At 45.6% G+C, this 288,358-nt stretch overlaps 1 protein-coding gene across 3 annotated transcripts; it reads left to right on the top strand.

The window, feature by feature from the left end:
• Positions 1-80,841: 80,841 nt before the first annotated feature.
• Positions 80,842-235,985, top strand: LOC134904955 (protein Hook homolog 3). 3 transcript variants are annotated; one of them, XM_063914592.1, is made up of 24 exons: positions 80,842-81,070; positions 114,138-114,223; positions 116,933-117,005; positions 122,750-122,800; positions 122,941-123,073; positions 132,700-132,767; positions 137,494-137,556; positions 137,671-137,754; positions 140,838-140,900; positions 143,866-144,029; positions 150,046-150,186; positions 167,411-167,612; positions 167,696-167,806; positions 189,064-189,151; positions 189,300-189,369; positions 190,255-190,395; positions 190,504-190,591; positions 199,115-199,149; positions 202,045-202,127; positions 213,104-213,204; positions 213,346-213,450; positions 227,275-227,346; positions 228,408-228,544; positions 234,310-235,985. In XM_063914592.1, exons 1-24 carry the CDS (start codon positions 81,014-81,016, stop codon positions 234,323-234,325), a joined length of 2,232 nt encoding a protein of 743 aa, XP_063770662.1. In that variant the 5' UTR covers positions 80,842-81,013; the 3' UTR covers positions 234,326-235,985. The 3 variants fall into 3 exon arrangements, with proteins under 3 accessions (XP_063770662.1, XP_063770663.1, XP_063770664.1); XM_063914593.1 differs by lacking the exon at positions 140,838-140,900 and having other exon boundaries at positions 80,843-81,070; XM_063914594.1 differs by lacking the exons at positions 140,838-140,900; positions 234,310-235,985 and having other exon boundaries at positions 80,843-81,070; positions 228,408-231,399.
• The last annotated feature ends 52,373 nt before the right edge of the window (positions 235,986-288,358 follow it).

Here is a 288,358-nt window from a genome sequence, read left to right as displayed (position 1 = left end):
TTCAGCCCCGCGCGTCAGAGCGGCTACAGGTCCCCGCTGCCGCGTACGGACAGGAGCGGCCACAGGAGCAGTGAGCGGCGGGTAGCGGGATGTCGGAGACAGTGCGCTCCCAGCCCCGGCAGCACTCGGCAGAGGTCACAGGCAGGAACAGACATGCGCCCGCGTCCCCACGCACCCCACAGCGATGAGGCAGAACAGGCACCCCAGGTATGAAGTCAGGGGGGGGTGATCTTCAGAATAAGAGCAGCAGCTCTCGGCCAGCATCCGCAGGTCACAGCGGAGGCTACAGGTGGAAGCCGATTCGCGCCAGCACCACGCTGGAGGTCATGCCGGCTATCAGTACCGATGGCCTGACTCCGGGGCAATTCACTGGTCTCCTCTACAATATTGGTATCCCTCTTGCCAGGGGAGTCCCTGCTACACGAGGGTGAAAGTTTTACTTCAGTGGGTCCCACAAAAAGGGAAGATTAGGAAGGATTCCCTGTGCAGCTTGGAGGAGCTGTATTAAAAAGCGGCCATGCTAGCTGGCCCCGCCCCCGGAAGTCTTGTTGCCACAGTTTTAAACAATCGTTATGTCTAATTATTTGTTTTCTGGATTTAAGCAGACATATTTTACTGCCTACATTCTGCAGTACCTCTGGTTCAAAGCTGCCCACCCTAGGGAATGATACCCTATCTTTGTCAGTCATACATACCCACTCATTGCAAAAAAAACTTCCGTGTGTGAACCATATTTTTCACACATGATAAACCTTGCTGACCCTTTTGGTCTTTCTTCTTCAGCCTGAACCCTGCACAAACGTCTCTCACTTGAGCAACTGGCTCCCATATTTGTGGGTCTTTTTAATAACTAAAAATTCCCACAAATACAAAAATACTCAATGCAAGTAGACTGTGGAAGTATCTCCGAGCGCCTTCCACTCGCTCTCGCCCACGCTGGCCAGTACTACGATACACTGTTGATAGTGGATCGCAATGTACCCAACTTAGGGCTCCTATCAGACCTTACAGCACAGTGATTTCTCTCGGTGGAGGTTCTGTTGGAATATTTTCCTGAGAGAGGCAGTGAAAAATTCCTTTTCGGTATCTTTCTACTGGAATTTTTGTAGGGTGAAAAACAGAGAAATTAGATAACTATTCTTCACCCTTTCCAGTGGAAGCCCACCATAGAGATTTCCCGACGTTATCAAAGAAAAACCCCTTTGTCTATACAATCACGTCTGCGTATGCTTTTCCACAGCGCATATGACACAATGGTATCACGTTGTGCTGTGCAGAACACACGGACATGCGATGCAATCGCACAGCCTATAGATACTAGTTATCTATATGCCCTACGATTGCTGTAGACCACCTAGAAACACCTAGAAATCACCTAGTTGTAAGGGACACCTAGACCACTTCAGATCACCTAGACCACCTAGTTCTAATCACGCAATGTAGTGAACCCTACGCCACCGGGCCTCTACTAACCCAGTGTTACCACTCCAGCACCTAGACCACCTAGTTCCCGGGTTCAGCTCCACTCACTCCGCTTTCACTCACTCAAATACGCTTTGTTTTTCTGTACAGAAAATTTTTCACTCGTTCTGATCAGCAGATTTTCCCTCAGAGGCAATACAGTTTAAACAAAAGTCTTATACTAATCTGCTTTTGAAACCGGATAGTTATGTGCTATTGTATTAAATGCCTACTATCCCACCTTAATTGAACAAATATTGTGTGGTTTTATTACACGCACACAACCCTACGCAAGCTTGTGTAATTACGCAACCGTGCATACCCCTATGCCACGTGTGCGGCCTTGCGCCACGTGCACTTTTTTCCCGCTGTCCTCACGTTCTGTACCACGTGTACCAATGTGCGTACGCAATAAAAAAAATCACACAACTCTATAAATGTGAGCATTGCTAACTATACTCGCTCACAAGCACAACCGCTTGTTCTGTGTAATCTTTAACGACAGGGCCAGACCTGCGTATTGTGCTTTATATTTACTTCCTTAAACACTTTTATTTAAATTTTAACTATATAGCAACAAATGTATCTGATTTCACACAGATCTAAACAAATCTAGCAATCTAAATCTTGTGGCAACAATGCGAGAGGGTATGCAAAGTATCGGTGCCCTTTGTGTACGCTTTTGGCGCCAAAAAAATTTCACAGATTTTTAAATAGCTTTTTTCCTGTTTTACGGGTCCTATCAGCACCTCTGCAGACCAGACAGAGCAGACACAATCTAACAGCACACAAATAGTGTTTTCAGCACATCCACAGACCAGGAAAAGGTTACGTAGGATAACTTTCCGCCCTTTGCTGATAGATTAAGTCTGCTATGACCTGTTAGGCTGTGAGCATGTGAAAACCGGATCGAGCCCTCAATTGTAAACGTCGGTTTACTTACAGGACTGAAAAGCTTATACTTTAAACACACTTGATACACTTTAATATTGAGCCACTGCGGCCGCTGTAATTAACCTTTCACCCTTATATTGTTCATAAACCTTACGTACACAAGATCGTACAGTGTACGCACTCTGCGTACATACGCCGAAATGGTTTGCGTACACAGGCCTATACGCTGTTAGCACAATGCAGCAGCCCGAGTGGCTGTAAATACACTTTAAACCTTAACAAGGAAATTGGACACGAAACCAATTGTAATTCAAAACTAGGTTGGGGTCTAACCCACCAACGGTTCTTTACTTGCAGGGGGTTACAATATAAACAATACAATACAATAGAAGAATGGCTACAATCAATGGTAACGTGTTTGGTTTCGCCTGCGCTTCCCAGTCTGGTCCTCAGTCATCAAGGTAGATGACCTTCATAGTCTGTGTACTGGCCGGGCATGCAGCTGGCTCTCTTATACAATATTCCAAAACCTAACACAATGGATACTGTAATCTCTTTGTCCATTGGACACAAGGATGGTCATTTACAGTACAGGAGAGGTCATAGGTTGGTTTGAATAGGTGGGCGATGTCTGTTCCAGGTGCCCTTGCAGATGGTCTCCTCTGGGTTCCCGCCGCATACCAAATGTACAGTAAACACAGTTAATATTTATATTCTGCGCCTGCGCATAACTATTCGCAGGAGCGTGCGATCTTCTGCCAACCAACACCAGAATATTGCCCTTAAAATACCCTACAGCTGGATACCAAACACCACCTTACAACCTTGTTCTGTCCCCTCCTATCCCGTAAAGGTGAATCCCTTTGTTCTGATACCATTTAAACTGTTGTAACTTGCTGGTGTGATGCAGGGAGACTATGTGTACATTGTGCACTATTTGGATTAAATATGTAATGTGTTTTTATGGCTTTTCCATGCGACTACAAACACTACCATAAATACTCATACCACGCTCTAATACGCAGGACCGCGGGAGCGACCATACGCAAATTGCGAATATGTGCACGCACGGCAGAATAAGTATGCGCACGGAGGCCATCTGTGTGTAGTTTGTACTTGATGTGTGTACTGCAATATTTTTTCGACTTTGACACTACTTAAAGAGGTGGCATAAGTTAGGCTGGAGCTATGGAGACAGGAGTAGTTACTGTGGAGATAGAGGCAGGCTTAATACTCACAAACAGTGGCCATGCTGTGAGATCCTCCGTGTTCCAGCAGGGGTCAGAGGCGCATGTGACAGCTTCTTCAATCAAGGGCTCTTCTAATCAGCATGTGCCGAACTCCTCAAATCACAACTCGGCACAGGATCTTCTGAACCCATTGCTGAGATCAGGGAGGAGGAGACTGAGGCCCGGCACTGCTGTGAGTTGCAGGGACTTCCCCTGCTGCTGCTCCCTCACAGGTTGGGATGTTATTTGAGCTCTAATTTCCCCTCCGCCTGTCACTACGCCTCCCTACTTTGCAGACCCGTCTATACCCCATGGTACTAATGTGAACTCCAGCATCCTCTACGGACTGCGAGAAAAGGATTTACCGGTAGGTAACCAAAATTCTTTTTAATTCCTAACCGTCTTTAACCGGTCAACTATGCGACTCCTTTTCTTTTAACTTCAGGATGTGCTGATTTAAAGTGCAACTGGTGAATGCAATTGTTTGACGAGCTGTCACTTCTGATCTATATATCCGTCCGACCTCACATACAGATAATTAGACTCCTAACTCCTTCAGTATTTGACATCCATTATAACGGGTAAGTCTATACGGGCAGGTATTTTAGTCTAAAATTCTTAAAGCTTATGTAATTTCATTTAAGTTTATAAATTAGGTTTTTAAGATATAATATTTTTATAAAAAAATGGCTAAATCATGCTCCCTGTCCCCAAGAAAGCTCTCTTTCTTCATGTCTTGTTTTTGGTCCATTACCTGTTCTTCTTTACTGTATATTCATCCAGTCTATTACCTGATCCTCTTTACTGTATATTCATCCAGTCTACTTTAGATTTAAAGGGTAAACTTTCTTTCTGCTGCGGGGTACACTGGGCTCCACTAGGATAAACATCGGGGTGTAGAGTAGGATCTTTATCCGAGCCACCAACAGGATCAATGCTTTTGACTGTTGCCAAGATGCACAGCACCGCCTCCTCTATGTCCCCGCCTCCATGCCAGTGAGCTCAGTTTGTAAGTTGGTGCCATGCAGTAAGCTCTTTCTGCAAGATTCACTGGGCTCCACAAGGCACCCACCCTGTATGGAATACGATCAGTCTGATTCTTCTACCGAGGCTGATTTAGAGTCTTATAGGACGCCTTTAAACGTATCGTTTTTCAGAGGAGGAAGTACAGGAAACACAAAGTTAAAAAGCCTGTTTTGAAAAAAAGGGCACCTCGATTTATATATCATGAAAATCTAGCTCTCATAGACGGTGTTCAGGGAAACTACAAGATTTTATTTGGCAGGATTGGTGGACAAAATAGTTCTTTTGAGCGGAAGGAAAGTGTTTGGAGAAGAATTGCTAAAATAGTCTCATGCGTTGGCAAAATACCCAGAACAGCGCTTGTATGTCGGAAACGTTATTCGGACTGTAAAATCACCGTAAAAAAAAAAATTGTCCATGCAAAAAATGCACAGTCAGAAACCTGGTGGGGGAGGTCCAATAGACATAGAGATGTCTGGGAGCGAAAATTAAGTACAAAGATATCACAAACCGCTGTAATGGGGATCAGAGAGGGAATAGACACTTTGAGACAACCTCAAAAGGATATTCCAGGTACTGTAATTGTTTTAGTAAATAACTAAAATGTATATTTATAAAAATTGCTATAAAGTTTCTAACATGTATTTTTCCTTACAGTTCCATCTGAAAAATATCAAAATTTGAGCTTGCCAAAAAATTTGCTAGTTTCGCCAGAATTAGAGAGTTCATCGGAATGCCTTAAAAAAAAAGATGGGTAAAAATATCCAAGTTTTACCAGACTTAGAAAATACTAGTTCATCTGTATTCCGGAAAAAAAAGAGGAAGGAAAATAATTTACAAGTGCCTACTTATTTGGAGTCTACCGGTCCCTCTGAAATTCCACCCAAAAAAATGTTTGGAAAAAAACACCAATACTCATCAGATTTAGGATCTCAAGGTATAAACTCCAATTTTTTTGCCAAGGACTACATTACATATATTTGGGCCCATTGAGATTCTATAATGATCACTAATGCTGCATAATTGTAGGTTTGCGAATTAATATTTTATACAGACACGGTGGAATGTTTGCGAATTGGACTTACTCCCATAATTTTTGAAAATATGGTTTTTACGTGCACAAATGAAACTAATATAGACCTATTTTTTTCAGCTATAGATGCACCAGCGTCCATGAGTCAATCTAGAAGAAAACACTTGCCAGTTCAAAACAGAAGTCAAGTTTCAAAAATTCTCCATGAAAACTCAAATTTGAAAGAGGGTAATGGATGCCACACCCAAAAACCACATTTAGAGGAAAAAGGTTGAGTTATGAAAATATTAATTTATGTTGATTTATTATGAAAGTTTGGACTAATGGGATTCCCTTCAATTAAGACTATGGAGTATATTCTATTGAAGTCAAAAGCTGACATTTGTTGAAAAGACTGCACTTTTTGAATTTTTAAGGTCGATTTATGATTCGACCTATTCAGTCAAGCACCAAATTTTTCGACAAGTCGAGGAATTCAACTTGTGGGAAAGCACGTGGATCGGCGGAATAGCTGCCGATCTACGTGCTTGTGTTGAAGATGGGGCAAAACCGACATGTATTGACCCCCTTTCCGACCATCTCACTTCATCTTATGAAAAAGTCGAAGTGAGATGGGGAGAGCAGCGCCGGAGACTGGAGAGGCGGTGACGGGCAGAGCCGAGGCGGGGACCGGGTGAGCTGCGCTGGAGGATGTCACAGCCGCCGTTCACAGCAGAATCTACCTGGGTGGACGCTGCTGTAAATGGCGGTTGTGATGCAGGGACAGAGAGGAGGGACTGAGGAGGCAGAGAGACTGGGGGTGGAGAAGGGGGGAGAGCCGCGGGCAGATGGGGGAGAGCAGCGTTACAGCAGCGGCTACTGCTATAGCGCTGCTCTCCTCCATCTGCCTGCGGCTATCCCCCGTCTCCAAACCCCCACATCTCATTTAGACTTTTTTAAAAGCTAAATTGAGATGTAATTTGATTAGCCCAGGTCGGTTCTAATCTGACAAATGAATGTCGGAATGTTTCCAACTTCAATTGAATATACCTCTATGCCTGCAGGTGGTGGGTTACTACCGCAAGAGTGACCTTATCCAAAACAAATATTTCAGGTATTCATGCAGGAGCATTGTCTATGAGTTAAGCAAATTACAGATTCTTTTTTTTCTTTTCTTTTTTTCTTTCTTAACAGTGTTAAACTGTGGAGCATTGTACTAACATATGAGTTCACTTTTTTTTTAGGACAAATTTTTCCAAAAATATATTTTCTCTGTGTTGCACGAAGGCTTTTTGCAGGGTGACAGTCGTGTGCACGTGGCAAGATCGGAGGGATGCATTTGTAACCCACAAGCAGCACTGTTGAGAAGCTAATAGGCTTATATAGGGTAATTCCCAGCTAAAGTGGGCATAATCCAACATTGCGGAGCAGACTCTGTCTCGTTTGGTAACTATGGGCTCGAAGAATCATGTGGATGCCAATAATGGACAGCGGATGCTGATTTCAAGAGAGTTGTGGAGAACCTTTCCTTTTAAATGTGATTACTTTTTCGGGAAAGAACAGAGCAATTAGATATTTTATCTGCTGCGCCTCCTGATATACGTCCCTATTCCTGGGCCTCTCTGCAGTCCTTTCGTGTGCCAAATTTCTAGGCAGAGCCAGAGGTGCCTTCAATGGTGCTAGAGGAAATCACGTTAAGTCCTTAAACCAGCGGGAGATTGAACCTTGGACCGGGTTTCCGGATTCTCTTCCACAAAGCCCTCTGTATGATGGTAGGCCCCAGCTGCAAGGCAACTTTCATGTAGGTCCTCGCCTTCAAACACCTCTTCGACATTTGGACAGAATACTGCCGGCATTCTTGGCTGAAGGAGTACATAATTCAAGGATACCGTTTGGAAATACAGGAAACATTTCCTCTCATATTTCTCAGGTCGGGCTTACCATGGTTTGCATATAGCAAGGGTTATTTTGCAAAAGGCAGTCCTGAAACTGCTTTAAACAGGAGATATAGTTAATTTTCTACCTCTGTTACACACAAAGAGATATTACTCCAGACTCTTTATAGACTCTAATCCGGATGACTTGTGTCCACGGAACAGCTGCAGTCCATCATCGACTTGACTACTCGTCTGCTTATGTTTCACGGAAGTTACATAAAATTCAATAAGTCACACCGTGTACCGTCCCATAGAATTCTTTTCCGGAGGATTTTCCAGGATACGGTGTCTCAGAAGGTGTGTTTAAATGGAAGTGGCCTTTAATAATCAGTCTTTGCCCGATCGGTGAAAAAAACACTCGATTGCACATCACAGGGGCAAACGGGCGATTTAGTGAGGGGGATGATATGCCTCTGTTATATGAGGCGGTGGTAGATATACAAGACACTGATGACGATCAGGTGTTCGAGGACTCTGAACCAGTAGCTTAGGTTATAGAGGCGCTTATTACTGCTATTCGCTCAGTATTACAGGTGGAGGAGACAGAGTAGGACACCTTATGACCTTCAAGGTTTGGCACCAACCAATGCCTGCCGGTGACCTTTCCAGTTTCTGAGGAGCTGGATGCGCTCAAAACGGTGGATTGGAAACATATGGATGCAAAATTTCAGGTATCAAAGAAAATGTTGTCTTCCTATCCTTTTGCCATAAATAGCAGGAAGCGTTATGAGACCTCTCCGATTGTGGATCCTTCAGTGTCTCGTCTGTCCAAGAAGACGGTTCTGCCGGTACCTTGAGCAATTTTTCTGAAGGAAGCGTCGGATAGGAAGTTAGAAACCACCTTGATGACTATTTACTCGGCGGCGAGGGTGTTACATCGCCCGGCGCAGGTAGGTTGTTGGGTCAACCGGCAATGGAAGTTTGGACGGAACAACTGTCCTCTGGACTTCGTGATGATTTGCCTGCGGTACAAATGATACAGATGGCGGAACACATCCGCGAATCATCCCTTTATCTTTGCGAGGATTCAAAGGACATCTGTATCCTCCGTGCTATAATTTTCTCTTTAGCAAGTTCGGCCCGCAGAGCATTCTGACTGCGGCAGTGGCAGGCGGATACGGAGTCCAAAAGGGTAGCAGAAGCATTGCCCTTTACGGGAGAGGTCCTGTTTGGTAAGGATCTGGATGCCTGGATTTCTTGGGCCACTGGAGGTAAGTCGACTTATCTTCCATCTTCTGCTCCAGCCTTCCGCAGGCCCTATAGGGGTCCCACCTTTCGATCCTTTCGTGCCCCTTCCAGGTTTCGAGGCCAGGCCAGTGGAGGATCTTCCGTCTCCCGTGGTCATAGAGGCAGAGGTTCCACAGCCTCAACCCAGTTAGAGGTTAAGTCTACCACCGCATGACGGGCTTCCCTCCCACCTGGGAGACCACAGGGTGGGAGCTCGTTTGTGGGATTTCAGGGAGGCCTGGGTACAATCTTGTCCAGATGCTCGGGTCAGGGATTTTTTGCGCTTACAAGCTCGATATTCAAACCTTACTGCCTCAGCGTTTCCTCGCCACGGGTTTACCAGTTTGTGACGACAGAAGAGTTGCCTTACAGGCAGCGGTACTGAAGCTTCTATTCGCAAAGGTATTGATTCCTGTTCCCTCTCATCATCGGAAACAGGGCTATTACTCAAGCCTGTTTATCATACCAAAGCTGGACGGCTCGGTCAGGCCAATCCTGAACTGGAAGGATCTCAATCCGTTTTTGAGGGTATTCCATTTCGAAATGGAGTCCCTTCATTCTGTTGTGGCGGCGTTGGAGCAAAATGAGTTTCTTGCATCCTCAGACATCAAGGATGCTTACTTACATGTTCCCATTTGGACTCCTCATCCTGCTTTTCTCCGGTTCGCGATACAGGATACTCATTTCCAGTTCCAGGCCCTTCCGTTCGGTCTCTCTTCTGCTCCAAGAGTGTTCACAAAGGTCATGGCGGTCATGATGGCCCTACTTCGAAAGCAGTGTGTGACCACTGTCCACCATCTGGATGATCTGCTAATAAAGGCGCAGTCTGCAGACCTGTTACTTCAGAATATCCGGTTAACACAGGACCTTCTGATTCGGCATGGGTTGATCCTGAACTTCCCAAATTCTCACTTATGCCCCTCACAACGTTTGCTGTTTTTGGGGAGGATTCTCGACACGGTCCGTCAGCAGGTTTTCCTTCCTCAGGACAAGATCCTCTCTCTGCAGTCGCTGGTGAGGTCGATACTTCTACACCGTTGGGTATCAGTGTATCTGTGCATTCGCCTTCTGGGGAAGATGGTAGCGGCGTTCGAAGCTCTTCCATACGGTCCCTTCCACTCTCGACCGTTCCAGCTGTGTGTTCTACATTAATGGTCAGGATCTCATCTATTCCTTCATCAGCGGGAGATGCTGTCTCCAAAAGCAAGGTCGTCACTTCTCTGCAGTTGACGCATCTGTTGGAAGGAAGGCGGTTCGGCGTTTTGGATTGGACTCTCCTCATTACGGACGTAAGTCTGCGAGGCTGGGGGGGCAGTGACCCTCGGACATCGGTTTAAGGTGCGCTTGTCTATTCACAAATCCGCTCTCCCCATAAAGATTCCCGAACTACGGGCAGTATACAATGCCCTACTTCAGGCACATCACCTGCTGCGCAGACGAGCAGTCAGAGTTCAGTCCGACAATGCCACGGCAGTAGCATACATCAACGGTCAGGGCGGCACACGCAGCCGTGCGGCGATGAGGTGAGGTCACCAACATACTCCTCTGGGCGGGGGAGTATGCTCTGTCCTTGTCGGCAATATTCATTCCAGGAGTGGACAATTGGCAAGCCGATTATCTCAGCCGACAGGACATGCACCCGGGAGAGTGGTCACTCCACCACCAGGTGTTTTCTCAGCTGGTCCGCCGGTGGGTAAAACCACAGATCGACCTCATGGCGTCCTGCCTGAACCATCAACTGCCTCTGTTTTGCTCTCGGACGAGGGACCCGGCGGTTGCAGGCGTGGATGTCCTCACGGCTCCTTGGAATTTCCGGGTCATCTACCTCTTTCCTCCTTTCCCGTTGTTGTCTCGGGTTCTGCAACGCATCGTGGACGGGATGTATTAAGATACATCGCTGCCCCTCGCCGCTTACCGCTTATTTCGCGATGCGGTGACGGAGGCCCCCCGCGATACCTGTGAGGTGGTTTGCGGGAGGTCTCCGTCATCTCCCTCGGCTCTCCAGACTGCCTACTGCTGCTTCCCGGTGCCTCCTCCTCCCCCATGCAGTCGGAAGGACCTCCTGCTGCGTTGTTAGGGGGAGGAGGAGATTACCTTCCGGGTCCAGGGCAGCCTGGAGGAAGGTATGCCGGGTAGGAGGGGGGTGGACGGGGGCGCGGAGGCCCATAGGCTTCTATAGGGATACCCTGGACGGCGAAAACACAGCGGGAGGGTCTTAGTACATTTGAAAATGTGATAAAACCCCCGTTTTCGGGGGTTTAACCGCATTTTTCCTTTAGTACATCCCACCCCAGGAGAGAAGACATGCTGGTCCTTCTCGTGGCTCCAGATTGGCCGTGCAGGGCTAGGTACTCCGCCCTACACCTGTTGTCAGTAGCGGAGCCTTGGCCCCTGCCACTACGGGGCGATCTGCTACAACAGGGTCCTTTTCTTTATCAAGACTTAAGCAGGCTACTTTTGACAGCGTGGCTGTTGAGAAGTCCATCTTGAAAAGGAAAGGTATTCCTCGTACGGTTATACCTACTATGCTCCAGGCTAGAAAGTCAGTCACATCGTCTCACTACTCCGGCATTTGGAATGCTTATGTAGCCTGGTCTGAATGACGAGAGTTTTCCCCTTTCAGTTCTTCGCTTGGCCCGCCTTCTCAGTTTTTTGCAGGCGGGTTTCTCGGCAAGACTACGACTGGGTTCACTAAAGGTGCAGGTCTCTGCTCTTTCGATTTTCTTCCAGAAGAAATTAGCCTTGCTGCCGTAAGTTCAGAGTTTCTTTCAGGGCGTTCTACGAATACAGCCTCCCTTTCGCACTCCGACAGCACCATGGGACCTCAATCTGGTCCACTCTTTTCTGCAGTCTTCGTTGTTTGAGCCTCTGGAGTTGGAGATGAAATATCTCACCTGGAAGGTGGTCCTTCACCTGGCTCTGGCTTCGGCCAGACGGGTGTCGGAACTTGGGGCTCTGTCTTGTCAACCTCCTTACCTGGTGTTTCATGCTGATAGGGCCAAGCTCCATACTCGCAAGTCTTTTCTACAGAAGGTGGTGTCCGATTTTCACATCAATCAGGAACTTGTGTTTCCTGCCCTCTCGGGGGACTCTCCGGGTTCGAGATCAATGGACGTTGTCAGGGCGCTCAAGATCTATGTGGATAGGACTTCGGCTATTCGGGAGTCGGACTCTTTATTTGTTCTATACGATGCTGCCCACCGTGGTTGGCCGGCTTCTACGCAAACCTTGTCCCGATGGATTCAGCTGACCATCTGTCAAGCTTATATGGCGTCTTCGTGAGAGCCTTTGTCTTCAATTTCGGTGCACTCTACGTGCTCTGTGGGACCCTTGTGGGCGGCTGCCCGCGGGGTCTCCATGACTACTTTGTCGTGCGGCAACTTGGTCGGGCAGAAATACATTTTTAAAGTTTTATAGGTTTGACACTTTTGCGTCCTCTGCGTCACAGTTTGGCCGAGCAGTTTTACAGGACTCTCTGCGCTGTCCCTCCCATCTTGGGAGCTCTGGGACGTCCCCATAGTAACTGCTCTCCAGTGTCCACTAGTGGATGAAGGAGAAATCATGATTTTGGTACTTACCAATAAATCCCTTTCTCCGATTCCACAGGAGACACTGGAGGCCCACCCAGTGCTGTTTCTTTTTCTTTTTTTTTTACTTCAGGGTTTTCAAGCCATTGTGTGACTGCTTTTTATGTTCTTGTTAAACTTATTTCTAATAGGTTTTCAGGTTCGTTTTTGTGTTGTCCTAGTTTACAGAGCTTCGTTTACCTCCTCTACGTTAACGTTGGTCTCTTCCAGCTCTCCTCGGGCACAGTTTTACGTAGACTGGCTTGGAGGGGGGACATAGTAGGGGAGGAGCTAGCCACAGTGTTAGAGTTTTAAAGTGCCAATTCCCAGTTACTGCCTACTATATAACCCATTGTAACTGCTCTCCAGTGTCCCCTGTGGAATGGGATTAATCGGTAAGTACCAAAATCCTGATTTCTGCATAACCTATTTTGATGGGCAGAAGGGGCAATGTGTAGAAGGACATAATCAGTTAATTAGACTCTCCATTATCTTTACAGACATTATACTGTCAACTAATGAACAACACATTTATTCCATAAGCAAAGAATCTGGAGCGTCCAACTCTTCATTCCCCGAAAAACAGACATCAACAAATCTTTTAGAGGAATACGGTACTCCCAATATTTTGGCCCCAAGTAATCAGAAAGATAATATCATATCTTCCGATGATTATACGCAATCTCCCGTCGTAACATCCAGTTAATTAATTTTTTCTTCACAGTGCAGCTGGAAGACAGCTCCCCAGGCTCTCCCCTGTAGTTTTCAGGCTCAAAGGGTTAAAAAGAGAGGGGGGGCACTAAATTTAGGCGCAATATATGTATACAAGCAGCTATTGGGGGAAAAAATCACTCAGTTATAGTGTTAATCCCTGCGTTATATAGCGCTCTGGTGTGTACCCATTAATTCAAGAACAAAGGCTATAAAGAGGACTGAGGAACCTGTGCAGTTTTCGGCAGATCTAACTAATTTAATCACTATGACTACAGCATTGGATAACAGTCACAATTCACTTCATGAAGAAGTCATAGTCTTGGAACGAGAAATAAGTTCCATACACAAATCTATTCACAAATACGGCTCAGAAAGCAATGAAATTCAGAAAAAAATACTGGAGAATTTTATAGAAATGAAAATGTTTTTCAGGAGATAAGCAATACACTATCCGTGATGCTGAAAAGTGATAAAAGAAACAAGAAGCATAAAAAAAAGAAAAAGACCAAAACATCTAATATAAAAAGCAAAGGCACAAAAAACCAAACTGATACAATTTCTACAGCATCTCCTGTCTGTTCAGCTTCAGTGACCTTTGAAAACGTGATCGAGCCTACCATGGAGCACGCATTCGAAGTTAGTAAGGCACGCGCAACCAAACATGAACCGGAACCGGAAATTGAGGAGTTAAGCGCAGATTCCCAACCTAAAAGACATTTTAAAATGCCACATCGATTTTTAACATAAATAATTTAAGGTAAAAAAAATTTTCAGAATGATAAAAAAAACTAAGAGGTCAGGTTGTATTAATTGTGTACATTTTGGCAAGCTCACTGTTCTTGAGAAGGTTTAAAAACGATTTCTATAGCAACCAATAAGAGATACTTTGGTTCAATTATTACAACGGATATAGATGAGGTCCATAGGAGCCATTGCAAATGAAGTACATACCATAGGAGCCGGCAGTGCCATTGCTATGGGGTCCTGACATGAAAGGGGCCCACCATCCCTGCCCAAGGTTACATGTGTTGTATACTGTTTGGACACAATGGGTGTAATGTAGGGTTTTTTTCAAACTTTAATCCTGGGGCTATCAATATATGTATGTATGCCCCTGGACCTGTTCATTGTAGGCAGATATTAAATGAACTAATGAGCATTTTAATATTATATAATATGAACGTGGCCACTGTAATGATGCACTTTAAGTTAACTCCTTTGATCCCGGGCTAGTATCCAATATTTATCCATGTTCCAAGTGTGTACAGTGCCAGGAGACACAAGGTTTTGCAAAAAAGGGGTCACTAATTAAAGTATTTTTAAACTCCTACTCCAGGCGATTTTTGTTCTAAAATAAGAGGTGTTTCAATTATTAATTTTAACCCTGCCATTTTAATGGTATATTAATTATATATGTGGCATGTATCCTTGACTTTAATAACATATTTTATTAACATTTTTTGGCTAAACAAGCATATAAATTTATAAATAAGTTGTTTTATAGAAACATACTGCTTTGGAGCTCAAACTTCCTACATTACAATATTACTGATTTCTTTATTTTATCCCCACATGTTATGAACAACTCCAAAGAAAGATTCAAAATTACTTCTACACTTAAAGCAGCTGTTACTCGAACTTTTAATTATATTTTTGAGGCATCTAAGTCCCTAGACCAGTGGATTCCAAACTTTTTTGAATCACGGCGCCCTAGAATATCAGATTTTTTTTTCACGGCACTCCTAGGCCGAAAATTTCTTATTGAGAAGTTTAGAAAGAAATATTACATTAAGTAGATTGTGTTTATATGTCATCCTTAGGGTCAGTTGTGTGGTGAGGGACAAAATTTGCTTCTGTTTGGCCACATATTTTATGACTGGCAGCGACCAGCACTGGTTTTGCCTATTATATTGACCATGAATAATTTGAATTGGTCCTGGACCACCAACCCAGGGCACCCCTGCAAGCGTCCCGAGGCACCCCTGGGAGCCACGGCACACAGTTTGGGAACCTCTGCCCTAGACTCAAAGTGTCCAAATTTAAAATAAACATAATACTGCTTTGTCACTCAATGATTGATGTCATAGTTTTTAAAAAAAAGTATGTTAAGGAAGAATAACGTGTTGAACCTGCCAAAATCAGCTTCTTAAATATTTTGTTGCTTAATTCACAGGTGCACATTTTCTAAAAAATAAGATTCATAATCCATTGATGGCTTATATAGGGATATGGTCATTAAGTCAACACCACTAGGGACGTCAGTAATTATTTTGACAACTATTGATCGAAAGGATCATTAGGTCGACATGTACTAGGTCGCCAGGTCTAAATGGTCAACATGTTTTTTTTTCACTTTTTATTTCGATTTTTAAAATTTCCCCTTGATCTACTAAGGGACACTGGAGAGCAATTACAATGGAATAAAATTTTAACAATGTGGCTAGTGCCTCCCCTACTATGTCCCTCCTCCAAGCCATTCTTTCATTTGTGCCCAAGGGAGCTGTTCACTCTTTGGATTTCTCTCGAAATGTATTTATTTTTTCTTTCTTATACAGACTGGCTGCTCTGTCAGTCTGCAACGCGGGAGCTGCCGGCGGGGTCCCATCACAGCTGCGTGCAGCTTGGGCTGGATCTCCGTCTGAAGAGACTTCCTCTCTGGAGTTGGCTGCATACCGATGCTTTCGAGGCGTGTCTGGGCCACTACATCAGCGCACACACCGGCAGCGGTAAGTATTCCACTGCCGCTGCTAACATTGCTGGCGGGAGTTCAGGACTCCTATCCCCCCTTAGATACTGCTGGTGACGCAAAAGTTTAAATTAGGCACCATAACGGGGGAGCGGAGGATAATCCCGACTTGGGCTTTCAGCTCCCAGCAGCCCCTGGCGTCTTTGCGCGCATTTGCAGCCATTTCCTCTACGCTTCATGGAGGTTGAACAATACATCCCTCGCACTTCGAGCAGTTTCGGTGGAGTGTTTGGTTAGACAGTGAGGGAACGTGTGAAGCACAAGTAATTTACAGAGAGAACGTGCCTGTCACTACACAATAGAGTGCAGGGCTTACAGGACGGGTGTGGTTACACTCCTTTACTATCCCCCTTCTGTCAGTAACTGTGTTGTTAGCTTGTGTGTGTGTGTGTGTGTGTGTGTGTGTGTGTGTGTGTGTGTGTGTGTGTATCTGTGTAAAAGGTGCAGGGATGGCAGGAAAAGGTTCCAAGGCAGCTTAGAAAGTTTTTAAATGTCAGAAATGTTATGCAAAGTTTACCCAGGGACAGTCAGAGAATTCCCTGACATGTGAGGATTGTGGGTCAGAACCATCTATTCTGCCCTCACCGCAGCTGCAGAGCACTCCTGTTAGGACTACTCAGCTTGCAGAAGTTATGTTGCTGTTAAATAGGTAACTGGAGGCTTCTTCGCAAAATAGTGTAGCGTCCAGATTTCAACAGCTAAACGAGTCTATTTCACTGATTCAATCTGGGGGACGCTACAATAGCTCCCGTATTGTTGTCTGGTTTATTGGTTGTATTTTGTTTCCCTCTTCCAGCTTAGCTAAACGTTAACAGAGGTGTTGGGCTAGCCAGGCTGGATATGGGAGGGGTTAGAGTGGGGAGGAGTTTATTGTGATGGGATCTGTGCCAAAGCTCCCTCCCACACACTCTAACCCATCAGTACAGACGCAGCATCCCCCAGATGGAAAAAGAGAGAGAGATTTTATGGTAAGCCTCGAAAATCCCTATTTCTCACACCGAATCCTGGACGGCTCGGCCAGGCAAATTCTGAAATTTTAAGGATCTAACGCCTTTTTTGAGGGTCTTCAAATTCGAGATGTATTCCCTTCAGTCGTTTAGTGCCAGTTTTGGAGCAAAAGGAAGCTTATGGCGTCCCAGAACATCAAAGATCCTTACTAACATGTTCCCAGTTGGCCTCATCTGGCTTACCTCTGGTTCGAGATATTGGACGCTCATTTTCAAATTCAGGCCCGTTTGGTCTCTCTCCTGCTCCCAGAGTGTTTTCTTTGGTAGTTTCTCGAGAGCCTCCGTCTTCCAAATCAGGGCACTTTACGTGCTCTGTGGAAGCCTAGTGGGCGGCCGCCAGGGGGTTTCCATGACTAATTTATGTAGAGCTGCCACTTAGCTGGGCCGACATACGTTTGTCAAGTTTTACAAATTTGACACTTTGCGACCAGTTTGGCCGGGCGGTTTTGTTGGACTCAGCACTCTCCCTCCCGTATTGGGCGCTCTGGGACGTCCCCACTGTAATTGCTCACAAGTGTCCCCTGTGGAATCGGTGAAAGGGTATTTTTCGGAAAGTACCAAAATCCTGTAATTTTAATAAATTTGGATACAGGTGGACTACCATTAGAAATGGTAAGATGTGCCAAGCATAGCGAGATACCTTCCCTGAGGCATGGTGATATTAAAGGAGCCATGTGAGGGGACACGGTGCTCTAATTGTGTAACCCAGACACTTCAGGATGAATAGGAACCCCAAAAACTGAAAAAAAACAAAACATGTAGAGCTTTTGTCATGTTGACCTACTGTATGTTGACCAAATGACCATGGCGACTAAATAATCCTTTTGTCCAAATGCATGTCTACCAATAATGCTTGAATTAAAGAAAGTCGACCAAAGTAGTGTAGACATAACGACCCATACACGTTTATAATTTAACAACATGGAATGCGCTAATACTCCAAGCTATTAAGGGGTAAAAAAATTATAAAAAAATTATATTTAAAAATATTCTAAGTATAATGTCTTCCTAGTTAGCATATTAATATTAACAGCCAACGCAGTTTCAAAAACATTACTGAATGCTGTAAACTGAGACGCATAAAAATTTAGACAATACTTTTTAAAAAAAGTCAATATAAGTTTATTAAAAACATATTAACATCTCCTTTAATATGTTCAAAACCAACTTATTTGTTTGCCTTAATATTGTAAATTTATATGTATGTGAACTGAACTTTAGATCTTGGAATACGACATAAACACATATACCGGATTGACAGGGTAGTACAGATTGAAAATTATGCTCCGTGTCAGTTCAACAATGTAGTATTTATGGCAGAGCTACAACCAGTAATGCAAGCTATTTAGCAAAATTGCATAATGGGAATATAAAACTGTTAACTTTAATTACCCTCTGGCAATTGTTAAACTACAATTCCAAGCTTCTTCAGGCATCATTTCACTAAGTAATCTTGCAATTAAAGTGATGGACAAGCGTTGGGTATATCTATTCTGGTTATGTACAAACTGTTTATTGAAAAATGCATTAAAAAAAAAAAATGTGTGAAAGTTAAACTAAAAAAAACTATATCTGGTATTATTCTTTATTCACCCTGGCAAAAATTTGCATTAATTAACGGGAGTATGTGAACACTCTGAGGATAATTTCTGATTGAAATCCCAATAACCTATCACTGCTTTAGCATGCAGAGGAGAACCCTATAATGCTCACCTGCCTGAGACCATTTCCGAACCAAGGATTCTTTTTTGAAACGGCATCCTTTTACTTTGGGAAAGTGTAAATCACACACTGTAGCCTTAAAAGGGTTCTTGATTGGCTAGTCATTACGTAAATTGAGCATCGAATTACTTAATATACAGAGATTCTTACTGAACAAACTATTTTGCACATAACTATTTAATCTGGATCAACTTTGTATTTTTTAGAATACATTTTATTTATAATATCTGTATATGTTTGATAAATGTGGGTCTATTCATGACGAGGTGAAACGTGTGAAGTGAGTCAGTGTAAAAGTTGACCATGGCTAGCATACAGCTGCTCAGATTACTTCTATAGTATTAACAGGGTAATTGAAGAGTCGCACAGACTTCTATTTTCATTTTATATTCTCGTATATAGTATAGATCCTTTCCCTTATACTCAATAGTACGGGTATATACCTTTTACATATCGGGAGGTGCTCCAAGGGATAAAACAGATACAGAGGATTGGAAGAAAAAAGATTCCCTGTAATGGGCACACACGGACCAATATACTTACCTATAGTCAGATATCTTTCGATAGATGACCACAAATTCTAAATATATAGCTTTTATTTTTATCATTAAAACATACGCGAAATATGGTGCATGTGAAAAATAAATTGTGAAAACTAAATTAAGTGAATTAAAAAGCTTAACCACTGTATTTATGTGTTTCTTCACTGTCTCCAGTATCTTAAACAATGTTTCAATATTTTTTAGCTGTGCTAGTTGCCAAGTGTCTTGTAATGATACATATGTATCCAGGAGCCACAAGCTCCTGAGTGTGATTTTATTTTTGTTTTTACCACCACTAATAAGGTTTAATTTCGTATTTGCAGTGTGCGCATCACTGACTAATAATACACTCTATTATCACTACTTATCTGGTGGACCATATACTTTACAGAAGTGCCTCCTGATGTTCATTCTACGTACTAAAATAACTTTAAATTAATATCACTGTCCCTGTGCTACTGTCCTTCATGGGTTGCTATATGATGAATGTTATATATTGGAGCCTCTCCTTATCTAAGGCTCCCCTTATCCTATCTGAGAGAGGGATAATATAGATAATTTCTCTAACGTCCTAAGTGGATGCTGGGACTCCGTAAGGACCATGGGGAATAGCGGCTCCGCAGGAGACAGGGCACAAAATAAAAGCTTGAGATATCAGGTGGTGTGCACTGGCTCCTCCCCCTATGACCCTCCTCCAAGCCAGTTAGATTTTTGTGCCCGGCCGAGAAGGGTGCAAACTAGGTAGCTCTCCAGAGCTGCTTAGAATAAAAGTTTAGTTAGGTTTTTTTATTTTCAGTGAGTCCTGCTGGCAACAGGCTCACTGCATCGTGGGACTAAGGGGAGAAGAAGCGAACTCACCTGAGTGCAGAGTGGATTGGGCTTCTTAGGCTACTGGACGTTAGCTCCAGAGGGACGATCACAGGTTCAGCCTGGATGGGTCACCGGAGCCGCGCCGCCGTCCCCCTTACAGAGCCAGAAGAGACGAAGGTCCGGTGAAAGCGGCGGCAGAAGACATCCTGTCCTCAAGACTAAGGTAGCGCACAGCACCGCAGCTGTGCGCCATTGCTCTCAGCACACTTCACACTCCGGTCACTGAGGGTGCAGGGCGCTGGGGGGGAGCGCCCTGAGACGCAATATAACACACATATACCTTAGCTGGCAAAAGGAATACATCACATATAGCTCCAGGGCTATATGGATGTATTTTTTCCCCTGCCATTTTACACAAAAAAGCGGGAGTTAAGGACGTCGTGAAGGGGCGGGGCCTATCTCCTCAGCACACTGGCGCCATTATTCCCTCACAGCTCCGCTGGAAGGACGGCTCCCTGATTCTCCCCTGCAGTACTGCATCTGATTCAGGGTAAAAAAGAGAAGGGGGGGCATTTTGGCAGCAAATAACTAGATTAACAGCAGCTATAAGGGATTAACACTTATATAAGGTTATCCCTGTATATATATAGCGCTGGGTGTGTGCTGGCAGACTCTCCCTCTGTCTCTCCAAAGGGCTAAGTAGGGTCCTGTCCTCTATCAGAGCATTCCCGGTGTGTGTGCTGTGTGTCGGTACGCGTGTGTCGACATGTATGAGGAGGAAAATGAGGTGGAGGCGGAGCAGTTGCCTGTGTTAGTGATGTCACCCCCTAGGGAGTCGACACCTGACTGGATGATTGTGTTTAAGCAATTAAGTGATAATGTCAGCAATTTACAAAAAACTGTTGACGACATGAGAAAGCCGGCAAATCAATTAGTGCCTGTTCAGGCGTCTCAGACACCCTCAGGGGCCCTAAAACGGGCGCTACCTCAGTGGGTCGACACGGATCCAGATACAGATACTGAATCTAGTGTCGACGGTGACGAGACAAACGTAATGTCCAGTAGGGCCACACGTTACATGATCACGGCAATGAAAGAGGCATTGAACCTTTCTGACACTACAAATACCTCAAAGGCGGGTATTATGTGGGGTGTGAAAAAACTGCCAATAGTTTTTCCTGAGTCTGAGGAAATAAATGAGGTGTGTGATAAAGCGTGGGTTTCCCCCGATAAAAAACAGCTAATTTCTAATAAGTTATTAGCACTATACCCTTTCCCGCCAGAGGTTAGGGCACGGTGGGAAACACCCCCTAGGGTAGATAAGGCGCTCACACGTTTATCTAAACAAGTAGCGTTACCGTCCCCTGATACGGCCACCCTCAAAGAACCAGCTGATAGGAGGCTGGAAAATATCCTGAAAAGTATATACACACATACTGGTGTTTATACTGCGACCAGCAATCGCATCAGCCTGGATGTGCAGTGCTGGAGTCGCATGGGCGGATTCCCTGACTGAGAATATTGATACCCTGGATAGGGACAATATTCTGTTAACTATAGAACATTTAAAGGATGCATTGCTATATATGCGTGATGCGCAGAGGGATATTTGTACCCTGGCATCAAGAGTAAGCGCAATGTCCATCTCTGCCAGAAGAGCATTATGGACCAGACAGTGGTCAGGGGACGCAGATTCCAAACGGCACATGGAAGTATTGCCCTATAAGGGGGAGGAGTTATTTGGGGCTGGTCTAACAGACCTGGTGGCCACGGCAACGGCTGGAAAATCCACCTTTTTACCCCAGGTTACTTCACATCAACAGAAAAAGACACAGTCTTTTCAAACTCAGTCCTTTCGTTCCCATAAGTACAAGCGAGCAAAAGGTCACTCTTTTCTGCCCAAGGGCAGAGGAAGAGGAAAAAGGCAGCACCATGCAGCCGCTTCCCAGGAGCAGAAGCCCTCCCCTGCTTCTGACAAGTCTTCAGCATGACGCTGGGGCTTTACAAGCAGACTCAGACACGGTGGGGGCCCGTCTCAAGAATTTCAACGCGCAGTGGGCTCACTCGCAAGTGGATCCCTGGATTCTACAGGTAGTATCACAGGGGTACAAACTGGAATTCGAGGCGTTTCCTCCTCATCGGTTCCTGAAGTCTGCTTTACCAAAGTCTCCCTCCGACAGGGAGGCAGTTCTGGAAGCCATTCACAAGCTGTACTCCCAGCAGGTGATAATCAAGGTACCCCTCTTACAACAGGGGAAGGGGTATTATTCCACACTATTTGTGATACCGAAGCCGGACGGCTCGGTGAGACCAATATTAAATCTAAAATCTTTGAACACTTACATAAAAAGGTTCAAATTCAAGATGGAGTCACTCAGAGCGGTGATAGCGAACCTGGAAGAGGGGGACTATATGGTGTCGCTTGACATCAAGGATGCTTATCTCCACGTCCCAATATATCCTTCTCACCAAGGGTACCTCAGGTTTGTAGTACAAAACTGTCATTATCAGTTTCAGACGCTGCCGTTTGGATTGTCCACGGCGCCTCGGGTCTTTACCAAGGTAATGGCCGAAATGATGATTCTTCTACGAAGAAAAGGCATCTTAATTATCCCTTACTTGGACGATCTCCTGATAAGGGCAAGAACCAAGGAACAGTTAGAAGTCGGAGTGGCACTATCTCAGGTAGTGCTAAGTCAGCACGGATGGATTCTAAATATTCCAAAATCGCAGCTGATTCCAACGACACGTCTACTGTTCTTAGGAATGATTCTGGACACAGTCCAGAAGAAGGTGTTTCTCCCGGAGGAGAAGGCCAGGGAGTTATCCGAGCTAGTCAGGAACCTCCTAAAATCAGGACAGGTCTCAGTGCATCAGTGCACAAGGGTCCTGGGAAAAATGGTGGCTTCTTACGAAGCGATTCCATTCGGAAGATTCCATGCAAGAACTTTTCAGTGGGATCTACTGGGAAAATGGTCCGGATCGCATCTTCAGATGCATCAACGGATAACCCTGTCGCCAAGGACAAGGGTGTCTCTCCTGTGGTGGCTTCAGAGGGCTCATCTACTAGAGGGCCGCAGATTTGGCATTCAGGATTGGATCCTGGTAACCACGGATGCCAGCCTGAGAGGCTGGGGAGCAGTCACACAGGGAAGGAATTTCCAGGGCTTGTGGTCAAGCATGGAAACATCTCTTCATATAAAGAAACTGCAAGGATTCTTCGCTGGGCGGAAAATCATGTGATAGCACTGTCAGCAGTGTTCATTCCGGGAGTGGACAACTGGGAAGCAGACTTCCTCAGCAGACACGACCTTCACCCGGGAGAGTGGGGACTTCACCCAGAAGTCTTCCACCAAATTGTAAACCGTTGGGAAAGACCAAAGGTGGACATGATGGCGTCACGTCTAAACAAAAAACTGGACAGATATTGCGCCAGGTCAAGGGACCCTCAGGCAATAGCAGTGGACGCTCTGGTAACGCCGTGGGTGTACCAGTCAGTGTATGTATTCCCTCCTCTGCCCCTCATACCGAAAGTATTGAGAATCATAAGAAGGAGAGGAGTAAGAACTATACTCGTGGTTCCGGATTGGCCAAGAAGGTCTTGGTACCCGGAACTTCAAGAGATGCTCACGGACGAACCGTGGCCTCTACCTCTAAGACAGGACCTGCTACTGCAGGGGCCTTGTCTGTTCCAAGACTTACCGCGGCTGCGTTTGACGGCATGGCGGTTGAACGCCGGATCCTGAAGGACAAGGGCAGTCCAGAAGAAGTCATCCCTACTCTGGTAAAAGCCAGAAAGGAAGTAACCGCAAAACATTATCACCGCATTTGGCGTAAATATGTTGCGTGGTGTGAGGCCAAGAAGGCCCCTACACAGGAATTTCAACTGGGTCGTTTCTTGCATTTCCTGCAAACAGGACTGTCTATGGGCCTAAAATTAGGGTCCATTAAGGTTCAAATTTCGGCCCTGTCGATATTCTTCCAGAAAGAACTGGCTTCAGTACCTGAAGTTCAGACATTTGTGAAAGGGGTGCTGCACATACAGCCTCCTTTTGTGCCTCCAGTGGCACCTTGGGATCTCAATGTTGTGTTGAGATTTCTAAAATCACACTGGTTTGAACCATTGTCTACGGTAGATTTAAAATATCTCACGTGGAAGGTGTCGATGCTGTTGGCCTTGGCTTCAGCTAGGCGTGTGTCAGAATTGGCGGCTTTATCATGTAAAAGCCCTTACCTAAATTTTCATTCTGACAGGGCGGAATTGAGGACTCGTCCTCAATTTCTACCTAAGGTGGTTTCTGCATTTCACATGAACCAACCTATTGTGGTACCTGCGGCTACTAGGGACTTAGAGGACTCTAAGTTGCTGGACGTTGTCAGGGCCTTGAAAATATATGTTTCCAGGACGGCTGGAGTCAGGAAAACTGACTCGCTGTTTATCCTGTATGCACCCAACAAGCTGGGTGCTCCTGCTTCAAAGCAGACGATTGCTCGTTGGATTTGTAGTACAATTCAGCTTGCACATTCCGTGGCAGGATTGCCACAGCCAAAATCAGTAAAAGCCCATTCCACAAGGAAGGTGGGCTCATCTTGGGCGGCTGCCCGAGGGGTCTCGGCTTTACAACTTTGCCGAGCAGCTACTTGGTCAGGGGCAAACACGTTTGCTAAATTCTACAAATTTGATACCCTGGCTGAGGAGGACCTGGAGTTCTCTCATTCGGTGCTGCAGAGTCATCCGCACTCTCCCGCCCGTTTGGGAGCTTTGGTATAATCCCCATGGTCCTTACGGAGTCCCAGCATCCACTTAGGACGTTAGAGAAAATAAGATTTTACTTACCGATAAATCTATTTCTCGTAGTCCGTAGTGGATGCTGGGCGCCCATCCCTAGTGCGGATTGTCTGCAATACTTGTATATAGTTATTGTTACAAAAAATTCGGGTTATTATTGTTGAGCCATCTTTTCAGAGGCTCCTTTAAATTTATCATACTGTTAACTGGGTTCAGATCACGAGTTGTACGGTGTGATTGGTGTGACTGGTATGAGTCTTACCCGGGATTCAATATCCTTCCTTATTATGTACGCTCGTCCGGGCACAGTATCCTAACTGGCTTGGAGGAGGGTCATAGGGGGAGGAGCCAGTGCACACCACCTGATATCTCAAGCTTTTATTTTGTGCCCTGTCTCCTGCGGAGCCGCTATTCCCCATGGTCCTTACGGAGTCCCAGCATCCACTACGGACTACGAGAAATAGATTTATCGGTAAGTAAAATCTTATTTAAATTCATTCACATTCCCTCTGCTTGTTGTGTGTGTGTGTGTGTGTGTGTGTGTGTGTCATTGATATTATAAGTGCTGTATTTGATATAGTAGTGAACCATCTTTATATTTCCTTATGTCAGCACCAATTACACACAATATATTCTGGAATTTAAATAGCACATTCATCAACCAGCTAATATCTACCATTAATATAAGGACAATTGTTCATTCAATATGACATTTAGCACGTAAATTTTTTACATATATATGGTGTGGTGACACCATGTGTTTTAACTGTGAGGCTGCCCTTGTATTGTAATTCACACACCCACAATGTATGGGGACCTCTATGTGTCCCCTTACCGAGACGTTGCTCGCCCGCTGTGTGTCCGCTTAGTGCAACACAGTGGCGCCTGGGAGCGGCATTAGCTTTGGCTCCCTCACGCCGCGTGCATCAGCGGAAAGCCGCTGACCGCGGCTCTCATGTGTAATACCACCCGCGTGGCTTGACGTGCTGAATACAAGCCGTCTCCAGCGGTGTGTGTGGCTACTAGCACCCGCAGCGGCTGCAGCGTTCTATTACGAGCGTACACACTTCTGTACCAATCACTATTACTAAGACAGGCAATACAATTTAACAGTGGCTGAGTATAGATAGGACACATAGTATCTGCGTCCGATCTCCTACATATGTATCATTACAAGACACTTGGCAACTAACACAGCTAAAAAATATTGAAACATTGTTTAAGATACTGGAGACAGTGAAGAAACACATAAATACAGTGGTTAAGCTTTTTAATTCACTTAATTTATTTTTCACGATTTATTTTTCACATGCACCATATTTCGCGTATGTTTTAATGATAAAAATAAAAGCTATATTTTAGAATTTGTGGTCATCTATCGAAAGATATCTGACTATAGGAAAGTATATTGGTCCGTGTGTGCCCATTACAGGGAATCTTTTTTCTTCCAATCCTCTGTACTTCTATAGTATGCAAATTATAAATGAGACTTCAATGATGATTGGATTTTCTCCACTGACTCACTGATACACAGATTCCAATGCTTCATGAATAAACCCCTTGGAGACTACTAAGTTTTAATAATTCCAGAGCTATAATATTTTGAACGTTAATCTCCCGGGAGGGCTAAGCTTCTATAGGAATATCATTTAAAAAAAAATCTGCTTAGATAGGGACAACAACTAAACCATTGAATCCCCTTTATATGCAGAGCATCAACCGAAATAATTTGATATTAATTTTGCCCGGACTAAATTCCCCTGTGTAGTATTAACAGGACCGTGATCTTCCAATACAGGATTTACTTCCGCAAAAGTAATTTCTCTACGATTGAAGGGTAAGTCAAAGGTGAGGCAAATATTATGCAAAATACAACATGTTGTAAAAATTTTGCACACTTTGGCAGCCGAATATTGCAAGGCTCCCCCTGATTTTGAAGGACAACGAAACCTAGATTTTAAAAGACCAAAACACCTTTCAATTACTGTGCGAGTTGACATATGAGACCTGTTGTTTTTTTTTTAGCTCTTCCTTTAGGTTTTGGAGAATGGAGTCAACAACCATGGTCTACAGCAGGGGTGGGCAATTATTTCAGCTGGGGGGCCGCTTAACACTTCCAGCGAATATTCGAGGGCCACACACAAAATACACCAAAAAATCCCCTTTTTACACATTACAGCAGACAGCGTCCCTCTTTTTACACATTACGGCATACAGCGTCCCCCTTTTTACACATTACAGCAGACAGCGTCCCCTTTTTACACATTACGGCAGACAGCGTCCCCTTTTTACACATTACGGCAGACAGCGTCCCCTTATTACACATTACGGCAGACAGCGTCCCCTTTTTACACATTACGGCAGACAGCGTCCCCTTTTTTACACATTACGGCAGACAGCGTCCCCCTTTTTACACATTACGGCAGACAGCGTGCCCTTTTTTACACATTACGGCAGACAGCGTCCCCCTTTTTACACATTACGGCAGACAGCGTGCCCTTTTTTACACATTACGGCAGACAGCGTGCCTTTATTTACACATTACGGCAGACAGCGTGCCTTTATTTACACATTACGGCAGACAGCGTGCCTTTTTTTTTACACATTACGGCAGACAGCGTGCCTTTTTTTTCACATTACGGCAGACAGCGTGCCCTTTTTTACACATTACGGCAGACAGCGTGCCCTTTTTACACATTACAGTAGACAGCGCCCCCGTTTTTACACATTACGGCAGACAGGAAAGAAAGAAAGAAAGAAAGAAAGAAAGAAAGAAAGAAAGAATTATACTTACTCTCTTCCCTCCTCCTTCTCCCCAGTGCGCTCTTCTCCTCAGTCACTGACCGCCGCCAGGGCTGGCAACAGAAATATTGGGGCCCGATACACTGATATCTCTGGGGGCCCCCCTTGTCATACCCCCCCTTACCCTTGATCCCCAACCTTAGCGGTAAGCACACCCCACCATCACACACAGCAGCCATCCTACACAACCCCCGTCTTCCAAACTCACAGCAGTGGCCAACATTACCTCCCCCTCCAGTACAGAGCATTGGCTGGAGTCACAATCACAATACACCCCCCTTCCTCTCCCCCACAGCACACAACAGGCAGCATCCAGCACCCCAATCCATCATCCCTGTAGTACATAACAGTGGCCAAAGAGATACCCCCTTTCAGTATAGCTGCAGCCAGAGAGACCCCCCACCCACTGCATTTGACAGCCCCCTCTCTCACTCCACATACATCAGCCAGCATCCGACACCCCCTCCCCCACTCCACACACAGCAGCCGGTATCCGACACCCCCCTATACACACAGCAGCCGGCATCCAACATCCCCTCCACACACTGACCTGAGGCTGAGCTCTCAGCTGGGGGAAGTGAGGGGCGACCACGAGCCTGATCTATACAATTTTTTCAATCTATGCCTTGCTGCTGCCGCCGCTGTACCTTGGCGCTTGGGGCCTGGCCGCCGCTCCTGCTCACTGCCTGTTCCCCCGTGCCGCCCAGCGCATAACAGAGGAAATCCCGGTCAGCTGACCCTGTGACGTGACCGGGATTTCCTCAGCGGCGCCGCGTCTGGGAGCAGGGTAGCGCAATGACAAGCGGCTCAGCCTGTCGGGCCGCGTGTCATTGCACTCTGATGGGGCACAGCGGGCCAGGCAGGATCGGTCCGCGGGCCGCATCCGGCCCGTGGGCCGCATGTTGCCCACCCCTAGTCTACAGCCATATCCAGAATCACCTGTGCAGAATAAGAGTAAACATAGCTGAACTTAATCTAACCATATTTAGGAGTATATTCAATTGAAGTCGAAAGGTACCGTCTATCTAAAAGACAGCATTACTTTACTCTTTTAGGGCAGAAGGGGTTCCAACCTATTCATTATAGCCACAAATTATTCGACAAGTCGAGGAATTCAACTTGTCGAAACTGCACGTGAATCGGTGGATTAGCTGCCCATCCACGTGCTTATATTGAAAAGAAGGCCAAAATCTACAGGTTTTGGACCCCATTTTGACCATCTCAATTTGACTTTTATAAAAAGTTGAAGTCAGTTGGGGAGTGCAGTGCCGGAGATGTAAGCAACAGCGAGCAGATGGGGGGAGCCGTGCTGGAGAATGTGTTTCAGACGCCGTTCAACGGCAGCGTCCACCCGGCTCCAGCAAGCGAGACCTCGAAAAGACCTCGAAAAGTGGGTGTGGCCTCCTGGAAAAGTGGGCTGGGCCTCACAAATTCATATTATCAAACTATACATATATTTTCACACCCCCTCTACGCACACAATTAGCAGCCCTACACATAACAGCTACAGTAGTGTTCCTTACACACAATGTCTCCAGTATAGTGCCAGATACACATAATGTCTACAGTGCCAGATAGACATGATATACCCCCCAGCAGTGCCAGATAGACATGACATACCCTGCAGCAGTGCCAGCTACACATGACATGCCCCACAGCAGTGCCAGCTACACATGACATGCCCCCCAGCAGTGCCAGATGCACATGACATGCCCCCCAGCAGTGCCAGATGCACATGACATGCCCCCCAGCAGTGCCAGCTACACATGACATGCCCCCCAGCAGTGCCAGCTACACATGATATGCCCCCCAACAGTGCCAGATACACATGATAGTGTTCACGCTAGGATTTTTTTAGGGCAGGGTGCTGATCACGGGGAGGGCACATTTTGCATTTGGGAGGGCACATTTTTAAGTTAGAAGAGCAAAATTATGTACATACCGTAATGCTTGGTGCTCCGCAGACGAAATCATGGACAGTGTGCGTAGAATGCGCGTATCAAAAATTTAGGGGCGTTGCTTCATGGGGAAGGGGCGTGGCCACATAATAGTGGCTATTCGCATTACACCACACAGTAGTGTAGCTAATACACATTGCACCAGGTAGAACCTCCTATACACACTGCGACAGGTAGAGCACATTATACACTTGCACCAGGCAGAGCACATTATACACTTTGCGCCAGGCAGAGCACATTATACACTTTGCGCCAGGCAGAGCACGTTATACACTTTGCACCAGGCAGAGCACGTTATACACTTTGCACCAGGTAGAGCACTGCGACACATTGCACCAGGTATTGCACTGAGACACGGGAACACTACATGATATGCCCCCCAGCCGTACCAGCTACACATGACATGCCCCCCAGCAGTGCCAGATGCACATGACATGCCCCCCAGCAGTGCCAGATACATAAATGCCCCAAGCAGTGCCAGATACATAAATGCCCCCCACAGTGCCAGATACATAAATACCCACACAGTGCCAGATATGCCCCCACAGTGCCAGATACATGAATACCCCCCACAGTGCCAGATAGATAAATGCCCCCCACAGTGCCAGATAAATGCCCCCCACAGTGCCAGATACATTAATGCTCCCCACAGTTCCAGATAAATGCTCCCACAGTGCCAGAAATGCCCCCACAGTGCCAGATAAATGCCCCACAGTGCCAGATAAATGCCCCCACAGTGCCAGATACATTAATGCCCCCCACAGTGCCACATATACCCCCAGAGTACCTGCTGTGCTGACTATGAGGGAGGGGGAGTGCTGCTGTAGATCTGTGCGCGCTGTCTGTGCGAGCCGGTGCCTGAAAGTGAACTATGCGTGCCGTGCGGCGCCGGTGTCTGACATCAGTTCACTTTACAGACAGGAGGCGGTGCAGGCTACAGGACAGGGCCGGCTCCAGGCTCCGATATGGCGGTGCCAGCATGCGGCGCCCTTTAAGGGTGGTGCCCTGCGTGGGCGCTCGAGTCGAACATGCCTGGAGCCGGCCCTGATGTGTATATAGAGGGTAATGTGTATGTTTATTTGGGTGATATGTGTATATTCGGGGGCTGTGCATATATGTACCATATTGATGGTGTGTACATGTACAGGAGGATGTATTTCTGTATATTGGGGAGGAAGGGGGGGAGGGGCGCACCAAACGACTGCCTTGCCCTGGGTGACAGATACCCTAGTTTTGGCCCTGGTTTAAACATAAGAATTGATGCATTAATAGATAGCAAAAAATAAATGTTAATTTTCTTGAAAAACAAACTAAATTATTTGTCTCTAACTGACCACACACTGAAAAATCAAGTTAATTTCACACAAAAATCTATGATGAAGCTGGTAAATCCAGTGAAAACACGTTAAGGTTGATTCACCTTTCGAGCAGTGCTTAAAGTGGTCCAAGAGAGGTGGTGGAACTCATCACTCACGTCTGTGCAGTAAAGGGATTGCGCGTGCTGCAAGAAGGGGCGTGGTCTCAAAGAAAGAGGCATGTTCACCTAATAGTATCCCCAATTCAAATTACGCTGCACAGTAGCACAATCTTATTCACATTACACCACATAGTAGTGTCCCTTATTCCTGTTATGACACACATTAGTGCCCCTTATACACAAAGCCCACAGTAGTAGCACACCAAATACACATAATGCCCACTGCAGTAGTGCTCCTTATACAGTGCCCACAGTTGTAGTGCATCTAATGTAGAGAGAATAGTATTGGTGCCCCTTATAAAGTGCCCCTTATGTCCCCAGGAGCAATGCCCCTTATTAAGTGCCCCCTATGAAATGCCCTCATTAGTAGTGCTCCCAGTAGTAATGCCTCCAGTGGTAATGCTCCATAGTTCTGCTCCCTGTAGTTAAGGCCGTCAGTAGATATACCCCCAGTCAGTAGACATGCCCCCAGTAGATGTGCCCTGTCAGTAGTTATTCCCCCAGTCAGTAGTTATGCCCCCAGTAGATACTGTATGCCCCCAGTCAGTAGTTATGCCCCAATAGATATGCCCCCTCTTGTAGCGCCGCTTACACACACACGCACACAAAAAAACAAAACAAAAAAAACACAATACTCACCAGCCCCACTCCTGCTTCCGGACCGCTGCCCTCCGCCTGGCCGCCCCGCTCCTCGTAACTATGGGAGAGATGTCATGACATCTCTCCCATAGCGCACAGCCTCACACTGCCAGCGCCGGATCTCAGGAGTTAGGTGAGGCGGAACTGGTTCCCTCTCCAAATGGTACTGATGTAACGCAGTTCTGCCCCATGCCGGCTCACTTTAACATCTGCCCCCCAGCACATTTTATTTCACATGCAGATACCCCCAGCACATTTTATTTCACATGCAGATACCCCCAGCACATTTTATCCCACACTCAGATCCCCCAGCACATTTTATTTCACACGCAGATCCCCCAGCATATATTATACCGTACACAGATCCCCCAGCACATATTATACCGCACACAGATCCCCCAGCACATATTATACCGCACATAGATCCCCCCAGCACATATTATACAGCACACAGCTCTGCCCCCCAGCACATATTATACCGCACACAGCTCTGCTCCCCAGCACATATTATACAGCACACAGCTCTGCCTCCCAGCACATATTATACAGCACACAGATCCCCACCCCCCAGCACATATTATACAGCACACAGCTCTGCCCCCAGCACATATTATACAGCACACAGCTCTGCCCCCCAGCACATATTATACAGCACACATCTCTGCCCCAGCACATATTATATAGCACACAGCTCTGCCCCCCTGCACATATTATACAGCACACAGCTCTGCCACCCAGCACATATTATACAGCACAGAGCTCTGACCCTCAGCACATATTATACAGCACACAGATCCCCACCCCCCAAGCACATATTATACAGCACACAGCTCTGCCCCCAGCACATAATATACAGCACACATCTCTGCCCCAGCACATATTATACAGCACACAGCTCTGCCCCCCAGCACATATTATACAGCACACAGCTCTGCCCCCAGCACATATTATACAGCACACAGCTCTGCCCCCAGCACATATTATACAGCACACATCTCTGCCCCAGCACATATTAAACAGCACACAGCTCTGCCCCCCAGCACATATTATACAGCACACAGCTCTGCCCCCCAGCACATATTATACCGCACAGAGCTCTGCCCCACAGCACATATTATACCACACACAGCTCTGCCCCCCAGCACATATTATACAGCACACAGCTCTGCCTCCCAGCACATATTATACAGCACACAGCTCTGCCCCCCAGCACATATAATACAGCACACAGATCCCCACCCCCCAGCACATATTATACAGCACACAGCTCTGCCCCCCAGCACATATTATACAGCACGCAGCTCTGCCCCCCAGCACATATTATACAGCACGCAGCTCTGCCCCCCAGCACATATTATACAGCACACAGCTCTGCCCCCCAGCACATATAATACAGCACAAAGCTCTGCCCCCCAGCACATATTATACAGCACACAGCTCTGCCCCCCAGCACATATAATACAGCACACAGATCCCCACCCCCCCAGCACATATTATACAGCACACAGATCCCCACCCCCCCAGCACATATTATACAGCACACATCTCTGCCCCCAGCACATATTATACAGCACACAGCTCTGCCCCCCAGCACATATTATACAGCACAAAGCTCTGCCCCCCAGCACATATTATACAGCACACAGCTCTGCCCCCCAGCACATATTATACAGCACGCAGCTCTGCCCCCTAGCACATATTATACAGCACGCAGCTCTGCCCCCCAGCACATATTATACAGCACGTAGCTCTGCCCCCCAGCACATATTATACCGCACACAGCTCTGCCCCCCAGCACATATTATACCGCACACAGCTCTGCCCCCTAGCACATATTATACAGCACACAGCTCTGTCTCCCAGCACATATTATACAGCACACAGCTCTGCCCCCCAGCACATATTATACAGCACACAGATCCCCCCCCAGCACATATTATACAGCACGCAGCTCTGCCCCCCAGCACATATTATACAGCACACAGCTCTGCCCCTCCAGCACATATTATACAGCACACAGTTCTGCCCCCCAGCACATATTATACAGCACACATCTCTGCCCCACCACATATTATACAGCACACAGCTCTGCCCCCCAGCACATATTATACAGCACACAGCTCTGCCCCAGCACATATTAAACAGCACACAGCTCTGCCCCCAGCACATATTATACAGCACACAGCTCTGCCCCCAGCACATATTATACCGCACACAGCTCTGCCCCCCAGCACATATTATACCGCACACAGCTCTGCCCCCCAGCACATATTATACAGCACACAGCTCTGCCTCCCAGCACATATTATACAGCACACAGCTCTGCCCCCCAGCACATATTATACAGCACACAGCTCTGCCCCCCAGCACATATAATACAGCACACAGATCCCCACCCCCCCAGCACATATTATACAGCACACAGCTCTGCCCCCCAGCACATATTATACAGCATGCAGCTCTGCCCCCCAGCACATATTATACAGCACGCAGCTCTGCCCCCCAAGCACATATTATACAGCACACAGCTCTGCCCCCCAGCACATATTATACAGCACAAAGCTCTGCCCCCCAGCACATATTATACAGCACACAGCTCTGCCCCCCAGCACATATTATACAGCACACAGCTCTGCCCCCCAGCACATATTATACCGCACACAGCTCTGCCCCCAGCACATATTACCGCACACAGCTCTGCCCCCTAGCACATATTATACAGCACACAGCTCTGTCTCCCAGCACATATTATACAGCACACAGCTCTGCCCCCCAGCACATATTATACAGCACACAGATCCCCCCCAGCACATATTATACAGCACGCAGCTCTGCCCCCCAGCACATATTATACAGCACACAGCTCTGCCCCTCCAGCACATATTATACAGCACACAGCTCTGCCCCCCAGCACATATTATACAGCACAAAGCTCTGCCCCCCAGCACATATTATACAGCACACAGCTCTACCCCCCAGCACATATTATGCAACACAAAGCTCTGCCCCAGCACATATTATACAGCACACAGCTCTGCCCCCCAGCACATATTACACAGCACACATCTCTGCCCCCAGCACATATTATACCACACACAGCTCTGCCCCCAGCACATATTATACAGCACACAGCTCTGCCTCCCAGCACATATTATACAGCACACAGCTCTGCCCCCTCAGCACATATTATACAGCACACAGATCCCCACCCCCCCAGCACATATTATACAGCACACATCTCTGCCCCCAGCACATATTATACAGCACACAGCTCTGCCCCCCAGCACATATTATACAGCACAAAGCTCTGCCCCCCAGCACATATTATACAGCACACAGCTCTGCCCCCCAGCACATATTATACAGCACACATCTCTGCCCCCAGCACATATTATACAGCTCACAGCTCTGCCCCCCAGCACATATTATACAGCACACAGCTCTGCCTCCCAGCACATATTATACAGCACACAGCTCTGCCCCCCAGCACATATTATACAGCACAAAGCTCTGCCCCCAGCACATATTATACAGCACACATCTCTGCCCCCCAGCACATATTATACAGCACACAGCTCTGCCCCCAGCACATATTGGGGGTAATTCTGAGTTGATCGCAGCAGCAAGTTTGTTAGCAATTGGGCAAAACCATGTGTACTGCAGGGGGGGCAGATATAACATTTGCAGAGAGAGTTAGATTTGGGTGGGTTATTTTGTTTCTGTGCAGGGTAAATACTGGCTGCTTTATTTTTACACTGCAATTTAGATTTGAGTTTCAACACGCCACACATAAAATCTAACTCTCTCTACAAATTATATCTGCCCCTCCTGCAGTACACATGGGGGGTCATTCCGAGTTGTTTGCTCGGTAAAAATCTTCGCATCGCATCGATTTTCCGCTTAATGCGCATGCGCAATGTCCGCACTGCGACTGCGCCAAGTAAGTTTGCTATGCAGTTAGGATTTTTACTCACGGCTTTTTCATCGTTCTGGCGATCGTAATGTGATTGACAGGAAATGGGTGTTACTGGGCGGAAACAGGCCGTTTTATGGGCGTGTGGGAAAAAACGCTACCGTTTCCGGAAAAAACGCAGGAGTGGCCGGAGAAACGGAGGAGTGTCTGGGCGAACGCTGGGTGTGTTTGTGACGTCAAACCAGGAACGACAAGCAGTGAAATGATCGCAGATGCCGAGTAAGTCTGGAGCTACTCAGAAACTGCTACGAGGTGTGTAATCGCAATATTGCGAATACATCGTTCGCAATTTTAAGATGCTAAGATTCACTCCCAGTAGGCGGCGGCTTAGCATGAGCAAATCTGCTAAAATCCGCTTGCGAGCGAACAACTCGGAATGACCCCCATGGTTTTGCCCAACTGCTAACAAATTTGATGCTACAATCAACTCAGAATTATTGCCCCTTATACAGCACGCAGCTCTGCCCCCCAGCACATATTATACAGCACACAGCTCTGCCCCTCCAGCACATATTATACAGCACACAGCTCTGCCCCCCAGCACATATTATACAGCACAAAGCTCTGCCCCCCAGCACATATTATACAGCACACAGCTCTGCCCCCCAGCACATATTATGCAGCACAAAGCTCTGCCCCCAGCACATATTATACAGCACACAGCTCTGCCCCCCAGCACATATTACACAGCACACATCTCTGCCCCCAGCACATATTATACCACACACAGCTCTGCCCCCAGCACATATTATACAGCACACAGCTCTGCCTCCCAGCACATATTATACAGCACACAGCTCTGCCCCCCAGCACATATTATACAGCACACAGCTCTGCCCCCAGCACATATTATACAGCACACAGATCCCCACCCCTCAGCACATATTATACAGCACACAGCTCTGCCCCCAGCACATATTATACAGCACACAGCTCTGCCCCCAGCACATATTATACAGCACACAGCTCTGCCCCCCAGCACATATTATACAGCACACAACTCTGCCCCACAGCACATATTATACAGAACACAGATCCCCACCCCCCCAGCACATATTATATAGCACGCAGCTCTGCCCCCAGCACATATTATACAGCACACAGCTCTGCCCCCCAGCACATATTATACAGCATGCAGCTCTGCCCCCCAGCACATATTATACAGCACACAGCTCTGCCCCCCAGCACACATTATACAGCACACAGCTCTGTCCCCAGCACATATTATACAGCACAAAGCTCTGCCCCCCAGCACATATTATACAGCACACAGCTCTGCCCCCAGCACATATTATACAGCACACAGCTCTGACCGCAGCACATATTATACAGCACACAGCTCTGCCCCCCAGCACATATTATACAACACAAAGCTCTGCCCCCCAGCACATATTATACAGCACACAGCTCTGCCCCCCAGCACATATTATAAAGCACACAGCTCTGCCCCCCAGCACACATTATACAGCACACAGCTCTGCCCCCCAGCACATATTATACCGCACACAGCTCTGCCCCCTAGCACATATTATACAGCACACAGCTCTGACCCCCAGCACATATTAAACAGCACACAAATCCCCCCCCCAGCACATATTATACAGCACGCAGCTCTGCCCCCCAGAACATATTATACAGCACACAGCTCTGCCCCTCCAGCACATATTATACAGCACACAGCTCTGCCCCCAGCACATATTATACAGCACAAAGCTCTGCCCCCCAGCACATATTATACAGTACACAGCTCTGCCCCCCAGCACATATTATGCAGCACAAAGCTCTGCCCCAGCACATATTATACAGCACACAGCTCTGCCCCCCGCACATATTACACAGCACACATCTCTGCCCCCAGCACATATTATACCACACACAGCTCTGCCCCCAGCACATATTATACAGCACACAGCTCTGCCTCCCAGCACATATTATACAGCACACAGCTCTGCCCCCCCAGCACATATTATACAGCACACAGCTCTGCCCCCCCAGCACATATTATACAGCACACAGATCCCCACCCCCCCAGCACATATTATACAGCACACATCTCTGCCCCCAGCACATATTATACAGCACACAGCTTTGCCCCCCAGCACATATTATACAGCACAAAGCTCTGCCCCCCAGCACATACAGCACACAGCTCTGCCCCCCGGCACATATTATACAGCACACAGCTCTGCCCCCCAGCACATATTATACAGCACACAGCTCTGCCCCCAGCACATATTGGGGGTAATTCTGAGTTGATCGCAGCAGCAAGTTTGTTAGCAATTGGGCAAAACCATGTGTACTGCAGGGGGGGCAGATATAACATTTGCAGAGATAGTTAGATTTGGGTGGGTTATTTTGTTTCTGTGCAGGGTAAATACTGGCTGCTTTATTTTTACACTGCAATTTAGATTTAAGTTTCAACACGCCACACATAAAATCTAACTCTCTCTAAGCATTATATCTGCCCCTCCTGCAGTACACATGGTTTTGCCCAACTGCTAACAAATTTGATGCTACAATCAACTCAGAATTATTGCCCCTTATACAGCACACAGCTCTGCCCCCAGCACATATTATACAGCACACAGATCCCCACCCCCCAGCACATATTATACAGCACACAGCTCTGCCGCCCAGCACATATTATACAGCACACAGCTCTGCCCCCCAGCACATATTATACAGCACACAGATCCCCACCCCCAGCACATATTATACAGCACACAGCTCTGCCCCCAGCACATATTATACAGCACACAGCTCTGCCCCCAGCACATATTATACAGCACACAGGTCTGCCCCCCAGCACATATTATACAGCACACACCTCTGCCCCACAGCACATATTATACAGAACACAGATCCCCACCCCCCCAGCACATATTATACAGCACGCAGCTCTGCCCCCAGCACATATTATACAGCACACAGCTCTGCCCCCCAGCACATATTATACAGCACGCAGCTCTGCCCCCCAGCACATATTATACAGCACGCAGCTCTGCCCCCCAGCACACATTATACAGCACACAGCTCTGCCCCCCAGCACATATTATACAGCACAAAGCTCTGCCCCCCAGCACATATCATACAGCACACAGCTCTGACCCCAGCACATATTATACAGCACAAAGCTCTGCCCCCCAGCACATATTATACAGCACAAAGCTCTGCCCCCCAGCACATATCATACAGCACACAGCTCTGCCCCCAAGCACATATTATACAGCACAAAGCTCTGCCCCCCAGCACATACTATACAGCACACAGCTCTGCCCCCAGCACATATTATAAAGCACACAGCTCTGCCCCCAGCACATATTATACAGCACACAGCTCTGCCCCCCAGCACATATTATACAGCACAAAGCTCTGCCCCCCAGCACATATTATACAGCACACAGCTCTGCCCCCCTGCACATATTATAAAGCACACAGCTCTGCCCCCAGCACACATTATACAGCACACAGCTCTGCCCCCCAGCACATATTATACCGCACACAGCTCTGCCCCCCAGCACATATTATACAGCACACAGCTCTGTCTCCCAGCACATATTATACAACACACAGCTCTGACCCCCAGCACATATTATACAGCACACAAATCCCCCCCCAGCACATATTATACAGCATGCAGCTCTGCCCCCCAGAACATATTATACAGCACACAGCTCTGCCCCTCCAGCACATATTATTATTATACAGCACACAGCTCTGCCCCCCAGCACATATTATACAGCACAAAGCTCTGCCCCCCAGCACATATTATACAGTACACAGCTCTGCCCCCCAGCACATATTATGCAGCACAAAGCTCTGCCCCCCAGCACATATTATACAGTACACAGCTCTGCCCCCCAGCACATATTATGCAGCACAAAGCTCTGCCCCCAGCACATATTATACAGCACACAGCTCTGCCCCCCAGCACATATTACACAGCACACATCTCTGCCCCTAGCACATATTATACCACACACAGCTCTGCCCCCAGCACATATTATACAGCACACAGCTCTGCCTCCCAGCACATATTATACAGCACACAGCTCTGACCCCGGCACATATTATACAGCACACAGCTCTGCCCCCCAGCACATATTATACAGCACACATCTCTGCCTCCAGCACATATTATACAGCACACAGCTCTGCCCCCCAGCACATATTATACAGCACACAGCTCTGCCCCCCAGCACATATTATACAGCACACAGCTCTGCCCCCCAGCACATATTATACAGCACACAGCTCTGTCCCCCAGCACATATTATACAGCACACAGCTCTGCCCCCAGCACATATTGGGGGTAATTCTGAGTTGATCGCAGCAGCAAGTTTGTTAGCAATTGGGCAAAACCATGTGTACTGCAGGGGGGGCAGATATAACATTTGCAGAGAGAGTTAGATTTGGGTGGGTTATTTTGTTTCTGTGCAGGGTAAATACTGGCTGCTTTATTTTTACACTGCAATTTAGATTTCAGTTTCAACACGCCACACATAAAATCTAACTCTCTCTACACATTATATCTGCCCGTCCTGCAGTACACATGGTTTTGCCCAACTGCTAACAAATTTGATGCTACAATCAACTCAGAATTATTGCCCCTTATACAGCACACAGCTCTGCCCCCCAGCACATATTATACAGCACACAGATCCCCACCCCCCAGCACATATTATACAGCACACAGCTCTGCCCCCCAGCACATATTATACAGCACACAGCTCTGCCCCCCAGCACATATTATACAGCACACAGATCCCCACCCCCCAGCACATATTATACAGCACACAGCTCTGCCCCCAGCACATATTATACAGCACACAGCTCTGCCCCCAGCACATATTATACAGCACACAGCTCTGCCCCCAGCACATATTATACAGCACACAGGTCTGCCCCCCAGCACATATTATACAGCACACACCTCTGCCCCACAGCACATATTATACAGAACACAGAGCCCCACCCCCCCAGCACATATTATACAGCATGCAGCTCTGCCCCCAGCACATATTATACAGCACACAGCTCTGCCCCCAGCACATATTATACAGCACGCAGCTCTGCCCCCCAGCACATATTATACAGCACGCAGCTCTGCCCCCCAGCACACATTATACAGCACACAGCTCTGCCCCCCAGCACATATCATACAGTACAAAGCTCTGCCCCCCAGCACAAATCATACAGCACACAGCTCTGACCCCAGCACATATTATACAGCACACAGCTCTGCCCCCCAGCACATATTATACAGCACACAGCTCTGCCCCCCAGCACATATTATACAGCACACAGCTCTGCCCCCCAGCACACATTATACAGCACACAGCTCTGCCCCCCAGCACACATTATACAGCACACAGCTCTGCCCCCCAGCACACATTATACAGCACACAGCTCTGCCCCCCAGCACATATTATACTGCACAAAGCTCTGCCCCCCAGCACATATCATACAGCACACAGCTCTGCCCCCCAGCACATATCATACAGCACACAGCTCTGACCCCAGCACATATTATACAGCACACAGCTCTGCCCCCCAGCACATATTATACAGCACACAGCTCTGCCCCCCAGCACACATTATACAGCACACAGCTCTGCCCCCCAGCACATATTATACAGCACACAGCTCTGCCCCCCAGCACACATTATACAGCACACAGCTCTGCCCCCCAGCACATATTATACAGCACACAGCTCTGCCCCCCAGCACATATCATACAGCACACAGCTCTGACCCCAGCACATATTATACAGCACACAGCTCTGTCCCCCAGCACATATTATACAGCACAAAGCTCTGCCCCCCAGCACATATCATACAGCACACAGCTCTGCCCCCAAGCACATATTATACAGCACAAAGTTCTGCCCCCCAGCACATACTATACAGCACACAGCTCTGCCCCCTAGCACATATTATACAGCACACAGCTCTGACCCCAGCACATATTATACAGCACCCAGCTCTGCCCCCCAGCACATATTATACAGCACAAAGCTCTGCCCCCCAGCACATATTATACAGCACACAGCTCTGCCCCCCAGCACATATTATAAAGCACACAGCTCTGCCCCCCAGCACACATTATACAGCACACAGCTCTGCCCCCCAGCACATATTATACCGCACACAGCTTTGCCCCCTAGCACATATTATACAGCACACAGCTCTGTCTCCCAGCACATATTATACAGCACACAGCTCTGACCCCCAGCACATATTATACAGCACACAAATCCCCCCCCCCAGCACATATTATACAGCATGCAGCTCTGCCCCCCAGAACATATTATACAGCACACAGCTCTGCCCCTCCAGCACATATTATACAGCACACAGCTCTGCCCCCCAGCACATATTATACAGCACAAAGCTCTGCCCCCCAGCACATATTATACAGTACACAGCTCTGCCCCCCAGCACATATTATGCAGCACAAAGCTCTGCCCCCAGCACATATTATACAGCACACAGCTCTGCCCCCCAGCACATATTACACAGCACACATCTCTGCCCCTAGCACATATTATACCACACACAGCTCTGCCCCCAGCACATATTATACAGCACACAGCTCTGCCTCCCAGCACATATTATACAGCACACAGCTCTGACCCCAGCACATATTATACAGCACACAGCTCTGCCCCCCAGCACATATTATACAGCACACATCTCTGCCTCCAGCACATATTATACAGCACACAGCTCTGCCCCCCAGCACATATTATACAGCACACAGCTCTGCCCCCCAGCACATATTATACAGCACACAGCTCTGCCCCCCAGCACATATTATACAGCACACAGCTCTGTCCCCCAGCACATATTATACAGCACACAACTCTGCCCCCAGCATATATTGGGGGTAATTCTGAGTTGATCGCAGCAGCAAGTTTGTTAGCAATTGGGCAAAACCATGGCCCTCATTCCGAGTTGATCGGTCGCAAGGCGAATTTAGCAGAGTTACACACGCTAAGCCGCCGCCTACTGGGAGTGAATCTTAGCTTCTTAAAATTGCGACCGATGTATTCGCAATATTGCGATTACTAACTACTTAGCAGTTTCAGAGTAGCTCCAGACTTACTCTGCCTGTGCGATCATTTCAGTGCTTGTCGTTCCTGGTTGACGTCACAAATACACCCAGCGTTCGCCCAGGCACTCCCACCGTTTCTCCGGCCACTCCTGCGTTTTTTCCGGAAACGGTAGCGTTTTCAGCCACACGCCCCTGAAACGCCGTGTTTCCGCCCAGTAACACCCATTTCCTGTCAATCACATTACGATCGCCGGAGCGAAGAAAAAGCCGTGAGTAAAAATACTTTCTTCATAGTAAAGTTACTTGGCGCAGTCGCAGTGCGAACATTGCGCATGCGTACTAAGCGGATTTTCACTGCGATGCGATGAAAAATACCGAGCGAACAACTCGGAATGAGGGCCCATGTGTACTGCAGGGGGGGCAGATATAACATTTGCAGAGAGAGTTAGATTTGGGTGGGTTATTTTGTTTCTGTGCAGGGTAAATACTGGCTGCTTTATTTTTACACTGCAATTTAGATTTCAGTTTCAACACGCCACACATAAAATCTAACTCTCTCTACACATTATATCTGCCCGTCCTGCAGTACACATGGTTTTGCCCAACTGCTAACAAATTTGATGCTACAATCAACTCAGAATTATTGCCCCTTATACAGCACACAGCTCTGCCCCCCAGCACATATTATACAGCACACAGATCCCCACCCCCCAGCACATATTATACAGCACACAGCTCTGCCCCCCAGCACATATTATACAGCACACAGCTCTGCCCCCCAGCACATATTATACAGCACACAGATCCCCACCCCCCAGCACATATTATACAGCACACAGCTCTGCCCCCATCACATATTATACAGCACACAGCTCTGCCCCCAGCACATATTATACAGCACACAGGTCTGCCCCCCAGCACATATTATACAGCACACACCTCTGCCCCACAGCACATATTATACAGAACACAGAGCCCCACCCCCCCCAGCACATATTATACAGCACGCAGCTCTGCCCCCAGCACATATTATACAGCACACAGCTCTGCCCCCCAGCACATATTATACAGCACGCAGCTCTGCCCCCCAGCACATATTATACAGCACGCAGCTCTGCCCCCCAGCACACATTATACAGCACACAGCTCTGCCCCCCAGCACATATCATACAGCACAAAGCTCTGCCCCCCAGCACAAATCATACAGCACACAGCTCTGCCCCCCAGCACATATTATACAGCACACAGCTCTGCCCCCCAGCACATATTATACAGCACACAGCTCTGCCCCCCAGCACATATTATACAGCACACAGCTCTGCCCCCCAGCACACATTATACAGCACACAGCTCTGCCCCCCAGCACACATTATACAGTACACAGCTCTGCCCCCCAGCACACATTATACAGCACAAAGCTCTGCCCCCAGCACATATTATACAGCACAAAGCTCTGCCCCCCAGCACATATTATACAGCACACAGCTCTGCCCCCCAGCACATATCATACAGCACACAGCTCTGATCCCAGCACATATTATACAGCACACAGCTCTGCCCCCCAGCACATATTATACAGCACACAGCTCTGCCCCCCAGCACATATTATACAGCACACAGATCCCCACCCCCCAGCACATATTATACAGCACACAGCTCTGCCCCCAGCACATATTATACAGCACACAGCTCTGCCCCCAGCACATATTATACAGCACACAGCTCTGCCCCCAGCACATATTATACAGCACACAGGTCTGCCCCCCAGCACATATTATACAGCACACACCTCTGCCCCACAGCACATATTATACAGAACACAGAGCCCCACCCCCCCAGCACATATTATACAGCATGCAGCTCTGCCCCCAGCACATATTATACAGCACACAGCTCTGCCCCCAGCACATATTATACAGCACGCTGCTCTGCCCCCCAGCACATATTATACAGCACGCAGCTCTGCCCCCCAGCACACATTATACAGCACACAGCTCTGCCCCCCAGCACATATCATACAGCACAAAGCTCTGCCCCCCAGCACAAATCATACAGCACACAGCTCTGACCCCAGCACATATTATACAGCACACAGCTCTGCCCCCCAGCACATATTATACAGCACACAGCTCTGCCCCCCAGCACATATTATACAGCACACAGCTCTGCCCCCCAGCACACATTATACAGCACACAGCTCTGCCCCCCAGCACACATTATACAGCACACAGCTCTGCCCCCCAGCACACATTATACAGCACACAGCTCTGCCCCCCAGCACACATTATACTGCACAAAGCTCTGCCCCCCAGCACATATTATACAGCACACAGCTCTGCCCCCCAGCACATATCATACAGCACACAGCTCTGACCCCAGCACACAGCTCTGCCCCCCAGCACATATTATACAGCACACAGCTCTGCCCCCCAGCACACATTATACAGCACACAGCTCTGCCCCCCAGCACATATTATACAGCACACAGCTCTGCCCCCCAGCACACATTATACAGCACACAGCTCTGCCCCCCAGCACATATTATACAGCACACAGCTCTGCCCCCCAGCACATATCATACAGCACACAGCTCTGACCCCAGCACATATTATACAGCACACAGCTCTGTCCCCCGGCACATATTATGCAGCACAAAGCTCTGCCCCCCAGCACATATCATACAGCACACAGCTCTGCCCCCAAGCACATATTATACAGCACAAAGTTCTGCCCCCCAGCACATACTATACAGCACACAGCTCTGCCCCCTAGCACATATTATACAGCACACAGCTCTGACCCCAGCACATATTATACAGCACCCAGCTCTGCCCCCCAGCACATATTATACAGCACAAAGTTCTGCCCCCCAGCACATATTATACAGCACACAGCTCTGCCCCCAGCACATATTATAAAGCTGCCCCCCAGCACACATTATACAGCACACAGCTCTGCCCCCCAGCACATATTATACCGCACACAGCTCTGCCCCCTAGCACATATTATACAGCACACAGCTCTGTCTCCCAGCACATATTATACAGCACACAGCTCTGCCCCCCAGCACATATTATACAGCACAAAGCTCTGCCCCCCAGCACATATTATACAGTACACAGCTCTGCCCCCCAGCACATATTATGCAGCACAAAGCTCTGCCCCCAGCACATATTATACAGCACACAGCTCTGCCCCCTAGCACATATTATACAGCACACAGCTCTGCCCCCTAGCACATATTATACAGCACACAGCTCTGTCTCCCAGCACATATTATACAGCACACAGCTCTGCCCCCCAGCACATATTATACAGTACACAGCTCTGCCCCCCAGCACATATTATGCAGCACAAAGCTCTGCCCCCAGCACATATTATACCGCACACAGCTCTGCCCCCTAGCACATATTATACAGCACACAGCTCTGTCTCCCAGCACATATTATACAGCACACAGCTCTGACCCCCAGCACATATTATACAGCACACAAATCCCCCCCCCAGCACATATTATACAGCATGCAGCTCTGCCCCCCAGAACATATTATACAGCACACAGCTCTGCCCCTCCAGCACATATTATACAGCACACAGCTCTGCCCCCCAGCACATATTATACAGCACAAAGCTCTGCCCCCCAGCACATATTATACAGTACACAGCTCTGCCCCCCAGCACATATTATACAGCACACAGCTCTGCCCCCCAGCACATATTATACAGCACGCAGCTCTGCCCCCAGCACACATTATACAGCACACAGCTCTGCCCCCCAGCACATATCATACAGCACAAAGCTCTGCCCCCCAGCACAAATCATACAGCACACAGCTCTGCCCCCCAGCACATATTATACAGCACACAGCTCTGACCCCCAGCACATATTATACAGCACACAGCTCTGCCCCCCAGCACATATTATACAGCACACAGCTCTGCCCCCCAGCACACATTATACAGCACACAGCTCTGCCCCCCAGCACACATTATACAGTACACAGCTCTGCCCCCCAGCACACATTATACAGCACAAAGCTCTGCCCCCCAGCACATATTATACAGCACAAAGCTCTGCCCCCCAGCACATATTATACAGCACACAGCTCTGCCCCCCAGCACATATCATACAGCACACAGCTCTGATCCCAGCACATATTATACAGCACACAGCTCTGCCCCCCAGCACATATTATACAGCACACAGCTCTGCCCCCCAGCACACATTATACAGCACACAGATTCCCACCCCCCAGAACATCTATTACAGCACAAAGCTCTGCCCCCCAGCACATTATACAGCACACAGCTCTGCCCCCCAGCACATATCATACAGCAGACAGCTCTGACCCCAGCACATATTATACAGCACACAGCTCTCCCCCCAGCACATATTATACAGCACACAGCTCTGCCCCCCAGCACACATTATACAGCACACAGCTCTGCCCCCCAGCACATATTATACAGCACACAGCTCTGCCCCCCAGCACACATTATACAGCAAACAGCTCTGCCCCCCAGCACATATCATACAGCACACAGCTCTGACCCCAGCACATATTATACAGCACACAGCTCTGTCCCCCAGCACATATTATACAGCACAAAGCTCTGCCCCCCAGCACATATTATACAGCACACCTCTGCCCCCCAGCACACATTATACAGCACACAGCTCTGCCCCCTAGCACATATTATACAGCACACAGCTCTGCCCCCCAGCACACATTATACAGCACACAGCTCTGCCCCCCAGCACATATTATACAGCACGCAGCTCTGCCCCCCAGCACATATTATGCAGCACGCAGCTCTGCCCCCCCAGCACATATTATACAGCACAAAGCTCTGCCCCCCAGCACATATTATACAGCACACAGCTCTGCCCCCCAGCACACATTATACAGCACACAGCACTGCCCCCCAGCACATAATATACAGCACAAAGCTCTGCCCCCCTGCAAATATTATACAGCACACAGCTCTGACCCCAGCACATATTATACAGCACACAGCTCTGTCCCCCAGCACATATTATACAGCACAAAGCTCTGCCCCCAGCACATATTATACAGCACGCAGCTCTGCCCCCCAGCACATATTATACAGCACACAGCTCTGCCCCCCAGCACATATTATACAGCACAAAGCTCTGCCCCCAGCACATATTATACAGCACGCAGCTCTGCCCCCCAGCACATATTATACAGCACTCAGCTCTGTCCCCCAGCACATATTTTACAGCACAAAGCTCTGCCCCCAGCACATATTATACAGCACGCAGCTCTGCCCCCCAGCACATATTATACAGCACACAGCTCTGCCCCCCAGCACATATTACACAGCACACATCTCTGCCCCCAGCACATATTATACCACACACAGCTCTGCCCCCAGCACATATTATACAGCACACAGCTCTGCCCCCCAGCACATATTATACAGCACAAAGCTCTGCCCCCAGCACATATTATACAGCACAAAGCTCTGCCCCCAGCACATATTATACAGCACACAGCTCTGCCCCCCAGCACATATTATAAAGCACACAGCTCTGCCCCCCAGCACACATTATACAGCACAGAGCTCTGCCCCCCAGCACATATTATACCGCACACAGCTCTGCCCCCTAGCACATATTATACAGCACAAAGCTCTGCCCCCCAGCACATATTATACAGCACACAGCTCTGCCCCCTAGCACATATCATACAGCACACAGCTCTGACCCCAGCACATATTATACAGCACACAGCTCTGTCCCCCAGCACATATTATACAGCACAAAGCTCTGCCCCCCAGCACATATTATACAGCACACCTCTGCCCCCCAGCACACATTATGCAGCACAAATCTCTGCCCCCAGCACATATTATACAGCACACAGCTCTGCCCCCCAGCACATATTACACAGCACACATCTCTGCCGCCAGCACATATTAAACCACACACAGCTCTGCCCCCAGCACATATTATACAGCACACAGCTCTGCCCCCCAGCACATATTATACAGCACAAAGCTCTGCCCCCCAGCACATATTATACAGCACACAGCTCTGCCCCCCAGCACATATTATACAGCACACAGCTCTGTCCCCCAGCACATATTATACAGCACACAGCTCTGCCCCCAGCACATATTGGGGGTAATTCTGAGTTGATCGCAGCAGCAAGTTTGTTAGCAATTGGGCAAAACCATGTGTACTGCAGGGGGGGCAGATATAACATTTGCAGAGAGAGTTAGATTTGGGTGGGTTATTTTGTTTCTGTGCAGGGTAAATACTGGCTGCTTTATTTTTACACTGCAATTTAGATTTCAGTTTCAACACGCCACACATAAAATCTAACTCTCTCTACACATTATATCTGCCCGTCCTGCAGTACACATGGTTTTGCCCAACTGCTAACAAATTTGATGCTACAATCAACTCGGAATTATTGCCCCTTATACAGCACACAGCTCTGCCCCCCAGCACATATTATACAGCACACAGATCCCCACCCCCAGCACATATTATACAGCACACAGCTCTGCCCCCCAGCACATATTATACAGCACACAGCTCTGCCCCCCAGCACATATTATACAGCACACAGATCCCCACCCCCCAGCACATATTATACAGCACACAGCTCTGCCCCCAGCACATATTATACAGCACACAGCTCTGCCCCCAGCACATATTATACAGCACACAGGTCTGCCCCCCAGCACATATTATACAGCACACACCTCTGCCCCACAGCACATATTATACAGAACACAGAGCCCCACCCCCCCAGCACATATTATACAGCACGCAGCTCTGTCCCCCAGCACATATTATACAGCACGCAGCTCTGCCCCCAGCACATATTATACAGCACGCAGCTCTGCCCCCCAGCACACATTATACAGCACACAGCTCTGCCCCCCAGCACATATCATACAGCACAAAGCTCTGCCCCCCAGCACATATTATACAGCACACAGCTCTGCCCCCCAGCACATATTACACAGCACACATCTCTGCCCCCAGCACATATTATACCACACACAGCTCTGCCCCCAGCACATATTATACAGCACACAGCTCTGCCCCCCAGCACATATTATACAGCACAAAGCTCTGCCCCCAGCACATATTATACAGCACAAAGCTCTGCCCCCAGCACATATTATACAGCACACAGCTCTGCCCCCCAGCACATATTATAAAGCACACAGCTCTGCCCCCCAGCACACATTATACAGCACAGAGCTCTGCCCCCCAGCACATATTATACCGCACACAGCTCTGCCCCCTAGCACATATTATACAGCACAAAGCTCTGCCCCCCAGCACATATTATACAGCACACAGCTCTGCCCCCTAGCACATATCATACAGCACACAGCTCTGACCCCAGCACATATTATACAGCACACAGCTCTGTCCCCCAGCACATATTGTACAGCACAAAGCTCTGCCCCCCAGCACATATTATACAGCACACCTCTGCCCCCCAGCACACATTATGCAGCACAAATCTCTGCCCCCAGCACATATTATACAGCACACAGCTCTGCCCCCCAGCACATAGGCCCTCATTCCGAGTTGTTCGCTCGCAAGGCGAATGTAGCAGAGTTACACACGCTAAGCCGCCGCCTACTGGGAGTGAATCTAAACATCTTAAATGTGCGACCGATGTATTCGCAATATTGCGATCAAAACCGAGTTAGCAGTTTCTGAGTAACTCCAGACTTACTCTGCCTGTGCGATCAATTCAGTGCTTTTCGGTCCCGGCTGACGTCATAAACACACCCAGCGTTCGCCCAAGCACTCCCACCGTTTCTCCAGACACGCCTGCGTTTTTCCCGGAAACGGTAGCGTTTCCTGCCACACGCCCCTAAAACGCCGTACATCCGCCCAGTAACACCCATTTCCTGTCAATCACAATGCGTTCTCCGGAGCGACGAAAAAGCCGTGAGTAAAATTACTTTCTTCTTAGTAAAGTTACTTGACGCATGCGCAGTGCGAACATTACGCATGCGCACTAAGAGAATTCTCACTGCGATGCGATGAAAAATAACGAGCGAACAACTCGGAATGAGGGCCATATTACACAGCACACATCTCTGCCCCCAGCACATATTAAACCACACACAGCTCTGCCCCCAGCACATATTATACAGCACACAGCTCTGCCCCCCAGCACATATTATACAGCACAAAGCTCTGCCCCCCAGCACATATTATACAGCACACAGCTCTGCCCCCCAGCACATATTATACAGCACACAGCTCTGTCCCCCAGCACATATTATACAGCACACAGCTCTGCCCCCAGCACATATTGGGGGTAATTCTGAGTTGATCGCAGCAGCAAGTTTGTTAGCAATTGGGCAAAACCATGTGTACTGCAGGGGGGGCAGATATAACATTTGCAGAGAGAGTTAGATTTGGGTGGGTTATTTTGTTTCTGTGCAGGGTAAATACTGGCTGCTTTATTTTTACACTGCAATTTAGATTTCAGTTTCAACACGCCACACATAAAATCTAACTCTCTCTACACATTATATCTGCCCGTCCTGCAGTACACATGGGCCCTCATTCCGAGTTGTTCGCTCGGTATTTTTCATCGCATCGCAGTGAAAATCCGCTTAGTACGCATGCGCAATGTTCGCACTGCGACTGCGCCAAGTAACTTTACTATGAAGAAAGTATTTTTACTCACGGCTTTTTCTTCGCTCCGGCGATCGTAATGTGATTGACAGGAAATGGGTGTTACTGGGCGGATACACGGCGTTTCAGGGGCGTGTGGCTGAAAACGCTACCGTTTCCGGAAAAAACGCAGGAGTGGCCGGGGAAACGGTGGGAGTGCCTGGGCGAACGCTGGGTGTGTTTGTGACGTCAACCAGGAACGACAAGCACTGAAATGATCGCACAGGCAGAGTAAGTCTGGAGCTACTCTGAAACTGCTAACTCGTTTGTAATCGCAATATTGCGCGTACGTCGGTCGCAATTTTGATAAGCTAAGATTCACTCCCAGTAGGCGGCGGCTTAGCGTGTGTAACTCTGCTACATTCGCCTTGCGAGCGAACAACTCGGAATGAGGGCCATGGTTTTGCCCAACTGCTAACAAATTTGATGCTACAATCAACTCAGAATTATTGCCCCTTATACAGCACACAGCTCTGCCCCCCAGCACATATTATACAGCACACAGATCCCCACCCCCCAGCACATATTATACAGCACACAGCTCTGCCCCCCAGCACATATTATACAGCACACAGCTCTGCCCCCCAGCACATATTATACAGCACACAGATCCCCACCCCCCAGCACATATTATACAGCACACAGCTCTGCCCCCAGCACATATTATACAGCACACAGCTCTGCCCCCAGCACATATTATACAGCACACAGGTCTACCCCCCAGCACATATTATACAGCACACACCTCTGCCCCACAGCACATATTATACAGAACACAGAGCCCCACCCCCCCCCAGCACATATTATACAGCACGCAGCTCTGTCCCCCAGCACATATTATACAGCACGCAGCTCTGCCCCCCAGCACATATTATACAGCACGCAGCTCTGCCCCCCAGCACACATTATACAGCACACAGCTCTGCCCCCCAGCACATATCATACAGCACAAAGCTCTGCCCCCCAGCACATATCATACAGCACACAGCTCTGACCCCAGCACATATTATACAGCACACAGCTCTGCCCCCCAGCACATATTATACAGCACACAGCTCTGCCCCCCAGCACACATTATACAGCACACAGCTCTGCCCCCCAGCACACATTATACAGCACACAGCTCTGCCCCCCAGCACACATTATACAGCACGCAGCTCTGCCCCCAGCACACATTATACAGCACACAGCTCTGCCCCCCAGCACATATTATACAGCACAAAGCTCTGCCCCCCAGCACATATTATACAGCACACAGCTCTGCCCCCCAGCACATATCATACAGCACACAGCTCTGACCCCAGCACATATTATACAGCACAAAGCTCTGCCCCCCAGAACATATTATGCAGCACACAGCTCTGCCCCCCAGCACATATTATACAGCACACAGCTCTGCCCCCCCAGCACATATTATACAGCATAAAGCTCTGCCCCCCAGCACATATTATACAGCACACAGCTCTGCCCCCCAGCACACATTATACAGCACACAGCACTGCCCCCCAGCACATAATATACAGCACAAAGCTCTGCCCCCCAGCACATATTATACAGCACACAGCTCTGACCCCAGCACATATTATACAGCACAAAGCTCTGCCCCCAGCACATATTATACAGCACGCAGCTCTGCCCCTCAGCACATATTATACAGCACACAGCTCTGCCCCCAGCACATATTATACAGCACAAAGCTCTGCCCCCAGCACATATTATACAGCACGCAGCTCTGCCCCCCAGCACATATTATACAGCACGCAGCTCTGTCCCCCAGCACATATTATACCAGTGGCAAACGCAGGATTTGCATGGGGGGGTTTCCAGAACTGGGCGGAGCCAATCACGGGGGTGGGGACTGAGGCGACCCAGTATATGCTGGGTCCGTAAAACTAGTGTGTCTGTGTGTATATATATATATATATATATATCTACACACATATATATACATATATCTACACACACACACATATATATATATATATATATATACATACATACATACTAACACACACATACATACATATACTCGGGTGGTCTTCAGTAAGCCGGCGGTCGGGCTCCCGGCGACCAGCATACCGGCGCCGGGAGCCTGACCGCCGGCATACCGACACTTATTCTCCCTCGTGGGGGTCCACGACCCCCCTGGAGGGAGAATAAAATAGTGTGACGCGCGTAGCGTGGCGAGCGCAGCGAGCCCGCAAGGGGCTCATTTGCGCTCGCCACACTGTTGGTAAGCCGGCGGCCGGCCTCCCGGCGCCGGTATGCTGGTCGCCGGGAGGCCGTCCGCCGGGAGATCGTAGCGAACCCATATACACATATACATAGCATATTAAACATGCATACATATATATATATATATATATATACATACACACACACATACAGTACACATATATATACACATGTATATATATATATATATCTATCTATATCGTGTGTGTGTGTGTGTGTGTATGTATGTATGTATATACATGTGTATATATGTAGGCACATGGATATATATGTACTATAATTAAAATAAAGTAAACTTTTATTGCACTTGCAAGTGCCACCAGGAAGACAGCAGGCTGCAGAGGATGCTAGACAGTCATTAATAATACTCATGCAGCTAAAAAAAAAAAAATTTTTTTTTTTTTTTTTTTTTTAGTGGAGGGGGGTTTCTGGGTACTCGGAAACCCCCCCTGGATGCGCCACTGTATACAGCACAAAGCTCTGCCCCCAGCACATATTATACAGCACGCAGCTCTGCCCCCCAGCACATATTATACAGCACACAGCTCTGCCCCCCAGCACACATTATACAGCACGCAGCTCTGCCCCCCAGCACATATTATACAGCACACAGCTCTGCCCCCCAGCACATATTATACAGCACACAGCTCTGACCCCAGCACATATTATACAGCACACAGCTCTTTCCCCAGCACATATTATACAGCACCAGAGGCGGATTGGCCATAGGGTCTACAGGGAAGATTCCCGGTGGGCCGACGCACCCGTGGGGCCTGTTTTGTTTGAGGACATGTGGTCCTATTTAAAGACATAATGAATAAGATGCCAAACAATTTGCATATATGAAAATTACTTTGCCACTTAGCCTGTGATTGCAGATGATCTAGTGTATGCTCTGTCTGCCTGCTTGGCTGACATATAAGATTGAGTGAATAGTGATTGGGATACGGTTGGTGTAATAAGCAAGAAAATATATCTTTCTAAAGAATTATATAGTTTCCTAAATTCTGAAGGTGCATCATATAATGTGCTCATAATATTTAATTTTATTTCCTTTTAACTTCCCTTTGATGCTGGACATGCCCACTATCTGTAAAGTCTTGGGGGGAGGGTGCTGCTGCCATGGCCCATGGCTAGACCTTACACCTCTGGTGCTGCCCAAGTGGGGCCACTAGTACAGATTTTTCCAGGGCCACTTTTTGTTCCCAATCCACCCCTGTACAGCACACAGCTATGCCCCCAGCACATATTATACAGCACACAGCTCTGCCCCCCAGCACATATTAAACAGCACACAGCTCTGCCCCCAGCTCATATTATACAGCACACAGCTCTGCCCGCCATCACATATTAAACAGCACACATCTCTGCCCCCCAGCACATATTAAACAGCACAAAGCTCTGCCCCCAGCACATATTATACAGCACACATCTCTGACCAGGGCCGGATCTAGGGGGGGGCGCGAAGGGGGCGACCGCCCCTCCCCTAACACAGTCATAGCCACGCCCACTTTTGAGCAGAAGAGAGCTCTCCTGGGAGAGCCTGAGGCAGAATGATGTGCTGCAGCTTATACCACAGCAGCACAGAGGAGCCAGGAGAGCAAGGGTTACAGAGCATTTGCCACTCACTTGCTGGTGTGTGGGTACTAGGGCTAATAAATACAATTACCCCATAGCACAGTCACATGTACATAAAACATTCACAAAGCTCTATCTCAGTCTCACTCAAAAAGTTTAGTCAGAATTGAGAGAGGAGGAGTTAGGATTGCAGATGGGAGGAGTTGGGACTGTAGAGGGAGGAGTCAAGATTAAACAGAAAAGTCTAGATCCGTCCCTGTCTCTGACCCCAGCACATATTATACAGCACACAAATCCCTCCCCCAGCACATATTATACAGCACACAGCTCTGAACCCAGCACATATTAAACAGCACACAACTCTGCCCCCCAGCACACATTATACAGCACACAGCTCTGCCCCCCAGCACATATTATACAGCACACAGCTCTGACCCCAGCACATATTATACAGCACACAGCTCTGTCCCCCAGCACATATTATACAGCACACATCTCTGACCCCAGCACATATTATACAGCACACAGCTCTGCCCCAGCACATATTATACAGCACACAAATCCCTCCCCCCAGCACATTTAATCCCTGGCACTGTGCACATCTTCCTGCTTCCACTCACCACCACATGCAGCTCTTTCTACCGTCGGCGTGGGTCCTCTGACAGCTCATCTTCATTATGTGGCAGGAGAAACGAACATGCAGTGAAGGCACCACTCTTCTCATTCCCGCCGTCGCGACCAGCAGGGGAACTTGCGGAGGCGGACTAAACCGGAACCTGTCTAGTGCTGCCGCCCACCCCTTTTTTTAATGTGGGCGCCGCGGTACACAGAGGCAGCTATCAGTCAGACAGCGCTGCCTGAACAATGTCTAGTGGCCGGGTAAGGTGGGTTGGAGGTGGCGGAACTGGGTCCGCCTCCCAATACAACTGACGGAACGCAGTTCCGCCCCACTTTAACCCCTGCTTTTGAGGGCTGCATTATGAGGCTGCACACTGTAGTAGGAGACAGAAAGGGAGGTGGAGTCGAAGCTGGGGGGGGGGGCTACACAGCAGTGCATGGTAGAGAGAAGAGGACAGATGAGCTCAGTGTCGGACTGGGGCATGATGAAGGGCCCACCGGGGAATGCAATAGTAGGGTCCCATGTTTAGGGGTTTTGTAAGTCTGGCCAGCCGCTACATTGGTTTGCCTAACCATTAGTGAGTGCATGGGCTGGGCCCCTTGACAAAAAAAAATAATATATATATATATATATATATATATATATATAGGATCCCTCTGAGTGTTCTCCGTGGACGGGTATGCACAGTAGGACTCCTGGGTCATAAGTCTGAAAGTCCTCCCATTGGAAAGCACAGGTCTTATCGGACGAGCTGTCCATTGCGTAAGTGTTCATGCATATGGCATTACTAACGCCACTATGCATACAGTAAGAGGCAGGATGTATCGCATACAAAATGCGATGCTTGATACATCCTGCCCCATGCATGTATGCATACCACCTTAACCACCCCACTTTTGGCGGGATTGACCTGCATTTCAGGGGAACAGGTAAGGAGGGAACTCTCTCATATGTGCAAGGCTAGGGAAGCAATTTACACACTTTCAGTGTGACATGAAATGGGGACATAATGTGTGCCCTTTTTATGTGCGCACTAAAGGCTTGTGCATGAGAACTCGATCACCATTTCCCAAATTATGCTCTTTAGGGCCCACCAGTCTTAAGTGCCCTGGGTCCCCTTAAGCCTTAATCGGGATCAGCTCATGTGGCCCAATTAATTTCTACAAATTGTTTTTTATTGAACTACCATTTATATACATTTATATTTTTTCTTTATTTACATTTTTTAAACACCTTTACATGTGATCCTGCAGACACACTCATCGTGACTAAATTACATTGCGATCTATGCTCTCACAATTTTATATTTTTTAAATTATTATTAATTTTTATATTTGTTTCAGATATATTAAATAGCTGCTGAATATGTACACTATGGTCAATAGATGCATTTAATGTATATTATTTAGATACTACTTATGGATCAGTCTCTGCTTGCCACATTTGTGGATCTCGGTGGCCTTCTTTAAAAGTTGGAAGGGCCATGTTTTGTAAAGGAAGGAAGTTTGTATTCAAACTATTATTATATGGTCTTTATGAGTTATTACCTTGGTAACTCTTACATTGCAACATATTCTAACATGGTCTCAGAAGGATGATTTCTGTGCTCTAAAGTGGTAAGCACATCCATACTGTATACACATTTCCTTCTATGTAATGGTATGCTGTACTTACAATTGAAGGTCTGTGCCTTCGTACCATGGGGGTCATTCCGAGTTGATTGCTCGCTAGCAGTTTTTAGAAGCCGTGCAAATGCATAGCCACCGCCCCCCAGGGAGTGTATTTTCGCTTTGCAGAAGTGCGAACACCTGTGCAGCAGAGCGCCTGCAAAAACATTTTGTGCAAAACAAGACCAACCCTGGACTTAATCTTCGTGTGCATTGATTCTAACGTTGGAGGGACGGCTTTTGATGTCACACACACGCCCAGCATTCGCCCGGCCATGCCTGTGTTTTCCCTGGCACACCTGCGTTTTTCTAAGCACTCCCTAAAAAGGGTCCGGCACCACCCAGAAACGCCCACTTCATGTCAATCTTCCTGCGTTGTGCCATGCGACTGAAAGCTTCGCTAGAACCTGTGCAAAACCACAAAGAACTCTGTACCCGTACGTCGCGCATGTGCATTGCGGTGCATACGCATGCGCAGAAATGCCGATTTTTAGCCTGATTGCTGCGCTGCGAACTCTCTCTGCACATGTTATATCTGCCCCCCCTGCAGTGCACATGGTTTTGCCCAACTGCTTACAAATTTGCTGCTGTGATCAACTCTGATTAAGGCCCCATGGCCCTTGTTTAAAGGGAAAGATTCTGGATCAGGATCCACATCTTCCACCACCAAAATAAGGTTCTCCTCAAGAGACTGGGATGGTACTGTATCTCTAGGAGGCCGAAGATAGGCTGGGGAAAGTATGTCCCTGGGGCCAGGTGGTTGGGTGGGTAGTTTATATCTGTGGGACCAGGGGGTAGGGTGGGTAGTGTATGTCTTTGGGTCTGGGGATAAGGTGATGATTGAGGACTGCTGCTACTACTAGTTGTAGTGACAGCGACAATCAGTCACCTGCTGCTGCTGCCCTGCTGGGGAGGAGAGGATTAAAGGTCATGCTGGGTCAGAAGAGAGATGAGGGCAGGGAGAGCCAGGCTGAGCACACAGCAGCAACCGGCACCAGGAAGTGCCTGCTAGCCGGAACAGATGACAATTTACGGTTTGCAATCCACAGTGGAATGCTAATCCCGGAATTGCTGCAGCCAGCTCAGCAGACATATGAATTAGCCCAGGCCAGCAGGCAGAGAGATGGCTGAGCCCCCATCTCTACCCCAGTCTTGGCAGTCACCCCCTGATGGCGGTCCTGGTGTGCGTTTTTTGTAATTGAGAGAGGAGTTTGGGTGCCTTAAGTGTGTGTATGATGGGCTGGCAGAAGCCCCCCCCCCCCCAGTCTTAGCACCCCATTAGTGTTGTGAGCAAATACCAACACTGCTGTGTAGGGTTCTTCTATCTTTCTTTGGGACATGGTCATTAGGTCGACGTGTTCTAGGTCGACATGGAAAAAGGTCGACTTGAGTTTTTCACTTTTCTTCATTTTTTTAAACTTTTTCATACTTTACCATCCACGTGGACTACGATTGGGAACGGTTACCTGTGCCGAGCACCGCGGTAGCGGAGCAAGGCACCTTGCCCGAAGCATGGGAGGACCCATGGAGGAAAACAGTAAAAAAAAAATCATGTCGACATTTTTCCATGTCGACCAATAGTGGTCGACCTGACTGTCGACCAATAATGGTCGACCTGACTGTCGACCAATAATGGTCGACCTGACTGTCGACCAATAATGGTCGACCTGACTGTCGACCTAATGACCCATACCCCTTTCTTTGCCGCCATTATTTCTCTCCTCATATTCTATAATTTAAATAAAGCTGACCATTTTCCCCACCAATAAGTACGAGTGTTTTTTTTGTTTATTTATTTATGTATGTAGTATAAGTAATGGTTTATCATTAACACCTGCACAAAATATAGACTGACATCAGACTAGAGGTAGTTTATAAAATAAATGTGCCATCTCTACAGTTTCTAACCATGCAAGATACTATTTTACAGGTTTACATTGAATGGTACCAATGCTGTGGTGTATCTTTTAAATAGTGAATATTCCCTAAAATATCTTACACTCATAAAACAAAATGCTATATAAGTTCTTATTTCTGTACTGTTTGGCAAAACTAATGGGCCCTACACACCTGGCGATGTGCCGCCAAGGTGCTCGACGGCCGACGGGTGACCTGGCAGCGTACGGAGGGAGTGAAGTTTCTTCACTCCCCCCCGTCACCCGGCTCCATAGCAGTGCATGCTAATATGGACGAGATTGTTCATATTGGCCTGCACGTATAAACGACCCGGCACCAACGATGAATGAGCGCGGGGCCGCACATCGTTCATCGTTGGTGCCTACACACGGAACTATATGAACAAGTTCTTGTTCATTAATGAACGAGAACGTTCATATCGTTCAGTTAAATCTTTAAGTGTGTTGGGCCCATAAGGCTGATACAGAATGGTAAATAGACCACTGGCTACAGAAAACAGATATTTTTTGCTACTGCTATGTGAACTGATGTAATGTGTTGTGCTCTAGTGACTTCTACTGACCTAAGACATAATTAGTGCTTCTGTCTTCAGATAATTAGTTACATAATGTCCCAGCAGTCATGCATTCTTTAGCAGCCACACAGTAAAAACAGATTTCCAAGTAAAAAATGTTTTAAAGTCACTTTTAGTTCAGTTAGCTGTAAGACTAGCAATCATGTGCAGAAATATGTCACAGAGTACCGCATACACCAAACTAGTCACCAATCACAGAATAGTCATGACTTTCAGGATTAATGGAAGGTCTCTAGGAAAAGGGATTCTCAAAGAGAGAATATTGTGACTCAGAACTACGCATAAAAGTAGTGATGAATGGAAATTTGGGCCATAATGTTGCACTAGTTGTTTTTTGCGATTACACACAATTGGTATTGGCACTGTATTTGTAAATGTGCGCTATGTAGTCCTTATGATGTAAAAATAGAGTAGGGATGACAACAGATCATTCCGCTGACAGAAGATTCAAACTTTAGCAGCCAAATGTGGAATCTGAGACTGTTTCAAGGAAGAATGTTGAAACTTTTACTCATTTCTACTTTACATGTTCACTTGGTGAAATTTGGTTTATAGATAAAAACTCCTCAACCACACCACCACATGTATACTAGAGCCTAGTACACACCATGCCAGTCACACTGCAGATCAGATAAGCGCGCCGAACCTTGAAGGGATTATTCAGGGGACCCATCCCGACCACTCAAAATCACGCTAGTTGGCATGCCGACTAACAGGGACTATTCCCACTTGTGGGTGCCTGCAAGGGGCTTCGTTGCACCTGCCCCCCGCGCCGGGATTCTAAACTCCGGGACCCTGGCATCGGTATGGTGACCTGCGGGATCCCAAAAGCCGGTTGCCCATACCCAACCCATTATTCAGTGTGTACCACACTCTGAGCTATTTCTAGCTATAGGTATGTACATTCCCCAATGGGCAGGGAGGTCGGGCATCGTAAATTTTACACTGCTCACAAGATGCAACCTCCCAATCTAACCGTTTGCAGGAGCATATTTATCGGATAACGCCCCTGTACACACACCTATACAATTATCGGGCTGGTAATCTAATATTGGGTGATCGGCCTGATAATTGTATATGTGTGTACCCACACTTGAAAAAATAAGAATTTACTCACCGGTAATTCTATTTCTCGTAGTCCGTAGTGGATGCTGGGAACTCCGTAAGGACCATGGGGAATAGATGGGCTCCGCAGGAGACTGGGCACTCTAAGAAAGAATTAGGACTACTGGTGTGCACTGGCTCCTCCCTCTATGCCCCTCCTCCAGACCTCAGTTAGGGAAACTGTGCCCGGAAGAGCTGACACAATAAGGAAAGGATTTGGAATCCCGGGTAAGACTCATACCAACCACACCAATCACACCGTACAACTCGTGATACTATACCCAGTTAACAGTATGAAAAACAACTGAGCCTCACTAACAGATGGCTCATAACAATAACCCTTTTTAGTTAGGCAATAACTATATACAAGTATTGCAGACAATCCGCACTTGGGATGGGCGCCCAGCATCCACTACGGACTACGAGAAATAGAATTACCAGTGAGTAAATTCTTATTTTCTCTGACGTCCTAATGGATGCTGGGAACTCCGTAAGGACCATGGGGATTATACCAAAGCTCCCAAACGGGCGGAAGAGTGCGGATGACTCTGCAGCACCGAATGAGCAAACTCAAGGTCCTCTCAGCCAGGGTATCAAACTTGTAGAATTTTGCAAACGTGTTTGATCCCGACCAGGTAGCAGCTCGGCAAAGTTGTAAAGCCGAGACCCCTCGGGCAGCCGCCCAAGAAGAGCCCACCTTCCTCGTGGAATGGGCTTTGACTGATTTAGGATGCGGCAGTCCAGCCGCAGAATGTGCAAGTTGAATCGTGGAGCAGATCCAGCGAGCAATAGTCTGCTTAGAAGCAGGAGCACCCAGCTTGTTGGGTGCATGCAGGATAAACAGCGAGTCAGTCTTTCTGACTCTAGCCGTCCTGGAAACATAGATTTTCAGGGCCCGGACTACGTCCAGCAACTTGGAGGCCTCCAAGTCCCGAGTAGCCGCAGGCACCACAATAGGTTGGTTCAAATAAAACGCTGATACCACCTTAGGGAGGAATTGGGGACGCGTCCTCAATTCTGCTCTATCCATATGGAAGATCAGATAGGGGCTTTTACAGGACAAAGCCGCCAATTCTGACACCCGCCTAGCCGAAGCCAAGGCCAAAAGCATGATTACTTTCCACGTGAGATATTTTAATTCCACGGTCTGAAGTGGCTCAAACCAATGTGATTTTAGGAAATCCAACACAACGTTGAGATCCCAAGGTGCCACTGGGGGCACAAAAGGGGGCTGAATATGCAGCACTCCTTTAACAAACGTCTGAACTTCAGGCAGTGAAGCCAGTTCTTTTTGAAAGAAAATAGACAGGGCCGAAATCTGGACTTTAATGGATCCCAATTTTAGGCCCATAGTCACTCCTGACTGTAGGAAGTGCAGAAATCGACCCAGCTGAAATTCTTCCGTGGGGGCCTTCATAGCCTCACACCAAGCAACATATTTTCGCCATATGCGGTGATAATGCCTTGCTGTCACATCTTTCCTAGCCTTTATCAGCGTAGGAATGACTTCAACCGGAATGCCCTTTTCCATCAGGATCCGGCGTTCAACCGCCATGCCGTCAAACGCAGCCGCGGAAAGTCTTGGAACAGACAGGGCCCCTGCTGCAGCAGGTCCAGTCTGAGAGGCAGAGGCCAAGGGTCCTCTGAGATCATTTCTTTGTAGTTCCGGGTACCAAGTCCTTCTTGGCCAATCCGGAATGATGAGTATAGTTCTTACTCCTCTCTTTCTTATTATCCTCAGCACCTTTGGTATGAGAGGAAGAGGAGGGAACACATAAACCGACTGGTACACCCAGTGCGTCCACAGCTATCGCCTGAGGGTCCCTTGACCTGGCGCAATATCTTTTTAGCTTTTTGTTTAGGCGGGACGCCATCATGTCCACCTGTGGCCTTTCCCAACGGTTTACAATCAGTTGGAAGACTTCTGGATGAAGTCCCCACTCTCCCGGGTGGAGGTCGTGCCTGCTGAGGAAGTCTGCTTCCCAGTTGTCCACTCCCGGAATGAACACTGCTGACAGTGCTATCACATGATTTTCCGCCCATCGGAGAATCCTTGTGGCTTCTGCCATCGCCATCCTGCTTCTTGTGCCGCCCTGTCGGTTTACATGGGCGACCGCCGTGATGTTGTCTGACTGAATCAGCACCGGCTGGTTTTGAAGCAGGGTTCTTGCCTGACTTAGGGCATTGTAAATGGCCCTTAGTTCAGGAATATTTATGTGTAGGGAAGCCTCCTGACTCGACCATTGTCCTTGGAAGTTTCTTCCCTGCGTGACTGCCCCCCAACCTCGGAGGCTTGCATCCGTGGTCACCAGGACCCAGTCCTGTATGCCGAATCTGCGGCCCTCTAGAAGATGAGCACTCTGCAGCCACCACAGCAGAGACACCCTGGCCCTCGGGGACAGGGTGATCAGCCGATGCATCTGAAGATGCGATCCGGACCACTAGTCTAACAGATCCCACTGAAAGATCCTTGCATGGAACCTGCCGAATGGAATTGCTTCGTAAGAAGCTACCATCTTTCCCAGGACTCGCGTGCAGTGATGCACCGACACCTGTTTTGGTTTCAGGAGGTCTCTGACCAGAGATGACAACTCCTTGGCCTTCTCCTCCGGGAGAAACACCTTCTTCTGTTCTGTGTCCAGAATCATACCCAGGAACAGCAGACGCGTCGTAGGAACCAGCTGCGACTTTGGAATATTCAGAATCCAGCCGTGCTGTTGTAGCACTTCCTGAGATAGTGCTACTCCGACCAACAACTGCTCCCTGGACCTCGCCTTTATAAGGAGATCGTCCAAGTATGGGATAATTATAACTCCCTTCTTTCGAAGGAGTATCATCATTTCGGCCATTACCTTGGTAAATAACCTCGGTGTCGTGGACAGAACAAACGGCAACGTCTGGAATTGGTAATGGCAGTCTTGTACCACAAAACGGAGGTACACCTGGTGAGGTGGGTAAATGGGGACATGCAGGTACGCATCCTTGATGTCCAGTGATACCATGTAATCCCCTTCTTCCAGGCTTGCAATAACCGCCCTGAGCGATTCCATTTTGAACTTGAACCTTCTTATATAAGTGTTCAAGGATTTTAAATTTAGAATGGGTCTCACCGAACCGTCTGGTTTCGGTACCACAAACATTGTGGAATAGTAACCCCGTCCCTGTTGAAGGAGGGGAACTTTTATTATCACCTGCTGGAGGAACAGCTTGTGAATTGCCGCCAGCACTACCTCCCTGTCCGGGGGAGTAGCTGGCAAGGCTGATTTGAGGTAACGGCGAGGGGGAGACGTCTCGAATTCCAGCTTGTATCCCTGAGATACCACTTGTAGAACCCAGGGATCCACCTGTGAGCGAACCCACCGGTCGCTGAAGTTCCGGAGACGGGCCCCCACCGCACCTGGCTCCACCAGTGGAGCCCCAGCGTCATGCGGTGGATTTAGTGGAAGCAGGGGAGGATTTCTGTTCTTGGGAACTGGCTGTATGGTGCAGCTTTTTCCCTCTACCCCTGCCTCTGGGCAGAAAGGACGCGCCTTTAACCCGCTTTCCTTTCTGGGGCCGAAAGGACTGTACCTGATAATACGGTGCTTTCTTTGGCTGTGAGGGAACCTGGGGTAAAAATGTCGACTTCCCAGCTGTCGCTGTGGAAACGAGGTCCGAGAGACCATCCCCAAACAATTCCTCACCCTTGTAAGGCAAAACCTCCATGTGCCTTTTAGAATCCGCATCACCTGTCCACTGCCGAGTCCATAATACTCTCCTGGCAGAAATGGATATTGCATTTATTCTAGATGCCAGCCGGCAAATATCCCTCTGTGCATCTCTCATGTATAAGACTAATTCTTTAATATGCTCTATGGTTAGCAATATAGTGTCCCTGTCAAGGGAATCAATATTATCAGATAGGGAATCAGACCACGCTGCTGCAGCACTGCACATCCATGCTGAAGCAATAGCAGGTCTCAGTATAGTACCTGAGTGTGTATATACAGACTACAGGATAGCCTCCTGCTTTCTATCCGCAGGCTCCTTTAAGGCGGCCGTATCCTGAGACGGTAGTGCCACCTTTTTTGACAAGCGTGTGAGCGCTTTATCCACCCTCGGGGATGTCTCCCAACGTACCCTGTCCTCTGGCGGGAAAGGGTACGCCATTAGTAACTTTTTAGAAATCACTAGTTTTTTATCAGGGGAAGCCCACGCTTCTTCACACACTTCATTTAACTCGTCTGAAGAGGGAAAAACCACTGGTTGCTTTTTTCCCCCAAACATAATACCCTTTTTAGTGGTACTTGGGTTAATGTCAGAAATGTGCAACACATTTTTCATTGCCGTAATCATGCAACGGATAGCCCTAGTGGAATGTACATTAGTCTCGTCGTCGTCGACACTCGAGTCTGACTCCGTGTCGACATCTGTGTCTGCCATCTGAGGTAGCGGGCGTTTTTGAGCCCCTGATGGCCTTTGAGACGCCTGGGCAGGCACGGGCTGAGAAGCCGGCTGTCCCACGGCTGTTACGTCATCCAGCCTTTTATGTAAGGAGTTGACACTGTCGGTTAATACCTTCCACATATCCATCCACTCTGGTGTCGACCCCGCAGGGGGTGACATCACATTTATCGGCACCTGCTCCGCCTCCATATAAGCCTCATCAAACATGTCGACACAGCCGTACCGACACACCGCACACACACAGGGAATGCTCTGACTGAGGACAGGACCCCACAAAGTCCTTTGGGGAGACAGAGAGAGAGTATGCCAGCACACACCACAGCGCTATATAAACAGGGATTTACACTACACAAAGTGATTTTCCCTATAGCAGCTATAATACACAGTATTCCGCCTAAATTTAGTGCCCCCCCCCTCTTTTTTACCCTATTGAGCCTGGAAACTGCAGGGGAGAGCCTGGGGAGCTTCCTTCCAGCGGAGCTGTGAAGAGGAAATGGCGCCAGTGTGCTGAGGGAGATAGCCCCACCCCTTTTTCGGCGGGCTTCTCCCGCTCTTTATATTAATATAATGGCAGGGGATTTTTACACATATATAGTTTATTAGACTATATTATGTGTTTTTTGCCATTTTTAAGGTAATCTAATTGCAGCCCAGGGCGCCCCCCCCCCCCCCCCAGCGCCCTGCACCCATCAGTGACCGGAGTATGTGGTGTGCATGGGGAGCAATGGCGCACAGCTGCAGTGCTGTGCGCTACCTTAATGAAGACCGGAGTCTTCAGCCGCCGATTTCCAGGACGTTCTTCTTGCTTCTGGCTCTGCAAGGGGTACGACGGCGCGGCTCTGGGACCGGACGACCGAGGCTGGGCCTGTGTTCGATCCCTCTGGAGCTAATGGTGTCCAGTAGCCTAGAAGCCCAAGCTAGCTGCAAGCAGGTAGTTTAGCTTCTCTCCCCTAAGTCCCTCGTAGCAGTGAGTCTGTTGCCAGCAGATCTCACTGAAAATAAAAAACCTAATAAATACTTTCTTTACTAAGAGCTCAGGAGAGCCTCTAGTATGCAACCAGCTCGAGACGGGCACAGATTCTAACTGAGGTCTGGAGGAGGGGCATAGAGGGAGGAGCCAGTGCACACCAGTAGTCCTAATTCTTTCTTAGAGTGCCCAGTCTCCTGCGGAGCCCGTCTATTCCCCATGGTCCTTACGGAGTTCCCAGCATCCACTAGGACGTCAGAGAAATAAATAAAATAAAAGCGTGGCACCACACTTGAAATATAAATGATATAGGAGATCATTGTCGCTCTTGAACTAGTGTAAAATGCAGTTCACACTATTTCCTTATAACCGGTGTAATAGTATACATTTTAGATTTGTAATACAAAAAATGTGAAACATTGTATACTTTGCTTGTTTTTAGTTATGAGACTTGGAAGTCTGCTTTTAATCTGTAGTTATTAAAAAAGAAATAAAAAAAGCACTAGTGAAAATATATATATATATATATATATATATTTACATTGCTTGGTGTGATTTCTAATGCCTTCTGTAATGGAAATGTAACGGTACACTCGTAGTCATGGTAGAATTATGTGCATCTTTCTCAAGCTAATGGAAATAACATAGAGTTCAACAATCCACCTAACATGACAGAATTTCAAGTCAGGGAAATCTTAACAGGTTGAGGACTTCCTAATGTATCACACCAGGGGGTAAATGTATTAAGAATTGTTTTTGGACATTGCTGGGACTGTTTCAAGAGCAAACACTCAAATTTATTAAGAATTGTGTTTTCCGATGGTCTATGCAATTGTATTTAGTAGTGTGTGAGTTTAGCAGAGTTTGTGACTGAATTCTATAGACCTGCCTGTGAGCAGCGTGTTTGGAGAAGCCTGCACAGATGAAAGCGATCTGTGCAGTGCTTCTCTATGTGTAAGTGTAAAGAGTTAATACAAAATTGTGTGGGGACCCCTTTTCTCAAAAATCATAACCATCATTAGGTTCTAGAGCCGGTCCCAGTCCTAAAAGTAAGGGGAAAATTTTGCAAAGGTGACCCCTACATTTCAAGAACCAGAACTGGGCTCAATTAGCAGCGATAGTGCCACATCCAGGGGACATACTGAAAGGATATGTCCCTATATTCTTTAACCCTCGATGTGATGGCCTCTCAGACGTCTGTGAGTGTAAACCTTTAGCCACAAGGAACATGCACAACACAAGCAGTAAAGATTCACACTGTTTATTGTTCGTTTAACAAAAGTATATAAAAGAAAGGATTTAGGGCGTGTATATCCCAAGTCAATAACTAATTGGACAGAACACAAAAAGGGGCTAACATAACATGATTGGCTAGGAACTGCCGCAGTGGAAGGATATGCATATATGGGCAAGTTTGTATTTCAAATAGGGAGGTTGTTCACACGGTATAAAAAAGATAAGAGACAAGGACAGTAGCAAGGAATGTGCTGGAACATTAAGTTCTATAACACAAGCAATTCTATGACATTGAAGCAGAGACGAGCTTTAACCCTTTCAATCCCCTCTTAGAATCATTATTGTTATACTATATGATTCTTGCAAAGCTTACGTCTTTCTGCGCGCCAATGGCGCAATTTTTAGCCTGAGCGGGAGTTGCAGTAATTGTTGGGCATTTTAAGAAGGGTTAATCGTTGGGTTAATGATGTTCCGTGTTTATCCTTTTCATCTAAGGCTTCAGCGGGCTTATAGCCCCATGGGGTACCTGTGTTCCAGGCAGCCGCGGACCATGAGCTGCAATCATTTCCCCAGTTATGGCCTGTAACGCAAATATAGGGTACCTCGGGGCTTAGGTTGTCTGTGGTGTCAGCGCGGATCTGGTAGTCAACAGACTTTTGGACAGCAGCTAGTTGGGGGAATTGGAAATAATCTAGTATGTAGGTTGCGCTGTATGTGGTGGAAGAGTTATACCATAGTGTCAGTTTCCCTTATTCTGAGTTATATCAACCTCAGTCATTGAGAGGGGAAAAATGGGCCAGTAGGGCTATCAAGATAGTCCCCAGGGTAAAGATAGGGGGCAGGTTCTTCATCGTTTTCTGTTCTTCTGTCTTCGCTAGGTGGGAGGTCAGGGCTGTCTGCCCCGGTTCGTACCTCACTGGAATCACTTGCTTCCCTCTCTAGGTCTGGTCTAGGAACCTTTTTTACTCGGGATGCATGGATCCAGGTAGGACTTTCCTCTGTCAGGACTGCTGTTCGGGTAACTGCTACGACCTCTGTCTCTGGACCATAGGTGAAGTCTCCTGGGCTCTTGTTCCTGGGGAGCACCTTCACCACGACTCTGTCTCTGACTTTAAAGGGGTGTGTAGGTTCCTGTGGATTCAAAGGGTTTTTACAAACAACCTCATGTTCAATTTCATTCAGTTTTGTTATCAGGGACCTGACATACTCTTCTCTTATAAATTCTAGATCTCCTTCCTGTATCATCAACGGTTTCTTAGCCCAGGGTGTGGGGAAGGGTCTACCCATTAGTATTTCAAAGGGTTCAAAGGGTGAGTATCCTAGAGTTTTCTGTGGGGTCATTCTGATTTCTGCTAGGACAATGGGAAGGACCTGCTTCCATTTGTGGAAGGTACCTCCTGTGGCCTTCCTTAGTTTGTCTTTGAGGGTCCTATTCATTCTTCCTACGACCCCTGAACTCTGCAGGTGGTACGGGATGTGAAACTTCCACTCCACCTGCAGAGCTTTTACTAAGGCCTGTGTGATTTTGGCTGTAAAGGCTGAGCCTTTATCACTATTTATTTGCAGGGGGCACCCCCATCTAGGGATGATTTTCTGTGTTAGGATTCTTGCTACTGTCTTGGCATCCTCTGACTTAGTTAGGAATACTTCTGGCCAGCGAGAGAACATATCTACAATGACCAGGGCATATTCTTGTTTACCTGTACCAGGGATATGGGTAAAATCAATTTGTAAGTGTGTAAAAGGGGTGGTGGGGTATTCAAGATGCTGGTGTTTAGCTTTATTAGGGTTGTTCCTGAGGCAAGTGATGCATCTGCTAACATACTGGTCCACAAGTGATTTGGCATTAGTAACATAAAAATCATTGGTTAGTAGGAGGAGTGTTGTGGCTTCACCACGGTGACCAACACCATGGTAATGGGCAATGAGCAAAGGGGCACTGGACTGGGGTATACAGGGTTTCCCCTCTTTGCAGATTAATCCTGATTTAGGATTTTTTCTGCAGAATTGGGTAAGTCCAGTCGGAGAGATCAGTATTAGTCGCAGCAGCTTGAAGTTGAGTGAGCAGATGGACGCTGTCAAGGGAGGGACATGCTCTAGTGAGTGCAATGAGTTCTGCAGCTTGCGCGGACTGATAAGGTATTGGCAGGGTTTCCAACACAGTGTCAGGGAGGGTGACAATGGCATAGCCAGCCTGGTATGTATTGTCATTGGGCCTACTACAGGAGCCGTCAACAAAAACTATGTCTGCGCCTGGTATGGGAACGGGAGACATGTCAAGTCTGGGAGAAGTTTCAGCTTCAATGGAAGCAGCACAGCCATGTAGGTCGGGTGGTTCATCCTCGGGACCTTTCAAGCCTAAAAGGGCATTGAGAATGGGTGCAGGGCCAGAAGAACTAGCAGTGTACTTGATGGTAAGGGTAGGGTTACTCAAAAGGAGTACTTCATATCCACTAAGGCGTTGTGCTGACATGTGCTGTGTGTGCAAGCCTTTAAGTATTGCCAGGACATCATGTGTGGTGTGGAGTACTGTGATGTGGCCTAAAGTGAGGGTAGTGGCCATTTCTGCAACCATTGCACAGGCTGCCAAAGCCCTGAGGCAGGCAGGCATACCTTGCACAGACACTGGCATGACTTTGGAAAAAAAATGCCACGGGGCGCAACTTCCCTCCATGAAACTGTGTGAGCACCCCCGCCATGGTTTTACAATTGTCCCTTGCATATAGATGGAAAGGTAGTACATAATTGGGGAGGCCAAGTGCCGGACTTTTCATCAACATACATTTTAAACTTTCATATGCAGTTAACATTTCTTGTGACCATTGTACAGTTTTAGGTTTGTCCTTCAGTGTGGCTTGTCTCAAAATGTTATCATAATAAGAGCAATCAGAAATCCACTGTCTGCAGTAATTTACCATACCCAGGAAGGACAGTAGTTCCCTCTGGGTAGTTGGGGTGACCAGGCCCAATACAGACTGTATGCGTTGTGGACTGACTTTCCTCTCTCCCTGAGTGAGCACAAAACCTAAGTAATCAACATGCTTTTTACACCATTGCATTTTTGTTTTGGACACCTTGTGTCCACATTCACAAAGCCAGTTTAGTAATGAAACACCATCCTCTCGGCAGGCCTCCTCAGTTTGACTACAGAGCAGCAGATCATCTGCATACTGTAGCAGGACTGAACCATGGTGAGGTTGCCAGGGCCCCAATGTGGCCTGGAGACAACAGGTGCGTCAATAATCTGCACCAGGTAAGTTGTTTACCCTCAAAAGAAAAGGCAAAAAGTAATTGTGTCTGTGAATCTACAGGTATGCTGAAAAAAGGCATTCTTCAAATCAATTACAGAGAAGAACGCAGCATCTGCAGGGATTGCAGAAATGAGTGAGTTTACATCTGGAACAATTGGTGCAATTGGGACAATTAACTGATTGATCGCTCTGAGATCCTGTACAAATCTTATACTGCCATCAGCTTTGGCAACAGGGTTCACAGGAGTACAGTATGGTGATACAATATGTCTGAGAATACCCTGTTGTAAGAATTGCTGTATCATGGGGCGGAGACCTTCTATCTTTTCTGGTGAGAGGGGATACTGCATAGGTCAGAACACAAAACACTGGTTGTTGCACCGCTGTCCACTAAAAAGGGAATTTTACTTCCATTTATAATAAGTGGCAGCAGAGGTGAATCTTTACTATGACGGGTGAGTTGAATAAAGGCTGGGATACCCTCCTCCGGGCCCCGTCAGTGCGCGGGGTCTTTGGAATCTTCCCTGACTGCGGGGTTGGTTCTGTCTGTCAAAGCGTCTGGAGTTCTGATAGTTATGAGTGGGTGCAGGTTTCTTTACATCAAAACACCCTGCAGCCTCTTTCTCATACAGATGTTTTTTTCAAAATCTATCGTACTATCAGAAGTCCAGGAAGAGACGTTAGACGTTTTGCTTAACAGAAACTATGACAGAAGGTAGAAGGTTGTTAATGAAGGTGGAAATGAGTAAGCTTTCTGAGTTAAGCAAAGGTAAGCCAGCGTCATCTGTCCAGCAGTCCTTAAACCTTTTCCAAAACTCAGTAACAGACTCCGAAGGTTTCTGTTTACAAGCTACAGCGACAGGCAAAAAAACACAGTCAAAGGAGCACGGGTTTTAAAGACTTCCTTCATATGTGTATAGCTGCGTCCTTTGCAAGCTTTGCGCAAATAAGATATACAGCCATCGAGGGTAATAGTGGGCTTGGGACAGTGTTTTACTATTATCTAAACTCTGGGTTACTGGTGCGTTAGGGATAGAGCTAGTGGACGCACCCTCCAGCAGTGGAGTTGGAGGCGATCCCATCTGGTGTGAAAGGGTTACTGCTGCCAAGAGATCTGTGTCTCCGAGCGCAGGATACATTGGAATGCAAGGGGGAGGCGAGAGGGATTTCAAAGACTTACAGTTTCTCACTGCTTCGCTTCTGTGCTGTTGGGAACTGACATTTTTTTTTTTTAATCCTCCATATAGAAAGGGTAATTACTGCCTTCCCGTAGGAATGGGTCCTGTCCTGCTTTCTCTGTCCATCCCGCTAAATTATCCACCCAGGGGTTAACTAAGTAATACTCTGAGGTAGAGTTGCGGGCGACATACATCTTGCATGTCTCACCAGGGAGGGGCGGGGGATATGTAGTTTTTTTTACTCTGACTAGAGCCCATTGTCAGACAGTAATATAAATCAACAGTACAACTTTAAAAGAAAATATCTAAAATTTACAACACTCTACTTACTATACATGCATCAGCTAACCAGTTAATTAGTCATTGACAATATCACAATATTATCTGTACAGTGAGAACATGAAATCTTTTGACGTGTACGATACTTACCATTCGTACAAGATGTCAGAAAAATACAGCGTTTTAAACAGGAAGCAGGAAAATAAGAATTTACTTACCGATAATTCTATTTCTCGGAGTCCGTAGTGGATGCTGGGGTTCCTGAAAGGACCATGGGGAATAGCGGCTCCGCAGGAGACAGGGCACAAAAGTAAAGCTTTTACAGGTCAGGTGGTGTGTACTGGCTCCTCCCCCCATGACCCTCCTCCAGACTCCAGTTAGGTACTGTGCCCGGACGAGCGTACACAATAAGGGAGGATTTTGAATCCCGGGTAAGACTCATACCAGCCACACCAATCACACCGTACAACTTGTGATCTAAACCCAGTTAACAGTATGATAACAGAGGAGCCTCTGAAAGATGGCTTCCTAAACAATAACCCGAATTAGTTAACAATAACTATGTACAAGTATTGCAGATAATCCGCACTTGGGATGGGCGCCCAGCATCCACTACGGACTCCGAGAAATAGAATTATCGGTAAGTAAATTCTTATTTTCTCTATCGTCCTAAGTGGATGCTGGGGTTCCTGAAAGGACCATGGGGATTATACCAAAGCTCCCAAACGGGCGGGAGAGTGCGGATGACTCTGCAGCACCGAATGAGAGAACTCCAGGTCCTCCTTTGCCAGGGTATCAAATTTGTAAAAATTTACAAACGTGTTCTCCCCTGACCACGTAGCTGCTCGGCAGAGTTGTAATGCCGAGACCCCTCGGGCAGCCGCCCAAGATGAGCCCACCTTCCTTGCGGAATGGGCCTTAACAGATTTAGGCTGTGGCAGGCCTGCCACAGAATGTACAAGTTGAATTTTGTTACAAAACCAACGAGCAATCGACTGCTTAGAAGCAGGTGCACCCAACTTGTTGGGTGCATACAGTATAAACAGCGAGTCAGATTTTCTGACTCCAGCCGTCCTTTAATGTATATTTTTAAGGCTCTGACAACGTCCAACAACTTGGAGTCCTTCAAGTCGTCTGTAGCCGCAGGCACTACAATAGGCTGGTTCAGGTGAAACGCTGATACCACCTTAGGGAGAAAATGCGGACGCGTCCGCAGCTCTGCCCTATGTCGAATGGAAAATTATATAAGGGCTTTTATAAGACAAAGCCGCCAGTTCAGATACTCTCCCGGCCGAAGCCAGGGCCAGTAACATAGTCACTTTCCATGTGAGATATTTCAAATCCACATTCTTTAGTGGTTCAAACCAATTGGATTTGAGGAAATCTAAAACTACATTTAGATCCCACGGTGCCACCTTAGGCACCACAGGAGGCTGTATATGCAGTACTCCTTTGATAAAAATCTGGACCTCAGGGACTGAGGCCAATTCTTTGTGGAAGAATATTGATAGGGCCGAAATTTGAACCTTAATAGATCCCAATTTGAGACCCATAGACAATCCTGATTGCAGGAAATGTAGGAAAACGACCCAGTTGAAATTCCTCCATCGGAGCACTCCGCTGCTCGCACCACGCAACATATTTTCGCCAAATACGGCGATAATGCTTCGCGGTGACTTCCTTCCTTGCCTTTATCAAGGTAGGAATGACTTCTTCTGGAATGCCTTTTCCTTTTAGGATCTGGCATTCAACGCCATGCCGTCAAACGCAGCCGCGGTAAGTCTTGAAAAAGACAAGGACCCTGCTGAAGCAGGTCCCTTCTCAGAAGTAGAGGCCACGGATCGTCCGTGACCATCTCTTGAAGTTCCGGGTACCAAGTCCTTCTTGGCCAATCCGGAGCCACTAGTCTTACTCCTCTTTGCCGTATAATCCTCAATACCTTTGGTATGAGAGGCAGAGGAGGAAACACATATACCGACTGGTACACCCAAGGTGTTACCAGCGCGTCCACAGCTATTGCCTGCGGATCTCTTGACCTGGCGCAATACCTGTCCAGTGTTTTGTTGAGGCGAGACGCCATCATGTCCACCATTGGTTTTACCCAACGGTTTAATAGCATGTGGAAAACTTCTGGATGAAGTCCCCACTCTCCCGGGTGAAGGTCGTGTCTGCTGAGGAAGTCTGCTTCCCAGTTGTCCACGCCCGGGATGAATACTGCTGACAGTGCTATCACGTGATTCTCCGCCCAGCGAAGGATCCTGGCAGCTTCTGCCATTGCCCTCCTGCTTCTTGTGCCGCCCTGTCTGTTTACATGGGCGACTGCCGTGATGTTGTCCGACTGGATCAACACCGGTCTTCCTTGAAGCAGAGGTTCCGCCTGGCTTAGAGCATTGTAGATTGCTCTTAGTTCCAGAATGCTTATGTGAAGAGACTTTTTCAGGCTCGACCACACTCCCTGGAAATTTCTTCCCTGTGTGACTGCTCCCCAGCCTCTCAGGCTGGCATCCGTGGTCACCAGGATCCAATCCTGCATGCCGAATCTGCGGCCCTCCAATAGATGAGCCTCCTGCAACCACCACAGAAGGGATACCCTTGTCCTCGGCGACAGGGTTATCCGCAGGTGCATCTGAAGATGCGACCCTGACCATTTGTCCAACAGCTCCCTTTGCATGGAATCTGCCGAAAGGGATTGCTTCGTAAGAAGCTACCATTTTTTCCCAGGACTCTTGTGCATTGATGTACAGACACCTTTCCTGGTTTTAGGAGGTTCCTGACCAGGTCAGATAACTCCTTGGCTTTTTCTTCGGGAAGAAAAACCTTTTTCTGAACTGTGTCCAGAATCATCCCCAGGAACAGCAGACGAGTTGTCGGCATTAATTGGGATTTTGGAATATTCAGAATCCATCCGTGCTGCTTTAGCACCTCTTGAGATAGTGCTAAACCCATCTCTAGCTGTTCTCTGGACCTTGCCCTTATTAGGAGATCGTCCAAGTATGGGATAATTAATACGCCTTTTCTTCGAAGAAGAAATATTATCTCGGCCATTACCTTTGTAAAGACCCGAGGTGCCGTGGACAAACCAAACGGCAGCGTCTGAAACTGATAGTGACAGTTTTGTACAACGAACCTGAGGTACCCCTGGTGTGAGGGGTAATTGGAACGTGGAGATACGCATCCTTGATGTCCAAGGATACCATAAAGTCCCCTTCTTCCAGGTTCGCTATCACTGCTCTGAGTGACTCCATCTTGAACTTGAACTTCTTTATGTATAGGTTCAAGGACTTCAGATTTAGAATAGGCCTTACCGAGCCATCCGGCTTCGGTACCACAAATAGAGTGGAATAATACCCCTTCCCTTGTTGTAGAAGAGGTACCTTGACTATCACCTGCTGAGAATACAGCTTGTGAATGGCTTCCAAAACCGTCTCCCTTTCTGAGGGGGACGTTGGTAAAGCAGACTTCAGGAAACGGCGAGGTGGCTCTGTCTCTAATTTCAACCTGTACCCCTGAGATATTATCTGCAGGATCCAGGGATTTACCTGCGAGTGAGCCCACTGCGCGCTGTAATTTTTGAGACGACCGCCTACCGCCCCCGAGTCCGCTTGCGAAGCCCCAGCGTCATGCTGAGGCTTTTGTAGAAGCCGGGGAGGGCTTCTGTTCCTGGGAAGGAGCTGCCTGTTGCTGTCTCTTCCCTCGTCCTCTGCCTCGTGGCAGATATGAATAGCCCTTTGCTCTCTTATTTTTAAAGGAACGAAAGGGCTGCGGTTGAAAGGTCGGTGCCTTTTTCTGTTGGGGAGTGACTTGAGGTAGAAAGGTGGATTTCCCGGCCGTAGCCGTGGCCACCAAATCCGATAGACGGACCTCAAATAACTCCTCTACGCATCGCCTGTCCACTGTCGTGTCCATAAAGCTCTTCTGGCCGAAATGGACATAGCACTTACCCGTGATGCCAGTGTGCAGATATCTCTCTGTGCATCACGCATATAAAGAAATGCATCCTTTATTTGTTCTAACGACAGTAAAATATTGTCCCTGTCCAGGGTATCAATATTTTCGATCAGGGACTCTGACCAAACTACCCCAGCACTGCACATCCAGGCAGTCGCAATAGCTGGTCGTAGTATAACACCTGCATGTGTGTATATACCTTTTTGGATATTTTCCATCCTCCTATCTGATGGATCTTTAAGTGCGTCCGTCTCAGGAGAGGGTAACGCCACTTGTTTTGATAAGCGTGTTAGCGCTTTGTCCACCCTAGGAGGTGTTTCCCAGCGCTCCCTAACCTCTGGCGGGAAAGGGTATAAAGCCAATAACTTCTTTGAAATTAGCAGTTTTTTATCGGGGCACCCCACGCTTCATCACACACGTCATTTAATTCTTCTGATTCGGTAAAAACTACTGGTAGTTTTTTCACACCCCACATAATACCCTGTTTAGTGGTACCTGTAGTATCAGCTAAATGTAACATCTCCTTTATTGCCAAAATCATATAACGTGTGGCCCTACTGGAAAATACGGTTGATTCGTCACCTTCACCACCGGAATCAGTGCCTGTGTCTGGGTCTGTGTCGACCGACTGAGGCAAGGGACGTTTTACAGCCCCTGACGGTGTTTGAGGCGCCTGGACAGACACTAATTGAGTGTCCGGCCGCCTCATGTCGGCAAACGACTGCTTAAGCGAGTTGACGCTATCCCGTAATTCCACAAATAAAGGCATCCATTCTGGTGTCGACCCCCTAGGAGGTGACATCCTCATATTTGGCAATTGCTCCGCCTCCACACCAATAACGTCCTCATACATGTCGACACACACGTACCGACACACAGCAGACACACAGGGAATGCTCTATACGAAGACAGGACCCACTAGCCCTTTGGGGAGACAGAGGGAGAGTCTGCCAGCACACACCAAAAAGCGCTATATATGACAGGGATAGCCTTATGATTAAGTGCTCCCTTATAGCTGCTTTTATATTAATATATTGCCATTTATTCTGCCCCCCCTCTCTGTTATACCCTGTTTCTGTAGTGCAGTGCAGGGGAGAGACCTGGGAGCCTTCCTGACCAGCGGAGCTGTGACAGAAAATGGCGCCGTGTGCTGAGGAGATAGGCCCCGCCCCTTTTTCGGCGGGCTCGTCTCCCGCTATTTAGTACATTTAGGCAGGGGTAAATATCTCCATATAGCCTCTGGGGCTATATGTGAGGTATTTTTAGCCTTTTTAAAGGTTTTCATTTGCCTCCCAGGGCGCCCCCCCCCAGCGCCCTGCACCCTCAGTGACTGCCGTGTGAAGTGTGCTGAGAGGAAAATGGCGCACAGCTGCAGTGCTGTGCGCTACCTTAAGAAGACTGCAGGAGTCTTCAGCCGCCGATTCTGGACCTCTTCTTGCTTCAGCATCTGTGAGGGGGCCGGCGGCGTGGCTCCGGTGACCATCCAGGCTGTACCTGTGATCGTCCCTCTGGAGCTTCATGTCCAGTAGCCAAGAAGCCAATCCATCCTGCACGCAGGTGAGTTCACTTCTTCTCCCCTCTGTCCCTCGTTGCAGTGATCCTGTTGCCAGCAGGAATCACTGTAAAATAAAAAAACCTAAGCTAAACTCTCTAAGCAGCTCTTTATGAGAGCCACCTAGAATTGCACCCTTCTCGGCCGGGCACAAAAATCTAACTGGAGTCTGGAGGAGGGTCATGGGGGGAGGAGCCAGTACACACCACCTGACCTGTAAAAGCTTTACTTTTGTGCCCTGTCTCCTGCGGAGCCGCTATTCCCCATGGTCCTTTCAGGAACCCCAGCATCCACTTAGGACGATAGAGAAAAGTGTTTGAGTAAAGATATCTGGCAGACGAGAACTTACCAGCCATCTGACCAAATATAAGAACTTATCTCACTACAAACATACAAGAATATATAGACGATCAAATCGAGGTATTCTCTACGTTACGTATAGACCCCAGGTCTATTTTTAAGTATCCCAGATACTAACGTCACGTTATGTATAGACTCCCAGGTCTATTTTAAGTATCCCAGATACTAACGTCTTTGGAGAATTGCGCTTGGACCCCTGGTCCCTTCTCAGACGTATCTTTAAGTCCCAGACATTAAAGATGTTTGGTCACGTGTTCCCAGAACACTGACACGGATTCAGCTTCAGTGTATGACCGCAATCCCGTATGGCAAAGACAGACAATAAATTCTCTATCTTACCATCTGGGGACGATCACTGAATCGCGGACGTAGCCCCCACTTGAAAGGATATGTCCCTATATTCTTTAACCCTCGATGTGATGGCCTCTCAGACGTCTGTGAGTGTAAACCTTTAGCCACAAGGAACATGCACAACACAAGCAGTAAAGATTCACACTGTTTATTGTTCGTTTAACAAAAGTATATAAAAGAAAGGATTTAGGGCGTGTATATCCCAAGTCAATAACTAATTGGACAGAACACAAAAAGGGGCTAACATAACATGATTGGCTAGGAACTGCCGCAGTGGAAGGATATGCATATATGGGCAAGTTTGTATTTCAAATAGGGAGGTTGTTCACACGGTATAAAAAAGATAAGAGACAAGGACAGTAGCAAGGAATGTGCTGGAACATTAAGTTCTATAACACAAGCAATTCTATGACATTGAAGCAGAGACGAGCTTTAACCCTTTCACATACTGTACTTGACGGGGCCTCCCCAGCCAAAGCACTGAATCCCTCAAGTCAGCCTAGGCCGGGGATTCCTCAGGAAATGGGGACCACACCCAACAAAGGAGGTCCACACCCAAGTATACCCCAGACCTGGGCTTAAGGAGAGATAATCTTTCACAGTAGTTTCAGGGCTCCATTTAACAATGATGCTTATAGCTGGCGGCATATTCAATTTAATATAAATACTACTAAAGCGTATGCTGCCGGTATTTAACACAATTTACCTCTCTGGTGAGGTCCTGAGACGTTCTACTCAGCAACGTCCTCTGCCCTGTTGCTGGCAGCCGAGTAAAATACATGCATGATGCACATGACATGTGTATTGTCCGACAGGTACTCAGCAATGCCTGTTGGATTCGTTGAAGCCGGAAGGACTTTTGCTGGGTCTGCCTTTCTGGCAATAGGGCCGTACCACTAGTGCCATCTATACATGGCGCAAATGGTACAGTGACAAACAGTGGTAAGCTAAGCTTACTGTTTGTTAGATGGATGGAGCTCATAACCTCTTCAGCAAGTACTAGGTTAATAGGCCCTACACACTTGCGATCCGCCGCCGCGCTGCCCAACGGCGGATATGGCCGACAAGCGACCAGGCGGCAAGGGGGGGGGGGGGGGGCAGTGACGGGGGGAGTGAAGTTTCTTCACTCCCCCCGTCACCAGGCGGACAAATATGGATGACATCGTCCATATTGCCCTGCATTCACAAGCGACGGGGCAGCAACGGTGAATGAGCGTGGGGCCGCGCATCGTTGCTGCCTCCATACTGAAAGGTATGAACTGTATCTCGTTCATTAATGAACGAGATCGTCCATATCTTCCAGTTTTATCGCCCAGTGTGTAGGGCGCATTAGGGGGGTAATTCCAAGTTGATCGCAGCAGTAAATTTTTTAGCAGTTGGGCAAAACCATGTGCACTGCAGGGGGGGCAGATATAACATGTGCAGAGAGAGTTAGATTTGGGTGTGGTGAGTTAAATCTGCAATCTAAATTGCAGTGTAAAAATAAAGCAGCCAGTATTTACCCTGCACAGAAACAAAATAACCCACCCAAATCTAACTCTTTCTGCACGTTATATCTGCCCCCCTGCAGTGCACATGGTTTTGCCCAACTGCTAAAAAATTTCCTGCTGCGATCAACTTGGAATTACCCCCTAGATTAGAAGATTAGAGAGAGATAAAGTACCAACCAGCCAGCTTCTGTCATTTTTACAGGTTGAGCTAGAAAAATAACAGGAGCTGATTGGTTGGTACTTTATCTCTCTCCACTTTACTCCAAGATTTGATACATCTCCATATAAAGTGGTTATGTCTCACTATTAAACGGAGCCCCTAGTGTATCTAACACCCAAAAAGAAGCATTGTATTGCTTTTCCAAAATTATAGGCTACTAAAAGTAACAGACAATTCCATTATAATAGCTAAACATATGTGATTTGGGATAGTGCCTTAGCTGTAGTGTGACCTATGTAATGTGCTCTCCGGACCTGTGCATCGGGCACAGAAAAATGATTTCCCCAGTACAGCTTCATCCATACCCTCCTCAACCAACACTAGAGGCAGGAGGCCGTGGTGGTGACGGAGGGCTCAGTGTTGCCGGCAGACCCCGCACCAGCAGTGACAGGCAGCACCGCGCTTAGTAAATCCGCCGTCCCATATGATGCCGGGTGACCGGGGTGCAGGAACAGGACTCCCGGGGCGACGCTATGCCAAATATCCAGCACTGGATGCTGCTGCCGCTGCGATTTTGCGCAGTGTGCGCTGGGTGTCAGCTGCCTCCTCATCATCATCCATAGACGGAGACAGAGCGAGCAGCAGGGGGAAGAGGAGGAGACCGACCACCCATCCCCCAGCAAGGCAGCAGCCAGCAGCACCCGGAGGGAGCAGCCCAGAGACGGAGGGGACGCCGGCTGCTGGGAACCTCCCGGGATCACCCCCTCCCCAAGCCTGACACAGCAGCCAGCGCCGGGTACACCGGCGAGTAGCGGCACGGAGGGAGGATGTTAAACGTGGAGAGCCTGGACCGGGTGGATCTGTGTGAGAGTCTGTTGACGTGGGTAAGTGTGGAAGCAGCCGCAGGGCTGCCCCATCCCCCACCCCCAGGCCCTGCATACACTGCCGGCTGCTGTCATTGTTTCATCACCCGAATCGGGTGTAGTCTAAGCGGGAGCTGTTCCCCCAGGGGTCACTATGTAATGGGCCGCTGGGGCTATAGACTTGTCAGATGAAAGCATACAGCGCCAGCATAATCAGTAGTGGTGTACACTGTTTGATATACAGGGACACATAGCAAAACATCTGACATGGGTTTGATCTGGTGTAAACATGACATTCCTGGTGCTGCCAACGCTTTGCTAGGACCTCTAAGTTAATTGTGGCTTCTGTCAGATTTGGGTTCAGCATCCATAGTATGTGGACATGATGACAGGGATATGCCAGATGCCAGTGCTGCTATGTACTGATACCTAATATTACTCCTATCACTAATGTAGGTTTGATAAGTATATAGCACGATATAGCAGTTTGCGTTATAAAACAAATCGGTGACATATCCAAAAAATGTATACAATTGGCAAATTGTGTTTGCACTGTCAGGTGTACTGGTCTGCTAATGTCGGGCTGTCATGCTAATTACTGGGTTTGTATGACTAGGCTGCTAGTGATGGTGTACTGCTTGTACAGATGTGATAAGGCCTCTGGATTTGGTACAATGGGACAATCTTGCTCTTTGTGTCTCCTCTCAGAGTCTCTGCAGATTGTATCTGCCATCACTACATCATGATATCATGACAGTCTGATTGGGTATTGTTTGTTACAGTTTCCTTAGTGCTGTAAATAATTTGATACAAGAGAAAGGCATGCTAGTTCTACTATTCTATTGGTTAGCATATTGTCATAACATTTACATTTTGTACTCCTTTGGAGTTTTCCCGAGAGAATACATCATACAGTTTACGTACTGTGTATTTGTTTGCATGCTGGGACTTTTAGAAATCAGTACTTGTCAGACACAACAGAAATTATTTTTTGGGTCATCGGTATAACCGAGTTGATTTTCCTATGTTTTATGATGGTTCATTTGGCAATCTGTCTCTAATTCTCATGTTACTAAGTGTCAGGATATTGCTTACATTACAGTTTGGGAATTGCAGACACAGTGCTGAAGTTTTTTTCCACTTATGAGCCAGATTTCAGTGTCATTTTATCAAATGTGGAATCCAGCATCAGTGGGGATAGTTGACCAGTGATAGAATAGGCCTGACTACTATATATGGCTTTTGGGAGAATGGAAATGTGCATTTTCTTATGAGCAACCACCAAACTTTAGCTGTGACAACTTTGCCTCTGTATGGCAAAATTTACCTCCAGTTTGTCAATTGTATGGGCTGTGCACAGGAGAACCACTGTACTAGATTGACCTCTGAACCCTTTCTTTACCAGCATAGAGAGCTGTACATCCATGTTGCCATCAGCACACAATGTTTGCTTTTGATAAATTAAACAAAAAAAGGTTCCTTTAAGTTATACAGGCACTACTCGGGCTAAAGGGCAGCTTGTGAGTGAGGCAGGCAATGAACATATTGAAGTTGGAGAAATAAAATGATGGCTGCATTGTTTAGTATAGCAATCATGAAAGTATAGTTACATGAAAAAATTACATTTTACTTTCCTTTCTACACTGCATTTAACAATCATGAATTAGCAGTTCTGGTCATGTAGACTGTCAACCTAATAAGACCAGTGTATCATTGTTTATTAAGTACATCTGTAACTCAGGTTAACATTGCCACTTGAATGTTGGTATGATGTACTGGCAATCATACTTTATTATATGGAGTACCTGTTGTATTTGGCAGTTGCACCTAATGAAGGGTACAGTAGTACCCTTGTTTAACCCTAGGCAGAAATTTCTTGTAGATCTGTTGTAATCCTCTAAATTACATATGCCAGCCCACTTTCAGTGGTATTAGGCATGTGATTACTTCTATATACAGGATGTGAGAGTGTTTCCACATAGCTACCACATGTATCTAATTTCCATAGAAAGCTTCACAATTTACAGATTTATTACTGCTAGGAATGTCCCTTTTAAGTCCACATCAGTATAAATGGCAAATAGTGAGTGCACCCTCTGCTATCATTTTCCAACTCTCAGGTGGCTAGAAATATCGCTCCTACTCCCTGTGACTACCTGCATACAGGAAACATCTCACTTGTTTTCTCTTCTTTTTTTTAACACTTCGGGGTAAATTTACTAAAGCTTCTAAAAGTAAAAAAAAGTAGTGATGTTGCCCATAGCAACCAATTAGATTCTGTGTATTAATTCTTTACTACATTCTAGAAAATGATAGAAATAATCTGATCGGTTGCCTTAGGCAACATCACTACTTTCCACTTTTAGAAGCTTTAGTACATTTTCCCCTTCATGTGTTGTTGTTGATATCTAAAGGTGCCCAGTGTGTATGCTGAGAGATAATGTGAAATTCGCTGGCCAGAAAATCGCACTGTGCATACAGTGCTAATCCGCCCCGCATGTCAGGCCCTACTCCCCCCTCCCACCCGCATGGGTGCGAAAGCATTGCATGGCGGCGATGCTTGCGCACCCGCTAAGTAGCTCCCTGCCAGAGCAGCTAGTGCGCGTCCTAGCTGTGCTGGCAGGCGGCTACGCACTACCCGCCGGGGCGCAGTGGCTGCGTGTGACATCATGCAGCCACCGCGGCTTGCCACCTCGGCTCGCCACCGCAACAGTCCAGACACGCCTGTGTTGTCCAGACTATACCCCGCCAACGACGTTCTAACACCCTTGGCACACCTCCTCCCGCCCCGCGACCGCCTCGGACTGTCAATCAGGCAGAGGCGATTGCAGCCATGAGAAGTTTTTAGCATCACACTGGGCTCCCAGGGTGCGAGCGCACTCCCCAGAGGGACTTCAGACTGCGATTGCAGCAGCGATCCAGTCTGAATTTGCCCCATTGTTCAGAAATGCAGAGCATACTGATTACAGTCCTGCCAATGGAGGTGCCACTGCTATGGAGCACTTTGTTCTTTCATATGCAGTATTGCACTATAACTATATTTCCCCTGGTCAAAACCTTATGTACCGTGATTATGATCACTAAAGTCCAGATATGAGAAACTTGGACCAGCTACTTGTCTGGAAATATTGGTCAAGTTCTTCTAGTTTATAGATAGGTTAAGTTGTCTGTTGTGTGGTCAGCTTTGATAAAATGTTTTGTGTCGACAAAGTAATAAGCAGTAGCATAGATCATGTGTATGTGTTCATTTAATATACTCTTATATGTATGGTATATAATATTGATACACCTCCCCACGTGATTTGGTCATTCACCTATTTAGTAGAGATCATGTTCCAAGTTAGTCACATCTGCCTTTTGAGCATTAATGCTCACACAATTATATTTCTATAAAATAAAAATAAGATATAGGGGAAAATTCAGTAAGAATCGCAAGTAGCGATTCGTACGGAATTTTTGCGGAGGTGGCGTGGGCGCATGCGAAACGGGCCCTACTGCGGGGGGCCGCAGAAAATGCAAGGCGGGCGCAGGGAGGCAACGTTCCGTTTTCTGGGAGGAAACGGAGCGTTGCGGGGGGGGGGGGGGTGCCAGCCAAAACGGTGGGCTGGTACGCGCCAACAGGGGCGTGTCGGGGGTGCGGTCGCTGCAGCTGTGTGACGTCACGCGCAGCCGCTGCAACAGGAAAAATGGCGCCAGGGCTCCTGCGCCGGCAGGAGTCATCCTTAATTTCTCTTACGTCCTAGAGGATGCTGGGGACTCCGTAAGGACCATGGGGTATAGACGGGCTCCGCAGGAGACATGGGCACTATAAAAAATTTCAGAATGGGTGTGCCCTGGCTCCTCCCTCTATGCCCCTCCTCCAGACCTCAGTTAGATCCTGTGCCCAGAGGAGATTGGGTGCATTACAGGGAGCTCTCCTGAGTTTCTCTGAAAAAAGAATTTTGTTAGGTTTTATATTTTCAGGGAGCACTGCTGGCAACAGGCTCCCTGCATCGTGGGACTGAGGAGAGAGAAGCAGACCTACTTAAGTGATAGGCTCTGCTTCTTAGGCTACTGGACACCATTAGCTCCAGAGGGAGTCGGAACGCAGGTCTCCCCTCGCCGTTCGTCCCAGAGCCGCGCCGCCGACCTCCTCACAGAGCCGGAAGATAGAAGCCGGGTGAGTATAAGAAGAAAAGAAGACTTCAAAGGCGGCAGAAGACTTCAGATCTTCCGCCATTGCTCCCACACACAACACACACGAGCAGGCACTGATGGGTGCAGGGGGGGGGGGGCGCCCTTGGCAGCAATATAAACCTCTAGGACTGGCATATAAGTATATATAGGCTGCGGAGGCAGTAGTTATAAAAACCCCCCGCCAGTTATACAAAATTGAGCAGGACCGAAGCCAGCGCCACTAACCAGCGCCATTTTCTTCACAGTGTACTGCAGAGAAGCTGGCTCCCCGGACTCTCCCCTGCTGAACACAGTGACACAGGGCTGAAAAGAGGGGGGGGGGCACTTGTAAGGCGCAGTGAGTGTATTGCACAGATAATTATATATAAAAGCGCTATATTATCTGGGAATTTGTTTCCAGTGTCAGTTGGCGCTGGGTGTGTGCTGGCATACTCTCTCTCTCGGTCTCTCCAAAGGGCCTTATTGGGGAACTGTCTCCATATAAATATATCCCTGTGTATGTGGGGGTGTCGGTACCAGTGTGTCAACGTGACTGAAGCGGAAGGCTCATCTAAGGAGGAGGTGGAGCAGATGATTGTGGTGTCTCCATCGGCAACGCCGACACCTGATTGGTTGGACATGTGGAATGTTTTAAATGCAAATGTGACCTTATATTACATAAGAGGACGGACAAAGCAGAGTCCAGGGAAAAAGCAGGGAGTCAATCCATGGCTTTGACTGTGTCACAGGGCCCTTCAGGGTCTCGGAAACGTTCTCTATCCCAAATAGCAGACACTGATACCGACACGGATTCTGACTCCAGTGTCGACTACGATGATGCAAGGTTACACCCAAGGGTGGCCAAAAGTATTCATTATATGATTATTGCAATAAAAGATGTTTTGCATATCACAGATGACCCCTCTGTCCCTGACACAAGGGTGCGCATGTATAAGGAAAAGAAACCTGAGGTAACCTTTCCCCCATTTCATGAGCTGAACGAGTTATTTGAAAAAGCTTGGGAAACTCCAGACAAAAAACTGCAGATTCCCAAGAGGATTCTTATGGCGTATCCTTTCCCTGCACAGGACAGGGTACGGTGGGAATCCTCGCCCAGGGTAGACAAGACTTTAACGCGCTTGTCCAAGAAGGTGGCGCTACCGTCTCCTGACACGGCAGCCCTCAAGGATCCTGTTGATCGCAGACAGGAAACTACCTTAAAATCTATTTATACGCATACGGGTGCTTTACTCAGACCGGCAATAGCATCGGCATGGATATGTAGCGCAGTTGCAGCTTGGACAGATACCTTGTCAGCTGACATTGATACCCTAGATAGGGATACCATTTTATTGACCATAGGTCATATTAAAGACGCAGTCTTATATATGAGAGACGCTCAAAGAGACGTTGGGCTGCTAGGTTCAAGAGCCAACGCCATGGAGATTTCTGCTAGGCGAGCCCTGTGGACCCGCCAATGGACTGGTGATGCCGACTCGAAGCATATGGAGGTTTTACCTTACAAAGGTGAAGTTTTATTCGGGGAAGGTATTGCGGACCTGGTTTCCACAGCTACCGCGGGTAAATCTACCTTTTTGCCTTTTGTTCCCCCGCGGCAAAAGAAAACTCTGCAATAACAGATGCAGTCCTTTCGGTCGCATAAGTCCAGAAGAGGTCGGGGCTCATCCTTCCTCGCCAGAGATAAGGGTAGAGGGAAAAGAACGCCTGCTTCAGCTAGTTCCCAGGAACAGAAGTCCTCCCCGGCTTCTACTAAATCCACCGCATGACGCTGGGACTCCACTGAGGGAGTCCGCACCGGTGGGGGCACGTCTTCGACTCTTCAGCCAGGTCTGGGTTCTGTCAGACGTGGATCCTTGGGCGATGGAAATTGTATCCCAAGGCTACAAACTGGAATTCGAAGAGGTGCCCCCTTGCCGATTTTTCAAGTCGGCCTTACCAGCTTCTCCACCAGAGAGGGCAGTAGTGTTAGCTGCAATTCAAAAGCTGTGTCAGCAGCAGGTGATTATCAAGGTTCCCCTAGTCCAACAGGGGAAAGGGTACTATTCAACCCCGTTCGTGGTCCCGAAGCCGGATGGCTCGGTCAGATCCATTTTAAATCTAAAATCCCTAAACCTGTACTTGAAAAAGTTAAAATTCAAGATGGAATCGCTCCGGGCAGTGATCTCCAGTCTGGAAGGGGGGGATTTTATGGTGTCGCTAGACATAAAGGATGCATACCTTCATGTCCCAATATATCCTCCTCATCAGGAGTACCTGAGATTCGCTGTACAGGACTGTCATTACCAGTTTCAGACGTTGCCGTTTGGGCTTTCCACGGCCTCGAGAATTTTCACCAAGGTGATGGCGGAGATGATGGTGCTCTTGCGCAGGCAGGGAGTCACAATTATCCCGTACTTGGACGATCTCCTGATAAAAGCGAGATCGAGAGATCAATTGCTGAAAAGCGTATCGCTCTCACTGAGAGTGCTACAACAGCACGGTTGGATTCTAAATCTGCCAAAGTCACAGTTGATTCCAACGACTCGACTATCATTCCTAGGCATGATTCTGGACACGGAACAGAAGAGGGTTTTTCTCCCAATGGAAAAAGCCCAGGACCTCCAGAACATGGTCAGAGACCTGCTAAAACCAAAAAGAGTGTCTGTTCATCAATGCACTCGAGTTCTGGGGAAAATGGTGGCAGCCTACGAGGCCATCCCCTTCGGCAGGTTTCATGCGAGGACATTTCAGTGGGACCTTCTGGACAAGTGGTCCGGGTCCTATCTACAAATACATCAGAAGATAAGCCTGTCCCCCAGGGCCAGGGTGTTTCTCCTGTGGTGGCTGCAGAGTGCTCACCTTCTAGAGGGTCGCAGGTTCGGCATTCAAGACTGGGATCTGATAACCACGGACGCGAGCCTCCGAGGATGGGGAGCAGTCACACAAGGAAGAAATTTTCAGGGACTGTGGTCAAGCCAGGAGGCTTGTCTGCACATCAACGTACTGGAATTGAGGGCCATATATAACGGCCTACGACAAGTGAAGAATCTTCTTCGCGACCTACCGGCAGTGGCTCATGTAAAACTTTTGGGGTGGTATTAGGGAGTGGCAGTAAAAATTCAGGCGTCTCATGGCCGTTTTCAGGGTGTGTATCTACTGTCAGCTGCGATCATGTACGTAGAGAAACATGATGCCCACGTCGCTACTGCCACGCAAATTCTGCGCAGCCATAGGTCTACTCTAGTAGTTCCTCGTTCTTGCATAAAGTCTGCGTATGTGTACACAGTTGAGACTGAGTTTGTGATGGCTCCAGTGGGTGTCTATTATCTTTTCTGCACGGCAGCTTCACTTGCTAAGATTAGCAGTTCCGAAGCTTAAAAAAAATCGCAATTGCGTACAAACATGAATTAGGCCCATTGTCCATATCTGAATAATAATTGAAGTGGTTTAATTCTTGGAACACCATTTCATTTGTTTACTCCATGTAACAAAATTATCTTGCAGAAATGGTAGCACTGGTGAAATACACCCTCTACATGTGTAAACCTGTCCCTGCCAGCATTACCAGTACAAAAAAAAACTTGGGACAAAACTTGTCACTTGCATGAGGCACCTAAAACAAGCCTAGCACTTCCCAAACTGCTGCTGTGTTTTCATCATGCTATGTGGTAGACGGGTGGTATTCATGTGACCGCCGGTCTGCTGACCGACAGTCACATGACCTCCTCCACCATCCCGCCGGCTCAGTATCCCGATGGTCGGCATGCCGACCAACAGGGACTATTTCCACTCGTGGGTGTCCACGACACCCATAGAGTGGGAATAGAACCCGTGGCGACCGCAGGTCGCCACCGAGCCCGCAAGGGGCTTGCTGCACTCTCCCCTCCCCGCCGGGATCCCGGCGTCGGTATGCTGCCGGGATCCCGGCGTCGGTAAGCTGACCGGTGGTCAGGAGACCGCCGGTCAGCCATACTACACGCTGGTAGACAATAGGTAGGTATACTGGTTAGCACAATAGCACGGTGTTTAGCATTGTTGTCTCACAGCATTGGACAGTTTAGCCGAGTTGCAAAAAGGTATGATTATCTGCTTTCGGGCCCCGGGTGGCAGTATTTCTGAAACAGCGCAGTTTGTCAACTGTTCACGTGGTGATGGTGTATCGTGATTGGACAAATGGCACCATTGCAAATACTGGGAAGCACCACGTGCCATTAATGTGAGAGGTGAAAACGTCGGCTACGACGGTGCATTAGTGCCAACCTAAACGTTATGGTGCAGCAGCTCCCCATCAAAATGTACCTCGGGGCTACCACACGTATGTCTTAAATGACAGTTCAGCCCGTCTAGCTGCTGTCCATGCTGCACATGGTGGGTTCTCTGGCTGGTGGTCATAATAATGTGACTCAACCATGTATAACAAACTCTCTTTCTCGGACGTCCTAGTGGATGCTGGGAACTCCGTAAGGACCATGGGGAATAGCGGGCTCCGAAGGAGGCTGGGCACTCTAGAAAGATTTAGGACTACCTGGTGTGCACTGGCTCCTCCCACTATGATCCTCCTCCAAGCCTCAGTTAGATTTCGTGCCCGGCCGAGGTTGGATGCACACTAGGGGCTCTCCTGAGCCCTTAGAAAGAAAGTATAATTTTAGGTTTTTTATTTTCAGTGAGACCTGCTGGCAACAGGCTCACTGCAGCGAGGGACTAAGGGGAGAAGAAGCGAACTCGCCTGCTTGCAGCCGGATTGGGCTTCTTAGGCTACTGGACACCATTAGCTCCAGAGGGATCGACCGCAGGCCCAGTCCTTGGTGTTCGGTCCCGGAGCCGCGCCGCCGTCCCCCTTACAGAGCCAGAAGCAAGAAGAGGTCCGGAAAATCGGCGGCAGAAGACATCAGTCTTCACCAAGGTAGCGCACAGCACTGCAGCTGTGCGCCATTGCTCCTCATGCACACTTCACACTCCGGTCACTGAGGGTGCAGGGCGCTTGGGGGGGGCGCCCTGAGCTGCAATAAAAACACCTTGGCTGGCAAAAATACCACAATATATAGCCCTAGAGGCTATATATGTGGTAAATTCCCCTGCCAGAATCCAGAAAAAAGCGGAAGAATAGGCCGCGGAAAAGGGGCGGAGCTATCTCCCTCAGACACACTGGCGCCATTTCTCCTTCACAGATCCGCTGGAAGGAAGCTCCCTGGCTCTCCCCTGCAGTCTACACTTCAGAACAGGGTAAAAACAGAGAGGGGGGGGCACTAAATTTGGGCGCAATACATATATAATATAAAAAGCAGCTATAGGGGACATAACTTAGTTAGTCCCTGCATTATATAGCGCTCTGGTGTGTGCTGGCATACTCTCACTCTGTCCCCCCAAAGGGCTTTTGTGGGTCCTGTCCTCATTCAGAGCATTCCTTGGGTGTGTGCGGTGTGTCGGTACGGCTGTGTCGACATGTTTGATGAGGATAATGATGTGGAGGCGGAGCAGATGCCTTTAGAAGGGATGTCACCCCCTGCGGGGCAGACACCTGAGTGGATGGGCTTATGGAAAGTAATGAGTGCATGTATAGACTCCTTATATAAGAAAATCGACGACATGCCAAATGTGGGACAGCCGACTTCTCAGCTCGTGCCTGCCCAGGCGTCGCATGGGTCGTCAGGGGCTCTAAAACGCCCGCTACCTCAAGCAGACCCAGATGTCGACACGGATACTGACACCAGTGTCGACGACGATGAGTCAAACCTGATGCCCACTAAGGCCATTCACTGTATGATTGAGGCAATGAAAGAGGTGTTAAACATTTCTGATATAACTACTGGTACCACTAAAAAGGGTATTATGTTTGGAGAGAAAAAACTACCCGTAGTTTTTCCCCCATCAGATGAATTAAATGAAGTGTGTGAAGAAGCGTGGGCTTTCCCTGATAAAAAATTGGTAATTCCTAAGAAGGTACTAATGGCGTTCCCTTTCCCGCCAGAGGATAGGTCACGTTGGGAAACACCCCCTAGAGTGGATAAAGCGCTCACACGTTTGTCTAAAAAGGTGGCACTACCGTCTCCGGATACGGCCGCCCTCAAGGAACCTGCTGATAGAAAGCAGGAGGCGATCCTGAAGTCTGTATATACACACACAGGCATTATACTTAGGCCAGCTATTGCGTCAGCTTGGATGTGCAGTGCTGCCGCTGCGTGGTCAGATAAACTGTCAGAAAATATTGACACATTGGACAGAGACACGATCCTGTTAACCATAGACCATATAAAAGACTCAGTCTTTTATATGAGAGATGCACAAAGGGAAATCTGCCGATTGGCATCTAAAGTAAGTGCATTGTCCATTTCTGCTAGGAGAGGCTTATGGACTCGCCAGTGGACAGGAGATGCAGATTCAAAAAAGCACATGGAAGTGTTACCATATAAGGGTGAGGAATTATTTGGGGATGGTCTCTCGGACCTAGTTTCCACAGCAACGTCTGAGAAGTCAGCATTTTTACCCCATGTCCCCTCACAGCCTAAGAAGGCGCCGTTTTATCAGGTTCAGTCCTTTCGGACCCAGAAAAACAGGCGTGGAAAAGGCGGGTCCTTTCTGTCCAGAGGCAGAGGTAGGGGAAAAAGACTGCAACAAACAGCAGGTTCCCAGGAGCAAAAGTCCTCCCCCGCTTCTTCTTCCAAGTCCGCCGCATGACGGTGGGGCTCCACAGGCGGAGCCAGGTACGGTGGGGGGCCGCCTCAAGAATTTCAGCGATCAGTGGGCTCGCTAACAGGTGGATCCCTGGATCCTTCAAATAGTATCTCAGGGGTACAAACTGGAATTCGAGGCGTCTCCACCCCACCGGTTCCTAAAATCTGCCTTGCCGATTGCTCCCTCAGACAGGGAGGCGGTGCTAGCGGCAATTCACAAGCTGTATTCCCAGCAGGTGATAATCAAGGTACCCCTACTTCAACAAGGCCGGGGTTACTATTCCACACTATTTGTGGTACCGAAACCGGACGGTTCGGTGAGACCCATTTTAAATTTGAAATCCTTGAACGCATACATAAAAAAATTCAAGTTCAAGATGGAATCGCTCAGGGCGGTTATTGCGAGCCTGGACGAGGGGGATTACATGGTATCCCTGGACATCAAGGATGCTTACTTGCATGTCCCCATTTACCATCCTCACCAGGAGTACCTCAGATTTGTGGTACAGGATTGCCATTACCAATTCCAGACGCTGCCGTTTGGACTGTCCACGGCACCGAGGGTATTTACCAAGGTGATGGCGGAAATGATGAAACTCCTTCGAAAAAAGGGAGTTTTAATTATCCCGTACTTGGACGATCTCCTAATAAAAGCGAGGTCCAAGGAACAGTTGTTGGTGGGAGTAGCACTATCTCAGGAGGTGCTGCACCAGCACGGCTGGATTCTGAATATCCCAAAGTCACAGCTGGTTCCGACGACACGACTACTGTTCCTGGGTATGATTCTGGATACAGTCCAGAAAAAAGTGTTTCTCCCGGAGGAGAAAGCCAGGGAGTTGTCATCTCTAGTCAGAGACCTTCTGAAACCAAAACAGGTATCAGTGCATCGCTGCACGCGGGTCCTGGGAAAGATGGTGGCTTCTTACGAAGCAATTCCCTTCGGCAGGTTCCATGCCAGAATCTTTCAGTGGGACCTGTTGGACCAGTGGTCCGGATCGCATCTTCAGATGCATCGCTTGATAACCCTGTCTCCAAGAACCAGGGTGTCGCTACTGTGGTGGCTGCAGAGTGCCCATCTTCTAGAGGGCCGCAGGTTCGGCATATAGGACTGGGTCCTGGTGACCACGGATGCCAGCCTTCGAGGCTGGGGGGCAGTCACACAGGGAAGAAACTTCCAAGGACTATGGTCGAGTCAGGAGACTTCCCTTCACATAAATATTCTGGAACTAAGGGCCATCTACAATGCCCTAAGTCAAGCAAAATCCCTGCTCCTACACCAGCCGGTGCTGATCCAGTCAGACAACATCACGGCAGTCGCCCATGTAAATCGACAGGGCGGCACAAGAAGCAGGATGGCGATGGCGGAAGCCACAAGAATTCTCCGATGGGCGGAGAATCATGTACTAGCACTGTCAGCAGTGTTCATTCCGGGAGTGGACAACTGGGAAGCAGACTTCCTCAGCAGACACGACCTCCACCCGGGAGAGTGGCGACTTCATCCAGAAGTCTTCCAGATGCTGGTAAACCGTTGGGAAAAACCACAGGTGGACATGATGGCGTCCCGCCTCAACAAAAAGTTAAAAAGATATTGCGCCAGGTCAAGGGACCCTCAGGCGATAGCTGTGGACGCTCTAGTGACACCGTGGGTGTACCAGTCGGTTTATGTGTTCCCTCCTCTGCCTCTCATACCAAAGGTATTGAGAATAATAAGAAAGCGAGGAGTAAACACCATTCTCGTGGTTCCGGATTGGCCAAGACGAGCGTGGTACCCGGAACTTCAAGAGATGCTCTCAGAGGACCCGTGGCCTCTACCGCTCAGACAGGACCTGCTACAACAGGGGCCCTGTCTGTTCCAAGACTTACCGCGGCTGCGTTTGACGGCATGGCGGTTGAACACCGGATCCTAAAGGAAAAGGGTATTCCGGAAGAAGTCATTCCTACGCTTATTAAGGCCAGGAAAGATGTTACGGCAAAGCATTATCACCGCATATGGCGGAAATATGTTGCATGGTGCGAGGCCAAAAAGGCCCCAACAGAGGAATTTCAACTAGGTCGATTTCTGCATTTCCTGCAGGCAGGAGTGAATATGGGCCTAAAACTAGGCTCCATTAAAGTACAGATCTCGGCTCTGTCGATTTTCTTTCAAAAAGAACTAGCTTCAGTACCTGAAGTTCAGACATTTGTGAAAGGAGTGCTGCATATTCAGCCCCCATTTGTGCCTCCTGTGGCACCTTGGGATCTCAACGTGATGTTGAGTTTCTTAAAATCACATTGGTTTGAGCCACTAAAAACCGTGGATCTGAAATATCTCACGTGGAAAGTGGTCATGTTATTGGCCTTGGCTTCAGCCAGGCGAGTGTCAGAATTGGCGGCTTTATCATGTAAAAGCCCTTATCTGATTTTCCATATGGATAGGGCAGAATTGAGGACTCGTCCCCAGTTTCTCCCTAAGGTGGTGTCAGCGTTTCACCTGAACCAGCCTATTGTGGTGCCTGCGGCTACTAAGGATTTGGAGGACTCCAAGTTGCTAGACGTTGTCAGGGCCCTGAAAATATATGTTTCCAGGACGGCTGGAGTCAGAAAATCTGAATCGCTGTTTATCCTGTATGCACCCAACAAGCTGGGTGCTCCTGCTTCTAAGCAGTCTATTGCTCGCTGGATTTGTAGTACAATTCAGCTTGCACATTCTGTGGCAGGCATGCCACAGCCAAAATCTGTAAATGCCCATTCCACAAGGAAGGTGGGCTCATCTTGGGCGGCTGCCCGAGGGGTCTCGGCTTTACAACTTTGCCGAGCAGCTACTTGGTCAGGGGCAAACACGTTTGCAAAATTCTACAAATTTGATACCCTGGCTGAGGAGGACCTGGAGTTCTCTCATTCGGTGCTGCAGAGTCATCCGCACTCTCCCGCCCGTTTGGGAGCTTTGGTATAATCCCCATGGTCCTTACGGAGTTCCCAGCATCCACTAGGACGTCAGAGAAAATAAGAATTTACTCACCGGTAATTCTATTTCTCGTAGTCCGTAGTGGATGCTGGGCGCCCATCCCAAGTGCGGATTGTCTGCAATACTTGTAAATAGTTATTGTTAACTAAAGGGTTATTGTTGAGCCATCTGTTGAGAGGCTCAGTTGTTTTCATACTGTCAAACTGGATATAGTATCACGAGTTGTACGGTGTGATTTGTGTGGCTGGTAAGAGTCTTACCCGGGATTCAAAATCCTTCCTTATTATGTCTGCTCGTCCGGGCACGGTGTCCTAACTGAGGCTTGGAGGAGGGTCATAGTGGGAGGAGCCAGTGCACACCAGGTAGTCCTAAATCTTTCTAGAGTGCCCAGCCTCCTTCGGAGCCCGCTATTCCCCATGGTCCTTACGGAGTTCCCAGCATCCACTACGGACTACGAGAAATAGAATTACCGGTGAGTAAATTCTTATTTTTTTTTCTGAGCAGTGTAGTTCTTTATCTTATTATTTCAGCGTATGAATGCCCCGTATTAATGTAACATCCTGGTGTTTCTCCTTTATAGTCTTCTGCCAAGTTGAGACGGGAAGTTGTGATTCACCACCTTGCCCTTCAGAGTGGTTTCAAAACTCAGCCCTTCTATGTTATAGACATATTTTCTTATTACAAGCAGCTATAGAAAACGTAACCGCTTGTATCACCGGGCCGGACAATCCCCAGAAACATAGCAGCCAATGTGACAAAAAAATATTGCTACTGTTCAGCTTCTGGGAGTCATTCCTTTTGAGGTTATTGGATGCACAACGAGGGCTTATTGACTCATAAATTTCACATTACAGTAACACTACTGTTTTTTACCCTTTATTTTGTATATTTAAAAAAAAAAAAAAAAAAAAAAAAGGCGTTCAGCAGAAAACGGGAAACATAATGTATGCAAATTTACAGGATGGTCTTAACCTTCGCTATTCAATCACTTAATGCAGAGATCATAATAATATCTATCCAATTATACTAGAGCTTTCTTCTCCATTATCTTATTATACAACTTACTTTTTATTCACTTTGGAGTCTGCACAACCCTGAAACAGCTGCCTCTTTCACTTGGGTAAAGATACTGTAGATCATATGTAATAGTTGGGCTACTACAAGTGACTTATCATTGCAATGGAGACCTGGAGGGGTTAAGTAGACAGCAGAGATGAAACAGATCTATAACAGGACAGGGCGGAGCAGGGGGCGGACCGAGGTACCCTAGTATATGCCAGGCCCCTTTACTAGTAGAAAATAATGTTAGAACAGCTGTGTTCCACTTCCACCTATACTACTAAATCAGCGTTGGCCAACCCGCTGCTCTCAAGCCGCATGCAGCTCTTTCATCTGCCGCATGCGGCTCGGTCAGGTCCTGGCCACCGCTGCTCCCAGTCCCAGCCCGAGACACACGCACGCCTCTCCGGCGGCGGTGTGTCTCTTTTCAAATGGCGCCGGCCCGTGAGCCAATCAGCGCTCGCAGACCGGCTGCAAAGGCTCCTGATTGGCTGCCGGACCGCCAGCTTTGATTGGCTCACCGACCGGCGCCTAATTCAAGAGACACGGCAGCCGGAGAGTGAGCACTGAGCAGCAGCAGCGCGGTGAGCGGGGGCTGGTGAGCACTGTGGGGACGTGTATTTGCACTCGGGGCATAGCTGGCACTGGGGTCAAAGCAGGCACTGTGGGGACATGTGTATCTGCACTGGGGGCATATCTGGCACTGTGGGGGCATGTGTAGTTGGCACTGGGGGCATAGCTGGCACTGTGGGGACATGTGTTGCTGGCACTGGGGGCATAGCTGGCACTGTGGGGACATATGTATCTGCACTGGGGGCTTATCTGGCACTGGGGCATATCTGGCACTGGGGGGACATGTGTAGCTGGCACTGGGGGCATAGCTGGCACTGTGGGGACATAAGTATCTGCACTGGGGGCTTATCTGGCACTGGGGGGGGACGTGTAGCTGGCACTGGGGGCATAGCTGGCACTGTGGGGACATATGTATCTGGCACTGGGGCATAGCTGGCACTGTTGGGACATGTGTATCTGGCACTGGGGGCATATCTGGCACTGGGGGCATAGCTGGCACTGTGGGGACATGTGCATCTGTCACTGTGGGCATAGGCACTGTGGGGACATGTGTATCTGCACTGGGGGCATATATGGCACTGGGGCATAGCTGGCACTGGGGGCATAACTGGCACTGTGGGGACATGTACATCTGTCACTGTGGGCATAGCAGGCACTGTGGGGACATGTGTATCCGCACTGGGGGCATATATGGCACTGGGGAATAGCAGGCACCGTGGGGACATGTGTATCTGGCACTGGGGACATAGCTGGCACTGTGGGGACATGTGTATCTGGCACTGGGGGCATAGCTGGCACTTTGGGGACATGTATCTGCACTGGGGGCATAGCTGGCACTGTGGGCATAGCAGGCACTGTGGGGACATATGTATCTGCACTGGGTGCATATCTGGCACTGGGGGGACATGTTTATCTAGCACCGGGGGCATATCTGGCACTGTGGGGACATATGTATCTGCACTGGGGACTTATATGTATCTGGCACTGTGGGGACACATCTGCCCCAACAGTGCCAGATACACATATGTCCCCACAGTGCCAGATACACATATGTATCTATCTGGCACTGTGGAGGCACCCATTTTTTGGCGTTTTTATATGTACTGTACTGGGACATTATATGTATGTGGCACTGTACAACATGATGAAAAAACGGGGTTATGATATGAGGTCATACTCCTACAAACGTCATACCAAAAGGTGTGCACACAAAAATGGGGTGTGGCTTTGTGACAACTATGCCATGCCCCCATTTTTGCACGCATGATAGTGGCTCTTTGCTCCTGACTGGTTGGCCACCCCTGTACTAAATCATTGGACATTGCTGCTGTGTAGCTGGGGATGCCTGGTTCTTCAGTACAGATGTGTCCTCATACATCTTGCCTCAGTACACCACATAGTTGGAGATGCCTGACGTGTCACAAAACAAAGGCTCTCAGCGATCCCCAGCCGCGCTCTGTCTTACCTCCGCCACAAACGATTCTGTCATCCAGTCAGTCAGCTGCTGCGCTGAAGCTTCCATGTCAGCATCCACAGGACCGGCGACCAAAGCACTCCTCTGCGGTACCTCCAGTGTTCCTGACGGTGATCTCCATGGACAGTGCCATGACAGTTCCTGGTCAGCTGATCGTTCTAGGCCTAATCCAGAATAGCTTCCTCACCATGTGATTCTCTCATCCAGTCAGCAGCCAGCAAGGGGTATAAATTCCAAGTTCCAGCACTGGCAATCTGTCAGTGCTTTGTTGTCTTTCATCCTATTGTGAACTCCAGAATCTCTGGCTGGTAATAGACAAAGTGCAGTTCCTATTTTCAGCACTATCTGACTCCCTGGGTGTTCTTAAAGGGCCACTACTGCATTTACACCGCAACATATCCAGGTTCACTAGCAAGTCATTCCCAGTGTTCCTGAGGGACTGTTCTGCATACCATAGCAGCATTAGTAGTTTGCTGGAAAGCCAATCCCAGCATTCTGAAAACCTGCATTGCTGGAAAGCCAGTCCCAGCATTCTGAAAACCCTGCTCGTGAGCATTCTTCATCCACCCAGTCGCTGGTCTCTTTATCCCAGTGACATACAGTTACCGGAGACATCTCAGCTATCTATTGCACTGGTGGATCTCCTCACCAGTGTTTCAGTACCCACATAGCTGGTCACTTTCTGCTGCTTTCTTCAATCTTCTCAGCCAACTGCCATGCCTGCATGAGAAAGTCTTATATCAAGCCTGCACAATTCTGCCCTCCGTTCTCAAGTCCAGTCCCAGTATCTAGTCCAAGTCCGTATTTAAAAATAACCCCAGCCGTGACGTGGCGTGAGTGAGCGGACATGTCCCGTGCAACTCCTTTAGTGCTGGGTGCACTTTACTGCTGAAAATGCGTCTTATTCGCTACGCGAATAGGAAGCACAGTCAGCGTAAACTGATTAAAATTATATGCGGCATGCCTATATTCCCTGTAAGTCTACATAAGTATCTGCATACGAAATGGTACGTTAGTGTTTTCTAGGAAAACACTGTAGCATAACATTTTGCATGCAGATACAGCAACACGGTCGCACACAGAATGTAGGCATGCCAGATATAATTTTAATCGGCTTAAGCTGCTTGTGCGTCCTATTCACATAGTTTTGCAAATAAGAAGCATTAAAATGAAAAAAAAGATGCACCAAAAGATGTTCATCGCTACCAAGACTAGAAGGGCTTTTTAATGTGCAGGGAGGCTAGATGTCAGTGGACACATCTGTAGGTGGTGTTTATTTGCAGATCCATTCAGCTCTAGATGAGATCATCTGATATGAATACTCATATTGTTTCAACATTTCAGTAACCCTAAGCAGCTCACTTACAAAAATATCTCACGGCTTCTATGAATTCTTCTTGGTACGCAATGGCTAGGTCCTAATTTCTGTGTGCTCTTCTTTTTCTATGTGTCTTTTGTTTCTACAGTTGACAACTATGAGCTATTGTTACTGCAAGAATTTTGCGAACATTTTGTTTTTTCAATGTTGTTATTTTAATTCAAATGTAGTTTTACACTGACCATAGGATACGTCATGAGATCTATTATCAAATATGTCTTGGAGAGATTAAAAAAATAACTATACCCAATTAAAATTTGTTTTTTGAAGTTTAAAAAATATTTTCCCCAAAATCCTGATATCTCATAAATCCTGAAGTTTAATTTAAAGACTGAATACAAATGAAATTAATTGAAATATTTTTTGGGGGACACAAATAGACCTACACAATGTACAAATAAGGGTGTCTTAAGCTGTAGGTTGTAAACAAATGCAATGAATACACCACATGATAGTTAATATAGGACTAGATGATAATTTTGTTTGTAAGGAGTGTATTTATTAAATCAAGACAGCCTCTCAGTTCACTAAATAACAGTGATATTGCTGAGCCACATCATGATTAATAGTGATGAGGTAATGATTCATAGTTAATTCACAGGCTTCTCTTTAGCTTATCCCCCACTGGCAATATTCGATGAATGCATAGTAAAGCTAGACATGCCAAGTACACACTAGACTAGACAATATGCTGCGATATGGTCAGTGTTTGCCCTTGAACTCCTGGGAAAACGAGATGTATACACACTGGACAATGTCGCTAACGATATCGTTCAGTGATGTCATCCTGCCACATCCCCGAACATGCAGTTTTTGATAATATAGTAGAAGCTGACCTGCATGTACAGACAACATAGGACCTCGTCAATGACCCCCAGGAGCAAGTAACGTTGACAAAATAGTGTGTCCATTTCATAATAAAAATCGCCTAGTGTATCCTCAGCTTAATTGTGTAAGACACTATGGCCCTGATTCAGATGTTTACGCCCTGCTGACGTCTGACGTAGTGGAACGAAGTTTACACTACTGGCCATGACTGAGAAACTGCACCTGCCATAGATATAAGTTTCAGTAGTGCAACCAATGGTGTCGTCTGAGGATGCACCATTCGGTACTACTGCGTGTACGGACACTGACAGTGGACATCTCAGTCCTTGCACATTCAGGAACCAGGATGTACACAAGTAAATGACTTTCTTTGTATTGGCATTTCATGAAGATGCAACCTCCAATAGTGGAAGCTGTAGGCGCACCTGCTTCCATATCGGAGTCAGATCTTAAGCGGACATTTAGATATTGTCTCAGCCCCAGTATGCTTTTTAGACATAGCGCGGGCAGCAACATGTTGCTACTTTTTCCTTGCAGCCCATAGAGGTGAGATGGAAAAGTAGAGCTATAAAGCCTACCATAGTTGCCAGATACTGTATGGGAGGTATCCAGTTACTCGTGCCAATGACCATGGGTAATTGCATCACCAGGGGCTATCCTATTAGCCCCGATACGGCAGGCTCTCCCCCCCGATGCCAGAGATCTGTATTACTAGTGTTAAACTACATTAATATACCAGTAAATACGAGGCCTAAGTTTGTTTCAGACACAATATTTAGGTGACATGTTCTGTAATTCAGCACTAAACCGTGGGTCTCAAAGTTAGGTCAGAAGAACAAAAGAGGATTATAATTCCTATGGGTTATCATTGCTGTTACATTGTTGCATATTCAGTAGCTTGAGTGCAGTAAAAACAAAAGTGTCAGTTTCCTGAAGAAAGAAGCACATTGATTGGAATAAAGAATTCATAGATCATTTTCTTGTATGATTTTTTTTTAAGACAGGGCATGTACCTGCAATGTTACACATGCTCCATGTTCCGTTCTTGAGGCCACTAGGGTGATTCAGATATGGATGCTAACAGCATGAACAATATAGACCTCCTCTAGATCTGCAGTAGGAGGACAGCCAGCTAAAGAGGGCACATTTCTGCCTGGACAAAAAACATGTTTGTCCAGGGGGAAAGGATGGCAGCAGGTAAATCACTGCCTGTTTATGTGTGTGACACAGACATGCCGGGCACTTTTACTTTTACACTGTGATTTAGATTTGAGCTAGCACACACCATCCTCTCTAAATCTATATGCACATTCTAAATTTGTCCCTCCTTGCCATGCAACATGGTTTTGCCAAGGTTCATAATGACACCACCTATCTGAATTAACCTCTGAACTGTAAAATAGGCCTTCTGCCTATAAAGCACAACCTTGGGGTAATGTGCAGATGTTTTTAGTCTGGAAACAAATTACAATGGTTAATTTCTTTCTTTGACAATAACTTAGGTTATGTTTTACCTATTAAAAAAAAACCCATCATTGGGATAAGCATTTGGAAATACAGCATTAATTGTGCTATATAATAACTACTAGTGGTGTAGTTTGTTATCTAATATAAACTATCACATACAGGGATTGGGTAGGCGTTACCGATGCTGGGGATCCCGGCAGTCAGCATGCCGACCGCGGGATCCCGACAGCAGAGTGCTGGCGGGGGCGAGCGCAACGAAGCCCCTTGCAGGTTCGCTGCGCACGCCACAGGTTCGATTCCCACTCTACGGGTGTCATGGACACCCACGGGTGAGAATAGACCCTGCTAGTCGGCATGCCGACTGTCGGGATTTAGAGGGGGGCGGGATGTATCCGTCAATATTGTGACCAGCGGTCTCTTCACAGCTGGTCACATAACTACATCCCGTTAGATCACCTACCTCTACTGCAAATCAAAATATGTTTTAGTTTGATTTGCTTGTTTAATGAATGTGCTATTTATTTATTTAAAAAAAAAAAAACTTTTTCTTTTTATTGAAGCAATAAAAACATATTACAAAAAATACATTTGAATGAGTGTGATTCCATTAAAAAATAGTAAATGACATCAGAATTTGCGGCATAATATTTGAAGAGAAAAAAAAATAGAAATTGTACAATTATACATATAGAACATTATATAGGTGAGGAGAAGGGATAAAGGAAAAAAAATATGTGTGTGTGTGTGTGTGTATATATATATATATATATATATATATATATATATATATATATATATAGATATATATATATATATAGATATATAGATATATATATATATATATATATATATATATATATATATATATATATATATATATATATATACACCATGGACATTTCACTAACATCGTCAAATGACAATAGGAGGATCTTGGAGGAAAATTCGAGTTTCATACCATATGGTATTACGGAAGCATTTAAGAATGGATTCTTTAGTGGGTTTAGGAAGGACCTCAATAAAACTCTCCCAAGTAGCAAAAAAAATTTCATTACGGGATTCTTTTTGGAGAGAAGTCTCCAACCAATCCATGTGACAAATAAAAAACAGTTTATCTTTAAACATATCCAAAGTTGGTACCGAGCTTTGTATCCACATATGTAAAATTCTATTTATTTTTGTGCATTTTAAAGAATGGATTGTATCTTTTATAGCTCTATTTGGTGGATTTGTGTCTAGGAGAAATCATCACTTGAAAACCTTACCTACTGTAAACCCATTTGGACATTGGATGTCAATAAATACTGGATATAATAATGTAATTGTTAGCAGCAACAAAAGTGGTATCATCCAAAATGACATGTAAAGTACTGCACACAACTGCTGATAAAATATTGCTGTCCTTACAGTCCTAATAATGCAACAATACTTTGAGAAGGTTGTTGAAGTTAGCGGTGCAAGGAGAAATTCTCTAGTCTGCATAACTTTGCTCTGAATTAAATAGCTCCGGGAACTCTTCCACCAAATTGAATTGAGCCAATGAGGCAGGCAATTCTCCTTTTACTGTGGAACTGTTCTCCGTTGTAGTGAGTTGCAGTTGTCTGCAATATAAAAACAATTCATTCAACAACTTACAGAAAAAGAATTGGGATCCTGTTTCATGTCTGTGTGTGTGTGTGTGTGTGTGTGTGTGTGTGTGTGTGTGTGTGTGTGTGTGTGTGCTGCAATCAGCATGGAGACCAGGAAGCCGGAGTTGTCTGAGGAACTTAGGAAGAAGATTGTATTAAAGCATGGACGTTTATAGGGCTGCAAATCAATCTACAGTAGCCTTGATATTCTTGTTTCCGTCATAGATAATGCTATCAGGAAGTTTTAAGGCCATGGCACTATAGCAACCTTCTCTGGACATGAGTGTGAGAAAAAAAACTTGATTTCAGTGTGGGATTGGTCAAATGGGGAAGACAGCACCTCAGTCAACTGCCAAAGAGGTTCAAGTTGACTCTCCTATACAAGGAACCAGTTGCACTATCTATTACAAACTCATTGAAAGAAGGTTATTTGGTAGGTATCACAGTGGCGCCATACTGCTGAGACGGAAAGACTTAAGACAGCTCAAACACACCTGAGAAAGCCAAATACTTGTTTGGAAAATGTCCTCTGAAGAAATTTTATCAAATTAGAGCTTTAAGTAAATTGCTTCAGCCCTGTGTTTTAACAGAAAACAAAATTAAGATTTCAAAGAAAATAACTTCTTCCCCCAGTCAGGCATGGAGGTTTAGTGATTCCGGGGTTGCTGTACTGCATCTGCCACCTTGAACCTGTGTATGAAATATGGAGATTGATTTGCAATGTTGAGTCCTGTGTCAGAAAGTTGCGTGTCCATTGAAGGTCATGGTCTTCCAGTAGCACAATGATCCCATGATCCAAACCCACTTCAGAAAGTGCCCAGGAATGGTTTTAGACAAGATGCTGGACTGTTCTGATGCTGCTAGCAGAAAGTAAAGATCTAAATCTTATAGAAGACCTGTGAGAAATGTGGAAACCACTGCTAGGAGAGGTCACCCTTCCAATCCAGGAATACTGCAGCAGCTATCACGAGGAGAGTAGACCATGCTGCCAGGAGAGAGATACAGAGAACTCATCCATTGCTAGTACAAGCAGATACTTGTAATTATTTACGCCAAAGGCTTTGCTACCAAATATTTAGTGTAGGGTGTCAGTTTTGTTACTTGTTAATTTCAACTTGTGGGTAGCGGAAATTGTAAAAAAGGTCAATGGTGCCAATTTTCTGACTGTATTATACACTGAATGCCAAACAGGATGTCAACAAGCTTGTTTTGGTTGCAGTAAGTGAAAACCATTGTCAAACAACTAAACAGAATTAGTCATGTAACTTAAGTTACTTCATATACAGTTTCCCAAATGTGAACATTGTACATCGTATATAAAGATAGACCATTAATATGTGATGAAGTCGTTTACCTAGCTGATCCACGTAATTCTGCTTCATGAAATTAACATTGAAATAATGACATTTAATTTCCACAAGGAAAGGAAAGTAGTTTTATTTTTATTTTTATGCAGTACCAAGGTTATAAGATAACAAGGCAGCAAACACCGTTACAGAACTGGCTTCCATGATCGTGAAGTCGTAATTTATTACTCTCCAACAAGTGCAGTAGGTATTTGTGCTGTCACACCCCCTCATACTTACATGAAAATAGAAGTTTGCTTTATGCCAGAGGAATTGGCAAGTGTCGTACTATTGGTCATAAGTATTCTAGCTGAGAGGAACAGCTCTTTGCAGAATGTATCAACAGGTCTGCTTTGTGTCTTTAACTATAAGTTATCATATTTATTGGGATACTACATTGTTTACGTGATTCAGTTGTTTATTTAATTTCAATCCCATATACATAAACAAAGTGTAACATGAAATGAGCATATTCACACACATTCTGCAGCCTGTTGGTGAGACAATTAGTGGTTTCACTCAGCTCAGGTCTGTTGACAGGATCGGAGGCAGAGGTGACAACAGTACATAGCAGAAAATTAATTTCAAGCAACTTTCCAGTTAGCTTGATCTATTTTATATTTAATTTGGGTAAGCATTGCAGAGCTGTCACCGCAACTAACCCTATGGGGGGGGGGGGTATTGAATTGGTGGCGGTTTTTCCGACAGTCGGAAAAACTGCACTTTTCAACAATTTTTAGGTCGACCTAGTCGATGAAAGTTCTGTTTTTTTCAACTTTGTGCAAAACGTGGCTGTTTTCAACAGTTTACCGCTGATGCAGATTCGACTTGTTATCAAGTCGAATCTGCATTGTCGGAATGTTGGCAAATTGAATACCCTCCTATTACATTAACGAGTCATTCCTTACCTGTTTACTATAATTGCATATTTCTGATTGGCATCCTCTTATTCACCTTAATTTATAGAACACCAATATGTTAGTTATATTTACAATATATGATATTTATGATATTTATGATCCATTCCAATCAGGATTCAGAAGACATAGCACTGAAACAGCCCTGGTGTGTGTGTTAAATGATCTTCTGATGGCAAGAGACAGAGGTGACTGTTCAATATTAATCCTTCTGGATCTCTCGGCAGCATTTGATACCGTGGACCATGGGCTTCTGATTGAGCGACTGATACATTTCTGTGGTCTGGATGGCACAGTCCTAAGCTGGTTCAAATCATTTCTCACAGGAAGGTCACAGAGAGTATCGTCTGGATTATACTCATCACCACCAGTGCCATTGCCATGTGGTGTCCCACAAGGTTCTATACTATCCCCCATGCTTTTTGCAGTATACGTGCTCCCATTGGGCGAAGTAATCAGGCGCCATGGCCTGGTCTACCACTGCTATGCAGATGATACACAACTGTACTTGTCCTTTGCTCTGAGCACTGATAACCCAATAGCAACCCTAAATGGCTGTCTAGCTGACCTACAGGAGTGGATGAGCGCCAGTTGGCTGCGACTGAACCCGGATAAAACAGAAATCCTTATGATAAGACCGCAACATCAAAGGACAAGACTGCAGCATAGCCAACCAACTGGACTTACACTCGGGGATTCAGAATTACAAACCAGTAATAGTGTGCGGAATCTTGGCGTTGTCCTGGATGGTGGCTGGCTTTAAACTTAAACATCAGATATCAGCCACCATCAAATCCTCATTCTTTCACCTGAGGAACATAGCCAGAATCAAGCACTTAATTCCCTCAGATGATATGCCAAAAGTCATACATGCATTTGTATCATCTTGATTAGACTACTGTAATGCCCTCTACCTTGGTCTCCCAGCAAAAGAATTGCAACGCTTACAGCTGGTGCAAAACACAGCTGCCAGGCTATTAACCAACCAGCCCCGTTCTAGCCACATAACACCCATCCTCTACTCCCTTCACAGGCTGCCTGTAAGATGGCGAATCATCTTCAAGATTGGCTTACTGAGTTTCAAAGCATTACATGACCAGGGCCCAAGGTACCTGAAACAGCTTCTGACCCCATACTGCCCCACTCGATTACTGCGATCTGTAGATGAAGGACTTTTAGCAGTACCTAGAATCTACCGTAATTCATCTGGGGGTCGAGCTTTTAGTCATGCGGCTCCGACTCTATGGAACCCACTTCCCCGCACAGTGCGAGTGGCCCCAACTATAGAATCCTTCAAAAGTAGACTCAAGACTTTCCTGTTTACTCAAGCATTTCCATAATGTCCCTTTTAGTATCTTCATGCTTCTGTATTTTATGAAAATGTACTTCATTATTTTCTGTACTATATTATGCTATGTATCTGTTAAGCGCCTTGAGTCCTATTGGAGAAAGAGCGCTATATAAATAAAATTATTATTATTATTATTATTATTATTATTATTACAACAACTATACATCTAATACATTTTGCATATTTATAATTTATACATATAAAAAAACTGCAAGTGTTGTGTCTGTACATGGCAATTTTTTTATTTTAGAATAAAGGGGCAGATGTATTAACCTGGAGAAGGCATAAGGAAGTGATAAACCAGTGATATATGCAAGGTGATAAAAGCACCAGCCAATCAGCTCCAATATGTAAATTAACAGTTAGGATCTGATTGGCTGGTGCCTATATCACCTTGCACACATCACTGGTTTATCACTTCCTTATGCCTCCTCCAGGTTAATACATCTGCCCCATAATTCTATAATAGGGACTGTTTAATAATTATGGAGGTGAAAAAAATACATTCTGAATTTTTGTCTGTCTGTTTGTCTGCTGTTTTGTTCCGGCATCACTCAAAAATTATTTGTATTTTCACAATTGTATACCTAAGTGATTTAGAAAGCAACTGAGGTGTGCATGATCTTGATGAGACATCAGGGAGAGGAGCAATAAAGGAAAAAAAACGACGCTTGATACTCTGTGCGTGCAGTGTGCAGGCTCATCAGGTCCAAATTGACAATGGGTGGGTATATGCTTTGCCGCGGGCTATCCTGTTAGCCCCGATAAGCCGGTACAAACCGCGTTTTATCAAGGATTTCTCTAACGTCCTAAGTGGATGCTGGGGACTCCGTAAGGACCATGGGGAATAGCGGCTCCGCAGGAGACTGGGCACATCTAAAGAAAGCTTTAGGACTAACTGGTGTGCACTGGCTCCTCCCCCTATGACCCTCCTCCAAGCCTCAGTTAGATTTCTGTGCCCGACGAGAAGGGTGCACACTAGGGGCTCTCCTGAGCTTCTTAGTGAAAGTTTTAGTTTAGGTTTGTTATTTTCAGTGAGACCTGCTGGCAACAGGCTCACTGCATCGAGGGACTAAGGGGAGAAGAAGCGAACTCACCTGCGTGCAGAGTGGATTGGGCTTCTTGGCTACTGGACATTAGCTCCAGAGGGACGATCACAGGCCCAGCCTGGATGGGTCCCGGAGCCGCGCCGCCGGCCCCCTTACAGAGCCAGAAGAGCGAAGAGGTCCGGAAAAGTCGGCGGCAGAAGACGTTCCTGTCTTCAATAAGGTAGCGCACAGCACTGCAGCTGTGCGCCATTGCTCTCAGCACACTTCATACTCCGGTCACTGAGGGTGCAGGGCGCTGGGGGGTGCGCCCTGAGACGCAATAAAACATGATAAAAATACCTTACATGGCAAAAAATACATCACATATAGCTCCTGGGCTATATGGATGCATTTTAACCCCTGCCAGAATATACAGAAAAACGGGAGATAAGGCTGCCGAAAAGGGGGCGGAGCCTATCTCCTCAGCACACTGGCGCCATTTTCCCTCACAGCTCAGTTGGAGGGAAGCTCCCTGGCTCTTCCCTGCAGTCACTACACTACAGAAAGGGTTAAAAAAAGAGAGGGGGGCACTAATTAGGCGCAGTATTAAAACATACAGCAGCTATAAGGGGAAAAACACTTATATAAGGTTATCCCTGTATATATATATATAGCGCTCTGGTGTGTGCTGGCATACTCTCCCTCTGTCTCCCCAAAGGGCTAGTGGGGTCCTGTCCTCTATCAGAGCATTCCCTGTGTGTGTGCTGTGTGTCGGTACGTTTGTGTCGACATGTATGAGGAGAAAAATGATGTGGAGACGGAGCAGAGTGTCTATAACAGTGATGTCACCACCTAGGGGGTCGACACCTGAGTGGATGTACTGTTGAAAATTACGTGACAGTGTCAGCTCTGTATAAAAAAAAAAAACAGTGGTTGACATGAGACAGCCGGCTACTCAGCTTGTGCCTGTCCAGACGTCTCATAGGCCGTCAGGGGCTCTAAAGCGCCCGTTACCTCAGATGGCAGATACAGACGCCGACACGGATACTGACTCCTGTGTCGACGGTGAAGAGACAACCGTGATTTCCAGTAGGGCCACACGTTACATGATTGAGACAATGGAAAATGTTTTATACATTTCTGATAATACGAGTACCACCAAAAAGGGGTATTATGTTCGGTGAGGGAAAAACTACCTGTAGTTTTCCTGAATCTGAGAAATAAAAGGAGGTGTGTGATGATGCGTGGGTTTCCCCCCGATAACAATTGATAATTTCTTAAAAAGTATTGGCTGTATACCCTTTCCCGCCAGAGGTTAGGGTGCGTTGGGAAACACCCCCTAGGGGGGATAAGGCGCTCACACGCTTGTAAGAACAAGGGCTCTACCCTCTCATGAGATGGCCGCCCTTAAGGATCCTGCTGATAGAAAGCAGGAGGGTATCCAAAAATGTATTCACACACATACTGGTGTTATACTGCGACCAGCAATCGCCTCAGCCTGGAGGTGCAGTGCTGGGTTGGCATGGTCGGATTCCCTGACTGGAAATATTGATATCCTAGATAAGGATAGTATATTATTGCCTATAGAGCATTTAAAAGATGCATTTCTATATATGCATGATGCACAGCGGAATATTTGCCGACTGGCATCAAGTATAAGTGCGTTGTCCAATTCTACCAGTAAAATGGTCAGGTGATGCGGATTCCAAACGGCATTTGGAAGTATTGCCTTTGAAAGGGGACATTTGGGGTCGGTCTTTTAGACCTGGTGGCCACGGCAACAACTGGGAAATCCACGTTTGTACCCCAGGTCGCCTCTCAAAATAAGACGCCGTATTATCAGGCGCAGTCCTTTGTTGGCAAGCGGACAAAAGGTTCCTCTTTTCTGCTCGTGACAGAGGGAGAGGAAAAAGGCTGAAGAGATTACCCAGTTCCCAGGAATAGAAATCCTTTCCCGCCTCTGCAAAGCCCTCAGTATGACGCTAGGGCCTTACAAGCTCAGGCACGGTGGGGGCCCGTTCTCAATGAATTTCAGTGCGCAGTGGGCTCACTCGCAAGTAGACCCCTGGATCCTTCAGGTAATATCTCAAGGGTACATATTGAAATTCGAGACGTCTCCCCCTCGCCGTTTCCAAAAGTCGGCTTTACCGACGTCTCCCTCTGACAGGGAGGCAGTTTTGGAAGCCATTCACAAGCTGTATTCCCAGCAGGTGATAATCAAGGTACCCCTCCTGCAACAGGGAACGGGGTATTATTCCACACTATTGTGGTACCGAAGCCAGACGGCTCGGTGAGACCGATTCTAAATCTAAAATCTAAAATCTTTGAACACTTACATACAGAGGTTCAAATTCAAGATTGAGTCACTCAGAGCAGTGATTGCGAACCTGGAAGAAGGGGACTACATGATGTCTCGGGACATCAAGGATGCTTACCTTCATGTCAAAATTTACTCTTCTCACCAAGGGTACCTCAGGTTATGGTACAGAACTGTCACTATCAGTTCAGACGCTGCCGTAGGGATGGTCCACGGCACCCCGGGTCTTTACCAAGGTAATGGCCGAAATTATATCCCTTCGAAGGAAGGGAATTTTAGTTATCCCTTACTTGGACGATTCCCTGATAAGGGTAAGATCCAGGGAACAGTTGGAAGTCGGTGTAGCACTATCTCAGGTAGTGTTGCGGCAGCACGATTGGATTCTCAATATTCCAAAATCGCAGCTGGTTCCGACGACTTGTCTTCTGTTTCCTAGGGATGTTCCTGGACACAGTCCAGAAAAAAGGTGTTTCTCCCGGAAGAGAAAGCCAGGGAGTTATCCGAGCTAGTCAGGAACCTCCTAAAACCGAACCAAGTCTCAGTGCATCAATGCACAAGGGTTCTGGGTAAAAATGGTGGCTTCCTACGAAGCAATCCCATTCGTTAGATTCCACGCAAGAACTTTCCAGTGGAACCTACTGGACAAATGGTCCGGGTCGCATTTTCAGATGCATCAGCGGATAACCCTGTCACCAAGGACAAGGGTATCCATCATGTGGTGGTTGCAGAGTGCTCATCTTCTAGAGGGCCGCAGATTCGGCATTCAGGACTGGGTCCTGGTGACCACGGATGCCAGCCTGCGAGGCTGGGGAGCAGTCACACAGGGAAGGAATATCCAGGGCTTAGGGTCAAGCCTGGATGGATACATCACTTCACATAAATATCCTGAAGCTAAGGGCCATTTACAATGCTCTAAGCTTAGCAAGACCTCTGCTTCAAGGTCAGCCGGTGTTGATCCAGTCGGACAACATCATGGCAGTCACCCACGTAAACAGACAGGGTGGCACAAGAAGCAGGAGGGCAATGGCAGAAGCTGCAGGGATTCTTCGCTGGGCGGAAAATCATGTGATAGCACTGTCAACAGTATTCATTCCGGGAGTGGACAACTGGGAAGCAGACTTCCTCAGCACGACCTCCACCCGGGAGAGTGGGGACTTCACCCAGAAGTCGTCCACATGATTAAAAAACTCGACAGGTATTGCGCCAGGTCAAGAGACCCTCAGGCAATAGTTGTAGACGCTCTGGTAACACCGTGGGTGTACCAGTCAGTGTATGTGTTCCCTCCTCTGCCTCTTATACCCAAGGTACTGAGATTGATAAGATGGAGAGGAGAAAGCACTATATTCGTGGCTCCGGATTGGCCAAGAAGGACTTGGTAACCGGAACTTCAAGAGATGCTCACGGAGGATCCGTGGCCTCTACCTCTAAGAAGGGACCTGCTCCAGCAAGGACCCTGTCTGTTCCAAGACTTACCGCGGCTGCGTTTGACGGCATGGCGGTTGAACGCCGGATCCTGAAGGAAAAAAGGCATTCCGGATGAAGTCATCCCTATCCTGATCAAAGCCAGGAAGGATGTAATCGCAAAAACATTATCACCGCAATTGGCGAAAATATGTTGCGTGGTGCGAGGCCAGTAAGGCCCGACGGAGGAAATTCAACTGGGTCGATTCCTACATTTCCTGCAAACAGGAGTGTCTATGGGCCTGAAATTGGGGTCCATTAAGGTTCAAATTTCGGCCCTGTCAATTTTCTTCCAAAAAGAACTAGCTTCAGTCCCTGAAGTTCAGACGTTTGTAAAAGGGGTACTGCATATACAGCCTCCTTTTGTGCCTCCAGTGGCACTTTGGGATCTCAATGTAGTTTGGGTTCCAAAAGTCACATTGGTTTGAACCACTTAAATCTGTGGAGTTAAAATATCTCACATGGAAAGTGGTCCTGCTGTTGGCCCTGGCCTGGGCCAGGCGCGTGTCAGAATTGGCGGCTTTATCCTGAAAAAGCCCTTATCTGATGTTCCATTCGGACAGGGCGGAATTGAGGACTCGTCCTCAGTTTCTCCCCAAGGTGGTTTCAGCGTCTCACCTGAACCAACCTATTGGTGGTGCCTGCGGCTACTAGGGACTTGGAGGCCTCCAAGTTGCTAGACGTTGTCAGTGCCCTGAAAATATATGTTTCCAGGACGGCTGGAGTCAGGAAATCTGACTCGCTGTTTATCCTTTGTGCACCCAACAAGCTGGGTGCTCCTGCTTCTAAGCAGACTATTGCTCGTTGGATTTGTAGTACAATTCAGCTTGCACATTCTGTGGCAGGCCTGCCACAGCCAAAAATCTGTAAATGCCCACTCCACAAGGAAGGTGGGCTCATCTTGGGCGGCTGCCCGAGGGGTCTCGGCTTTACAACTTTGCCGAGCAGCTACTTGGTCAGGAGCAAATACGTTTGTAAAATTCTACAAAATTGATATCCTGGCTGAGGAGGACCTGGAGTTCTCTCATTTGGTGCTGCAGAGTCATCCGCACTCTCCCGCCCGTTTGGGAGCTTTGGTATAATCCCCATGGTCCTTACGGAGTCCCCAGCATCCACTTAGGACGTTAGAGAAAATAAGAATTTACTTACCGATAATTCTATTTCTCATAGTCCGTAGTGGATGCTGGGCGCCCATCCCAAGTGCGGATTGTCTGCAATACTTGTACATAGTTATTGTTACAAAAATCGGGTTATTATTGTTGTGAGCCATCTTTCAGAGGCTCCTCTGTTATCATGCTGTTAACTGGGTTCAGATCACAGGTTATACGGTGTGATTGGTGTGGCTGGTATGAGTCTTACCCGGGATTCAAAATCCTTCCTTATTGTGTACGCTCGTCCGGGCACAGTATCCTAACTGAGGCTTGGAGGAGGGTCATAGGGGGAGGAGCCAGTGCACACCAGTTAGTCCTAAAGCTTTCTTTAGATGTGCCCAGTCTCCTGCGGAGCCGCTATTCCCCATGGTCCTTACGGAGTCCCCAGCATCCACTACGGACTATGAGAAATAGAATTATCGGTAAGTAAATTCTTATTTTTGCTTCACCCGTAAATTCTTGAAAAACTCCTGTTTTTTGCTCCCAATGTTTCATCGCACCTAATTGGATACCCCCCTTTACGTATATAAATATAGAAAGTTGGTGTTCCGATCATGCTTCTGCGGAACTTGACTCCGCCCAAGTTATGTAGTGGAACCCGACTTAATGTGACTGCTCTGCAGAGGAACCGTATTGAGGCAGAGCTTCTGACGGGATGTGGCGCAGGTGAGGTGTGTTTATACCACAAATACCCCTTATTTCCAACAATTTTCATTTTTAATTCAAGCTACTGCAGTTTCCGGTAAGTATCTGCTTCGCTATGACAATCAACAAGTCACAGGGGCAAATGCTCAGGGCTGCAGGCGTAAATCTCAGGACATGCTGCTTCTCCCATGGACAGCTTTACGTGGCTTGCTCATGGTTACGTGGCTGGCCCCAAGCATTTTTTTGTGTTAATCCCTGAAGGAAAAACTGCAAATATTGTTTACAAAGAAATTTTGTTATCAATTTGTACAATATAAAATATACATCACAATATTAGATAGACCTACTGTCTTTGTAAAATTAGTTCCACCGAGCAATAACTGACATCCACACGAGCGAAGCCATGGGCAAACGCTAATACTAAATAGGTGTACATTTTATTAGCAGCTGTTTTATATACATATTAAAGTTATAATGTGTGGTGTGTTTGTGTTCACATCCTTATGTACAACCCATTTTTTACTTTCACCTGACAAGTCTGCTGAACAAGTTTTCCTGTCTTGCCTTATGTCTTCATAATACTATGGGAAATTACTTCCTGTGATAACTAACTAACTGAATAATGCTTTAATTTTGATTCAGAATTTTAGCTGAGTTCCTTTCTGTGAATTTACACTGTTTTGTTTTTTCTACAGATACAGACATTTCACGTAGATGCACCATGTAAAACAGTAGAAGACCTTACAAGCGGTGTTGCAATGGCCATGGTCCTTCAAAAAATGTAAGTTGCTCTCTTTGAGAATATATATATATATATATATATATATATATATATATATATAATATTATAGTATAATATCTCTGGAATGTGCGGTGAGGTAAAGTACAGTAAATGTATGCAGCAGTTTTGACCAGAGATGTGCGGTAAAGATAGACACTGCCTCACCTATCATAAACTTTTACTCCAGAGCTTTGACTATTAAAATTATAATAATATAAAGAAGATATTTTTAATATATTCTTTGTATTTTTAATATACTTTATACAGTCAAAACTCTGATGTATATGTTAGTATGACAAGAAAAGCTTTGCCTCACCACACGTCACTGATGTGTACACTGTGTATATATGTATGTATGTATGTATGTAGTAGTAGTAGGCTTAGAGGTCAATTTAGCAGCAGAAATCATTGTAGAGTAACTTAAGACTGCTAGACCAAAAGCAATTGTTGTTGTTTCTCATATATTCATAAGATAGTGGTGAATTTACTATGCAGCATATTTTGAAAGTTACAGAGTCATCCATATCCGAAATGATTGGGACCATAAGGATTTGGATTTTTCCGTATTATTGAATATTTGCATACCATGAGATATCTTGGGATAGGACCCAAGTCTAAACACACATTGCATTTATGTTTCATGTACACCTTATACCCGGGAAGCAGTTGGCTTCCCAATGGATGGGATCCCAGCGGTCAATATACCGATGCTGGGATCCCGAGGGAGGACGCGATGTCAGCGGCAACATACCGACGCTGCTCGGGATGCCGGCATCACATTACCGGCAGCCGGCGTCCCGAACGACTTCACAGCGGGATGCGCTGGCATCCTGATGCGGTGGAGGGATGGGGGATGTTAGAGTTAGGCAGGAGAAGGGAGGGTTAGGTTTACGGTAGGGAAAAAGAGAGGGTTAGGGATCCCAATGAGGGGCTGTCAGGATTTTGATGGACGGGATGCCGCTGTCAGTATACTGACAGCTGGCATCCCTTCCATCGGCAAATCATACTGATCCCTTATACACATAGCCTGAAGGTAATAATATAAACTCTTTTTAATAATTTTGTGCATGAAACAAAGGTTTGTGTATATTGAACCATCAGAAAGCAAATATGTCACTATCTCAGTAGTTCTCATAAAATGTTGGACCTGGTTCAGGTCACTGTTCAGCATGAGCGATGCTTATATATTGCCTGCAATGCAGAGGCAACATTTGAATGTATCTGGAGCACACTGCTTGAATCTTGATATACTCATCCTCATGCCTGATTTGATAATGTTCAACATACAATTCTGCTGAGAGTTGTTGTTTTTCCCCCATTATCAGGAGTATGGGCTTCTTATACATATACAGTTGGGGTGTTAGAGCCTCACCTAAAAGTGGAGAAGGGGTGTGGTATGCTTTACCGGCGGGGTGGGTGTAATGGGGTGTCCCTGTGGGAATAGTCCCTGTTGTTCGGCATGCCGACCGTCAGGATTGTGAGAGAGTGTGAGGTAGGGGAGGTTATGTGACCGTCTGTCTCCTGACCGCCGGTCACATAAATAACTACATCCCGTGGAGAAGTTGCCCATGGTAACCAATCAGCATTGACGTAACATTTAGAATTTGCATACTATAAAAGTATACAGATCAGCTGATTGGTTGCCATGGGCAACTTCCCCACGGGCTTACTTCTCCACTGTTATCACTGCTTAGTACATCTTCCCCCATAAGGTGGTATTGGTGATGAAAACAGTTGACATGCGAGTTCCCTTATTTAATTTTTTTTTTTTTAATTTCATTATCATTCTTAATTTTTTTTTTTTTTTTTTATGTCTAACCCCTGTCGTGTTTCTATGCTGCTTTGTATTCATATTGTTTCATGTTGATGGAGATGTTCTTGGTTACATATGTGACTAGTGTTTATATTGTATTATTATTCTGCATGTGAGCTGCCTTATTTTGATTACCGGGTGTTAAAAATGTGCAGCTTCTCCCTATTGTATAGACTGTCGATCTTTCTTTGTTACAATCCTGATGGGTATGTTTTCATTTTATTTTTATGTGTCCGTTTTGAAGAACTCAATAAAAATGACTCCAATTAAAAAAATTAAAAAAAGTGAATGCTAGGCTTGGGCAACATATACAGTAGCGTTTTTTGCCGGACCCGTTTCACAGAACCCCCGCCTGGCGAAAACACTATGTGGATTCACACATAGCTTTTTGGCTGGATGCCGCAGAACGGCATCTGGCCAGTGCCACGATCGGTTTTCAGTGCGGCACATTCGCAGCGTGTGATCACATACATTGAAATGTATGCGTAATCCTTGAAGTCCGATTGTCTCATCATCCGTCACCTGGTGGATGCAGCGCCCATGTGCTGGCTCCTCCCTGCCGAGCGGGTCACGCTGAACAGGACCAGCTCAACGCACTGTGTGGCCCCAGCCTTAGATTTTCAGATATGTCTTTGCTGGGTTTTGTATTTTTTATTTAACTTTATCACCCCTTTGAAAAGCGCTGCATAGTATATGTACCCCTTAATGTCTTGTCCTTACCCTCCTACATATTTATTTTGTGTTTTTTCATGAAGACTAGATTATCCAGGCAAAGTTTAATTTTCATGTATTTTATATTCATTTGCGTAAACATTTTTCCATTTCTAGAAGATTTACAATAACTGTACCAGTGATTTACAGAAGGTTTTATGGAATGTGATATTTGTTTTCAACAGAGACCCATCATACTTTGATGAGAACTGGTTAAACAGGATTAAAACAGATGTAGGAGATAATTGGAGGCTTAAGGTACGTTTGAGGTCTATTTTACCTTTCTATGCTTTTTTTGCTTTCTTGGATTACTGTGTTACATACAGTAGGTTATTCTAACTGAATATGAATACACCAGAAAATTGGTTAAATGCACATTTGTTCCAATTTGTCCTTAATGTCCACCAACAGCAGTCTCTTAAGGTCCGTACACATTAAACGATGTCGTCTAATGTTTCCCCTCCCAGGGCGGCCGACTGTACACACTGAGCAATATGACCGCTCATATCGCTCAGTGACATCACGCCTCCGCCAGCCCTGCATGCAGGTCGTGGACGACAGTCCAGATCCTGCATGCATGCACTGGTGACAGCGATGATCGTTGCCGACCCGTGGGGTCGCGCATCGGTCTTCGCAGGCTGCATACACACTTGCCGATAATATGAGCGACGTCTCTCAGGAAGGGGGAAAATGAGCGACGTCGCTCATTTTATCGGCAAGTGTGTATGGGCCTTTAGAGTGGGTACACATTAGGCCAATATCAGTATTATTTGCTGCATCAAAACAAAAATTGTGCCTAACGTCTAATGTGTATGCAGTATTGTGTGCTCCTGCAGGTCGCATGCTACATCTTCAGGTCGGCCGTGCTGCATGGCCAACTGGAAGGTATCGCCTGTGACCTGGTGCAGTTTAATGAAATACAGATCGAGGTATCGTTCCATTGTTCATCACATCGGCTTGGTATGTACGCGCAATGAGGGATGTCACGAGTGAAGGGTAATTGCCCCGACCATCGTCCCGATTGCCTATCTGCATAACGTGTACCCACCCTTAGACAAATCAGTCTTTTTCACTTTTAAATCCGTCTTATCAGGCTAAATGGAAAGTATGATTCCTAGGAAAACAAATAAAGGGGCACACAGTTGTAAAATATATATACATTTATAAAAATGTATATGTCGCATACATTTCAGTAAAACTGCATATAACAAACCTAGCACATACGCTCAGTCTGGAAGGTCTTGTAGAGTACCGCTTTCTAGCAAGACTGCTGCCTGGCAGTTTGCTACTTCTACGGAAGGGACTCTGGTACGCCACTTACCACCGTGTGTGTCCAAGCCTCCGTTACAGACAAACAAGGTAATGTCAGTACTTCATAGAGCCCATAGACTGGCACTGCCAAAACACATCTCGTCACTAGGAACTTGATCAGTGGGTGTGTTCTAGTGCTGCTTGAGCATCCTCAAGTACCCTTAATGTTAACCACTTAATTCGCTCAGTTATCATGAAAACAATTTAATGTACAATTCATGCATAAATAGCGCTCTCATAACTTCACATATAAATAGGTAAGCATTTATACAATTACATGATATGTATAAAAGGAACATTGTGGTTTTCTGCTAATATACTTTAATATGGCCTAATACCATAGTATCTCTCTCGTAATAGATGGAATCGCCTCTCATTTCACTAATACATTCCCTATATATAACTAAAAAGAAAATGTTTATTTAAAAAAACATTTTAGCTGCAATGTTACTTTCTATGTTAAAAGGTTATTTTTATTTAACAGGTTTAAAAACAAAATAGTATTGTTAAAAACCTTCATGTACTATACAGTATATAAACTTTTCTTTACCAAATAATAAAATAAATAATAATAAAATAAAAAAGGGGTTGGGTACGGGATCCAGAAAGTTAGGATGCCGATGCTCGTAATACTGACAACAGCACTTTTGGAAGGTTACCCCTTACCCTCCCCTAACCCGCTGTTCCCATAGCCTGACTCTATGCCTCCCCTAGTGCCTAACCCTAACCTCCCTCCCCGGCATACTTACATTCAGGATTATAAAGAATAGTAAAGTTTATATGTGGCACTAGAACACACCCACTGACGAAGTCCCTAGTGACGAAACGCGTCTGACCTGTGTCAAGCTATGGAGTCTATGGGGTATATTCAATAAGCGTCAGGTCCATTCCGACATGCAGTTGTCGGAATGGAACCGACAACCCCAATACAAAGACTGTCTGATTTGGCCGGCGTCCGTGCTGCTGCTGTCAGCAGTTCCCTGTGTGTGAGATCACAGGGAGCTGCTGGAGGGAGCCGCACTCTTCCATGTAGCCGCCTGTGTAACCTGGGGAGTAGTGTAGCCGGGCAGCATGGCCGTGGGACCGTGGAGCTGGGGAGCCGTGTAGCCGCTTGTGACGCCAGGGAGCGCTGCCATGGAGCCGCCTGGGGAGCCGGGGGGCTGTGTAACGCTGCTGGGAGAGAGGAGCCTGGCCGGGGGACGCCCGTCAGAGAGGAGAGTGTCTTAACACCGACCGCAGCTCTAGCTGCCCTGCCGGCAAGCACTCGCTCTCCCTCCCTCACCCCGCTCCCCCGTCTGATCTTCTCAATCCGACTTTTTTAAAAGTCGGATTGAGATTGTCGGAATCGGGCCAAAACCTGTGTCGGATTTGGCCCCATTTCCGACAGATGCACGCGGATCGGCAGCTATTCCGCCGATCCACGTGTTTTCCGACAAGTCGGGAATTCCCGACTTGTCGTAAAAAAACAGCCCCTATTGAATAGGTCGGAACCCCTTCCGACCTAAATCAGTCAGAAACTACCGTCTTTCCGACAAGATGGCAGTTTCCAACTCTTATTGAATATACCCCTAAGATGTGTTTGTTACCTTGCTTAACTGTAACTGAAGCTAAGGCTTTAAAGACACGTGGCGGCCAGTAGCGTTCCAGGGCCCATGCAGATTTATTCTCTAGACAGAGCAGATGTGCTGTTTAGTTAGTGATCCCTTGTACACGATGAGGAACTAGTTATGCCACTACTTTTTCTTTTAGTATATATAAATATTCATAACCACAGTCTTATTGAGAATAAAGCAGTAGCATAAAGACAAGACCTTACTTTTTTTTTTTTTTGCTTGGTTTGCTGTCCATGAAATCTCCTTTAAAATATTTCCCTAATTTGCATTACTGCAGTTTTTATGATTCATTTTATTATTTTCTCAGGTTTTTTTATTTTGTAATGTATTTGTTGGTCTCTGTTTTTCTTTTTACTTCTACATTTTATGGTTTATAAATCTTAGTTACCTTCATATTTTGTTGAAGGTATCCTGCATTATAGGCTTCAAATACTTTTGTCAGGAGCTAGCTAGCTATTATGACCTACTAATTGAGATTCACCCAGCCTAGCGGTAATCTTTTTCTTGGCTGCTTGCGGGCCGGAGGTTTAGCACAAGACTTATGTTTAAATCTTAGCAGAGGTACTGTACTGTACTGTCCTTTATGTCCTTAGTTTGAGGGTTGCACCTGGGTTAGCAGTTGTACATAAATGAATCGTTTTATTATATTAACAGTGCCTACCTGTCATTGCAAAGTGATTACTACATTTATTCATGATGCTGAGTGATTATTAATTTTATTTATTTATTGCTAAAAACATTTTTCACCATTTTGTAGTTCTCGTCTGTCTTAATATCTTCAGTAGTAAAAATGTATTTTTATTTTGTTATCGTTTACTAATTCCTTCAGTCTGTAAATATCTTGATGTAAACCACATTACATGTCTTATTACTGTCATCAGTTATGAATATGATTCAGTTGGTGGCATTACAAAAACGGGAGAGACCTGCATATAACTGACCATGTGAGAAGACTTCGCTACTCACGTCCACACCAATGACATTAAAGAACTGGCCTTGCGCTTTACTTATTGCCATTACAAAATATGGTAATGGGAAATTGTAAGCACTTAGATTGAAATGCCAATAGGTATATTAATTTAGGAAAATGTTTATTTTATTCAAGTGCAGCAAAACAGTTTGCAAAGATGCATGACGATACAGGGTAGAGGGGGCACTAGTCAGTGTCATGGGGTACAATACGCTGAGGGAACTAATGTTAGGAATATGTAAGTGGTGGCCAAACTGCACTGCTGCAGACTCAGGTAGTGGCCATCTTGTGTCTTCTGGGTGGCTGCTGAGGGTCCTGACATGCTCTGGACATGCAGGCAACGGCTAAATGGTATTAGTTCCTCAGCGCACTGCACCCCACGACACTGACTCATGCCCTCTTGTCCCTCCTCTGTACTGTTGCGCACCTTTGCACATTTGGTGCACTTTAATAAAATAAAAGTTAGTTTTTCCTAAGTAACGGTGTGTCCCATTATTATATGCCCTTTTACCCATGTGTGGTCCTGCCCCCCGTCTCCCCCATTACCCATGTATGGCTCTGATCCCTGCTTTACCTGCTCTGTGACATGACAACTGAGATGATTCGATGTGTTGATGATTTTGTTTGCTAATTATCCAATTAACATGATAGCGAGATGATGCATAGTCTATGTTACTTGGAGGATCTCAAGGAACATCTCGGTGAAAACCTGATTTGGTTGAGTAGTTTTCGAGTTTATCGCGAACATAATACATAATACAAATTAACAAGTTTATTAATAGTATAGATAGAGATAGATGTGTGGTTTGTGTATATGTGTGTATGTTTATATGTGATATGTATGTATTGTGTGCAGGGTCGGATTGGGATTGAACACCAGCCCAGGAAATTTATGGAAGCAGCCCTAATGGGTTGATCGCAGCAGGAAATTTTTTAGCAGTTGGGCAAAACCATGTGCACTGCAGGGGAGGCAGATATAACATGTGTAGAGAGAGTTAGATTTGGGTGTGGTGAGTTCAATCTGCAATCTAAATTGCAGTGTAAAAATAAAGCAGCCAGTATTTACCCTGCATAGAAACAAAATAACCCACCCAAATCTAACTCTCTCTGCAAATGTTTTATCTGCCCCCCCTGCAGTGCACATGGTTTTGCCCAACTGCTAAAAAATTTCCTGCTGCGATCAACTTGGAATTACCCCCTACATACAGCACAGTACAGGAAGGGAGAACACACAAGTAGTAAAACACAGGCAGGGGACTAGAGCAGCGGAATCTGTCCCAGTGGCCAATCCCCTGATTACATACATATCCACCACATTATTACACGAATAGCACCACATTATAGTGTTACCCCTAGGAATTTTTAAGGGCAGGGCGCCGGTCTGTGGGGGCACTTGTGCACGGGTCTGACGGCGTCACTTATGGGGGCGTGGGTGGGCGGCTGGCCGCGTCACTAAAGGAGGCATGGGCGGCTGGCGGCACTACAGGGGGAAGTGCCCGCTAGCCTAACTTTCGGGTTGCGTTCCAATGAACCGCAAGTACTGGAAGAAGTGTGAGCCAGCCCAGCCCGAGTGTGAATCGGTCTGGCTGAGGGGGGTATGGGACCGGCCCATCGGAATCTGTCATGGTGTCCTGGTTGGCCAATCCGCCCCTGATTGTGTGTACCCAATTTACATGATGGTTATGGATAGATTATGTGGGTATATGTGTGTGGTGTACAGTATATTGATAGCCTATGCTAATCCATAACTGCTCAGTCTCTAATTTGTAGTTTAATAGCTTTCTACTTTTTGGCCACAAGATGTCCTCGCACCGTTTTTGTTTTGTGTGTGTGTGTGTGTGTGTGTGTGTGTGTGTGTGTGTTTGTTTGCTAATTAACATGATAGCAAGATGATTCATAGCCTATGTTACTTGAAGGATCTCGGGGAACATTTCAGTGAAAACCCTATCAATTGACATCCATAGTATGGAGTTATTTTGTTTTTATTTCATCTGACATCCTGAGTTAAATTAGTCTTAATTTAGGCTCCACCAGTGTTGTATGGCTCTTATTTGTGTTCTCTTTCATGTGCTGCACTCTAAAAAGAACATGTCCTTTTTTTCCTTCAGATTAGTAATTTGAAGAAGATTTTGAAAGGCATTTTGGACTACAATCATGAGGTATTAAAGAAAAAAAAAATCTTGAATGTCACGATATGACATATGCAGTCCTAACTGCTACAGCCAAATTTGCTGTTTTTAAAACTTTATATGTATCCACAGCTGCAGTACCTTTAACATTTGACATGCCCTGTTTTCAGATTTTGGGCCACCAGATAAATGATTTTACACTTCCAGACGTTACTTTGGTTGGAGAACACTCCGATGCCTCAGAACTTGGACGGATGCTCCAGCTAATATTAGGCTGTGCTGTAAAATGTGAACAAAAGCAAGGTAATCCCCTTTTATCATGTTTTATCATGCATGTGCCAACCCAAAGCATCTACTACATCGTAGCTCTACATCATTTTCCCCCAGGGTACCCCATGGTAGCCCATTTGTATTATTTGAACCCTCAAAAATTGCTGAGCAAAATTTTTGTATTGAATATAATTGCTATTGGTTAAATGTTTACACACCCCTATGTATAAAAGCAACAAATGTGCAATAAATAAAATGTATATATACATAAATAAAAACTGAATTGTGCACATACATTTCTCATATACAGGTTGAGTCTCCCTTATCCAAAATGCTTGGGACCAGAGGTATTTTGGATATGGGATTTTTCCGTATTTTGGAATAATTGCATACCATAATGAGATATCATGGTGATGGGACCCAAGTCTAAGCACAGAATGCATTTATGTTACATATACACCTTATACACACAGCCTGAAGGTCATTTTAGCCAATATTTTTTATAACTTTGTGCATTAAACTAAGTGTGTCTACATTCACACAATTCATTTATGTTTCATATACACCTTATACACACAGCCTGAAGGTCATTTAATACAATATTTTTAATAACTTTGTGTATTAAACAAAGTTTGTGTACATTGAGCCATCAAAAAACAAAGGTTTCACTATCTCACTCTCCCTCAAAAAAGTCCGTATTTCGGAATATTCCGTATTTCGGAATATTTGGATATGGGATACTCAACCTGTATTACTATTTAAGAAAAAATTTAAATTGACAGTATGATGCTTTTTTAGACCTAGTCATGGTTACACTTTATTGATCGTATTTTTTTACAACTTTATTATTTTGAATCGACTAGAAACTGGTATAACATATATTAACCTGCAGTATCATAAGCGGATGTCCTAGTCACAAGTTCTGACCTTAGGAGAGCTGTGTTACATATCTGGATTTCACTAATGAAATCTTTCATACAGGAAACACCAATGATTGTTTACTGTATTTTCTTGTCTGTCATCAGGGTCGTACTGCGGAGCAGGACACTGATTTCCCTATGTCTAATAATTACTTGGATGAGCCGCACCCCCACTTCCCATTCTTCCTTGGCCTCCAGTATTAGATGAATGTCTTCTAATTAGGCTTGATACTTACTGCGCAAGGAAGTCGGGTTGTAGCATCAGACTTTTACAGAGCTATTCAATTACAAGCCCTCTTGCTTGAACAGTAAATCTGCAACTAAAGTGTATTAACACATAGAATCTGGGATAAGTGCCCAGAGCTATGGGGTAATGCGTTTGCTGCCGCCACGATATGGGCAGAAAACCCTACGTACTGTGGATTTCTATTAGAGCCTCAGCAGCTGGTGAATAAAAAAAAAGTGTTGGGTGCAGCCTAGTGGCTGCCGTGGTGTGCAATTGAATAGCCCTGGGAACTGCTTCCAGGCTACTTGAAGCTTAGAAGCAAGGGTGTAGCTACCATAGTTGCAGTGAATGCAGCTGCTGTGGGTCCCAGAGCTGGGAGGAGCCCACCTTCCCTGTCACAGTCACATGTATTATATACATTGTTTTCACCATTTTTCACAATTTGGGTGTGTAATGTATCCAGGGATATCCCTGGACCTGTTCTCTGTAATGTACTATTGTATAAAGTGGACTGGCAGACATTATAATGTTACATAATATGAACTGGGGCCCTGTAACGTGGCACAATATGCCGTGGAGGCACTACAGTGTGACATGACCTGGAGGCACTGTATGTCACTGCATGGCTCATAAAATGGGATGTAGTGTCAGAAGACTGGCACCGGATTCCCGACACCTATTAGATAGCCAGTGCTGGAATCCCGACAGCCAGAATCCCGAAACTTAGGTGTGCCGGGGAGGGTTAGGGTTAGGCTCCGGAGGAGGGGGGGCGAGGGTTGTAGGATTAGGCTGCAAAAGGGGAGGGCTAGGGTTACTTTAGTTTTTCTGGCATCAGTCAGAATTAGCCGGTTGGAATGCCAGTATTCTGACTTCCGGCATCCTCAGTGCCGGTATCCCGTACCAAACGCTATAGAATAAACTAGGGCATTACTTTGGGACATAACAATTTAGGCACTACTATTGTTAGTAAAATGAACTGAGGCAGTACTATGGGGCATAATATTAACAAGTGCAGCAGAGAGGTGTCTCTCTAGAAGCACTGGGACAGGGGCCCTTTCAAAATTTTGCTGTGGTGCCCACAATGTTCTGGCTATGCCCCTGCTTCAAGGCTAATTGAATCTGTCTCTAAAAAACAAAGTGTTAGAATTACTTTTCCTGACCTCTCATTGTTAATTTTGTTATATTTCTCTGACGTCCTAGTGGATGCTGGGACTCCGTAAGGACCATGGGGAACAGCGGCTCCGCAGGAGACAGGGCACAAGAATAAAAGCTTTAGGATCAGGTGGTGTGCACTGGCTCCTCCCCCTATGACCCTCCTCCAAGCCCCAGTTAGATTTTTGTGCCCGAACGAGAAGGGTGCAGGCTAGGTGGCTCTCCTGAGCTGCTTAGAATAAAAGATAATACCTTAGGTTGGCAAAAGAATACATCACATATAGCTCCTGGGCTATATGGATGTATTTTAACCCCTGCCATTTTTACAGAAAAGAGCGGGAGATAAGGACGTCGTGAAGGGGCGGAGCCTATCTCCTCAGCACACAAGCGCCATTTTCCCTCACAGCTCCGCTGGAAGGACGGCTCCCTGACTCTCCCCTGCAGACCTGCTACAGAATCGGGGTAAAAAAGAGAAGGGGGGGCACTATTGGCAGCTAATAATAATAAACAGCAGCTATAAGGGAATAACACTTATATAAGGTTATCCCTGTATATATATATATAGCGCTTGGTGTGTGCTGGCAGACTCTCCCTCTGTCTCTCCAAAGGGCTAGTGGGGTCCTGTCCTCTATCAGAGCATTCCCGGTGTGTGTGCTGTGTGTCGGTACGTGTGTGTCGACATGTATGAGGAGGAAAATGATGTGGAGGCGGAGCAATTGCCTGGGTTAGTGATGTCACCCCCTAGGGAGTCGACACCTGACTGGATGATCGTATTTAAAGAATTAAGTGATAATGTCAGCACTTTGCAAAAAACTGTTGACGACATGAGACAGCCGGCAAATCAATTAGTGCCTGTCCAGGCGTCTCAGACACCGTCAGGGGCCCTAAAACGCCTGTTACCTCAGTGGGTCGACACAGACCCAGACACAGATACTGAGTCTAGTGTCGACGGTGAGGAGACAAACGTAATGTCCAGTAGGGCCACACGTTACATGATCACGGCAATGAAGGAGGCATTGAACATTTCTGACACTACAAGTACCACAAAGAAGGGTATTATGTGGGGTGTGAAAAAACTACCAATAGTTTTTCCTGAGTCAGATGAATTAAATGAGGTGTGTGATAAAGCGTGGGTTTCCCACGACAAAAAACTGCTAATTTCTAATAAATTATTGGCACTATATCCTTTCCCGTCAGAGGTTAGGACGCGTTGGGAAACACCCCCTAGGGTAGATAAGGCGCTCACACGTTTATCTAAACAAGTAGCGTTACCGTCTCCTGATACGGCCACCCTCAAAGAACCAGCTGATAGAAGGCTGGAAAATATCCTAAAAAGTATATACACACATACTGGTGTTATACTGCGACCAGCAATCGCTTCAGCCTGGATGTGCAGTGCTGGAGTCGCGTGGTCGGATTCCCTGACTGAAAATATTGATACCCTGGATAGGGACAATATATTGTTAACTATAGAGCATTTGAAGGATGCATTACTATATATGCGTGATGCACAGAGGGATATTTGCACCCTGGCATCAAGAGTAAGTGCTATGTCCATTTCTGCCAGAAGAGCGTTATGGACGCGACAGTGGTCAGGGGATGCGGATTCCAAACGACATATGGAAGTATTGCCGTATAAAGGGGAGGAGTTATTTGGGGCTGGTCTATCGGACCTGGTGGCCACGGCAACGGCTGGAAAGTCCACCTTTTTACCCCAGGTCACTTCACATCAGCAGAAAAAGACACCGTCTTTTCAAACTCAGTCCTTTCGTTCCCATAAGTACAAGCGAGCAAAAGGCCACTCTTTTCTTCCCCGGGGCAGAGGAAGAGGAAAAAGACTGCACCATGCAGCCGCTTCCCAGGAACAGAAGCCCTCCCCTGCTTCTGCCAAGTCTTCAGCATGACGCTGGGGCTTTACAAGCAGACTCAGACATGGTGGGGGCCCGTCTCAAGAATTTCAACGCGCAGTGGGCTCACTCGCAAGTGGACCCCTGGATTCTACAGGTAGTATCGCAGGGGTACAAACTGGAATTCGAGGCGTTTCCCCCTCGCCGGTTCCTGAAGTCTGCTCTACCAAAGTCTCCCTCCGACAGGGAGGCAGTTTTGGAAGCCATTCACAAGCTGTATTCCCAGCAGGTGATAATCAAGGTACCCCTCCTACAACAGGGAAAGGGGTATTATTCCACGCTGTTTGTGGTACCGAAGCCGGACGGCTCGGTGAGACCAATTTTAAATCTGAAATCCTTGAACACTTACATAAAAAGGTTCAAATTCAAGATGGAGTCACTCAGAGCGGTGATAGCGAACCTGGAAGAAGGGGACTATATGGTGTCTCTGGACATCAAAGATGCTTATCTCCACGTCCCAATCTACCCTTCTCACCAAGGGTACCTCAGGTTTGTAGTACAAAACTGTCATGATCAGTTTCAGACGCTGCCGTTTGGGTTGTCCACGGCACCTCGGGTCTTTACCAAGGTAATGGCCGAAATGATGTTTCTTCTCGAAGAAAAGGCATCTTAATTATCCCTTACTTGGACGATCTCCTGATAAGGGCAAGGTCCAGGGAACAGTTAGAAGTCGGAGTAGCACTATCTCAGGTAGTGTTACGTCAGCACGGGTGGATCCTAAATATTCCAAAATCGCAGCTGATTCCAACGACACGTCTACTGTTCCTAGGAATGATTCTGGACACAGTCCAGAAGAAGGTGTTTCTCCCGGAGGAGAAGGCCAGGGAGTTATCCGAGCTAGTCAGGAACCTCCTAAAACCAGGCCAGGTGTCAGTGCATCAGTGCACGAGGGTCCTGGGAAAAATGGTGGCTTCTTACGAAGCGATTCCATTCGGAAGATTCCATGCAAGAAATGCAAGCCTGAGAGGCTGGGGAGCAGTCACACAGGGAAGAAATTTCCAGGGCTTGTGGTCAAGAATGGAAACATCTCTTCATATAAACATTCTGGAACTAAGGGCCATTTACAATGCCCTAAGTCAAGCGAAACCCCTGCTTCAGGGTCAGGCGGTATTGATCCAATCGGACAACATCACGTCAGTCGCCCACGTAAACAGACAGGGCGGCACGAGAAGCAGGAGGGCAATGGCAGAAGCTGCAAGGATTCTTCGCTGGGCGGAAAATCATGTGATAGCACTGTCAGCAGTGTTCATTCCGGGAGTGGACAACTGGGAAGCAGACTTCCTCAGCAGACACGACCTCCACCCGGGAGAGTGGGGACTTCACCCAGAAGTCTTCCACCTGATAGTAAACCGTTGGGAAAAACCAAAGGTGGACATGATGGCGTCCCGTCTAAACAAAAAACTAGACAGATATTGCGCCAGGTCAAGGGACCCTCAGGCAATAGCGGTGGACGCTCTGGTAACGCCGTGGGTGTACCAGTCAGTGTATGTGTTCCTTCCTCTGCCTCTCATACCAAAAGTACTGAGAATCATAAGAAGGAGAGGAGTAAGAACTATACTCGTGGTTCCGGATTGGCCAAGAAGGACTTGGTACCCGGAACTTCAAGAGATGCCGTGGCCTCTACCTCTAAGAAAGGACCTGCTCCAGCAGGGGCCTTGTCTGTTCCAAGACTTACCGCGGCTGCGTTTGACGGCATGGCGGTTGAACGCCGGATCCTGAAGGAAAAAGGCATTCCAGATGAAGTCATCCCTACCCTGGTCAAGGCCAGGAAGGACGTAACCGCAAAACATTATCACCGCATTTGGCGAAAATATGTTGCGTGGTGTGAGGCCAAGAAGGCCCTACAGAGGAATTTCAACTGGGTCGTTTCCTCCATTTCCTGCAAACAGGACTATCTATGGGCCTAAAATTAGGGCCCATTAAGGTTCAAATTTCGGCCCTGTCGATTTTCTTCCAGAAAGAGCTGGCTTCAGTGCCTGAAGTTCAGACATTTGTAAAAGGGGTACTGCATATACAGCCTCCTTTTGTGCCTCCAGTGGCACCTTGGGATCTCAATGTTGTGTTGAGTTTCCTAAAGTCACATTGGTTTGAACCACTCACCACTGTGGACTTAAAATATCTCACATGGAAGGTGACGATGCTGTTAGCCCTGGCTTCAGCCAGGCGTGTGTCAGAATTGGCGGCTTTATCATATAAAAGCCCTTACTTAATTTTTCATTCTGACGGGGCAGAATTGAGGACTTGTCCTCAATTTCTACCTAAGGTGGTTTCTGCATTTCACATGAACCAACCTATTGTGGTACCTGCGGCTACTAGGGACTTGGAGGACTCTAAGTTGCTTGACGTTGTCAGGGCCCTGAAAATATATGTTTCCAGGACGGCTGGAGTCAGAAAATCTGACTCACTGTTTATCCTGTATGCACCCAACAAACTGGGTGCTCCTGCTTCTAAGCAGACGATTGCTCGTTGGATTTGTAGTACAATTCAGCTTGCACATTCTGTGGCAGGCCTGCCACAGCCAAAATCGGTAAAAGCCCATTCCACAAGGAAAGTGGGCTCATCTTGGGCGGCTGCCCGAGGGGTCTCGGCTTTACAACTTTGCCGAGCAGCTACTTGGTCAGGGGCAAACACGTTTGCTAAATTCTACAAATTTGATACCCTGGCTGAGGAGGACCTGGAGTTTTCTCATTCGGTGCTGCAGAGTCATCCGCACTCTCCCGCCCGTTTGGGAGCTTTGGTATAATCCCCATGGTCCTTACGGAGTCCCAGCATCCACTAGGACGTCAGAGAAAATAAGATTTTACTTAACGATAAATCTATTTCTCGTAGTCCGTAGTGGATAGTGGGAGCCCATCCCAAGTGCGGATTGTCTGCAATACTTGTGTATATAGTTATTGTTACAAAAATTCGGGTTATTATTGTTGTGAGCCATCTTTTCAGAGGCTTCCTTTCGTTTTATCATACTGTTAACTGGGTTCAGATCACGAGTTGTACGGTGTGATTGGTGTGGCTGGTATGAGTCTTACCCGGGATTCAATATCCTTCCTTATTATGTACGCTCGTCCGGGCACAGTATCCTAACTGAGGCTTGGAGGAGGGTCATAGGGGGAGGAGCCAGTGCACACCACCTGATCCTAAAGCTTTTATTCTTGTGCCCTGTCTCCTGCGGAGCCGCTGTTCCCCATGGTCCTTACGGAGTCCCAGCATCCACTACGGACTACGAGAAATAGATTTATCGGTAAGTAAAATCTTATTTTTTCCTTATCTGGAACGGTTGCTGAATTTTCTTCTCCATCTTCCTTTGATTCCTCAGGGTGCGTTTTTTTTTTTTTTTTAAGGGTATTAACACACTAACCATCTCGGTGGCTGTACCGTCATGCCTTTCTACATGGTTATGTGGCCCATTCAGAGCCTGTTCCACTCGCTTTACCATTGGCCAGTTTTTCTCAAACACTCCAGTGAAACAGGAAAAATGCCCATGTTGTGTTCATGGAAAAGCTTCTGCAAATGCAGCTAATAAAAGTCAGTCTGTGTGATTGGATACAGTTCATACATTTTTGTTTTTTCGAATGTGTTCCATTTATGTTTTATATGTTTATGGAGAGTTATAACAAAAAGGCTCGTGGACTCATTAAAAAAATGAGTTTGATAACAGAGAAAATAAAAGTTCAATAAGAAAAGAAAAATGCAGTATTTTGGGACTTCCATTTCAGGTCACAAAGGATTAGCATGTAGCCCAAAGTGACTCCTTAAATACTTCAGCACAAAACAAAATTTGGCACCAAGGAAACTAGAACAAAAATCTATTACCATGGCAAATCAGAATATTATAATACCTCCTTCGAAGTACAGGTAAACGTCAGTTTTCCAAACTAATTGGCATCGGGGGTAGTTGAGATAATCTTTTTTTTAGATATTTGGTCATGTTAAACTTTGTAGTATTTTCCGAATTTTTTTTATGTGTGATATCAAATATAAATATTATTTTGGGTTTTCATAAATTGTGAAATCAAAACCTACCATGTATAGTCATCACACTACGTACAGCAAAATACTCAAACAAATGTAAAATTATTTTTAAAACTTTGAAAAACCAATTCAATAACCAAACTGGATATTAACAAGTTGTATAGTTAATGGAAAATGCAGTTGCACAAAGATCGCCAGTACTACAGTGACAGTATATGAGCAAAATTGAGCAAATCTCGCTGATGAATGGCTGGGTCTAATTGAGAGTCTCCACCCCACTGACATTTAGAAACCCCAGATACTGTATCTTGTACCTGTCCTACTTCACACAGGCACACAAATTTCCCTTGAGAGTAGCATTGAGGTTTGCATCACTATTCTAAACCATTTATATGGACGTGGTAGTTATTTTCGTAGAACTATTGACATCAACGATACAATACATTACCAACACTTGAAAGTATATTCACACACACACACACACACACACACACACACACACACACACACACACACACACACACACACACACACACACACACACACTTGATAACGATATAGAGTAGATGTTGATTGTGGTTGTGTATTTACACTGAGGAATTAGAGTGCAGTGGATTTCTGTTCTGGCATCCTTAGCTCCTTGGTGCATTTTTTAACGAGTCATATTGGGCTGTATGCTAATACTTTGATAATGGCTACTTTGTATCCATTATATAGCTTGATGTGCTCAGGAATTAAAATCAGCCACTCATGTGGCAGCAGCTCAATGCATAAAAACCTGCAGACATTGTCCTGATTCAGATCTGATTGCTGCTGTGCGTTTTCACACAGCAGGCGATCAGGTAATAACTGCGCATGCGTGTGCACTGCAATGCGCACGCTCGTGGCCAACAGCAACGGACATCGCCGGTCAACGACAGGATGGTTCGTATATTTTGTTTGCACTGGCGTTTGCGTGGTGATTGACAGGAAGAGGCCATTTGTGGGTGGTAACTGATTGTTTACTGGGAGTGTACGGAAAAACGCAAGCGTTTCAGGGAGGGTGTCTGACGTCGGCTCCGGCCCCGATCAGCCTCTTCTGATTGCACTGTAGGAGTAAGTCCTGGGCTGTGCAGAGACTGCACACAGTGGATTTTTGCAGCTTGGCGTACACATGGGATCGCACACTTGCACAGCGAATTTACACTCCCCCTGTGGGCTGCTACTATCTGAACGCAGGACAGCAAAGTTAGCAGCCCAGCAATCAGGTCTAAATCACCCCCTTCAAGAGGTCCAGCTGTTCAGATCAAACACCAGAATGGCTAAAGGTTCTCATACATCTATACTCTATTTCCCAGACCGAAACCGCCAATCAGCGCCGACTAATAAGGTATGACAAATATGCTTTATAGAAGAAAATTATTTAATTCTCGAAATTAATACTTGTTAGGACTACAATATTTCTAACTATTTTTATATTTAAAAGTGTACATTGTATATTTCTAGAATATATCCAAACCATCATGATGATGGAAGAGTCTGTACAGCATATGGTGATGACCGCTATTCAGGAGGTAAGTCATATTATTAATTGTCTTCTTTAGTAATGCTAATTTGCTATCCATCTCTGTTTTGCTTTTTTTTTTAAATGATCTATGAAGTCAGCTATAGCAAACTGAATATCAGTTTTGTTTTTGTTTTTTTCAAGTTACGTTTGCCTAGTGTCAGAGAGTCTTTTTGTATTCAGTCGCCCTCTTCTTTTGTTCCTTCTGAACACCGTTTTGAAGTGTCAGGATAGGATATCAGATCATTAGAAGGTTCTCGTCAGCACAGATTGTTTCTGAAGTTTCTTTACTGATGCTGAGGGAAGCAGCGAACCTGCCCTAAAATGTGATTGTTATAGTGACGTGTGGGCTGCATGGGACAAGTCCAAAGTGAAGATGGGAGGAATGGATTGGAGGTACACTGGAAGCCATAGACTGAGAGTTAGATAATAAAAGCAGCAAGGTCCTCAATCAGCACAGCAGTGGTAGGAGTTCCTTTCTAAACTAGTATGCGAAGATTTAGTGTCCCACTCGCCAATAAAAAATTAACTTCATCTTCATATATACATATATATATATATATATATATATATATATATATATATATATATATATATATATATATATATATATAATACACACAACAAAGAATACCCTTATCACACACTTCAAAGAGCAGCACCTCACGGTGGAACCCCTGTTAGCGGGAACAGAAACAATGTGGACAAAAATATAGCCCGGAGGGTGCTAAAACATCAAAATCAATTGTCCATTTATAAGTCCATAAGTTTTGATGGATTTAAACGTCTGAACACTTTAAATCGTGTTGTTGATTGACTCGATTCAATCCCAACTTGTGGGTAAATTTACTAAGATGGGAGTTGTATTGAAGATGGGATGTTGCCCATAGCAACCAATCAGATTACAGGTATTATCTTCTAGAAGGTGCTAGATAAATGAGAAGTAGATTCTGATTGGTTGCTATGGGCAACATCCCATGTTAAATAGAACTCCCGTCTTAGTAAATTTACTCTATGGAGTGGATATTCTGATCTCTTTCAGATCCAGTATTCGGTTGCATTCAGCCAAATATTTACCTAAAAAATACCCTCTCACCAAGAGATGTAGACACCCGAAATATAGCCTTAGATTAGTAAATTTCCGATGTTTATTAATAACATCCAACTTAAAATGTACAATGTATAATATTTTCTACATTATATACAAGGTGTATTATAAGGAACAACCAGGTTACATAGATACAAATGAAAAAATGATTGCCACCCAACACTCCAGGATGTGAGCTCAGTGGTGGGGACTTCTCCAATGTATACTGGGTATCCTAATCACCTTAATTTTTAAAACTCTACGCGTTTCGTCCCTGTAATAGGACTTCTTCAGGGGTATAGATGAATCACTAAAGTTGTATAGTGCGGTGGATATTTAATAATCACCACCTGCCTATAAACAATTCAGTGAGCAAGAAATAATATTGCCAATACTGGCGGAGAGGATGTGACTACTTCACCAGCCCAATAGGGTTAATATGTTGTACACTCCCAAAATTGTAGTTATTTTTTACAGAGAGAGAAAATGTAGTTTCTATTTAAAACCACTGCTCAGACACGTCTCAGAGAATCCGAAGGCATAAAAAGCTGTGTGAGCCCGCTGTGATCCTAACACCTCAGTGTCTGTAGTTCATACATATATATATATATATATATATATATATATATATCTCATGTAGCATAGCATGGATATATAAAGTACTGTATAATTAAATGAAAGTATAATTCAACCGTAAAAACAACATTGTCTTCATAATGTAAGCTTTTTAAAGTGTTGGATGAAAATAAAATTGCAAATCTCTAAAAATATAATATGTATCCAATAAAGATAAATCGCCTCATTTTTGGGGAATTCTATTACCCGCAATAAATGACTGCAGGTGAAAAAGGGATGTAGCCTTGGGTTTTAACACCCATGGCTATTCAATTTCACTCACTTTTTCATCTGAGACCCTGTTTAATGCCCGTTAAATTAACTACGACACCCGTTAATCCACTGGTTATCAGAGATATTTTTTCGCCTTTGTTCAGGTGTAGAAATAATACCTGAAAAGTGCTGCCGGCAGGGGGCTAATTGATTAGCCCGTGGTAAATTACCATGGCTAGTTGAATCCCCCCTTAGAATTAGTAGCACATCCAGGTAAATAGTGCAAACCATACTGTGATGTAAGCGGTTTAATTTTGTTTTGCATGCAGGTAATTTACTGCCTGCTTTTGCATGTAGCACACAAATACATGGTAGTATTATATTTTAGCACTGTGGTTTATAGTTGAGCAAAGGACAAGCCTCCTTCTTAACTCTTAAGTGGTTTATTTATTAAGCATCGGGTTGTAATATCTGGCGCTTCTAAACGTGTTTATGCCCAACATTTAAAAGGGCAGTGCTTTTACTAGAAAGGCACGACTAGTAAAAGCATTGCCCTTTTAAATTCCGGGCATAAGCGCGTTCAGAAACTCTTTGTAAATAACCCCTAAGTCTGTCTACACATTGTAAATTTGATCCTCAGCATCAGATAACACATTTTTGCTGGATTAACTCTTAACTTTAAATTAGGCCCTATGGGACTGATGCAGAGTTGAATTCCCATCAGTTTTGTGGACATATGCGCATGATCAAAAGCATGCTTACCGACATCCTGGCTGCTCTCTCCGGGAGAAAGCAGCCAGGTCGGCTCAGCAGGGGGGGCGGTGCAGGGCTATGATGAGCAGAGGGGGCATGGCGGAGGCGGAACAGGGGCGTGACAGAGGCATTATACTGCAGGGGGCGTGACCATGATGACGTGATTCAGCAAGAATCGCATCATCGACTGCCCGGATTGCCCACTTTACTCACTAAGTGAAAAATTGTGAGACTTGCTTGGTCTTCTGGGGGGCCAGGAGGGTCACCTGATTTTCGGGAGCCTCCCGGCCATTCCGGGAGAGTAGGCAAGTACTGTATGTCCATATCAGAGTTTACAAAATTACAAGCAGTTCAGAGATGTACACAATTCGGTGGTCCCTCCACTTGAGACTGAAGAGGTGTTTTTAAGGTGGTACCAGGCCAGTGCCCAGCCTATAGGCTAATTTCAGAGAAAGCATGTTGACAGAATTGTAGGCTTTGCAGGTTTCAGCTTATATGTAAATATGTCTGTTTTCTCGGAGGTCATTTACACCAGTGGTAGGGCTGGTGCAAATACGCACTGACAAGGATGGCTGCTATCAAACAAAGTGTGTGGATAGGGGTAGCTCCCGAGATACGTACTGCTCTTTATACAGTATGTGTAAATGTAAGAATTTAGTCCTGTGCACGCAGTATGTAAGTGATTACAGTTGACTTGCATTCAACTTTACATGAGCCTCATTGAATAGGAAAATCTGTACAGTGCCATGCATCAGATAAAGTAAACCAAGGGAAGGCAACCAGTTGGACACCCAGCATGCCCTGGCACAGTTTTAGCAACCCCCCTCAGCAAAACGTTGGCAGAGCATGGAGAAACAATATATATGCATTTCTATTTGTGATTCACTTATGTTTTAGATGACCATAAAGTTATCAACTGCATTGGAACACGCAGTGTTAAAATTGCAACACAAGTGAAACCTATGTAATACTGTAAATATGTATGGCTTCACTTGACATAACCATCATGTAATTTTTGTTACAATGATGCATTTTATATGCACTTTTATTTCCGGTATATGTAACCTAAACTATGTTGAGACTACGTATTAAACATAAGTATATACTCATAGTTGCATTTTATTGGTTGGTGAAGAGAGGACTGGATTAAGGAATGTGGTCAAAAAGATTGGATCATTTTTTTCCATATACAGTCCTTAACAGTACATGTTTTCCATATCTCCTTGCTTGAGCACATGTGTATTCATTACAGACTGACACTTTTTAAAATATTGACATGGTGTACTAATTACATCACTTGTGGTTCTGTCAGGAGACCTAGAAAACATGCACAGTTAGGTTTCCTGAGTAATGGATTTGGGAAACGTTGGATTCGACAATCCTAACCATTACTTGATTATGCAATATTCTATGTCTTTTGTGGCTTTATTTCTCTACCACGTCTACCAAATTGGTCTCCTGTATAAATGATTTGTATTGGCTGTACACAGCAATTTTGACTATATGGTGACTGCTTTGCCTCTAGATCTCAAAATTTGCTTATTACGCTGCTTGAATTACTTCATTATTCTACCACTTCTCCTTTCCCTCTGCTTGAGTTTTTAGAAGGATATAGGAGTAAGATGATAGACCCCAGTCTCCCATTACTTGATTGATGACCCTTTAGTTGTAATAAAAAAAATTCCATCCTTGCAACGGGAGCATATGAAAGCCAGAGGGGGCCCGTGTACAGCGGGCCCCTTCACCGCTCCGCATCCGGCCTGGTGCTAGCAAGTGGGATCCCTCTCGTATGCTGCACCATCTTTCCAGTAATATAGCCTGACTGTACAGTATAGCAAAGGCACTGGCACAGTGCCACAGTCTTTGCTTTTACTGTCTGGTGTCAGATGTTGCTGTGTAGGAGGTGGAACCCACTTGCCGGGACTGGGTATATATACTTTGGGTAAATGGTGTGGGGTGATGGGCCCCCGGGACCCAGCAAAGTTTACTCTTAAAGTCTTTCAGATTATTTTTATAAGGTTTGACTTATCATACCATATGAATATAATTCTCTTTGATCTACTTGCAGCTGATGAGTAAAGAAACACCAGTCTCTCTTGGAACAGATGCTTATGCTGAACTTGACCGACAGGTAACCATCTAACTTTATAAAAGCTCAATATACTGTAAGACTCGGTTCTGTAAACACGTCGGGCATTGCTTCAGCTATTTACTGATTCATTATTGCATTATATCATACCAATAGCTAAAGAAATCTACGGAAGAACTGAATGACGCATTGGCAGCAAAAGAAGAAATTGCCCAGCGATGCCATGAACTAGACATGCAGGTTAGTTTTTCTGTACGAATAGGAGCTAATAAGCAAAATTCCTATATTTGCTCACCAAAGTTATATAGCCCACTTTGTTGACATGTCTAACATAAAACCTAAAACTTCCTTTCCACAGAACTAGTTTCCCTTATACTGCATGTATTGCCTCTTACAATTGTATTTAACTTGTGAAAATAATTTCTTTGGTTCCATGTTTTCTTTTACAGTGGTATTATAGATAACATTTGGGGAACATATTGACTTTAAGCTGTTCTTAAATATCAAATCGAAGTGAAAAGTTGTTTCTATTCAAATGGATATGGATGTAGTGTGTTCAAAGTCTTTCCTTTTACATTTAATACACTCATAAGTTTGGTCTTTGGTATTTCATTTAAATCCTGAAATACTACTTGTGCTGTACAGTATATTGGGCATTATTCAGGTTTGTTGGCAAACCAAAAAAGCACACTAATGGGCAAAACCATGTGCACTGCAGCTGGGGCAGATATAACATGTGCAGAGAGAGTTAGATTTGGGTGAGGTGTGTTCAAATGGAAATCTAAATTGCAGTGTAAAAATAAAGCAGCCAGTATTTACCATAGACAGAAACACTATAGAACACCCAAATCTAAATCTCTCTGCATATGTTACATCTGCCCCCCCCCTGCAGTGCATCATGGTTTTGCCCATTAGTGTGTGTTTTTTTTTGGTTTGCTAACAAACCTGAATAACCCCCATTATCCCGTTATATGAATATTATAAGTAATACAGTAAATGTGACCATATAATGACATAACATTGCAGATAACAGAATGTGGTTGTATCTTGTAATAACAGTGGTTTGATGGGGGGAATTCAGTTAGCCGAGAAAAGCCCTTTTTTTGCGAGAAAACTGTTTATCGCGACTCTTGAAAATGGACCTATCCAATGATTCGTGAAACTTTACCCGTGATAATTCTCCTTAGGTTTTAATGGGGATTTCTTTTCACCGCCTCCTGAGCAGATGAAAAGTTGGGGAAAATACCTATTTTAAGGTAAAAATGTCAGGACTTGGTTCAGAACCACTGGGACATCCCCCTTAATCTCTGATTACTGTAGGTAATTAGAAGTTTTTAATTATTTTATTTGGCCAATAATGATGTCTTTTTTGGGTGAAAAAATGCAAAATACAGGAAATTGGGACAGGTGTTTTTAGGAGTTATTGGTTTTCTTTGCAATTTTTTTACTTAAAGGTGGTTTAAAATGACCCAAATATATTGTATTAACCTTTTTTTTTTATGTACTCCAATATTTGTCTTTTTTTTTTTTTGGGGGGGGGGGGGGGGGGTACAGGCAGATTTCCCCTAAAATTAACGCCTGTAAGACAAGCAAGAATTATCATGCGCACGACGATATTGTGATTTTCAAATTGAATTGTGTGATAAACAAGATTGCGCATACTGGCAATAAGCGGCATTATCGCGCGATAGGTGCGTTAAGTTAACATGCATTAATTTAATGCGTTGACGTGGCTAAATGAATTTCTATGTGTGGCTTTGCACTTCTATAGGTGTCTAGCCACATGCAATATGTTATTATACATTCCCTTCCACACAATGTGCAAGTCAAAAGTATATGTACTGTAGACATAGATATATATAGATGGATAGATATACACTATGTAGACAAAATTGATTGGGCTCCCCTGTGCAAGCGAAATAGTTTGCTCTTGCAGCAGACACTTGTTTGTGAAGGTATAAAACGGGTAGAGGGGTACTGATTAAATCCTTTGCTAACAAAATGGCTTTTTGTAAGGAGCTAACCAAGTTTGAAAATGGGATCATTGTACAGTAGGCTGCTTGATCGGCATGATGATATGAGTGTGAGCAGCGTTACAGATGTTAGGAATGTTCCTAAATCCACTATGTCTTTTGTCATCAATGTGTGGAAGAAGAACGGTCATTGCAGGAATGCACCTCGCCTTGGAGACCCCCAGTACTGCAACCCAGGGACCAGAGTGTGCTAACCAGAGAGCTGCGAAAGAAGAGGGGTCATCTCATGCATACTATTGCATACGAGTTCCAAATGGCCACTAGGCCCATGCGCTTGGATATTATGGACGAGCAGCTGCTTTTCAGATCAGATGAACGTGTTTGGATTTGGCAATTGCCAGAAGAATGTCTGATGCCACAATGTACAGCACCTACAGTAAAGCATTACAGTGGTGGCGTTATGCTGTGGGGCTGGTTTGCCACAGGTCCACTAGTTGTAATGCATGGTCACATTAACTCTTACCCTACTGAGTATAGAGATGTTCTCAATAACTCTGTGCTCCCTACATTGTTGCAGTTCTACGGAACCGACAAATATTTTTTATCAGGACGACAATGCCACCTGTCGTGTTTCCAGGGAGATGCTGGACTGGTATTCAGAAAATTTGGTAACCCGGATGAACTGGCCTGGACAGAGTCCATATCTTAACCCCATTGAGAACCTCTGGAACAACTAGAGCTTCAGCATTCTTCAGTGTCACAGTTGGTCACTGTACTTAAGGTGGAATGGCAAAGTATACCGCCTGCTGTTGTCCAGGAACTTGTGGACAGTTAGCCAAGAATGGTGTCTGCAGTAATCACTGCACGTGGTGGACCTACAAAGTGCTGACGTCAATAAAATCTTGTTGATCTGTTTGCTGACAGTGTCTAATCACTTTTGTCCACATAGTGCAGATATATAGCAACTAGAGGGGCAGTATAGGTTTCTTTACAGAAAGTGTGTTATGACCAATTCAGCAGCTCAACAGTTTGTGATGATTTGTTAATATATTTTGTTGGCAGCTGTTTCATGCACAACACGGTAATATAATGAGCTGTCAGAGCCAGTAAAATGTACTTATATGTACAGCTGAAACCATTGCTTTTAAAGTGAAAACAAATTGTCATGGTTACAAATGTGCAATTGCTATGCAGTATCTGTAATATGGTAGTTAACTTAATGTTAAACCTAGCGATATGCTGAGTTCTTGACAAATGGAGCATATGCTAAATAAACAAGGCCACTATTTTGTGCTTACATCAATGCTAAGTCCAATAACCAATCTTATTTTGCCTTCTATGCAAATAAAGGTATACTATATGCAAGAGGAGCGAGATAAACTGAGATATGAATGTAATGAGCTAGAAGAAAGGGTAAAGTTATTACTGTACACACCACAGCATCAACATTTACTAACATGTCACTTTGGATTGCCTATGCACTTGTGTTTTTTTCTCACAAATACTAATATTACTTTAGCATAAATATTGCGTAAATTAGCATACACATGGTTGCCAAGAACTAGGCTAATAAGTGACGTATGTGGTGTGTGCGATTTACTGTACACAGATGCTTTGCTTAATGATGTACAGTGAGATGGTTTGGGTTTTACTCATTTAGTAACAGACTTAGGGGGACATTTACTAAGCAATGAAAAGAGCGGAGAAGTGAGCCAGTGGAGAAGTTGCCCCATCAACCAATCAGCAGCTCTGTATAATTTTATAGTATGAAAATTATAGATGTTACTTCAGTGCTGATTGGTTGCCATGGGCAACTTCTCCACTCTTATCACTGCTTAGTAAATGTCCCCCTATAGCTATAAGATTGTCTGTCCAGTCTTTCTGTTTGGAATGTAAATCTGGTAATGGATGGGAGCAAATGACAACTGACCGTTTGCTCCCAAACACTGGAAAACAGACAAAAATGGACGTTCAGACATATTTGTTAAATCCATTTGACATTGGGGTGATTCGACATCCCCTAAACATTTGAGAGGCGCCATGCTGTTGGGAGAGTAGCGCTCTGCACTGCGTCTGTTGTATAATACAGAGCCAATGGGCACTACTACCTGCCAAGGCTCTCACAGCAGGTCCGTCCTGCAACAGGCATTACTGCGCATGCACAGCCATTCTGTGGGCCACTCCCCCGATGCTCCCCGAGCTGCCTGTACCCTGCTGCACCTTTGGTGGCTCCAATTAGATCCCCTTGAGATTTTGATTTTGCTACATCCTTAATTGCATTGATTAGCACCACTAGAAAGGGAGATGGGTTCACTTGATCACACTTTGCAGTAAAATCCAGCTTTCGCATTTGCAGCAGTGGTGAACTAGGTGATCTATGTTTATTACACAAGAAAGGGATTTATCCTTACAGTGCCACAAAAAGCAGCTATTCATCCACAGTGCAGAAAGTCTGAAATACTTGTGCAATCATCAATTTATACCACCACTGCTTTATATACCATATTTACCACCACCACACACAAGCACCCTACTGCCCTCACAGTGAGTTTAGAGCAATGCACTTAAATGCACTACTAATACTAGCACCTTGCACCTGTCACAACCCATGCAGTTCCTCTTTCCAGCCTGGGGTGTCGCTCTCTGCTCTGGTTTCATCTAGCACACTCTGGTCTGTATGTTAGTGCTGAGATACAGACCAGAGTGTACTAGAAGCACCAGTGCAGAGAGAAGCCCCCCAGGCAGGAAGGAGGAACTGCACAAGTAGTGACAGGTGCAGGGTGCTAGAATGAACACTGCTCTATAATGCCCAGCAAACCCTGTATGTTCCAGGCTGCCATTATATTTACTACTGTTTAACCCCGGCATCAGGGCCGGCTCCAGGCATGTTCAACTCGAGCGGCCGCGCAAGACGCCACCCTTAAAAGGCGCCGCCATGTTGGAGCCGGCCCTGTAGCCTGCGGGCTGCGCCGCCTACTCTCTTCAAAAGGAATGTGTGCGCGCTATGCGGCGTCTGATGTCAGACACCGTCGCCGCACAGCGCGCACAGTTCACTTTCAGGCTCCGGCTCGCACAGACAGCGCGGCCGGATCTGTGGCACTGTGGGGGGCATATGTGGCACTGTGGGGGGCATATGTGGCACTGTGGGGGGCATTAATGTATCTGGCACTGTGGGGGCATTTATCTGGCACTGTGGGGGCATTTATCTGGCACTGTGGGGGCATTAATGTATCTGGCACTGTGGGGGGCATTAATGTATCTGGCACTGTGGGGGGCATTAATGTTTCTGGCACTGTGGGGTCATTTCTGGCACTGTGGGGGCATATCTGGCACTGTGGGGGGGCATTAATGTATCTGGCACTGTGGGGGGCATTAATGTATCTGGCACTGTGGGGGGGCATTTATGTATCTGGCACTGTGTGGGCATTTATGTATCTGGCACTGCTGGGGGGGCATGTCATGTGCATCTGGCACTGCTGGGGGGCATGTCATGTGCATCTGGCACTGCTGGGGGGCATGTCATGTGCATCTGGCACTGCTGGGGGGGCATGTTGTGTGCATCTGGCACTGCTGGGGGGCATGTCATGTCTATCTGGCACTGCTGGGGGGCATGTCATGTCTATTTCTGGCACTGCACTACTGTAGACATTATGTGTAGCTGGCACTATACTGTAGACATTATGTGTAGCTGGCACTATACTGTAGACATTATGTGTAGCTGGCACTATACTGGAGACATTGTTTGTAAGGAACACTACTGTGGCTGTTATGTGTAAGGCTGCTAATTGTGTGCGTAGAGGGTGTGTGAAAATATATTTATTTATAGTTTGATAATATGAAGTTGAGAGGCCCCGCCCACTTTCCCAGGAGGCCACGCCCACTATTCCAGGAGCGCACGCATAGAGTATTGGAGGGGGCCAAGGTGCTAGTAGGCCTGGAGCCGGCCCTGCCCGGCATCAAGTAGGTGGTATGCAGCTGCAACTGAGGGTCAACTCTCAGCTATTTACGGGCAACAAAATGATACTTTGTCCCCATTACCCAACTAAAAATGCTCTGATGCTCCTGACCATTGACTTACTTTGTAAGTAATTCATAATCACATCACTTAGAAATGTATTGCTAGTCATACCAGTGACTATACCTAAATTACAGGTGTACACATTTATGTGTGGATTGCCTTTTTTGTTTTTAACCATAAAATGCATTTGAAGCATAATTACACAGTAACAACGGTCTTATCGTATTATTATTGTACAAACACTCGTGTCACTGACTTGACTGCTGTGTGTGGCTGGCATGTACCATGCATTGTACAGGAAAATAGTTCTTCCTCTCTTGCTCTCTGAGTTAGTTCTTAGACTCTCTGTCTGTATTTAAGGTCGCAGGCCTCCAAGAAGAGAAGAGTAGTTTGCTGGCTGAGAACCAGGTCCTAATGGAGCGAATGAACCAATCCGATTCTCTGGAAGATCCCAACAGCCCTGCAGGAAGAAGACACCTACAGCTGCAGACACAACTTGAACAGCTGCAAGAAGAAACATTTAGGTATGATGTGCTTAGTGGGACTTTGATTTGTTATTTTACAGATGTAGCCACCTTTATCTTGACTGGCTGAGGCGTTTGTCCCGATCGAGCATACGCAGCGTACCGGGGCGTAGCGAGGCGCGCCTAGTCACAGAGAGGCGTACCTAATCGCACGGATGCAGACAGAGCGTTTGGCGTTACCTTTTCGTGTAATACCTGCGATCATCCACCAGATGTCGCTTTTTACAATCACCACTGCGCATGCGTGTGGTCTCCCGTAAAATACAATACTGAAATATATAATAAGGACTACTTTACTAAGGCGTCTCATTACGCTGCATACAGTAAATACTCATTACGATGCATTATTTAATACAGTAAATACTCATTACGCTGCATTATTTAATACAGTATATACGATACAGACGCAAATAGTACAGCATACAGTATATGATCCATCTACAGTACTTTATGAATATGTGAGCGTCCAAGTCCCGCAGACAAAACAACATAAAACCAGTAGTGTACACTGTCGCAAATGGACGTGTTAGAAGTTTACTATTGCCACTTGAGATTAGGAATTTTGTACGGTATGTTAGCATCCTAATCCCGTAGCCATTACAGCATAATCAAAACCAATGAATTTATTCATCTGTCTGCGGCGAAGTGGTGAAGTGTTCCGCTTCCTATACTCAAAGTCCCGGGTTCAATTCCTGAAGTACGAATGCATGTTAGTTTTTTCCAGACACTTCATTATTTTTTTTATTCACATAAACCAGGGCAAAGCTGCAGGAGCGGTTCTACTGTTAAGGTTCTATGCACCGTACAGTACACATACAATTCTGTAGCAGGGCAGACGCAATAGAAATGGCTACCACCTATGACTCCTTGCCCATGGAGGCCCTAGGCTACGGAGCAAGTAACAGTCCAGATTTTGCAGGCTATGGGGCAACGCTGAAGGAGCGTCACAATCCCCTAGCTAAAATACACAGGGGTGATAGGAATAATCGAGGTCTATGCACATTACGGTACACCGGACTCAATCGCATAGCGCACTGGCAAAATGGCCGCCGCCCCGGAACCCCCACCATGTGGCAGGCAGCGCTCGGATATGGAGTGAGATATGGCATAAGTTTTGCAGGCTACGGGGCAATGCTGAAGGAGCGTCACAATCCCCTAGCCAAAATACACAGGGGAGATCGAGATAAGCGAGGTCTATGCACATTACGTTACTCCGGGCTCGATCGCTTAGCAAACTGACAAAACACAAGTTTTACATAAAGCAGGGTAAAGCTGCAGGAGAGTTTCTACTGTCAAGGTTCTATGCACCGTACGGTACACATACAATTCTATAGCAGGGCAGACTCAATTGAAATGGCTACCGCCTGTGACTCCTAGCTCCATGGAGGCACTCGGCTATGGAGCAAGTAACAGCACAGATTTTGCAGGCTACGGGGCAATGCTGAAGGAGCGTCAGAATCCCCTAGCTAAAATACACAGGGGCGATAGGGATAAGCGAGGTCTATGCACATAACGATACACCGGACCCTATCGCATCGCAAAGTAACAAAATGTCTGAGGCACGTGAACCCCTGCCTTGTGGCAGCACTCAGCTATGGAGCGAGCAACGGCCTAGGTTTTGCAGGCTATGGGGTAATGCTGAAGGAGCGTCAGAATCCCTAGCTAAAATACACAGGGGTGATAGGGATAAGCGAGGTCTATGCACATAACGATACACCGCAAAGTTCCCCATGGTTTTGATTATGCCTTTTCTTTGAACACAGTATTTTCCACTGCCTCGCCCTACCCCCATCCCACTTTCTCCTTCCCCCCCTGGGAGCCTGAAAAGTACATGCAGTAGACAGGGAGGGAGTTCCGATCAGGTTACAAGACATGTGCAACAGTATACTACTGTATGTAGGAAAATCCCCCGCCCACTCTGATTTATGTGAAACCTGTGTGCACCCTTCCATTGAATGTATAACAAAGAAAAAATAATAATAAAGTGAATGTCACGGGAACATTTAAAAAGAAAAAAAAAGGTTGGCACTTTGGGACTCAAACCTGGGACTCTCAGCGTGGGGGGTGGGAGCCTTCATCGCTAGGTTGGTATGGAAGGGGAGACAATTAGCTACCGGAGGGTACCAAACCCAAGTTTCTGTGACCCCCACAAGGCTCATGACAAGCGTCGGAACCCATGGTGGGTCTGAATTAACGGGCCCATTATAGTCTATGGGAAAATGGGTCAACTTTGCATACTGATATCTCTGGTTCTCGGTGTCCCATAGACTCAGGACTGGTACCATACAAAAGAGGAGACTCTTGGCTTTCGGGGCAGATCAACCACTAGTTTATGTGACACTGGAAAGGGAAACGGGAAGCAACCGTGTATCGGGTCCCCTCCAGTTGTCCGCCTAGCTTGCACAGGATGCAGGGTTTCTGGCTAGATAGGAAATAATGTACAGAAATGCTAAGCATGGTCTTGACATCCAGGAACATAGGGAAGAGTTTTTATCTCTCTCCATTATACTTAGAAAAATTACACTTGCCACTGTACGTTACAAGCTGTTTGTGCTAATTAGTACACTAGTAGAACATACTGTACAGAGATACTAAGTACAGTGATTTGGCATCCACGAACTTAGGGAGGAGCTTTACTCTCTCTCCATTGTAATCTTTCTAAGTATAATGGAGAGAGATAAAAGCTCCTCCCTGAGTGCCAAATTACCGTACTTAGTATCTCTGTACTCTCTGTTCTACTAGGGTACTAATTAGCACGAACAGCTTGTAACATACAGCGGCAAGTTTAATCTTTCTATGTATAATGGAGAGAGATAAAAGCTCCTCGGTAAGTTCCTGGATGCCAAATCACCGTACTTAGTTTCTCTGTACAGTATGTTCTATTAGGGTACTAATTAGCTATTCGTGCTAATTAGTACCCTAATAGAAAATACTATACAGAGATACTAAGGACGGTGATTTGGCAACCAGGAACTTAGGGAGGAGCTTTTATCTCTCTACATTATACATAGAAAGATCAAACCTGCCACTGTACGTTACAAGCTGTTTGTGCTAATTAGTACCCTAATAGAACATACTGTACAGAGATACTAAGTACGGTGATTTGGTATCCAGTTAAAAGCTGTTCGTGCTAATTAGTACACTAGTAGAACATACTGTACAGAGATACTATGGACAGTGATTTGGCATCCAGGAACTTAGGAAGGAGCTTTTATCTCTCTCCATTATACTTAGAAAGATTACAATGGAGAGAGATAAAAGCTCCTCCCTAAGTTCCTGGATGCCAAATCACTGTACTTAGTATCTCTGTACAGTATGTTCTACTAGTGTACTAATTAGCACGAACAGCTTGTAACGTACCATGGCAAGTTTAATCTTTCTATGTATAATATAGAGAGATAAAAGCTCCTCCCTAAGTTCCTGGTTGCCAAATCACCGTCCTTAGTATCTCTGTATAGTATTTTCTATTAGGGTACTAATTAGCACGAACAGCTAATTAGTACCCTAATAGAACATACTGTACAGAGATACTAAGTACGGTGATTTGGCATCCAGGAACTTACTGAGGAGCTTTTATCTCTCTCCATTATACATAGAAAGATTGAACTTGCCACTGTACGTTACAAGCTGTTCGTGCTAATTAGTACCCTAAAAGAACATACTGTACAGAGATACTAAGTACAGTGATTTGGCATCCAGTTAAAAGCTGTTCGTGCTAATTAGTACACTAGTAGAACATACTGTACAGATATACTAAGGATGGTGATTTGGCATCTAGGAACTTAGGGAGGAGCTTTTATCTCTCCATTATACATAGAAAGATTAAGCTTGCCACTGTACGTTACAAGCTGTTCGTGCTAATTAGTACACTAGAAGAACATACTGGGGACTCTGACTCATACAGTACTTGCATTTCAAAAGCACGGTATTTTCCACCGCCTCCCGCTAGCCCATCGCCCTTCCCCCCTGGGAGCCTACACAGGTCATGCAGTAGACAGGGAGGGAGTTATTCACATAAACCAGGGCAAAGCTGCAGGAGCGGTTGTACTGTTAAGGTTCTATGCACCATACGGTACACATACAATTCTGTAGCAGGGTAGACTCAATTGAAATGGCTACCACCTGTGACTCCTTGCCCCATGGAGGCCCTCTGCTATGGAGCAAGTAACAGCACAGATTTTGTAGGTCACGGGGCAATGCTGAAGGAGCGTCAGAATCCCCTAGCTAAAGTACACAGGGGTGATAGGGATAAGCGAGGTCTATGCACTTAACTATACCCCAGACCCCATCGCATCACAAAGTGACAAAATGTCCAAGACACATGAACATTCACCTTGTGTCAGCACTCAGCTATGGAGTGAGTGACGGCATAGGTTTTGCAGGCTTCGGGGCAGTGCTGAAGGAGCGTCGGAATCCCCTAGCTAACATACACAGGGGCGATAGGGTTAAGCGAGGTCTATGCTCATAATGCTACAAGGCGGGGGTTCATGTGCCTCGGACATTTTGTCACTTTGTGATGCGATGGGGTCTGGTGTATCGTTATGTGCATAGACCTCGCTTATCCCTATCGACCCTGTGTATTTTAGCTAGAGGATTCTAACGCTCCTTCAGCATTGGCCCGTTCTTTGAACACGGTATTTTCCACTGCCTCGCCCTACCCCCATCCCACTTTCCCCTTCCCCCCTGGGAGCCTGCACAGTTCATGCAGTAGACAGGTAGGGAGTTCCGATCAGGTTACAAGACAAGATTTATGTGAAACCTGTGTGCACCCTTCCATTGAATGTATAACAAAGAAAAAAAATTATTATAATAAAGTGAATGTCGCGGGAACTCGGACGCTCATACTGTACATGTATTTCAAAAGCACGGTGTTTATGCATTGTACATACTTCCTTTTACACAATTAGTTGCGTCTCCATACACAATCTTGCGTCTGCATACACAAGTGTTTTAACATGTTCGTTTGTGTCTGTATTAACTATTTATTTATATTGAGAACTCTCACCGTCTGACCATTGGTCACCATCTATTAACATTACAGTCGTCACTGACCATTTGCCAGAGCTGTAGATCAATCCGCCGCTATACGATCGAAAGTACTGGATTATTGGAGCATTAGCCACCCAGTGGTGGAGATGTGTAATGCATGCTGAGTATCTAGAATCGCCTCAACGCGCCTGCCTGTGATTAAACTCAGCAAGCTAAGCTATCGCCTTAGCGTGACTAAACGTCCGTCTAGGCGGAGAATCGGTCCGGATAAAGGTGGCCATTTACAGCTTACAACCAGAATGATCTCTATCACAAATGCCAAAGAAATAGAAGACTATTTGACCTGCAAAAATGTTGATATGTAATGAAAGACTGAGTCATAAACGCATACCTCCCAACTGTCCCAATTACAGTGGGACAGTGCGGCTATGAGGACACTGTCCCGCTGTCCCTTCTGCGTGCCACAGTGTCCCACGGGCAGGGGGGTGGTTGAGGGAGTCTTTGATCACCGTACTTTGCACAGCAAAACAGACACACGACATCTAAACAGGGCAAGGAGATGAATCTTGGGGGTGCCCAGCTGCTCAGGGAGAACTGGGTACGCCCCCAAAATGACGAAAACTGGGGGACATGTGAGGCTATGCCCACCCAAAGCCATGCCCCCTTTTGGCGATGCACACCTTCAGCATGTGGGAGTTCTGATATCCAGTATTGAATTGTTGGGAGGTACAGTATACTTTCTAACAAGTTGCTGATTATTTTTTTTATCTGTGTATATTTCTGGTTCTACTTCACACATTCAGTAATTGCATTTAAATCCCAAAATACAGCATTGTCCATCAACATAAAAAAGTCACTCAGATACTTTATATATGCATTGACTTTTGTTCATTAAACTTTTTCATATCATGTATTTTTGTGACTGTTATCAGTTATTCTGTAAATAAAGTTACGTGTTTGGTTGAGCACTCCTTTGGTGACTTGTTAAATGTTCTACATTTTGTAATTGCCAGTTTCATATTTATAGGCTTGAAGCATCTAAAGATGATTACAGGATACGTTGTGAAGAGTTGGAGAAGGAGATCACAGATTTAAAACAACAGAATGAAGATTTAACCACACTGGCAGATGAAGCACAATCCCTGAAAGATGAAATGGATGTTCTACGGTACGTGACCATATTTCATCATTTATGTTATTAGCATGTTATTTTTGCAACCCTTGAATAATCAAACTAATGGTTTTATGAGGCCATACAAATGTCTTCCATATAAAAGTGTGTTTTATCATCTTTGTACACCTTGACAGATCTTTTATGCTTTAAGATGTTAAGCTGCTTAACAATTGCTTAACCTCTAAATTTTTATTAATCCTAAAACTGTTGTTGGTTTTATATATGTAAGTGTGTGTGTGTGTGTGTGTGTGTGTATATTTAAAGGATAATGTAGCAGAAATTTTTCTTTCTTTCTCCACTAGGGGGGCACAGGGTTGACAATGAATAAAGCCGGGAGTGAGAGACTGGGCACAAAACGGTTACTTTTATTTTTTCCCAGTAGCCGTGGGCTCCCTCTCCACTATATGCTGCCTTCGGCCATGGGCCAGCCAGTTTTAGTTTGGTGCCGACAGGAGTAGGCACCATTTTCTGGGGTGTGGGTAGTGAAAAGGCAGCCTCACTGCTGTTCCAACGACCCCTTGTGCAACCGGCGGCAGCACAGACAACAGGGTCTGTGACTTCCAGGAGGACAGCACACATCTTGCGGAGCCCGCAGCTGCAAGCAGACATGCACTGGCACAGGTAAGTACGGCTCCCTCCTTGCAGATAGCCACATACTGCTGGCAGGGGTGGCTCCAGTTAGGCCCGCACAACTGACTAGACCTGCAGGATAGAACTGGCACCAGGTAACTGCTAAAGTGTGGTAACAGACATTTGTCCAGGGGTCCATGCCAGGGTGGGTAATCAGGCTCAGCCTGCTAGCCACTCTCCCATCCCTTGGCACACTCCTTGCATGTAAACTGTCAGCCACAGGGTTATACCTGTTTCCCCGCTTCCACAGAGACACACTGGGCAGCCATTTTAGATGCCTGCCTCAGTATTTCTCTGGAGAGTAGTTTGGGACTATATTCCTGTATACCTCACTCTAATTAGTCAGGTTATACATTGAGCTCCTTCCTGCCCTGTCAGGGCTGTTTTGTTGAGCACTATTTGCCCATTGATTTTATAGGGGGGAGTGAATTGAATGTTCTGTGTGCATGTGTTGTTTAATTCTATATCAGTGTGTACCTAGCGCTTGTTATATATACATCTGTATTAGGAAATATACAGTATGTGTGTGTGTATCTATATATAGTGTGTATAGATATATTTCATATCTACTAATTTCTTTATTGGTGAATACTCTCCCAGGTATCATTCCCCATGCTATATAAAGAGCTATGGCTTAGTTACTGAGCGCCAACTTAGTAACCAGTGTACCTGGGTTTCGCTCTCTATAGCCCAACGTATTTCTCTATTTGTGGTGTTTTACCATTCATTGCACGACCCGGTAATGTACATGCCAATGTTTTATAACTTGTGTGTGCCGTGTGTAGACATTCTTGGTCTGCTTTATAATGTCTTCCAAGAATTAAGCATCCTCGGAGAGGAGTGCTTCTGTATTATGAAGCTGTTGAACCTGTACTGACGTACTCATGGTTTTGGACCACGAGGGCAGAGGAATCCCCATCAGAGGCCTAAGTGCCTAGCTTTTCACAGGTACTCTGAGTGAGTTCATTCGGCCACGACTACCACTCAGGAACTGACATTCCATATTCGCAGATAATGTGCAGTTAGCTAACCAGTGTGAAGCTCCCGGCCTAGCTCCTCCTGCTAGTATATCTCCAGGCGAGGCCCAGATTACAAGTGTATTTCCTACATAAGCAACAATGGCTGCACAGCTGTCTTCACCTTTCCTACAAAGACTCGACAGAGATTGTGCAGCTAGGTGCAGCTTCTCAGGCAATGGAGCTCTACCCCTTTTCCGGTTGGGTCCAGCTTTGGACTTGCAACAAGAAGCTAATGTCTCATTTCTCCGGCAGGGACCACAGGCTATCCATAGGATAATATTGGGATATGATGACGCGACAGCGAATTTGCACCAATCGGTCAAAGCTTTCGGCCTCCCAGCATGCAACAAGCCAGTCCATATATATCTCTGCCTCCTGGCTCAGGCAAATCAGTTTTTTGTTTGGTGCGGCAAGAGCTGGACCATGTTCAAAAGGCTGCTGATTTTCAGCAGCCATATGCTTTTTTTATTTTATTTTTATAGTCTTACTATTTTTTGAGCGTCCTTGTCTAAAAAGCGTCTTGCATGCAACTCAGAGTCGCTCCAACAACCCCCCGCCGGGTTGCGACAAAACTTACCCACGTGTACAATGCTGCTTCGGCACGCGTCTGTGTGGGATGTACTAGCAAGTCCAGCAGACGTTACCAGGCTGTGGGCAGAGCATGGGGAGAAAGTAAGGCATCGGTTCTGCTTAGAGGGGAAACACGGATACAGCTGCACTGTTTTGGGAGGAGACTACCAAACAGTCGCTGACGCGGCTGCCACCTAGGGTGCACCGGCGCTAGGCCCTAGGGATCATAGGCTCCAGGGATAGTATGATGCCGCGATCCCTAGGGTTGATGTCAGCAGTGGGGAGTCAGATGCTCCCTTGGTCGTCCCTCCACCTGGTTCATGACCAGTTTCCTCTGAGTTTCCCGCCAAGAACTGAGTTCCCACTTCCATCTGAGACTCTGTGTATCTAAAAGGACCCAGTCGCAGCATAGGTGACTGTGTGACTGGTGCTTCAGTGTTCACTTGGACATCTGTGTTCACTGTAGGTTCACGGGGCGAGTGTGTACACTATTAGCATCTGGATCCACTCAGCGTTCGCTAACAAATTGATCGATCCTGGAAGTGTTCCTGTATCCCACTCTCCTGAGCTGGGCAATACAGCACTGAGTCTCTATCTACCTTGTAAGTATGAATAGTTGGATAAGTGCTTCATGTATATGAGTCTGTTAAATATTGCTGCTGTTTTCTTTTGCTGTGGGACTGAATACGGTTAAAACTTCTATGTAAGGTAATGCAGTAATATGTTTCTCCTACATACTTGAATGTATTTGTAGATGATGATGTGCTCATATTGCTTATTATACTAATGTATAACCTGTGACTGATTGCTAGTGTGATTGCTGAATTTACTATAATTCTGTCAGTTTTTCTGTATATTCCAAGCCTCAATGCTGGTGCAAAGCAGGGTAGGGTCAGATTGTGTGTCACTTTAACAAAATTTAAAGTGATTGCAGTCACAAATCGGGTAGTAACACTGCAAAGGAGTGTAATTATTTTATCATATCTAAGAGCGACAAGGGTGAGGAAAATACACTTTCCACAGCAGCATCAACACTCATTTCATGTTTGTCTTGCAAAACTGGGTTAACCTCTCAGGATCTGGTTCAAAAAGGATTATGTGCAAATTGTTTTAGCTTTCACAGAAGCCTTTTAAATAATCCAAAGCAGGCACAGGTTCACATTGAACTACCAGGGGCTACTTTTGCACAGACATTATCCAGTATAGCTGAGTGGATAATGCCAGCTCCTATACCAGGGACAGGTTACCCTGTTAGCCCTTACATGCGACCTTCCACCTTGGGTTTATTTCATTCAGCAAGGTAAGCGGCAGCCTCTCAACAAAGGCAGGCTGTTAGGCCGGCGGTAAGTAAATCACTTACATATGAAACAACATCTTCTCAGCCTACACATGTTTCAGATGAAGACTCGACGGAGAATGAGGACTCATCACACTCCAGGTCTGCATACGGAGACGAGGAGGAAGAACTCAGCTTGGTAGACATACCTGAGCTAATTAGTGCAATGAAAGCCATTCTTTCCTTAGAGGAGGCGATAGAGCCTGTGTTAAAATCCAAGGCACCTGTGTTTAAAAGTCCTAAAACAGCTAGGACTGAGTTTCCTGGGTCAGAAAAGTTGACGGAAATTATACAAGAGGCTTGGGTTACGCCCAGTAAGAAGTTTAGAATTCCAAGAAAATGGAATTCCAATTATCCTCTTCCAGCTGGGGACTGTTTAAAAAGGGAGGTGGCTCCCAAAGTAGATACTCATGTCATTCGAATGGTGCGAAAATCTATATTACCTCTGCCGTCAACATCCTTAAATGATGTCACGGATAGGAGAATTGAAAGTTTTCTTAAAACCATTTTTTCCTTGTCTGGGCAATCATAAGACCAGCCATGGCTTCAGTCTGGATGGCAAAGGCAGTGTTAGCCTGGGCTGATGCACTGGAGGGGAATCTTTCAATGGCATCTAGAGAGCAAAAATCTCATATTGCACATATCAAACAGGCAGCGACTTTTATGAAAGAAGCAGCCTTGGATATGGGTACTATTGCCTTTCAGGCATCATCTTAAGCAGTAGCAGCTCGCAGAGCGGTTTGGCTACGTACTTGGAAAGCTGACTCAGAATCCAAAAAGGTTATGGAATCTTTGCCTTTTACTGGAGATATTCTTTTTGGTAAAGAATTAAACAGTATTTTGGAGTCGGACGCAAACTCCAAGAAAGTGAAGTTTCCTTCCACATACAAAATCAAACCCAAAAAAGCTAAAGGAAAGGGTGATGGCAAACCAGTCCCAAACCAACAAGTCTAGTAACACTAAAAAGCATTGGTCTACCAGAGGTCCAGCTTCCAAATCAGAAGATAAGCCATCAGCCTGATGGTGCGGGCCTCCACCAGACCATCTTCAGTGGAAATGAAGGCCAGGGCTTTGCAAGAGGAAGTTCAGAAGTTGCTTCAGTCAGGAGTGATAATTCCAGTTCCTCCTGCACAACGAGGACAAGGTATTTATTCCAACCTGTTTCTAGTCCAGAAGCCAAATGGGTCATTCTGGCCCATACTCATATCTCAAAGCACTGAACAAGTACATTTGGGTGCCTCGGTTTTATATGGAGACTTTACGTTCCATTATTTTGGCCATGGAGCTGGAGGATTTTATGGTATCTCTGGATATCCAGGATGCTTACCTATAGGTTCCTATAGCACTGTCCCATCAGCGCTATCTCAGGTTTGCTATCCTCCAGCATCATTTTCAGTTTCAGGCCCTACCTTTTGGACTGGCCACAGATCCCAGAGTATTCACCAAAATTATGGTGGTGATGGCATCTTATCTCCGTCAGCAGGGATAAGGATTTTTCCATACCTCGACGACTTATTAATCCTGGCACAGTCTCAGGAATTGCTTCAATGTCATCTGCAACAGACAATAGCTTGTTTACAGAGACAGGGTTGGCTCATAAATTGGACAAAGTCGTCCCTGGTTCCGTCACAAAGGATGACTCATTTGTGGGCTGTACCGGATTCAGGTCTTCAGAGAGTATTTCTACCTCTGAACAAAATATAGAAGATTCAGTCAAGGATTCAGGAGCTGCTACACAGTCAAAGGATATCCTGTCATGCCGCAATGCATGTGATGGGGTTGATGGTGTCGACATTTGACATGGTGGAGTATGCTCAATTTCATTCAAGGCCTCTGCAACGTCTGATCCTTTCCAAATGGAATGGTTTTCATTAGACAATAAAAACAGACTATGGTCCTTCCTCGGGGAGTAAGGAGGTCACTTACCTGGTGGCTACAGACATCCCATCTGAACAAAGGAAGACCCTTTTGGATATCAGATTGGGGAATTCTGACAACGGATGCCAGTCTTCAGGGCTGGGGAGCAGTGTCAGGAAGAAGTTGCTTCCAGGGGCAGTGGACCAAGGAACAAAGTTGCCTGCCAATAAATATATTGGAACTTCAGGCCATATACATGACACTTATTCAGGCAAAGGACATCCTTCAGGAGAAACCAGTCCAAATGGGCTCGGAGAATGCAACGGCAGTAGCGTACCTCAACCATCAGGGAGGAACTCGCAGCCAGAATGCAGTGAAGGAGGTAAGTCACACATTAAAGTGGGCAGGACTTCATCTTCCAGCCTTGTCCGCAGTGTTCATTTCGGGAGTCCTAAACTGGGAAACGGATTTTCTCAGTCGACACACCATTGATGCAAACGAATGGGCTTTACACCCAGAGATCTTCCAAATTCTGGTAGACAAGTGAGGGTTACCTGAGAGAGATCTCATGGCGTCACGCCAGAACAACAAAGTTACCGCATACGGGTCAAGAACAAGAATAAAGGATCCCAGAGCGATCTTTGTGGATGCCCTGTCAGATAGGTGGGACTTTCGTCTAGCCTATGTGTTTCCTCCCATTGTCCTATTACCCAGGGTAATGCAAAAGGTAAACCGAGGAAAGGGCACCGTGATACTAATAGCTCCGGCTTGGTCCAGAAGACATTGGTACACAGATCTGCAAAAGTTGTCGATGGATGCTCCATTCCTACTCCCCAAACGACCGGATCTACTGTCCCAGGGTCCTTGCTATCATAAGCACTTGGATCGACTGTCTTTGACGGTGTGGCTCTTGAGACTTCCATCCTGAAAGCAAGAGGATTCTCACAACAGGTAATACAAACTATGCTCAGAGCAAGGAAACCGTCCACTGCTCGCATTTATCACTGCATATGGCAAACCTATAATCAATGGTGCTGTGACCGGAAATTTGATCCCAGGTCTTTCAGAGTTTACAGGGTCTTAGCATTCCTTAAAGCAGGAATGGGCAAAGGTCTACAAGTGGCTTCCTTGAGAGTGCAAGTGTCAGCATTAACTGTATGGTGCCAAAAGAAAATTGCTAACCTACAGGTTGTGTGCACTTTTTTTCCAGGGAATGCTGCACATTCAACCTCCTTTTATTCCTCCTACAGTGCCTTGGGACTTAAGTTTAGTCCTAAAGGCTCTCCAAGTTGACCTATTTGAACCACTTAAACAAGTGGATCTTAAATAGTTGACAGCTGAAGTTCTCTTTCTACTGGTGATTGATTCAGCTAGAAGAGTTTCAGATTTAGGGGCATTATATCGCCCTCCTTTTCTGATTTTTATTTTTTATTTTTTTATCCAGATATAGTGGTTCTCAGAACTAAATCTGGGTATCTTCCTAAGGTGGTGTCTAAATTCCACCTAAACGAAGAAATTGTAGTCCCGGCATTCCAGGGCCAGGACCTTTCTGCGGGAGATGCATTATTGGACGTAGTCCGTGCCTTAAGGATCTACGTAGATCGTACCAGTGCTTTCAGAAAGACAGACACTCTCTTCGTTCTCTACGGATTTCACAAGAGAGTATGGCCTGCTGACAAGCAGACACTGGCAAGGTGGCTTTGGATGACAATTTCAGAAGCATATTCTCAAGCTGATCTCCCTGTTACGGCTAATGGGGGTCATTCCGAGTTCGCTAGCTGCATTAGTTCGGTGTGCATCGATGAGGGAAAAAAATGTCACTTTTGCGCATGCGTATGTGGCGCAATGTACTATTACAACGAACGATGTAGTATTACACAGGGTCTAGCGAAGCTTTTCAGTCGCACTGCTGGCTGCAGAGTGATTGACATGAAGTGGGCGTTTCTGGGTGTCAACTGACCATTTTCAGGGAGTGTTCGAAAAAATGCAGGCGTGCCAGGAAAAACGCAGGTACGGCTGGGCGAACGCAGAGCGTGTTTGTTATGTCAAAACAGGAACTGAACAGTCTGAAGTGATCGCAAGCGCTGAGTAGGTTTTGAGCTACTCTAAAACTGCACAAAAAAACTTTGTAGCCGCTCTGCGATCCTTTCGTTCGCGCTTCTGCTAAGCTAAAATACACTCCCAGTGGGCGGCGGCATAGCGTTTGCATGGCTGCTAAAAACAGCTAGCGAGCGAACAACTCTGAATGACCACCAATGTCTCTGCTCACTCTACTCGTAAGGTAGGTCCATCATGGGCAGCACAACGTGGTGCTTCTGCAGAACAGATATGTAAGGCAGACACATGGTCTTCCATTAACACATTCATTAGACATTATGCCTTTGATACCTTTGCATCTCAGGACGCTGAATTTGGGCGAAGGATTCTCCTGTCCAGTCAGGAGCGTCCCCACCACTAAATTGCTTTGGGACATTCCAATGTTATCCCGTGGATAACCTGTGGACCATGTCGGAAAAATATACGTTATGGTAAGAACTTACCGTTGATAACTGTATTTCTCCTAAGTACACAGGGATCCCACCCTGACGCACCTGATTTGAGGATCCTTTCAATCATTAATCTCTTCCTTCTTGTACGGAAGGGTGTGCATGTGTGTTCTTCTCGCCTGATTAGTGCTCTCTATGATGCTCCTGCCTTGAGCTTTGGGAAAAACAACCTGCCTGAGCCAGGAGGAGGGGATATATGGACGGGCCCTTTGCATGCTGGGAGGCCGAAAGCTTTGACCGATTGGTGCAAATCCGCTGTCGCGTCAACATGTCCCAATGTTATCCTGTGGACTTAGGAGAAATACCGTTATCAACGGTAAGTTCTTACTATAATGTATGTTTCTCTGACGTCCTAGTGGATGCTGGGAACTCCGTAAGGACCATGGGGAATAGCGGCTCCGCAGGAGACTGGGCACAAAAGTAAAGCTTTAGGACTACCTGGTGTGCACTGGCTCCTCCCCCTATGACCCTCCTCCAAGCCTCAGTTAGATTTTTGTGCCCGGCCGAGAAGGGTGCACACTAGGGGCTCTCCTGAGCTTCTTAGTGAAAGTTTAGTTTTACAAACAGCCAGTTCTCAGGAACAGAAGCCCTCTCCCGCCTCCGCAAAGTCCTCAGCATGACGCTGGGGCTTTACAAGCGGACTCAGGCACGGTGGGGGCCTGTCTCAAATATTTCAGCGTGCAGTGGGCTCACTCACAGGGGACCCCTGGATCCTTCAGGTGGTATCTCATGGGTACAAATTGGAATTCGAGACGTCTCCCCTTCGCCGTTTTCCTAAAGTCTGCTGTACCGACGTCTCCCTCCGACAGGGAGGCGGTATGGGAAGCCATTCACAAGCTGTATTCCCAGCAGGTGATAATCAAGGTACCCCTCCTACAACAGGGAAAGGGGTATTATTCCACGCTGTTTGTAGTACCGAAGCCGGACGGCTCGGTGAGACCTAATTTAAATCTGAAATCCTTGAACACTTACATACAAAGGTTCAAATTCAAGATGGAGTCACTCAGAGCGGTGATGGCAAACCTGGAAGAAGGGGATTATATGGTGTCTCTGGACATCAAGGATGCTTATCTCCATGTCCCAATTTACCCTTCTCACCAAGGGTACCTCAGGTTTGTGGTACAGAACTGTCACTATCAGTTTCAGACGCTGCCGTTTGGTTTGTCCACGGCACCCCGGGTCTTTACCAAAGTAATGGCCGAAATGATGATACTCCTTCGAAGGAAGGGAGTTTTAATTATCCCTTACTTGGACGATCTCCGGATAAGGGCAAGATCCAGGGAACGGTTGGTAGTCGGGGTAGCACTATCTCAAGTAGTGTTGCGGCAGCACGGTTGGATTCTTAATATTCCAAAATCGCAGCTGATCCCGACGACACGTCTTCTATTCCTAAGGATGATCCTGGACACAGTCCAGAAAAAAGGTGTTTCTCCAGGAGGAGAAAGCCAGGGAGTTATCCGAACTAGTCAGAAACTTCCAAAAACCAGGCCAAGTGTCAGTGCAGCAGTGCACAAGGGTCCTGGGAAAAATGGTGGCTTCCTACGAAGCAATTCCATTCGGCAGATTCCACGCAAGAACTTTCCAGTGGGACCTGCTGGAAAAGTGGTCCGGATCGCATTTTCAGATGCATCAGCGGATAACCCTGTCACCAAAGACAAGGGTGTCTCTCCTGTGGTGGTTGCAGAGTGCTCATCTTCTAGAGGGCGCAGATTCGGCATTCAGGACTGGGTCCTAGTGACCACGGATGCCAGCCTGCGAGGCTGGGGAGCAGTCACACAGGGAAGGAATTTCCAGGGCTTGTGGTCAAGCCTGGAGACATCACTTCACATAAATATCTTGGAGCTAAGGGCCATTTACAATGCCCTAAGCCAAGCAAGACCTCTACTTCAAGGTCAGCCGGTGCTGATCCAGTCGGACAACAACACGGCAGTCGCCCACGTAGAGAAGCTGCAAGGATTTTTCGCTGGGCGGAAAATCATGTGATAGCATTGTCAGCAGTGTTCATTCCGGGAGTGGACAACTGGGAAACAGACTTCCTCAGCAGAAGTCTTCCACATGATTGTAAACCGTTGGGAAAAACCAAAGGTGGACATGATGGCGTCCCGCCTAAACAAAAAATTGGACAGGTATTACGCCAGGTCAAGGGACCCTCAGGCAATAGCTGTGGACGCTCTGGTAACACCGTGGGTGTACCAGTCAGTGTATGGGTTCCCTCCTCTTCCTCTCTTACCAAAAGTATTGAGAATTATAAGACGGAGGGGAGTAAGAACTATACTCGTGGCTCCGGATTGGCCAAGAAGGACTTGGTACCCGGAACTTCAAGAGATGCTCACGGAGGACCCGTGGCCTCTACCTCTAAGAAGGGACCTACTCCATCAAGGACCCTATCTATTCCAAGACTTACCGCGGCTGCGTTTGACGGCAGGGCGGTTGAACGCCGGATCCTGAAGGAAAACGGCATTCCGGATGAAGTCATCCCTACCCTGATCAAAGCCAGGAAGGATGTAACCGCAAAGTATTATCACCGCATTAGGCGAAAATATGTTGCGTGGTGCGAGGCCAGTAAGGCCCCGATGGAGGAATTTCAACTAGGTCGATTCCTGCATTTCCTGCAAACAGGAGTGTCTATGGGCCTAAAATTGGGGTCCATTAAGGTTCAAATTTCGGCCCTGTCAATTTTCTTCCAGAAAGAACTAGCTTCAGTTCCTGAAGTTCAGACGTTTGTAAAAGGGGTACTGCATATACAGTCTCCTTTTGTGCCTCCAGTGGCACCTTGGGATCTCAATGTAGTTTTGGGGTTCCTAAAGTCACAATGGGTTGAACCACTTGAATCTGTGGAGTTAAAATATCTCACATGGAAAGTGGTCATGCTGTTGGCCCTGGCCTAGGCCAGGCGCGTGTCAGAATTGTCGGCTTTATCCTGTAAAAGCCCTTATCTGATCTTCCATTCAGACAGGGCGGAATTGAGGACTCGTCCTCATTTTCTCCCTAAGGTGGTTTCAGCGTTTCATCTGGACCAACCTACTGTGGTACCTGCGGCTACTAGTGACTTGGAGGACTCCAAGTTGTTGGACATAGTCAGGGCCCTGAAAATATATGTTTCCAGGACGGCTGGAGTCAGAAAATCTGACTCGCTGTTTATCCTGTATGCACCCAACAAGCTGGGTGCTCCTGCTTCTAAGCAGACTATTGCTCGTTGGATTTGTAATACAATTCAGCTTGCACATTCTGTGGCAGGCCTGCCACAGCCAAAATCTGTAAAAGCCCATTCCACAAGGAAGGTGGGCTCATCTTGGGCGGCTGCCCGAGGGGTCTCGGCTTTACAACTTTGCCGAGCAGCTATTTGGTCAGGGGCAAACACGTTTGCTAAATTCTACAAATTTGATACCCTGGCTGAGGAGGACCTGGAGTTCTCTCATTCGGTGCTGCAGAGTCATCCGCACTCTCCCGCCCGTTTGGGAGCTTTGGTATAATCCCCATGGTCCTTACGGAGTTCCCAGCATCCACTAGGACGTCAGAGAAAATAAGAATTTACTTACCGATAATTCTATTTCTCGTAGTCCGTAGTGGATGCTGGGCACTCATCCCAAGTGCGGATTGTCTGCAATACTTGTACATAGTTATTGTTACAAAAATCGGGTTATTATTGTTGTGAGCCATCTTTTCAGAGGCTCCTCTGTTATCATGCTGTTAACTGGGTTCAGATCACAGGTTGTACGGTGTGATTGGTGTGGCTGGTATGAGTCTTACCCGGGATTCATAAATCCTTCCTTATTGTGTACGCTCGTCCGGGCACAGTATCCTAACTGAGGCTTGGAGGAGGGTCATAGGGGGAGGAGCCAGTGCACACCAGGTAGTCCTAAAGCTTTACTTTTGTGCCCAGTCTCCTGCGGAGCCGCTATTCCCCATGGTCCTTACGGAGTTCCCAGCATCCACTACGGACTACGAGAAATAGAATTATCGGTAAGTAAATTCTTATTTTCCCTCAGATGTTGAGACATCCTCTGTGCAGAGAAATACCTATTACAGTGTACAGTATATAGCGGCACTACTACAGGCAGTGAAATCTGCTCTTTTTGACAAGCGTACCAAGCAGACCCCCGATATTGCTGACGATAGATTCAACAGACCTGGGGAGCTCCTCACATCTGCTTGGATGGCTAGGTTAGTGACTGCACTAGAGGTAGGCATATTACAGCGTGCTCCTACCTAAACTGGTGAGCGGCTGTGGACTCAAGTGCTTGACCTTTACACTGCGTTCCTGGTGTGCTCACACGGGTACTAAGATGACTTTAGAGTCTCTCCTATATTCAAGAGATATCCTCTTGGTCAAGAGTTGGACAGGATAGTCGCTGCAGTGACAGCACCCAGGGCAGTTTGCCTTCCTTCTGTTGCACCCCACAGCTGGAGGAATTCAGAACGTCTAATTTTCATTCCTTTTTTCCTAGATTATTTTCTCTTCTAAGGGCTGTAGGTCCTAAGGTGGGGAGCCTTGGTGCACCAGACAGCTGACAGATGTGCCACATAAGTTGGACCCCAGTGAGGAAGGCCAGCTTCACTGTTTCTCCAAGGTATGGATGGGAAACATGTCAGATGACTGGGTCAGAGGTGTAGTTTCCCAGGAATATGCTCTGACTTTTCAGAAGCATCCTCGAGTCCTGGCCACCACCTTTCTAGTACTTCCAGAAACATTGGGAGCTCTCAGGTAAATCCATCCGTACACTTCTGGCCTCTAAGATCTTCATCCTGATTTTACCATCTTAAAAAAAGGTATGGAGTTCTATACCAACCTCTCCTGACTTAGGAACCGGGCAACTAATTTCAGCCCATCCTTATTCTGCAGGCACTAAACATATACCTGAGGATTCCCAAGTTCTGCATGCAGTCTCTTCACTCCATCATTCTGCCTCTGGAATCGTGGGATTTTGGGGCATCCTTAGATATTCAGGATGCCTCCTTACAGATTTCCATCCGAGTCAGCCACCATTGCTTACACAGGTTGGAAGTATGTGAGCATCACTTCCAGTTTCTGGCATTACCATTTGGATGGTCCACAGCTCCTTGTGCTTGCACATAGGGCATGACAGCTTATATTCGGCACAGTGGTCTCCGATTTTAACCTTATCTGAATGTCTGCTTGTCCTGGCTCAGTCGCCGGATGTCCTCAGAGAACACATCTGTCTCATGATAGATCTTCTCCAGTCCCACAGAAGGATCATAGACCGGAAGAGTTTCTTCTTGACTCAACTTGTCTTAGGAGATGTTACATTGAAAGCCTTACTGAATTCCAGAGTTCATCGGGTGTTCCTCCCTGTAGACAGACTTCTGATCTTGCCGACAGACATTTGTCTCTTGTATACAGCTCCTGAGCTGTCCAGTTTCCACCTTTGACATGGTGAAGTATAATCCATTTCAATCCTGGCCTCTTCAAATGGCAGTTTTAGCTCGGTGGATTAGATTCCCTCTGTAGCTAAAGGCACAGATGTTCATTCTTTCTCGTGGGATCAGACACTCCCTTTTGTGGTGGCTCCAGGGGTCCCACATAGATAGGGGATGCCTATTTTTTGGATCCAAGTCTAAGTCCTCACCACCGACGCAGATCTTCGCAGGTGATGGAGCAGTAACCAGTTTTCAGTCCTTTCACGGACGGTGGACGGCTCAGAAAAGCAGGTTACCGATCCAATTTCTGTACTTTCCAGGGATCTTCAGAGCTATCGGTTTAGCTCTGCTACTCCTAGCTCAGCTACTACTGCAGTATCGTCTGATCCAGCTGCAAACGGACATAGTAACAAACTTTGCCTTCATGACGACACTTAGTCATGGCACCATGAAGGAGGTTGGCTGCATCCATGGTTGGGCAGAGCATCCTCTTCCGGCATTCACCTTTCCTAGTTCGTCGCTGGGGATAGCCATACATGGATAGGATGGTGTCTCGCCACAACCACTGGCTGCCACAGGCTACTGAGATGCAGTTCCTGTGCCTGAGAGTCTAGAGCTCTCTTGGTGGATGCTGTAGCAGTACAGGGGATATTCAAGTTTCGATCTATCTTTCCTCTGACCTCAATGTTCCTGCGGGTTTGTGGCTTTGAACTAGCCATGGCAGCTGTGGTGTGCAGATGTTCTACGTCTCTCCATCGGTGCGCCACTGCATCTTCCTCTCAGATCGGACCTTGCATTCGGGTTGGGCCCGCCTCTCCTTGACGGGTTGGCTCTTCAGACATCCATCTTAAGAGCAACAAGGTTTTTGAGAATGGTTATTCGTATCATGCTTAAGGCCTGAAAATCCTCTTCAGCCAGAATTTATAGCAGAGTTTAGAGAACCTACTCTGATTTCTGTTTGGCTAGAGGCTTCATACCAAGGATGTTGCAGCTCTCATGAGTCCTGTTGATTCTGCAGACTATTGTTTTCCTTGAGGGTACAGGTTTCAGCCCTGTCTGTTCTCTTTTAGAGGCAGATTGCGCTCTTCCCCGATGTCCGGACATTCCTTCAGGGCGTCCGCCATATGCAGCTGCTGTTCGTTCCCCGGTGGCTTCATGGACCCTATTTTTGGTGCTTTGGGCTCTCCAGACTTCTCTTTTGAGCTTTTCAATACAGTGGACATTCGTTGGCTTCCGTGAAAGACTGTCTTCCTCATTGCCATCACATCGCACCAGACAGTGATCGCCTTGAGTGCCTTGTCTTGTCACTCTTTCGAATTTCCTCTTGGACCGTCCCATTCTTCGTACACTATCGGGTTTCCTTCCAGGGGTTTTGTCTAGATTTCGCAACTACCAGGAGAAAGTGGTTCCTTTTTCCAGGTACAAGACTCTTCGCCGGAGAAGGCCTAATTTAATTTTGTGAAAGCCCTCTATTTTTATAGGGCCAGGTCTAGAGATTTCCATAGGACAAGTTATCTTTGGTCCTATCTACTTCCACAAACGAGGTTGGCAGTCTACTAATCAGTGGCAGGCTATTAATCCGTATTGGCCAGGTGGAATTGTTTGACTTTCTGTCGGGCTTACTCTACGCCGGACCTCTTTGCCCCTGCCATGGTGCCTGCTCTTTCCACCTGGTCAGTGGGACTTTCTTGGGCAACTCAACGTGGCGCTTCTGCGGACCAGCTTTGTGAGGTAGCGACCTGGTCCAATTCCCACAAATTCATTTATTTCTTTGGATGCAGCCTTCGGGTGAAGGGTTCTCAGTGCAGCTTAGTCCCGTAGGGGGACAGTTTTGGAACGCCCCATTGTCAACCATGTGCCCCCTAGTGGAGGAAGATGAAAAAGAGATCTATGTTCTTACTGGATTCAGTCCATTTTTCGACTCCATAGGGGGCACAGGGTGCCCACCCTGACACACCTAGCTTGCGGTTAGTTCCTGTTATTCCAGTTCTCTGCGCACCTTTTCTCTGTGGGTGTATCTGAGTGTGTGCCAGGTTTCCTGCTCCTTCTCATTCTAGCTGTGGGCTTGCCATCGTAACTGGCTGGCCTGTAGCTGGGGACTGGGTATAGTGGAGAAGGAGCCCTAGGCTGCTGGGAAAAAAATAAGTAACTGTTTGGTGCCCAGTATTTCTCTCTCCAGCTATACCCATTGTCAACCCTATGCCCGCTATGGAGTTGAAGAAAAGGATTTAACCAGGTGTGAACATAAATCTATTTTTCTTGTGTGCTAATATGTTTTACTGTGTAATGCTAATCCAATGTTTTGATAATGTTGATAGCAATTTGGCATGTCTCTCTATAGGTCAGATGTACTAAGCCTTGAAAAGTGCTAAATTTCACGGTGATAAAGTACCAGCCAACCAGCTCCTGTAATTTTTCAAACCCACCCTGTGACATGACAATTAGTATCTGATTGGCTGGTATTTTCTCACCGTGAAATGTATCACTTTTAAGGCTTAGTACATCTCTGGTGTGATACATAAGCTAGACATTAAAAAGATAGACAGTCATTAGGTCGATATGGTCAAAAGGTCGACACACAAACTTTTTTGAGGGGTGTTTTTAAACAATGTTTTACCCCAATTTGTTGAAATGCGTCCACACGCGGGCTCGCTTCGCTCGCCGCGCTTAAGGCGTGGTGGCTCACTCCGCTTCGATCGCCACAGGGTTACTAAAGTTAATAGTTTGTGACATGGATAGTCAATTTGATGAAATGCGTCCACTCGCCACGCCTCGGGCTCGTTGGCTTGCCTCCACTTCACTCGCCACAAGGTTACTAAAGGTAATAGTTTGTGACATGGATAGTAAATGCAGCAAAAAATGTAGAAATAAAAAAAAAAAAACCTAAAAAAAAAACCACGTGTCAACCTTTTGACCCTGTCGACCTTTTTGACTGTCGACTTAATGCATGACCACCATTAGCGGTCGACCTATTGACTGTAGACCTTTTTAGTACAGATCTATAGACCGGATACCGTACATCTCCCCCCTGTTCTGTATCTGTATGTCGGTATTTCATATTACCTTGCTGGAGCAATTGATAAGCAATCGTTATTAAAGATCATACAGATGTATGAATAATGTATGATTATTCAGTACAATGCAAGTCAGATCAGATGGACACTTATGGCAAGGACTCAATATTAAATTGGCTGCTTGATTGAAATGTTGTGGTGTAGGTCCTATTAGTAATAGCACATAACTGTATTGTGTGCTTCATAGCAAGAGTTGATTACCCTCCTTTTATGGTTTTATTTTCTGTAGAACTTTTTCTGCAATTGTTGGTAGATCACTTGCTATTTTGCAGATATCTTTTATACATCTATGATATAATCATACTAAATGTATGTCTCCCAAAAGTTCAGTGAGAACTGCAGGGAGGCCCAATCCTTCCCTCACTGGATGCCACGCTCCCGGACACTGGGTATATGCGTAAGCATAAATAGATAAAGTGCCAACCAATCCGCTCCTAACTACCATGTTACAGGCTATGTTTAATATAACAGGAGATGCTTGGTTGGTACTTTACCTCTCTCCACTGTCACTCTAAGCATTGATGTATATACCTCAGATATATTTTAAATACAGTTTGTAAAAACACTTCATATGCAAGTGTTGTGCCATAATCAAAAAAGCAAGTGCACAAAAAAATTTTTTTATTTACTGGTGCTTTAGAACAACCCCTGTGTTTTTTGAAATTGAGTAATTTTTGATGTTAAAAGACACCTCATTTTGGATATATTTATTTATTCATTAAAATGATTGTTCAAAAAAATGGAACCTGTGTATGTGTTGTTGGATTGAATTCATATAGAGGCCATTTTGTTGAATGTTGGTATCAGGCATTCTTCGGATAAAGTAGCAAAACTGGAGAGTCAAGTAGAGTCATACAAGAAAAAACTGGAAGATCTTGGGGATTTGCGAAGGCAGGTGAAGCTTCTAGAGGAAAAAAACACCATGTACATGCAAAATACAGTGAGCCTGGAGGAGGAGCTCAGGAAGGCGAATGCTGCTCGTAGTCAGCTTGAAACCTACAAGAGACAGGTAGGTCTAAAACTTTACATTTTTCATTAACAAATCTGTCACTTCTGTTCATTCTAATGAAACACATGCAACTTTGTAAACAGGTTGTTGAGCTGCAGAATAGACTCTCGGAAGAATCTAAAAAAGCTGACAAATTGGATTTCGAGTACAAAAGACTGAAAGAAAAAATTGACAGCTTACAAAAAGAAAAGGATGTAAGTAGCATTTTGTTTTGATCAGCATTAAGAAAACTCATGATAACTGTACTTAAACCAGTAACAGACAGGGCAATCTTGCTGCATGGAGCATGTGACAGGATTAATATCCATTTAATTAATGGACATTAATGTCACACACTTAAATCTGAAACTGGATGCGTCTGTAGGGTAAATTTATGAATATGTCTGAAAATGATTAGAGGAGGCATTGTCCGTAGCAGCCAATCAGCTGTCATTTCTCTTTTGCATCCCAGAGAGTGATAGATAGAATTTGATTGGTTGCGATAGGAAAACACCCCCGTTTTCATTTTTGGAAGCTTTAGTAAATTTATCCCTGTGTTTCAGTTGGGAAAACGGCTTTGGGGGTTTGAGGTATTTGTTCTAAAGCTGTGTACACCCTAGGCGATATATTGGCCGTTCAATCTGATATACCACAAGCTCGTCTGCGGGTGTGTACCTCAAATATGTCTGTGAATGACATTCACAGACATATTGCTTCAGCTGTTTAGCACAGCGATGAACGATTATATCTAAAGCTAAATCAGCGCATCTGGCTGTGTGTTCAACCGCCCATACACTTGCTGCAGGGGCTGATGTCACAGCTGGATGAGAGGACCGACACATTAGGGTGGATGTATAAAGCCTTGACAAGTGATAAAGCAGTGATAAGTGCAAATGATAATGCACCAGCCAATCAGCTCCAATGTGTAAATTGACAGGAGCTGATTGGCTGGTGCATTATTACCTTCCACTTATCACTGCTTTATCACTTCTCCAGGCTTAATACATCTGCCCCATTGAGTGACAGATCGGTAAGTGTATATACTTACCTGAACTGACTGCTGTCGGTGCAACATCAGGACCACTGACATGTCTGTCTGGTGTGTACGCAGCCTTAGAACTCCTAGACACTGTCATGTTTATTAATTATTATTATTTTGCATAAACAAATACACAGTGAAATTACATAGTAAATGCATTTGACATGCTGCTGTTGACACTTATCCCAATGCGATCAGTGTATACTCTTTAACAATTTGAAACCAGAGCATTAGAAATAATGGTTTGTATTTTCAGACCCAGTTACATGCTTATACATTGTAACCACTCAACCACACTACAAAGAAGAATATTTTTGTGCATCAATAAACAAATTGGCAGAATAAGGGTGCATACACACGGTGAGATTCGGACTTATCCGATTCTCACCGTGCGACAGGGGGCCGGGTCGGCACTTAGCCAGTATCGCAAGCACATAATGAGTGTGCTTGCGATGCTGGCTATGTGCGATGTCAATCCTGACTATCTCTTCTATAGAGATAGCCAGGATTGACTTGCCTGCACAGCCTATTTTTTCTGCCGATGCCGACCGCGCGGGGCCGCGCATCGGCATCGGATCGGGATCGCAAGGTGACTGTCACCTTGCGATCTGCACTATCTTTTCTTCCGATTCTGACTATATAGTCAGAATCGGAAGAAAATATCTTACCGTGTGTACACACCTTAAGTTTGAAGGAAATATATGAGACATTCAAAGAATATGTTTGTATTTTTAACAGTGCTTGACCCATAAATGGATTTAAGAGAGAGCATTTTGTTGTTTGTGTAATGCTTCAATGCAGTGACCTGTAGGTGTTAAGATTACTATTCCTGTAAAATGCATATGAGAAGAGAACAAGTCCTTTTAAATGAAATTAGAAACCAACATTGCAATGGAAACCATAGGCAAACAGGGGTGGGGGTGGGGGGGTGGGGGTTCTGGTTGCTCGGAAATCCCCCTCATCTTATGCCCAGTGGTAGCAGCTTCTTCTACCCAGTTTGCTGTGTGTGCGGATCTGGGTCCTCAATTCCTCAATCAGTGCACTGGTCCAGAGAGTAGCTGCCAGGAAAAAGAGAGCGGAGCCTTACCATGTGATGGGAGAATGTGTGCTTAGAAAGCGCAGTACTGGTTGTATTATGTTTGTGTAGTTTTGTATTATGGTATGTTTAACCTTTTTCTGATCACTTAGTTATATTATTTAAATATGTTTGCTAAAGCCTATACTAGAGACCAATCAATAGTGTTAAATGTTTACACAGTATTCCATACAGTATCCAGTGTATAAAAAGACCATTGTTTACATTAATGTCCAGGGTTGTTACTAGGGTCTTCTACCGCTCCCCCAGACTCCTGCACTTGCTCCAATGTTTCACAGAATGAGAAATTGTGAATTGCATTTGGAAACCCCTCTGTCGAAATCCTGCATTTGCCAATGGAAACCTGCACTGCTTTTATTTACTTTCATTTTGCTATGTCTTCATTTGGGCTGCAGATGGCGATGTGTGCCTGTGATTGTTCCATATAAACCACAAATCCAGCGTTAACTACTGAATTTACTCTGAAACCAGTTTTAGCATTATCGGTCCACTGTCCGCTTTCACAGGGTGTGAAGCAGGATAGGGCATAGATATAATAAAGATATAGCTAGGGTGCCGCTGTTACTTAAAAAAAAAAATGCTGCTTTAGCAAGAGACCATAAAAATTAGAATAAATGGGTAATATATGACAATCATCACTGCATTTATGCTCCTTGTATCATGGAAAAATACACCTACTGTAATAGTGGTATCCGGTCTTTAGATTGACCACTATTTGTCGACATGCACTAGGTCGACATGGCAACGGTCGACACATGAAAATGTCAACATGAGTTTGACACATTTTTTTCATACTTTATGATCCACGTGGACTGCGATTGGGAATAGTAACCTGTGCTGAGCGCAGCGAGGCACCTTGCCCGAAGCATGGTGCGCGAAGTGGTGCACTTATTGGGGTTCCCAGTCGCTTTACAAAGAAACCAACACCAAAAATATATTAAAAACTCAGGTCGACCTTTTTCAATGTCGACCTAAGGACTGCATTGACCTAGTCACTGTCGACCAATAATGGTTGACCTAATGACTGTCGACCTAGTTACTGTCGACCCTATGATCCACACCCCGTAATATTATCTTGACTTACACTAGCTAAATATAAATCTACAAAGTCATTATCAGCATAGCTTAGAGTCTGTTTATGTAGCTCTGTACTTTAGGCCTGATTCAGAGATGCATACAGTCGCAGCTGCGACTCTTCACACACTTACATCTTTGTCTTTATGCAAATGCAGCAGCTGATTCTCAGCCTATGATATGCCCACTGGAAGCTACAATATTCCGTTGCGACAGATATTTAGACGAACCATTTGTCGCAAACTAGAAGATTGCACCAGCCATATAGCAGGTTCAATTTCGCCATCTGAACATAACCTTCTGTGTCAGAGCTACAGATGTGTCCTCATACATCTTTGCTGCAGTGACGCCAAACAGCCCCTCTTGGCATGCCAGGTCGCGTGAAAATCTTCTAGCGCTGGGGGCGTCTTTTTTGCTGAAAATGTGTCTTCTTTGCAATGCAATGTGACTAGGACACACAAGGAGACTGTGCTGATTAATTTGATATGACACTTGTATATCTTACCCCTTTCAGACCGCCAGAGGCGGGTCGCACATGGGAGCCTGACACGGGAGCTGCCAGTGTGCGACCTGCTTCAGGCACCCCGCTGCCGCTGTCTGCAACCTGGCAAATTTACGGGTTGGTGACGTGGCGCTTGGAGATCACATGATCTCCAGGCGCCGCCCGTACACAGAGAGTGAATGGGAAACGGGCTGCATCGACCCGGCTCCCATTCACACCGCACAGTGAGCCGGGTTGAAGACGTTTTCAACCCTGCTCACGCCCAGGGTTGAAATACGTTTGCACCTTTCAGACCGCACCTGAACATGGGTTATGGGTGTTCATGTGCCTAAAACCCGTGGTCAGAGGTGGCGGTCTGAAAGGGGTATCTGTGTGTGATGGAGTCTCTGAATGTGTACAGGTTGTAAATGCCAAATTGCTTTCTAACAAATATTTAAAATGCCCGCTCTAATATATACTGCGGACGCCAGGCGCATCTTATTACCATATACGATAAAAGTGCCTGTACGGGGGCGTGGTTTGGCTAGCAAGGAAGGTGGCTGTGTTTCACTTCAGCTCCTCTGGTGAACACACAATCAGAGCCTTAAAAACCCTCTACCTAGCCCATATACGGCCAAGAGGCAACCCAGCAAACCCCTTTACCCGGCTGCCACAATCTGGGGAGTCCCGCGGAGTCGGGAAGTGCTTTTAAGCACTTCTGCGGATTGCGGCCTTCTCCCCGGATAGAAGCCGGGGCCTAGAGTTGAAGGAGAGCCCGGATCGCTTCATCCGGAAGTAGACCTCCGCTGCGTGAGGGCGCCCGGCGGTTCCCACCACACCACCCGGACTCACCAAGCCTCGGCTGAGGAGCAGAAGACGGGTCCGGCATCCGAGGGTAAGTCCGCTCCACGCACGGAGCTCGGGCTGTGACCGAAGTGACGGTCCTCGACGGCCGCAACCCACGTGACCCCGCTGTTCTATCCACGGCCCTGCAGCGCAGTACTGTGCGCTCTGCTACGCGGACCGCCCGGCGACCTCGTTAGCGGCTGGCAGCACCCGCTCCCCCCTACATTCTACGGACGCTGGAGCTCTCCCCTCGGCCTTGGGCTGCGCCGCCCCGGGAGGCCTCTCCCTGCTACACGAGGCGGAGGCCCCGGTGGGGCTGTCATCATCCACACGCTATCTGTTTCCCCCAGCGCCCACTTACGCCCTACTGTTACATACAGGTGCGGCCTGTCCCTCCACAGGAGGCCGGGGACAAAAGTGGGGATTCCCCCCTGGAGCGGTGCCGACACTCGGCCGAGTGACACACCCCTGCTTGGGGACCCAGAGACGAAGCCTGCATTTGCCCACAGCAAGAGACAGAGGCAAGAGTAGAGGGAGACCGCGGGACGTGAGGACGCAGGCCCCTCTGATCCTCGCAATAGAGGCGCGACGGCGGTGACGGAGGTCCAGGATACCCGCGGGCCAGACGGAGACGACGGCTGGTAGGTTCTTTACTGGCCTGCCAGTCCCTAGTCCCCCGGCGGCTCAGCGGCATTCACTGTGCCTCCCCCGCCCGCTATATTTACGCCAAAGAGGCACTTAACTAGAGCTTGTCACCCGAGGCCTCCACTCCCCGCATCCGTAGGCAGGGGACTGAAGTTTGGAGGAAGCCCGGCCGCGAGTTCCGGGACCGGAACGAAGACACGGCGGGCCCCAAAATATTCGCCTTCAATCACCTTCCGCAGCCGTAAGATCCCTCTCCACCTGTGGCAGACCTAACACCTGATAAATGTCAGCAATCATTATAAATGATATTATACTTATTGAAGATCAGTGGGCTTAGGGCCTAACTCCCAGTGACAGTGCCTTCTGAGATCCATATCTTGAGCTGGAGCACCCTCTAGTGGCCTATTCATATACAGAGTTATACATAAGTCATTTAAATCCCTTTATACTTCACTGATAGAGTCTTTAAGGGAAGTGGGTCGCTCCCTGGGAGCCGACATTGCAGATGCCTTATATCTACCTCTACATTACCGAAGAAGCGGGATGTGAGGCCCACCATGTGCCTGCTACCGTAACAACGATCACCAACTAATGACGTGCTAGTGCCATTCCATTGGGAGTCATCATGCTATAGGCACTTCACAGCGCACCAAGCAATTCTAAATCTATACTCATGACATCTTCTGCAATCCAGTATTCATCCAATCATTTATAAGCATGGTTAGATCCGGGAAAAAGAAAGGCAACACCGCACAACCTAAAGAGACCGCGACCCAATCGGGAATGAGATCGTTCCTACAATCTACACCTGCAAGGCTATCTGAAAACCTTTCTCCCTCCAGCCCCTCATCCTGTCATTCTGCTTCCTCTGCTTCCCCGTCAATGATGGAACAGCCCACCTCACACACACACAGCGACACCGCTCTTCAAGATATCCTGCAATATATGAAAACACTCCCAACTAAGAAGGATATCCAAGATACCATACGAAAAGAGTTGGCATCAATCAAACAAGATATTTCCCAGCTTTCTGATAGAGTAAACTCGCTGGAAGAACACCGAGACTCCACCGATAATTTTCTGGGGTCCTTAACAGACGTTATCAAATCCCAATCAGATGAGATCAGATCGCTACGATCCCGCGTATTGGATTTGGATAACAGAGGGAGGAGGAACAATATTCGGGTGAGAGGCATCCCAGAGGAGGTCCCCCAGACGGGCATAGTGGATGCTCTGACGACAATTTTTAACACAATTCTGGGCAAAGACCCAACTACCGCCATAACATTTGATAGAGCCCATCGCGCCCTAAAACCAAGGGGACTTCCCTCAGATCGTCCCCGAGATGTCATATGTCGTCTACATTACTATTCCCAGAAGGAAGAAATCATGAACAAAGCACGACATATTGACGACTTGGAACACAACGGTGACCCTATCTCCGTCTTTCAAGATCTCTCCTGGCATACCCTGCAACAAAGGAAGATTCTTCGCCCCCTGACGGAAGAACTCCGCAAGCGACAGCTGAAATATAGATGGGGCTTCCCTTTCAGCCTACAGGTATCCTCCTCAGGCAAGATATATTCACTCCACACCACATCTGACCTTCCTACTTTCTGCTCAGGACTCGGTCTCCCACCCTTAAAGGTCCCGGACTGGGACTTCACCCCCCCGGATCTACAACCACCACAGCCTTCCAGAGGGGGAGAGTCATGGCAAGTGGTCGGCAGTCCTCAAAAGAAACCCTCAAAACCACTTCCTGCACGACAAGATCACCCCCCCACCTGAAGAAATTGATTTTCATTACTCTGCTGAATGAGCCCTACTGATTTCCCTAGGCGGATTGAATGTCCGGACTGTGAGACACCGGGTGAGACACGTTACACGCGGCCTAGTGCCATTTTGACCTTGTCTTACTGTGTCCCCCTTTCCTCCCTCCCCCCCCCCCGGTCTCATTTGCAGCCCCGGAATTCAGCGATGGGACATTGGCAGAAGATGAGTACTTGTTTCTACCTATTAATGTTATCAGTCATTATAAGTTTTACTAAGTTAGAATTGCACTATTACAATACTTAAGTTTAAAGTAAGTGCCTGTAAGGGTGACTCCCTTACCCCGATCCCGCATACGGCCATTGTGCCCCATGGGGATGCTGGTTAATATACCTACCTGCTTCCCCATTGCGGATGTTATTATGTTTACGATGTTTCTATTACTTGTAACCTGCTCTTTTCTTCACTCTTTTTCTTCTCATTGTTTTTCTATTTCTTCTGGTGAACTGTCCGAGTGTTACGCTTCATTGTGCTATGATACAATGTGATGTCTCTTCCAGGTGTAATCAAACTCACCTTGATTAATGCAAAGGGTCTCAACACCCCCGAGAAAAGATCCCACTTACTTCGGACACTACGATCTGACGGAGTGGATGTGGCTCTAATTCAGGAGACACATTTTAAGATCTCTGCTCGAGGCCCCTCCTTGGTAAATCAAAAATATCCCCTGGCTTTCTACTCCAACAACCCTGAAGGTAAATCTAAGGGAGTCGCTATAATTTTTTCCAAGGCCCTCCAGGTGTCTAATGTCTCAGTCCATAAGCTTGTCCCAGGGAGGTTATTGGTAGTCCAATGTAATATATTTTCCCAGGCATACACCCTCATATCCCTTTACGCTCCAAATCAAGGGCAACTCCCCTTTTTTCGATCCTTTCTACCCCGGATTGAAGCCTTAGAGATGGGCATAGTGGTTTTGGGAGGCGACCTCAACTGGTCCATGGACCCCTCTGTCGACACCTCTCCCCCAGCCCCTAGATTTTCTGAACACAAACATAGACAGGTCAGGAAGATCTTCCACGAACTTCAATTTGCTGATACCTGGCGGGTCACACATCCCACTGACAGAGATTTTTCCTTTTTCTCACACCCACATCAGGTCTATTCACGCCTAGACTACATGTTCTTAAGCCATAGACACCTCCCCCTAATTGTAGATGCCTCAATTGGCTCCATCACGTGGTCAGACCATGCCCCAGTATCCCTGTCCCTATCGGCCCCATCTCGTGCTCTCGGTCCATGGACCTGGCGCCTTAATGAATCGCTCCTATACGATGCATATTGTAAATCAGAATTGGATAAGACACTGTCCGAGTACTTCGATATCAATGACACAGGAGAAGTATCCGAGATTACGATTTGGGAGGCCCACAAATGTGTTATACGGGGTAAACTGATCCAACTAGGTTCGTTTGTGAAGAAAAACAGTCAGGCCTTGATCACTACATTACTACACAAAATTCACACCTTAGAAACCCGCCACAAATCCTCCCTGACACCATCGGACTTAATGGAACTATCCGCGGCCCGAACACAACTCCGAATAATCCTCAATAACAAAACCCAAGCCTCCCTGCGTAGATGTAATAGTAAATATTATAAGTGGGGGAATAAACCAGGCAGGCTCTTGGCCCAGGCACTTAGAACCCAGAGATTGGCCTCCTTCATCCCATCAATGAAAAACAACACGGGCTCCACATGCTTTAAATCCCCAGAGATAGCAGCATGCTTTAAAAGCTACTATAACACCCTATATAACCTGGGTAACCCTTCCCAGGCCCACGACCCTCTCTCCAATATGTTAAGAGCCAGGAAATATCTAGCCGATGTGGCATTTCCTCAACTATCAAAATCTGCCCAGAAATCTTTAGAAGCACCTTTTACTTTAGCCGAGGTGGACCATGTTATCTCTATCGCTCCCCTACGTAAAAGTCCGGGCCCAGATGGCTTCACAGCCACCTACTATAAGATGTTTAAAGAAATGCTGGCTCCCAAATTACTGCAGGCCTTTAACTCTATATCCGCCGAGACCCACTTCTCTAGACAATCACTTGAGGCCCATATTACGGTGATCCCTAAACAAGGAAAGGACCCCTCAGTGTGCTCCAGCTACAGGCCAATCTCCTTGCTTAATATAGACCTCAAATTCTTCGCGAAACTAATGGCTCTTAGACTGAATGAATTCCTCCCGTCGCTCATCCATAACGACCAAGTGGGTTTCGTACCCGGTCGGGAAGCGAAGGATAACACGACTAAACTCCTCAACCTAATCCATTTGGCCTCCAGCAGTAAGATATCTACTGTACTACTGTCCACAGATGCCGAAAAGGCCTTTGACAGGGTAAATTGGGATTTCATGAGAGCGGTGCTGGAGCACATCGGGTTGGGCCCACGAGCTCTACATAGAATACTATCTTTGTATACACAACCATCAGCAAAGGTACGGGTTAACGGGACTCTCTCTGATAACTTTCTAATTAGTAATGGAACGAGACAGGGCTGTCCTTTATCCCCCCTGATCTTTGTCCTTTGTATTGAAGCCCTGGCCAGGGCAATTAGGGCTAATGACAAGATTAAGGGACTACAAGTAGGGGATATAGATTATAAACTTGCTCTATTTGCAGACGATCTGCTGGCGACAGTCACAGACCCCGCACACTCACTCCCCAACCTGATGAGCGAGTTAGACATTTTCAGCTCACTATCAGGTTTTAAAATCAACACATCCAAATCCTATGCTCTTCATATCTCAACTCCCCATTCGGTCTTAACTGGCTTGAAAGCTACGTTTCCTTTTCAGTGGAGGGACTCCCACATTACATACCTGGGAGTACAGCTATCCAGCGACTCCTCACGTTTACTGTCCTTGAACTTCCACCCCATTCTCCAAGCCATTAGAAACGACTATTGCAGATGGCAATATCATAATCTTTCTTGGCTTGGTAGAATCAATGTTGTAAAGATGAACACGCTACCCAAACTACTTTACCTTCTTCAGACCTTACCGATTCAGATCCCCGACTCTTGGTTCCGGACCGTGAGATCTTTGATCCAGCAATTTATATGGCGTCGTAAGAGACCCAGAATCAAAAGGTCAATCCTGACTCGAGCCCCCCAGAAAGGGGGCTTTCTATTACCAGACATTGAAATTTACTACCAAGCAATTATCCTGAACAGAGTCTTGGATTGGACCAGGAGTCGGGAGAATAAACAATGGGTGGTCTTAGAAGGTTCAAGCGTGCAACTGTTCCCGGAAATCTTCCCATGGCTCCCGACCTTGCCCAAATTACAACATACGCACCCGACCATTTCTCCTACACTTTCTTTTTGGAAGAAGATACGACGAAGATCGTGTATCTCTTCTGTCTTTGGCCCCCTCACCTCTTTTCTGAGTAATCCGACCTTTCCACCGGGCCTCTCATTAAGATATTATCAAAACTGGGCGTTGGAGGGACTCTTTAGAGTGGGGCAGTTGGTCCACCCATCCGGGGTTAAACAGTTCTCGGAGATACGAGAGAAATGGGAGATCCCACAGAGAGATTTCTGGAAATTCCAACAGATCCGTCACTTCCTACATACAAATAATGCATACCGTGAGGCTTCAAGGGAGCTGACCGCGTTTGAAAAAATGTGTGTGGCCCCTATGAATCCAATACACACTGTCTCCACCCTATATAAGCTCCTATGTGCGTCTGACTCCCTGATGCCTCCTCATTTTATTCAAAAGTGGGAAAGAGATCTAAACATCTCATTCTCGGATAGGGAATGGGACTCTATCTTTCTTAAAACCCATAAGAGCTCCATCTGTATCCAAGTCAGAGAAACACAATACAAGATCCTGATGAGATGGTACAGACACCCCACTCTCTTACATGTAATATCCCCATCCATCTCACCTACCTGCTGGAGATGTCGTAGGGACCTAGGCTCTCTGCTACACATCTGGTGGACCTGTCCCCTTATCAAAAATTACTGGGATGATGTAATCTCAACCTCCAACACCATTCTACATACCTCCGTCCCGTCTGACCCAGCCTTTTGGCTACTAAATCATTCCACTACCCCAATCTCTACCTACAAGTCATCGTTAATACGACACCTGGGCAATGCCGCACGAGCAGTGATCCCCACAATGTGGAAATCTATCAACCCCCCCACAAGGAACGCCTGGTTCTCCAGATTAGATTACTACATGAACATGGAAGATATATTAATGAGCGCTGGGGACAGGCGCTCGGAATTTACTGCTATATGGTGGCCTTGGATAGACTACAAGACATCCGAATCATATAAGACTTACATTTCCTCCACAAAATAGAGTAGAGGACGGGAACCGACTTTTAACTCAATTGGTAATAGGGTCTTGGATGAATAAGCCTAACTCTTGAATCACGGCACATGTTTTATTCTCCTTTGCTTAACATACTCGGTTCAGTCACCCCAATCTTTTGAAGTTTCTCTTCTCTTTTCTTTTTCTTCTTCTTGTTACATACCTATCCATTATTATGTTTTCTTAAACCAAAATGTTAATGTGGACTATAACTGTACAGAACATGTGACTATCGATCTGTATACGCTCATGTTGTCACACCATTTGGCCATTGATTGATACCCAGTTATATTTACAACTTGTTGTAAGTCTATATTGTTACAATAAAAACAGATTACACAAAAAAAAAAAATCAGGACAACCATCTATGCTTAGGACCACTTACTAGAAGTACATCTAAATGGTTCTATCGTGCACCACCAGAAATATACTGTAGTGTAATAATATACAATAGTAGCCCGGGCTAACTAATGTTATTGATTATGTGTTTAGTATTGTAACTTGAAATATAATACTGTTTTCTATATTCAAGTATGGTAGAAATTAAAACAATGATTAATTGCAAAAGTGCCTGTACGTCGCAAAACACTACATCCCTTAAGAGAAATCAATACACCCACACATTATCTGAGTTCCAAAGCTCATTGATGTATATATTTGTTATTAAAAGGATATGTATTCAATATATCACAATGTACAGTATACATATAGTTACATGGTTACAATTTATACAGTAAGCAGTTAATACAAACTAAATCAAATACATACAGTTACAGGCCAGCATACAGTACCATCTCCCTCAATGCTCACTATGCTCCCGTTCTTCCATCTTTAGCTCTCAACTCCAGCTAACAGAAGCAAAATATTACCAACACTCCATCTCGCTCAGAACCCAGGGGAAAAAGAACAGAGACTCCTGTGTGTCTCATCAGCAATGTACTATATAGTTTGGGGGAGTGCACAGACTAGTCTAAGGGAGGGAATTTTCTCATTCATGATGAGTCACTGGTCAATTCATATGAAAACGAGGTTCAGCCTTGATGGACAAATTACAGGAGATAGCCACTGGTCAGGCTACAATCATGCTGTCTTCCAGGAAATCCATTGTTCTAATAAGAGTGACTTTAGCTTTCATACATTTAATCTTATCTACTTGTTGCAATGAGCTACAACTTAATAACAGGCATCAAATTGATATACACATTAATCTGGTTGCTTTAATACCAAACACGACATGTCTATCTTGCTTCGTTCCAATAATACACATACATGACGTTACTCCATTAAATACATTATGAAGTCTGGCGCTTGATATGTTCAAATTATGTGCTGTATGAATTATGTGTCGAATCTATCTCTGTGGCATGTCTGTGTAAATGCGTATGGTACCATATATTGCTGTGCTAGCTGCGCGTATTTGCAAGCATAGCGACTCATGTGTGGAGTCTGTATGTTTTCTCTCTGTAATATTTTTGACTTTGACAGTCCACCCTTTGGCAGTAAACAATAACTGCCATAAATTATTAACATAAGAAAAATATTTAAGACAATAATCGGTGACCTAGACACAAGTATGTATTCATTTCGCAAATCAGATGTTTGACCATATTTGGGGAAGACAGGAAGGAGGACGAGACATCCTCTATATGCACTCGGCGGTCACGGGACCACTGGTTGGGTGTGGGACAACATTCAACCTATAGAGTATGCTGGGACAGTGCTTTGGCCTATAACGTCTGATTTGGACGAACATTTCACACATACATGTACCTACGTCTTTGTACACTGATGTTCGGATTCGATTGAGGTTCTGCTGAAGACACAAACAAATCGTGAAAGTGACATATAAAATTCTCATGATTTACATATTCCTATCATTTTCTGAACATTGTTTCCATTTCTGGAACGTATGCTAGGTCTGTTTAATCATTGAACAAGGGTTATAAGTAGTGTCCTTCCTAAATAACATAAACCTTCGGAGTTCGGGGAGAGCCACTCATAAACCTTTCTTCCACGTATATTAATGAGCGCTTTATCTGCAATGTGTGAATAGCCATTGTCTGATTGTTCCTGATTAAATCTCACCAATTTCAGGAAACTGGGAGGTAAACATACCAAGGATTTATCTATGGTACTGGTGGATCTTAAGGCTAGGGGGTCTAGTTATATTATATTCTTTGTCCACCGGTCCCCTCCCCCTTCCGTGTAATTCAAGTACCTCAGCTAAATTTAAAAAAAATATGGCACTAATCCTGCGTCTTTTCGTCTTAGAGGTACCTGTGAGCACATCCAACATTCCGTTTGGTTTAAGACCTTTACCCACTAGTGAGTGGTAATCACTCAAGAGATGTCTGTTACCTTAGTGCTAGACTGACATCTCTGGATGCTCTTCTCTTCAAATATGGTGTCACAATAATTACAAAATACAGTATTCCTCAGACAGTAGCCTATCACGTTACCTCCGAACTCCGTAACTACTAGACCTTTGATTTTTCTCTGGCTTTAACAAACTGATCGGCTAATCCTGGGATCCTATAAGGAAATCACTCCTTCCTCCAGAACCAGTTACAGTCCCACACTCGACTCCTCATAAAAAAACCTCGCAAAAATAGAATGTCCTGAAAAAAAATGTTTGTCAGCGGGAAAGAGAGAAAAGAGAAATAGAACAAAACAACTCTTGTCCATAGCAAATCAATTACAACGACTGGTCTTTCTGCAATCCTTTAGTACGCTCGGGTAGTGTTCAACAGTGCCGCCTCTCAGTCTTCACGGAACAGAGTCTCTGGTGATACTTTTGCGATCTCACTCCATTTACGAGTTCCTTCCAGACTACCGACTTTCCTGCAATGGGAATCGTGGACCCAAGTGTCTCTCTCGGCTACTTTCACTGGTATAGTGCTGTCATCAAAACTTGGTATGGTCCTTCCCACCTGTCTATTAGGCAACCTGAGCGTAAGAACAATCACACAGTCTCTTGGTTCACAATCAAGACAGTTAATATTCGGCATAACAGGAATCAACAGTTTCAAGTTCTTTTGTCAAGTTCTCAAATGCTGGCTCATCTCAATAAGGTACTGTACTGTCACCTCATTGGTGTATTTCTGATCATTGTGCGGATCAATCATGACATGAGGTTGTCTTCCAAAAAAAACAAAAAAAGACACATACCAAAACAAAAACAAATTTCGAAGAGGGTGATTTGTTAAGTGAAGGTCTGGGAGTGGTTCCGATGCTACATAATACTAGTAACAGTATCTATGATCACAATAGTCCAAGTCCAAGCTTTGTTCCTACTTCTAGGGGTACCGTTATCTACACACAAATTTCTGCGCAATTTTTATTTGCGGGAAACACAGCAGCATCCGTGGCGGCAGGAAATGCCTCTACCCAGTTTGAGAAAACATCAGTGCACACCAATACATAACAATAATTCCTAAAGGGTGTTAACTGTACGAAGTCGTTGTGTGTTTGCAATGTAGAGTACCATGAGCATAACTCAAAGAAAAAAAAACATCTCTAGAGAAGAGAAAGAAGGAGAAAATTAAAAAGAAAAATGTCAGGTTTGCCATTCACCAACAGGCATATCAGTGTCTATACAAAATTTCCCTTCACCAGTATTCTCATCCTTCCTCCACCCTTTGGCCATGACAAGGCACACTGCAGTAATACTGGTGTTATCGTGCTGGTGAGATATACTGGGTTCGGGCAGAACTCTGAGGACCAATTAAGCATGTAGTGTTTGAACTGTAATCGGGTCCATGTATTGTACCACCCTGTGTGAACGCAAAAGATGAAGAGGAAACTGTGGAGAAACAGAATAGAGGTTTGTGACAGATAAGTTTGTAGAGGTGGAGAAGATTTTATTAAAATTTGACAACTGGATTTGGCACTACGGGGAAGTGATTCTCTACTTGGTCTATACCCCTTAAAAAAAATTCTGTGTTTGTTGTATCGCTATTGGGACTATCCCAGCCATCAATCCAGTGTCCTGTCCATCCTAAATTCATAGGGAACCCGGTATCTGTGAGATAATTTCCTCTACCTGTGATGGACATGAATCTAGAACAGTGAAATGTAACATTAGTCTTCATGGGTGTCTAACATACTTTGTACTTCCTGAGCGGGAGCACATTATATGTATATCATATCTAACAAAGCTCCTGTTAAGTTAATCAGGGGCCATTCCTGCTAGGAAAAAGAAGCAAAAGTTTAGAGGCCCCATCTTAACCCCAGCAAGTTTTGTCAAAGGGTAATGTTGCATATATTCCGTTCTTCCCATTAACCGAATCTGTGTTTTCTATATGGCTCGTGATTCCTTACTATACTGTATGTCCCTTGGTCCCGTCTATGTGTTTAATAATGTGGCTTGTGTTTTCTGTCTAGGGGGTCTGTATTGACTGTGTCCTACTACTCCTACAATCTCTGGCAAAATGCCCTTCCTTCCTACAAGTGTAACATATTATTGACCTTGACTTACCATTAGGGATCTGGGGTTTGGGCTGATGGGTCTTTCCTGTATGTGCCTGTATACTTACCGTCCTCAACCTCTCCACCTGTTGTTCTCTGCGCCTAGCAATATTCTTGTGATGTTCAATAACGCACTCTCTAAGATTAGCTACTGTGACCCCTTTCCAATTTGGCAAAGAAGTCTGCACCCTGACCCTCAATGCCTTATTGAGCCTGTCCATTAGCACAGAGACAGCCACCTTCCATTTGCTGAATTAGTGTTTACAGGTGATCTTATCCAGACGGAGAGTTTTCTATTTCTGCAAAAGACAAAAAAAAAAAAAAAAAAAAAAAAACATTTTTAACAAGCTTCTAGGTCATGCGAAGTATTCATTCAATCCTTCTCATCCCGTATTAAGGGTCTGTACATGGTCCAACAAACATTTCCGAGCTTATCTTGACTAGGGGCATTACTAGGAATGAATACTTCTTATATAGTAACTAAAAGAAATACCCGGGGGTTACCCTGTCTCTGTCCGCTTTCCTACTGGCAAATACTAATGAGGGCACTCTTGTTCCTTGAAAAAGCCCCATAAACGGGGAGAAACGCGTTGGAAGGGTGCAGATAGGTAGTACCACACATTACTCATCTCTTGTGGTTGTGATTGTGCATTACATCTGGCTGGTATTGCCGTTTTCGGCCGGCGGCCACCACCGGCTTTTCCATTGCCACCCTTGAGTTGTATATGTTTGGTTTCCTGTCAATTTTTAACTTTTTAAATAAATAGTGTTTTATATTGCCACTCCCTCGTCCATTTTTGGAGCAGGACATAAAAGAAACCGTTATGGGAGGATCTACGCTTGATTCTGAGTGAGTAATGGTACGCATTCATTGTTATGGAATATCCTTACAGCCTAGTCTAAAAAGATACCTTTACGTGTGGAGCTCAATTTTATCCATTGTGAGTGGGGTACGCTACCCTTTAACATTTGGTCTAGCAATTGTCTGAGAGAATATCATTCAGATTTACTGGACTTACTACACCATGATATTTCATTTATTTTTCCATTGCATATCACCGTGAGTTATCTGTGGATTAGAAGATTCGTCAACACCCCTACAGGAGGCTCTTATTGGAGTTGGACTCTTTTTCCTTTGTCGCACATATGGACTTTAAGTATTCACCATATTTGTTTATATGAAACAACACTGAGTGCCTACTTGAGGATTTGTTTTTGTCATATTGTTCTGTAAGGGTGAGGTGGCCCTTTTTTCCTCAAGTGGCTGCACAAGTGTGTTTGCGCCATGGGTTTCTGATTATTTTTCTTGTTATAATGTGTGGACGGGTTTTTCTCCATTTCTGACCCTACTTTCTTGATTTTTTTTTTTTATTTTTTAGTTTTTTACTATATATGTACACGAATGATACCATACTTACCAGTTCCACTGGTCTCAGCCACTTCCCCCGCAAGCTACTGCTCTTCATTTACCGGTTGGATACTCCTCTGAGTGCATGAGAAATGGCTGAAACCAATCAGGTCGCCTTCTCCTCCTACATATATAGGTTACAGTCATATTTTTTATATTTTTATTATTTTCTGTAGTTTGTATGCTGGCCGTAACTGCTTCCTCATCTACATATGGTGGTGTACTTGCTTTCTCTTTTTCTTCCTACTTGTTTATTGTTGCTACAAGTTCAAACAGTTCTTATATTTCTATTCTTGTCTTATATGACTTTGGTTAGACATACCACCTGCAATATCTTAGGATCAAACTCACCAACCCCTCTTGCTGCCACAGGTTTAAACAATTTGTATGTCTGACCCTTTGTTTTCTAGATTTTATCAGACATATTCTAATCTTTACGTTCTGCAGTACCTCTGGCTCAAAGCTGCCCATCCTAGGGATTGATGCCCTATCTTTGTCAGTCATACGTACCCATTCGTCACAATAAACTTCAGCGTGTGGACCATATTTCCCACACATAATAAACCTCGCTGACCCCTTGGGCCGCGGCTTTCCAGCCTGAACCCTGGCTATCATATGTCTCTTGAGCAACTGGCTCCCATAATTGTGGGCCTTTTCCCACAAACACCAAAATACTCAATGCAAGCAGACGGTGAAAGTTCTCTGAGCGCTCTTCACCCGCTCTCGCCCACGTTGGCCAGTACTATGATACACTGTTGATAGTGGAAGGCAATGTACCCAACCTAAGGCCCCTAACTGGCTTCTATTCACTGGAAGTTTTTAGGAGTGACTTACCTTTTCCAGTGAATATCTACTGTTGGAGATTTTCCTGAGAGAGACCAGCGAAAATTCCCTATGCACTTATACACAAATCACGCTTGCGTATGCCCTACACGGCGCTAATGATACCGCGATTTTGCGCAAAAAGTTCGCACAAGGGTATCAAGTTGCATCACGTATCGCACCCACAAACGCGTGGTCCAATCGCACAGCGTATCCGCTCTACGACCACGAGTCGAATATGCAAACTGCGACCCTTCAGCCGCAGCGTAACAAAAAAACTACATGGGTCACAATTCACAATTCCCTACCACGCTCCTGTGCAAGTCTCCACACGTCTTGCGTACTTTACTATCTATACTAACGTGAGTCAGCCGCCTCACGCTGCCAAGCCTCCACTCACTTGGTGTACCAACGACGGGATCCCGAATTTCGGGGTTCAAATCCATTCACTCCGCTTTCAGCTCACACAAATACACAGTGTTTTTCTGTACAGAAAATTTCCACTCCTTCTGATCGGCAGCTTTACCCCAGAGGCAATACAGTCTAAACAAAAGTCTTATACTAATCTGCTTTTGAAATCGGATAGTTATGTGCTATTGTATTTAAGGTATACTACCCCACCTTTTAATTGAATGAACTATCGTGTAATTTGTACTTAGCGTTCGCACTCTTACGCAACTTTGCATAAACACTCGACCGTGCATGCCTTTTACGCTGCGTGCACGGTCCTGTACTTTGTCCGGGCCACGTGTACAAAACGTGCGTCCGCAATAAAACAAATCACACAGTCTCTATAAATGTGAGCAATACTGACTATAATCGCTCACTTAACACAACCCACACTTGTTCTGTATAACCGTTTATGACTGGGCCAGAAATGCGTTTTGTGTTTTTATAATTATTCCCTTAACACACTAATTCAAATTTATCTATATAGCAACAAATGTATCCGATTTCACACAGATCTATATTGACTGCAATAATCTATAATTTAAATTATATGATTCAGATTGGATCTTGCAGAACATACACTGATATAAACATACACATAATTATAATAATATTATATACATGTATCATTTACTGGCCTCATATGAGACACCTTACCTCTTCACTGCCTCTAATTTGCATATCAAAGATATTTGCTGTTCACTACTAAAAAAAAGTAGTTACACAGGTTAATTTGCATTTCAATGGCTATACTCCACAAGTCTTGAAAGAAGAAAAAAAACTTTTTTTTTTCTTTTTCACAGACAAGAAGGAAAGAAAAAAAAATTCACTTATCTCACCATTTACTCTCACTAGGCCCAATTGAAACTATTTGTAATTGACTATGGCATGGGCTAAATAAATTCATTGGTAACTCATAAATGCTGCTGGATGTGACAAAGGAAACTGATTGTTCTGAGCACACTGAAAATCAGCTATTTAGAAAGTGACCTTCCTAAAATGGCCACTGCTCCTCCCCCTTCCACATCCATGAGGTTTACACAAGATGGTGGACAGGCCATGTGGTTAGTCCAAAATGGAGGACAGACCATGCGGCTTCCTTGTCGCAAAGAAATCACACTCCACACTGGCACCAAAGTTACTTTAGGCCTGAGTTTAAAAAAATAAAAACTATATCAAGGCTATGCAGCAACTTTTAAATGTACTTTTAAATCTACTTAACAGATAAATAATCCAATCTGAATCAAACACAATATGACTTATTTGAACTTTGTTTTGTAACAATAAAAATACATTTTAGAATTTTAATATGAGAAACACATTGTCCCTTGAATTTCATATCAGCGGCTTACTAATAACACAACAATACACGTGGATGTTAATCGTCAGCGTCGCGATGCGTCCATCGTTAGCCGGTCAATTACAGCCGCATTTGTAATGTACAGTGCATCATTAAGACCGTGATATCGCGAACGCAGCCCCCATCTGTAAATGCCAAATTGCTTTCTAACAAATATTTAAAATGCCCGCTCCAATATATACTGCGGACGCCAGGCGCATCTTACTACCATATACGATAAAAGTATCACTGCATCTCTTAAGAGAAAACAATACACCCACACATTATCTGAGTTCCAAAGCTCATTGATGTATATATTTGTTATTAAAAGGATATGTATTCAATATATCACAATGTACAGTATACATATAGTTACATGGTTACAATTTATACAGTAAGCAGTTAATACTAACTAAATCAAATACATACAGTTACGGGCCAGCATACAATACCATCTCCCTCAATGCTCACTATGCTCCTGTTCCTCCATCTTTAGCTCTCAACTCCAGCTAACAGAAGCAAAATATTACCAACACTCCATCTCGCTCAGAACCCAGGGGAAAAAGAACAGAGACTCCTGTGTGTCTCATCAGCAATGTACTATATAGTTTGGGGGAGTGCACAGACTAGTCTAAGGGAGGGAACTTTCTCATTCATAATGAGTCACTGGTCAATTCATATGCAAACGAGGTTCAGCCTTGATGGACAAATTACAGGATATAGCCACTGGTCAGGCTACAATCATGCTGTCTTCCAGGAAATCCATTGTTCTAATAAGAGTGACTTTAGCTTTCATACATTTAATCATATCTACTTGTTGCAATGAGCTACAACTTAATAACACGCATCAAATTGATATACACATTAATCTGGTTGCTTTAATACCAAACACGACATGTCTATCTTGCTTCGTTCCAATAATACACATACATGACATTACTCCATTAAATACATTTAAAACATTATGATGTCTGGCGCTTGATATGTTCAAATTATGTGCTGTATGAAATATGTGTCGAATCTATCTCTGTGGCATGCCTGTGTAAATGCGTATGGTACCGTATATTGCTGTGCTTGCTGCGCGTATTTGCAAGCATAGCGACTCATATGTGTGGAGTCTGTATGTTCTCTCTATGTAATATTTTTGACTTCGACAAGGTAGTGCTACAATGTAGCAGCTGTAGCTTTTTCCCAAAACTTCTGTTCTGCTCCGTATACAGACTATGTTGCACACAATATAGAAGTGTCACAAATCAAATAAATCAGTGCGGTCTCCTTGTGCATTTTTGGCAAAAAAAAAAAAAAAGATGCCCGACAGAGTTGCATGGGACCAGACAGGCTTACCCATGCCAGGCATCTCGCACTGCATGGCATTTTGAGGCTAGATGTATGAGGACAAATCTGTACTGCGCCTTTAGACTCGGTAGCTGCCTATGAAACACCTGCTTCTGGCTAGCCTCCCTCCCCGATACCTTCCAGGAATGCCCACTGAAAGTGAATCTCTCTGCATGCAATTTCGAAACTGCATCAGAGAGGTAACCATCAGAACATCGGCCACTTGCACCCGACATTGCCACTGAATCAAGCCTTTTATTGCATTTAGAGTGTTTGTCCTAATGCATATATTCTTTTGTTTGTAACACATCAGAGACTAAGATCAGAAAGAGACTCTCTGAAAGAAACTATTGAGGAGCTCCGATGTGTACAGGCACAAGAGGGCCAGCTGACCACCGCAGGTAACACTACATAACTACGCTTATGTTTCCTTCTCACATGCACTTCTGTGCTGTTGCCACACGTACATCGCTTTTTATCATAAATAGTAATAAGAATTTTATTATTTGTTCAGTCATGAAGTTTTATTTCTGTCTTTTACTCTAATAGGGTTAATGCCACTAGGTAACCAGGAACCAGCAGACAGCTTGGCTGCAGAAATAGTTACACCGGAAATAAAGTAAGTGTGGTGTAACCCTTTGTTCTGTGATTATCAGAATAATGTCACATATTTTACTTGTTTAGGTTTCTTTTATCTTTTCTGGGACTTTGTAAGATGTCTTCTAGATTGATCTTGATTAATATGCAGTAGATTATTTTGTTCTGTATGCTTCTACGTCTATAGTGTACTAAAAGCTGAGGCATCAGGACACTATGGGGAATATATACTTGAACAGGCATATCATGCATATGGTATTATAACCCCTTTCAAATCCAACAAGCAGAATTGTAGGCAATTGCTTTGCTTTGAAAAGTCACTGCTTAGTAAATATACTCCGTGGTCCTTTTTGCAAAATCTAAGCATTGGGTCTCTATTCATTTCCCCTTCCATTTTCCCTAATACACACCTGCACATTATACATCCACTCTGATGACTTGTCAGTTTAAAGACCCAAAGGAGCAGTACATGGTAGTGGGCCAAAATCCTGCTACTGAAACTTGGAGCTGCTGGCTCCATACAGTCAGATGCTGATAGTAAACTCTGTTTTCTACATGCCACTCATAAGTTACTACTACTCTGCGTTCCACACAGTAAACTAAGTTTTAGCTGCAGCACAAAATGGCAATGCAGTTTGTTATGGTGGATAGTGCAAGTGTGATTGCTGCTGTCCTTGCTATGCCTAAAGTGATTGTTGTAATACAATGAAAGAGGTGTATGTCCCTAAATTCTGTTACGATGCAGCTGTTATGTGTAATTATTAGTATTTTGTTTGTTCATTGAAAACAGCCATAAAGTGCTATTTCTTGTAGTATGAGAATAAAACAGCAATAAAGTTAATTGCCAACTGTCACTTTTTTTATTTTTTCCTTTTAATCTTCAGTAACAATTGATCTCTTTATCTAGGGAGAAACTAATTCGCCTTCAGCATGAAAATAAAATGTTAAAAATTAATCAAGAAGGCTCAGATAATGAAAAAATCTCTTTGTTGCAAAGCTTGCTTGATGATGCAAACATGCGGAAAAACGAGCTGGAGACAGAGAACAGGTACAGGAGACCAGGTGTAGCTTTGGTATTAGATGATTTGTTAGCTAGTGTTCTATCTGCTCGGAGTCATTTTGTGTAACTTTGGTGAAATTCATATTTTGTGCATAGGCTGGTAAATCAGAGACTGCTAGAAGTACAGTCACAGGTGGAAGAGCTGCAGAAATCATTACAAGACCAAGGAGCAAAAGCAGAAGATGTAAGTGAAGCAGGCACAGATCAAATTATTGAATGATTTGTTTTTGTTTTCATGTGAAATCAGGTGTAGTCTGGGTCAGTGCTATGCATCTTATTGAGGGAAGGTCAGGCTCCTCTTGTGAACCCATATGTACAAAGCAATAGCCTAGTGTAGCACAGTAAACAATTGTGTATCACACCTCAGCGTAAATTAGTATGTCCTCTATACTATACAGCAGTGCCAATTAGAATGTTAACATGAACAGTGTAGCAAAAAAGGATACCGTATAGCCTATATTTTATTTATTTTTTTAAGTCGTGAAGCTGCAAATTTTACTGTAAACCGCGTGGCTCCGACTTGTCAGATGTCATCAGTGTTTATAACCAATGAAACAATGTCTTTATATGTTAGAAGAGAATATATCTGTAGTGGGTGGTGAGAAACTTTATAGAGAGGATGTGTGTCCTGCTTCAGGAGGGGGAAGGCCAGCTTTCTCATAGTCAGTTATGTTTTCCTTCAAAAAGAGTAACATTCTCTTTATATAAAATAAAAATGGTGCCTATTATACTTTAAGTAATTTTTGTAGGCATTATTATCATTGGTACATTATAGTGGTACAAGTAAAAATAAGAATTTACTTACCGATAATTCTATTTCTCATAGTCCGTAGTGGATGCTGGGGACTCCGAAAGGACCATGGGGAATAGCGGCTCCGCAGGAGACTGGGCACAAAAGTAAAAAGCTTTAGGACTACCTGGTGTGCACTGGCTCCTCCCCCTATGACCCTCCTCCAAGCCTCAGTTAGGATACTGTGCCCGGACGAGCGTACACAATAAGGAAGGATTTTGAATCCCGGGTAAGACTCTTACCAGCCACACCAATCACACCGTACAACTTGTGATCTGAACCCAGTTAACAGCATGATAACAGAAGGAGCCTCTGAAAAGATGGCTCACAACAACAATAACCCGATTTTTGTAACAATAACTATGTACAAGTAATGCAGACAATCCGCACTTGGCATGGGCGCCCAGCATCCACTACGGACTATGAGAAATAGAATTATCGGTAAGTAAATTCTTATTTTCTCTAACGTCCTAGTGGATGCTGGGGACTCCGAAAGGACCATGGGGATTATACCAAAGCTCCCAAACGGGCGGGAGAGTGCGGATGACTCTGCAGCACCGAATGAGAGAACTCCAGGTCCTCCTCAGCCAAGGTATCAAATTTGTAGAATTTAGCAAACGTGTTTGCCCCTGACCAAGTAGCTGCTCGGCAAAGTTGTAAAGCCGAGACCCCTCGGGCAGCCGCCCAAGATGAGCCCACTTTCCTTATGGAATGGGCTTTTACAGATTTTGGCTGTGGCAGGCCTGCCACAGAATGTGCAAGCTGAATTGTACTACAAATCCAACGAGCAATAGTCTGCTTAGAAGCAGGAGCACCCAGCTTGTTGGGTGCATACAGGATAAACAGCGAGTCAGATTTTCTGACTCCAGCCGTCCTGGAAACATATATTTTCAGGGCCCTGACTACGTCCAGTAACTTGGAATCCTCCAAGTCCCTAGTAGCCGCAGGCACCACAATAGGCTGGTTTAAGTGAAATGCTGAAACCACCTTAGGGAGAAATTGAGGACGAGTCCTCAATTCTGCCCTGTCCGTATGAAAAATTAGGTAAGGGCTTTTATAGGATAAAGCCGCCAATTCTGAAACACGCCTGGCTGAAGCCAGGGCTAACAGCATTACCACTTTCCATGTGAGATATTTTAAGTCCACAGTGGTGAGTGGTTCAAACCAATGTGATTTTAGGAACCCCAAAACTACATTGAGATCCCAAGGTGCCACTGGAGGCACAAAAGGAGGCTGTATATGCAGTACTCCCTTGACAAACGTCTGAACTTCAGGAACAGAAGCTAGTTCTTTTTGGAAGAATATTGACAGGGCCGAAATTTGAACCATAATGGACCCTAATTTTAGGCCCATAGACAGTCCTGTTTGCAGGAAATGCAGGAATCGACCCAGTTGAAATTCCTCTGTAGGGGCCTTCCTGGCCTCGCACCACGCAACATATTTTCGCCAAATACGGTGATAATGTTGTACGGTCACATCCTTCCTGGCTTTGATCAGGGTAGGGATGACTTCATCCGGAATGCCTTTTTCCTTCAGGATTCGGCGTTCAACCGCCATGCCGTCAAACGCAGCCGCGGTAAGTCTTGGAACAGACATGGTCCCTGCTGGAGCAGGTCCTTTCTTAGAGGTAGAGGCCACGGGTCTTCCGTGAGCATCTCTTGAATTTCCGGGTACCAAGTCCTTCTTGGCCAATCCGGAGCCACGAGTATAGTCTTTACTCCTCTCCTTCTTATGATTCTCAGTACTTTTGGTATGAGAGGAAGAGGAGGGAACACATACACTGACTGGTACACCCACGGTGTTACCAGAGCGTCCACAGCTATTGCCTGAGGGTCCCTTGACCTGGCGCAATATCTGTCCAGTTTTTTGTTGAGGCGGGACGCCATCATGTCCACCTTTGGTTTTTCCCAACGGTTCACAATCATGTGGAAGACTTCTGGGTGAGGTCCCCACTCCCCCGGGTAAAGATCGTGTCTGCTGAGGAAGTCTGCTTCCCAGTTGTCCACTCCCGGAATGAACACTGCTAACAGTGCTATCACATGATTTTCCGCCCAGCGAAGAATCCTTGCCACTTCCGTCATTGCCCTCCTGCTTCTTGTGCCGCCCTGTCTGTTTACGTGGGCGACTGTCGTGATGTTGTCCGACTGGATCAACACCGGCTGACCCTGAAGCAGAGGTCTTGCCTGACTTAGGGCATTGTAAATGGCCCTGAGTTCCAGGATATTTATGTGAAGTGACGTTTCCATGCTTGACCACAAGCCCTGGAAATTTCTTCCCTGTGTGACTGCTCCCCAGCCCCTCAGGCTGGCATCCGTGGTCACCAGGACCCAATCCTGAATGCCGAATCTGCGGCCCTCTAGGAGATGAGCACTCTGTAACCACCACAGGAGAGACACCCTTGTCCTTGGAGACAGGGTTATCCGCTGATGCATTTGAAGATGCGATCCGGACCATTTGTCCAGCAGATCCCACTGAAAAGTTCTTGCGTGGAATCTGCCGAATGGAATCGCTTCGTAAGAAGCCACCATCTTTCCCAGGACCCTTGTGCATTGATGTACTGACACTTGGCCTGGTCTTAGGAGGTTCCTGACTAGGTCGGATAACTCCCTGGCTTTCTCTTCCGGGAGAAACACCTTTTTCTGTACTGTGTCCAGAATCATTCCTAGGAACAGCAGACGTGTCGTCGGAATCAGCTGCGATTTTGGAATATTTAGAATCCATCCGTGCTGTCGTAGTACTACTTGAGAGAGTGCTACTCCGACCTCTAACTGTTCTCTGGACCTTGCCCTTATCAGGAGATCGTCCAAGTAAGGGATAATTAAGATGCCTTTTCTTCGAAGAAGAATCATCATTTCGGCCATTACCTTGGTAAAGACCCGGGGTGCCGTGGACAATCCAAACGGCAGCGTCTGAAACTGATAGTGACAGTTCTGTACCACAAACCTGAGGTACCCTTGGTGAGAAGGGCAAATTGGGACATGGAGGTAAGCATCCTTGATGTCCAGAGACACCATGTAGTCCCCTTCTTCCAGGTTCGCTATCACTGCTCTGAGTGACTCCATCTTGAACTTGAACCTTTTTATGTAAGTGTTCAAGGATTTCAGATTTAAAATGGGTCTCACCGAGCCGTCCGGCTTCGGTACCACAAACAGCGTGGAATAATACCCCTTTCCCTGTTGTAGGAGGGGTACCTTGATTATCACTTGCTGGGAATACAGCTTGTGAATGGCTTCCAATACCGCCTCCCTGTCGGGGGGAGACGTTGGTAAAGCAGACTTCAGGAACCGGCGAGGGGGAGACGTCTCGAATTCCAATTTGTACCCCTGAGATACTACCTGCAGGATCCAGGGGTCCACTTGCGAGTGAGCCCACTGCGCGCTGAAATTCTTGAGACGGGCCCCCACCGTCTTGCCCGAGTCCGCTTGTAAGGCCCCAGCGTCATGCTGAGGACTTGGCAGAAGCGGGGGAGGGCTTCTGTTCGTGGGAAGAGGCTGTCTGCTGCAGTCTTTTTCCCCTTCCTCTGCCCCGGGGCAGATATGAGTGGCCTTTTGCCCGCTTGCCCTTATGGGGACGAAAGGACTGAGCCTGAAAAGACGGTATCTTTTTCTGCTGTGAGGTGACTTGGGGTAAAAAGGTGGATTTCCCAGCCGTTGCCGTGGCCACCAGGTCCGATAGACCGACCCCAAATAACTCCTCCCCTTTATACGGCAATACTTCCATATGCCGTTTGGAATCCGCATCACCTGACCACTGTCGCGTCCATAACCCTCTTTTGGCAGAAATGGACATCGCACTTACTCTTGATGCCAGAGTGCAAATATCCCTCTGTGCATCACGCATATATAGAAATGCATCCTTTAAATGCTCTATAGTCAATAATATATTGTCCCTGTCCAGGGTATCAATATTTTCAGTCAGGGAATCCGACCAAGCCACCCCAGCACTGCACATCCAGGCTGAGGCGATTGCTGGTCGCAGTATAATACCAGTATGTGTGTATATACTTTTTAGGATATTTTCCAGCTTCCTATCAGCTGGTTCCTTGAGGGCGGCCGTATCAGGAGACGGTAACGCCACTTGTTTTGATAAGCGTGTGAGCGCCTTATCCACTCTAGGGGGTGTTTCCCAACGCGCCCTAACCTCTGGCGGGAAAGGGTATAATGCCAATAATTTTTTAGAAATTAGCAGTTTTTTATCGGGGGAAACCCACGCTTCATCACACACCTCATTTAATTCATCTGATTCAGGAAAAACTACGGGTAGTTTTTTCACACCCCACATAATACCCTTTTTTGTGGTACTTGTAGTATCAGAAATTTTCAAAATCTCCTTCATTGCCGTGATCATGTAACGTGTGGCCCTACTGGAAAATACGTTTGTTTCCTCACCGTCGACACTGGAGTCAGTGTCCATGTCAGTGTCTGTATCGACCTGAGGTAACGGGCGTTTTATAGCCCCTGACGGTGTTTGAGACGCCTGTACAGGTATTAACTGATTTCCCGGCTGTCTCATGTCGTCAACAGTCTTTTGTAAAGTGCCGACACTATCACGTAATTCTTTCCATAAGACCATCCAGTCAGGTGTCGACTCCCTAGGGGGTGACATCACTAACACAGGCAATTGCTTCGCCTCCACACCATTTTCCTCCTTATACATGTCGACACAGCGTACCGACACACAGCACACACACAGGGAATGCTCTGATAGAGGACAGGACCCCACTAGCCCTTTGGGGAGACAGAGGGAGAGTTTGCCAGCACACACCAGAGCGCTATATATATACAGGGATAACCTTATATAAGTGTTTTTCCCTAATATAGCTGCTGTATATATTAATATGCCAATTTAGTGCCCCCCCCTCTCTTGTTTTACCCTGTTTCTGTAGTGCAGGACTGCAGGGGAGAGTCAGGGAGCCTTCCTCCAACGGAGCTGTGAGGAAAAAATGGCGCCAGTGTGCGGAGGAGATAGGCTCCGCCCCCTTCACGGCGGCCTTTCTCCCGCTTTTTAATGGAAAAATTGGCAGGGGTTAAATGCATCCATATAGCCCAGGAGCTATATGTGATGTATTTTTTGCCAAAAAAAGGTTTTTTATTGCGTCTCAGGGCGCCCCCCCCCAGCGCCCTGCACCCTCAGTGACCGGAGTGTGAAGTGTGCTGAGAGCAATGGCGCACAGCTGCGGTGCTGTGCGCTACCTTATTGAAGACAGGACGTCTTCTGCCGCCGATTTTCCGGACCTCTTCTGGCTCTGTAAGGGGGCCGGCGGCGCGGCTCCGGGACCCATCCATGGCTGGGCCTGTGATCGTCCCTCTGGAGCTAATGTCCAGTAGCCTAAGAAGCCCAATCCACTCTGCACGCAGGTGAGTTCGCTTCTTCTCCCCTTAGTCCCTCGGTGCAGTGAGCCTGTTGCCAGCAGGTCTCACTGAAAATAAAAAACCTACTTTAAACTTTTACACTAAGCAGCTCAGGAGAGCCCCTTAGCCTGCACCCGTCTCGTTCGGGCACAAAAATCTAACTGAGGCTTGGAGGAGGGTCATAGGGGGAGGAGCCAGTGCACACCAGGTAGTCCTAAAGCTTTTTACTTTTGTGCCCAGTCTCCTGCGGAGCCGCTATTCCCCATGGTCCTTTCGGAGTCCCCAGCATCCACTAGGACGTTAGAGAAACAGTGGTAGCATTTGTCCCCCTATAGCCTCCACTCTACACATTAATGTCATATTATCAGTCTTAACCCCTTTATCACCTTCTGATTGTCTATAATTGCACTGTCAATGTTAGCAGAATAGGTAAGTGTCTTTGGAGGTAAGCCCCGTACACACGACGGGGTAGATGTGTGCTGAGCGATCTAACACAGACCGCTCAGCACACATCTCTCCCCCCACTCAGCACAGCGTGATGTGTGCCAAGTGAGGGGGAGGGAGGGGGGACACTGGCAAATATATTAGTTAGAATTAAATACCTCACCCGCTCACTGGGATGGGTGGGTATGAATTTTGTGCTACAAGATTCTACTTGGGTTGTCTGGCCTAGGGCTGTTATAGGTTGATATTACTACGTCCGCTATTAGTTTCAACAAGGTAAAATATTTTCTTAAATTTGTTAGTTTGAATGTGGAAGGGTTGAATTCTCCTATTAATAGGAAGAAAGTGTTTTCTTCCCCAGTGGTGAGGTGAGCGATCTATCTAGATTTGGCGTGCATGCATGCCAAATCTAGAGTCAGCGATAGTGAAGCGCGGGGCTGTGCATCACTATCGCTATGGGGCATATACACAGAGAGATCTGTGCTTAAGTTCTAAGCAATCTAGTCAGATTGCTTAGAATTTAAGCACGGATCTCTTGGTGTATCCCCCTGTTGTGAGTGATCTATTGTTAGTAGATTAAGAACTGTTATAGGCCCTACACACTGGCCGACATCACTGCACGATATGAACGAGATAACGTTCATATCGTGCAGTGTGGAGGCTCCAGCGATGAACGATGCGCGGCCCCGCGCTCGTTCATCGCTGGTGTCCCGTCGGCTGGTCATGCAGGCCAATATGGAAGATCTCGTCCATATATGCCTGCAGTTCTATGAAGCAGTGTGACGGGGGGAGTGAAGTAACTTCACTCCCCCGTCACTGCCCCCCCCCCCCCCGTCGGGCAGCTCGGCGGCGGATCGTCCAATGTGTATAAGATACCTGTGATTATCTTAAGTGCTGCAATGATTGCCATCTAATGGAATCTGGTGATTAGGAGTATTTATCACATGTACAGTATGTACTTGTTAATGTCCATTTTGCATTTGTCTGTATGTAAAACCATATCTGGGTGAAACAGAATTTCTTTGCTTGTCCCTTTACCAATGCTTCACTTGATTGGATTGTACTTCACACAAGGCCATAGTAAGTATTGGATTGTAATTGTATGGGTTTAATATTTCCAAGCCTAATATTTAATGAAACGTGGGGTATGGATTATGGGTGTAGAGTGGGTTCGGTATGGATGACCACTGGACAGGATGCCGTTTGTCAAAACACCGACGCTGGCATTCAGAAGTTTTAAATCCTGACAGGACTGAGTTTAGTGTGCCAACCCCTGTCATCTACTCCTCCCTTCCCGCAGCCTAATCCTGACCTTATCCCGATAGTGCCTAAACCTAACCCCCCCCTCCCCCCCCCAATCCCTGCAACCTAACCGTATCCCCCCCCCCCCCCCTTCCCTAGTGCCTAAACCTAACCTCCCTCTGGTGGTGCCTAATCCTAACCCTCCCTGTCCGCATCCTAATCCTATCCTCCCACCACCCGCAGCCTAACCCTAGGTGGCTGCTAAACCTAACCGCCGCCCAGCAGTAACCCGTGGTCAGCATCTATACTTTCAACAGTTGGGATCCCAGCTGTCGGTGTTCCGGTGTCGGTATCTTGACCCCGTCGGGATTCCGATGTCAGCCTTTTGAGGGGTGTCTGGATTCTGGCATTGGGATTCCGACAGCCGGGATGTTAACCGCATCCATGCAGTTTGTACAGTTATTTGATTTAAATAGACTATTCCCACATTTCTTTGCAGTCTTTAACTGTGTAATTAATGTATAGTTTTTAAACCTTTTGATCTCTCTGGATAATTGGCATGTGCCATATACCTTATCCAGTAGGGACAATTATGCATTGCAAGAACAATACATGTATAATAAGAAAGTAATGTCACCTTGAATTACCCTTGCCTGTATGAAAGAACTATGACTTGAGGCATATCATTTTTGTATAGTCTCTGTAGTTCTAGAGAACTCCTTCTTAATATTTTAGAATTATTACAAATATTACTTGAATAGAAGATTTGTTAACAGTTTTCTTTATTTTGTCTTTACTTTTCATTTTACATCTTTAATAACGTATGATGTAGATGTTTCTGTAGCCTGACTGGTGTTTTTTTCCCTATTCTTTCCTTTAGTCACTTCTTTTGAAGAAGAAGCTTGAAGAACATCTGTAAGTATATTATATAGTTTTCTACTTCTGCAGCATATGCTTATATATACCTTTATATAATAGGGTTGTTTTCAGGCCGCTATGCTATTTTCTGTATAAGAATGATCAGGAGCATGATGTCACTAAGAATATTGATCAGTGGAGGAACTTGAAGCCTGGCGACTGGAGGCAAGAACTCCTCCTCCTCCTCCTCCTCCTCCTCCTCCCTCTCACTAGATCTCCTCCTGTGCGCCCCCTCCCCTTTATTGCAGTCAGCGCCCTAAGCTGCGGGCTTTCCACTCATCTCAACAATCCTTCCAACGCCCATTATGGTCACCCGTATTACATTCCAGTGTCTTCTGCCCACCTGTATGGCTGTTCTTCATAGGGTGATCACTATTTTTAGATGCCTTAGAATTGAGATTTAAGAAAAAAGAATGCAACTACCGTATTATCAGTTGTGTGCACAAAGAACCCTGCTAGCCTGGTACTGTTTGCCTCCTGTGATGAAGGATGTGTGTATTATTACATTATTTTTGTTTTTAAGGTGTAGCTATAAGTGTTTTTTTATTTGTGTATGTATTTAAATTAATCTTTGTATTAAAGTTTACATTGTTTTCTGTTGATTGTACAGTACATAGTAAAGCTGCAGATTTTATCTCTCTTTTTTTATGTGTGTCATCATCTGAATGGTTTATTACTAGTCACTATGCAATGCATAGCTATAATATCACAAATTCATCTACATTACTGTCTACACCCCAGTTGAGCTGTGCAGAATTGTTTACTTCTGTGGCCCTTGGATTCAACACAAAATTGCTTTGCGGCTAGAATTTAAATTGAAAGCATAGTGCAGAGCACAGTTGTATCTAAAATAAAATAAAGAAAAATTTAGCCTCATAAGACTGTGGCCGCGACGGGGGCAAGTTCAACTGCCATTGGCATTTCCACACCTTCACAATGTCAACTCGCCCGCCTAGCTTGTCACTCAATTGAGCTCAATATGCTTAATTTGTGTGTCCATATCATAGGGAGTAATACTAATTAGTGACCAAATAGTTGCCATACGTAGATGACTGTTCAAAAGTGGTTTACAAAAAAGGCACCACTTCTATAAAATTGTTTCCCTTTGTATCCGCTTCTGTTTTTATTTGATAAAATGATGCAGTTCTATGCTCCTCCTAGAAAGATGTAATTGCCCCTCCTCTGTTTACCACAGTGCGCAGAAACACATTTATCTGCACACCTAGAGTCAGCGGTTTTGCTGATAAATTCAGTAGTAGAACTGTTTTTATAAAAGTCACATAATTTGCAGTTTATTAGCCAATCAGTGAGCAATGGAAGATATGTGGCCAACACAAAGGATTTATTTTTCCACAACTGCTTATAAGTCTTATTCCACATTGTTTATCCAAAGGCACATTATGTGCTTAATGTTCAGGAGCATGTAAAGTTGTTTAGATTGAAATAAAACACATGTACATATGATAGGAGAGACAATCTGCACAGATCCAAATAGATGAGTGACAGGCGGTAGACGAATGTTACTATCAAATTACGGAGATTGGGTATGTCTACCCTGTATCTGTAGTAGCATGTTTGGGTGGATGGGAGTGGCGGGAAGGGAAAGAAGGTTGGATTTGCGAACAGTGTTTAAACACGACTGGTATATGTTATGCTGCACAAAGGTTTATGTTCAATCACAGAATATGATACACGGTATAAATTAAATAAGATTTAAACATGGCATGTCACACAAGGAAAGATAATTAATATACAATGTCTGACTACACTTACAGTGTTTTCTGTTCCAAATATTTCAGTTTGTGTTATAAAGGTTATACGCATAACTGTGTCCAAAGTTGTAGAATAACAGGCTTTCATCTGAGAGGAACTGGGTGGGTGCTGGATATGGACACTGTGGTGAAGTTCTGAATATGGATCCCGCTACCTTTGTTGTCCCAGTTGCTGTGTTTTCCTTTGTAGTTCCCAATGTGTACTTGATCCAGTTTTCATTTCACTGAGGGTGAAGGGTGAGGTTGTCTTACAACTTGGTGTCAGTCAAGTTCATTTCAGGCTCCTAATTTCCCTTCCACTTCCAGGTTACAGGCCCAAAATTGGGAGTTTAAAACATAAACTGCGATATGTGTAGCTTTTAACAAAGTAAGTGTGGTCAGATATTGTATATTATCATTATTATTGTATATTAATTATCATTATTCTTCCCCCTACTCCCATCCAACCACCCTCTGTCCTGAACTGCGCCTGAGGATTACCCAAATGTTCATGTACTTTTGTGTGCAACTGCTTATCCTTAAAATAACACCTCATTTTAATCCACACAAAACCCAGTAGTCCAGTTTGCCTTAAGACAGAGGTTCTCAAACGCTCCCTAACAGTCCAGGTATTAAATATATTGAAATTGACTGTGGCACTAATTAAGTCACCTGTAGTCAAGCATGGATATACTTAACACCTGGACTGTTGAACCTTGAGGACCGCATTTGAGAACCTGTGCCTTAAGGGGAAAAAATGGCATTACATGGTACAGTACTGTAGTTTAACAAATAAGCACATGAAATCTTTTGCTAATGTACCTTATTTGCTTTCTGGTTAAGAGACTTAGGGGGACATTTACTAAGCAGTGAAAAGAGCGGAGAAGTGAGCTAGTGGAGAAGTTGCCCCATCAACCAATCAGCAGCTCTGTAGAATTTTATAGTATGCAAATTATAGATGTTACTTCAGTGCTGATTGGTTGCCATGGGCAACTTCTCCACTGGCTCACTTCTCCGCTCTTACCACTGCTTAGTAAATGTCCCCCTAAAACTAAAACTGTTTTATTAATTGTGTCGCTAGGACTGTGCTACTTTACTGGTCATTCCTCATCCTCTAAACACTCCTGTTTTATGAATGCAGAGAGAAGCTTCATGAAGCCAACAATGAGCTGCAGAAGAAGCGTGCAATAATTGAAGACCTGGAGCCGCGGTACAACAATAGCTGTATGTTCACATTCCCTATTGGAACATAAGGCCTGATTCCGAGTTGTATGCAAACCATATAGTTTGCATGCAACTCCAATGGTTGGTGGAGTGCTCATGCTCTGCGATGTGGCTCCAGTTGCAGTGTTGGGGGCAGGGAGGGTGTCTATTTCGGAAAAAGGGGGCATGTCTTGGAGTTTGGGCCGCCATTCTGAATAATTATAGGATTACTCAGATGGCTGAAGGCTGGTGATGATCTGATGCTGCGTCTTCTGATGCAGCACTTGGACTGCAAAGCCAGCAGTGGGTATCTTTTGTCCATTGACACCTCCTGTAGCATTAGCATATTTTCTCTAACGTCCTAGTGGATGCTGGGGACTCCGTAAGGACCATGGGGAATAGACGGGCTCCGCAGGAGACATGGGCACTTTAAGAAAGAATTTAGATTCTGGTGTGCTCTGGCTCCTCCCTCTATGTCCCTCCTCCAGACCTCAGTTTGAATCTGTGCCCGGACGAGCTGGGTGCTGTTCAGTGAGCTCTCCTGAGCTTGCTGTAAGAAAGTATTTTGTTAGGTTTTTTATTTTCAGGGAGCTCTGCTGGCAACAGACTCCCTGCATCGTGGGACTGAGGGGAGAGAAGCAGCCCTACTCTCTGCAGATAGGTCCTGCTTCTTAGGCTACTGGACACCATTAGCTCCAGAGGGATCGTACACAGGATCTCACCCTCGTCGTCCGATCCCAGAGCCGCGCCGCCGTCCCCCTCGCAGAGCCGGAAGACAGAAGGCGGGTGAGCATAAGTAGCAAGAAGACTTCGAAATCGGCGGCAGAAGACTCCAGTCTTCACTGAGGTAGCGCACAGCACTGCAGCTGTGCGCCATTGCTCCCACACACACCCACATACTCCGGTCACTGTAAGGGTGCAGGGCGCAGGGGGGGGCGCCCTGGGCAGCAATTAGGACCTCTTGGCAAAAGTTTTGCATATATACAGTTGGGCACTGTATATATGTATGAGCCCGCACCAAAATATTGTACATTAAAGCGGGACAGAAGCCCGCCGCTGAGGGGGCGGGGCTTCTTCCTCAGTACTCACCAGCGCCATTGTTTCTCCACAGCTCCGCTGAGAGGAAGCTCCCCAGGCTCTCCCCTGCAGATACACGGTAGAAGAGGGTAAAAAGAGAGGGGGGGGGCACATAATTAGGCGCAAAAATCATTATAACAGCGGCTACTGGGTTAACATTAAGTTACTGTGTTATTCCTGGGTTATATAGCGCTGGGGTGTGTGCTAGCATACTCTCTCTCTGTCTCTCCAAAGGGCCTTGTGGGGGAACTGTCTTCAAAAAGAGCATTCCCTGTGTGTGTGTGTGTGTGTGTGGTGTGTCGGTACGCTTGTGTCGACATGTTTGACGAGGAAGGCTATGTGGAAACAGAGCGGGAGCAAATGAATGTGGTGTCTCCGCCGACGGCGCCGACACCTGATTGGATGGATATCTGGAAGGTTTTAAATGATAATGTTAATTCCTTGCATAAAAGGTTGGATAAAGCTGAAGCCTTAGGACAGTCAGGGTCTCAGCCCGTGCCTGATCCTATGTCGCAGAGGCCGTCAGGGTCTCAGAAGCGCCCACTATCCCAAATTGTTGACACAGATACCGACATGGATTCTGACTCCAGTGTCGATTACGATGATGCAAAGTTACAGCCTAAATTGGTTAAATCCATCCGTTATATGATTATAGCAATTAAGGATGTGTAGCACATCACAGAGGAAACCCCAGTCCCTGACAAGAGGGTTCATATGTATGGGGAAAAAAGGCAGGTGGTGACCTTCCCCCCCCCCCCCTTCACACGAGCTAAATAAGTTATGTGAAAAGGCTTGGGAATCTCCAGATAAAAAACTGCAGATTTCCAAACGGATGCTTATGGCGTATCCTTTCCCGCCAACGGACAGGTTACGCTGGGAATCCTCCCCTAGGGTGGACAAAGCTTTAACACGCTTATCCAAGAGGGTAGCCCTGCCGTCACAGGATACGGCTACCCTAAAAGATGCTGCGGATAGAAAGCAAGAGGGTACCCTGAAGTCCATTTATACACATTCAGGTACCTTATTAAGGCCGGCAGTTGCGTCGGCCTGGGTGTGTAGTGCTGTAGCAGCATGGACGAATACCTTATCTGAGGAACTTGATACCTTAGACAAGGATACTATATTAATGACCCTGGGGCATATAAAAGACGCTGTCCTATATATGAGAGATGCTCAAAGAGACATTAGTCTACTGGGCTCTAGAATAAATGCTATGTCGATTTCTGCCAGAAGGGTCCTGTGGACTCGGCAATGGACAGGTGATGCCGATTCAAAAAGGCACATGGAGGTTTTACCGTACAAGGGTGAGGAATTGTTTGGAGAGGGTCTCTCGGAACTGGTCTCCACGGCTACTGCTGGAAAGTCAAATTTTTTGCCATATGTTTCCTCACAACCTAAGAAAGCACCGTATTACCAAATGCAGTCCTTTCGATCACAAAAAGGCAAGAAAGTCCGAGGTGCGTCCTTTCTTGCCAGAAGCAGGGGCAGAGGAAGGAAGCTGCACAACGCAGCTAGTTCCCAGGAACAGAAGTCCTCCCCGGCTTCCACTAAATCCACCGCATGACGCTGGGGCTCCACAGGCGGAGCTAGGCCCGTGGGGGCGCGTCTCCGAAATTTCAGCCACAGGTGGGTTCACTCCCAGTTGGATCCCTGGGCAATAGAGATTGTGTCTCAGGGATACAAGCTGGAATTCGAAGAGATGCCCCCTCACCGATACCTCAAATCGGCCCTGCCAGCTTCCCCTTTAGAGAGGGAAATAGTGTTAACTGCAATTCACAAATTGTATCTTCAACAGGTGGTGGTCAAGGTTCCCCTCCTTCAACAAGGAAAGGGTTATTATTCGACCATGTTTGTGGTGCCGAAACCGGACGGTTCGGTCAGGCCCATATTGAATTTAAAATCCCTGAACATATACCTGAAAAGGTTCAAGTTCAAGATGGAATCGCTCAGAGCGGTCATCGCAAGCCTGGAAGGGGGGGATTTTATGGTGTCTCTGGACATAAAGGATGCATACCTTCATGTCCCCATTTATCCACCTCATCAGGCGTAGGTACAGGATTGTCATTACCAATCTCAGACGTTGCCGTTTGGTCTCTCCACGGCACCGAGAATATTTACCAAGGTAATGGCGGAAATGACGGTACTCCTGCGGAAGCAAGGGGTCACAATTATCCCATACTTGGACGATCTCCTCATAAAAGCGAGGTCAAGAGAGCAGTTGCTGATCAGCGTAGCACGCTCTCTGGAAGTGTTACAACAACACGGCTGGATTCTAAATATTCCAAAGTCGCAGTTGATTCTTACGACTCGTCTGCCTTTCCTGGGCATGATTCTGGACACGGACCAGAACAGGGTTTATCTCCCGATGGAGAAGGCTCAGGAACTCATGACGCTGGTCAGAAACCTATTAAAACCAAAACAGGTGTCGGTGCATCACTGCACGCGAGTCCTGGGAAAGATGGTGGCATCATACGAGGCCATTCCCTTCGGCAGGTTCCATGCGAGGACCTTTCAATTGGATCTACTGGACAAATGGTCCGGATCACATCTTCAGATGCATCGGCTAATCACCCTATCGGCCAGGGTGTCTCTCCTGTGGTGGCTGCAGAGTGCTCACCTTCTCGAGGGTCGCAGATTCGGCATTCAGGACTGGGTCCTGGTGACCACGGATGCAAGCCTCCGAGGGTGGGGGGCAGTCACACAGGGAAGAAATTTCCAAGGTCTGTGGTCAAGTCAGGAGGCTTGCCTTCACATCAACATCCTGGAACTAAGGGCCATATACAACGCCCTACGTCAAGCGGAGTCCCTACTTCGCAACCAACCGGTTCTGATTCAGTCAGACAACATCACAGCAGTGGCTCATGTAAACCGCCAAGGCGGCACAAGGAGCAGGGTGGCGATGGTAGAAGCCACCAGAATTCTTCGCTGGGCGGAGAATCACGTAAGCGCACTGTCAGCAGTGTTCATTCCGGGAGTGGACAACTGGGAAGCAGACTTCCTCAGCAGGCACGACCTCCACCCGGGAGAGTGGGGACTTCATCAAGAAGTCTTCACGCAGGTTGCAAGTCGGTGGGAACTGCTACAGGTGGACATGATGGCATCCCGCCTCAACAAAAAGCTACAGAGGTATTGCACCAGGTCAAGAGACCATCAGGCGATAGCTGTGGACGCACTGGTGATGCCGTGGGTGTTCCAGTCGGTCTATGTATTTCCTCCTCTTCCTCTCATACCCAAGGTGCTGAGAATAATAAGAAAAAGAGGAGTGAGAACAATACTCATTGTTCCGGATTGGCCAAGAAGGACTTGGTATCCAGATCTGCAAGAAATGCTCACAGAGGACCCGTGGCCTCTGCCTCTAAGACAGGACTTGTTGCAACAGGGGCCCTGTCTGTTCCAAGACTTACCGCGGCTGCGTTTGACGGCATGGCGGATGAACGCTGGATCCTAGCAGAAAAAGGCATTCCAGATGAGGTCATTCCTACGCTGATAAAGGCTAGGAAGGACGTGACGGCTCAACATTATCACCGTATATGGCGAAAATATGTTGCTTGGTGTGAGGCCAGGAATGCCCCTACGGAGGAATTCCAGCTGGGCCGTTTCCTTCACTTCCTACAGTCGGGGGTGACTTTGGGACTAAAATTGGGTTCCATTAAGGTCCAGATTTCGGCCCTATCCATTTTCTTTCAAAAAGAACTGACGTTTGTAAAGGGAGTGCTGCATATTCAGCCCCCTTTTGTGGCACCTTGGGATCTTAACGTGGTGTTGAGTTTCCTGAAATCACACTGGTTTGAACCACTCAAAACGGTGGAATTGAAATATCTCACGTGGAAGGTGGTCATGCTACTAGCCTTGGCTTCGGCTAGGCGTGTGTCAGAATTGGCGGCTTTGTCACATAAAAGCCCTTATCTGGTTTTCCATGCGGATAGAGCAGAATTGCGTACCCGCCCACAATTTCTGCCAAAAGTGGTTTCATCCTTTCATATAAACCAACCTATTGTGGTGCCTGTGGCTACTACTGACTTGGAGGATTCCGAGTTACTTGATGTAGTCAGGGCTTTGAAGGTTTATGTAGCCAGAACGGCTAGGGTCAGGAAAACAGAATCTTTGTTTATCCTGTATGCTTTCAACAAGCTTGGGGAGCCTGCTTCAAAGCAAACTATTGCTCGCTGGATCTGTAACACGATTCAGCAGGCTCATTCTGCGGCGGGATTGCCGCTGCCTAAATCAGTTAAGGCCCATTCCACAAGGAAGGTGGGCTCTTCTTGGGCGGCTGCCCGAGGGGTCTCGGCATTACAGCTTTGCCGAGCGGCTACTTGGTCAGGTTCAAACACCTTTGCAAAGTTCTACAAGTTTGATACCCTGGCTGAGGAGGACCTTGTGTTTGCTCAATCGGTGCTGCAGAGTCATCCGCACTCTCCCGCCCTTTTGGGAGCTTTGGTATAATCCCCATGGTCCTTACGGAGTCCCCAGCATCCACTAGGACGTTAGAGAAAATAAGATTTTACTTACCGGTAAATCTATTTCTCGTAGTCCGTAGTGGATGCTGGGCGCCCGTCCCAAGTGCGGACTTCTTCTGCAATGCTTCTATATAGTTATCGCTTAAATAAGGGTTATGTTATAGTTGCATCAGGGTTGATCTGATGCTCTGTTGTTGTTCATACTGTTAACTGGGTAAGTTTATCACAAGTTATACGGTGTGATTAGTGTGGCTGGTATGAGTCTTGCCCTGGATTTCCAAAATCCTTTCCTTGTACTGTCAGCTCTTCCAGGCACAGTTTCTGTAACTGAGGTCTGGAGGAGGGACATAGAGGGAGGAGCCAGAGCACACCAGAATCTAAATTCTTTCTTAAAGTGCCCATGTCTCCTGCGGAGCCCGTCTATTCCCCATGGTCCTTACGGAGTCCCCAGCATCCACTACGGACTACGAGAAATAGATTTACCGGTAAGTAAAATCTTATTTTAGCATGCAAATAGCGTACGACTAATGGGCCGTACACACTTGCCGATGTGTGTGGTCGATATGAACAAGAAATCGTTCACATCGCTCAGTGTGTATGCACCAACAATGAATAATGCATGGCCCCGCCGTCGTTCATCGTTGGTTTTCCCTCGTTCTGCATAGCAAGCAAATTTGAACGATGGTCGGTAATCATTGAAATCGACCATCGTCCAAATTGGAAACGTCGGCAAGTGTGTAGGGCCCATTAGAATAAGGCCCATACTTCTGATGTTAGATGCAAAGGCTAAAGTAATCGAAACAGTAATTGTTTAAAAACAAGTGCAGAATTTCATGTAGCCATTTATAGGATGAATTCAGTTAAAAATGCTATGCTGGTATTTGTAGAATGCTTTTGCTCTTATTAAAACATCTATAATTAGCATAAATATTTAAGTCAAATAAATTAAATAAAAGTTGTTCTGTTGTATCATGTGGGTGAACCTGGGTAAGTACTGTCCATACTCCTGTACTGTGTGCCTCTAGCTGTGGTGCTCCTGTCTGTCTTTTACCAAAGCTGTTCTGTTGCTATGTTTGCATAGCAGCCTTCCGAGTGTGTCTGGAGCTTTGTAGAATGCACTTAAAATTAGCAAAAAGTAGCTGACCGTGATTGGCTAACGCAGCAGGATAACCTCAGATGGCATCTAAACCAATCATTACATTGCAAGCAAGTACATCTAAAACGCATTCATAGTGGTTTTTATTTTTTTTCTTTAAATTGAATAAAATTAAACCAAAAGAGGATCTTTCACCATTATGTAATGTCCTAAAATGCTTGCAATTTCAGATGTAAAAGTAAACTTATTTATATAATCTGGCCTTTCTAACCTCTTGTCTTAAAAGAATAGTATAATGCATCATTGAACGATAGAATGATATTTAGGCTTAAACATACTGTAGCATTAACAAGGACAAAGTAAGTACAATATTTTATCCATACAGTATAGATATTAAGTCAAAAAATATATTCATTGTTATTGTTTGTAGCTTTGTTATAATTGAAGGTTAACTCACTCAATTTCAGTAGTTTGTCATTATCACTAATTAGCTGTTCTCTTACTACATACAAGTTTGATTCAGTAAATGCAGCAGAATAAACCTTAAATTAAAGCCTGACTGCTGTATAAGGTTCTTGTAGAGAGGTACAGTGATATTGCAATTGCAAAGATTTTTGTTCGTTGAAAAAGTGCAAGCAAACTGCAGTTAAGGGTGGGTACACAACAGAGCGATATCTGCACGATTTACTGTATCTGAACAACAAATTGTCCATATCGCCTACTGTGTACGCAGGGCTGCGCGCTCCCACTGTTCACGTGACATTGTCTGGATGGCCGTGCTGCATGGCCAATCAGACAATATAGTATGCGGTGCTGTGCTGTGTAATGAAGGACTGAAGTGTTCATTAAATCGTCTAGTGTGTATTGGCAATCTTGCATGGTGACGGTCGTTATGGTGTGTACCCACCCTTCATTTACAAATGTGTGCTTGATAGGAGACTCACATGAATGGTCTCTGCTGTTAGGGAAGCCTACTTCTTCACTATCTAAAGTTGCCTACACAGTCAGCAATAACACAACTAATATCTGGCATAGGGCCCAATAGCACAGCTTGCTTTGTACACAAACTATTGTCGAGTGTTAATAATTGTGAATACTGCAGGCAATGCTGATATTGATGCAATATGAAGTAAGCACGAGGCGTGTGGCGTCAGAAACCATTTTGGTTGGTGTCTAAAAATGTTCCCACTACCTTCAAAATAAAAACGTATACAGGTTGAGTATCCCTTATCCAAAATGCTTGGGACCAGAGGTATTTTGGATATGGGATTTTTCCGTATTTTGGAATAATTGCATACCATAATGAGATATCATGGCGAAGGGACCCAAGTCTAAGCACAGAATGCATTTATGTTTTATATGCACCTTATACACACAGCCTGAAGGTCATTTTAGCCAATATTTTTTATAACTTTGTGCATTAAACAAAGTGTGTCTACATTCACACAATTCATTTATGTTTCATATACACCTTATATACACAGTCTGAAGGTCATTTAATACAATATTTTTAATAACTGTGTGTATTAAACAAAGTTTGTGTACATTGAGCCATCAGAAAACAAAAGTTTCACTATCTCACTCTCGCTCAAAAAAGTCCGTATTTTGGAATATTCCGTATTTCGGATATTTGGATATGGGATACTCAACCTGTAATACTATATATTAATATCAGTGATCGCATTTACAGGTGTTCATCATTCCCCATTTCCCCGACACTTCTTCAGATCAGTATCCTGCGTTCCTGCATCTAAGAACACATGAGCCTGATCATTATCTTGCTAAAAAGAAATGCTAAACAATAGGATGAGAGAAAAAAGAAAGTGACTGTTACAATGGTGTAAAAACAAAGTCTAGCATAGCAGTGTGTAATCTTTGTTCTGAAAACAATAAAGTTTTATTCAAAACAGAAAAAAAGTAGCTGCATAGTGAAGTGTCTCTTGTCTAGACTGATCTGTGTGTAACTAATACACAATATGATACCAATAATAATAATGTTGCCTTGGTACAGTAAGGATTAGTTTATGGAGAATACATTAATTAAATGCAATACCTAATTTAATTGTAATCTGTCAAATACGCCAAAGTTACTGATAAGTGATCAACTATTTTTTGGAAGACGTTGTCACTTAACATTTTTTTGGAACAATTACATTATTCCTCTCAAAATTTTAAGGACTATTACTGTCCAAAGAAGAGTATGACAAAATAATTGGTGTGGTATATAATTTGTTATTATTTATTTATTACCAGTTACTTATATAGCGCGCGCACATTCCTCAGCGCTCTACAGAGAATATTTGTCCTTTCACATCAGTCCCTGCCCCAGTGGAGCTTACAATCTATATTCCCTACCACATGAACATGCACACACATCCACACTAGGGTTAATTTTGTTGGGAGCCAATTAACCTACCAGTATATTTTTGGATTGTGAGGAAAACAGAGTACCTGGTGGAAGCTCACTCAAGCATGGGGAGAATATACAAACTCCACACAGTTAGAGCCATGGTGGGAATCAAACCCATGACCTCAGTGCTGTGAAGCAGTAATGTTAACCATTACACCACCTGTATAGAAAATCTACAATGTCTAGGTTGACAGTCATTAAGTCAACCCCATGTGGTTGACATGCATTAGGTCGACATGGACAAAAGGTCAACTTAGCAATGGTCAAAACACTTTTGTTTAGTTTTTTTTGCCTTTTTTGGGGTTATTGTGGATAGTTTTTCCATCTGGGACCACCATTTGTAGAAACTCATTCGCTCGTCACACTCTTCACTTGATAGAAGGTTACTAAAAGTTATTATTTGTGACATGGATAGTCAAGGATGGAAAAAGTTAAAAAAACATGACACCCTCCTCCCAAAAAAATGTCGACCATACATGTGTCAACCATTGCCATGTCAACATTTTGCCCATGTCAACCTTTTCCAATGTTGACCTTCCATAGGTCGACATTTTGTCCATGTCGACCTTTTATCACTGTCTACAATATAGGGTTGACCTATTGAATGTCGACCTAGACATTGTCTATACAAGAGGTTCTCAAACACAGTCCTCAAATCACCCGAGCAGTCCAGGTTTTAAGTTTATCCATGCTTGGCCACAAGCGTCTTAATAAGCACCTCAGTCAATTTGATTTAACCATCTGTTCTGAGCCATACATATACCTAAAACCTGAACTGTTGAGGTGCCTTGAGGACCCGTGTTTGAGAACCTCTGGTATATACATTGGAACCCCAAAATAGTATATTATGCCCATATAATTAGGCTTACCATTCTATCCCTTTAAACTGGAACACTCATGAATTACAAGCCTGTACATAACCTGGTTTTAATCCGCCACAGATGTGTAATTCATGAGTGTTCCTTTTTTAAAGGGATAGTATGGTCAGCCTAATTATAATTACACCATGCTGCCGCATTCTACCACAACTAGACTGCAGTACTTACTACTTGCTGCTGTCACTCACTACACAGTGATTATTACCTGTTGCCACATTACACTTCGATATAATTACCCCTTCCTGTTGTCATGGTTTACATGTATTTTTCTACTGTCTTATGAGCTAAGCTACTATTTAAACCTTAATGAAATCATGTATTGCATCGGCTTAATTACCCTAAGGGTCAAATTGTAGTCTAAATAGAATGCATGTAAAGTATACATTTGCCAGTTATGAAGGAGTCTAGAGTCAGACAGTAGTAAAATAGAGGAGTCCGAGTCGAAGGTTTGGCATACTTATTCCACAGCCCTGGCAAGCACTAATAAAGTCTATGCATAAGGGTCTGCTTGTTTACAGTCTTATGGGGCATCACAGAGCGTTTACTATTCTTTTGGTGAAATGTGTTAAATGTAAGCTGAATACCTGATTTGTGTATGTGTGTACTATACTTTACTATGGCTGATGTTTCCCTGTAATAATATTAAATGCCGCAAGAGTCAAAAGATGATCAGTACATTTTACTTGAAAATAATTTATCTATGTTAATAATAAATAATAATAATAATATGCAGGATATGTTATCCTTCTCCCATGAGGCACCCTCTAGGTCATGGGTCTTCAACTTGCAGCCCTGCAGGTGTTGTGGAACTACACATCCCAGCATGCCCTTCCTCAGTTTTAGCATGCCTAAAGTTATGTATTTTTTAATGTGGCAACATGTTCCACGGTTTAGGTTGGCATCTCTGGTTTAATTCTCCTGTTTCCTATTCTTTAGCATCTATGTAAACCAGTTTACCTGGTGATGTTATAGCTCATAAATTGCTAGCAACAAAAGAAGTTGTTATTTTGTAAAAGGTGTATTAATCAGGGCAAGCTTTACCAAATTGTCTCAGTTTCGTTGTTTTCTTTTTAATAAAGCAATAAAAATAGAAGAATTGCAAGATGCTTTACGGAAGAAAGAAGAGGACATGAAACAAATGGAGGACCGGTACAAAAAATATCTGGAAAAAGCAAAAAGTGTAAGCCCTGAGTAAAACTGTACTGTGTGTGTGTTGGCTTGTGGGTGACTACAGACTGCAGCTGCCTGCAGTTAAATATTCTTCTTCTCAAAACAAAATAATAATTTTTGACCACAATCTGTTTTTCCACCTTGTGTCCAGGTTATCCGCACGTTGGATCCAAAGCAGAATCAGGGAACAGGACCAGAGATACAAGCCTTAAAGAATCAACTACAAGAAAGGGATAAAATGTTCCATTCCTTAGAGGTAAGATTTTTTTAAGGTACTGTGATCTTAGAATTCTTTAATTTTGCATTGCTTTTTGTAATGGTATTTCTATGTGCAGCCTGAGGGGGGCTGTGTCTGGTACCTTTCTTGCCGGCTATTCCCATGTTTTGGTTCTGGACCTGACCACACCGCTCTGATATAATACTCTGCTCTACTTGTACAACCTTTTCCTTACCTGTAGGCTGCCTTTGTGTTGTTTGAGGATTATTACACTTCAGACTTGTGAGAAGGGAAGAAAAGCAATGGCACTGTTCCTGAATGATAAAACTCTGCAGGCATACTAGCTAGCACCACTTAAACTAGATAGAGCCTTATCACAAAAATATAGAGGGAAATATGTATAAAAAATATAGGAATAAAGTCCCTATAATATTTGTCTTGTGCAGCAATCTGCTACAATAATTTGATCATCGTTTTTTTATCTGACTCTTCCGCAAAAATATAAGATTTATGCCAATAATGCAGTTTGATTAATACTTTTTGTATCTTTTTTTTCAAAGTACCAGTAGCAACTGGAGTGGATTTGTGTAAATATTTTATATGTCTATACAGCATTGAACACCAGTAAAGCTGTACACACCTCTTCTTAGCACTTTAGTCCACCTGAGATTCTCTTTAAATAGCTTTATAATAAAATGAGAACTTCATATAGTTAAAACAGCCCATATATCATGCAAGTATATTAAATAATGGCCCAATCAGGGGTATAGCATGCCGGTTCCAAGAAGTAGCACTCCCCGTACACTAGCACTAGTATTTCTGCTTTGTAACTTGACTGACGTTGATGGACTGTATTTTATATCATCATGTTGTGGTGCTTTTTAGATGATCTACACACTACTCAAAGAGGTCAGAGTAAATGACTGCTCATCTAATGTTGTACAGGACAGCTTCTAGTGCCAGGCCCTTCATGATATTAAGTACTGGGCTTCAGCTGGATCTTTAGTCTAATTTTCAATTATCTGTTTTTCTATCAACTACGAACAGAGTACTTAGTCAAACAGCTGCAAACCTTATTAGGTGCAGCAGTATGATGCTGAGCACAGGTAGATGGACAGAGAGCTCAGAGTGTGTTTCCTCACTAAAGGTTAGTCTTTAATCAATAGGGAAATAGCCAGAGAATTATATATTTGCATGTTACATTTTCCAGCTGTTCAGTGGGTTTCTCATATGAATTTCAACAAACAATAAGAGATGTACAGTATATGACTTAATAGTGATTGGACCAATATAATCTTAAAAGCTCATGGCACAAGCCTATCTCTTCTCTGGGGGTGTAGTACGGTATGCCGGCGCTCGGGCTCCCGGCGACCAGCATACCGGCGCCGGGAGCCCGACCGCCGGCATAACGACAGCGTGGCGAGCGCAAAGGAGACCCTTGCGGGCTCGCTGCGCTCGCCACGCTGCGGGCACGGTGGCGCGCTACGCGCGCCACACTATTTTGTTCTCCCTCCAGGGGGGTCGTTGACCCCAATGAGGGAGAATAGTTGTCGGTATGCCGGGTGTCGGGATTCCGGCGCCGGTATACTGTGCGCCAGTATCCCGACATTCGGCATACAGAAGACCACCCCTTCTCTGGCTAGTGGTACCCTAGCATGCCCCTAACATACAGTGTAATGCCCAGCACAATATCTCAAACCCTACCATATATAGTCTTTTGCCAACATAATAGTTCCCTTCAATCTAATGCACATTCTATACCAGACCACACCAGCATATCGGTCTCATACCCACAACACACATGTTGGTAATCCCCAAATACAGCATTGTGCCAGAATAACGATCCATTTACACAACCCAATGTTTTTATGATTGATAGAATAGCTCCCGAGGCTCTTTAGGGCAATCATTGCATATTGTTTGTTTACGCTTGGATTGATCTTTCCATTAAATTACTTAGCGATTGGTGCAGTTAAAAATTTAGAAAACTGGTTATCACTAGAAGTAAACTAGTTTCATCATTGGCTCTATTGCTTTATTTTCTATAACACCACTGTAATTATTTTTAGGACCAAATGTGTGGGTCTCTGACTAATGTACATTTACCACGGAACACTTATTTCAAGCTGATGTAATCTCAAAATGTATCGGTACAAATCTTTACAGATGATATAATTGCATTTTGTAATGTTTGGCTGTATTTCATTTTAGTTCCTCATTTGCATTTAGAAAACAAATTCCTGGGAAATCGCATCGGCACAGGCTATAAACTTTTGTGACCCATGCTGCAATAAAATCTCCAACTAACTAATATTCCCCTGTGTGCTTCGCCTTCTACGCACTTTTGAGACTGGGATATATTTTTTTTATATGATCTTTTCCTTCTTAATTTAAAGGTTATAAATCTCCTTCAAAATCATTTTCTCTAACGTCCTAAGTGGATGCTGGGGACTCCGTCAGGACCATGGGGAATAGCGGCTCCGCAGGAGACAGGGCACAAAAGCAAAAGCTTTAGGATCAGGTGGTGTGCACTGGCTCCTCCCCCTATGACCCTCCTCCAAGCCTCAGTTAGATTTTTGTGCCCGGCCGAGAAGGGTGCAATCTAGGTGGCTCTCCTAAAGAGCTGCTTAGAGTAAAAGTTTGTTAGGTTTTTTATTTTCAGTGAGTCCTGCTGGCAACAGGCTCACTGCTACGAGGGACTTAGGGGAGAGAAGTGAACTCACCTGCGTGTAGGATGGATTGGCTTCTTAGGCTACTGGACACCATTAGCTCCAGAGGGAGTCGGAACACAGGTCTCACCCTGGGGTTCGTCCCGGAGCCGCGCCGCCGACCCCCTTGCAGATGCCGAAAAGTGAAGAGGTCCAGAAACGGCGGCAGAAGACTCTTCAGTCTTCATAAGGTAGCGCACAGCACTGCAGCTGTGCGCCATTGTTGTCAGCACACTTCATAGCAGCGGTCACTGAGGGTGCAGGGCGTTGCTGGGGGCGCCCTGGGCAGCAATGATAGTACCTTATTCTGGCTAAAAATACATCACGTATAGCCCCTGGGGGCTATATGGATGTATTTAACCCCTGCCAGGTCTCAGAAAAACGGGAGAAGAAGCCCGCCGAAAAGGGGGCGGGGCCTATTCTCCTCAGCACACAGCGCCATTTTCCCTCACAGAAATGCTGGTGGGAAGGCTCCCAGGCTCTCCCCTGCACTGCACTACAGAAACAGGGTTAAAACAGAGAGGGGGGGCACTTATTTGGCGATATGTATATATATATTAAAATGCTATAAGGGAAAAACACTTATATAAAGGTTGTCCCTGTATAATTATAGCGTTTTTGGTGTGTGCTGGCAAACTCTCCCTCTGTCTCCCCAAAGGGCTAGTGGGGTCCTGTCCTCTATCAGAGCATTCCCTGTGTGTGTGCTGTGTGTCGGTACGTGTGTGTCGACATGTATGAGGACGATGTTGGTGAGGAGGCGGAGCAATTGTCTGAAATGGTGATGTCACTCTCTAGGGAGTCGACACCGGAATGGATGGCTTATTTAAGGAATTACGTGATAATGTCAACACGCTGCAAGGTCGGTTGACGACATGAGACGGCCGGCAAACAAATTAGTATCTGTCCAGGCGTCTCAAACACCGTCAGGGGCTGTAAAACGCTCATTTACCTCAGTCGGTCGACACAGACACAGACACGGACACTGACTCCAGTGTCGACGGTGAAGAAACAAACGTATTTTCCTTTAGGGCCACACGTTACATGTTAAGGGCAATGAAGGAGGTGTTACATATTTCTGATACTACAAGTACCACAAGAAGGGTATTATGTGGGGTGTGAAAAAACTACCTGTAGTTTTTCCTGAATCAGATAAATTAAATGAAGTGTGTGATGATGCGTGGGTTTTCCCCGATAGAAAATTATTGGCGGTATACCCTTTCCCGCCAGAAGTTAGGGCGCGTTGGGAAACACCCTTTAGGGTGGATAAGGCGCTCACACGCTTATCAAAACAAGTGGCGGTACCGTCTCCAGATAGGGCCGCCCTCAAGGAGCCAGCTGAGAGGCTGGAAAATATCCTAAAAAGGTATATACACACATACTGGTGTTATACTGCGACCAGCGATCGCCTCAGCCTGGATGTGCAGCGCTGGGGTGGCTTGGTCGGATTCCCTGACTGAAAATATTGATACCCTTGACAGGGACAGTATTTTATTGACTATAGAGCATTTAAAGGATGCATTTCTATATATGCGAGATGCACAGAGGGATATTTGCACTCTGGCATCAAGAGTAAGTGCGATGTCCATATCTGCCAGAAGATGTTTATGGACACGACAGTGGTCAGGTGATGCAGATTCCAAACGGCACATGGAAGTATTGCCGTATAAAGGGGAGGAGTTATTTGGGGTCGGTCCATCGGACCTGGTGGCCTCGGCAACAGCTGGAAAATCCACCTTTTTTACCCCAAATCACATCTCAGCAGAAAAAGACACCGTCTTTTCAGCCTCAGTCCTTTCGTCCCCATAAGGGCAAGCGGGCAAAAGGCCAGTCATATCTGCCCAGGGATAGAGGAAAGGGAAGAAGACTGCAGCAGGCAGCCCATTCCCAGGAACAGAAGCCCTCCACAGCTTCTGCCAAGTCCTCAGCATGACGCTGGGGCCGTACAAGCGGACTAAAGTGCGGTGGGGGGTCGTCTCAAGAGTTTCAGCGCGTAGTGGGCTCACTCGCAAGTGGACCCCTGGATCCTACAAGTAGTATCCCAGGGGTACAGACTGGAAATTCGAGACGTCTCCCCCTCGCAGGCTCCTGATGTCTGCTTTACCAACGTCTTCCTCCGACAGGGAGGCAGTATTGGAAACAATTCACAAGCTGTATTCCCAGCAGGTGATAATCAAAGTACCCCTCCTACAACAAGGAAAGGGGTATTATTCCACACTATATTGTGGTACTGAAGCCAGACGGCTCGGTGAGACCTATTCTAAATGGGAAATCTTTGAACACTTACATACAAAGGTTCAAATCAAGATGGAGTCACTCAGAGCAGTGATAGCGAACCAGGAAGAAGGAGACTATATGGTGTCCCTGGACATCAAGGATGCTTACCTCCATGTCCCAAATTGCCCTTCTCACCAAGGGTACCTCAGGTTCGTGGTACGGAACTGTCACTATCAGTTTCAGACGCTGCCGTTTGGATTGTCCACGGCACCCCGGGTCTTTACCAAAGTAATGGCCAAAATGATGATTCTTCTTCAAAGAAAAGGCGTCTTAATTATCCCTTACTTGGACGATCTCCTGATAAGGGCAAGGTCCAGAGAACAGTTGGAAGTCGGAGTAGCACTATCTCAAGTAGTTCTACGACAGCACGGGTGGATTCTAAATATCCAAAATCACAGCCGTTTCCGACGACACGTCTGCTGTTCCTAGGGATGGTTCTGGACACAGTCCAGAAAAAGGTGTTTCTCCCGGAGGAGAAAGCCAGGGAGTTATCCGAGCTAGTCAGGAACCTCCTAAAACCAGGAAAAGTGTCAGTGCATCATTGCACAAGAGTCCTGGGAAAAATGGTGGCTTATTACGAAGCGATTCCATTCGGCAGATTCCACGCAAGAACTTTTCAGTGGGATCTGCTGGACAAATGGTCCGGATCGCATTTTCAGATGCATCAGCGAATAACCCTATCTCCAAGGACAAGGGTGTCTCTCCTGTGGTGGTTACAGAGTGCTCATCTTCTAGAGGGCCGCAGATTCGGCATTCAGGATTGGATGCTGGTGACCACGGAGGCCAGCCTGAGAGGCTGGGGAGCAGTCACACAGGGAAAAAAAATTTCCAGGGAGTGTGATCAAGTCTGGAGATTTTTCTCCACATAAATATACTGGAGCTAAGGGCAATTTACAATGCTCTAAGCTTAGCAAGACCTCTGCTTCAAGGTCAGCCGGTATTGATCCAGTGGGACAACATCACGGCAGTCGCCCACGTAAACAGACAGGGCGGCACAAGAAGCAGGAGGGCAATGGCAGAAACTGCAAGGATTTTTCGCTGGGCGGAAAATCATGTGATAGCACTGTCAGCAGTGTTCATTCCGGGAGTGGACAACTGGGAAGCAGACTTCCTCAGCAGGCACAACCTCCACCCGGGAGAGTGGGGACTTCATCGGGAAGTCTTCCACATGATTGTGAACCGTTGGAAAAGACCAAAGGTGGACATGATGGCGTCCCGCCTGAACAAAAAACTGGACAAGTATTGCGCCAGGTCAAAAGACCCTCAGGCAATAGCTGTGGACGTTCTGGTAACACCGTGGGTGTACCAGTCGGTGTATGTCTTCCCTCCTCTGCTTCTCATACCCAAGGTATTGAGAATTATAAGACGTAGAGGAGTAAGAACTATACTCGTGGCTCCGGATTGGCCAAGAAGGACTTGGTACCCGGAACTTCAAGAGATGCTCACAGAGGACTCATGGCCTCTGCCGCTAAGAAGGGACTTGCTTCAGCAAGTACCATGTCTGTTCCAAGACTTACCGCGGCTGCGTTTGACGGCATGGCGGTTGAACGCCGGATCCTAAGGGAAAAAGGCATTCCGGAAGAGGTCATTCCTACCCTGGTCAAAGCCAGGAAGGAGGTGACCGCACAACATTATCACCACATGTGGCGAAAATATGTTGCGTGGTGTGAGGCCAGGAAGGCCCCATGAAGAAATTTCAACTCGGTCGTTTCCTGCATTTCCTGCAAACAGGAGTGTCTATGGGCCTCAAATTGGGGTCCATTAAGGTTCAAATTTCGGCCCTGTCGATTTTCTTCCAGAAAAAATTGGCTTCAGTTCCTGAAGTCCAGAAGTTTGTCAAGGGAGTACTGCATATACAACCCCCTTTTGTGCCTCCAGTGGCACTGTGGGATCTCAACGTAGTTCTGGGATTCCTAAAATCACATTGGTTTAAACCGCTCAAATCTGTGGATTTGAAATATCTCACAGGGAAAGTGACCATGCTGTTGGCCCTGGCCTCGGCCAGGCGAGTGTCAGAATTGGCGGCGTTTGTCTCAAAAAAAGCCCATATCTGATTGTCCATTCGGACAGGGCAGAGCTGCGGACTCATCCCCAGTTTCTCCCTAAGGTGGTGTCAGTGTTTCACCTGAACCAGCTTATTGTGGTACCTGCGGCTACTAGGGACTTGGAGGACTCCAAGTTGCTAGATGTTGTCAGGGCCCTGAAAATATAGTTTCCAGGACGGCTGGAGTCAGGAAAACTGACTTGCTGTTATCCTGTATGCACCCAAAAAACTGGGTGCTCTTGCTTCTAAGCAGACGATTGCTAGTTGGATGTGTAGTACAATTCAGCTTGCACATTCTGTGGCAGGCCTGCCACAGCCAAAATATGTAAATGCCCATTCCACAAGGAAGGTGGGCTCATCTTGGGCGGCTGCCCGAGGGGTCTCGGCTTTACAACTTTGCCGAGCTGATACTTGGTCAGGGGCACACCCTGACTGAGGAGGACCTGGAGTTCTCTCATTCGGTGCTGCAGAGTCATCCGCACTCTCCCGCCCGTTTTGGAGCTTTGGTATAATCCCCATGGTCCTGACGGAGTCCCCAGCATCCACTTAGGACGTTAGAGAAAATAAGAATTTACTTACCGATAATTCTATTTCTCGTAGTCCGTAGTGGATGCTGGGCGCCCATCCCAAGTGCGGATTGTCTGCAATATTTGTACATAGTTATTGTTACAAAAATCGGGTTATTATTGTTGTGAGCCATCTTTTCAGAGGCTCCGCTGTTATCATGCTGTTAACTGGGTTCAGATCACAGGTTGTACAGTGTGATTGGTGTGGCTGGTATGAGTCTTACCCGGGATTCAAAATCCTTCCTTATTGTGTACGCTCGTCCGGGCACAGTATCCTAACTGAGGCTTGGAGGAGGGTCATAGGGGGAGGAGCCAGTGCACACCACCTGATCCTAAAGCTTTTGCTTTTGTGCCCTGTCTCCTGCGGAGCCGCTATTCCCCATGGTCCTGACGGAGTCCCCAGCATCCACTACGGACTACGAGAAATAGAATTATCGGTAAGTAAATTCTTATTTTTTTCATCAGTAATTTTAAGAACACCTAAGGGACTTCCACCGTGGCTCTATCACTGGATACCACCTTTTCAGTAAAGTCAGTTTGTCAAATTTCAGCCCTGCTAGAGCTGCCCCGGTGAGCTGTAGGTGTTATTGCTCCTACTGTATATGTTTCAACTTCTAGTAACAACAGCTAAGTCATGGAGCCGTAGGACCGTAGTCATGGAACACATAGAACCTAAACATCATCCGTTCTAAGGGCCTAATTCAGACCTGATCACTGTTGTGCGAAATCGCACATCGACCGATTATCGAATGACTGTGCATGCGTATGCACCGCAATACACAGGCGCGGGCCCAAATAGTGACAGAATGGTGTGAAATTTTCGATCGCTAGGCGTACGCAAGTAATTGACAGAAAGCGGAGATTTGTGGGTGCTAACTGGACGTTTTCTGGAAGTGTCAGGAAAAAGTCAAGTGTGCCAAAGCATTTTCTGGAAGGGTGTGTGACGTCCGCTCTGGCCCTAAACAGCCTGAATCTGTCGCAATGTAGGAGTACGTCCTGGGCTACGCACAGACTGCACAGGCTGGAAAAATCATTCGATGGTGAGTGAGTTGCGAACGGATTTGCACATGTCCACTGTCTGGCGAAGTCTTTGCACGGGGCACACTTGCACGGGGCAGCGACTATCTGATCGCAACCCTCTGCAAGAATGCAGATCTGAATTAGGCCTTAAGTTACAGCCCTCACTAAAGAGTTCCAAACTGCCTCAGGAAGCAACATCGGCACAATTGACTGTTAGTTGGGAGCTTCATAGATAGGGTTTCCACGACCAATCATCTGCACACAAGCCTCGGAACACCATACATAATACAAAATGGGATGCGGTCAAGATGCCGCCGGCCGGAATCCTGGCGGTCGAAATACCGACGCCGGAATCCCGACCGCCACAATCCCGACCGCCACAATCCCGACATATTCTCCCTCCGTGGGTGTCCACGACACCCATAGAGGGAGAATATAACAGTGTGCCGAGCGTAGCGAGGCACCGTGCCCGCAGCGTGGCGAGCGAAGCGAGCCCGCAAGGGGCTGCGTTCCGCTCGCCACCCCTGTCGGGATTGTGTGGTCGGGATTCCGGCGTCGGTATTTCGACCACCGGGATTCCGGCCGGCGGCATTTAGTACTGATCCCTACAAAATGTCAACTTGAAATGCAAAACCTGCTATCATTGGATTCAAAGCAATGGAAGTGCTTTTTTTTTGAAGTGACCAATCACATTTTACTATCTGGAATTGGTAGGCTGACAGATGAATCTGTGTTTCTAGGATTAAAGGATGGCACTAACTGCCCAAATGTGTACTTAAGTTTGGTTGAGAATTAATTCTATTTTTTTCATGGGTCTGCCTGGTCCCCTCCATTCCAGTGAAGGGATATGGGGGTATATGCAATTGCGGTCGAATTCCCGAAATTGGCGAAAAACGGGACTTTTTCGCCAAAAAAATAAATCGTCAATGCAATTCAGTACTTTCCGTCAAAAAAACGGACTTTCAAAATTCGACCTTTTGAAATTCGACTTTTGTCAAATTCGACTTTTCTGCAATGATACAAGTGCTGCAATTCGACCAAAGTATATTCAATTGAAGTTTGCAAATTCGACAACAGTGCTTTTAACCAGTAAATTCGTCATTTTCAATCCGCCACACTTTGGTGGGTGAAACTAATAAAAAAAAATTAAAACATGTTTTTTTTTATTGGTAATAGCATATCTATTTATATTAGAAGGGATTAGGTACTTGGTTTGTCTTTTTTGGAGGCACAAGTATTTTTTATATATTTTTAAAAATAATATTTTTATTTTTTTTATTTTATTTTAGATAGAATGGTAAAATCCCGGAAAAAAATGGCGTGGGGTCCCCCCTCCAAAGCATAACCAGCCTCGGGCTCTTCGAGCCGGTCCTGGTTCTAAAAATCCGGGGGGAAAAATGATAGGGGATCCCCCGTATTTTTAAAACCAGCACCGGGCTCTGCGCCTGGTGCTGGTGCAAAAAATACAGGGGCCAAAAAGAGTAGGGGTCCCCCGTATTTTATACACCAGCATCGGGCTCCACTAGCTGGACAGATAATGCCACAGCCGGGGGTCACTTTTATACAGTGCCCTGCGGCCGTGGCATTAAATATCCAACTAGTCACCCCTGGCCGGGGTACCCTGGGGGAGTGGGGACCCCTTCAATCAAGGGGTCCCCCCCCCCAGCCACCCAAGGGCCAGGGGTGAAGCCCGAGGCTGTCCCCCCCTTCCAAGGGCTGCGGATGGGAGGCTGATAGCCTTGAGAAAAATGACAGAATATTGTTTTTTCCAGTAGTACTACAAGTCCCAGCAAGCCTCCCCCGCAAGCTGGTACTTGGAGAACCACAAGTACCAGCATGCGGGAGAAAAACGGGCCCGCTGGTACCTGTAGTTCTACTGGAAAAAAAATATCCAAATAAAAACAGGAGACACATACCGTGACAGTAAAACTTTATTTCACACATGTCGACACACATACATACTTACCTATGTTGACCCGCCGACTGGCACGTCTCGTCTCCGACGATCCGGGGTACCTGTGAAAAAAATTAGACTCACCTGATCCAGGGTCCAGAGTATAATCCACGTACTTGGCAAAAAAATAAAACGACAAACCCGTGCCAGCGGACTGAAACTGGTCCCATGTTGACACATGGGACCCCTTTCTCCGAATGCAGAGAGACCCCTTCGTGACTGCTGTCACTGAAAGGTCTCTTAAGCCAATCAGCGAGCGCAACGTCCTTGCACTCTGCTGATTGGCTGTGCTTCTGAGCTGTCAGATAGCGCATCGCAAAGCCTCTCCATTATATTCAATGGTGGGAACTTTGCGGTTAGTGGTGGGGTCACCCGCGGTCAGCCGCTGACCGCGCGTAACCCCACCGCTGACGGCAAAGTTCCCACCATTGAAAGTAATGGAGTGAGCTGTGCGATGCGCTGTCTGACCTCAGACGCGCACAGCCAATCAGGTGAGCGCCACGAAAGTAGCGCTTCCTGATTGGCTGAAGGGACCTCAGTGACAGGAGTCACGTGGGGTCCCGGCACATTCGGGGAAAGGGGTCCCATGTGTCAACATGGGACCCCTTTCAGTCCGGCATGGTCGGGTATGCGTTTTCTTTTTTTACCAAGTACGTGGATTATCTCCCGGACACTGGATCAGGTGAGTCTAATTTTTTTCACAGGTACCCCGGATCGTCGGAGACGAGACGTGCCAGTCGGCGGGTCAACATAGGTAAGTATGTATGTGTGTCAACATGTGTGAAATAAAGTTTTACTGTCACGGTGTGTGTCTCCTGTTTTTATTTGGATATTTTTTTTCCAGTAGAACTACAGGTACCAGCGGGCCCGTTTTTCTCCCGCATGCTGGTACTTGTGGTTCTTCAAGTACCAGCTTGCGGGGGAGGCTTGCTGGGACTTGTAGTACTACTGGAAAAAACAATATTCTGTCATTTTTCTCAAGGCTATCAGCCTCCCATCCACAGCCCTTGGATGAGGGGGACAGCCTCGGGCTTCACCCCTGGCCCTTGGGTGGCTGGGGGAGGGGACCCCTTGATTGAAGGGGTCCCCACTCCCCCAGGGTACCCCGGCCAGGGGTGACTAGTTGGATATTTAATGCCACGGCCGCAGGGCACTGTATAAAAGTGACCCCCGGCTGTGGCATTATCTGTCCAGCTAGTGGAGCCCGATGCTGGTGTATAAAATACAAGGGACCCCTACTCTTTTTGGCCCCCATATTTTTTGCACCAGCACCAGGCGCAGAGCCCGGTGCTGGTTTTAAAAATACGGGGGATCCCCTGTCAATTTTTCCCCCGGATTTTTAGAACCAGGACCAGCTCGAAGAGCCCGAGGCTGGTTATGCTTTGGAGGGGGGACCCCACGCCATTTTTTTCCGGGTTTTTCCCGTTTTTAAAAAACCGGATCAAAATCCGTCAAATCGGCCGTTTTTCGGCCGCGGGACTGTCGAATCCGTTTTTGATTGAATATGGTCAATTTCGGCACCCACTTGCCCAAATTGGATGGTCGAATTGTGTCGAATTAAAAAACGGCCGATAATTTGCCGCGATTCGCCGCTAATTTCATATACCCCATGATATTTTAGAAAATTGTGTGATTCCAACTTTTTGGTAACGGCTTGTCAATGCCCCTTCGCACAAAGAGAGGTTGCCATGTTTGGTATGGAAGAACTTGACTGACAGCCACAAAACAACTTGGAAGTTAATTGGAACACCGACTGCAGGCCAGGCCTCTACACCCAATATCAGTGCCCAACTTCAATAATGCTATTGTGACTGAACGAATGTGGATCAGTGCAGCCATGTTTTGAAATTTAGTAGAAAGCCTTCCCAGAAGAAATGGAGGCTATTATAGAAGCAAAGGTTGACCAGTTCCAAAATAATGTCCATGGTTTTGAAATGAGATATTCAACAAGCATATATGGATGTTATTTTCTGGTGTCCACATACTTTTGGCCATGTAGGGTATGTTTCCTTGCTAGTCCAGGCAGAATGGGCGACATCTCTGTAGTTCATACCCTAGGTTTTTTGCACTGTTGCTAGGGAGGATTGTTAAATAGGTCGGGATTGTAGTTTACAGCGAACAACCCATTTTTGTTTAGTCATCTTTTTTTGCTATTACAGATTGGGTCGTAAAGGTAATGGAAATCCATTGTTATGTGTGAGTTGCAGGATGACTTTCCAGGACTGACTATCTTTACAGTCTCATTATAGCAACATTTTACTACCTGGTGATGGATGTTAGACGGGCAACAAGAGACAAAGGTCCCATTTTCCCTTTGAACACTCAGCCAGAAGCTTTGAAATTATTATATATTTTTTTGTTTTCTTTTCTATTATACGTGTAAAACATCTGTTCCATGGAACAATAAACAGGCATTCTGGCAGACTAAGAATATGGATCCAATTCTGCTGATTGTCAAATCTGGTTCCAGGTTATTCCTTCCAGTTCCACTCAATTATTCTCCGAGCTGGCTGAGTTTCTCCCCCTATCTGCCTATTAAGCTTTTTTTTCCTCTCAGAATATGGCAATGCTCCATACTGTATCCATATACTTTTCTAAAAGTGGTTTCAGCTCTGCATTTCAACCACATTTGTTCATTCTTTATTTCCAGTCTTTTTTCTTTCTTTTTGCAAAACACGAATCCGAACTCCAAACTTTAGCTGTGGTCTTTATTTGGTCCTTTCGTATGAGAAGCCAGGTCCCTGTTGCTGTCCTTTTTGGGTTAGGGTCCTTGGAAGGGGGAGAATGATCTCTAGCCAGTCTCTCTCGCTGGGTTTGACTATCGTGTTCTGCTTTAGTCTTTTGTGTCAGCCTTCCAATGTCTCTTGATTTGCTATGTATCGGCTCACAGTGCTCCGCTGTAACTGAAGTGACAAAGGTGTCCTGTCTGTTTTAGGCGGGACTTAACCAATTAGTGTCTGTATCCCCCGATGGCTCTGAGGAAGAAAGCAATAATTGTAAGGGGTCTTATTGTGCTGTAGGTTGGTAATTGTAACTGATCTGTCTGGGTATACCGATCTTTCTTACCTCCAGGCTACATGCCATACAAAAATTAAGAGTTTGTCATGTGCAAGTGGATATTTATAAAACTGTATTATTATTTATGTAGTTATAATGTTTTTCTGTATTTAAACCTTTTATCAGTGATTGCCAAGGACCAGATGAAACAAATTAACTTTGAAATCAATTACAATGAGCCATACATCGTATACAGTGTATCTTACATTAACAGTGATGCATTTTTATGTTCTCTTTTAGAAAGAATTTGAGAGAACAAAGACACAGAGAGATCAAGAAGAAAAGCTTATTGTTAGTGCTTGGTATAATATGGTAAGAATCATAAAGGCTTTCCATTTTTCTTGGAAGTGTAAATACGTAAAGTAGACCCCCATGCCTATATTTAGTTCATTGCTTCATGCTGTCTAAAAGACTGCATTGCCTTATCTGCAGTTTCTCCATCTTATTGTATGTGACAGCCCCTGCTACTATCTGAAAGTCACATCAGCAAGTTTGATCCATGTAGCGTGAATAGCTATTTGCCCTAACACAGCTGTGTTGAGAGCTGTCCGTAGCCTGTTAAGCCTCTGTAGAGACAGGAGACCCTTTTGAACATTTAAACCCTAAGCAGGTGTATTCAACATGCAACCCTCTGGTGCTGTGGAACTACACATTCCAGCATGCCCTGACACAATTTTGCTGTTAGAGCATGTTGAAACTGTGGCAGAGCATGCTAGGATATATAGTTCCACAACCCCTGGAAGGACATCTTTGAATACCCCTGCCCTAAAGACTGGTGAAATAAACCAAAAATATTAGACAATTTATTAATATTTTGTGTTTTTTTTAATGTGTTTTGTAGTCCTTTTGAGCCAAGCCTTGAGAATGTCTTTGCAGCACAACAAAGTGTGTTAAATTATTAATATCTCTTGCATTAGCTGTTTCACTTAGAGTACAAATAAACCTCAAGAATATGCTTATATTTAAAGTATAAAGGTAAAATGGAATATATTATTTGGACTTCCCTAACTTCATCATGACTTTGTTAAAATATAGCAGAGCAAAGCATATCAATTATGTTGGAGATTGTGCCCTTGTGTATGAATGACAGTCTTGGTTTATTTGTAGTGCGCCACAAAACTCTGCAGTACTAGGCATTCAGAATGACAAAGCTTACAAAATGCAAATTGCACATAAAATAGAACAAGCACATAGGAATTTGACAAAGCAGGCACGGGCATGAGACAGAGGTTGGCAATGGTAGAGAGGTAGTTGGATTCAAGAGAATAAGAAAGAGGAAAAGAGGTGGATTTTTGTTATCTGGAATGGGCACCAATTGACCTTGCAAAAGTACTGCTGTGCTTGGGCTGATGTCAAGTCTTTCTTCTCCTAAGGGCATGAACTCACACAAAAAAGCTGCAGAAGACAGACTAGCAAACACAGGCTCAGGACAGTCGTTCCTTGCAAGACAAAGACAAGCTACAAGTTCAAGGAGGTCTTATCCAGGGCACGTCCAACCAGCTACAGCGAGGTAGAAGAACCTTATGCTGGAAAATGTGCCCCATAAGCTTGGGTTGCATAGAACTACATTTCAGGAAATGTCACCATCGTGCTTTTAATTTCCTCCCTCTCTTTTTAATACACTTTTGTTAGATTTATAGATCTTCTCTATAATTGCCCATTTTAAATCACTTTACTTTGAAAGTGCCAAAAAGTTCTACAATACAAAATTAATTGTAAAGTTTATTTTTTTGTTTTCTTTCATATTTGTGTTTTTTTTTATGTTATTGTTCTGAGCTTAGAACATCAGAACTGTTTCTTATGCAAAACATTGATTTAAAATAAGAAACTCAAAGCTCGTCTTTCTATGTGGTCTTATGAATCCAGGCAGGAGATGAAATGTATATGTATGTGTGCTTTTAATGAGCAAATGCCACAGTGCTATCAGGACAATTACTTTTAATTCATTGAATTCCTGACTTAATTTAGGGATAGAAGGAATTTGTTGAACAGCCAGGTGCCGCAACAGTGTCTAATACAATACACAATAGACTATCACAGTGCCCACAATTGTGGAAGCTTAGCAAACAACATGAAGTATTAACAGAACAGGGAGCATTCTGTGCTGTGTAGGTCCTTTATCAGTCCACATCTAGGCAGTATAAAGTCATCCATACATAGTAGTGGTTGTTACATGATGTCTTAATAACACATGTTTATTTTGCACAAGCCCACGTCTAAATGTACATATATGCAAGTGTGTGGTCCCTTATCATTGTGGTACTTGCTTATATGTTGTTAAATAGAGGTTGGTAAAACGGACTCAAGAAAAGCCCTTTGTATGCACAGAATGTTAATCTGAATTTTCAGGAATATGTGTGTAAATCATTTAAGTGCTGCAATTGGTTGGGCAACTCACTGGAATGTTCTATATTGTCTGACTACATATTTACCACTCTCTACCACGCACCAAACCTCCACAAGCTACTTTGCAATACTTTTGGAACCACTGCAAATCTAAATGAAATATTTGCAATCCATTAAATGATTGCGCCCCAAAAACATGTGGGAAATAAGGGAATCAATTTGCATAATTTATTACATCAGGAGGCATTTTTATATTTCCTTTTGATTTTATTCCCAAAAAGTGAATGTAATTTGTGCCACTATAAATACTATTTAAATACAATTTCTATTTAAATAGATGACTTTAGTAATTTAAATGATAACATAGCACTTTCATTTGTGCAAGTGTGTTCAGTGTGTTAGGTTTGCATTGTGATTTGGGGCTACATTGAAATAACTTAGAGGGCAGTTAATTCAATTGTTTTAAAGGAAATGTAATGCAAAAATATGAAGACATGCCTAATAACGAGAGCCACCCAAACTCGTAATATATAAACACAGACGTTTTCTGTCTCCTTCACACAATGGGTTAACTACAGTACTTAACAAAAAAACATATCAGTGCTCTTGGATCCCATGACATTAAAAAGTGACTGGTATTTCTAGTCATTTGCTTGGATGCATATTTAGCGGTTCAGAAAGGAAAATTGGCTTCCCCTATTGTGTGTAGGCAATGGATAAATATTGGTATAATAGTAAAAATTATATTTTTGTTTTGTATACCTGAATCAAGAATAGGCATGTGTCAGTTATCTTATAAGCTTTAATTATTTTCTTTTTTTATTATTATATGACTCTTGTTGCATTCATGCATCTTAAAACAGTGTGTTTATTTCCTTATACAAAATAATATATTTGTTAAATAGCAATCTCTTTTATGGCATCACTGCAACACTCAGCATGAGTAATACCATAACATGGATGCAGTACTGTTAATTGAAAAATATAGCTTGTTTGTAGCTGGTAGCGATACCTATTATTCAACATACTGCTTTAAAAAAAAAAGAGAGATTGTGAAAGTTTCCTTTGAAATGTTATAATGCATGCCAAAACGATTTAAGGGACTTTTAATTGTAAATACTTTATAAAATATTAGTTCTTTCCTTGCCCAGTGAAATGAAAGTGAATGCAGAGTAAATTCCATTTTTGGATTAATATGCCTATTAATAAACAGAAATGTGTTACTGATAGGACAGGAATACGGAATATAAGGCCAAGGTTTACCATCCAACAACTTCAGTAGAAAGTGAACACTGAATTTTATTGTTGCCGCTTAAGGGTTTATTTACGTAAGTGCAGGTTTTTAGAAGTGAAGATGTTGCCCAAAGCAACCAATCATATACTTATCGTTTATTTAGCACCTTCAAGAAGATAATAGCTACAATCTGATTGCTATGGGCAACATCTCCACTTCAAAAAAAAAACTGCACTTTAGTAAATACACCACTTAGAATTAACTCTCACAATAGAAGATGATAAAATTATTTAAAAAAACAGCTTTATAAACCAAATATATTAACATTAACTTACTAATACTAAAGAGACAAATAACACTTTGTGAAAGTCTGTTGAAGGGAAATGCAAGAAGCTACTTAGCACATCCGATTGCTTCCATGCAGTTAGCTAACAACATTAACGTTAAATATTTTCTGGCGATGCAAATGTTGGCATACACATTTATGAATATTGCTAAAGATGTGTCCTCATAGATCGTTGCTGCCGTCACATTAAACAGCCCTTCTAGTAGCACCTAGCCGTGAGCACGTTTTACGAACGCTGGACGTATTTTTGTGCATTTTCCACTGAAAATGGGTCAAATTTGCATCTATATGTGAATAAGACACATAAGCAGACTCTGCTAATTAAAATGATATATGGCATGTATATATTCTGTGTGCGACAGTGCCTGTATCTGCATACGAAATGCTACGTTATAATGTTTTTCTGGAAAATATGTTAGTGTCCTGGAAAACAGTAACATAGCATTTTGTATGCAGATACAGCTGCAGTCACACACAGATTATAGGCATGCCTCATATCATTTTAATCAGCAGAGTCTGCTTGTATGTCTTATTTACATAGCAATGCGAATAAGGCACATTTTCGGCAAAAAGACCCCCCGGTGTTAGGTTAATGCTAAAAAACTGCCAGCTCACTCACGCCAGGCATTTCACGGTGCATGGCGTATTGAGGCTAGATGTATGAGGACACATCTGTAGATCATTTTAATATCAGACGCACTTGTGCTACGATCTAGTGAACATTTAAAACATACGTGTCAGCAGTCCTGTGCAGTATAAGGTAACATATGTAAAATTTATAATTCACAGTCCGGAACCTAATCCCTAGAACATACTGCTATAAAAAAAAAAAAAAGATTGTGAAAAATGTTCCCATGTACCCCTATTGGCCAATCCAACCGTGGAGTTGGATTAGCCCATGGAGTTCCCAAGCCAGCTTCTGCTATGTGAACATTTTACTGCTCTGTAGTCTGCCCAGGAGAGAGGTAAATGTTACAAGGGTCACAAGGCATTATGTAAAGCAATAGTGTAATCCTAGGTGACGTGGCGATGTCTTACACATCTAACCACATAAGGAAAGTGCTGTCGATTGGAAGCAGCAACTCCAGAGTGTGATGCAAGTTGGTGGAGACTTTTATTTTAAGTTGTGTCTACTTCTTATTTGTTGTATTATCTTATGTTTGTCTGATACCATGGAAGCAGTTGTTGTTATCACTGTCAGTCTCCCTTTTGTCTTCCTGTCTCTTCTCCCTGACCCTGGTCCTCTAACAGATATTGGGGTATACCCTCCTGAATATGATAGGGGTTGTGAATTTTGGGAGGTGACAATTCTTTGGTGGGGAACTCAAATTAGGCCAAAAAGAAGCCTTCACTAACAATCGAATTAACTAATTTTACTGTTTGTCGCATTATAATTTATGTATTACACCTATACCTTCTTAAGATATCATTAGGTTGAAAAGTTAATACGAGTAATTGCTAAAGAACAAATATTAACAATATAAGAATGAAATCAGTATTGATATTTTGGGTCTTTATTCACACAGTGATTGATTGCTGTCTTGCATTGATCAAAATGAAGGTCATTAAAATATGTATATTGGTACATTGTTTGCTGTTAATAGATTTTGTTTCCCCGACTGTTAAGAATAACTAAATCTTTTGAACTGGCATCTCAATACCCAAGTTACATCTTAAACACGTTACCTATGTATTTAATCCTTCTATGTAAATCTAGTTTATTATCAAAAGAGCAATCATGTAAGATGTTATATTTAAAGGATTAAGGTTACATGTTTAAACAAAACTTTTATGGATAATTAGATTATATGTAGTGTTCACATTCAGGGAGTTAAATATTCCGAACCCCGTAAACTACTGTGGTGCATTGATCCTGGGTTGATTAGTTTATCAGTGAATCAACCTGAGGCACCCGAACTGCCGTCATCGAGGGGAGGAGTGCACTGTATCGGGGGGAGGAGCACAACGCATATAGCCCCCGGCGATACAATTGCCCACGGTCACTGACTGCAGGTAATTGGATACCCCCCGTGGTCACAGAACAGAAGTAGGAACTATTTATTTAACAGTAATAATATTTACTTAAATCTGTGGTAAATATCTACAGTAATATATGGTAGTGAGTGCATTATTCCTGTTGGGAAAAAAAAACAAGTTTTCCTACTTATCAGTTATTGTAACCAATAATGTTATAATTCACTCTTTATACAAATATTTACAAGGGTTACTTGTATATTATATGGTTATATGTAATATAAACCATTACGGTTGTCATCCATATCATTATAGCCATAATTATTAAACATTGTCAGGACCACGTTTCTAGGTGTTTTTAACAGCTTATCCTTTTTTAATTTGGAAATCAGACTTTGTGCATAATGCTGGATACCCATTGACATTGGGTTACTGCTTTTTAATGCTAATTTGGCATGCCTTTTCTTACTAGTGTTTTGGAGCTCCCTATAGGCTTTACCCAAAATAAATCTTGAAAAGTGCTACATAGATGCCTTTTCGAGAAATGTAACACAAATGTTTTCCAGAGTCATACTTGCCGAGATGCTTTTTACTAGTGTTAAAATTGCTAATAAAATTGTTAATAACCTCAGTTGTATGTACGTAGGAAGGTAACTTACAGGTGTACCGGTTTATGTCATGAGTAGTGCCAGTTTAAAAGATCTAGATATGCAAGCAGCCATACCATTTTCATTGTCCATTGATATATACATTGCGTCAATGATAGTATGTTTGAAAAAAATACATATATATTGTCTATTTCTGCCAGTTGATTGTGTTGCCTATCCCCACAGATGGTTAGGTGACTGCTGACTGGCAAAATGTACTAAGCACTGTAATTCAGATTAACCACTGGGGAGCTTTTGCTGCATTTAGGCAAGGGCAATGATGTGGGATTTTTCTTAATCACATACCCACTTATGCCTATAAAAGCTGCTTTGTATGTTTTGTTGGCTCTACTGCGCCTGTTTAAAAGTGAATGCGCCCCCCCCTCCAAGGCTGAAAATGTTATTATTATGTTACATTATCAAAGAATATTACTCACCTGAGATCTGGCAGTCCGTGGGTACCCCTCTCACACCTGCTGGCTACATTGTTGATCACACTGACATCAACAGACTCATGGACACATTTGGAATACTAGATTTCTGGAATATATGCTGTGATAATATATCATTTACACTCAAACTACAGTTTTCAGTTTTGGGAGAGATTAGCCTTTTAGGTCACACATTTATTTGAACGGGGATTTATGCAGGTGGTTTTAGATTGTGAGATTGTAGATTAATGTATATTTGCATCCCATTAATATATTCTCCTTGCTATTTATTTGCAGTGATGTGATTGCATGATGCCGGCATGGTTTTGCAGTCAGATTGTGCATGAAAAATATGGTCGGATGGTCTAACCTGCAGACTAACCAACTTTAGGGGCTGTGGTCTAACATATGTTTGCTTCATTCCCTTAATCCTTCTATTTTAAGCACTACGCACTATTCTCACAGTTTGAATTACAGGTATTGTGCATTTTATTTTTGTATTTTAATAACTAATCACAACTTATAATCATCTAACTTCCATCAAACGGGCTACATTCTAGCAAAGATAGGCATCAGTGTCACTCAAAACAATTGGATTGGGTAGGATAAGTATTTCAAATACAAAAAATAGGTATTAGTGAAGTTAATGGTATTTGATGAATACGAGAATTTTCTGCAGTGATTATAGCCAAGTCTGTCTACAAACTTGTAAACATGGAGTGTACAGACCATCACATATACATACCATAATGGCAGCCAAGAATGAATTGATCGAGTACATGAATATAAATGAACTAATTCTGTTTTATACTTTCTATTGTGTAATCCTTTTCAATTTGTAACTTGTTCTATTTGTGCATATGACTTTAACTATGACAGAGCTTTTGTTTACATTTTCTTGTTCTTTTCTTAACAATAAGATGTTATTATAAATTATATTATACCACTTATTGTATGTCATAACATGTTCTTGGTTTTTCTAATATACTTTGTATGTAATTAATTTGCATATACTGGCTGCCTTAGTGTTTATTTAAATAAACAGTGCTTATACTTTAATGTATTTCTACTTACACATCTTGTATTTATATAAGTGTATTTGTATTTAGACACAGTGAGCCGCCCCAGGCTCCAATTTTGCCCATTTTATTGTATAATAATGCAACTTTTTACAGCAGTATTACATATATAGATCCCATAGTACAGAAAGTGTTTTTTTTTTTTTTTTTTTTTTTTTATATATATATATATATATATTTAAAGCTGATACTGGTGATAGCTTTAATGTGTATTTTTGTTTAAAATAGGCTGTTATTCAGCTGCCATCTGATTGTAAACAAAATATTAACCATGGATGGGGTTCATTGCTTATGGACCCTTGTAATCACTTAAAAATGAAAAGTACTTTTAAAATTTTGTAAACTGAAAAGAGCAAAGAGATTTCAAATACATATAATTATTAATGCTGATTTGGAAGCCTTTTTTTATAGACCTCAAATAACCTTATAAACAGGCTTTGTAATGAAGCAGCAACTTCCGTCCATTTGGAGATGCTTAGAGCATTGTTGTTGCTGTACCATAATCTGTCATGCGTGATGGATTATGTTTACCCGGCATGCACTAGTTTTCCTTGGTACTTTAGTTGCTTGGCTTTTGTTTTTCCCTTTAATATATAACTCTTGCCACTTTTAAAATTGGATCTCACCTAGAAAATCATATAATTAAAATTTCTGGAAGTTTGTTTTAAAAAAAACAATATGAATGCAAGTTTGCAATGTAATTCCCATAGCAGTACCTCTGTGGTCAGCAGTACTTAGCGGGGCATGTTGCAATTAATGGTGACAAGACTCATGTATATAGCATAAACGGTTATCATTTTGAATATGAAATGTACATTTTCCAGTAAATTCTTCCAGTGTAACCAGAAGTGTACTTTTGTTAAGGAACTTGTAAATAAACTATTTTAAAAGAAATGCTCTGAATTCTTTGTTCCCTATTTAAAAGAAAACAAAACAAAAAACCTGTTATGTTTGAATGTTGTGTATATGTTGTGTGCATCAAAAAGAACATACAGTGGTTTGCTAATTTCTCATAAGTCCTAGAGGATGCTGGGGACGACATCAAGACCATGGGGTATAGACGGGATCCGCAGGAGACATGGGCACTCTATAAGACTTTTCATTGGGTGTGAACTGGCTCCTCCCTCTATGCCCGTCCTCCAGACCTCAGTTTTAGAAATGTGCCCAGGTCGACTGGATGCACTCTGCGGAGCTCTACTGAGTTTCTCTGAAAAGACTTATGTTAGGTTTTTTATTTTCAGGGAGATCTGCTGGCATCAGACTCCCTGCTTCGTGGGACTGAGGGGGCAGAAGCAGAACCAACTTCCTCAGAGTTTCATGGCTCTGCTTCTGGCTGACAGGACACCATTAGCTCCTGAAGGGAACTGAACGCTAGCCGTGTCTAGATGCTCACTCCCACAGCACGCCGTCACCCCCCTCACAGAGCCAGAAGTCAGAAGACAGGTGAGTATGAGAAGAATGATCTTCAATCAAGTAAGTGACGGCTGAGGTGCGGCGCAGCTGGTGGGAGCGCAGCGCGCCATTGCTGCTCACACACACAGGCACTGCAGGGTGAAAGGCGTGGGGGGGGCACCCTGGGCAGCAAAAAAAATACCTCAAACTGGATAAAAGTGGGCATAAGATGCCCAGGCACACCCCTACCCCCGCCAGTATAAATATTATGAAAAGTTTCTGAGGTAAAAAGGGCGGAGCTTCTTCCTCAGGCAGCCAGCACACTACTCAGCGCCATTTTCTCTCTCCTCAGGCTGCAGAGAACACGCTGGTCCTCTCCTCCACTTCTGACAAGTACAGGTTGCTATAAAGGGGGGGCACAAAGCGATTGTGGTGCATTTGATAGTGTATATTACTATTTAAAAGCGCTTTTGGGCTGTGGACATACTGTGTTCACAGGCAATACTGGTGCTGGGTTTGTGAACTGGCTGCTCCTATCCTGTGTCCCTCTGACAGATTTTACTGTGGGTCTGTCCCCAAAATAAGTCCCAGTGTGTCTGTGAGTGTGGTGTACGAGAGTTAGGCATGTCTGAGGCAGGGAGTTCCTCCCCGGAGGAAGCCATTTTAGGGACACAGAGTTGTAATGTGGTGGCGCTACCGGCACACCAAGAGCCTGCATGGGTGAAAGAGCTATGTGACAGTATGCATCTGAGTAACCGTAGATTGGATAAGTCTGACTCTAAGGCTGCATGCTGGAGAAAATCTGTGGAAGATGTGATTTTTCAGGATGCTGTTATTACTTATGCGGGCGGACCCTCTGGGTCAAATAAGAGACCATTTGCAAATGTTGTAAACACTGATACCGACACGGATTCTGATTCTTGTGTCGACAATAGTGAATCCAGAGAGATAGATCATAAATTGGCAAAAAGTATACAATATATGATTGTGGCTATAAGGGACGTGTTGGAGGTTACAGAAAACACTCCTGTACCTCAGGAGAAAGCTTATTTATGTAAGGAAAAGAAATCCAAAGTCACGTTCCCTCCTTCACATGAACTAAATGCTCTGTTTGAAGGGATGTGGGTGAATCCTGATAAAAAAAATTCGTATTCCCAAAAGGATTCACATAGCTTATCCTTTCCCGGTTGAAGACAGGAAAAAATGGGAGTCACCCCCTGAGTTAGACCGTGCACTTTCCAGGTTGACAAAGAAGGTTATTCTCCCTGCTCCTAGCACAGCTTCTCTTAAAGAGCCGGCAGACCGCAAAATGGAAACGACATTGAAATCCATTTATGTTACCAATGGTACACTGCTCAGGCCCACTATTGCCTGCGCATGGGTGAGTCGTGCTATTGAAAAATGGTCAGAAAGAGTGTCATCAGAAATTGACACGATTGAAAAAGATGAGATACTCCTTAAGTTAAGGAATATCAAGGACGCTGCCGCCTACATGCTGGAAGCAATGAAGGATATTGGACTCTTGAGTTCACAAGCCGCTACCATGGCAGTATCGGCTAGGCGGGCGTTATGGATTCGCCAGTGGAACGCGGATGCAGATTCCAAAAGAAACATGGAGGCTCTCCCATATAAAGGTGAGGCCTTATTTGGCGATGGCCTGGATGCGTTAGTCTCGGCGGCTACCGCAGGTAAGTCAACATTTTTGCCCTCTGCGCCTGCACCGGCAAAAAAGACCCATCACCCGCAAATGCAGTCCTTTCGGATCGATAAATACAAAAAGACGAGAGGTTCCCCCTTCTTTGCATTAAGGGGAAGGAGAAAGAAACCCACACCGGCTCCAGGTTCCCAAGAGCAAAAGTCTACCCCTAATTCTGCCAGATCCCCAGCATGACGCTGGAACTCCCTTGCGGGAGGCCGCTCGGGTGGGGGCACGTCTCAAGCTCTTCAGTCAGGATTGGATTCTGTCTGGCCTGGACCCCTGGGTGTTAAAAATAGTATCCCAGGGATACAAACTAGAGTTTCAAGACGTTCCCCCATGCCGATTTTTCAAATCGACCTTGCCAGCTTCTCCGCCAGAGAGAGTAGCAGTAACAGCGGCAATCCTAAAATTATGTCAAGACCAGGTCATAGTCCTGGTACCGTTGTCACAACAAGGGCGGGGTTTTTATTCAAGCCTTTTTGTTGTTCAGAAGCCTGACTGCTCGGTCAGACCGATCCTAAATCTAAAAAATCTGAATTTCTTCCTGAAAAGGTTCAAGTTCAAGATGGAATCACTTCGGGCAGTGATTGCCAGTCTGGAGGAGGGGGACTACTTGGTGTCGGTGGACATAAAGGATGCTTACATGCATGTTCCCATTTATCCTCCTCACCAGGCTTATCTGAGATCCGCGATTCAGGATTGCCATTACCAATTCCAGACGCTACCTTTTGGTCTCTCCACGGCGCCGAGGGTATTCACCAAGGTGATGGCGGAGATGATGGTCCTCCTTCGTCAGAAAGGAGTCAATATAATCCCTTATCTGGATGACCTCCTGATAAAGGTGAGATCCAGGGAGCAGTTATTACAAAACATATCCCTCTCCCTGTCAATACTCCAACAACACGGGTGGATCATAAATTACCCAAAGTCACAGTTGGAACCGACGACAAGGTTGTCTTTCCTCGGGATGATTCTGGACACAGAAGTTCAGAGAGTATTTCTTCCGCTGGAAAAGGCTCTGGAAATCCAGAAAGTGGTAAAACAGATATTGAAACCATCAAGTGTGTCGATCCATCAGTGCATTCAGTTGTTGGGGAAGATGGTGGCGGCCTACGAGGCCATACAGTTTGGCAGGTTCCATGCCAGAGTATTCCAGTGGGACCTGTTGGACAAGTGGTCGGGGTCACACCTACACATGCACAGAAAGATAATCCTGTCATCAAAAACCAGGATTTCGCTCATGTGGTGGTTGCACAGCTCTCACCTGCTAGAGGGACGCACATAAACGTGCTGGAGCTAAGAGCCATTTACAACGGCCTTCAACAAGCGGTACATCTTCTTCAAGACCGTCCCGTGCAGATCCAGGCGGACAATGTAACAGTAGTCGCATACATAAACAGGCAGGGCGGAACGAAAAGCAGAGCGGCAATGGCAGAGGCGACAAAAATCCTCCGCTGGGCAGAAAAACATCTACAAGCTCTGTCGGCAATATTCATTCCGGGAGTAGACAACTGGGAAGCAGACTTCCTCAGCAGACACAATCTCCATCCAGGAGAGTGGGGCCTCCACCAAGAAGTCTTTGCAGAGGTGACCAAGTCTTTGGGGAGTTCCTCAAATAGACATGATGGCGTCTCGGCTCACCAAGAAGCTTCAGAGATACTGTTCCAGGTCGAGAGACCCTCAGGCAGTAGCAGTGGATGCACTGGTGACCCAGTGGGTGTTTCCGTCAGTGTATGTTTTCCCTCCACTTCCTGATCCCAAAAGTACTCAGGATCATAAGAAAGACATGGGTTCGAGCAATCTTCATTGCCCCAGACTGGCCAAGAAGGGCTTGGTACCCAGATCTTCAGCATTTACTCATAGGAGATTCTCGGCTTCTTCCTCCTCGGGAGGACCTGCTGCAGCAGGGGCCGTGTGTGTACCAAGACTTACCGCGGCTACGTTTGACGGCATGGCTGTTGAGCGCCGTATCCTAGCCAGGAAGGGTATTCCTAAGGAGGTCATCCCCACCCTTATTCAGACCAGAAAGGGAGTAACGTCAAAACATTACCACCGTATTTGGAGAAAATATGTGTCTTGGTGTGAATCCAAGAAAACTCCTACGGAAGAGTTTCACTTAGGACGTTTTCTCCATTTTTTGCAGGATGGTGTGGAGACGGGCCTACGATTGGGATCAATCAAGGTCCAAATTTTGGCCTTGTCAGTGTTCTTCCAAAAACAATTGGCCTCTCTTCCAGAGGTTCAGACCTTCGTGAAAGGGGTTCTGCACATCCAGCCTCCATTCGTGCCTCCAGTGGCACCATGGGACCTTAACGTGGTATTGCAGTTCCTTCAATCGGATCGGTTTGAGCCTCTACAAAATTTAGAGTTGAAGTTTCTCACTTGGAAAGTGGTGATGCTTTTGGCATTGGCATCCGCAAGGTGGGTGTAAAAATTGGGGGCCTTGTCTCACAAGAGCCCTTACCTGATTTTCCATGAAGATAGGGCAGAGTTGCGGACTCGCCAACATTTTCTTCCAAAGGTGGTTTCTGCTTTTCACAATTACCAACCTATTGTGGTGCCAGTAGTTACTGACACATTCACTGATTCAAAGTCTCTAGATGTGGTTAGAGCTTTGAAAATCTATGTTGCTAGAACAGCTCGTATACGGAAAACAGAAGCTCTGTTTGTCCTGTATGATCACAACAAGATTGGCTGTCCTGCTTCCAAGCAGACTATTGCACGTTGGATTAGAAATACGATTCAGCAAGCTCATACTACGGCTGGATTGCTGTTACCGACGTCGGTAAAGGCCCACTCCACTAGGAAGGTGGGCTCATCCTGGGCGGCTGCCCGGGGGGTCTCGGCATTACAACTTTGCCGAACAGCTACTTGGTCAGGGTCAAACACATTTGCTAAGTTCTACAAGTTTGACACCTAGGCCGATGAGGACCTAAAGTTTGGTCAATCGGTGCTGCAGGGTCATCCGCACTCTCCCGCCCGTACTGGAGCTTCGGTATAGACCCCATGGTCTTGATGTCGTCCCCAGCATCCTCTAGGACGTATGAGAAAATAGGATTTTGATAACCTACCGGTAAATCCTTTTCTCCTAGTCCGTAGAGGATGCTGGGCGCCCGTCCCAGTGCGTACTTTACCTGCAGTTTAGTTATTACAGTTACACAAGTTGTGTTTATCTTGGTTTCAGCATGTTACTGCAATTAGTTCATGCCTGTTGGCGTGTGTTATGTTGAATGCCATGTGTGTGGCATGGTTGAGGGTGTGAGTTGGTAGATATCTCACCACTGGTTAAGTAATTCCTTTCCTCGAAATGTCAGTCTCCCTGGGCACAGTTCCTACAACTGAGGTCTGGAGGAGGGGCATAGAGGGAGGAGCCAGTTCACACCCAATGAAAAGTCTTTAGAGTGCCCATGTCTCCTGCGGATCCCGTCTATACCCCATGGTCTTGATGTCATCCCCAGCATCCTCTACGGACTAGGAGAAAAGGATTTACCGGTAGGTTATCAAAATCCTATTTTTTTCAGCAACGCTTACAGAATAAAACATAGGGTTAAAGGACAGCAAGGCCCATCACCGGGTAAGTGTAAAAACACCATAGTGGATATATTCATATAGGAATCTGTCAATCGTGGAATAATTCCAGAAATCAACTGATCATTCATGGTAGAAACAAATTTTGCAATGCAAGAGGTGTAAATGCATTTAAATTACTGACTGCATTTGTATGTAGGGAACAGAAACTGGAAAGCTTTGTTTTTACACTGAAATTCAAAATTAAGTTAAGACGCACCTTTCCCCAAATATACATCTCTCTGCGCATTTTAAATCTGCCCCACCTGAAGTGCAACATGGTTGCATATTGCTCCTTTATTGACTTGCAACTTTGAATCTGGACCAGAATGTGGAGCATTGCTCCAGGTCCTACATTTCCAGGATCCAGTGGAACCTGAGATTCCAGGGATTTCCTTTTCTGACTTTACAGAATTTCTAGTGGATGCTTGGAAGAAACTAGATAGGCAGTTCCAAGTCCTGAGGAGATTTAGTTCCTCTTATCCTGTCTCAGAGATAAATGGGAGGACCTGCCATTGCTTGGCTTGCAAATAACCCCACCATCATTATACCTAATACAGATTTTTTGTGGATGGGTGATGGGTTTGTTTAAGTCTGTCTATGTCACAGTTGGTGCTTCTTTGTTCAGTGTCTTTAATGGCTGCTTGTAAGGTAGTGGAGTAGTGAACCGAATGGTTGAGTGAAGGGTTGCAATCTGGATATCCCAAATAGTTACTTGTGGTAGATCAGGCCATGGATCCTGCTTGAGTGATGCTTTTACTGACAATGGCTCCTAAACTATGCAGAATCTTAGCTGTCTGTTACAGCCAGATGCACTCTTTGTCTTAATTGTTAGGAGATTGCCGCAGAATCTATACAGGCTCTGGGGTCATTGGCCCTTGCCGGTTCTGTCCTCTTTTTTTGTCCTTCTGGTTAAGTTAACTAAACCAAAGTGTAAAAGATATCTGTCCTTTCAGGTTTCTGAAAAGGCAAAAGGAGCCACTACAAAGGAATGTCTCAGGAGGTCTGCATGGGGGCCACTAGAAAGGCAGGCATTTGGGACCAGTCCAAGCCTACTGACTGGCAGTTGGGACCAGTGGATAGCTGCCTCCACATATCAGTGGAAAATGGGCAATATAGAAAGGTGTAATGTACATCATAAGCGTTCCACCCAGACGGTGGTTCTCCATGTTGGTTCCAAGAGAAGAGACCAGACAACATGCTCTTCAGGGAGACTGTCCAAACATTCATTGGGAGTGACTGTCCCAGTCCTAAAGTAGTTGGCATCGGGATCCCGGCGCTTGGGATGCCGGCGGTCAGAATACCATCAGCGACATCCTGATGCGCAGGATCCCGATACCTACTAAGTAAGTATGGTAACCCTATACTCCTACCCCTCCTATTGCTAAACCTCCCTGCAGCCTGACCCTAACCCCCCTTCCCCCAGTAACTTAACCCTAATCTACCCAGGTGGTGCCTAAACCTAACTCCCCTCCCTGAAGCCTAAACAGCCATACCTTCCCCGCAGCCTAACCCTATGCTTCCCCTGGCGTGCCTAAACCTAACTCCCCATACCTGCGGCCTAACTCTTCTCAGCCCTGGCATACTTATGTTCAGGGCACCGGCATTGTGATAAATGTCCTGATCCCACCGTTGGTATTTTCACCAGTGTTGGGATTCCGACTGCAGGCATCCCGAATGCCGATACGGTGACCGCATCCCTCCCAAAGGTAGAGAGAGGCTTGGAGTTTTATGCCAGAATTGTTCTTTAGAAGATTGCCAGATTCAATATAGATCTCATATGTTAAGTTATTAATACTATGTTGCTGGGGAATTTCTAGCCTCTATGGATATAAATGATGTTTATCTCCATATAATATACTGAAATATGTCTCCTCAGGTGTGCAAATAGAAACCCCTATTACCAGATCAATGATCTTCCCTTTGGGCTGTCCAGAACATAGGCAACCTGTGCAGTGCCGATGTTATGTTCTTCAGAATTTTTTTTATTTTTTTTATAATTATTTTTGCGCATGTGCGGAAATTTCTGTAAACCTCTAATGTGCAAGCGTTTCACATATATTCCGCACTATGGTTCTTATTGAGGATCACACCGTATCAAAAATGTGCTGTAAAAGGGATGTGCGTTCTTGGGCGGTGACTGGGACTGTCTCAGGTGTGTGAATGCAAGTAGCTGCATTCCCTGCTGCACAGCCGCAGACATAGGAGGCCCTATTTGGACAGGGAGATTGCACCTGCCATGGGGCTGGTCCAAGTTTCTATGGTGCCAACAATGATGGCTGACGCTATAAGTGGACATATCAGTCCTGGCACATTCAGCTGCACGGATGTACACAAGGGAAGGAGTTTGTAGCAACATTTTTTATAAAGTTCCAGACTGGTAACTGCCAGAAGACGCAGCTGCATGCGCTGCAGGCCTAGTATAGCTTAACATTCAGTTTAGGGGTCAGACGTGTGTTTTAATACTCAAAGTAATAATTACAAGATGTATAACATCAGGTAAACAAAGTCATCATACATGTATTTGGCCCTAAGCATCTTCTTTCATGCCTCAGGTTTGTAATCTCATCTCTCATACAGCACCCTCCACTGCCTGTGAACTGTTGACTATGCAATCAGGGATTTATTTTAAAAGTTTATAATCTCATCCTCTGTATTGTACTCTCGACTCTCACGACTTGCTATTACCTGTGTTACATGTGGGATGTTATACAGGGTGATTCAAAAGTCCCAGTACACCCTTTTGTTTCAAAAACTGTGCAGGAAATGGGAAAACTGAATACTCCAGTAAGGTATGGTTGAGGTGGGCTATCTTTTAGGGTATGTACCGAACATGGGCGCCATCTTGAAATCGGCCACGTTGAATCTAAGTCAGACAGCAAACAGACATCATCTACAGCAACGCATTGAAGAACCATGTGCCAGCATTTCTTCGTAAATCCTTCTGAGAGTGCATGACGATTGGATCCAGCACCTTCGAATTTGTGTTGACCAAGAGGGACATGTTGAACACCTTAAATGACTGTCCTTTATGGAGGACAGTTCAGCCTGTAATTCAAACAAAAAAAGTGTTGGAACCATAACTGCTATTTCAAATCTGTTTGCAGCAATAAACTTTTCAGCAAATTCTGATGTTGTTTGACATGTTACAAGACTCCCTTTCCATTTAATAAAACTGACTAAGATTCAATATGGCCGATTTCAAGATGGCGCCCATGTTCGGTACATACCATAAAAGATAGCTCACCTCACCCATATTTTACTGGAGTATTCAGTTTTCCCATTTCCTGCACAGTTTTTGAAACAAAAGGGTGTACTGTGACTTTTGAATCACCTGTGTACAGTGAGTTACCACACATACAGTTTATGCTACCATACTGGCGTTGTCTTGGCTTTTTCATGGTCTAACAGTGCAATTTATCTCTTTTGATCAGCTTAATTAGACATAGTATATCTTAACGTTCAGTCTACAGGTCGGCAGTGTGTTTTTTTCAATACACAAAGTGTTTTATCACAAGGTGTATAACATTACAGTTAAACATATAGGTGAACCAACAGTAGAAGAAGATAGTTTCTACCTGTCTTAGGAAGTTGTTCACTATCTCACAGTGCATCTCATTATCTTGGACTATGTAATTAGATAATTTTAATTTAAAAATTAGCATATTCTAAAAAAAAAATTTCAATCCTGCCTTTCATTAATTAAATCACCATGTATCACAAATTGCTTTTGTCCTCATCAATGCACTCATCTGTAAGGCTATAACATCCTGCGCTCTCCCTGCACCTCACCCCACTGTGCAGATTGCCTATTCAATAATCCACTGCCCTCTTATTAACGCATTCATTTTTTTGTTATATTTATACATAATGACACACAACCTATAAATGTATTTCTCTCCTGCATTTATTAGCCACTTAAATAAAAAATAAATTAAAAAAAATCATGTGTTTTTCTTTATTTCTCTAACGTCCTAAGTGGATGCTGGGAACTCCGTAAGGACCATGGGGAATAGCGGCTCCGCAGGAGACTGGGCACAACTAAAGAAAGCTTTAGGACTACCTGGTGTGCACTGGCTCCTCCCTCTATGACCCTCCTCCAGACCTCAGTTAGAATTTTGTGCCCGGCCGAGCTGGATGCACACTAGGGGCTCTCCTGAGCTCTTAGAAAGAAAGTAATATTTAGGTTTTTTATTTTCAGTGAGATCTGCTGGCAACAGACTCACTGCTACGAGGGACCTAGGGGAGAGAAGCGAACCTACCTGCTTGCAGCTAGCTTGGGCTTCTAGGCTACTGGACACCATTAGCTCCAGAGGGATCGAACACAGGCCCAGCCTCGGTCGTCCGGAGCCGCGCCGCCGTCCCCCCTAGCAGAGCCAGAAGCAAGAAGACTTTCCTGGAAATCGGCGGTAGAAGACTTCGGTCTTCATTAAGGTAGCGCACAGCACTGCAGCTGTGCGCCATCGCTCCCCAGGCACACCACATACTCCGGTCACTGATGGGTGCAGGGCGCTGGGGGGGGGGGGCGCCCTGGGCTGCAATATAAGTACCTTACTTGGCAAATTAACACATAATATAGCCTTTAAGACTATATATGTGTAAAATCCCCTGCCATAACTGTATAAAAAAAGCGTGAGAAGCCCGCCGGAAAAGGGGCGGGGCTATCTCCCTCAGCACACTGGCGCCATTTTCCCTCACAGCTCCGCTGGAAGAATCGCTCCCCAGGCTCTCCCCTGCAGTTCCAGACTACATAGGGTAAAAAAAGAGAGGGGGGGCACTAAATTTAGGCGCAATCTGTGATATATAAGCAGCTATAAGGGGTAAAATCACTGTGTAGTGTGTATCCCTGTTTTATATAGCGCTCTGGTGTGTGCTGGCATACTCTCTCTCTGTCTCCCCAAAGGGCTTTGTGGGGTCCTGTCCTCAGTCAGAGCATTCCCTGTGTGTGTGCGGTGTGTCGGTACGGCTCTGTCGACATGTTTGATGAGGAGGCTTATGTGGAGGCGGAGCAGGTGCCGATAAATGTGATGTCACCCCCTGCGGGGTCGACACCTGAGTGGATGGATATGTGGAAGGAATTACGCGACAGTGTCAACTCCTTACATAAAAGGTTTGACGACATATCAGATGTGGGACAGCCGGCTTCTCAGCCCGTGCCTGCCCAGATGTCTCAAAGGCCATCAGGGGCTCTAAAACGCCCGCTACCTCAGATGGCAGACACAGATGTCGACACAGATACTGACTCCAGTGTCGACGATGATGAGACTAGTGTACATTCCAATAGAGCCACACGTTACATGATTACGGCAATGAAAAATGTGTTGCACATTTCTGATATTACCCCAGGGTAATTAAAGGGCATTATGTTTGGGGAGAAAAAACTACCAGTGGTTTTTCCCCCTTCTGATGAATTAAATGAAGTGTGTGAAGAAGCGTGGGCTTCCCCCGATAAGAAACTAGTCATTTCTAAAAAGTTACTAATGGCGTACCCTTTCCCGCCAGAGGATAGGTCACGTTGGGAGACATCCCCTAGGGTAGATAAAGCGCTCACACGCCTGTCAAAGAAGGTGGCACTACCGTCTCCGGACACGGCCGCCCTAAAGGAGCCTGCTGATAGGAAGCAGGAGGCTATCCTGAAGTCTGTTTATACACACTCAGGTATTCTACTGAGACCAGCTATTGCTTCAGCATGGATGTGCAGTGCTGCAGCTGCGTGGTCAGATTCCCTGTCAGAAAATATTGATACCTTAGACAGGGGCACTATATTGCTAACCATAGAGCATATTAAAGACGCAGTCTTATACATGAGAGATGCACAGAGGGATATTTGCCGGCTGGCATCTAAAATAAGTGCAATGTCCATTTCTGCCAGGAGGGGTTTAGGGACTCGGCAGTGGACAGGGGATGCAGATTCTAAAAGGCACATGGAAGTTTTGCCTTACAAGGGTGAGGAGTTGTTTGGGGATGGTCTCTTGGACCTCGTTTCCACAGCGACAGCTGGGAAGTCAGCATTTTTACCCCATGTTCCCTCACAGCCAAAGAAAGCACCGTATTATCAGGCACAGTCCTTTCGGCCCCAGAAAGGCAAGCGGGTTAAAGGCGCGTCCTTTCTGCCCAGAGGCAGAGGTAGAGGAAAAAAGCTGCAGCATACAGCCAGTTCCCAGGAACAAAAGCCCTCCCCCGCTTCCTCTAAGTCCACCGCATGACGCTGAGGCTCCACAGGCGGAGCCAGGTACGGTGGGGGCCCGTCTCAAGAACTTCAGCGACCAGTGGGCTCGCTCACGGGTGGATCCCTGGATTCTACAAGTAGTATCTCAGGGGTACAAGCTGGAATTCGAGACGTCTCCCCCTCGCCGTTTCCTCAAATCTGCCTTGCCAACAGCTCCCCCGGACAGGGAGGCAGTGCTGGAGGCAATTCACAAGCTGTATTCGCAGCAGGTGATAGTCAAGGTACCCCTCCTTCAACAAGGAAGGGGTTACTATTCCACAATGTTTGTGGTACCGAAACCGGACGGTTCGGTGAGACCCATTTTAAATTTGAAATCCTTGAACACCTATATAAAAAGGTTCAAGTTCAAGATGGAATCGCTCAGGGCGGTTATTTCAAGCCTGGAGTAAGGGGATTACATGGTATCACTGGACATCAAGGATGCTTACCTGCATTTGTGGTACAGGACTGTCATTACCAATTCCAGACGTTGCCGTTTGGTCTGTCCACGGCACCGAGGGTATTTACCAAGGTAATGGCCGAAATGATGATACGCCTTCGAAAAAAGGGAGTTTTAATTATCCCATACTTGGACGATCTCCTTATAAAGGCGAGGTCCAGGGAGCAGTTGTTGGTCGGGGTAGCACTATCTCGGGAGGTGCTACAACAGCACGGTTGGATTCTGAATATTCCAAAGTCACAGCTGGTTCCTACGACACGTCTACTGTTTCTGGGGATGGTTCTGGACACAGACCAGAAAAGGGTGTTTCTCCCGGAGGAGAAAGCCAAGGAGTTGTCGTCTCTAGTCAGAGATCTCCTGAAACCAAAACAGGTCTCGGTGCATCACTGCACGCGAATCCTGGGGAAAATGGTAGCTTCCTACGAAGCAATTCCATTTGGCAGGTTCCATGCAAGAATCTTTCAGTGGGATCTGTTGGACAAGTGGTCCGGATCCCATCTTCAGATGCATCGGCTGATAACCCTGTCTCCAAGGACCAGGGTGTCTCTGCTGTGGTGGCTGCAGAGTGCTCATCTTCTAGAGGGCCGCAGATTCGGCATACAGGACTGGGTCCTGGTGACCACGGATGCCAGCCTTCGAGGCTGGGGGGCAGTCACACAGGGAAAAAACTTCCAAGGGCTATGGTCAAGCCAGGAGATTTCCCTACACATAAATATTCTGGAACTAAGGGCCATCTACAATGCCCTAAGTCAGGCAAGACCCCTGCTTCAAAACCAGCCGGTACTGATCCAGTCAGACAACATCACGGCGGTCGCCCATGTAAACCGACAGGGCGGCACGAGAAGCAGGACGGCGATGGCAGAAGCCACAAGGATTCTCCGATGGGCGGAAAATCACATGTTAGCACTGTCAGCAGTGTTCATTCCGGGAGTGGACAACTGGGAAGCAGACTTCCTCAGCAGGCACGACCTCCACCCGGGAGAGTGGGGACTTCATCCAGAAGTCTTTCAGCTGATTGTAAATCGCTGGGAACGGCCACAGGTGGACATGATGGCGTCCCGCCTCAACAAAAAGCTAAAAAGATATTGCGCCAGGTCGAGAGACCCTCAGGCAATAGCTGTGGACGCTCTAGTGACACCGTGGGTGTACCAGTCGGTTTATGTGTTCCCTCCTCTTCCTCTCATACCCAAGGTACTGAGGATAATAAGACGAAGAGGAGTAAGAACTATACTCATTGTTCCGGATTGGCCAAGAAGAGCTTGGTACCCAGAACTTCAAGAAATGATCTCAGAGGACCCATGGCCTCTGCCTCTCAGACAGGACCTGCTGCAGCAGGGGCCCTGTCTGTTCCAAGACTTACCGCGGCTGCGTTTGACGGCATGGCGGTTGAACGCCGGATCCGGAAGGAAAAGGGCATTCCGGAGGAAGTCATCCCTACGCTGATTAAAGCTAGGAAAGAAGTGACCGCAAACCATTATCACCGCATATGGCGAAAATATGTTGCGTGGTGTGAGGCCAGGAAGGCCCCAACGGAGGAATTTCAGCTGGGCCGTTTTCTGCACTTCCTACAGTCAGGGGTGACTATGGGCCTAAAATTGGCTTCACTACCTGAAGTTCAGACATTTGTTAAGGGAGTGCTGCATATTCAGCCCCCTTTTGTGCCCCCAGTGGCACCTTGGGATCTCAAAGTGGTGTTGAATTTCCTAAAGTCACATTGGTTTGAACCACTTAAAACCGTGGATTTAAAATATCTCACGTGGAAAGTGGTCATGCTGTTGGCCTTGGCTTCGGCCAGGCGTGTGTCAGAATTGGCGGCTTTATCATGTAAAAGCCCTTATCTGATTGTCCATATGGATAGGGCGGAATTGAGGACTCGTCCCCAATTTCTCCCTAAGGTGGTTTCAGCTTTTCATTTGAACCAGCCTATTGTGGTGCCTGCGGCTACTCGTGACTTGGAGGATTCCAAGTTGCTGGACGTAGTACGGGCCCTAAAAAATCTATGTTTCCAGGACAGCTGGAGTCAGAAAGACTGACTCGCTATTTATCCTGCATGCACCCAACAAGTTGGGTGCGCCTGCTTTAAAGCAGACTATTGCTCGCTGGATCTGTAGCACGATTCAACTGGACTGCCGCATCCTAAATCTGTAAAAGCCCATTCCACGAGGAAGGTGGGCTCTTCTTGGGCGGCTGCCCGAGGGGTCTCGGCTTTACAACTTTGCCGAGCAGCTACTTGGTCGGGGTCAAACACATTTGCTAAATTCTACAAGTTTGATACCCTGGCTGAGGAGGACCTAGAGTTCGCTCATTCGGTGCTGCAGAGTCATCCGCACTCTCCCGCACGTTTGGGAGCTTTGGTATAATCCCCATGGTCCTTACGGAGTTCCCAGCATCCACTTAGGACGTTAGAGAAAATAAGATTTTACTCACCGGTAAATCTATTTCTCGTAGTCCGTAGTGGATGCTGGGCGCCCGTCCCAAGTGCAGATTGTCTGCAATACTTGTATATAGTTATTGGTTAACTAAAGGGTTATTGTTGAGCCATCTGTTGAGAGGCTCAGTTATATTTCATACTGTTAACTGGGTATAGTATCACGAGTTATACGGTGTGATTGGTGTGGCTGGTATGAGTCTTACCCAGGATTCCAAATCCTTTCCTTATTGTGTCAGCTCTTCCGGGCACAGTATCCTAACTGAGGTCTGGAGGAGGGTCATAGAGGGAGGAGCCAGTGCACACCAGGTAGTCCTAAAGCTTTCTTTAGTTGTGCCCAGTCTTCTGCGGAGCCGCTATTCCCCATGGTCCTTACGGAGTTCCCAGCATCCACTACGGACTACGAGAAATAGATTTACCGGTGAGTAAAATCTTATTTTTTCACAAAAATACAAAAAGAAACAAAAAATAAAGTGTTGCATTTCAAGTTATAGCGCATACAAACAAACAAAATCTCAGGTTGGTGCATACAAAAAGCAAAGGGTAGGTGAATGAGCCTGGAGTTATGGGATCAAGAGGTGGTGGCAAGGATAAAGCAAGAGTTCTTCCAGAGGCCACATACCTTATATTTCACTGGATATTTACGCTTAATGGGGGTCATTCCGAGCTGTTCGCTCGTTATTTTTTTCTCGCAACGGAGCGATTAGTCGCTAATGCGCATGCGCAATGTCCGCAGTGCGACTGCGCCAAGTAAATTTGCTATGCAGTTAGGAATTTTACTCACGGCATTACGAGGTTTTTTTCTTCGTTCTGGTGATCGTAATGTGATTGACAGGAAGTGGGTGTTTCTGGGCGGAAACTGGGCGTTTTATGGGAGTGTGTGAAAAAACGCTACCGTTTCTGGGAAAACCGCGGGAGTCGCTGGAGAAACGGAGGAGTGTCTGGGCGAACGCTGGGTGTGTTTGTGACGTCAAACCAGGAACGACAAGCACTGAACTGATCGCACTGGCAGAGTAAGTCTCGAGCTACTCAGAAACTGCACAGAGAAGTCTTTTCGCAATATTGCGAATCTTTCGTTCGCAATTTTGATAAGCTAAGATTCACTCCCAGTAGGCGGCGGCTTAGCGTGTGCAAAGCTGCTAAAAGCAGCTTGCGAGCGAACAACTCGGAATGACCCCCAATGTACATAAAACATTCATGGGAAAATGTAGTATTGACTACTGCCACCCAGGCAGAGGAGGAGGGTGGGTCATGGACCATCCAGGTACGAGCAATACAAACACGAGACAGCATGAGAAGGTTATTCACATAAAGACAAAAGGTAAACAGAGAGGGAATCTCGCAAATCTAGGTCAAAAATACCAATACGTGGGTTCATTAGAGGCATTTGAAAACCAGTGTTACATATACAAGCCGTTTTTTCATTCCAAATGATAGACACCCGCAGGCATAGCCAGAGGAGATTCCAGAAATCAGCAGCTGGAGTGCAGCATTTAGGGCAAGTATCTGATACCGATCCTCCAAGTTGAAAAAAGTTTGCTTGGGGTACAGTAGACCCTATGCAAAATATACAGTTGTATCTGATAAAATAGAACATAGGCTGTGGCGTCCCTGGGGGATCCAAGGACATCAGCAAAAACACCCAGGTCCATTTCCCATTTAACACGAAGGTCTCTCAGAGGAGGAAGGAGTAGAGCACAGAAATGTTTTTCCGACAGGGCATAGTACGCCAGCGTATGTACAGGTGTTTCAGAGTGTTGTGGAGCAGGGCACCCCCACTGTGCAGATATGCATGGCGGAGTTGTAAATTTCAATAAAAGTAATGTCTAGGATTGGCATACAGAGAGGACAAATATTCAAAAGTGTGGAGAACCCCATACTGGTAGAGTTGGCCAATAGTGGATACCCCAATATTAGCCACTTTTTTATATAATTAAATTGCATCTTACCCCAAGCCACAACCAGCTCACCAGCTACCATCTGTGGGGGACATTCCGAGTTGATCACTCGTTGCCGATTTTCGCAACGGAGCGATTAAGGCTAAAATGCGCATGGTACGCAGTGTGCATGCGCTAAGTATTTTAACACAAAACTTAGTAGATTTACTCACGTCCGAACGAAGAATTTTCATCGTTGAAGTGATCGGAGTGTGACTGACAGGAAGTGGGTGTTTCTGGGCGGAAACTGGCCGTTTTCTGGGAGTGTGCGGAAAAACGCAGGCGTGCCAAGAAAAAACGCGGGAGTGTCTGGAGAACCGGGGGAGTGGCTGGTCGAACGCAGGGCGTGTTTGTGACGTCAAATCAGGAACGAAACGGCCTGAGCTGATCGCAATCTGTTAGTAGGTCTGGAGCTACTCAGAAACTGCTAAGAATTTTCTATTCGCAATTCTGCTAATCTTTCGTTCGCTATTCTGCTAAGCTAAGATACACTCCCAAAGGGCGGCGGCCTAGCGTGGGCAATGCTGCTAAAATCTGCTAGCGAGCGATCAACTCGGAATGACCCCCAGTGTCCAATAGCTTGCTTTCTACTTTTTTTTTAACTTTTTTATTTAGACTACATGAATTGAATGCATATTGGAAATTTGTACATCGCAACAAAGTCATGGTATGGAGCATTTACGAAGGGATACACCGTGTAATTATTACAATCAAACAGTGGTAACCTAGAGTAGAACCATTTGTATATCCAAAACACACATTGGTATATAACAAAATAAATAAAAAAAAGGATTATGGCAATCGCCATGTCACACCTTAATATAGGACCGGAAGGGAGACGCCAAAGTAATTCTGTCTATTAACTAAGCAAAATGGGTGGGTCTTGTATTGGCAATTGTGTAAGATACTAAGTAGTGGCTATGGTGGATCTGATGCCTGGTAGTAAGGGGGAGGGTATCTATGTATGACTGCCACAATGTGAAAAAGCGTTCCACCTGTTTTTCCTTTTCTACGGTTGCTTCCACCCAATCCATTTTAAACAAGAACTGAAGTTTTGCCAAAAATAGAGGTATCTGCGGGGGTGCACTGTCAATTCATCCCTGAAGAATCGTTTTCCTGCCAGCTGCACTCAGGGCCAGTTACAGTTTCTTACTTTCTGGAGTCATGCGTTGGTTTGGGTCAAAGACACCTAAAATCGCCCACTCAGGGGTGAAGGGTGCAAAGGTTACTAATTTGGCCTCCGCATATCGGCAGACTAGGTGCCAAAAGTACTGGATAATCGGGCAAGCCCAAAGGCAATGGTGTCTGCATCATTCTCGTGACATTTCGGGCATGAATGAGTTTCCGAGGATCCCATTTGAAAGCGTCGGAGTGGGGAAAGGTAAGTATTATGGTAAATATTTAAAAAAAGTTTAAGGTACATTCTGGCAGGAAACACTTTTTGAGAATATAACAAGGCCTTTTCCAGAGTAGGCATGGACAGATTAGGAAAGTGGATTGACCACCTGGAAACACCTGCTTTTATTGTACCATGGTCTATACTGTTTCTCAAAAAAGTGTAATGAACTGAGGTACTGGATATGCTAAGAGGCGCTCCATTGTTCCAGTCCAACTCCGAAAAATGCCCTACCACGTGATACATAAAATCGTGCTTGTAATAAAGCTAGAGGGTATGGGCTAATCATTGCGAAGTTTGAGGAAACCTCCGTAAAGGTCAAAAGTCATTTATCAGTCACATTAACTAAGTGTCTAATGCTAGTAATCCCCGCCAGTCTCCATATAGTAAAGGGGTGAGCAGCCATGCCATCAAGAAAGCTGGGGTTCCCAATAAAGGGCAGGTGTAAAGAATGGTAGGGATTTAAACCTGCGGAGTGACGTATCTTGCTTTCTACTTTAAGGAAAAGATTGATAATTGTATGCTCTTTTTCAGAAACCAGCCTGCTCAATTTTTTCCTGAACCTCTGGCACCATCATTTGATCTCGCAAATGAAGATGAAGTATCTTAACTCTTCTCATCTGTCTGTTCTACTACCTCTCCACTTGATCCTATACCCTCAGAAATAAGTAGAGGTATGTTTCCTTTGCTCATCCCAACCTTAACTAAAATCTGTAATCTCTCACTTTCTACTACTATCTTTCCATCAGTATTCAAGCATGTGATGATTACTCCTAGTCTAAAAAACAATTCTAAACCTCACTCTCCGTTCCATTGCCCCTCCTAGCTACTTGAGAGACTTGCTACTTGCTATTGGACCCACTTCAGTCAGGCTTTTGTTCCCAACACTCCACGGAGACAGCACTGACTAAGGTCACTTCTTATTCTTCTAATTCGCACTGCTGCATTTAACTCTATTGACCACTCTTATTCATACAAATAATACAATCCCTAGATCTTAAGGACACAGTCCTATCCTGGGTCTCATCCTATTTATTAAACTGCTCAGTCCTAGGTCCTCTGCTTTTTTCAATCTATGCCATTCTTGGAAAACTTATTAGCTCTTTTGGATTCAAGCACAATCTGTATGCAGATCATACTTTAATCTACCTATGATTTGCCACCAACTGTGTTGGTCCTTGTTAGTGAATGTCTTTCTGCCATTTCATGTATCACGTAGGCCTAGATGTCAACCATGGCACTCTAAATTAACAAGACATCTACAAAAACTCGCACGCAAACTTGAACGCCAGTGGCATATATCTCATATTTTAAGCGACTTCCTCACATATAAGACTGTCTGCCACTCTTATAGAAATGCCTTGGACACTGCCAAACATTTTTCCAAACTCTTATCTCTGTTCAAGCCTCTAACCCCAAACGACTCATACATTTAAATCACTTCTGAATTCTTCCTCACCTGCCCCAACAGCCACTATCAAGGCACAAGATCTTGCTTTCTACTTCAAGGAGAAGATTGATAAAATCTGAGATTAAATGGTATGCTCTTCGGCAGCCAGTGACCTGCTCAGTTCTTTACCTGAACCCTCTGGCACTCTCTCTTCATTTGATCCCACAAATGAAGATGAAGTATCAACACTCTTCTCATCCTGCTTCTCTACTACCTCTCCTCTTGATCCTTTACCCTCACAAATAAGTAAAGCTCTGTCTCCGGTGCTCATCCCTACCTTAACTAACATCTGTAATCTCTCTCTCTACTGGTATTTTTCCTTCACTCTTCAAGCATGCAGTAATTACTCCCATTTTGAAGAAACAAAATTCTAACCCTAACTCTCAATCTACCGCCCTATCTCTCAGCTCCTTTGTCCCTCTAAGCTACTTGAGAGACTTGCCTACACTTGACTCACACATTTTCTTAACTCACACAACTTATTGAACCCACTTCAGTCAGGCTTCCGTTCCCAACACTCCACAGAGACAGCACTGACTAAAGTGGTTAATGATTTGGTCACTACGAAGTCTAAAGGCCATTACTCACTTCTTATTATTCTAGATCTATCTGCTGCCTTTGATACGGTTGACCACTCTCTTCTCATACAAACACTACAATCCCTAGGTCTTAAAGACACAGCCCTTTCTTGGTTCCTATCCTACCTATCTAATAGCTCCGTCAGTGTTCGCTTCTCTAACTCTACTGCCTTTTCGTTACCTCTTTCAGTTGGAGTACCGCAAGGCTCAGTCTTGGGTCCTCTGCTTTTCTCTATCTATACCTCATCTCTTGGTAAACTAATCAGCTCTTTTGGATTCAGTATCTTCTATACGCAGATGATACTCAAATCTACCTATCCTCCCTTGATTTGTCCTTATCTGTACTGGGCCGTGTCACTGAATGCCTTTCTGCCATTTCATCTTGGATGACATCTCGCCACCTCAAACGTAATATTTCAAAAACAGTGTTAATTATATTTCCACTGGCCAATAGTTCCCTACCCCACAATAGGGTACTGTCCAATAGTACCCTACCCCACAAGCTCGCTGCCTAGGTGTCATCTGTCCTTTGTTCCCCACATTCAATCTGTCTCAAAATCATGTTACATGCATCTAAAAAACATATCCAAAATACGACCATACCTTACACAAGACGCTGCTAAAACTCCATGCTCTCAATGGGGGTCATTCCAACACTGCCGTTTTTCGCAGCGCAGTGATCAGGTCACTACTGCACATGCGTATGCACCGCAATGCGCAGGCACGTCGTACGGGTACAAAGCGGATCGTTGCTGAGCGATGGATTTAACGAAGAATCCATTCGCACAGCCGATCGCAAGGAGTTCATGGGTGTCAACTGACCGTTTTCTGGGAGTGTTTGGGATAACGCAGGCGTGTCCAAGTATTTGCAGGGCGGGTGTCTGACGTCAGTTCCGGGACCAGACAGGCTGAAGTGATCGCAAGGGCTGAGTAAGTTCGGACCTACTCAGAAACTGCACAAAATGTTTTTGCAGAGCTCGGCTGCACAGGCGTTTGCACACTTGCAAAGTGAAAATACACTCCCCTATAGGCTGCGACTATCTGATCGCAGCGCTGCAAAAAGTAGTTAGCGAGCGATCGACTCGGAATGACCCCCATTATCTCCTGCATTGATTATTGCAATAGTCTCCTAACTGGTCTTCCCAAAACGAGACTCTCACCACTACAATCCATTCTGAATGCAGCTACGAGGCTAATCTTCCTCGCTAGACGTTCATCGTCTGCAGATCCACTCTGTCAGTCCTTCCATTGGTTACCTGTATTCTACCGTATTCAATCTAAAATACTTTTACTCACACCAGTGGCGGAACTAGTGAGTGGTGGGCCCAGGTGCAACAATATGCTTTGAGCCCCCCTGGCCCCCAAGCTACCTCTAACCCCAAAATAGGGTCTCAGTGTATCAGTATTATTCATGTACAATGCAAAATAGTCTTCAATCAAATCAGAATAATCCTGATTTGATTGAAGACTATTTTGCCTAGTAAATGAATAATACTGACACCCTGTGTGGGGTGTATGCTGGGAATGGGTTGCACATCAGAAGTGTGAATGGGGTGAACAAAGTATTTACTTACCTGGGCCCATGCCAGATCTACAGCACATAGAGGGGACCCCTCCTCCTCCTCTCCGGGGTGAAGCTAGCCTTTCTGTCACCCAAGACAAGACTCATTGCGGTGACTCCTGTCCCAGTGGATAGCAATCACCCTTTTCTCATATGACCACCATATAATACAGACAGAAGTGACTACAATGTACTAAAGACAGCATTAGTGACCACCATATACTGTACATATCATTAGTGACTGCCAGCACCGTAGCATGGCAGCCATGCACTCTGTGCTGCCGCGGCTCTCCCCCCGCCTATAATTCCCCTGCTGCCCAATCACCTGAGTACTCCACCGTGGTCGGCATTACCCAGCACTCCAAACGCTAAGAAGGAAAGCGGGACCATTTGGACAAAGAGAAGCAAGTACCGGAACATGGAGGACAGCACACAGCAACCATCGGGTGAGTACTACGGCTCACCTGATGCAGTTGGCACTATTAAAAATGCTCAGAGATAAACCTAACGTATTAAAATGTCCTAAAACACTGGACAACGCATTATTTAAACAAGTGCCCTGGCCACAAAAATTTCATATATAGATAGACTGATTTATATACACATACATGTATACATATAAACACAAGTACATGTATATATCTCATACAGATGTTAACAAATTATACCAGACACTGATATGCTGTTCTTCATGGAAAGTATATGAATCATATTATGGTCATTACAACTTCATACGCGCACGCAGGGGGGGTTTCCGAGTACCTAGAAACCCCCCCTGCACACCGATATAACGGCACAGCTGACCGAGTTTTAATTCTTGCTTTTGTTGTATCTGATGGAGGAGCAGTCACTGCAGCTGTGTGCCCCCGAATGGTAGCGGGACACGGGGAACTGCAGCGTACATCTCCCGGCTCCCGCTCAGACAGGCTGTACCCATGATGGAGCACTGTTCGCGGTGTGTGTTCTCACATGCTGGGAGGTGCAGGTGGGCACTAGGCGGCGTGTCTACCAATCTGATGTCCCTCCACCCCCAGGTGCGAATTGGCCAAGCGGGATTTCCGGGGTACTTCCTGCTGGCTGGACCGGACCCTGGCACTCTCATTACCAGTAGCCGCGGCCTCTGTCTGACAGCTCCGCGGCTGCTGTCACAATGTAACAGCAGCCACACTCAGGGCACTGATCTCAGGGGGCAGAGGAGGTGAGGGCTGGAAATCACAGTTAATGGGTTGTGCAGCAGCAGCAGTGGTGCGGAGCAGCATGTATGGATACAGCCGCACAGCCCCTTACTTTCCTAATTGGTTGCTCCTCCCCTAACAACAGTGCGGTGGAAGCATGCTGCGCTGCGGAACCTGCTCCTACTCTAAGAAGGCCATGCACGCTGTATGACTGTGGAAGCAGTAAGAAAGCTGGTAAGTATAGTGACCCACACTGAAAATGGGGGTTATTTTATTGTTTACAGTAGCTATTGCAGCCTTGCAGGTTTTATTCCTTGGTGTGGCTTATCGCTACCTTATCAGTCCCTTGTCTCTCTCTCGGCTAGATGTATCATCACTTGGAAAGTGATAAAATGGAGAGTGAAAAGTACCAGCCAATCAGGTCCTAACTGCCATGCCACCAGCTGTGTTTGAAAAATGGCAGTTAGGAGCTAATTGGCTGGTACTTTTTCACTCTCCATTTTATCACTTTTCAAGCAATGATACATCTGGGCCTCTATCTCTCCGATTTCTCACTCTACACCTCCCCCGTCTCACTCTTTCCCCCCCACATCTCACTCTCTATCCCCATGTCTCTCTCACCTCAACATCTCTCATTCTCCCCAACTGCTACTCCCAGCCTGTCCCCTTCTCTGCACTACTACTCCCATCCTTCCTCATGACTACTACATCGAGCTTGCCCCGTGCTTCCCGCTACTACTTCCATCCTGCCTCTTACTTTCCACTACTACTCCCATCCTTCCCACTGGTCTGCATTACTACTCCCATCCTTCCCCTGATCCTCACTGCTGATACTCCCAGCCTGCCTCAAAAGGTGGTAGAGTGTATGGAGCTTGTGCTCCAAGTACTGACTCCGTTGTGGGGTAATAGGCTAAGCAGCCCTATCCCCTAGCCTCACAGTACAGTACCACCCTAACCACCACCCCTACCTCGGGAACCTTTCTCTCTCCATGCCTCTCTTACTCCCAATTTCCTTCTCTCTCTCTCTCTCTTTCCATGCCCCAGCCTCTCTCTGCCTCTGTGAGATATCTATCTGCGGCTCCATCGCATACGAGCGCTCCCGGTGTGACTAGGCGATCCGTCCGCCTAGTCACACCGGGAGCGCACAGAGACACTCCCATTCTAGTGAATAGGACGCGTGCGCATCATGGATGCGGAGATAGATGCACCCAGGCACAGACAGGGCCACATTTAGCGTGGCTCCATCTGTATCTATCTATCTGTGTGTAAGTATGTGTGTGTCTATATATATATATATGTGTGTATATATATATATATATATATGTATGTGTGTGTGTGTGTGTGTGTATATATATATATATATATATATATATATATATATACTGCTAAAAAAAATAAAGGGAACACTAAAATAACACATCCTAGATCTGAATGAATGAAATATTCTTATTAAATACTTTGTTCTTTACATAGTTGAATGTGCTGACAACAAAATCACACAAAAATTATCAATGGAAATCAAATTTATTAACCCATGGAGGTCTGGATTTGGGGTCACACTCAAAATTAAAGTGGAAAAACACACTACAGGCTGATCCAACTTTGATGTAATGTCCTTAAAACAAGTCAAAATGAGGCTCAGTAGTATGTGTGGCCTCCACGTGCCTGTATGACCTCCCTACAACGCCTGGACATGCTCCTGATGAGGGGTCTGAGGATCTCATCTCGGTATCTAATGGCAGTCAGGCTACCTCTGGCGAGCACATGGAGGGTTGTGCGGCCCCCCAAAGAAATGCCACCCCACACCATTACTGACCCACTGCCAAACCAGTCATGCTGGAGGATGTTGCAGGCAGCAGAACGTTCTCCTTGGCGTCTCCAGACTCTGTCACATGTGCTCAGTGAGAACCTGCTTTCATCTGTGAAGAGCACAGGGCGCCAGTGGCGAATTTGCCAATCTTGGTGTTCTCTGGCAAATGCCAAACGTCCTGCACGGTGTTGGGCTGTAAGCACAACCCCCACCTGTGGACGTCGGGCCCTCATACCACCCTCATGGAGTCTGTTTCTGATCGTTTGAGTAGACACATGCACATTTGTGGCTTGCTGGAGGTCATTTTGCAGGGCTCTCGCAGTGGTCCTCCTGTTCCTCCTTGCACAAAGGCGGAGGTAGCGGTCCTGCTGCTGGGTTGTTGCCCTCCTACGGCCTCCTCCACGTCTCCTGATGTACTGGCCTGTCTCCTGGTAGCTCCTCCATGCTCTGGACACTACGCTGACAGACACAGCAAACCTTCTTGCCACAGGGTATTTTTTTTCCAGTAGAACTACAGGTACCAGCGGACCCGTTTTTCTCCCGCATGCTGGTACTTGTGGTTCTCCAAGTACCAGCTTGCAGGGGAGGCTTGCTTGGACTTGTAGTACTACTGGAAAAAACAATATTCTTTCAATTTTCTCAAGGCTATCAGCCCCCCATCCGCAGCCCTTGGATGGGGGGGACAGCCTCGGGCTTCACCCCTGGCCCTTGGGTGGCTGGGGGGGGACCCCTTGATTGAAGGGGTCCCCACTCCCCCAGGGTACCCCGGCCAGGGGTGACTAGTTGGATATTTAATGCCACGGCCGCAGGGCGCTGTATAAAAGTGACCCCCGGCTGTGGCATTATCTGTCCAGCTAGTGGAGCCCGATGCTGGTGTAAAAAATACGGGGGACCCCTACTCTTTTTGTCCCCCGTATTTTTTGCACCAGCACCAGGCGCAGAGCCCGGTGCTGGTTTTAAAAATACGGGGGATCATCTGTCATTTTTCCCCCCGGATTTTTAGAACCAGGACCGGCTCGAAGAGCCCGAGGCTGGTTATGCTTAGGAGGGGGGACCCCACGCAATTTTTTTCTGATTTTTACCATTCCATTTAAAAAAAAAAAAATATTTTAAAAAAATATATAAATAATACTTGTGCCTTCAAAAAAGACAAACCAAGTACCTAATCCCTTCTTATATAAATAGATATGCTATTACCAATAAAAAAAACACCAAAAAAAACATGTTTTAAATTTTTTTTATTAGATTCCGCCACCAAAGTGTGGAGGATTGAAAATGACGAATTTACTGTCTAAAAGCACTGTTGTCGAATTTCCAAACTTCAATTGAATATACTTTTGTCGAATTGACGCATTTGTACCATTGCAAAAATGTCGAATTTGACAAATGTCGAATTTCAAAAAGTCGAATTTGGAAAGTCCGTTTTTTTGACGGAAAGTACTGAATTGCATTGTCGAATTTTTTTGGGGGGCGAAAATGTCCCGTTTTTTGACATTTTCGGAAATTCGACCGCAATTGCATATACCCCCTAGTCTATTAACCAAACTACACCAACATACACAGTGCCAAAAGTCGGGATAGGTACCTAGTATTGTGTAGAACAGGCATTCCCAACCATGGTCCTCAAGGCACACTAACAGTGCAGGTTTTAGTAATATCCAGGCTTCAGCACAGATAACTTAATTAGTAGCTCAGTTATTTTGATTTAACCATCTGTGCTGCAGCCTGGATATCACTAAAACCTGCACTGTTGGTGTGCCTTGAGGACCGTGGTTGGGAATGCCTGGTGTAGAGGGCCTAGGCCGGCAAAGTGCAGCAACTTGATGTGGCAGTGATTCCACATGTGAGTGAAAGACCTCTGAAAACATGTTAATACATGCCGTCTGGATAGCTTTTTACAGTTCCCAAATATTTGAAAATGAATGGAACTCTCCATCACGTCCCATAAATGCACAATTAGGTTCATGTCTGGCAAACGTGGTGGCGACCCCTTTCGTCGGAACTCTCCAGAATGCTCCTCAAACCAAATCTGGACAACTTGGGACCGATGGCATGGTCTATTATCCTGATGGAATATTCCATCGTTGTAGGGGTACATGAAGTCCATGAAGGGCTGCAAATGATCATCAAACATTGGTCAATGACGTGATCAGGTAGACCAGTGGATCCAGCCCATGCCACAGGGACACACCCCACACCATTATATAACCACCACCAGTCTGCACCGTGCCTTGTTGACAGCTGGAGTCCATGGCCTCATGGGGTCTGTGACACACCCAAATGCAGCCATCAGCCCGAAACAAGTGGATCTGTGACTCATCTGACCATACCACATGTTACCAGTCCTCCAGGGTCCAATTGGCAACATCACAAGCCCAGATCAGGCTCTGTGTCTGCTGTCGTAGTGCTAATGCAGCATAGACCTGCCTGTTATTTGACTGGTAAATCCTGCATTGAATGTACATGTGCTTTGAGCCAGTGTTGCTTATCTGTTACCCTTACCACTATCCATGGACCATTCTGGTCATGACCATTAAACACACATGGTCGGCCACTGAGCTGTCCATGATGGGTGGTAATGCCTTCCACGAGGAATCCCCGTACACACACAACACCGTAGATTGAGAAATATTGAATGTCCACACAACTTTAGAAATGTAATGTACCATCAGGCTGCCACAATGGAGCCCCTTTCGAACTCTGATAATTCACGTTGCTTTGCCATGAGCAGCCTAACTGATGTTCAAACTCATGAGATTTCAGATTACAACTGATAAAGCTAAATATTTACCATATAACATTCGCTATATACTTGTAAGAGACTCAGTACGCAATTGGCGTACGAAGCACCGTAATGGTACGCACCTAGCGTAGCAGACGCTAGGCCGTGGTCGAGACGCACGAGCGGCACATTAGCTCACAGCTTACGCTTAATATCGAGTACGCTTTAGGCGGCTCGAGTACCGTAATGCTACGCTATTGGCGTAGCGGACGCTGTACCGCGAGAGCGGGATACGAGCGGCGCTGACGCTCACTGAGTTACACACACAAAACCTTGTTATCAACACACTGTAAGGGTATACTTATGCTGTAAACCTTATTACTGTAATATTACCACAATGTAACGCTGATTAACCCTTATCATATGAAAGCTGTTGGAGCGATTAAGACGCTCAGAAACCCTATATAATAACTAGTAAAACACACACTCCTTGCTAAGGTTCCAACACCTTTACTAGATGATTTTAGTAAGTAAAAGGGAAAAGTACAGTTAACAGCTTATACACTACAGACCTGACATTAATACCTAAACACAATAACTAAACAGAAATATAAACACTAGCGAACGATCACAAATAGAATAAACACAAAGAGAATAAATGGCAAATACTTATAGGATAACAAAAGAGAACAATCGCATACACACAGAGTAACGAAATGGCCACAGAGAAACCTACACACGTGGGAATGACTCGCAGGCGCTATCTGGAAACCAGCTCTCAGTCATCACGGGGAAAACCTTTTGGAGAGAAGTGAGCTGGCCCAGCAATGGTGATCCTTATATTTACAGCCTACATTCACAATACAATGGTCCCTACAATCTCATTGTTCATTGGACACAGGAATTTGTCTCTGCATTATAACAAAAGGCCATAGGTGGGTTCGTAAGGGGGGGATGTGTCTCTCTCCAACTGCTCAGGTGGGAGGCATCCTCAGGACTCCCACCTCATGTGTAATAAAACAGCAAATACATTTAAAGTCCATAAACTACTTTTACATATAACTATACACTAGAGCGACCGATCTCTTCCTAACCAACACCGGAATGTTTCTAATAAAATACTCTTCAGTTAGGTACTAGACACCACTGTTCAACCTTTGTCAGACCCTTCGTATCATGCAAAGATGAATCCCCATGTCCACGAACCATTTACACTAACCATACTTGCAGACATTATTAAGGGGATTATTATCTACAAAACACACTATAAAGGTTAAATATGTTGCGATCGAGTCGCCCGCTACAAGCCCACAAACTCTACCGTAACTACACATCCCCATGCGCAGGCGACGTTGGAGCGTCCCTTACGCAACCTGAGGGGATGCGTACGCACGGGGGAGTCGGTGCACGAGCAGCGGGCACATGCATTGGGGTTAGTACAAGGCATTGGGAGTCATGATATTTTTCGACTTTGACAGTCCACCCTTTGGCAGTCACCAATAACTGTTACTTTCTAAACAATTCAAACAGAAAAATATATGTCATCATGTAATACCTTTTTATGATTGGGTAGAGGGAGGAGTGGAGGAGGTGGGAAAGGTATGACCTAGTGAGATAGTAAAAGCATGTGTGTATGAAATCCATGTCTGAGGGGTCATGTATCATCGTGCCGTACGTGTTCTAAATCAAGCTTCGAGGTATTGCGAAGTATACATTTGAATCCTTCTTATCCCGTATTAAGGGTCTGTGGATGGGCTGTCAAACTCTACCGAGCTCTTTTCGGCTTTTGGTTACAACAAATGGGGTGCACATTAGTTGATGATACATGAAGGGGGAGAGTATGTGGATGCTAATATGTGAAAATCACCTGTCGACTATGTGGGATACTACCTGGAGGTTGTAGAGATGAAGATAAGAAACAAGCGTTATAAATGCAGTCATATAACTATGTGAGAGTTAGTATACAGTCGCCGATTGGGGTCTTGTTGATGTTTTGTCTGATGTCTTGTCCGGATTGTCGTATCTTTACTGTAGCTCTGCGGTTTGTCAGCAAACAAAGCTTCTTCAAGTGTCCATAAAAAGAATTACAGTCTCTAAAAAGCTCATTAGGTGTCTGTGACACAGTTCATCAGTGGTCTTGTATAAATGGTCATCACATTCATCTTCCAGGTGGATCTCTTGGTACCTCGGAGGAAAACAAAGGAGAAACGGGTGAAAGAAACGGATCGTGGAATCACATTTTATCACAGCATTGTCTCAATCGTTGGGTCATAAATTAAACCAATTGGTATTACAGTGTCCTCACTCCTCAGACTCATTACTCTGGTACTACGTTTACACTTCATTAAAGTCCGAATGCATCTAAATATCAGACCAATCAATATGACGACTCCCAGGATACACAAGAGAAATTTCCCTACATCCATGATAATGCCTTGGGCCCATTCTCCTAAACCAGAGAACCAATTTCGTGGGTTCAACCATGACACCCAGCTGGTCAGCTCATTACCCACAGCAGCGAGTGTGAGATTGTGCCTCCTTCGGAACTCCCACTTCAATTGCAAAATGTCATCCATCTTTTGGTCTATGACCTCGATCGGGTCCTCAGTGCTGTTTGTAATATACGTGCAGCACTTTACACCACACTGAGTTGCTAGGGTAACACAATATTCAAACGAGAACTTTGAAGGCCGAAGTGGAGAAGGGTTCCATGTGAACAGCAGTTGAACATGGGATCTCGTCCAGTCCACCTCATATCCGCAGTCAGGCGAAAACGCGCAGACTTTATCGATCAGCAAAGGGCGGAAAGGTGGTATCTTGTAGTGCTGATCAGATGAGCATCTGCGTCTGATTCTCTTGGTTTGTAGGAATGCTGGTGGAATCCGGGACCGGAAGGTAAGAACGTTACGCTATTGTCTTTTTAAACGATTTTTAATTTCTGTTTGGCTCCAAATGCGCACACAATACAAGCATACACCTGTACTCTGCATATCCGATTATATTCTTGCAGGGCAAGGTTCAAGCGAGTCATGTTGTGTTTGATTCAGATTGGATTGTTATCTGTTTAAGTAGGTTTGAAAGTATTTTAATCACTCTGCATAGCTTGATAGTTTTATTTTTTAACCCAGGCCTAAAATAACTTCAGGGGCTTGTATGATGATTTTCTTTGTGACAAAAGAAGCCGCATGGTCTGTCCTCCATTTTGTGTAACCCTCAGGGATGTGGAAGGGGGAGGAGCAGCGGCCATTTTGGGAAGGTCAAATTTTTTGTTTTTTTTCTGAATGGCTGATTTTCAGTTGACTCAGGAATAATCAGCCGTCCCTCGTCAAAAAAAAATCACCATTTGAGTTACCAATGCATTTATTTAACCCATGCATAAGCAATTATAAATAGTTCAGATAGGGTTTAATGTAAGTTAATAGTAAAATAAATATTTGATTTAAGAACGATACACAGATAAAACAAAGTTGTTGGGGGTTTTTTTTTCTCTCTTCCTTACCTCCTGTGATTCAGTTAAACTTTGCTTGTTGTAGGATAAGCCATTGAAATGCAAATTAACCTGTGTGGCTGCTTTTTCCTGGCAGTGAAAAATCACCTTCACACACAGTCAAGGGCACATTCATATGCAAATTAGAAGCACTGAATAAGTGAATGGGTCTCATAGATGTAATAGTGATTAGTACATAGATGTAATATTATGTGTGTGTTTACATCAATGTATGTTATTAGATTAATTTAGAATTGTATTGTATCTGTGTATTTTCACCTATCTACCTTCCTGTTTGCCATTTGCATTGATAACGTACTGAGAAAATTTGCTGCTATTTTAGTTAAAAGTAAACAGTAATACTTAAGGGAGTAATTGTAAAAACACGCACACAGCATAGCAGATACTGTGTGGTGTACGGTAAGTGATTATAGTTGAACATCGTTTACATTTATAGAAGTGTGTTATTTGCGTTACTGTGAGCGTATCTGGCCTTTTGCATACGTATCTCGGGCAACGTGCGAGATTACGTACACAAACGCAAAAGCCTACACACGTGGTGTATATTACGCAACGCAGTGTGCAGATGCGCCCACTAAACACAAATCACACGATAGTATTGTTTTAGTAAGGCGACACAGAAGCCACGAAGATAATAGCACACATTTGTTCAGTTTCCAAAATTTAGTTTAAATACCTTACTTTACTGTAATACCTCTGGGGAGAGCTATCAGATTACGGGAAATGATTATTTTTTTCTGATCAGAAAATTATAGAATGATAGTGTGGGCAAAAAGAAAAAAAGGTATGAGTGTATTGAACTCCTCTTGGTGAAGTCTTGGTGAAGCACGGTCTAGGTGAAGACGTGCGACGAAGTGTGGTATTACGCTCCGGCTGTTGTGGAGCACAGTAGGAAGACTCCAGTGATCCTACCATTTATAGATAACAAGTATCTATAAGTGGTACGATTGGACCGCACGGTTGTATGTGTGACCAATAACGCAACGTGATATGAGGTCGTATAAATTGCCCTCATGCGTGTTGTAGGGAGCACATGCAAGCGTGATTTGTGTAAAATATAAAGGTAAGGAATTTTCGCTGGTAGGGCCTGCAACGATTACGTGGGTCTGCTAAAAGGGGCGGATTCATTGTACTCGGAGCAGAAGAAGCTGGTGGAAGAGCTTGGAAAACTCCCACCGTAGACTACTGTGTTTGGTGCATTTTAGGAAGTTTTTCTGTGTTAAAGAGGTCCACAATGGAAGCCAAGTGCACAACACGGGGACGTTTAGCAGTCAGAGTTCAGGCTGCAGAGATTTTCAGACCCCGAGGGTCTGCTCGGTTAGTAATGTGGGGGAAGTATGGTCCCCACACTGAGACCTTTTGTGATGAATGGACACGAATGACTGTGGGGGATAAAGCACCATTTCCTGCGATAGGTAGTTTTGACTCAAAGGTATTGCATAATTTAAGGAGAAGGATCTGTCTCATAAAATCCGGGAAGCAACGGATTAGACATTATGATTGTTTACAGATATGGCAACAGGAAGGTGAGATACAAAGGGAATTAGCTTACACAGCTGGTTCTCACCTTAGCAGGAAACATATGGCAACTGGAGAACAAATGGCTGCAGAGAATGATATACTGGGATATGATGATAATAATGCACTTAGTAACTGTATTAATAATAAGAGTAAATGTAATAAATGTAATAATGATAGGAGTAAAACTGCTAAATATACAAATTCTAACCCGTGCAAGTCACACCCCATGTTAAACTTCCCTCAGGATTACAAGCAAGAAAGTGAGCCCAGCACGATGTCAGCACCTCTTCCAGCAGCCATCATACGAGACACCCAGGTGGGCACGGCCCAATCGGTAAAGGCAGTAGTCAAGCCCCCCTAACGGAGGGTCAGGTGAGGTCATGCCCACAGGTAAGTATGGTATTGTATATCATGCACAGACAACTGCACCTCACATTGTAGAGTCAACACAAGATGAACAAAAGGGTTGAGAACAAGGGTACAGACCACTCAACCTAACTGGAGAAATATCTCGGTGGCTGCATTAAGAAAGTCCGCTGTTGGGCACGATCGGAATATCAGCAAGCACAGGGAGTCACAGGGGGGTAAGAAGCCCCAGACCCCTGTGGGTAAGTCGAATGTGTTAAGATGTTATAGTTGCCAGAGGGAAGGTCATTTTGCACGAAATTGTAGGTTTTGAAGACACACACAAGGTAGATAAACCCCCTAGAGAAGAACACGAGCAAAGTTATGACACTCGAAAGTGTAATCAGGGATCATATATGAAGATTTTTGGGCCGCACCTGTAATTTGCAGCCAGTAAAGTTGATCATTAGCCTTGATAGTAAGCCTGAGGTTACAGTCAATGTAATTGGGAGGTCATTTCCTTGTAAGACACAGGGACGGCCGGGTAAACTTTGTAATTTATTTTTAAATGTTTTCTTCTCATCTGTAACGTTCACCAACAGAACTCAAACGTCACATGGCTACTTGGTCTTTTCAGAGGTCTACCCAACCCCAGTATATCTTACCAGCATCGTTGTGTTTGGCCAGACGCAAAGGGTGGAGAGGGGAAATACTGGTGGGGGGGGAGACTATGCGGAGATACTGGTGGACATGTTGATGCGACGGCCTGCTGATGAAAATCTGATAATGTTTTTTTCTCTTTTCAAATTGTTCTCTCTCTCTTTTTGTTCTTTCATGTTTTACGGATGGTATATCACACAAAAGTTAGACATATGGTAATGCAAGATTTATGCTCCTTACAGAAAGATCGCTGATTTGGAAAGAATATTGTATCACCGGAGTGTTCGTTTGGGAAGACTGAGAGACAGCACCTTTGAGATGACATCTGAGCAAGAAGAACAACAAGAGTAGAGGACAAGTCATCGTAACAAGTTTTTTTCCCCCTTCAATTATTACCTGTACCCCCATTACAACTATCTCTTTCTCCTCCTGTAAGCTGGACTCGCCCCAAGAGACTGCAGTCCGTGTTTTCCTGTTGACCCTGTTGTTGACCAGAGCAGTCTGTTTCGGTGAGAGTACCAGTGAGGTCGAGAAAGGATCTGGAATGGGATCTGATGATCAGGATGGAGGCGTAGAATTCCAAGAGCAACATAATCACCGAGCAAAGGCGAGTATCAGAAAACGATCTGGTAGCATTGACAATAGAAGAAATTGTGAAGGATTGTTGGCTGAAGAGAACTGCATCTGTAGGCATTGTGACAATATAGTTGAGGATGGGTGCATCAAGAAATGTCAGTCCAGTTTTAATATTAACATGGACCGGCATCCATTGGGTGACTATCACTCATTAGTGGGTAAAGTGTTAAACCAGACAGACTGTTGGGTGTGCTCTCAAGTACCTCAAGGTCATAGCAAATCAGGACTAGTACCATTCCCTTTAACTGTAGGAGAGGTACTTGAGTTAAAGGGTGGGAGACCGGTGGACAAGAGATTTAATATGTCTAGTCCTCCTAGTTTGAGGCTCCACCAATACCATGTAGATAGGTCCCTAATATGCTTTAACATTTCCAATCCCCGAAAGCCGGGAAATTGGGAAGTGTCGTGGAACAACCAAACCATGACCTTTTCACATAGAGCCGACAGAATGCCCATAGATTCAGAGCTTATACGCCACATAGCCGAAAGTGGAAAATATTTCCAGTATAGGTACACTCTAGGAAGTAGGACCATGCGAGTTGGAGAAGTATCACCAGGATACTGTGCACATATCGTACAACCGGATACGTGTACTAGACAAATGAGAGAGTTAGGGATAGGACTGTTTTCATGGAAAGTTTGTAACATGGTTATGTCATACTCCGTCCCATATGTTCTCCCCGATGATGCATATTTCATATGCGGGAGAAAGGCGTATAAGTGGCTTGCCCCAAACTCAGAGGGATTGTGTTACATTGGAAAAGTACTGCCTGAAGTAATGACTCTAACCCATAACAAAATGAAAGACATTCACCGCAGTGCCCAAGCTCCTTATACTCACACTCATTACGAGCACATCGTTAAAAGGCACCTTATAGGGAGGACAGAGCATCCGGCCTCTGATCTAATCCACGAATCCACCGGGATTCAATTCCTCCTCGCGTTAGATATCAGTCGTACCGCCAGAGGAGTGATAAATTTTAGGTACATAAACGCACTTGCGAATTTGATAGACAATATCACTGAAATGTATGACGACACGTTCAGGTATACTGGGAGGGAGTTACAAGCCTACAAAACAGAGCTGGTCCAGCATAGGATGATTCTCAATTACCTCACAGCAGTGACAGGTGGGTATTGTGTTACCCTAGCAACTCAGTATGGTGTAAAGTGCCGGACGAGCCCCCATTGGTAAAGCTAAATATTTACCTTATAACATTCGCTATATACTTGTAAGAGACTCAGTACGCAATTGGCGTACGAAGCACCGTAATGGTACGCACCTAGCGTAGCAGACGCTAGGCCGTGGTCGAGACGCACGAGCGGCACATTAGCTCACAGCTTACGCTTAATATCGAGTACGCTATAGGCGGCTCGAGTACCGTAATGCTACGCTATTGGCGTAGCGGACGCTGTACCGCGAGAGCGGGATACGAGCGGCGCTGACGCTCACTGAGTTACACACACAAAACCTTGTTATCAACACACTGTAAGGGTATACTTATGCTGTAAACCTTATTACTGTAATATTACCACAATGTAACGCTGATTAACCCTTATCATATGAAAGCTGTTGGAGCGATTAAGACGCTCAGAAACCCTATATAATAACTAGTAAAACACACACTCCTTGCTAAGGTTCCAACACCTTTACTAGATGATTTTAGTAAGTAAAAGGGAAAAGTACAGTTAACAGCTTATACACTACAGACCTGACATTAATACCTAAACACAATAACTAAACAGAAATATAAACACTAGCGAACGATCACAAATAGAATAAACACAAAGAGAATAAATGGCAAATACTTATAGGATAACAAAAGAGAACAATCGCATACACACAGAGTAACGAAATGGCCACAGAGAAACTTACACACGTGGGAATGACTCGCAGGCGCTATCTGGAAACCAGCTCTTAGTCATCACGGGGAAAACCTTTTGGAGAGAAGTGAGCTGGCCCAGCAATGGTGATCCTTATATTTACAGCCTACATTCACAATACAATGGTCCCTACAATCTCATTGTTCATTGGACACAGGAATTTGTCTCTGCATTATAACAAAAGGTCATAGGTGGGTTCGTACGGGGGGGGGGGGATGTGTCTCTCTCCAACTGCTCAGGTGGGAGGCATCCTCAGGACTCCCACCTCATGTGTAATAAAACAGCAAATACATTTAAAGTCCATAAACTACTTTTACATATAACTATACGCTGGAGCGACCGATCTCTTCCTAACCAACACCGGAATGTTTCTAATAAAATACTCTTCAGTTAGGTACTAGACACCACTGTTCAACCTTTGTCAGACCCTTCGTATCATGCAAAGAGGAATCCCCATGTCCACGAACCATTTACACTAAACATACTTGCAGACATTATTAAGGGGATTATTATCTGCAAAACACACTATAAAGGTTAAATATGTTGCGATCGAGTCGCCCGCTACAAGCCCACAAACTCTACCGTAACTACACATCCCCATGCGCAGGCGACGTTGGAGCGTCCCTTACGCAACCTGAGGGGATGCGTACACACGGGGGAGTCGGTGCACGAGCAGCGGGCACATGCATTGGGGTTAGTACAAGGCATTGGGAGTCATGATATTTTTCGACTTTGACACAGCTGACTGGCTATTTCCAAGATGTTACAGTACAGTGATGCCGCCTACCATTACTTTTGCCTAGTATCCCATGACGTTTTGCGCTTCAGTATACATCTCTTTCTCCTGCAGGGTCCACAGATTATCCACAGTATAAACATTGGGATATGAGGTAGCATAAGCGGATTGGCACCAACAATCAAAAGCTTTCGGCCTCCCAGAATGCAACGGGCCAGTCCCCTATATCCCCACCTCCTGGCTCAGGCAATTCAGTTTTCTTGTTCGTGTGTATTTTTATAGTCTTAAGTTTTTTTGAGCGAGTTTTCTAAAAAGAGTCACTCCGACAACGCTTACCCACGTGTACAGTGCTGTTTCGGTGGGCATCTGTGTCGGATGTACTAGCAAGTCCAGCTGACGTACCAGGCTGTGGCCAGAGCACGGGGAGAAGGTAAGGCGTCAGTTCCGCTTAGCTGGGGAGACACAAGACACAGCCACACTGTTTTCGGGAAGGGGACTCCCTTGGGTGCACCAGTGCTAGGCTCCAGAGATTAGTGTGAGGCCCTGGGGTTGATGTCAGCAGTGGGAGTAAAACGCTGCCCTGGTTGTCCCTCCCCCCGGTTCATGACCAGTTTACTCAGATTTTTCCGCCATGACCTGATTTTCCGCTTCCGTCTGAGACGCAGTATATCTAAAGGACCCAGTCGAAGCATAGGCGGCTGTGTGACTGGTATGTCGGTGTTCGCTTGGGAGTCTGTGTTCACTGGGTGTTTGTGTACACTATTGGCGTCTGGATCCACTCAGCGTTCACTAACGTATTGGTAGATCCTGGAAGCGGGGTGAAGTCTCCCTGTATCCCACTCTCCTGAGCCAGATGATACAGCACTAAGTCTCTACCTACCATTAAGTACGAGTAGTTGGATAAGTGCCTGATGCATATGAGTCTGTAAACTATTGCTGCTATTTTCTTTCACTGTGCGACTGAATACGTTTAAAGTCTTACATAAGGTAATGTTTCTCCTACATACTTGTATCTGTAGTTGAATATGTGCTCATATTGCTTATTATACTAATGTATAACTTGTAACTGATTGCTAGTGTGATTGCTGACTTTACTATTCCTGTAAGGTTCTGTGTATATACCGATCCTCAATGCTGGTGCAAGGCAGGGAAGAATTGGATTGTATGTCACTTTAACAAGTTTTAAAGTGATTTCAGTCACAAATTGTGTAGTTAACACTGTACTGGTGTGTGATTTGTTTATCATGTCTAAGAGAGGCAAGGGTGAGGAGGATACACTCTCCACAGCAGCACCAACACTGATATCATGTTTGTCTTGTAAAGCTGGGTTAACCTCTCAGGATCTGGTTCAAAATGGATTATGTGCAAATTGTTTTAGATTTCACCAAAGCCTCCTGAATAATCCAAGGCAGGCACAGGCAGGCGCAGGTTCAAGTTGAACCCCGATGAGCTTCTTTTGCACAGACATTATCCAATATAGCTGAGTGGATAATGCCAGCTTCTATACCAGGTATAGGTTACCTTGTTAACCCTTACATGCAACATTCCCCCTGGGGATTATCACATCCAGTCCAGGAATCTGCAGCCTTTCAACAAAAACAGGCTGAAAGGCATGTGGAAAGTAAATCACACAGACATGAAACACCATCTTCACAGTCTACACATGTTTCAAATGGGGACTCTTCAGAGGATGAGGACTCCTCGCATTCCAGGTCTGCATACAGAGATGAGGATGAAGGTCCCAGCTCAGTGGATATACCTGAGCTAATTAGTGCTATGAAAGCCATTCTATCCTTAGAGGAGGCAGCAGAGCCTTTGTTAAAATCCAAGGCACCTGTGTTTAAACGTCCCAAAACAATTAGGACTGAATTTCCAGGGTCAGAACAGCTGACGGAGATTATGCAAGAGGCTTGGGTAACGCCCAGTAAGAAGTTTAGAATTCCAAAGAAATGGAATTCCCATTATCTTCTTCCAGCTGGGGACTGTTTAAAAAGGGAGGTGGCTCCCAAAGTAGATACGCATGTCATTGGATAGGTGCGAAAATCTACATTGCCTCTGCCTTCAACATCATTAAATGATGTTACGGATAGGAAAATAAATGTATGTTTTTTTTAAACAATTTTCTCCTTGTCTGGGGCACTTGTTAGACCAGCCATGGCTTCAGCCTGGATGGCAAAAGCAGTGACAGCCTGGGCTGATGAATTGGAGGATGATCTTTCATTGGCATCTAGAGAGCAAAAATCCCATATTGCACATATTAAACAGGTGGCTATTTTTATGGAAGAAGCAGCCTTGGATATGGGTACTATTGCCTCTCAAGCATCAACCTTAGCAGTAGCAGCTCACAGAGCTGTTTGGCTACGTAAATGGAAGGATGACTCAGAGTCCAAAAATGTTCTAGTGCCTTTTACTGCAGATATTCTTTTTGGTAAAGAATTAAACAGTATTTTGGAGTCAGAAGCAGACTCATGGAAAGTGAAGTTTCCTTCAACATAAATCCAAACCTAGGTTTCCAGCTTTTCAGTCCTTTTGGACCCAGGGGAAAGCAAAAGGAAAGGGTTATGGCAAACAGTCTCAATCTGACAAGTCTGGTAAGACTAAAAAGCATTGGTCTACCAGAGGGCCTGCTTCCAAGCCAGAAGATGGTGTGGGCCTCCACCTGGGGGTTCCCAGGGTGGGAGGCCAATTTCTTCATTTTGCGCACATCTGGCAGCAGTCCACCACAGATGCCTGGGTGCAAGAAGCGGTATCTCACGGTTATGCGTTTGCCTTCAAGAAACACCATCCAAATAGGTTCTTTTGTACCAGCCCGTATTCAGTGGAAACGAAGGCCAGGGCCTTGCAAGAGGCAGTTCAAAAAGTTGCTTCGATCAGGAGTGAAAATTCCAGTTCCTCCTGTACAACGAAGACAAGGTTTTTACTCCAAACTGTTTCCAGTCCAGAAGCCAAATGGTTAGTTCCGGCCCATACTCTATCTCAAAGTGCTGAACAAGTACATTTGGGTGCCTCGTTTTCATATGGAGACTTTACGTTCCAATATTTTGGCCATGGAGCCGGAGAACTTTATGGTATCCCTGGATATCCAGGATGCTTACCTGCATGTTCCTATAGCACAGTACCATCAGTGCTACCTCAAGTTTGCTATCCTCCAGCAACACTTTCAGTTTCAGGCCCTACCATTTGGATTGGCCACAGCTCTAAGAGTGTTCACCAAAATGATGGTGGTAATGGCGGCTTATCTCCGTCGGCAGGGAGTAGCGATTTTTTCAGTACCGTGAAGATTTATTAAGCCTGGCACAATCTGAGGAATTGCTTCAGTGTCATCTGCAACAGACAATAGCTTGTTTGCAGAGACACTGTTGGCTCATATATTGGACAAAGTCGTCCCTGGTTCCGTCACAACGGATGACACACTTGGGGGCTGTATTGGATTTGGCTCTTCAGAGAGTCATTTTACCTCTGAACAAAATATCCACAATACAATCGAGGATTCAGGAGCTGCTACACAGTCAAATGGTATCCATTCACGCAGCGATGCGTGTGATGGGATCTATGGTGTCGACATTCGACATGGTGGAGTATGCTCAATTCCCCTCTAGGCCTCTACAAAGTCTGATCCTTTCCAAATGGAATGGCTTACATCAGACAATAAAAACTCAGACTATAGTCCTTCCTCTGGAAGTAAGGAGGTCATTAGCCTGGTGGCTACAGACATCCCATCTGGACAAAGGTAGACCCTTTTGGATCTCAGATTGGGAGGTTCTGACCAGGGCCGGCAACAGAATTTTTGGGGCCCGGTACACTGATATCTCTGCGGGCCCCCTCCTTCCCCCCGGCCCAAACACCCTCTTGCCCCCTGACTCACACACATCCCTCCCTGCAAGTGCCAATAAATGTATTGACAAATATTTGATACTATAATACCATCATTGTGCAGAGACAGGAGCCATACAATTTGGGGGTCAATGGCATGATAGAAGTAAAATTAGAGTTGCCTCCGAACATTTTATGTGACCGTTTGATATGACCCTTACATGCCATCAAATTTTAACACATGATTTTGACAAATCCCTTCTTAGTGGGTGCCTACGTCACACTACAAAGCTACTGCTCAAATTTCAAGTTCCTAGTCCCCAAGGTTCTGGAGATTTTGTGATGAGTCAGTGAGTCATGGGCCCTACACACTCAGCGATCCGCTGCCGAGCTGCCTGACGGCCAAAACGGCGAACATGTGACCCGGCAGTGGGAGGGGGGTGAGGTGTCGGGGGGAGTGAAGTTTCTTCACTCACCCGTCAACCGGCTCCATAGCAGTGCATGCTAATATGGACGAGATTGTCCTTATTGGCCTGCATGCATAAGCGACCCGGCACCAACGATGAACGAGCGCAGGGCCGCGCATTGTTAATCATTGGTGCCTACACACTGAATGATATGAACGAGTTCTCGTTCATTAATGAACGAGAACGTTCATATCGGTCAGTGATATCAATATTGATTCACATGTAAAAGGTACACAGTACATGAAATGTCATGAATAATACAATGAAATAAAGTATAAGACAAACAACTTATTGACACTCTAATTTTTGTACAGACCATGTTTTAAGGCTTTCCTTGCTTGCACAAAGGTGACTTAATTAGTACCTCAGTCAATTTGATCTAACCATGTGGACTCAAACATGGATAACCTTAAAACCTGGACTGTAAAGGCAGAGTTTGGGGAAATCTGCCATACACAAAACTGGGTATCAGAGCATAAAAACCTAACACCAAACTGGGTATAAGAGCATAAAAAAGTGTACACCACCACCCCTGGCATCGGGGCATTGCATAGCATACACAATGGTAGACCAAAGCAAAAGTACAGTACATACAGTAGTGTAAGTACCAAGCATTAATATGAAACCACAAACCGGGTAGGAAATGACTCATAACAGGTGCAAAGGTAGGGCATTGCAAATTGCAGAATCACAAGCCATCAGACATTCACTTACACCTTGGAGAAGATTCAGTTAGACCCAGGACTTGCTACTGCACATCTTCAACTCCCGAGTTTAATGCCTTGAAATATTCCATTACTTGCCAATTTCCATGCATGGTAAGTGCATGGTTAACCAATAGCTCCTGGGTTAAGTGCGTGGAGCTAGGCTACAAGTCTTCAAATAGGTAATGATTGCTTGCAATTCTATATCTGTGGTTTTGGAATGATATATTCAAAAAGAACATATGGCTGTATTGTTCAGCTGTACACAAAGAAACCTAGAATTTGACAGAGAAGAACCACTTTGTGCATCTAATCTGCCCTAAACACATTTACACGTAGGGTGTCATTCCGAGTTGATAGCTCGCTAGCCAGAATGCCGACAGGGGGCCCAGGCATATTCCCATTCGAGGGGATCCCGGTGGTCAGCATACCGACACCGGGATCCCCACGAGTGGGAATATGCCTGGGCCCCCTGCCGGCATTCTGTCGGCCAGGATCCTGGTGTCGGTATGCTGACCACCAGGATCCTGATGGCCGGGATCATAACTATGTCCTGATCCCAATCCCGCCTGCCCAATACAATAACAATATAATGGGATCATCACTTTCCAAAATTAAGATTCACAGACCCACAATGGTCAGGAATTTTGTACTATCTGTGCTGAGCAGCAACTGAGCCTGACTGACCAGTCACCACCACAGCACAGACATTCTGCTCTGATGAGTCTGATCTCATCTGACACGCACATGCATGCATGCAGATGCATCTATGTGCAGAATGCAGATGCATGCATAATGTGCCTGCCTGCATCCCACCCCAAACTAATCCTAAAGCCCTAAACCAAACCCAAATCCCATTCCCTATACAGAAACATGTATTATTATGATTCATGACCTGAGAAAAGCCTTACCCTGCTGGCTGCTGCAGCAACACACTGACACAGCCGCGGCGCTAATTCACCAATTCCCGCAGGCCGCTGTACTCTGTCTGTCCTGTCCTGGCCGGGCAGCTCCTGCTTCGCGCTCCGTGCCTCCGTCCGGCTCCTCACAGCAGAGACAGGGAGGCCGCGTGCGGTGAGGACGCTGGAGGGGCGGTCCCGTCCGGACGAGCTTCCTTGCTGAGGACTGGCTGGCAGGTGACCTGGGGGCTGGGAGCACTGAGGGGTGAACAGCACACAGGACACAGGACTCGGGAGAGAAGGGGGGGAGGGGGGCGCAAACACACACACTGAAACACACAGCGCAGCGGGCGGCCCACGGCCAGCGATGCCGGGAACACAATATAGTATTTTTTAAAGTTGTGATGAAATGCAGCCGCCACAGCCTGCTGCCTGGACCTTGGGGCCCCTAACAACGACGGGGCCCGGGACGGGTGTCCCCTTTGACCCCCCCTGTCGCCGGGCCTGGTTCTGACAATGGATGCCAGTCTTCAGGGCTGGGGAGCAGTGTCAGAAAGAAGTTACTTCCGAGGGCAGTGGACCAAGGAAGAAAGTTGCCTGCCAATAAATATATTGGAACTTCGGGCCATATATATGGCACTCATTCAGGCAAAGGCAGGGCCGGACTGGGACTAAAAATAGGCCCTGGCATTTTTAAAGCACACAGGCCCACATCTGTGACTCCTCCCCTTATTATTCCTGACTCCTCCTACTTCCTAGTCTATGTGCTCTTACAAATATAATTAATATTATAACACATGCAAGTGTACATCATTCTATATTAAAACATAGAGAACCAGTGGTTGAAGTGGAAATTCTGAAGTGGGGGAATGGAAAAGTGAAGGATGTAAAAGGGGGCGTGGACACTCAAAAGGGGGCATGTCCTTCAATGTAGTTTACCACACCATATACCCATTATACACATTATGCACCACAATAGTAGGACCCCTTATACTATCTAGTACTGGTGCCTCTTTCACATTATACCACACAGTATGAGCCAAAATTCCCATTATAGCACACGGCATGAGCCGAAATTCCCATTATAGCACACGGCATGAGCCGAAATTCCCATTATAGCACACGGCATGAGCCGAAATTCCCATTATAGCACACGGTATGAGCCAAAATTCCAATTATAGCACACGGTATGAGCCGAAATTCACATTATAGCACACGGTATGAGCCGAGATTCACATTATAGCACACGGTATGAGCCGAAATTCACATTATAGCACACGGTATGAGCCGAAATTCACATTATAGCACACGGTATGAGCCGAAATTCACATTATAGCACACGGTATGAGCCGAAATTCACATTATAGCACACAGTATGAGCCGAAATTCACATTACAGCACACAGTATGAGCCGAGATTCACATTATAGCACACGGTATGAGCCAATATTCACATTATAGCACACAGTATGAGCCGAAATTCACATTATAGCAGTAGTGACATATTATGAGAAATTCTAGCCTATTATACATTTTTCACTTTATATACAAGAAATGTGGTTTGCAGATATTAGTACTAATTATGCAATTCCTTAAAAAAAACTAGTGATGAGCGGGTTCGAAACCTCGGGATCCGAACCCGCCGAACTTCACCTTTTTTTGCACGGGTCCGAGCAACTCGGATCCTCCCGCCTTGCTCGGTTAACCCGAGCGCGCCCGAACGTCATCATCCCGCGGTCGGATTCTCGCGAGATTTGTATTCTATATAAGGAGCCGTGCGTCGCCGCCATTTTTCACTTGTGCATTGGAGATGATCGTGAGAGGACGTGGCTGGCTTCCTCTCAGTTTCTATGTTCAGTGGGCTGCAAATATCTGTGCTCAGTGTGCTGCAAATATCTGTGCTCAGTGTGCTGCAAATATCTGTGCTCAGTGTGCTGCAAGTGCAAATATCTACGTTCTCTGCCTGAAAAACACTCCATATCTGTGCTCAGTGTGCTAATTGCTTTATTGTGGGGACTGGGGACCAGCAGTATTATATAGTAGGAGGACAGTGCAGAGTTTTGCTGACAAGTGACCACCAGTATTATACGTTCTCTGCCTGAAAAACGCTCCATATCTGTGCTGCATTGTAGTACATAGTAAGAGGACAGTGCAGAATTTTGCTGACCACCAGTATAACTATATATATAGCAGTACGGTACAGTAGTCCACTGCTCTACATCTGTGTCGTCAAGTATACTATTCCATCCATACCTGTGGTGCATTTCAGTTTTGCACAGTTTGCTGACCACCAGTATATAATATATAGCGGTACGGTACAGTAGGCCACTGCTCTACCTACCTCTGTGTCGTCAAGTATACTATCCATCCATACCTGTGGTGCATTTCAGTTTTGCACAGTTTGCTGACCACCAGTATATAATATATAGCAGTACGGTACAGTAGGCCACTGCTCTACCTACCTCTGTGTCGTCAAGTATACTATCCATCCATACCTGTGGTGCATTTCAGTTTTGCACAGTTTGCTGACCACCAGTATATAATATATAGCAGTACGGTAGAGAAGGCCACTGCTCTACCTACCTCTGTGTCGTCAAGTATACTATCCATCCATACCTGTGGTGAATTTCAGTTTTGCACAGTTTGCTGACCACCAGTATATAATATATAGCAGTACGGTACAGAAGGCCACTGCTCTACCTACCTCTGTGTCGTCAAGTATACTATCCATCCATACCTGTGGTGCATTTCAGTTTTGCACAGTTTGCTGACCACCAGTATATAATATATAGCAGTACGGTACAGTAGGCCACTGCTCTACCTACCTCTGTGTCGTCAAGTATACTATCCATCCATACCTGAAATGCATTCCAGTTTTGCACAGTTTGCTGACCACCAGTATATAATATATAGCAGTACGGTAGAGAAGGCCACTGCTCTACCTACCTCTGTGTCGTCAAGTATACTATCCATCCAAACCTGTGGTGCATTTCAGTTTTGCACAGTTTGCTGACCACCAGTATATAATATATAGCAGTACGGTACAGTAGGCCACTGCTCTACCTACCTCTGTGTCGTCAAGTATACTATCCATCCATGCCTGTGGTGCATTTCAGTTTTGCACAGTTTGCTGACCACCAGTATATAATATGTAGCAGTACGGTACAGAAGGCCACTGCTCTACCTACCTCTGTGTCGTCAAGTATACTATCCATCCATACCTGTGGTGCATTTCAGTTTTGCACAGTTTGCTGATGATAAAGGTAGCCCCAGGACAGGGCACCCCTCACTGATCAAGTTCAAGCATGAACTCAATCGGTCAGCATCAGGTATATTCATGGCTGCAGCAGTTACCAGTTAAATAAAGAGAGTGAAGTAGGAAATAGCAGAAGCAGAAGCAGATTTTATTTCCTGGAAACAGCATATTATAAAGGAATACATATTTGCATACAGTGTCGTAATTTCCTTACACAAAGCTTAATCCTATTGGTTAATGACCTCTTTAATTCTATTGGTTAACATACTTTCTAATCCTATTGGTTAATAAACTCCTATCTTATACGTAATATTTTTAGTAACGTCTAACATTTCTATATGTGCTTTTAAGTGGAATAACTGGGGGGTTTTGCTAAGATTATAACCTACATATGTCTGGTTATGTTTTCACACCTGCTATACCGCAAACTGATAAATACCCTTTGAAGCTTAAATGTCTAGCTGCTGACATTATATTTCTGCTAGGAAATTACCTTAAAATATATCTTAGCTAAAGGTCATAACTTCACAATATGGGTTCAAACAAAGTACAATGTTTGGTACTTTTTCCTGTATCAGCACTAAGCTAAAACAATTAGAAATAGATTATAAACGGGGGCGTGGCCTGGTAGCCGAGCTGGAAAGACGTGCCTGAGAATAGCTCCGGGCACCAGAGCTGTAAAAGACCCAAATTGCCCTCTATTTGGCCCATATTCTGGCACACACAACCCCTGCCGCCTTAAATAACCCCCCCTACATCCGACACGTCGAGCCCCGGAGCCGGAGGAGGCCTCCTGCCTCCTTGCGGGTTGGGGCCTAGGTGCCAAACACAAGCAGGGGGCTAAATTTTGGAGGAGACCCGGCCCGCGGTGGACGAGGGCTGAGAGACCCGCCGGGAAGTGGCGAGACCCAGCTATCAGCGCTGCAGTATCACCAGCAGTATCCGTGAGTGCAGTGCCCCGTCAGCGCCCGGCGGAGAGTGAGACCGGGTGCGGGCAGGTGCCTGCACGGAGCCCTGTGGTTGCCGGGACGACCGTCGCGATCCGCCGGAGGCGGGCAGTGGGCCTTTCCAGCTTGCAACAGACGGCGGCTCTCTCCACTTAAGCCGGAGCCGTCTGCACTATCAACCTCGCTACCCGGCGGTGCCCCTTACGAGGGCCTGCGGGAGGCAGTCTCACAGCTGGCGGCCATCTTGGATTGGGGAGCTCGGACACGGGTGCGGCCCTCGGCGGCCGGAGGTGAGAATAAGGGACCCTGTGAGTCGGCTGGACCGCAGGCAGGAGCCCCCCCCCCCCGGCGGATCCCTGTAGTGTGCCTCAAATTAACATCCCTGACCTGCAGAATTGGAAGGAGATGCCCGATGAACCCGGAGCACATCGCCCGGCATTAGATCACTGCCCCCCATCACAGGCCCACTAGAGCAGCCCAGCTCACCCGGGTATACAAATAAATAAGTCCAGGGGGGACCCTCTGGCCCTATTTCTTAACCAGCGCAGAGTATTTCACCACAAGTATTGTTCACCATTTACTTTGTTCTGTTTCACCTATGATATATGAGCCTGGAGCTCCACCTACTGGCAACCCTTATATCTGATCCCATCTGCAAGCTGAGTACTTTATCTCTCATAATGTGACCCGTCGGAATATGCCCTGAGTCTCGGGATCTCCTATGTCATAAAATAGGGGCTGCTCCGTCTCCGCCACCGGGACGTTCTCAAACACACTGATGCAGTGATTCACTTTAACCCAGCATATACACACGCACGCTCAACATGTCTAAAGGCAACAAAAAGCAACAAGCGGCAGCGGCCACCCCGAGCCTGAAGAAATACGCATACTCAAACACCAAACCATCAGATCAAGAGACCACAACACAACTCGACGTCTCAGACTCGGAGGACTCCGACCATTCTCCTCTGACACGAAAAGATCTCCACCTGCTTTTCTGCGAAATCAAAGAGACAAGGAGATCTGTACAAGCGGTACAGGCGGAGGTCCACACCGCTATTACCTCTCTTAAAGCCGACATCTCAGACCTGGGGGACAGGACAGACCACTTGGAGTCCAAAATGGACGAAGTGGTCGCCTTTCAGCAGGGGGTGGAGGATGATGTCCATACCCTGAAACAAGAAATGCGCCTAATCCTGGAACACCAGGAGGACCAGGATAATCGGGCGCGCCGGAATAATCTTCGCATCAGGGGGATCCCTGAGGAAGTTGATATGACATCCCTCCCCGGCTTCCTCAAGAAATTGTTTATCCATCTCTCGCCCTCAACGCCGGAAGATCAATTTCTGCTGGATAGGGCTCACAGAGCTCTTCGCCCCCGCTCTCAAGACCAAGCACAACCCAGAGATGTTATACTACGCTGCCACTACTATTCGGCTAAGGAGGACTTGCTGCGGGAGACTAGAAAGCTTCCCAAGCTGGATTTTCTAGGACATTCCCTACAAATATTTCAGGACATTGCTCCCAGTACGCTAATTAAAAGAAAGGAATTCCGTCCTATCACTATGGCTCTGCGGGATAAGGGCATTCGATATAGATGGGGATTCCCCTTCCGCATACTTGTGTGGCACCATAACCGCCTACACTCGGCAAGGGACCTAGCTGAAGCTAAAGACCTCCTACGCAACCTAGGTGTTACCCCGTCTCTGCCTATGCCCGAATCTCCGCAGCGGATGAATGTGGCTCCCCCCGCAGAATCGCCCGACACTCCGAGACGCTCTCTGAACTGCGACTGGACACGTGCTCCATCAACACGGAAAGCTGCCTCTGTTGGTCGCGTCCCTTGAGGACAGCCCGGCCTAATTGTTATTTTATTCCTCTGTTCTATATTGCTTATTTGTATGTCTATCTCTCCCAGTTGTGGCGTTCCCCTACATCCGCCCCAACAGCGTCCCACCCCCCCGCATCCAATACACAGCCATCTAGGTGCGTTAACCTAGGTTGGCCGCTGACATATCGTTGGTTAACTGAGGGGACGGTGGAGTTGGGGAGCAGTTATCTACGTATATATCTCTCCAACTATAGGCTTCCAGACTCGGGGCACTGAGCTGAGTGCCCGCCACTTTTGATGTGTCTGACTCGGCCAGGCCGCGTCCCCACAATTGGGTCTTATACCCTTGCCCGGTCGATGTCACCTGGTGACCCCCTATGGTTTCCCCCTGACCAGCACGTATGGCCAGATGCTATCTTTTCTGGTCTCCAACCCCCCCTTTTCCCTGTCTCTCCCATGTTTTGTCCCCCCTGTTTCTACCACTATCTTGGTATCTGTGTTTTTTCTTTTCTTCTGTCCGTCTATACATAAATACCAATCAGATGCTGCATACACTTATATTGTTTTTCTCCTGGTTTTTCGTAGAGCTGCGGTGTCTGGAGGGAGGCGATGAAGCGATTCGAGATCCGGTCGGTCATGGCTCTTAAAATCTATTCGCACAACGTTAAAGGTTTGAATAGCCCCTACAAACGCACTAAACTATTCCTCTCCCTTAAACAGGCCAAGGGAGATTTAGTCTTCCTACAGGAAACGCATTTTAAGAAGTCCCTACACCCCGACTTAAAATCCAAAGCTTATCCCCTTACGTTTCATGCATGCGATGCCACACATAAGAAGAGAGGGGTTTCCATTCTGATAGCTGCTCACCTCACGTTTGAATTGCTGGACAGTCATGCAGATAAAGCAGGTAGATGGCTTATCCTAGTGGGGAAGCTAAACGATAGCCTATGTACCCTAATCAACATTTACGCCCCAAACCAAAACCAAGCTACATTCTTCGGGAGAATAAGTGCACAGCTGACTAGCCTCGGCCGAGGAGAAGTCATCATGGCTGGAGATTTTAATGAGGTACTAGATGCCTCCCTGGATAGGTCAAACCCTCCCCGTCCTCGGTCCCCTCACCATCCCCGCCCGACTTTGGCGTCCCTTGCTTTGCTAAACCTTTTGAAAACCCACTTGCTATTCGATTCATTTAGGGTATCTGAGCCACTGACCAGAGACTACACCTTTTATTCCTCGGTACACAAAACCTACTCTAGAATTGACATGATCCTACTCAGCCGGGATATATCCTCAAAAATGAAATCTGCCGGCATTCTCCCTATGATATGGTCTGACCATTGCCCGATCACTGCCGAACTCCAATCCATCACCCCACGACCTCCCCCCGTTTCCTGGCGTCTGAATGACTCCATCTTACACAACCAAGAAGTCACCACTCAAATTAAAGACTGCCTGGCCGAATACTTCCTTCTCAACGACTCCCCAGAGATTTCCTCTACTACTCTATGGGAAGCACACAAAGCGGTCCTCCGAGGCCATCTGATAAGCCAGATGGCTAGGTTTAAAAAATCCCAGAAGATTAGTTTCCTCTCCCTTTCTACGAAACTCCAGGCCCTTGAGCGTCAGCATAAACTTTCCCCTACCCTGTCTAATCTAGAGCCCCTACTAGAGGCTAGGAACGCAATGTCACTCTCTCTGTCGGAACGCACGGCGAAGACTCTTCAGAGGCTTAACCAGACCTTTTACGAGAAAGGCGACAAAGCCGACAAAATCCTGGCATCTCGCCTTAAAGCACAAAGATCCCGTAACAATATCTTAGCGGTAAATTCCGAATCTGGTGAACTCACATATGACCCAGGGGGTATAAACAAGGAATTTCGAGATTATTACACCAAGCTATATAACTTAAACCCCAAGGCACCAAACCCCAACCCTCCTGATGCATTAATCTCAGAATTTCTCCGCCGAGCAGACCTCCCCCAACTATCGGTCACTGACTCGGTAGCTCTGAACAGAGACATCACGGAGGAGGAAATAACGGCCGTCCTGAGAAACCTTAAATCCTCTAAGGCCCCTGGCCCTGATGGCTTTTCGGCCTCATATTACAAAAAATTTGCCCCCCTGTTGGTCCCCCATCTGCGGGTACTATTTAACGCAGTCCTACACGGCGCCCCATTTCCAAGTACCATGCTGGAGGCCAGAGTAATAGTTATACATAAAGAGGGCAGAGACCCAAGAAATTGCGCTAACTATCGCCCCATATCCTTATTGAATCTAGATATTAAAATATATGCAAAGATCTTGGCCACCCGCCTCAACGGTGTGTTATCTGAACTGATACACTATGATCAGGTGGGATTTATCCCAGGACGCCAAGCAAGAGACAACACTAGAAAAGCGATCGACATTATCCACCTATTGAATAACAGGCAAACCCCATCTATTATCCTTTCCTTAGACGCTGAGAAGGCGTTCGATCGTATCTCTTGGCCGTTCCTTTTGCAGACGCTTCAGGCGTACGGGATATCGGAGGAATTTCTCACAGGGGTCTCAGCACTCTATTCCTCTCCGATAGCAAAAGTCCTTACTAATGGGATATTGTCCCCCTCCTTCCCATTGACTAATGGAACTAGACAGGGATGCCCTCTCTCCCCCCTGGTGTTTGCCATGGTCATCGAACCATTAGCAGCCATGATAAGGAAGTCCGGCAGTGTTCGGGGAGTACAGATGGGCGCACAGGAGTCCAAGATCTCCCTCTTCGCCGACGACGTTCTACTATCTCTAACCCAACCGCAATCTTCCCTACCCGCCCTATACAAGATCATAGAGGAATATGGTTCCCTCTCGGGATATAAAATAAACTATTCTAAATCGGAGGCCATGCTGCTCCATGTCCCTGGAGACCTCAGGCGCTCCCTACAGTCCTCTTTTGACTTGCGTTGGCAGACTAATAAGATCAAATACCTAGGAGTCTATATTACCTCCCACTATAACTCCCTATACTCTGAAAATTTTCCACAAATACTGAGCAAGATCAAATCAGATTTGACAAGATGGAGGACCCACATCATATCCTGGCTGGGTAGGATAATTGCCCTCAAAATGACAGTTATGCCACAACTTCTATATCTTTTTCAGACCCTGCCTGTGAGGGTCCCGGAGAGGGTCCTCAGGGATGCCCAGGCCTCATTTGTGAAGTTTGTCTGGAACGACAAACCTCCACGGATTGCCTTTAATATACTCCGACTTCCTCGCTCTGAGGGAGGCCGAGGTTTCCCCGATATCAAACTCTACTACATGGCTAGTCATCTCAGTCAAATAGTGGCCTCATTTGCACCCCGTGGCTGTATCGCCTGGGTTGATCTTGCCGCAATTTCTATAGGGATGCGTTCACTGGCTTCGCTGTGGGGCCTGGGCAAACCACACCGGCTGGCTCTTAGGGACATCTCTCCTTCCCTTAAGTTCCACCTATCTACCTGGCACAAATCTATTACGAAATACTGCTTATCTTCCCCACTCTCCCCTCTTACACCCCTATGGGACAACCCAGACTTTCCCGCCGGGATCCCCCCTCGTAAGTTTACATCCTGGTTTAATGCCCAGATCCTTGTGGTCCACGACTTATCCCTACAAGGCCAATGGATGTCATTAGATGATATCAAATCCAAATTCCCC

This window comes from Pseudophryne corroboree, chromosome 1 (assembly GCF_028390025.1).
Source record: "Pseudophryne corroboree isolate aPseCor3 chromosome 1, aPseCor3.hap2, whole genome shotgun sequence".
NCBI lineage: Eukaryota > Metazoa > Chordata > Amphibia > Anura > Myobatrachidae > Pseudophryne > Pseudophryne corroboree.
The sequence above is the reverse complement of the archived record's forward strand: the minus strand, read 5'-3'. Positions and strand labels throughout refer to the sequence as shown.

Excerpts from the sequence above, each read along its gene's own strand:
- LOC134904955 (XM_063914592.1), top strand. The coding sequence starts at position 81,014 with ATGTTAAACGTGGAGAGCCTGGACCGGGTGGATCTGTGTGAGAGTCTG. Across the intron at positions 114,224-116,932 it reads GCCATGGTCCTTCAAAAAAT|AGACCCATCATACTTTGATG; the intron begins GTAAGTTGCTCT and ends TGTTTTCAACAG. Across the intron at positions 150,187-167,410 it reads GATGAAATGGATGTTCTACG|GCATTCTTCGGATAAAGTAG; the intron begins GTACGTGACCAT and ends TGTTGGTATCAG.